This window comes from Carassius auratus, chromosome 17 (genome assembly GCF_003368295.1).
Source record: "Carassius auratus strain Wakin chromosome 17, ASM336829v1, whole genome shotgun sequence".
Taxonomy (NCBI): domain Eukaryota; kingdom Metazoa; phylum Chordata; class Actinopteri; order Cypriniformes; family Cyprinidae; genus Carassius; species Carassius auratus.
The window spans coordinates 19,492,571-19,703,637 of record NC_039259.1 but is presented as its reverse complement, the minus strand read 5'-3'; the positions used below and the strand labels follow the sequence as shown (position 1 = coordinate 19,703,637).

The 211,067-nt window shown below is 37.5% G+C and overlaps 4 protein-coding genes across 8 annotated transcripts; 1 reads left to right on the top strand and 3 right to left on the bottom strand.

Moving 5' to 3' along the window:
• Positions 1-511: 511 nt before the first annotated feature.
• On the bottom strand, positions 512-25,220 carry heatr5a (HEAT repeat containing 5a). 2 transcript variants are annotated; one of them, XM_026286304.1, is made up of 37 exons: positions 25,073-25,220; positions 23,163-23,371; positions 22,689-22,900; positions 22,480-22,588; positions 21,355-21,504; positions 20,518-20,689; positions 20,109-20,266; positions 19,566-19,815; positions 19,325-19,480; positions 18,269-18,519; positions 17,252-17,363; positions 16,963-17,115; positions 16,772-16,871; positions 16,544-16,653; positions 16,135-16,298; positions 15,877-16,040; positions 13,261-13,366; positions 12,974-13,164; positions 12,726-12,885; positions 12,412-12,601; positions 12,144-12,313; positions 11,030-11,056; positions 9,898-10,042; positions 9,450-9,629; positions 8,987-9,211; positions 8,595-8,773; positions 6,990-7,058; positions 6,474-6,653; positions 6,151-6,373; positions 5,096-5,335; positions 4,750-4,877; positions 4,233-4,380; positions 3,875-4,147; positions 3,436-3,660; positions 3,169-3,320; positions 2,282-2,492; positions 512-1,396 (listed from the first exon to the last, which is right to left on the bottom strand). In XM_026286304.1, exons 2-37 carry the CDS (start codon positions 23,286-23,288, stop codon positions 1,095-1,097), a joined length of 6,111 nt encoding a protein of 2,036 aa, XP_026142089.1. In that variant the 5' UTR covers positions 23,289-23,371; positions 25,073-25,220; the 3' UTR covers positions 512-1,094. The 2 variants fall into 2 exon arrangements, with proteins under 2 accessions (XP_026142089.1, XP_026142090.1); XM_026286305.1 differs by lacking the exon at positions 11,030-11,056.
• A 431-nt stretch (positions 25,221-25,651) lies between these two features.
• On the bottom strand, positions 25,652-32,513 carry mis18bp1 (MIS18 binding protein 1). The gene is made up of 18 exons (XM_026286292.1): positions 32,409-32,513; positions 31,384-32,043; positions 31,206-31,304; positions 30,990-31,091; positions 30,501-30,775; positions 30,286-30,359; positions 30,000-30,121; positions 29,826-29,916; positions 29,637-29,743; positions 29,246-29,412; positions 29,042-29,117; positions 27,721-28,969; positions 27,332-27,498; positions 27,092-27,231; positions 26,819-26,958; positions 26,587-26,665; positions 26,434-26,485; positions 25,652-26,346 (listed from the first exon to the last, which is right to left on the bottom strand). Exons 2-18 carry the CDS (start codon positions 31,973-31,975, stop codon positions 26,240-26,242), a joined length of 3,639 nt encoding a protein of 1,212 aa, XP_026142077.1. The 5' UTR covers positions 31,976-32,043; positions 32,409-32,513; the 3' UTR covers positions 25,652-26,239.
• Positions 32,514-33,079: 566 nt separating this feature from the next.
• On the top strand, positions 33,080-35,812 carry im:7136021 (uncharacterized). 2 transcript variants are annotated; one of them, XM_026286294.1, is made up of 5 exons: positions 33,080-33,199; positions 33,274-33,937; positions 34,022-34,228; positions 35,065-35,281; positions 35,398-35,812. In XM_026286294.1, the coding sequence occupies exons 2-5, from the start codon at positions 33,280-33,282 to the stop codon at positions 35,600-35,602; spliced, it is 1,287 nt and encodes a 428-aa protein (XP_026142079.1). In that variant the 5' UTR covers positions 33,080-33,199; positions 33,274-33,279; the 3' UTR covers positions 35,603-35,812. The 2 variants fall into 2 exon arrangements, with proteins under 2 accessions (XP_026142079.1, XP_026142078.1); XM_026286293.1 differs by having other exon boundaries at positions 33,085-33,937.
• Positions 35,813-48,847: 13,035 nt separating this feature from the next.
• Positions 48,848-191,053, bottom strand: mdga2a (MAM domain containing glycosylphosphatidylinositol anchor 2a). 3 transcript variants are annotated; one of them, XM_026286289.1, is made up of 17 exons: positions 189,967-191,043; positions 146,393-146,532; positions 133,341-133,515; positions 129,193-129,389; positions 126,902-127,034; positions 125,022-125,291; positions 105,544-105,873; positions 102,369-102,662; positions 89,743-90,012; positions 85,297-85,445; positions 65,012-65,189; positions 59,329-59,349; positions 57,114-57,269; positions 54,422-54,586; positions 52,251-52,381; positions 51,943-52,045; positions 48,848-51,094 (listed from the first exon to the last, which is right to left on the bottom strand). In XM_026286289.1, exons 1-17 carry the CDS (start codon positions 190,037-190,039, stop codon positions 51,006-51,008), a joined length of 2,874 nt encoding a protein of 957 aa, XP_026142074.1. In that variant the 5' UTR covers positions 190,040-191,043; the 3' UTR covers positions 48,848-51,005. The 3 variants fall into 3 exon arrangements, with proteins under 3 accessions (XP_026142074.1, XP_026142075.1, XP_026142076.1); XM_026286290.1 differs by lacking the exon at positions 54,422-54,586 and having other exon boundaries at positions 189,967-191,047; XM_026286291.1 differs by lacking the exons at positions 48,848-51,094; positions 51,943-52,045; positions 52,251-52,381; ... (1 more) ...; positions 57,114-57,269; positions 59,329-59,349 and adding an exon at positions 62,949-63,904 and having other exon boundaries at positions 189,967-191,053.
• Between the last annotated feature and the right edge of the window lie 20,014 nt (positions 191,054-211,067).

Sequence of the window (211,067 nt, the reverse complement as noted above, 5' to 3'; positions counted from 1 at the left end):
AATTTGCTGCTTGTTCGATATCATTGCTCATGTAGGATCCATCTATTACTTATATTGCCTGCTAGTGCAAGTATAAGATAGTTATGTGTTGAAATAAAGTGACACCAACACATATTTACATGCATAATTGGGATACAGAAAAAAAAAAAAAGTGTCATATGTTTGTAACTAAAGTGAAGTACCATTTTAACATATGGAAGCCAATTTCCGCCACATAAGAAATCATGAGATAAAAAAAAAACTATTATGTCAATATTGATGGTCAAGACTCACTTAAGTATCTGTGAGACATAACCCATTATATTGTGCTAGTCAAAATGATCAGAAGTCAATTATTACAATACATTTCTTTATATCTCAGTTTTAACTTAATATGTCACAATTTTGACTTCTGGTTTTAATTATAATTTACCGAACCATGATTTTATTCTTATGTGGCAGAAATGGGCTTCCATATCAATGCATACTGTAGATGTATTCAAAGCATAAGTGCAGAAATGTGATGCAAGTATCTGTTTGTAATGTTTTATCATAATTTCACATTCACAACAAGTGCAACTTTCTCTACGCAACTTAAAATATTTAACACATTTTAAATTTATAATATTAAAATGCACTAAAACTGTAAATGTAAAGGCAGCAGATACCTGATTACCAGCAGTGCAGCTGGTCAGGTTTAGTTAGGAGCTGCAGCATGTCAATGAGAAATTAATGATTCGCAATCTTTGTACAGACACAATAAAACACTTCTTGCAAAAAAAAACTCATGCTATGGATTACTGGGTTAATGCAAATTATTCAAGCTTGTTAGCAAGCTAACCAATAAAACACAATGTTTCTATAAATGTTAACCATACAAAAGTCACTCCCATGGTTCTGCTGTTCTTCATGTGAAACACACTTCCCCTTACTTTCTGAGTAAATATGTATTAAGTTCCTCATAGAGGTTAATGCAGTTTTAAAATGGACTACAATATTGAAACTAAACAATTTTTAAATCGATTTATCTTTAAAAACAAAACAGATTAAAACAACATCAACATTCACTCAGTCATTAAAATCATAATACTCGTATCATATCCAGTCAGGAGGATTCACAGGAAATTGATCTTTAGTTGAATGCTGGGCGTGTTTTTGCTGTTGACTCGAGGTGCTTGTGCCTTAGAGTTCACGCTCTCCTGGTTGCCCTTGACGGCTGCCTCCAGCCTGGCTTTCATGTGCGGGGCAGAGGCCATCAGCGCTTTGAAGACTGCCGAGTGCTGTGGACCAATGCGCATGAGGTCCCTTAAGGCAGACTCGTGCAGTGAGCGAGAGGCTGCTGGAGCCGATGCCAAAGCATTCTCATCCAGCAGGAGAGAGATGAGGATGGGCAACAGCACAGCCACCAGCTGTGGACCTGCATGGTTAAAACACATACTTAGTGCTACATTTTGCTAACAGTTAGGGCAATCGAATGTGATTTTCATGCACATCTTGTCAGTAAAGGTACTCCTGTGATTAGTAGTATATCTCCAGCACGTGTGTTCAGATCAGGATTGCAAAACAAAACCTGCCCAATTACTTCTCAAAACTAGCCCAATCGCGTTTCGTTCCGGGCAATAAAATAAAAAATTTTCGGCTGGGGCTGCCTTGGTAAAATTTGCATTTTAAGGGGCTAAATATCACGTTATTTGTTTTGGGGTCGCTTTGACCCGCAGACATATAAAAAAAAAACACTGGTTGGCCTTTACTACAAAGAGCCGTGGTTCACTGACAATCTACACAAAATCAATTACAAAATCGGAGTCGATTCTTTGTCGATTTTGTGTAGCTTGTCGGTGGACTACGGCTCTGTGGTAGTAAATGCCACTCCACCTGAACCAGTGTTGCCAAGTCCGCGGTTGTTTTTCATGTCCGCGGGTTGAAGCGACCCCATACCAATAGCGTGATGTTTAGCCCCTAAAACGCGAATTTTACCAAGGCAACCCTGCCCAAAAAAATTGGGAATTTTAAACCCGGGAAGCAGTTTTTCACTTGGGCTAGTTTTGGAGTTGTTTTGAGAAGCAAGTGGGCAGGATGTGTTTTGAAAACCAGGCAACCCTGATCTGAACGCATGTGCTGGAGATGTACTTCTGATCACGGGAGCGCCTTTACTGAAATCATTCGATTTTTTGCACAGCCCTACTAAGAGTAATTATATAGAAGACATTTATAACCCAATGAATTCTTCTTGTTTTTTTTTTTTTTATGATATCATAACAGCTGTTTGGGATTAAACCTGAAAACATTCCCAGTCACTTACGGTGTGTTTCGTCTGCAGCAAACACTAGTGCTTCCAGGGCTCGGATTGCATCTTGCACGGCCTGTAGCTCTGCTGGGCCTTCAGGACGACTCTTTTCCACTTCCTCCAGTTGTGACACCAGACGGGCACCCAGAGCTAGAATGAATGGCCTGGCTACTGGCGCTGGGCCTTGGAATAAAGATACTAGCAACTGATAACTTCTGCTCAGCACCTAAAGAAGAAGTTTTCAGACACAACAGAGAAGAATACTAGATATAGAGTTTTTTTGCGGGGGAATTGTATGTAAGATTGTAGCAAAGCTCTTTATTTAAGCAGCCTGATGTTTACTACTATTAAAAAAAGTTTTGGGGTCAGGAAGATTTTTTTTTATGTTTTTGAAAGAATCCTCTCCTGTTCACCAAGGCTGCATCCATTTGATTAAAAATACAGTAAAATATATTATTTCAATTTAAAAGAACTGTTTGCGATTTATTCCTGTGATGGCAAAGTTACATTTTCAGCAGCCATTACTGCAGTCATCAGTGTCACACCATCCTTTAAAAATCATTATAATATGCTGTTCTGGTGCACAAGAAACATTCATTATCAATGTTGAAAACATTTGCTTAATGGCTGCTTAATATTTTTGCTTTTTTTCAGGATTATTTGATGAATAGAATGTTCAAAAAATCAGCATTTATTTGAAACATTTTGTAACAATGTAAGTCACAGCAGTCACTTTTGATTAATGTTCCTGTGCTGAATAAAATTAATTTCATAAAAATAAAAAATAAAACATTGACCCTAAGCTTTTGAACAGTACTGTAGAAATGTTTTTAAGAGTTTCTAATTGACTCTATGCTTTTGAACAGGACTGTAGAAATTTTAAGAATTGACTCTCTACTCACCACGGGGTCCTTAGACTCCAGGCTGGCTCTGAATGCCTGGATGCAGCATGTCTGCATGGGCTCCACAGTGGTCACCTCAGCACTGGCGTACAGCAGGAAGATGGTGAGGGATGTCAACATGGTAACCTCATCCACTCCAGGCTCCAGTTTATCTGTCCAAAACAATCCATGAAAAAAAAACAGAGTTCCTCAAATGACTTCTAAATCACGCAGAAAAAACCCATCCAAACAGAGTGTGGTTGAAATGAGAGAGAAACTACTGTATACCTGTATGCCAAGACTCCAAGAGCGTGTGCAGTGCACATCGCAGCAGTTCAGTCCAGGCCCCACGACTCTTCTCAGCTCTGCTCATGGGAGAGGTGAGAACAGTGCGCAAGGCCTGCAGGATGCCTGGTACCAGCTGTCCACTCTCAGCTCCGACAGAGCCCCTCACCGTCTCTCTCAACACCCCCAGCAGCAGATAGAGCACTGTGGGCAGCACTGACACACTGCCTGTGGAGAGAAGAATAAAACACCATCAGATCTCTGATCATTTACGAATTGAAAATAACTTCTTTGGAACGGGAAAAAAAATAAATAAATATGTGACGAGAAAATAACAAAAAAAAATTCTAAATTGAATAAACAAAATGAAAAGTGGACTAAAATAATGTGGGCAGGAGGATGTTTTTCTCATACTGCCGCAGTAACGCTCTGGATCTCTTACCCTCTGGTGAACAGATGGAGGGCAGTTCTGAGAGGATGGCCAGAGCAGATGTGACGAGTCTACAGTCAGTGTTGCTGAGGAAGCAGGGCTGTCCTCCCCGCCCCGTGGGGCTGCCAGCCAGTTTGGGGCTGAGCTGCGGAAGCTTTCTCACAAGCGTGCAGAGACATAGCTCCAGCGCTCCAAAAACAAGAGACTTCCCCGGCACCAGGCCACCAGTGTCCCGTCCCTCACCAAACTCAGGAACAGTTTCCTTCTCTGCTGCACCATCATCGACTGACCAAACACAACATCGAAAGTTGCATTTAAAGGGTTATTTAAGCTTTACACTATTTAAACATAAGTAGCTTTTGAGACTCACCCTCAGCACTGTGGCGTTTCTCTTTGACATGCTCCTGAGCGGCACAAACAATCTGCTGCACCAGTTCTAGCACAGCCAGTTGAATACTGGGAGATTCCCGAGTGACTATGAGCCTGTGTAGAACACTGAGCAGCTCCACACTCAAAGCCTACAGAGAGAACACCATACACTTGTCAAGAACACAGAGTGACTAACAAGAGAGACAAACGCATAGTATATAACACATGAACTACATGGAAAGACAAATACCAAACCACAAATCTCAATGCATCACAATATCATACCAGACCAAGTTACAATTTCATAATAAATCATAATTGTCATTTTAGATGGCATATTGAATTAAGTGAGGATGAAAACAAAAACTTAAAATACAATGGCACGCACCACATAATGGTCCTAGGTCAAATAATTTTCACATGATTTTTTATTTAGTTAGCTGAAAAATCGGTTAAGGTCAAAAGAACAACAGATAAGTCTTTTTTGACATTGTAAATGTCTTTTAATTGTAGAATACCTGATCATTGCCCACTTTCGAACGGGGCCAAGGCACCTCCAGTAAGGCCTGCAGAGCCTGAAGACAAGAATTGATGTTTTCCATTTGGTCTCCAGAGTGAGGAGAGCACAAAAATTCCACACTGATTCCTAAAGGGAAATTTGAGTGAATTGAACAACAAGACTCAAAAATATACATTGATCTCAATTCAAAGCAAAGGAATGATCCTCATAATCAGCCCCTGGCAAAAGACTCGAGAAAAATTGATTTTCTGAAGGAAATCTAACTTCAATCTAGCAATGGACGCCCTATAAACCCTGAACTACATCCACTTATTGAAGCAGGGACTATTAACTGAGCTCTGTACCCAGGATCAGGTGGAGGCGGTCAGTACTGACGTCCTCTGGGGATTTGACACTGCTCAGTGAGGTGGACTGGCCCATGGAGGTGGGTGTGACCGGTCTGGAGAGGTTGGCAGGTCCCTCGTCCACCATGATGAACCCGGTGCTGTTGAGCCAGAGAGCAGTAGCGTGGAGAATGGTAGCCCAGGCACTGTAATAATGTGGACGGGCCTGTTCCACCGTCTCTGCAGTGTAAAACGAGCCACCTGACAAATAAAGGTGCAAGTTAAAACATACAGTAGCTCTAAACAAGACACTCTTACTATACTATTACTATTGTTTCAATTGTAGTAAAACAGTGATTTATCAACTGAATAATGCAACCACTGCTCAAAAGTTTGTAATATTAAAAAACATTTTATTCAAAGAATCCGGAATTTTAAAAAAGTATCACTATTTTCTATCACTATTTCTATTTCCTATTTTCAACATCATTAAGAAGAAAAGTTTCTTCCCTGAAGACTGGAGTAATGGCTGCTTCAGCTTTGCTATCACAGGACTAAATTATATTATTTTAAAACATAGCAAAAACAGTTCTTCACGATTTTAATAATATTCTACTATACTACAGTTTTTACATTCGTTTTGATCAAATAAATGAAACCTTGGTGTATTTAAGAGACCATTTTGAAAAACATGTAAAAATCTCACCAATCCCAGACTTCTGAACAGTAGTGTACATACTATAAAAACAGCGCCTACAAGTAATTGCTTCAGAAAAAAAAAGACGAAAACCCCTTTAACTATCCCCTTCTGCAATTATAAGCAAACTATCTTCCAACGGATTTCCTCTAGAATAAGAACACTAAGGCTGGCACAGGAACAACGGTACGAGATTTGGGACAGAACTATTGGCTGCTTGGCAAACATTTTGTAAATATTTATTTGGTCGTAAAATAAGCACATAAATTAGACAGTTAATTTTCATAACCCTGATATAAAATCTGGAAATAAAGAAGCATATCTACTTATTTAGCATCAGGTAGGTGTGTAATCTGAGAAACCGAGCGCGAGTAGTGACCTGTGGAGGGGAGTTGACTGGAGTATTGCGAGGGCAGGGTGAGCAGGGCATGGTCCTGAAGGGCAGCCAGCCACAGGCGGCTCAGAGTTGCAAGATCAGTCTGAACCAGTTTGAGTAAACCAGCCCCTGCTGGATCTGCAGGGCCAGCCTCATCACTCTGCTGCTGGAGATGGCTGCCTGGACTCTCCCTCTGCCTGGAGCCTTGTACCGCTGTGATATACACCTGCAGAGAGACACAGATTCACTGCCCATCCCCTAGAGTTATATAACGGCTAGACATAGAGGTACAGCTGATTTAATAGTTGTGTGATGGTGTTGGGTACCTCCGCCCAGGCTTTGAGCACAGCCAGCGTCTCCATGGTGAAGGTGCTTTCATTATAGAGCTGACTGGCAACGTCTCTCCCCACCTGTACTTTGGCAAGAGAGGAAGCCAGAAGCTGATGCACCCTTCTCAGGTCACGCAGGTCACTGATGACCCCACTGGCGATCCATGCACTGCAAACCTGAACGCCAAAACAAAGGTTCATGTCAGAACTCAACACCACCGGAGCAGTGAACCACTGGACTCTGGGAAGAAACTAGGTCAAGTGAACCCATGTGAACTCGAGGTATTTGAAAACAAGCATGAAGAAAGTTCAAGGGGTTAAAAACAGGACTGATTTGAATACTAATACAACAACAACAAAAACATATTTGTTACGACCAATCTGACAGTGACAAAATACATGACTTGAGGCTTAAAACAATGTGTTGGATAACATGGTGTTTGCTGGTAAACGCAAAGAACAGAAAAGTGCATCATTATAGAAAATGAGGCTTAAGTTCTTTTAACAGCACACCTGGCAGGCTTTGGCAGTCACATTCGGAGGGGCGTCCACATGGAAAGCAGGTCTGAGCGCAGCTCCAACCTACAACATCAAACAACATTTAGTTCATTTAAACCAGCCCAGTCAAAAGTTTGGGAGGTTTCTCATAGTCTTACATAAGTTGTCAGGATAAACACACAAATAGTTAGACAAGAGAGTGAATAAGAGTCAACCAGCACCCATAGCGTTTCTCCTTCATACTGTTCCATACCATCTCATAATGATGGCTGGGAGAATGCCAACATAAAATATAGCTTTGATGCTGCATAATTCCCATACCTTCATTTGTGCCATTTCATAATGTTGATATTAATTGGAATTAAATTAAAATAAAGTGTTCAGAACTTTAATTTAAATGTATACATCCATTAAATAAAACTTCAAGGCAAACTTATAAAAGAAAAAAAAAAACTGTTCACACATACACCATCATTCAAATGTTTTGGGTCATTTAAATAAATAAAAAAATATTACTTTAATTCAGCAAAGACATTACTTCAAAAGTGACAGTAAAGACTGTTCAAATCAATTTCATAAATAGGATAAAAAAATAAAATCACGGTTTCCACAAAAAGCGCCTGTCATTTGTATATGACATTATCAACATCAATGCTAAGAATAAATGTTTCTTGAGCACCAAATCAGCAAATTAGAACGATTTCTGAATGATCATGTGTCACTGAAGACTGAAGCAATCACAGATATAGATTACATTTCTTTCTGTTTTTACTGCATTTTTTATCTAATAAATGCAGCCTTGGTCAGCAAAAAAGATCTTAAAAAAAATCTCTTACTGACTCCCAAACATTTGAACATCACTGTACTTTTTACAGTCTAATCTTTATATACTGTACAGAATTAACTGAGTAAGTTTATTAAGCGCAAATTAAGAGTAAAACATTCTAGGACATGATACAGAAGATGTTTCAATCACTATTTGAAAAGAGGGCTCCCCGCTAGGTCCACAGCTAACCTAATTTAGTGTAAGTGATCCAGGTTCTCAAATGCGTGCACACACACATGCACATGCACTTAGTAACAAGAGACTGATGAACAAGCTCATGTACTTCTGGGGGGGTTCTTAGAAATACAGCTGAGAGCTTTGCTGTACAGCTCTGAACAGGCAGGCAACAACAAGTGATGCAACAAAATAACTTTCTGGCAGAAACCTAAAGTTCTCAAAGTTTTTTTTTTTTCTTTATAATTTGAATAAAATGGCTTTTCTCTAATGTCGGATTTTTTGTTATAAGATGTGTTGCAGTTAGGGTGTCTGTGATTTCCTATTTTTTCTCCTCTAACTGAAAACCAGAAGTGGTATTTTATGGAAATTTCAGCACAATTCTTTTTTTAAATAAATAAATAAATAATATTTAAAAAGTGGTCCATAATTCCACACTTATTTCCTTTGCGATAAGGGACATTAACTGAAAGGCATTTAGGAAATATCTTATTTATTAAGCTGCCAATCAATGTTCATGTTTGTTCTAGATTTCTTTCTTTCAGCACTTTTCTGGGCATCTGAAGTATGCAATGTTGATTTTAAGAACTGAAGCTGAAAAGTGCGAAGTTAGTGCTCACATTGGCTTGATACTGTTCCAGAATGACATGTCCAGGGAACTCGGGCTCTGGCACACTGGCAAATTTCCGGATAATGACCAGCAGTGTTTGTAAACCAGCCAGTCGGAGCTGATCGCTGTGGTCTGTGGCTGCCATGAAAGCCATGCGGATGAGGTCCGCCAAGTGGAGAACCAGGAAATCTGAGAGACAGAAGGGGTGCCTTTATTAACAGTGTTAACAAACGTATATACAATGACCCCAGAAGGTGGCGCTAAGATCCAGGGATTTACTGAACACATCAAGAAAGACATCTCAGTCTTCAGAGTTACAGAAAATACACTAAAAGCAATTTGGACAAGAACGATTATAAAAGGGAATAAAAATTCGAACACAACAGAAGTGATGTGTCTAACCTGCAGATTCATGTAAACGTTGTTCTTGAGCGAGAGCCATGTTGAAGTGAGCCGGGTCTCCGTTCTCACACTGTGCTATAATGCGACACACACACTCCATGGAAAACACACGAGTGGACCAGCGCAGGTTATTGAAGGGGCCGCTGGATTCAGACTTTGCGTGGAACACAGAGGAGTCATCATATCGGTCTCCGTCCTCCTCCTGCTGCACTTCTAAAGCCGAGTCTAAACAATAAGAACATGAAAAACTACAGCAACTATTCATGTCAAACTAATAATAAAAAAACAATTAAAAAAACTATGAATTTATCATGAAATTGTAAACGCAGATCACAACATTTTAATCCAATCTTAAGGCTCTTACACTTGTCAGGTGGGTTGTATTTTACCAAAGAATTACATTGTAAAAAGGAGAGCAGAGATGAAAAATGACGATTCATTTAAAGCTGAGACTGAAGCCCACCTGCAGAGGAAGAGAGCACATCTTTGCAGAGTTTGAGCCAGTGGGCCAGGTTACTCTCAGCTGCCAAACTCATCATGTGGACAAGCGTCTCCTGAATGTCTCTGCACAGGCGCGGGTCAGACTCCCTGTCCAGCAGACTGAACAAAGCTCCCTCCAATCCCACCTCCTTAATAGTGACATCTACAGGACAGAAAAGAACCATTTAACATACAGTGCACAATGTGATATATAACACATGTTGTTTTGCTTGAGAAGTGAGCTTGTGCAGTCTTTAAAACAAATGCCACTGTGTGAGTGTGTATATATAGTTTGACAAAATTCCAGTCCCCAAACTAATCTATGGCTCACTGCAGTCGAACCCAGCTCAAAATGCAGAGTACAGTAAAATAAACAGCAGAGATGTGCTCAGATAATTCTATGTTGTGCAGTGGGGGCGATGCTGACTCACCCAGTTGTGTGTTGTCTCTGCGTGGTAGCTCTTTAACCAAAGCGATTGCATGCTCCGATACCTCCACTGCTTCTCTCTGAGCCAGTTGTCTCAAGCATGCCACAACTGCACGCCTCAGATACAGGTATGAGCTGCACAGGTTTATCTGTACATGCACAAATGTTATACATGATATTATATTGTAATGTTAGAAGTTAATACAGTCAAATAAATGGTGAGTAATGAATCGAGTGAGGTCTAGTGAAATAGAACTGAGACATTAGAACTGGTAAAATAAAATACTTGTAATGGTATACATTTTTTGAGCCAGCACTGATACAATATATAAAACGTATTAGTTCAGACTGAGAGCAAGTTCAGAAATAGAGCACAGTGCAACCTTCATCACATTTTGCACAACATCATCCAGACAACAGTGCAATAAACACTTCAGCAGACAGCTGCGGCCACATCAAAGTTAGTCCTGTTATGTCACAATGATCCCACACAAACGCTCTTTCAGTGAAGAGAAGGACAGAGGGAGAGGAGAGAGGGACAGCAGGGCTACTGTCAAGGCTTGTTTTGAGCTTTAAATGATGTGACAAGCGATCTTTTTACAAAGAATAGGACCATAAATCAAACCACCTAAAAATAGAGCATGTAGAACAAAGCATGTTTTTCTCAATATCGTCTAAATGTGTGTTTGTGTGGTTGTATGAGGGAGAGAGGGAGAGGGAGAAAGAGAGAGAGAGAGAGAGAGAGAGAGAGAGAGAGAGAGAGAGAGAGAGCAAGAACAAAAGACTGAAGCTCTCACAGTAATAAAGCTAATAGCTTGAATTGGCATGAGGCCACAGCCGTGGATGTGAATGTCATGTGCACAGTGTGGGTGGTCAGTGTTAGAAGGCCTTTACAGAAAAGAACAAGCCAAGCAAACCTAATCCTTGGCATTAACCCTGCAGTTAGTGGCAGTGACACTGTCTGCTCATGCTCAAAACCAGATCCTTCTTGAGTTAGTTTAACATTGGGAAAAATGAGAGGAGGACATTAGAACTTAATTAGATGCAGGAAAGAAAAGAAAAAGAAGGGAATATGAAGTGCAAACAAAGGAAAGGGAATAAAGTGGCCTGACAGCAGAGAGGTAGACCAAACCTACCAACACAGAATAATCCAATAAGATTTCCTGTTCGAGAAAGCAGAAAACAGCACTGTCACTACAAATGAGAGCAAAGCCAGGCCCAAGAACACTCTGTACCTCTGTCAATGACTTTCATTTTTCTTTAATACAAATGAATGTGAACAAAGAAAACTGCTATGGTGACTTTTTTGGAGCATGTCAGCCTTTGATCAATTTGCAGTTTAACAATTACTATAAACTGAAACACATACATATATATATATATAATAAAATATTTACATAAAATGTAAATAATTTCTACTTTGCAAATATCGGCCAGAGTATTAATATCAAATATTAATTCTACATCCCCTCCAGAAGTCTGAAACCCGCTAATAAGCAACGCCTCGTGGTACCATCACAGAGAGGCTCAAAATCACTTTCCATTACATTCTCTTTCACTGTTCCTGGCTGGTGGAATAATCTTCTCTTTCGAAGCTACTTGACTACTTGAAATAAATTATTTCTCTTCGTTTATTCCTTCTCTTTTCTTTCTAGCTTGTGCTCATTTGAACAATGTCTAAAACGTGGTATTACAAGCACTTCCTGTGTCTTTTTGCCCCTTTAAGAAGAATCGCTTTATGTGTCCTTCGGATAAAAGTCACTTGGAATAAAAGCATCTGTAAAATGACTTAATGTAAATGTACTGTAAATCTATTATTCTTTTATAAAAAATGTCTTCCAACCAAACCAAAAACCTCTTTGTAGATTAACTCTAGATAAACACAATTAAAGAGATTAAAAGAGAACAATTAACAATTAAAGAGAACACGGAAAAAAAAGATGGCTGTTGTGTGCATAGTCTCAAAAAGAAAAAAATATTTCGTTTTTAATGAAAATGCCTATTTATCCACCTCAGAACCTACTTTAATTTTTTTCTGGCAACCCAAACTGGGGGTAGTAAAAAAATTTAATTAACCAATTAATTTAACACCCTACAATTTCACATTTCAATCAAATTCTGCGAAATCAAGCATTATTTTGCTCACTGTGTATAATTGATCAGAAATCTGTTCAGTTAAATGTGTAGTGAATAGAGTTGAATGTCTGTTGTTCAGTTAGATTTTGAGTGTTAAGTGCATGGATGACGTACACAGAGGCTGGGCACCAGGCTGGCCAGATTTACAAAGCGTGGCGCAAACATGTGCATCTGCTGGAGGCAGGAGATCGCCTGGGCCTGGACCAGACAGTCCTGACTGTCCTGCATCACAGCACAGCCCACCAAACACGAGGTCCTCACCGCACACACACCAGCACCCTCACCTGGAGACAGTTTACATTAAACACCAGAGACAAGAGAGTATTGAAGGTCTCACCTGCATGATGACAATGTGTTTAAGGGGATAATTAAGTGTGTGTACCTTGCAGATCTGGCCCCATGGAAGTGATAAGGGCGTTAAGGCAGCGGCCCAGGCTTTGCTGCACCTCCACATGTGTGTGTGGTGTCGAGAGGAGCAAACGTAGCACCAGAGTGAAACTAGCCTCCAGGTGACTGTGATACAGAGGGCCTGACAGATCCACAACCACGGACAGAGCGTGGAGAGCCCACATCTGCATACATGCATATAGAGTAGTTCACTGAAAGCTAGTGCATGAACTTCCTGACAACACTCTATATAGAAAAGCACACAAATGATTTCCTGATTTATTTAAAACAGTCATGTGGTCTGTGTACCTGTACTTCAGGTGAGGTGCTGTCCTGGGACAGGGTGAAGAGGACTCCAACACAGGCACTAATATACTGAGAGGAGCTTATCCCACTCAGATAACGGTAGACAGTGCTGATTGCCAAAGCATGACCTGTGCGTGTGATGGCATCCCTTGCCGTCTTCAGTCTGAAACACATTTACACTCATTTCATTTAAAAAACATTCCAAATTAAAGTGGGTTTTTTTTTTTACACTGCACTTGGCATACACTCACTTGTCAAAACTCATGAGAGTGATGGAAACGGTAAAATTAGGGTCATTAAGAACTTGCACAAGTCTGGCTAAACCCTCCGCAGCCATGCAGCGCAAGAGAGGGTTTGAGCCCTCTAGTGCCCCCAATAGGAGAGACAGCGCTGGTCTCTGAACCTCCTCTGACCCCAATTCCCTCCGACTTGATGCCAAACACTACAAAGCAAAACAGGACAGAGAGGAGAAAAAGAGAAACATTATACTGTTTAAATGCAAAGATTTTCAATTGTTCTTTTTTAAATGGATTCTTACCTTCAAAGTGCAGCAGAAAGCAGCAGCTACATGGATTTGAACGGTCTGCTGCCGGGCTCCTTTAAGCTGGCGCACAAACTCACAGAACTGCTCTAGGATCTGAGCCCTGAGACAGGAAATACAACAGATGTACTGTTTAGCTACTGTAATATCTTATTTTCCTTGGTTGAAATTGGATACATACAGGCCAAACTGAATACTGCAGTGTTATTGCTCATTTCCACAATTACTACATTTAGATTAAGTGGGCATTACATGGTGCCAAATTATACTCTAAAACACTAATAATTTAATAACACTATTAAATAATTTAAAAATAAATATTCATACTCAATATTATAATGTACTGATGACTAAATGTACTTAAAATGACTGATTTTTGTCTTTCCGTGGTAAATGTTTCGCATTGATTTTAGGCATATTAATTATTATTCATAATTATCCACAAAGACCTAAATTAAAATAAAAGTGAAAATAAAAAAGTTTTGTTTTGTTTTTTGGCATGTTTTATTAAGTATTCAATGCACTGGATTATCTGAAAAAGGTATTACCATAGTATTTATAAAATATTAACTATTTTTTTTTCCATTGAAAATCCCATGATAAAAAAATAAACTGACATAATATTTCAGTCATTCATCCATCCATTGTATTTAAAATAGGGCTGTCAAACAATTAATCGTGATTAATCGCATCCAAAATGCTTAAGTGTAAGTGTAGATAAGTGTATATTTATTATGTATATATAAATACATACAGTATACATTTTTTAAATATTTACATGCATTTGCATGTCTATATTTATATTCATATAATTTATATATAAATAAATATATTTAATATATAAACATACAATTTTTATGAAATATATATACATGCATGTGTATTTATATATAAATAATATATAAACATATACTTATTTTAAATGCAATTAATCGTTTGACAGCACTAATTTCAAAACATTATTAGTCGAGTTTATGATTTTACAGTCTAAATGCAGAGTAAGTAAACAAAGGCTGTTGTTTTCTAAAAATCCTCTTTACAAAATGATAATAATTACAAATTAAAAACTCCAAACTAGTGTTGCTTTCGTCAACAAAAATTATGACTAAATATCATCAACGAACCTTTATCACATGAAGAAAACGAGACGCGGCGTAAAAGCTGGTCAAGTGACGATGACTATAATTACATGTATAATGCAATATTGTTGTCAAATAAAAACGAGACTAAATGTGTTTTTCAAAATAAAAACTATGCTAAAATGTCTCTTAATTTTTGTTAACCAGAACAAGACGAAACAAAATGTTATAACGTTAATTTATCTCATTTAGTGGCGTTATTATTATTTGCAATATTTTTGTTTCCTGTGTCTCAGAGGCTGCATCAGGTCGCACTGCACAGACGCAGGCAACGTCACTTCCTCAAGCCCAACTCGTGGCATTATTTAGAAGATGACAACAAACAAATTTCAGTATGACACAGAGAAAGGGACTGATGCGTGTACTTCTAAAATGTTTGGTTGGTAAAATAAATGATGTAAATTCAAATCAGAGTGTCTTCTGTGTCTGGAATGGATGTATTCTTGAGTCTATTAGGTAACAATAAAATAATATAATAAGAAAACCTTGTTTGAAAAGGGTTTGGCTAAAATAACATTTTGGTTTCATCTATACTACTAGGTACTTATTGACTGGGTTAAACAGAATTGCATTACTAAAAAGAGACTAAAATACAATTTTCACTGACTAAATGTCATCGGTTTTCATCAACTAAAACTAGACGAAAATAGTCATGAATAATTCTGACTAAAATGCTCAGACTTTTAGCTGACTGAAACTTGACTAGACTAAAAAGAATATGCACGTGACTAAAACTAATAAAAACTATAATTAAAACAGGCCACCAAAAACAGCACTACAAACAAAACAAAAACCAAACAAACGTTTCAAAGAGATTCTAGACAAGCTGCTAGCGAGATGAAAGATGCACTGCAGGAGGACCGATGGCCTCATACGATCAGTATCATTTTCTCTCCTCTGCTATGTTTAATAATGCATGGGACATGGCCAGAACAGCCCCCAATTATGCAAATGCATGCAAAAGTCTGGATGTAAATTTGGCTATGCTGCATAAGAAAAAGCTTCAAAAAGCCTCTGGATCTCATTAAGGCCAGTTCCCACAAGCATTCAGTAACAGTATCAGTTCCTCCTAACAATCTGCATAACTTTAAACGGTAATGTTGGTTAACATTAATACATCCACATTTTAGTGAATGTAGCATAAAACAAACAAACTATATAAATAATATACAAAGTGGGATGTGTCATTATGAAAATGAAAGGCACTGTAGAGTTGAGGGAAGCAATCTAGTACACGGCCAACTTAATCTGAGAATTTTCTGTTTAAATATTCATCAGCATTAGCTATTCATCTGAAGCAGTATGAAGGGTATTGCTTGCGTAAAGGTCCTATATAAAGTAACTGTATGACCTGAAGTGTTTGGCGACATCGAGGTCCTTTTAAATTAACTGAACTTAAAGTACCCCAACCAGACAGCAGCAGTATACAAAAGCAGCCCTCTGGAGGAAGTCTAGGTGGTGAAAGTGGACGTACTTCTGCTGAATGCCCAGGTGGGGAAAAATCACTCCAAACAACTGGACAGCTGCTGCCGTTAAAGCAGAGGCTGGTGGAAGGGGGGTAGGAACTTCCTGGGCTTTCTCAAAGATGGTAAACGGGTCATATTCTAACGTCCCACCTCCTGAACCACCACCGTGGAGCTTTAAACAGACAGAAAACACAATGAGGTTAAATATGACATGGGCAGTAACTAGGGAAGCACATTTTAACTTGATGATTAGACTGCGATCTGACCTGTTCCTCTATGTAGTGCTGATCCACATCCTGCAGTCCAGGGCCCAGCAGTGCCAGGTCTTGGCTGTAGCACAGGGAGGCCAGCAGGTTCAGCTCAGCACATGCTGTGATTTCTGGCCCGGTCAGATCGTTCAGCAGCTGCTTCAACACTGTGCCAAAGCTCTCTGAGCCAACACAACCAAACCACAATAAACAAATAAATACATATTTGGGCAATCAAACATTCCTATTTCCATATGCTTTTGTGGGATATTAAAATAAGTATCCTAAGCAACTCTCTTAAATTTCAAAGCATGATAAAAATTTACACTTTTTTACTACATTTCAATTGATTTCCATGGTCATGACCACTCAGTAAGTAAGGGATAATGACAACCGTTTTACCACCTAGTCCAATCAAGTTGTTTACCTTCATATGTTTTAGGTTGAAGCATAGTGAGGACCTCATACACTCTCAATCTAAAGACAGTGGCTGCATTTTTGATCTGGTTCCCATAGGATTTAATGATAGCGGTCAGCCTAAAAAGAGTTGAAGGGAAGCAAAATCAATATTTGTCTATCAACATCCTGTTGACATTACATCTGCATTCTGCAATGCTTGGAATAACTTCATTTTAAGCAATCGAGATCCACTCACTGATTGAGCAGGGCCACTGCACAGGACAAGAGAGGAAGCAAACGACCGATGACATCATCAGTGAGCAGGTCTTTGCAGTGCACCACCAAACTCTTCATTGCTAGAAGGAATGTGACACAAGCAAAGTTTATCATGTCAGATAGACTGGTCTCATAAATGAGAAGCCCATGAGATTTCTAAAAGTCCCTCACCGCACAATGCTCCTGCTCGCCCCTCCAGGGTCACCTGCCAGGTGAAGGAGTCTCCACGCCGCAGCTCATTCTCCACGTCCTTCACAGACAGTGGGAAGGCACATTTCCACAGCAACAGCAATCGAGGCAAGTGATGCTCCATTACAGTGGGACCTTGAATCAAAATATCAGAAAGAACAAAAAAGATGAAAATAATTCTTCCAGCACATTGACTATTACAATATAGGCACATCTTGTCTGTGTGAGCATGTGTACATCTATGTGGCCATATATATAAACTGATTCATACCCAATGTGAAGAGGGCACTGAGCAGCAGCCAGCCTCCTTGAGTGCGCTGGATGGAGATTCTGCTGTTCTGAGCTGCAGAGCGCAGCAGATCTTCAGCCAAGGTCATCACCACCTGCAACCCGTCCATAGGAATGAATGACTCAACACCACATATTTCTTTCTTTTGTAGAAAATGAAAGAAATATATATATTTTAAGAAATTATATTTGTTGATTTTTGTCAGTGGTCACCAAAACAGCTTAGTGACAAACATTCATTAAACTAGTGTTGTCAAAATATAGTTTTTTTTTTTTAAGTAAATAAATATTTGAAACTGGTTTATTACTATCGGTCCATTGATACCAAATGTGCACACACCACCGCATGCTAACCACATTGTATTTGAAATGAAATAGTATATAGTCTTCTGCTCTTAATGTTGTGGAAGTCTTCTCTGAGGTTTTGAAAATGATACGGAATATTGTTTGTTTTTCTTATCAAATTGTAAATGATCAATTGTATCAAAGTTACAAATTCCAGTATCATCACATCACTACTTCAAAATATCTTGTATGTTCTGCAGAAGGAAGTAAGGCACACAGATTTGTAGCAGAAAGAAGGTGTTGCCAATTTGGGAAAACGATCACTTTAAGGTTTAACTTTTTGTGGGATGCAAGTCCACATAATACATTAACAATGACAGCTGATTTGTCATCCACTTCAAAATGAAGTCATTCATTTTTCATATCTTAATTCCAACTTCATGAGCTCAATTACATTAAAATAAGCAGTGATGCAGTGTGGAAATTACCAAAGGGAGTCTAGACCGTGATCTGGTGCCTGATTTAAAACTGCAATTGTGTAAAAACTCCTACTAGCAAGCTACAGCAGAGATTTACTGACTACATTGATCTTGAAATGCTGCCAGCATGAAGATACCTTAAGTATATCTGATGATACGGCAAAGACAGAACCACAGACTTACTGTTTGCTTTAAAAGGAAGATAGGACTTGTACAAACACAATTCTCATTCATACCTTGCCCTTGGAGTGTGATATTCCTAGCGGACAGAGCTGTACGGCTCCCAGCAGAGCTGCGATGGCAGCACTGTACCCTGCCACAGCCTCTGGGCATGACTTCAGGGCATTTAGCCTCTCTGCACAGCGATCTAGTAACACTGCCACCTGAGCAGGCATCCCTACAGCAACACACCGCAGGCACCAGGCGGCCGCCAGACGAGCAGATGCGCTGGGGTGAAGAAGAACAGAGATCACAGTGTCCAACATTCCTGTCAGAAAAACAAAACAGAGAAAGCAGTTTTAGTAAAGTTCAAGGATCAGAGATGACGATCTGAGCTCTTTCTAAAACTGCAGGATGGATGTGTTAAATCTGCAGCTGTAGGCACTTTTTCTGCTCAATCCTTCATCCAGGCCTGATTGTGACACATCCGTTAAAGAGCAGACACACTCACACAAAATCCAGAGATTAAGATACAGACACTTGAAAAACATCTTTCTTTGCTCCTGGTTCAAGACCAACATCACAGATGTGCAATGATATGTCTGCACCAGTTCTTGACATTATAAATTACTGTATCTTTTTAAGTGGGTATATAACAGAATATGGCCTCATAAAGTCAAAAAAAACCATCCTGTCCATCCAATACTTAAAATGCAATACTTTTGATCACACTTTGGTAGTTTGATCTATTTAATGCATCCTTGTAAAAAAAAAAAAGTACTTCCTTTAAATAAATAATTACTACCCCAAAACTTTTCAACAGTATTGTACATCAATTGTAAAAAATGAATCAAGTAAAATAAAAATTATAAAAATAAAAAAAATAAGAAATAAAATAAACATTAATAGAGTACATCAATTTTAAATAATAATAATAAATAAATATAATAAATAAAAATAAACAAACAAAAATAATTCTGATGGGGTGTTTTTGTCATCACATTTTAAATATTTGGGGCACTTTATCATCATCACATACCACTAATGCATGTAAAAAGAGAAGTATCTAAAAATTCTTTTAAAAAAAATTAATGGGGTGCCGAGAGTTTTTTGGTTAATAATGCATAACAAACCTATGCTGGTGTCCTGCAGCAGTGGGGCGGCAGTGGAGCTCAGGTCCTGTAGCAGACTGCCCAGCTCCAGAAGAGCACATGACAGCACATGCTGACTAGCTGCCACATCCGCAGGGCTCACACGTGCCTCCGTGTTCCCCTCATGAAGAGCTGCGTCTAACAGAAACACAACATGCATTCGAGAAATTACAACTCAATATCCACTGAGACCTAAACATTCGCCCTCGGCCTCGTTTCTTACCCACAACCCTCTTCTGTTTGCCGATCAACTGGCAGATTTCCTTGGCAGCTGCGATTTGGGCCTTCTCCCCCAGCAAAGTGCCAAGAGTGGCCCGCAGTATGAAGGAGACACAGCAGCGGCAGGAGACGGCATCTGCCGGGTATTGCGTCGCCCGTGCGTGAGATACCCACTCCATGAGAAGAGAAAGAAGACAGGAGAAGTGCGTTTCCAGCCACGCGCCACCCAGAATGGACACAAACACCACACATGTCTGTTTAAGAGAGTAAACAGGTAGTATTCATGTTAAATGAACTGAAATGGATAAAATAATATAAACCTACATAAAATTAAACAATTAATTTGAAATATAGCTTCTATGAAGAACAACTTTTTTCTGCATAATGGATAAATAAGACGCATAAATAAAGCGAGAGAAATTATGTTTACCGATGTTATATCACCTTCATTTATTCTTTAATTTAAACCTAGACAAAGTCAGTCATGCTGGCACTTAAAACACCAACATTCGGATCACAAGGGAAGAACTGTAGGAGGGTGAGCCACCTGTGTGATGCCCACGCGCACATCTCTGCTGACTGAGCTGGTCCCTTTCAACATGTCTCCACTGGCCCGCAGGAAGCCGGCTCCACCTCGCAGGAAACCAGAACTCAGCAGCTCCATCACCTCCTTCAGGGAGTTGCGCTTGGTGCCTGGCCTCGGAGCTGAGAGCAAAGCCACAGGAACAGGGGAGGAAGAATGAAACGAAGAGAAGTGGGAGAGAGAGTGGGAGAGGATAAATGATAGAACAGATGGAATCGAGTAGGAGGGGAAAGATGAGCATTTCATTAGAGGAAAAGAAAAGCAGTGGGTGACAGAGGAGGGGAGGGAATGATTTCTACAATTTCTATGGCTAAATGATCAGCTTGGTGTCCTCTGAAGCGATTTCTGCGATTGCTGAATAAAGTCCACCCACCTATGGTCTGTCTGGGCTCCAGTGCAGATGCTAATAAAGTGCCAAGCAGTTTTGAGATGGCGACTCGGACATCATAGTTTGATCCCTCGAAGGCTCGGAAACAAAGAGTGGCCACGTTCTCCAGCTCTGAGGACCACAGGAAGACAGCCTCTCTCTGGAGCTCCAGAAGACACTATCAAATAAATAAAGTTAACTTCACCACAAAACTGGGACAAAATCTGAAAGAAAAACTTCATATTAACTATTTAAATATTATAATAGAATATTATCTATTATATGTCTACTGGACCTCAGACTGGAATAGAATATACAATATACAATAAAATATAACAAAGGTTGAGGAAAAAAAAGATTCTAATAATATATAGTAACATACAGTAATATTTTAAATATTCAGGGGAATTTGTCACTTCTTTTCATCACTACAAAGACACACCACAATGCAATTTTTTTTATAAATAAATACATATACATATCTAAATAAATAAATAAATATAATTTACTTAATTATTTCAAATTAGCTTTTGTTTATAATAAATTATATTCATATTTTCATACTTTTTGTTGGATGAAAGAAGAATGTGTGTTTACCCTGCTTCCTCCTTTAGCTGGAAATAGTACAAAAACTTAGGTTCCAAATTTTTAAATATTTTGGGTAAATAAGAATTTCATAAACTGAATTGTGGTAGATTCAAACATCCGTTAACAATAAAGAACAAAATGTGTATTTTCTCTCACAGTCAGCTGTGAACGTTAAGCCATTTCTGTCAATAAGTAATGCATGTTTGACAAACATAGATATGATTAGTAACTGAGGCATGGGGTCGTGTCCAGTACCTTTGCGGCAGCACAGCGCACAGCCATGGAACGATCCGTGAGACATGTGCGAGAAGCTTTATAGATGTCTCTGTGACAGGAGACAGCACTCACACCTAAACCCTTCAGAATCCTCTCGATACTCAACATGATCTCACAGCGGCCCTGAGACTGGACACATAAACACACATACACACATTTATAAAAGCTACTGTCTTCTGGAATATAAAATATCTCTAGCCCATTTTTCCAAAGTGCCCATCCCAGGTTCTCTGTAATATTCTGGTTCTCTTATATGACTCGGTCGCTCTTTGAAAGTCCATTTTGCCTGTTTTATAGAGGAATTTCTTAGTATAGAAATAGCTTAATTTGTCTATAATTTGACAAAAAAAAAGTACACCTTGATTTTTAAAACTTAAGGTAAGAGTTTTGTCTATAAGATTTACAAATACTTGCCTTAGAAACACTATTACACATACACTACTGTTTAAACAAAACATAGTGGGGATAGTGTGTTTTTTTTATTATTATTTTTAGAAATTTAAAGTGACAGTTAAGACTTTTCCTTTTTTTTTTTTTTTACAAAAAATCTATTTGACATAAATGCTATTCTTTCTACAAAGATTCTGGAAAAAAGTTGTGTGTTTTCCACTAAAATATTAAGCAATGCAACTGATTTCAACAATGATAGTAATAAGTATTTCTTCAAATCAGTATTTTTAAATGTCCTCTGAAGGATCAAAAAGGCAGAGTCAAAGTTGCCTTAACTGAAATAAATCACATTTTCAATTACATCCAAATAGAAAACAGTCATTTGAAATTGTACTAATATTTCAAAATATTAATGTTTTTACTGCCTTGGTGAGCATAAGACACTTCATTCAAAAGCATTAAAGTCCACATGAAACAGAAGATGTGATTGTTCTTTATTTTCTATTGTGACGCATATCCGAGTGAAAAAGTAGTGAATTTCATTCAGCTAATAGACAAGTCCTAAGCATTTTGTGATGATTCAAAACACCTGAATCACCTGTTTGTCCTTCAAACTATTGGTCAAAAGTGTCATGATTTTTCCCGGTGAAGTCCAGTCACATCTCTGTGTTTGGCTGAACTGTGAATCACATACTGGTGTGCATGCACACGTACCTCTGCGCTCTTCACGGCTTTCAGAAGGTTTGCCACGCTCTCTTTAAACGAGTTGATGAGTAGTCGGCCCAGCTGCTCATACAGCACACCCAAACAGGCCACAGCCGCCCTGTAGGGAGCAATAAGTAACCTCACTGGCAGAAGATCAAGCTGAAGCCCATCTGCAGGGCGTGATGCGTGCGTGTAAGGGGCAGATTTATGAAACTCACAGTCGAGTAGGCAGGAAGCTGGGCGAGTCGTCCTTGCTGCGGATGATGTCATTGCAGCGGTCCACCGTGAGGCTGGACGTGAGCGAGTCGCCCACTCGGTACACCAGTGCCAGACACTGTGCCAGCAGCAGACGCGTCGGGGGCCCCGGAGAACCCGTCAGTACCGTCGTGAGCTGCTCCACCAGGCGCTTCTGGTTCTGTTTCACATCGGCCTGTCACACAAATACATGCCGACATACTGTTTAGATTAATTGCGCTTTCTTGGCACTTCACTAGTAAGAAACAGACAGACACATCACTAGTCCATTCCAGGCTGAGGGACAGCCGGTGGAAAGGCAGACAAATAACCAGGGAGTCTATTCAGAGAGGTTTGCTTTTGTTTGTGTTTGAGAGAGAGAGAGAGAGAGAGAGAGAGAGACAGACAGGAGCGTTTCTTCTCAAACAGAGAGCTTATTGTCAGTGGCCTCAACTCACCCGGTCTGTGGCAGGGAGTAGTTTCTTGAGGAAACGTAGCCACTCGAAGACAAACTCGGCCCTCTGGTGCTCCCGCAGCTGACTGCAGGCTTCCTCGTTCAGCAGTAAACTATGAGCCTGCTCCATCTTTCCGTCTCTTCTCCTTCTCCAGCTTTTCACCCGAGACCTTAACCACAGTACCTCTCACATTCCGGACACCTCCCTGCTCCCTGAAATAAACAACAAGTCTACAGCAGAGGTTTTCACAAGTGGTCCGTGGAAACATTTACAGAACTCTGTGTAAAAATAAATAATAATGAAAATAAGACATAAGTAAGCAGATGAAACAATATGCCAAATAAAAAAATATAATTTTTTTTTCAATTTGAGTTTAAGCTTTAAGTATGTCTAGGATATAGTTTATATAAAAAAAATATATATATATATATATATATATTATTTTTTTTTTTTTTCAGTTTTAGTTTTCGCTACTTTAGTCCATCAATGAAAAAGAAAAATGTTGCTGTGGCAACTAGCTGAACTAAATACATGTAAAGTTATCTATATTTAATTCATTTCAGTTAATGTTTATTTCCTTTTATGTAATGATCATTATAAATGTTTTATTTAACTATAACAACTCTATATAGTGCTATGGTGAGCAGAAAAAAGATCCTAAATAATTTTCAAATACTATTTTGCACTACTTAAAATATTTATTTTCCAGATAACAGACAGGTTTTTATTTTATTAATCTTTTTATATACATGAAAAACTATAGCTGCTTTTTAATTTTTAGGAATGTTGGTCACTTAGCACGGACGATCATATTCGGAGTCCGTCTCCATACCATCTAAAATATTGAAAGCCCCTGCTTTACATAAGTTAGTTACAAAATATACACCAAGGATGATGTATTAGGGAACTTATGCAATTAATATGACTCTACATAACTGGCTTTACTGATAAGGATTTTGCTACATGTCCTTTTTCATAACTTCTACATTTAATCTGAGTGCGCAAAAATGTGTAAACGTGCCAGTTTGTAAAGGATTCATTATAAACAGCACGTCTGTTTTTCCAAAAGTTCCTTGTAGGGGCTATGAATTATGCATTATGTTCACTGCGTCTGCGCAGTCTAGAAAGAAACCAGCAGATCATGCAACTAAAATGATTAAAAAGATGCCCTTAAATGGATCTCAACTTCTAAACCAGACTGAGGAGGGTGAGATAGGACATCAAAGAGCCTGTCAGGGGAACAACAAGGATGGGACAGTGAAATTATTTTAGGTTTCTTGGAAGGTCCATGACGAGTCAGACAGGATGTCTGGAAACAAAACCCTTTAATTTTCTTACAGTTTCATTAAGCTGCATGTTAGTTTCTTATGTGAATTAGTTTATATATATATATATATATATATATATATATATATTCAGTTTCAGTGTGAATTTAATCTACATATGATTATAAAGCTGATGATTGCGAAAGTGTTTATGCTGCTTTATTTACCTGTAACTGTAGTTTTTGCAATAATAAATACAAATATATATGTTTGAGCTCTGGATAAATTAATAAACACATACATTTACTAAAACAAGTTTTTATAGTGTGTTTGATTTCTTGATTATAGATGATGATGACTCCAGGCTAAAAGGACAGGACTGCTGGCTAGTAACTTAACCCGATTTACTGCTAACTTCACCCAAAGATAGTTATCCTCTAACATTTGTTTTTAACTAAACATAAGTCACAAACTAAAACAGATATGTAACGTTAGTTGTCAATGATTTAGTAAGTGTTAGTTAATTTAGCCTAACGCTAGCTTTTATCCAATGCTAACCAACTCTCTGACATGCTAGCGATATAAATCTTCAAAAGCAGCGATTTGCTGTCTTTAAAATCAAAGTGTCGTGAGGAAAATGGGTATTACCTGCTAAATCCAATAACCGTAGTGTCGGGGGGACGACTGAGAGATGTATTTCCCTATTCAAGGCGACTGTTTGTGTGTAATTCCTCAAAGACATCTGCTTGCATGAAAGTGCGAGTCAAACTGTGAAGCGCAGTCATGTTAAAGGGAGATGAACGCGAGCGACCGCTAGAGGAACGCTTTTCAAACGGGAACTGGCCTAAAACTACATGGCGGTCTACCTAGCCAACATTTTTTGGCTATTATAACAACGTGCCGAAACTGCATTTATCTGCATTATAGAATAGAATATAGCCACCTACCTTAACAGCATTTATTGGTATTAATATTGAGTGTTTTGTAATGTAGTACCCCAAAACAACCATAAGCACTGTTATTTACTTCTAGTTACATTTACAGCATCAAAAGCAGCTTTATAAATTAATTATATAGTTCAGAAAAAGGCTGGAAAAAGATTTTGGGGCAAGAAAACTTATGTTGATAGTATATGTAGTTTGGGGATAAAATATGAAAATATAAAGGAATTGATTGATGTTGTTCTTTTACTCAACATTTAAAAATAAGCACAAAGACCAATAGAGACATTTTCCAAAAACATATTTATAAACAACGTGACGAAGACAGAGCTGTGAGCACAACATACTTGAGTAAAACTGGTGGAGAAAATAAGTTTTAACCATTTTATTTGTTCATACATTGTATTTGCTTATATATTTATTTACAATATAATCAAATAAAAGAATCTAAAATGTGGCATTTTCAACTTGTTGCTTTCACACCAGAGGAATTAATTAGAACTTGTTAGGGCCCGAGCACTGCAGTGCGAGGACCCTATTGGAATTGCTCCGTTTATTTCTTTTGCATTTCTATATACCGAACTGAGTTTATCCTTTTTCATCAGAATTATGGAACAAAATCTAAAGATTTGAACTTCAAATAAAAAAAAAATTATATATACAACTCACTGATAAACACTGCACTGTAGAAGAACTGGTCAAACAAGGCAAATTACAAATCTTCATTTCAGATGTTTTGTGAGCTAGAGCTAGAAAACGTTACGTTTCATGAGCACTGGTGTTCGACAAACCAAGACACACTTAAAAACAACTGGAAACGTGGAAGCTAAAATATTGTAAAATAATGATTAACAGCACTGAAATTTAGTGAGACTCAGCAGCAGTCCATAAAATAATCGTCCTCCTCATCACTGTCATCATCTCTGGATGGGATATCTTTATCTGACAGCATGTTCCACACCACAAAATCTTCATCTTCAGCTGTTAAAAACACAGTGGTGATGAATAAACAACATATTTTTCAACTCAATGTACAGTTATATGCTTCAGTTACCAAAATTTGCATACCAACACATCTCTTAAGCGTCTTCTTTACTACTGGAGTTGGTGTAAGCTTGTCCTGCACAAGAAAAATATTGCATCTTAATAATGAGAAAAATAAAACCGTTGGATCACTTATGGAAACAAGATTAAAGATATGCAGGATTTTGAGAAAGTTACCACTGGGGCAGCCTTTTTGACCCGTTTCCGTCCCTTCTGGTTCTTCTGAAGATGGTAAATGTACTTGTCCATGTTATTCCTTAAAATAAGCAAAACAATTAATGGTTTATGCAAAAACCCAAATTAGACATCTGCATTTTTGAAACATTTCTAAAATTAGGCAATAAGCCTGATGAGTGCATTCAGCATCCGCCCACTAAATATAGCTTTGGCAGTCGAGATGAAAGCCTACCGGTTGATGGATCCCAGCATTCCTGGGCTGATGTGCAGACACTGAGGGGTTTTAGCAGCAGAAGAAATGCTAGAACTCGGCGTCTGAGGGTTCTGAAGCAGGCTGAAATCTTTATCTCCATTTGCAGCAAATACAGGCAACTTCAAAAGACAACATCAAGTTAGATTTTCTTAGGGTATAGACAGGACACTGTACCATTCAGACAGGGGGCTTTATCAGGCCTGCATGTGGAGTTAATGAAGAATCTAGTTCAGAGCATGTCCAGTAAAGCACCTTGATTTGTTTATTGTGCATTGGTGAGTTGGCAAAAACATCATCATGGTTATCTTTAGGCATGTGGTCCAAGAAATGCCTCATCTGCTGCCTCCTTTTAAGTGTTCCGGCTTTAGCAGTTATTTCAACTATTTCCTTTCCTGTGAGAAAAAACAAGCCAAAACCATGTTTAGTTTTTTCATTTTCATGAATTTGAAAACTTTCACAAACTGTAAAAACTCATAACCCTTCAAATTATACCTGGCTCATCAGTTGCTGCTGCTTTCTGAGCTCTTTTTCTGGATCTTTTGTTAGTCTTCTGATTGGAATTAAACTGTTCCTGACACTCTTCAGCCGAACGAGTGCCGACAATATACGCAACTTTTGCCCAGTAACCACTCTTGTGCTTGGGCAATGAGTTGACAGCCCTGTCCAGAAAGATACACAGTACGATCATAATCTATCTACATTTCAAATTTCTTGCATCCAAAAGAATGACGTGAATTTGTAAAATAATGGGCAGAATTTTTTTTGCAACGACTGTAAAAAACAAAATACTTAAAAAAAATAAATAAAAAAAAAGTTATATAATTTAATATATACACACACACACACACACACACACAATGGTATTCACGATTAAAGCTTACTCGTGCAGTTTTTGTAGCTCTTCTTCAGTCCAATTTCCATCCAACAGCTCATCTGGTTCATTCATAATTCTGCTTTCTGTTTGTGGCTTTTTGCTTCTAGTGTTTGCTTTTCCGGTTTCAGATTTCTTTGATCTGTTATTTGAAACGGTGTGTTGAACACTTTCCTCACCCTCCGAGTGCTCAGAATGCATGTCCTCTGAGAATGCAAGGTGGCCATTTGTTTTGAGTTCAGATTTAGCTTTCCTTTGTCTTGGCTTTTTGTCGTGTCGCCTTCTCTCTACATCATCATCTTTGGGAAAATCAATAGAATCTCCGACCAAAACATCATCCGAGTTTCTCTGCAAGATCTTTTTTGGTCTACGTGAACGTCTCACTGAGTCCTGTTCATTTTGTTCCTTTTGACTGGTAAAGTCTTGCACCACAGAGGTCTCAGTCTTATGAGGTTTTGTTAGCAGTTTGCGGTCTGCAGGCTTCTTGTTGTGTCGCCTTCTTTCTTCATCATCATTATAAGTGGGAAAATCAATAGAATCTCCTACCAAAACATCTGAATTTCTCGGAGAGGTCTTTTGTGGTCTACGTAAAACTCTCACTGTTGAGTCCTGTTGATTTTGTTCTTTATGACTAGTAGAGTTTTTCACCATAGAAAGCTCAGTCTTATGAGGATTTGTTAGTGGTTTATGGTCTGTGGACCCTTTTCCTTTTTGCCATTTAGGAGGGTCTGGAGATGCAAATGAGCTGTTTGAGTCAGTAGAGTACTGGGCTTTGGAGTATATCCGAGCGCTTCGGCGTAAAGAACTGCTGTCGTGTGGCATGGATTGTGGTTCATCCTGAATTTGCTTCTGGGAAGACTTCTTCTTGTGCTTTGGCTTTAGATCATTCTCAGACCCTGTTTCCTGCTCATCATATGACATTGATCCATCCCTAGGTGCGAAATGACCATTCACTGAATCAATCTTTGTGTTCTCCATCATTTCTGACTCTGAGCCCATTGCGTTTTCCTCTCCTCTTGATTGTTGCTTTCTCAGAGAGGCTCTTTGAGGTCGAATAGCTTTTTGTTTCATGCCATGACCCAATTTAGAGCTGAGAGCCATAACCAGGGGTCCTTTCTGAGCTCTTGGAGGTTTATTTAGTTTTGTACTCTCAGTTAGGGGTGGATTGCTCTGGACCATTCTTTGGAGTTTGGAATTATGTTTGATCCTTCTCTGTGGCACTGACAATTCATCTTCACTGCTAGATGTGTTACGCCTCCCTTTTGTAAAACAAGTAAATATGAAAATTTGCAGAAATTTCAAACAGTTTAGAACATGTTATTAGTTCACACCTCTTCCCAGAGTTTCAGGCCTGGATGATTGTTCCTCTATGATTTTTGATATTGCCATAGTTACTGGCTTCTTTGGCTGGAAAGAAAAATAACATCAAATTTAAGAATTGGCCCACCTGCTCCACAACAATATAAAAAGTCCCCATAAATGCCCCTAGAGATCAAAGACATTGTTTGCAGGGCTGAATGAAATGAGAAGAGTACCGTGGACGGCATTGAGGTAGAGTAGTCCTCATGAACGGTGACATTCATGTCAGAGTCCATAACAATCCTCCCTCCTTTCCAGTAGTCCAGTGGAGGTTTGATGAGTCGGCCGCTGCGGGAAACTTTTGCACTGCCCTGCTGAACGCTGTCAGTGGGAGTGATGGGAGCTGTAACACAAAAAAAGTTAATATATTAGTGTGACAGTTTCAAACTTATGGGGATGAACAGAACTAAACTAAATATTTGAACGGGGACTCCAAACATTCTTGATACTGACACTAATAACATAGAACCAACTAGACGATAAAGGAATCATCTTTTTAGGACTGATTCTGTAACAAATCATTCAGACAGAATTATTTAAATGTCAGAGCTAAAATGTTATACTCACAGGTTACAACGCTCTGAATTTTGGAATGTTTGGATGTTGAGTTTTTAGAGGCCTGTTGATTTTTAGTTTTGGAAGTTTTTACACTGTTATCCTGATTTTTTTGTGGTCTAAAACAAGAAGAGGCAATTTAATGAAATATAAAATGTAGAATGTTAGAAATAAGAAAATAACAGAGTTGAGGCTACTTACCCCCTATGACAACTCAAAACCTGATCCAGGTACTCCTTCCACATTTTTGGAAACCCAAAGAGAAATTTCTTCAAAAACCATGATGGAAATGCTGCAAGGGGTTGAAACAAAACTGTAAAAATGAAATAAACACAAGGCAAGTGATGCAACTGGATTTAAAAAGCATCATCTTACATGAATTGGGATGTTTGGCCATTTTCCCAATGAGGATGTAGGTTCTGCCGGATGACGTCTTGAGAACATTACTTGAGACTCTTTCGATGATAAAACTGCTATGCCAAGGTATCATAGTATCTCTGTATGCATCAAGCAGAATCATTTGAGCTACATATAACAGCTTCCCAGAGAATTAATGAAAAAGTGTAATGCTATAATATAATGGAATTTACATGTAACACAGACACTATGACAAGTACTTTAGATATACAAGAACAAAGGGGGTAGAAAGCAAATATCTTACACGCGAATACCATCAACCACAAGGTCATTGTTGAGCAGTTTCAAAACCCAGTGTCTTAAATGGATCCCTCTCACCTACAAGACAAAACAATGTACTAACTACAAATGCTGACATACAGATCATAATCACCAAATCATGTTTTTGCATTGTTTTGATGTTTTGTCAATTATTTTAAGAACCATTAAGAAACAAATGCTCTTTTTTTTTTAACTTACATTTGTTTCCTCATCTAGAGCTACGTCTGCTTGTCTAGCTTGTTGTTTTGACTGAAACACAGACAGTTTCTTTTGTGGGATCAACACCCGAGGAGAGAGCTGTAGTAGAGGATCCTCCAGTAGATTATGAGGGGGCTCGGGGGGTCCAGGGACCCCTTCTGTGCACTCCGACTGGTCAATCAGATCAGACTCAGGACTACTGGACATGTCTTTTTGGAGTTCTCCTTCATTCTCCTTTTCTACAGAAATGCTCCACTCACCAAAAACACCACCACCTGCAGTTTACAAATTACACAATGCTAATTTGTTAGGATCAGTGTCATATAGTTCTTGTCTTTATTATTTAGATCACAGTAAATGTGTTATCCAATTTTTGGTAAAAATATGAATATTACTTTTTGCCAAATATCTTTTCCCACACAAAGAATTTGTCTTGGTGACAGAAGAATTCTAGTTTTGTAAGTAACACAGGATAAAAATTTAACATACCTTTATTTCTGTCTTTTGAACTGCTGACATAAGTGATGGGCTTCCATGGAAGTTGAGTTAATGTCCCATCAGGAACCACCTTGTCCAACAGCACACGAGGCTCTTGAGTAACCAAATGCAAACAGAATTTTTATAAATGAATCGGGTCGTACTCAATACAACCGGCATAAAATGCCAAACAACATCAATAACTAAAAGAAAACATTCAAATCATACGTCTGTTTCTTTTAGAAAGATTCTCTGGCATTTGCTTTTGCCTTGCTTTCATCTCCGATAACATCTCCCCAGGTGTGTTCTCAAGTAAGACATATGGCTCTAGAAAAAGAGAGGTGAAATTAGAAGAATTCATAATGTATGAAATCTGGGGGAAAATAAATAAATAAGGGGAACTCACTAATAAATGACTCTGAATCCATGTTAAAGGTTTCATGTTGTCTTCCAGGCACTTTATGAAGACTGATGGAATTACTATTTTGTGGTAAATCTATATCTCCATTCTGTGCATCTCCTCCCGGTGACTGTGGAGGAGAGAGGGCTAACACATAGGTCTCCTGGCTTGCGTTATTCTTTTGTGAGTACTGTTTTACAGGATTCGAGTGGATACTGCCACAAATCTCTTGGTTTTCATCATGATCAGAAGCTACCCCATGCCCTGCAGAGTTTTGTCTCTGAACTTTTGCCTTCATTCTTGCAAAAATCTTTGCCGGCGTCTCATTGCATCTCTTCAACATCAGGTCAGCTTTGTCTTGAGGGGCTTCCTCCACCGTGGCATTGATGCTGCTGATCTCACAGGGGATATTTGAGCTGTTTTCTTCAGCATTCTGTGCAGTGGAGTTCATCACCAACACATCTCGGTTTGAAATCTTTCTGCCTGACCCAGTTGTCCAATTGTGAGCTGCTTTAGGTATGATTTTGACTGGTGTGATCATGCCACCAAGCTCAGGGGCTTCAGGAGCAATGAAATAGTCTTGCAGTGAATGATACATTATTGTATTACAGGAAAGACAGACTAAATGTTTACAGCTCCACAGTGGTCCATGTTCTCATCAAAATTCTATGATATACAAAGGGGAAAAGTCAAATTAACAAAATAAGCTAAAAAGTGGCGACTGATTCAACGCTTTGAATGTATATATGTATGTATATATAGCTTCTGCTGACACACAATACCAGCAATAAAATAAATACCTTAATCGATTTAAACCATAAACACTTTACCATAAATTAAACAATAACAAACAAAATAAACGTTAGTCTGGCTGTAAACTACTAACGTTAGAGGTAAAACGAAAACAACCCCTTGCACACTTAACCGTCGACAAACCCCGATTAAAATGAGTAAGTGAAACAAAGTTCAACATAATCTATAGTTGGTTAAGTGACTTTAGGGCCTATGATTACATAAAACGACTCGCTTACCATGTAAACTCGTTTGAATTTTCCCGGATAAAGCGGGGCTAACGTCTCGCGTTGCGTAAGGACTGCGTCACTTCCGCCAATAACGCTACTACGAAGTGAGTGGTTCATTTCAGTGACTCGGTTCTTTTGGATAGTTTGTTTCACAGAATTGGTTTAAAAAGAGTTCTGCGATTATTTGACATTAAAAAGGCATTGCGTAACATATTGCTGTTTATTATACCGATTAGGATTTGTTAATTGTGTCCTTTATTGTAACCCCACGTTAGTTAAGTCCCAGCCATGACACAAAGTCATTTAGAACTTAAGTAAAATTTGCATTTGTTTTAAACAATGTCAAAATTACTTAATAACTCTTGCCCCAAAATTTGCTTGTTTTAATCTATATATATATAAAAAGTTAATATAAATTAAACAAATTATGGCTACTGCCACATAGTGACAAAGTAACCCTAACTGACAAAATGTTACAGAGTAAGTGCAACGGCATAAAAGTTTCAAGTTCTCAGTTTGAATTTACGTTAAACAATAATGTAAACATGAACATGCTGGAGAAGTTAAAAGACATCTCTTTAATCATATTTTGGACACGAACATGTCAACTACTGTGCAGTAGTACAATTTTCCTTCCCACATTCAAGCTTTTCAATGCGATCGAATCATTTAATTGAACCGGTTCAATTGATTCATTTTGAAAGATCCGACTCAAACGAATGTTTCGCGCACGCTTCGCTTCGCTACAGTTCTTATTTCGCACGTTTCTGTCAAAAATATGAACCTGGAGAGAATACCGAGTGAGTTGTGTATAAGAATGAAGTTAAAATGTTAGGAAATACGTAAGCAGTTAACATTTTGTCTTTTATCAAAGGAGACGATGTCCAAGATCCAACTAACGTTACCGGAAGAAGTGTGGATCCATGTGTTTGGATTTCTCTCTGATCGCGACAAATTGAATGTTCGTTTAAGCTGCACGTACTTCAAGAGACTGATCGACCACTGGTCCTTATGGACAGACAGTGTTATCGTCCTCCAAAAGCTCTACGACTCACATTTCTGGAAAACTCTTTGTCAGAGGAAAATCAAGTCTGTTGTTGTTCAAAAGGCAACGGCGAAAGTCTTGCAGCAGACTGTGACGTGTCTGCCGTGGATCGGTTCAGTGACTCTGGTTCAGTGCAGCGATGGCACAGCTCTGGTGACTCTGAGGGCTTTAAAACACCTCCAGAGGCTTGTCATCCGTCAGTGCTGCTGTCGGAGTCTGACCAGCTCACTTTTATCTCTGAGACAACTGACTCATCTCTGCTTGTGTGAGGTCAAGAGAGCCTCGATATCGGAGATAAGTGCTGCGATCTCGCAACTTGTCAATCTTACCACACTGAAGTACCACGAAGATAAAAATCCTATCCATAAAAGTGCCCTTCATGGCATGTTGGGGCGTCTGCCCAACTTAAAACACCTTTCCTTAAGATTTGGGCCCAAGTATGGGATTCTGCCTGATGATTATTTTTGTCCAGCTAAAGCATATGGACATTCAGGTATGTATGCTGTGAGGAAAGAATAATAAGGGGAAGAAAGAATTGTCGCTTTGTAGAGTCCTCCCCATCTTGTCTTTCACACAGGAGTGACTCGGGATGCAGGGTTTGGCCTGAGCAGCCTGGAGCTGCTGAACTATGAAGACCCCTGCCTCTCCTCCGTTGCCTTTAACGCTCTGTCCTCCCTCACCAAACTGACAGTGCATTACAGAAAATGGCATGCAAATCCAGACTTCTGCTGCCTCACAAAATGGCTTCAAGGCCTCAGTGTACTTTCAGAGCTCAACATTTCTTGTAAGTAAGAAAAAAGCACAACACTTGTGATGCTTCGCTGTAGCCTTGGAAAAGTTTAAAAAGAGTCTACAACCAGGGAACATCAGTAGATAAGCTGTAAGATAAATAATGTTAGGATTAAAAAACCAACAAAATATATTCCATTCTTGAGAACCGCAGAATAATGATTAAAATAATAATAATTATTATTATAAAAAAATAGTCATATGAAATTGTATTATATTAAACAATAATATACATTGTATTAAATCATTTTGTCATTTCATTGTTTGAGTAGCACTTTACAGTAAGGTCATTAGTTTATTCGAAATAATGCATTGATATTAACTAACAATGAGCAATAAATTACAGTTTTTATTATCCTCAGTATTTATAACATTAACAGATGCAACTTTTGATTTTAATAATACATTAGTAAATGTTAATAAACTAATAAGATGAACAAAATGCTTTTTACTGTTATTTCATGTTAGCTAATGTCGTTAACTAACAAATGTTAACAAACACGCCTAATAATATTAAGTGTTACCGTTCGTTTTTATTCTATAGTTTCTGGTTCAGAACGTCTGGATGATTAAGACAAGCATCTTAATGAAGAGAAGGCTGATGATACACTGTGCAGCTTTTGGAAATGTTGCCTTCAATGGGCAACCAGGTGATACACAGGACCCACGATCGATCTAAAATATCCAGATAGACATTTCTAATCCATTCTCCATGGGAAAGTGCCCAAGCAACATTGCTTTATTAAGGAAAAAAAGATGCCCTGTGTATCATCAGCCAAAGAATCTTCAATTCAGAACAGATTTTTAGGCAATGAATCCCTCTTTTTCTAGTAGGATACTCTCTCCGAGTCTACGCTGAAAGGATTCCCAGGACGGTGCAGCGGCTGTCTCTCATGGGAGTGAAGGCAGAGCTGGAGTCTGTTAGGATCATGGGACAACAGGTGCCAGATCTCCTTCAGCTCCATTTGGACTTGTGTTGTCATGACATCTCTGATGTAATCACAGAAATGCCCCAGATTTTCCCAAAGCTGCAAATCCTGAAAGTGAGGTGAGCGTTATTTGTCATGAATTCTAAATCTATTTTGTCAGAATGAGTAAACGCACTGCTTTCTATGTGTGTGACCTCAGTAGTTCCCTTCATTTTAATCGACTTCTCTCTTTCAGACACCATAATGTTCCAGAAGCAGTGTTTCTTCAACTTCAGCATCTGCCTCGACTCAAGCAGTTAGTGATTTTGGATGCACCCAAAAGCCCCAGTCCTACAGTCCTCAATCTGACTCAAAACCTTCACGTCCAGACAAACAACAGAGTCCATGTGCTTCATTTCAATTCAAAGGACAAAACCACGTGTTCGTGCGGTTTTTATTGATAATCTTCATCGTTTAACTCATGTTTATATTTGACTACAGTTGAAAACAGATTATCATGCCATACACACAGGGGTCTTTTTGACATGGAGCAATATTTCATGCCATCAGAATTTGCTTAACTCTTTATAAAGTGATGTATAGTTAAAATGGTATGTTCACTCATGGTGTCTTTGTAAATATATTTTCCAATAAATTAATCAAATTAAAAAGACTAGTCAAAAGTGTGCGTTTGCAAACATAACATCCACTAGGTGGCAATCTATTCACACATGAGTATAAAGAAAAAAAATCTATAGTTGTGTTTTACCTCTTCAAGCATCCTTTCAGAAACTATAACACACAAACTATATGTATGAATAATTATTTAGCATAAATAAAAAATGTGCAAGATTTTCTCCCTAAAGCAGATGTTCCAGATGTTTACCCTATAAGTACTATATATGATGTGATATTGTGCATTAATAAGTATTTATAAATCTATGTATTATACACATGGGCTCAAATTTTTTACACATATTTTTAATAAAGCTTTTTTTTTTTTTTTTTTTTACATTGTCAAACATTGTGATTTCACACATTTATTAATTCTAAAAAGTGGATAAATGTTTACCATAAGCACGCTCAGAACGCCATGGGTTCACATCCTTATAAACAGGATTATCATATTCTGTTTTTATAGTTTCATAATTGCATGAAACAGTCATGATTGGACTTTTTAGCACACTTCATTTTCCAATTTAGATGTTTGAGAATTTACGATATGAAAATGAATTCTAAAGGCTTTCCATCAGGTTTTTACTAATCTAGGCCCAGTCAAACTGATGAGGCATTAATATAATTAGAAGCAATTGTGCTAGCAATTAGCTGCAGTGAAGCTGATCCATCACTGCATATATAATACTGAAGGGTGAATGTTTAGATGTTTTAATCCCACTCAAGGTTATACAGTTGTAAGAGAAGTTTTATGGTGTATTGAAGCTCTGAGAAATCTTCCATTAACCGAGGATGGAGCATTTATCAAATGAGAGATGACAAGGACAACATATCTTTCCACATTATATCCCACTGAGGAAGAAATAATGTGCTCATAAGTAACAGTGGAGACTGAGTGTAAACACTTTTGGAGTGTGTAACAGCAAACATAGTGTCCACTGAGAAGCCTGCAATGTTTCAACACACAGTTCTATCTGTAATTTGAAAGAGACTGTTGTAGCTTAGCACGCTTCTGCTTTTCCAGGATATGAAAGTCACGGTTCAGTCTCTTTTTTTATGCTTTACATACATTATTTTGACAAATGTTTCATTTCAGACCATTATGCATGCCCCGGAAATTTCAATATTTCACCTCGGCAAGAAAACTGTACAGTATGTTCTACTGCTTCAGTCATACTCTCTGAGAGGGTGAAAATGGCAGTCAGACATTCCAACATCTTTCAGAATTCTAAGTATGTCACAGAATCTGGTGAATTTTTTTATTTTTTTTTCAAAAGCAAAGACCAAAAAATAACTACGCTTCTACCCTAAGGATTCTGATATTACAATTGTGAATTAATGTTTGCTTTCTCAGTATATATTGTATTGCCTCTTATTTATCAAAATTCCTATGTGTTTTGTTTCTTTTCTAGGTAAGAGTATCTGGATAGCAGGGGTTAACCTAATAAATAGAATTACATCCGTCACAGAATTTCACTTGGTTCAAATTGCTTTCGATTAGAAAATTGGGCAAAATGTCTCTATTAAAGCATCTTTTGAATTTCCCTTAAAAGTGTTTGAGCCATAAAAGGAGCTTGGAACACTTTGCAGCTTTTGACAGCTGTTAGACCCAGGATGGGAATTTTGGATGTCTTTCAAATACACTCACTGATCTGACCCTAAATAATCCGAATGCCAGAGCAGCTGGAGCTAAAAATCAAGGTATCTTCTGTGAAGCAATAAAGCAGCACCCATATTAATTTAGTTGTGACTGAGATGAAAACGGCAATGGAGAAATGATCCAATAATGGCTGTGGAGGACAGTACGCACCTACCCACATGATCACACATAATCAATGCCATTTAGTGGATGCTATCGTCTTGATAGTTTCGTCCATCACGGCCTATGGAGGGATTATGCATTCTCCTCCACACACAATCATTTCTCATTTCCAGTATGTGAATGGTGAAGCCCCCACTCTACTGTGAGTAAACGAATTCTCCATTCTTATCAGGAAGCAATTTGCTCGTGTGAGACAGTAAAGTCCAAGCTCTCCATCATTATGAAATGGCTGTCCATGCTGTCTGATCTACGAGAACGGAGATGCAGTATAAACACACAGACTATCTAGGAGATAGCCTGCCAGCTCATCCGGATGCAAACGCTGTATCATGCTGGCACAATGAAACCTGTGTCGCAACTAAAGGGAGCTATACAGGAAGTTAGCAAAAAAAAAAATAGCGTCAGCACAAGAAGATGGCATTCTATGAAATATATGAATGTACACAAGTAACCGGGGTTAGTTGTCCCAATGTCTATATCTCAGGGTTTTTAAGTGCAATTGCACAAAAATAAAAAAAAAGTGGTTTTAAATTATTTTTTACAAATACTGTTTTATTGTTTCTATATTTTGTTTTATAATTTAACCTTTAATAACAGTCTCTGTTGTGACAGCTTATCTCAACATGTTCAATAAACTGAAAATGTTTCTGGGAAATACAGGTGGAAATGTTAAATAGATTTTTTTTGTAGCAAATACTTAAAATTGACTTTCAAAGAGAAGCCTACTTTGAGAAATAAAAAGTGAAGTAAAATATGTGACGGAGATAAATAGAGGTCTTTAGGAAACAATAAAACTCCAGCAAATCTGTTTTCTTTGCACGATTTCGATCCCTTTTCTTCAGTTCAGATGTTTTGAGGACAATACGGGATTTGTAAATGGCATGCTGAAGAATCTGAGAGAATGCCGGATGAGTTGTGAAGGGGAAAGCGGGATGTGGGTTAGTGTGTATGTGTGTGAGTCAAGCTGTTATTCCAGTAAAACAATCAAACATGTAGCACTCAGGAACAACTCAGCCTTTCTGGTGCCTCATCATGCGCTCTTTAAAAGAAAGATTCTAAAAGGTGTGGTCCAGATTCGGCCCACATCTGACCATGGATTTCATGCGGGCCAGATGTGGGCCGGATCTGGGCCGACACTATGTTGCTGTCTGGGACCCTTGTCCTAAAAACTGCATGTCTTACAGAATTTAAAATTCACCAAATTCTGCTCTGGATATCAAAGAAGAGAGTCATAGTGTTAAGCTGAATATATGCCAAATTAACTCCTAATAACAAATCTTAGATATTTACCTAAAGTGATGGTCATATTTTGGGTTCATTTACAACCCTGGCCAAGTCTTTGATCCTCTTCAAGGACAGGACATGCAATCACATGCAACTCAATGCATATTCAGCCGAATGTGTCCTGTTCAAAAAAAGAAAAAAGGAAGCAATTTCCAGTTAACTAATATAGTTTAAACAGAAGAACTTAACAGCAAATCTAATTCACAGAAGAAGACATACAAATACATATTAAATATCAGACATTAATTTGAGCAGACATAATCTTAAAAAATAAAAATAAATAAATTCCAGATTGAAATATCCCAAAGGTTTCATGTGTTCATACCCCATTAGATAGCCAAAAATGAAAGAGAAAGATGGTCAACGTGGACGAGTGCCATAAGAACATTTCTGTTTCATAAGCGCTGATGTACAAACAATGAATAAATAATTTCATTCTTTGAACTGGAGTTTAAACAGTTTATTCCATTGGGAAAATAGAACTAATAATGGCTTTTTCATGAATAAAATAACTTTTCTTCAAGACAAATACTTCAAAATGATACTTGGTAGTGCATGAAAACATTCATTATTGATACATAATCTGAAAAATGATCAATGTCTGTTTGCACGAGGAGCCAATTACATTGTTATTTAAAAGAGAGAGAGAGAGAGATAAAAGGGAATGTAGCATTAATAAATCAAGAGTTGGGAGAGAGACATAAAATCTTTTTCATCTGTTTGTGGCGGAGCAGCTGGACCTGAGGGACACAGTCACATTCACAGATTATGAGTAAAATTACACAAACTAACATGTAACAGAAAGAATAGCCATCTCCTTAGATGCTGGATGTGATCATTTCTAAACACAATTAATTATGCCTGTGGGTTATCCCTTTTTAAACCATTGGTTATGAAACTCTGTTATGCATGTGTAATGAGTCAAATGTTTTTATTTTATTTCATTTTTTTTTGGGGGGGGGGGGTGCTTTGTTTTGTCTTGGGGGTGCTGGGGCACCTGCTTTCCCCTCCCTTAGGTTGTATATTGTCAGTTTACTCATAATTTATACATTATGAGAATTATATATAAATCGTTATCCACACGTTAATGGTCATTGAAAAAAAAAAACTTTCAGTGGATCTAAGAAAGAAGTCACTACTTTATACATTACCAGAGAAGAGAAATAACAAATCATGAAAGACTTCTGTCATTAGTTCATCTTTGGAACACAAATTAAGATGTTTCGATGAAATCTTTCTGACCCTCTTGGACTTCATCGAAAATATGTGTTCCGAAGATGGTCTTATGGGTTTGAAACGACATGAGGGTTAGTAATTAATAACAGAAATTTATTTTTTGGTGGACTATCCCTTTAAATTAATCTTAAATATATCCTTGAATTATAATGCATAGAATGTGGGTGAATGCTAATTGCTTAAAGTGCCCCTATTATGGGTTATGATAGGTTCATATTTTGGTTTAGGGGGAGACCCCAATAACAGGTTGGCATGCATGCAATGTCAAAAACCACTTTCATTGTCTTATGATATTAATTTATTTATTCCCAAACGATTTGTTCAATGATGAATTTTTCCAAACCCCTCTTTTGCGTGATGCCAATCTGCAGTGATTCTGATTGGTCTCATTTTCATTTCATCATGATCTGTAATTCCTGATAAAGCAGCGTTTCTGAGCGCAGTGCTGCTTTATGTTGAGCATTACTGAGGAAACCACTATGTTTACCTCCAAAAGCGGCACCTAATGGATGAATGAAAGAATGAATTTGCATTTTTAGTGGGCGGGCAATATGCTAATGTTTCATGTTGTCATCAGCATGAAACGCATTGGGATTCGTTTTAAAGCGACTCATTTCAATGATTCAGAGTCTACTTTCTTTTGAGAGACGAAGGTGCTCTTTCAGAATTAAAACTTTGCAGCATGTTTTCATTCACTCAGAGCTGCGTTACACACTGCATGAAACGTAATTTTTCAAAAATCCATAATAGGGGCACTTTAACAATACCTCTTTTTTTCAGTATGTGATGTAACTGATGTCATAATTGCTTTAAATTTAATGTTCACTGTCAAGAGACTGCGATAAAACTAGATATAATACAACTTCTGTTGTATGGATCACTTTTATCACCTCTGTGTTCTTTTTTTAGGCTTGTATGCCCAATTAAAGTGTCCAGTATGTCATTTCAAATGAATGCATTTTTGTATGATCTTTTCAGTTTCAGCGATTGTATCTTATTGGTTCAATCTCTCCCACATAAAGCAAATCATAAGCATTGTTAAACATTTAACAAAACCTTTATACAGGTTATCCTGTGCGACACAAAAGAGTCCGCAACAGGTTAGTTTTTGTATCAGTAAATGAGTTCTACAAGGGAAAAAATGAAAGAGCTTTTTCCCCCCCCCAAAGGAATACTAATAGATTAAAAGCGGCAAGCTGATGGCTCCCTTTGTCATACAGTTGCAGACAGAGATAAAGAAGCCATTCCGGAGGCGTTTGATAGAGGATTGGTATTTGGTTTTCATACACGGCAGCCACTGGTATGCAGCCGAGGATGCTGTGGGAGTGGTCATCACTCACGGACGCTCGGTGCCCAGGGTGTAGACTCCTGCTGCTACTAAGTCACCATAGACTGATGATAGTGTCAGCCACAGAACAATCTGCATTCATCATTTCTTATCTGCTGGGCCACTGTGCTGATCCGGGAGATGCATCCTCTCGCTGCTGCAGGGTCAAGGACTGCATGATTGAGTTGAGTGTGTGTGTGTTGCTTTTTGACCCATACAGCCTACTCCCAGTCCTGGAATCACTTGTGATCAAACTGACATGACGTCTTAATGCACCACGGAAACGAACCAAGCACCCAAGTGCAGACGTGTAAGAGGATTGTCCCAGTTACTGTCACTTTCTCACAGTGGGAGGCTAAGTGCATGTCTATACAGTATTAGAGTCTACATGATAGGAATCTGTAAGTATATGTGTCTGATTTATGGATGTTAGGTTGTTCATGGGCAAGCAATAACACAATGCTATCACTGTTCAAGGGACAGGTCATTTCTGAGCATCGTCCTCTAATACAGAGCTCAGTACTCAATCAGAGAGGCCTGACCTTCACTGTGTCCACACCTTCTCTGTCACTTAAATAAGTATGATGTTCCAAGAGCAGGGTTTCAGAGATGTTCTGGATCATGATGATGCTTTCTGTTGGCTTGCAGTACAGATATCTAGTTGTTTAAAATGTTGTCATATATATCTAAGCATATTATTTAAATGAATAAAATAACCACATTATTTTGTTCCTAAACTGAATGTTGAAATTTTTATAATAAACACAATATACTTGAAGAATTACTATACAAACCTCTTACTAGAGTATGTGCAATGCCAGTTACTATACATGCGCTCTTAAAGTCACAGTGAAACGGAAGTGCCTTCAAATCTTTTCTTCTGAATTTTGATGCACATAAAGGATTTAACTTAAAAAAGAAAAAAAAGTGGAAAAAAGAACTTTCTTCTATCCATTGGTTGTTAATTGGGTTGTGAGATGTGGAAGTTGCACTCCAAAATAAACACGAGTTTGCTTTCGATCGTGAGGTCTGGCATATGTCAGCAGAAAGACACTGTTTTCACCAGGAGAATATGACATTTTGATTAAAAATTATATATAATAATACCTAATGTGTGTCCCAATTCATATAATATTTTTTGGCTTGTTAAATACTGTGGTTAATGTGTTCATGCTGAAAATTCCAAAGAAAGAAATAAAGAAAAGTTTTTAAAAAAAGTGCACTTCAAATGCCAAAGTGGGAGTAGTAATCAGACTGTTATTATCAATGACATAAAAGATCAAATTCATACAGTAGTCAGCTGTGTAGGGCATAGAATAAATGCAGTGTAGTGCATTATTTGGGACAGACCTAGGCCTAAAGGCTACATGGATGAACACAATATGATACACATGAGACCTATAGTAGGCTGTCCAGTTACAAAAAGAAAATAACACAAATACTTAAAATGATGAGCACAAGGTTGTGTGAGAGACTGCAGTGTAAATCTACGTACATCTATTTATTTAAGGATAATTTCCCCCTCCAGTAGGCTGTAACTGCGACGGTTGCCATCTGATCTTTGAATTCAAACCGGATCAGCAATTCATGAATGAATTTATTCAGACTTGTGAAGAGGAATAAACGATCTTCATTGAAAAGCTGTAACCTACATTTAAGAGCCAGATAGGCTAGTTCATAAACACTTACATATGAAACTAGGTGTCCCTGTGCTAAATTTAAGAACTGGTACGTCGTGTTTGGTTCACAAACCAGAACCAAAGACATTTTGTCTGTAACGATAAACGCGCCATTGTTTATTCTTGACGAGCAGTATTAGGGTATGAATATCTACTTTATCATGGTGTGGAATAAAGGAAAGCAAAATTAATCTACAAGCCTATGTATTACTTTATTTGTCTGTCTAAGCGAGTAAAGTGAGTGTACAATAAGAGACTTTCTGAGGGTGTCTGTATAAACACGCCGGAGGACGTTGTCGTAAATATAGCCACTAACCGAATGCAGCTGAGCAGAGCGCCCGTCATGATTCACTCTGGCCCCTTTATGACAGCTGATTATCAATATGAATGAGCCTCCGTCATTTTTCCTTCCCTGTTATCCAAGTCATCATCTCCTTGGTGATGTCCAAGGCTTCCGTGGTCACTCCTTAAAACACAATCAGGCAGACTGAAAATAAATAACCAGCTCAGGACAGGTTAGGTTTGGAGAAGCATTGACTTTCGTGGCAGATCTACGAATGCAATTTAGTAATAGTAAACACAGGCTGTTGAAAAAGGAAACATTTGAATTCAAGCTACAGCACTGAAATCTTGCTATGTTGTTTTAAAATGCCTCAGGGAATGTCTGTTTTGAAAATATGCAGCTATACATTTTTAACCACGCAATTTCTTCTCACAAAACCCCCTCCAGAGACCTATGTGCCTTCACAGTAACTGAATCATTACACAGACCTCCATAAAGAGTAAATCAACAGTGTTTACTCGAAGACGAACAGAAACACATCCTACATCATTTATACTTCCTCAGAATTAACCAAACTCTTATTTTCACCACCAGTTTCTGGAGAAGATGAGTTGCCAGGTTTGTGGTTAAAGGCGCAACTCAGCACAATAAAACAGCATGGACAACAATACACAGCTTCATGTTTGGCCTAGATTAATAATTTACAAGTATGACCCTAGTTACTTGTAGTCAATTGAACCTTCTTCCTGGTTAATTAGGATAGAGCTTGTGTAGATCTTTAGATAACCCAGACTCATACAGCCACCCCAAACATTATTTGGACAATTAAATATAGGCTATGAATTTCATTGCATAACAAAATACTCCTAACACATTACAATAACATAAGATTAGTTATCAGTGTAGTATTTGTTATTATATAAAAAAATCACATTCATTACACATGATTTACTTCTAGGTAAATTATAAGGGGGTTCACGTATTATTAAATGTATCTACTTTTATCAAGGTTACTCTTAGTGGATGTATAAACAGACAAATACTTTTTGTCTCATTTTGAAGAGTATATATATTTTTTAATGTTCAAATCTTGTTTTCACAATGGTTAATGTTTTGCTTGAAATGTGTGCTTGTATAATATATTTTTAAAATATGAAACAAAATTATAGATCTTTATTATCTAATGCAATGACATTAAAACATTTTTCATTATGGCTTAAGTGTCTAAATAATTTTGGAGCAACTGTAGGGCTATGTGTGACAAGTGTTCAAACTCAATGTGCTGCATTTTGACCACATCATATTTTCTTCCTAAACCCTCACCACCCATTGAGTGTCTATATGCTGTGATGGCATCTGCTCTGAAAGAGTCGGGATGCATTACTCAACAGTGACAGCTACAACCTGTCTGACAGATGGACCTGCATCAGCTAACATACAGAACAATCTTCAGACACTCAATGCAGCATCAGGAACACCTGATTTCGGTTTGGGAAGCAGCTCCTTTTCATTGATGCACCCTTCATTCTTCTCAGATTCCATCAGCTTTGCATGCTCGGACTGTCAAATGAGTCATGTTACTGAACATTTCCAGACTCATTTTGAATATAGACAGTATTTTACGTGAGGAAATCACTGCTGGAATCTCAGCTGCCTGATTCCTATAAGAGGAAGTGGGAATACAAAGGGCTTTTCACGTTTCAAACTTTTTAACCAGGGTATAAAAGCCCTTTCCAGAGTAGGGTTAGCAATGCTTTTACAAATGTACAGTCAAACGATGTGGTGTGGGAATGTTACAGACACCCAGTGGTGTATCTTATGCTTTATAAAGTCACAGAAACACTGCATATAAACAGTCATTTGATATATGCATTAACATTTTCAAAATGCATTAATTTAAAAAAAAGTCTGAGAAGTCCATTCAGAAAAACAAAGTTGATAGTACAGTAAGTACTGTAATATTCAGATTTGCAAGTGCAAAGACAGAACGTGCTTCCGAGATTAAACGGAGCTCGACGGGAAAATGCGAAGGGCGCCAGAATGAAACTAGCAAACAGACTTGTGCTGCGCCTTGCGTCGCATTGCGCCGTGTGTATTATAGGGCCCAAACTCTTTAAATAATAGCACTTAATTTGAACCTGGTTTCAAAGCCTCCTACTTACCGAAATTCACCTGCTATTGTCTGGAAACACAGACTAACAGGCCCCAAACAAACAGCTAAAACAAACAGCACCACACAGCTATAGCGTTTACACGTTTCGACGGAATTGTTTTTACTGGGATAGGAAAAGAATTTCAACTCAGCAAAACTGACACACTCCACCTTTAAGCCAAACTAAAGTTTGTTCTAATGCTATATGAAGATCTAGCATACGGCTGCCTGTAAGGCTGTTTGTATTCCAAATATAAAAAGTGTACAAGGGAATCAAATATCGTTATTTAAAGAATCAGCCGGGGAAATCGTATTTGAACACGTATTTGTGTGTATTCTCTCAAACTCTTCATAAAGTGTTTGTTTGATTTTCTTCTGTGTCACTTGCGCTTAGGCAAGATGACATGTTGTGTTGGAGAACACCCAGCTTGCAAAGTGTGGAATAAGCCACAAGAGTGTGTAACAAAGGCAGAGGCTCAGGTTTGTAGTGTGTGTGTGTGTGTGTGTGTGTGAGGAAGACGTTAGCCTGCTGAAGTGTAAAGCAGAGACTTCACAGAGAAATCTCTGGTGGATGGAATCTTGGGCCCTACAGTGTTTCAGACTTCACTGATCGCACACATCACAGGATTTAAGCTTTTCTTCTATTATATAATACAATCTTCAATTTTTGATCAGAGAGCTGTCAAAACACTACACTTTGTACTGCAGGAACTAAAGCAAGAGTCAAACCAAAATATCATTTTTTTAAACTAATATTATTATTAATTATAATTAATATTAATATCCACTAACAAAAAAGTATCAATATTCATGTTTTTTTTGAGTAGCTTCATCAGAGCTGTTCATGAGTGAACAACAAAACTTATTATTGAAGCTATTATTATTATATAAATCAGTTTTTTTAAATAGCTTCATATTATTGTAATTAGCAGTATAGTATAAATTAATAATCATATTCATCAAATAGCTCATAAAAGCAGTTCATAAGTCATCAATAAAACAATGGTAAAAATGGTTAGTTATTTTTAATGAATATTAAGTTTATTAGTTATAATTAATATTTATATTTTACTATTATGTATCTTTTCAAATAGATTCATAAAAGCTAACCAATAAATCTTGTCAACATTAATGATAATTATTATGAAACTATTTTTAAAAAAAAATATTATACGTTTTTTTATAATAAAAAAAAATGGCTTCATAAAAAATTAAATAATAAGTATAATACTGATGAATACAAAAGCATAAATAATTATGTTTTCAAATGGCTTTAAAAAGCCGCAATAATAACAATAATTGGTTAATCCTTCATTATAATGTTTTTCATAGTTTTAATAAAAGCTATTCATAAAATGAGTAAACCAATAAATGATGATGATTATATGCATTTTTCAAATAGATTGGAAGCTATCCAGTATTAATATTATTATTATTGATCTGTTGTTCCATTATATGAAGCATTATATTGTTTTTTCCAACAAAAACAGCATTTGCTACACTGCCTGATTAGAAATGTGACGTCATTACAACTCAAACAGCTCTCTGCTCTAAATGATACAATGCATTACAGGCAAACATATTTCCTGAAGTACCACTGCGAGTCCAATGTTTTCAGCATGCTCAGGATATTTCCAAAAATCTGTCCAGCCCTTCTCAATAATCCGCTCAAACAATACGCTTTTCCATTGGTTTGCGTCACTTGCCTGGCAACGCTTTCTCATTTGTATGTTAAGTTCATATTTTCACATGAGAGAAAGTGGGGCAAAGAGAGGGAAGGATAGAAATGGAAATGTACAGCAGGCACGGAAAACAGATGGTACTTGCTTTGTTTGGAGAATTTCGCCGTGAAAATAATAGATTGGGGGAAAATATTTTGCCCACACGTATAGGAACACACAAATCAACCCCCCTCAAAACACCCAGACCACCTCAAAAATAAAAAATAGCATTTACATTTGATGAATGGTAGCTATTAACTAGCACCTCATGCAATCATTTTAATGAGATAAATATAGAACGGTGTCCAACCTGTTCAGCTATAATCTCATTTCACATGACAGCACTGGAAGGCAGAAGGGAAAGCTGCCTTTAGCTTTATACATTCCAGTGTGTGTGCTTGTCACTGGTGACAAATGGAGCTGCTTGTAGGGACTTCCAGACCATAAATTACAGATAATCATATGGTAACTTATAAAATAACCTAATGGAGGGTCTTCACCATCCCTAACATCATAAGCTCTGGGGCATTGTGTGCAAAAGTCCTCCATACTTGATAGAAGTCGATCTTTTCCTCTTTAAACAAAGGGTCAGAGGTTGCTAAAAGTTTAAAACAGTGCAGGCAAATATTTGTCCTAGAAAGAATCGCTTTTATTTGTTGACCCGGTCATCCAACCTTTCAGATGTTCTGATAAATCCACAAACGGATGATATATCTGGCCGAGTATAAAAACCTGCTGAAATATCTGTCAGCATCAGTAAATAAGCTTACTATTCAACTGAAAAGCAAGAGCGAATGTCATTTTTACATTCTGACGATCGTAACTTTGTGTTTTGAGCAAGCAGAAGATCAAATGAGGCCCAAAAGTGAATCAGTAATCTATTTTTGATGAAACTACCAGACCTCCTGTGGCGAGACCCCTCAAACTACAAAACGAGAAGGGTCTTTGTACGGATTAGTGGCAGTCTATCGCCAACTTCATTTGGCAGATACTTTTAAGGGCTTAAAGTGGGTTTGAAGCCCAAGGCGCAACCACACATGGGTTTTATCATAATTGAGATGGCAAATGTTCTGTTAAGTGATGGTTTGCGCAACTGTAACTGCACATTCTCTATTCAAAAATCCAAAGCTTTCATTTTATGCAAAGTCAAAATGTATCTCCACACACACATGTGCAGTGCTGCTTGAATATTTGAGTCTGGATGGAGTCAAATAAAAAATAAAACATAGAAATCATGTATTTTGAGCAGATTTACACTCTGTGGGTCAATTATAGCATCAAACAATATATTGTTGATCATTCTGATACAATTGACAAAGCAGAGGAGATTTAATCCATCCATCCATCATAAAAATGATTCTGTTCAGTAAGCAACAATCATTTTAATTTCAATCAAAATTTAGCATTGCTGTATATAACAGAATTTTTTCCTGATGTCCTGATGTAACTGAAAAATCGAATTAATGTAAGTATCATAACTGATAATATAAACTGAAGAAGGGAAAAAAAATAAAAAAACACACAATACCATGAAAGCCTTTTATTGAACCGAGATGTAAAATATCTTTTTTTCGTTATGTAAAGTATTCAGTAGTTTATTCCTGTTAAATTGTAACTTTAATAAAATTGAGAGAAAAAAAAAGTGTGTTGAAGGTATTGTGTTTCTGAATTTTGACATTAATATTTCACATTGTGCTTTGTCTGAATAGTCAAATAAGTGTGAAACCGTTTCCATAGACCTTCCTACCAGGTGCATTTGCATATAATCTCATATATTTGATCATTTTTTATATAAGATTCAAATTATGCCATAATATAGTGATGCAAAGGGATTATTATTACTGTATAATAATTTTTTAGAAATGAATATGTGGAAAACAAAATATATATAGAGATATATATTTGTTGTCTGAAACAACATTTTTGGGCTGACAAAACAGAGAGAGTAACGTAATTCATCCTCGGAAATGAACGTTATGAATGAGAAAAGTGATTTTACAATACATGTCCAAAAACCAGCTGGTTAAGGTAAGAGATGGTCTCAGGTAGTTCAGAGTTTGTAGTTCAGTTTCTGTAAAAGCAGTCATTTTCATTGAAGTAATAAAATATCATTTGTATGAATCCAACCGGACGGATCCAGATCAAGGCCGATCATCTTTTACAGTGAGAGCATCCGTCCTCTAAAGTGTCCATCTAGGTTTCTTATTTTTTCACACCTCTCAGTCCTCCAGATGTCCAAAATTACTATTTTTTTTTCTCGGTGGCACAGAAGTCTCATCAGATCGAAGGAGGATTTCATAGTGACCCTCCCAGCTGTTTTTCACCTGGTGATAATAGCTCCCAGATGTCCTGCTGATGAATCAGTGGTGTTTTTAGTCCAGTCCCACCACCATTGTTTTCCTAATATCAGTCCGATGCGGATCAGGTGGGATGTATGCTGCCGAAATAAAATAAGTCATCATCTATCAACAGCATGTGGAAATCAAGACTGCAACATGGCACCCGTCTCTCATCGTGGCTCTCTGATTTTCACCTTTCATCTCACGTGTGCATGTACGCTATAAACCGTGCCGAAAGGAAATGCTAGATGATACAGTAGCACAGTAAAATGTTTTTACAGAAGGTTCTGAAGGCACTTGATTTCATTACAGACAGCAACTCCATGTTCCTTAGCGAACGGCTATCTTTACGCACCTAAAGAAAACAACTGCAAGCGGACAAAGTCGGGCGTTCGGATCCACACCAGCAGCAGGTCCAGCGTGATGTTAAACAGTTCTCTACAGCTGTTGTTTAGCAGAGCCGCGTTGAAATGAAAGGTCAACTCAATGATGCTCAGTGAGAGACGGTGTTCGTTGTGTCAGCTGCGTGATGAGCCGTTAATATCGATTCAGACGAGTGTGGTAACACACCTAATAGAACCAAAACACGCCAGAGTAAGAATGAAACACATAATGTCTGTTAAACTCCACCAGTTAAAGCACAAAGGACGAGTACATGAACGCCCATCTGTCTGAAAACAAACTTTACATTGAGATTGAATTCCCCAAACACCCTTTAAAACAACACACATTTGTGAAGCCCTGATGTTCACGTCAGACCGACAACATCAGAGCACAAGGACCTACAAAAAAAGCGCGACTGTATTTGACATACCTCTATTTTCAGACATAAAAAAACAAAAACTTTTTTGTTTTGTTTTCAAACGATCATTCATTTTTAATACCGTCACTGTTTTTTTTTCTTTTTTAGAAGCTTCCTTCATGTGGATCAGGATTACGTATTGTGACATAATGAGGTCTTTGATGACAGTAGCAGACGTTTAACAAAGCAAAAAGCATGTAGTGATGGAAATACACGTTATGTCTTTGTGCTTTGAAAGATTCCCCTATTAAGTCTCTCACGCCGTCCTCCTGCGGTAACCATCCACCTGTTCGGTTCTTTATAACACTGACAACAGTAATGGGCTTTTTCACAAGATCTGGAGTGGACTCCGGTGTAATAGTCATGTCAACGTGTTAGCCAGCTTTAGATTCCCTCCCTGGCTTCCTCTTCATTCACATTTATCTAAAACCTACGCTCCTTTTGTGTAGACGGGATGAATCTTTGGTTGTTGTGTTCAGGCGGTCCGAGTCAGCCAAAAATCTCTATGAATGCCAAATCAGGGTTCCACCTCCATGTGATGAGGTCACCTTCGGAGGCCAACCAAGACCAAAAGTAAAGTGAGCCAGAGCTGCCATATATGCACTGCAGCTGGAGAAGCCAGGGATCTTATATCTGAGGAAATAAAGACAAGAACAAATGCAGTTAGCGATGTGAACAAATATTCATTTCTCAGTTCTGTGTAAATAATTCAGAGATGAACTATTCTTCTGTCTTTTAGAAGTTTAATGAGGTTTGTCTACGGTCTGTATCTCTAGAACATCTTCTTTTTTTTTTGTAATGTGCTACGCTTTAATTCAAAAGAGAGCGGAAAAAATGAATTGTAAACGTTGGCTGTGAGTCATGAAAAGAGTGGTTCAAGCTGGTGGATTATCTTGGTATGGATAAGAAAAAATGTAAATAAGTGTAGATAATACAGATAATACAGTGTTACGTTAGCTTTGATCCTACACCGAACTTTCTTCTCCTGTTGTGTGTTCTTGTGATTCATTTACTGAGACTAAACAAATTCAGCAAATTCGGCATTTTTTGGAAAGATATTAGTACATTCATTCAACATGAATGCTGCATAAATTGATCAGAAGTGACAGAGAAGACATTTATCAAGTTTCAAATAAAAGCTTCCAATTTATCAAAGAAACCTCAAAGAATTTCTGAAGGATCATGTGACATTGAAGACTGGAGTAATGGCTGCTTTAAGACATTAAAAGAGAAAACAGTTATTTTGAATTGTAATGTTTCACAGTTTCACTCTTTTGATCAAATAAACGCAGCCTTGTGCGAGCATAAGAGACCATTTAAAAATCCTACAGATCCCACATTTTTAAACTGTAAATATGAATAAATGATATTTATTATTTTAATCCATTAGTCCATTAATAACAATTATAGTCCCCCCCCCATTTTATTGCAATAAACTTAAAAGCCATTGCTTAAATAATGTGCTTGTTCAATATACTCACTACTGCTGGGAGGAGGGTCTCGGCACTCTCCTTCCTCTATGGTCACATCGTCTACAGCAATATCCCCTTCAATGCCAGAACCACGTATACCCTCCAAAACCATCTACACGAATGCATAGAAAATAAAGCCAAAAACATCTTCACTCTGTAGTGGCTTTTCAATTCATTCTGAATGCATACATATTAAGTGTATTAAATAATGGATATTATAATGTTATAATAATAGTAATAATAGTATGCATGTTGTATCATAATGCTATTAAAGTTTTGTTTGATATTATCATCAAAAATCATGCAGAAAGAGGCACCTGAAAAGAGGATGTCGGATTGATGTTAACTCTGGCTTGCCTCCAACGGTCTCCTTGGTTCCCACTCAGGGTCCACACGGAGGTATCTTGACCCGTCTGGCTCTTCTGCCTCAAATACACATTTAATGTTCCTGGAAAAAGGCAGATGCACTCAGTACCAGTAGAAGTTATTTTGCGCAATATGGCCGGTTAACTACATAATGTCTTTTGAACCCTTCCTCTGTGTTAAATAGCAACTGCAAGGTTCAATGACCTCATTTCACCTTCATCTCCAGCAAAAATCAATCATAAAACTGTGCACAACACAATCACTGCTGCTGTTATATATATGGCATGTAATTGCTACACTCTTATTTTACGCTGATGAAAGGAAAAAGTAGGAAGAAAATCTGTATTACTCTCTCAGATGTTTGGGATTCGGTCAAATGGTATGTTCATTTTCTTGCAAATGTGGAGACAATGAGACTAGTGCTACAGAGATGTGATGCTATTAATGCCACTGCAACCAGAGCAAAACATTAAAACAATGCACAAAAAACCTTGTTGCTACATCGTTCTTCCTTAACGATGTAATTATTTTTAGCTCATTAAAACGTCTTACACATCAAGAATTGAATAGTACTTTTAAAAATGAGATATGGACTATGGGTTGACTATAATTACTGCATTGATAGGATATCATCTGTAACTGCTAATATTTAAAAGAGGTTGCATCCACACCACTAGGTGTCATGTAAGTCAAAGAGGACTGGAATACAGGCTAGGAAAACATATATAAAAATAGATTTTAGTGCACTTTTAAAAGCACTTGGGTAATTCTTTTTTTTTTTTTTTTTTGTCAAAACAGCCATCTAACCATGTTGTTTTGGTTCTTTGCTGTGCAGCCAGACTGAAGATCTTGTTGGGCACATGGATTTTTAACCCCAGAAGCCCAATGAGACTACGTGTCAAAAGCCAGGAAGAGAACACCCTGGTGAGTTGGAATTAGCCCCACTCTTTCTATTCTAAAAGCACACAGCTTTGTGAAGCAGAAAATTGCAGTTACAAGCTTGTCTGAGGGGCCGTGGAGGTCATCACTACCTCAGAAGTGGAACTGCATGTCCAGCTCAACTGCAACAACATAAAGTGAGCATGAAAAAAGGAACTATAGAAATGAATCCATATAGCACAAATTGAGTTATTGGTCTAAATCATTTATAGCACTTACAGTCCACTAGAAACCTTTAATAGCAAGGTTTTCCATCCCAGAAAAGGCCAAAGTGTACACTGCAATTTTCTGACTAGCATGTTAACGCATAAATATGTCAATTTCTGTCACAGAGTAAAAAAAAAATAAAGTAGCAACTGCAAGACAGATTTATATGGAAGCTTGTCTCCATCTAATAATATAAATCAGAACCTAAAAACTTAAATCAGGAAATCCTTAGACAATGTTTAATTGGAAAATAATAAAGATTTTAAGATACAAGTCACATTTACAAGATATCACAACTGTAAGATATTTAAGTAACAGATTTAAAGCTGCACTTGTGACAGCTTGTGATTATATTTATGAGAAATTATCAAATTATGAGAAAAGCCAACCCAGATTCGAGGAATGTAATATTCAATAAACTTTATAGGATATGATGATTTGGTGCTGTGAGTATTTAAGACATGCTGCTGCACAAACAGAATATATAATAACATACAGCAGATCTACACAGGTGGAGCTGGGGAAGATGAAGGGTGTCAGAGTAACTGCTCTAGTAAATACTAACCAGCCATTTAAATATAGAGCAGCAAGCTCATTGGCTGTGTATGCAACATCAATCAGTCAGCTGTGCCAAGTAGTTCAGTGCTGTGAATATCATCAATTTGCATTAACTAACCAATCAGCCTGCACCATTTAGAGTTTCATGAGAACTTGGTATTTAGACATATAATCTTTTTGATCTTGAAATCTAGAAAATGAGAACGTTTTTGTATGTGCCTGACACTTACTGCTCTAATTTTTTTTCAAGCTCCCATTTGAAAAGTAAAGCTTTATCAAACAGCCTATAGTTGTAGAGGCTACAGTTGGCTGCACATCAACACTAATTAGAAGGCACTATTAAAACAAATCATTTGCATACATTCCCCACAGTTGATCACATCAGGACTCTTGATGTACGGTGCTAACAGTAACCCACCTATATGTTTCCCATACATGTGGTAGTAGAAGCTGAAGCAGTATGTTGGATTGGTGGCCACATTCCCGTAGGGGTTTTTAGGGGCAATGTTGAAGGATGGAGTCAACAGTCGTGCTTTGTCTCCCTCCAGACGTGGTCGTGAGGTCTCAATGTACATGTAGAAACCTGAAAGTGAACGTGCACAAGTATATAAAAGTGCACTGATCATGGTAGCTCTCACACTACTGTTCAAAATTTTGTGTTTGGTTAAGAATTTTTGTTTTTGAAAGTATCTTATCCTCTCCATGGCTGCATTTATGTAAAAAAAATATTGTAAAAATGGGAATATTTACTAGATCCATGACTAGATCCATGATCACCATTTGTCTATGAGCTAACACTTTGACGTTTACCGTTCCGCAATAGGAATAGTTTTCCTGACAACAATTTCCTGATGGAAAATTATCACTGGAATGATGTTTTATCGAAATATTGGTCAAATATAAAAGCCAAAGTCTTTAGACTTCAATTGATGCGCGGTTTATCCAGATCAATTAAGAGAGTGATGTTTAACGTGCTGTGAAAGTGAAACGATAGTAGACTGGGGCCGTTGGCGATGCTTGCAGCAAATGGGTTAACAGCAGTTATGTGTAGAGGTGCTCCGATCACGATTGGCCGATCGTTAATGCGCAACTCGTCAGTAAAGCCGGTTCTCTAATCAGCGGTTAATTCCATCAGGTGCGTGATTTCACATAGAGCAGCTGTTACTACACGGAGCCGTTGTTAACTGAGAAGATGCGCCAAAAAATGCTGAAAATGAAGTGGATCTGCGCATCTTCTCTATTAACAACGGCTCTGTGTAGTAACAGCTGCTCTATGTGAAATCACGCACCTGATGGAATTAACCGCTGATTAGAGAACCGGCTTTACTGACGAGATGCGCATAACGATCGGCCGATCATGATCGGAGCACCCCTAGTTATGTGTGCTATTCGCTACCAAGTGGTTTCTAAAGATATTTACTTGCCAGTTTTTCCGTATTACGGTCCTTAAAAGGCGACAGTAATTTTACTCACACTTGCTATCCTGCATCAAAACACGAGGGCAGATGCGTTTTAGATTATTTTGAGTGATCACGCCAGTGAATGGTGAAATAGGTCCCTAAATGATTTGGTCCTACCAGAAGACTTGCATGGAAATTAAAATTTAAAATTAAATGAAGCATTTAGCAGACGCTTTTATCCAGAGACTTACAAGGTTTTTTTTTTTTTTTGGAACTTATGTCTGTATCATTTCGGTGAGGTTTAAACGTGTGCGGTAAGGCGAATGTAACAATAATAATAATGCATTTTATTTGTAATGCGCTTTTCTTAAACCCAAAGCGCTACAGTAATAAAGTAATAAAAGAATAGAACAAAACACCAAAAGCAATACAACAATTCATTAAAGAAAGACAAGGAAGTACATTCCATAGCTTAGGGGCTTTATATGAAAAGGCTCTTTCCCCCATGGTCTTTAGCTCGCATTATGGCTGGTGAAGTGGAAGAGAGTTAGTAGAACGAAGAGAGCGTGATGGAATATAAGGACTGATGAGTTCACAAAGATACTCAGGTGCAGTTCCATGAAGTGCCTAGTATGTTAAGATTAGAATTTTAAAATGAATTCTCGCATTTACGGGAAGCCCGTGTAATTGTGAAAGAACCGGTGTAATGTGCTCACGAGGAGAAGTACAAGTGAGCACGCGTGCGGCAGAATTTGTATATACTGAAGCTTGTTCAACGATTTAGCTGGAAGGCCTGAGAACAAGGCATTACAATAATCTAACCTAATGCCTTGGCTTCGTGGTTAAAAGTGGCATCATCATCCGACGGAACGTTGTATCTGTAGTCCAAATCTATGCGCGATCCACACTCCAGATCAGTGGGTGGCGGTAATGCACCTTTATGCTGGTTTGCCAAAACCGCCATAAAACAGAAGACGGAACTACGTCATGACGTCGTTTAACAAACTTTAGCTGCGAAACTGCTTTTAGATGCAACACTTTGGATGCCAACTGTCGTAAAAATCCAATGAAGAAAAAGAAGAACCTGTTTTTAGCGTCTTCGCCTGGAAATGTATTGGTTAACGTCGCGCGGTCTGCGGCGCTAGAGGAAGCAGCCTCAAACTGCCACTCGGCCGGAACGCCGTGGTGAAAGACTGAGCTGCGGTGAAAACTGTTCAGCCCAGGCTGGTTGGATTCTTTCTGCTGCAATCCAGCGCTCGACGAGAGCTCGGTCTCGAGCAGCACGATCGTGTATTGAGCGAGGCGAGCTCGGAGCTTGCACGGCCTATTGGCCACGGTGTGTGGCTTGGCGAGGAGAGCAGCTCTCGAGATGACGCTTAATGCTGCTCAACGGCCGTGTTTGGCTGGATAGAAATGATCTCGGGTCCGGCAAAAGCAGCAGGTCTTATAAATCCCCTGTGTAGCACTCTTCGTTGGTACGAAAATTGGGTCTGTGATAAGGTGACTGATGAAGCGAACCAGCATGCTGATAAACCGTCAATGGATGGTAAGTCAGTGATATTAATACTATGGGATTGATTATTTGATTGTGGTCCACCTGTGTTGATTAGGCTAAGTATCTGACGCGCTCCTCCCGAATCTTATTGATAATTACATTTAAATTTAACTTACTGATTTGATTTAAAATTGAGTGGCATATGTGCTGTATACCTTGTTTAGAGCCGGTGCGGTCGCTGCTGGGCCCAGTGTTAGGTGTATATTTAGTGTCCCTGGTGGCAGCACTATGTCTCGTCCAATCAAACTCTTCGGTTTTATCTTGGATGAACATACAGATGGTGTCCTCTTCAAAGCCGCAGTGAAACTTACCTATGGATGGTTCAGCAGAAAAACAGCAAAATGAAAAGAGTGTGTAGAAAGAGCATATAAAAAAGCTATACATATATTAGTTTTTGGATGTTTGGTCAGATAAATAAAACATACAATATCAATGTATGGAGAGCATCTAAAACATGCTTTTTTAATGAAAGATTTTGGGATTTTAGTTCTTTAACATTCTAAATAAGTCAACATTTCTTTATATGTTGCATTCATTTGCTGTGCATATGTACAATATGTCTGACAATTAAAATCGACAGATGTAATGGACTGGAATTACATTTTCAAATTTGACGCATCATTAAACTGTTTAATGCATTTATTTGCTTGCTTATTAAAAAACACAATGACAGGATAGGAGTTGAAAGCATTTGTGTTTCCTTTGAAAAAATCTATTATTTGTAAAAGTTATTCATCACTACTGATTATAGTTTAAGGCTGTAATTTTTTTTTTTAATCAAAATGTATAATTCCTTTATTCAGCAACAATGCAGTAATTATATAAAAAACAACATTAATTTATAGTGACATTTATAGTGTCACAACAGATTAACTTTTTTGACAAATGCTATACTTTTGATATTTCTATTCATCAAAGAATCGTGAAAAAAAAGCTCTTTCATGATTTACAAAGAAATATTAAAGGGATAGTTAACCCCCAAAATTTGAATTTGATGATTATCTACTTACCCCCAGGGGATCCAAGATGTAGGTGAGTTTGTTTCTTCAGTAGAACACAAACCAAGATTTCTAACTCAAACCGTTGCAGTCTATCAGTCTTATAATGTAAGTGGATGGGAATCACAGCTAAAACATACAATAAACAAAAAAAAAATGTACACAGACAAAACCAAATTAAACGCTGTGGCTCATGACGATACATTGATGTGTAAAGTCACAAAACGAACAGGCTGTGCAAGAAACTGAACAGTATTTAAAAAAATTTTTTTTTTTTTTTAGCTCTGATTCAAGTAATGTCCAAACTGTCCTCTCCTGCATTCATCCTGTTGTGCACGTTCTCAGCAGCAGACACAAGGCATCTTCTTCTTCTAGCTTTAGAGCGAGATTGCAGACTTAAAAGTGCATTACCGCCACCTATCTCTCAAGTGGACACTACTGATTGAGACTGTAGATAGAGTGTCAGTGGTCCAATTGAGAGATAGGTGGTGGTAATGCACTTATAAGTCTACAATCCACCATAAAGCAAGAAGAAGAAGACGCCTCACATGTCTGCTTCTTGAACGTGCTCAGGAGAGTTCTAACAGTACAGACATTGTGTGAATCAGAGGCATCAATGTGTCATCACGAGCCGTAGAGTTTAATTTGGTCTTGTTTGTGTATGTTTTTTTATTGTACGTTTTAGCTGTCATTCCCATCCACTTACATTATAAGACTGTAACGGTTTGAGTTAAAAACCTTGGTTTGTGTTCTACTGAAGAAACAAACTCACCTACATCTTGGATCCCCTGGGGGGTAAGCAGATAAACATCAAAGCAGCACAACCTCATTCTAGATGATAATAATAAGACATTTCAAGGATGTTAAAATGATTTCTGAAAGAACCATCTTCCTCCATGCCATCACAAGAAATAAATTACATTTTAAAATATATTCAAATGGAAAATATTTTCAAAATTTTAAACACAATTCCTTAAAAAAAATTAAAGGTGCAATAGATGATTTTCTTCAGAAACATTTTTGTAATACTGGTTGAAAGTCTCTTCACATCCCGATAGCAATCGTTAAGTAAAGTGGTTAAAGTGGACGGTGATTGCAGGGAGGGTGGGACGTTCGCTTTCAGTGCTATCAGGCTAATGTTAGCATTTTCCAAGATCTCCTATTACACCTTTAAAACAACTTTGGAACATCAGTGTATGTATGCTAGAATCATACATATAAATGTTAATGTATTCTGAAATAATGTTGAACATTTACTGATGCTTAACACCAAAAGTCAATGGCTATATTTCCTTAATTGCTCACTGCTCTTTTTTGCCAATAAAAATAAGTAAATGAATTAAATATATATACAGTGTGTAAAAATACTCACTCCAACGAGGATTCACCGGTACTGTAAAACAGAAAGAGAAGAGCTGTAAAAGGCTTCTAGTACATAGTTGATTAATAAACCATTATAAACAACAGCAGGGGACTCAGAGATGGGAGAATGGTGCTTGCCCTTGTAGAGAAGTGTTTAGAAAGTGCTTTGGGCATCATTACCATGTATCACACATTTAGAGAGGGAAATGAAATAACGTGTCAGTGCAGGAGGGGGTGTTTGTGTGGGGAGAGGTCACTATGGGGCTGTGCAATGCTCAGATGAACCATAAAGACCTGTATCTCTCTTCATTCCATTCACAAGCAGCCTATCTGAGCACGGCAGAAAGCAGTGTGCTTCCAGGCAGCCTCAATGAGGGCTAAGGTGCATTGTGGAAGAAAGGTTTCAGAGGGCATGTGTGGAGAAGATAGTGAGACTGAAACCAATCCCTATTTCAACAAACTAAGCTCAGTGCCTTAATAGAATACAAAAAAAAAATAAAATGGCCAATCCTGTTTAAGTGTTTGGATCCTCCAAGAACAGTGACCAGGCTAAGCTGTGAATTTCTATGAAGAAAAAGAAACATCAACGGTCATCCTCTCAGAATATGTCTGAAAATATAACATCTCTAACTTCAGCAGAAGATTTTCAAGAAATACATCAATATGTGTCTCTCAAATTGACGTGCCATCGGTTCTGGCATTTGATTAGGCTCCTGTAATGAGAAAGATTAGCACAACAGCATTCACACACAGCAGATGTTCACAAGGGGCTGTCGGTGTAAATGTCTGCTCTGTGAACTGCAGGGGGAACAGCTCCACATGAAATTGTTAATACAAATGAAAAAGTGAAAAGTTGACAGGAAAGAAGGGGAGATTAATTAGCAAACGTCTGTCTACACACACAGAATGTACAAATGAATGAATGAGTGAATGATGGGAAGTGTCATGGGAATTGCAGCCTTGAGGGGAACAGAGGATTTTGTCAAGGAAGACAAAATGTTAGTGAGTCATTCCTTGAAGCAGATGCCTTTTCAGTTTTGGAGGAGATATTTGAAGCATCTCAAGCTCAATTTATAAAAAACAATTTGTTTGGACATTAAGAGAAAGAGGGATGAAACTGGGTGCAATATTTCAAACAAAAATGGCTGCTGCTCTCCCTGTTATCAAGGTTATTTCCTTGGCTCATTACCATTCAAGAGTCAAGAATATGAATTAGGCTAATAAATTAAATAAAAAAATAAATACATTTATTCATATAAATAATATAACCTCTAATTAAATTCAAAATTCAAATTAATCTTCACTTTTTTTTCTTGACAAATATGTAGTGTGACAGGACACATTCACGGACACAGATTAATTATCTCGTTTTTAATTCAACTATTATGATTTATACTTATAAAAGTAACTGATCTAATGTGATTAGGAAAGCAAACACACTTTATCATGGAAAATAAAAATTACATAAAACAAATAATAATAATTAAACGTGGCTGGCTATACAGCAATAAACATGCTAAAATGTTTATAAAAACACTTACTGTATTAAAGTACAATAATTATAGAGTAAAAAAAATAATTATTGCAATGCTGGATAATATACCTAAAAATGATCAAGATTTAACAGGATTCTAATAAAAAAATGAATTCATATGTTTAAAATCGCAAAATATTAACAGCAGATGATTGTTAAATAAAAATAAAATATGTCACTATCAATACGTCTCACTCACATGTGAACACAAATCACATGTAATGTCAACTATTCCAGACTAGCTGTTTTTTCCAATTGCAAAATCATAATTTCGAAGCTAATTATTCCATGAAGGTTACAGTTCCCTTCTTGTAAACCATCCAGCTGTTCCTAAATGGGGTAAGGAGGAGAGGCCTCCTTTGGTTAAACCAAACAGATGTTGCATATTTGGAAACATGTGCTGCATTAACACACTCTCTAAATTGATGGGCTCCATGTTCTCTCCTTTTGCCTTTCTCTCTTCCTGTATCCCTGTACGAGTACAATTAGAGCTATTGGAGCAGGAGGCAAAAGCAAAACGTCAACATCATTAAACACACAAGCAATCAGACCCAGTATATCTCCCACTCAGAGAGGATACAAGCCAGAGAAAAACATAAATGTGCAGAGCTGAGTAATGCAATTCAGGCTAGCTACCATACAAGCCATGTTGTCTTATCATAGGGGTTGCGATACCCGTACAAAACCTGAAGGCATCTTAGAAACAATATGTTACCACTGAATCCAAGTAATCCCACATGTAATGAAAGGCCTATAAAAATTAATGAGTAGAATCATACATGCCTCCTCATCAGCATACTTCATATTCATCCATTTTGCTATAATGCTTGCATTGACTTACATTAGCATTTAAATGACCTGCAGTCGGTCATTATTATTAATATTATCAGCAGTAAACAACTAAACAAACAAATAATGCCATTTATGACAACCTAATTCTCTAGTGAAGTCTTGGTGAGGTGTACTAACTGTTTGACAATACAATTATAATAGCTTGTTAGCACTGTCCTCTCAGCCCGTTTGTGTTCTCTGAAAGGATCATAAATAGCTGCCAGTTGGTGGCTTTCCAAAGCAATCTACAGGCAGCAGCAAGTTTATGTGTTGAATAACTGCTTTATAGAATGATACCAAATGACACACTCCATCAATTTTTCTTGGTGGCTTGTTAATTTGTCTGGCACTGTCTGTGAATGAATTTGAACCGCAGCCATTCAAAGTCTTTACAAACACTATGCAACCTTTGCCACAGGTTGCAATGGCTTGCCATTCCAGTTAAATCACCAAGTGCAGGAGGAGAAAACAACCCAACTCACTGAAATGTCATGGAAATGGCTCTTTCTAGTGAAAACAGTCTCTACGTTCACTAAAAAGTCAAATAAACACATATATGGACCAAAAAATAATTTGTCATTCTAATTTCTTATGATATATTTTTGTGCATACACTGGATGCTACTGACTGAACAAACACTTACATACTTCCAAATATATAAATGTGTTGTGTGTGTGTGTGTGTGTGTGTTTCACAGAAGAAAGTAAGTCATACAGGTTTGGAATTTCATAAAAAAATAATTGGGATCACACATGAAAAAAAAAAGAAAAAATTTATCCATTGAATGCAATGCAAGTCAATTTTTATTTAAGCATCTGCCAACTACATGAATGCAAAAGCAACGTTTTGCAGCTGGGATTGTGAAAAAGCGAAAAATATTAAATGAGAGTGGAGCTTAACTTGATTCATCAAACTTAAACTGGAGATACAGTACTTATCTTCCTCATGTCATTTAAAAGGACTATTCAAAATAATTCCAAATTATTTAAAATAATGTTCACTACTATTTTGTGACAGATTAATAATGTGACAATCACATTCACGCCCACTGATAAATCCTGTTTTAATTTATATACTTTTTCCCCATTAATTCTAAAATATATAGTTAAAAAACAAATGCAATTTATACAAAGGATAGGAATACCAATATACAAAATTAATTCTTTATTATTTATTATACATTATTTAAAAATTAATAAAAATAATTACATATGACTAAATATAATTTGACTTGCTTAGAACAAAAGTCATACAGGTTTGCAATGATATAAGGGTAAATTTTCACCGATTTTTCTTTCTTTTTTTTTTACTTTTGAGAATGCAATGTAAGACATGTTGGATTAAACCGTCTGCTAAATGCAAACGTAAATGTGCAGTTTTAGCAAACCAACAGAAGGCATCCTCAGAGAGCTTCTCCAGCCATTTACACACGGCTTAAATGCCAGTGTATTATTGTGAAAGCTGGGATATGGATTGTGACTGGTGTGATTGCGCTATCACCTTCTCCAGGCTATTCGAGCCAATTAAAATGCATAATGTCACAGTGGCAAAAGCTGGACTCTTTGATGGAAGTGCTCCTGGTGTGAAAGTCATCCCATCAATACAGATGGTCTTTTCCCATGAGCCCTGTGGCAAAATGACTTCAGGGGAAACGGAATAGCAGAGAGGGAGATGTTATGAAATGAGACATTTTCAATTTTTTAGCACTGGTATTTCCATTACCTGACACAAAGACCGTGTAGAGCCATAGGGCTTCATATCACATGGGTAAAGCTGCTGAATAAACTATGAGCAGAATAAATGAAATAATGACCAGATAGAAGAAAATAAAATGTCTCTGCTTTTGAAATTGCATTTGGTCTGCACAGGTCTTCTGTGGACTTTTCTTGAAAATCCCTAGGGCATTAGCTCGACACCCAAGTGCTGTTTAAAATAGTTTGATATGGAGACTAGCACGTCACACATTTTCCACAATATTTCATGTCTACTACCCATAAACAAAGGCTTAAAATTAAGAAAGAGCCATTAAAGAGCCTCTAATATCACACTGGGGTTGTGCAACCTGGATAACAGAACACTGTGCCTGAGTGCATCCAGCCATTGGTGTAGTCATAAAGCTGCCACTTTACGATTGGTTTTCCAGTAAAGAAGGGAAGGGGTTCAGGCAAAACAGACGTAGGGTTTAGGACTGGATATACGTTACCTGTTTCTCGACTGGCCTCTTTAAGAAGCACAAAGCAAAACAATAATATCAATCTATAGCTATGGTAGATAACATGAATATAACAGATGCTATTAAAATGCATGTCAACAGATGAGCATTATGTGCATTTATCATGTACACAGCCAGCAGATGTCTCTATTACATAATTTTTTTTTAATTAAAATGTCCCCTGCTGGTTATTTATTAGATTAGCAGATTCTTACACAAATATTTAAAAGAGTCGAATCAATGAAGTGTTCTTTCTCAATTAAAAGATGAGGCATTTGCATTGTATTTGAAGCTGTCAAATAATAAGCTGTTTTTAATAAATGACCTTGACTTTACAACAGTCAGTACACAGACATTGATCTCTGTCAGCAAGCATGAGTACACTAACTTGACTCTTACTTTATTAGTATTATTATGTTTTTCACAAGGAGCTATATATTTGCATGAAACATTCAGTGGGGTCCAAAAGTCTGAGAGCATTGGCCAAAATGTAGAATTCTAACTGTAGAATAATAACCATGATTAATAAGACTTAAACTGAATGCATAATTATTTGTGAAAATAGTGTACAAAAAAAATAGTGTATTTCAGAGTTTTAATGAGGACTTTATTACTAGAGGGACGCAACCAATTCACTGTATGGCAGTAACCAACAAATGATTGAATTAAGATTCTCTATAATCTTGTAAAATATAATAAATGAAAAAACTAAAATAAACTTTTTTTTTTTTTTTTAAATAGTCATTAATATCATAATGCACAGGATGAAATTTGCTAAATAGATCTGAAAGATTAACTATTATTAAGGATTTCCTGTGTTCATAAGTGCTTTTAAAAAATTACTTAAAGTGAGTGTTGTATTAAAGCAAAGAAAGTCTAATTAAAATATAAAAATAGGGGAAAAACATGCACAGACATTGATTAGCGACAAATAAATGAAGAAAAAAATTCTAATGCTGATAGCTAATAATATGGTACAGATACATTGTGAGACCCTTATTTTTGACCCCACTCACTGTACTTGGATGCTCACTTTCTCTGTCTCTTTTTTTTTGTAACAAATTACTAAGAATACTAATAACAAACATGATCATAACCAAAGAAGCTTTTTCTTACCACTGTAGCGAATGATCCTTTCTGTTGAATCCCCCTCCCCGAATCGTGTTATGGGTGTGAGGCGGACCTGGTAGGCCTCGGGTTTAATGAGTTCAGTAAGGTTGTAGGTAAGTAGTTCTCCTTTCTGGATGTTGTCTTCTATCTGGATTTCCTGCTCCCACCATCTCTGATGCCCCGTCTGAGGAAAAGAGCATAATTACATGTTCTTTATTTCAACACTAATAATGATCCCCAAAAGGTCCTTTTAATAACACAGAGTCTCTAGGGAACACAAAGCATACATCGTGATAAGATGTATTAGTCTGTACTTTTAATTAAAAACATAATTTCAACATACTAATAAAATAATACAACACATACTGAGCATAATATTGAAAAGAGCTGACCACATCTATTTCTGTGGTCATTTTAATATGTCTCACAGAGCTATTATAATTTAAAGTCTATTCCTCTTTTAGTACTTTTCTCTACCTGTATAACACAGTCTTCTTAACTTTAAATTGAATTTTTTAGATTACAATGACACCGGCCAATGGTTTTAATCAAAATGCACCCCAAAATGACCCCACTTGTTTGATGCAAATCAGATTAAATTCTCTGAACAAACACATACACACAGCAGAGGTGACATTTTCCAAAAATGATGCTTTTCACTGAGGAAAGAAAATGCATGAGTTGACAATCACAAAAAGTTCCTGAATGGGCAAAAAGAAACATTATGGAATTTTTAGTGAGATGTGTGAGCTGGCTAATTGATTCTGACAAGGCATTTTAGCTCCCTGACCCTCTCAATTAATGTTTTACAGCAAGCTGAATTAGTGCAAAATTAGAAGAAGTCAATTCATTCCTTCAGCTCGTACTTGAAGGAAAAGCATAAATGGATTTCAGCTGATGCCTCTTGTCATTATTGTGGTGGTACATGAGCGGACATATCTAATTAAAATTCAGCACCTATGAAATATTCCCGGATCTCCTGAAGTGAAGTGCTGTGCAGTAAACAAACCAAAAACTAACCGAGAATCTGAAAGTTGTGAAAGTGTTTGCGAATACCCTGGGCTTTCATTTGTCTAGTCTCATGTCAACTCAGCAACTCAAAGACCTCATACATCTTTCATTACAAACATTTAGGATTAAAAGGTTTCATTAAACAGTAAACACAAAAGTTGCTTTGGAGGAAAGTACACAAATTGTGAGCGTCGAGTCAACATGAAAAGATGTTTGTATGGATTTTTCTTCCATAATCTTACATTCAATCAACTCTTAAATTTTTTTAATTTTATTACAATGTATTTGTAATTTCAAATTCTGTTCTTTTGAAGTTTATTAAAGGGGCAATATGATTCTGTTTATTTTTTTATTTTAATTTTCCTTGCTCTTCTGATCATAAAGATCTGTAAAGTTCCAATGACTAAAGTCTCAAATCCAAAGAGATATTCTTTATCTATATATCCCCCCCCCCCCCCCCACGTGTCTATGTCACAATGTGGGAAGATTTGCATAACGCCGCCCAAATTACTTTGGCCTTAGTTAATTTGTATTTACAACACTGTTACAGAACAGTTCAGTCCAAATATTGAGATGTGTGCAGCGGATTTTTCAGGGGACAAGGACTGTTTCCTCAACCAGTAGCCTACAATGCCGGTGTCTGTTTCTAGCATTGATAATAAGAAATGTTTGTTGAGCATGTGACACTGAAGAGTCGAGTAATGGTTGCTGAAAATGTAGCTTTGCCATGACAGGAATAAACTGTCAGGGAACAGGTAGAGGAATGAGGCAAGGACTCAGTACTGCAGAGAGAAGGGCTCTTTATAAATAAAAAAATAAACCAACTAAAACAACCCCATAGGGTAAACAGACAGTAACTTGACTGGCAAGGCAGGACAGGAAATGAGGCACACAGACAAACACTCGACAACGAACTCACACAAGACTGCAAACACAAGGAGAATAAATAGGATGCTAATGAGGGTAACGAGGGAACACATGTGGATCAAATTAAATCAATAATCAGGTAAGAAGATTGGTGGGGTCAAGACAATTGACATGAGAGCACATGGCACAAAAGACGTGCTCACACAAAACAAAAACACAAGCACATGGCCAGCAAACCAATCACCTGCCAGGTGCTTGAACAAGACACAAACACGCAGCTAATGAGCAAACTCATAAGCCGCGTGTTCACACAAGACATGACAGCATGCAGCCAGCGAAAACCAAGCTGCGTGCTACACAGCACAAGACACAATAGGACATGAAAGCACGCAGCCGATAACATGAGCTGCATGCAACAATACAAGACAACAAGAAAAGCTACACAAAACACACATGGACAGAAAAGCGCATGGACGAGCGAACTCGAGACCACACGCTCCCACAACAAGACAGAACAAGGAGCGCGAGTGTCCGGACCCCGACACGAAACCGATTCTTTAAGACATGAGTGCCGGGATCTGAACACCACACTTCAACATAAAACAGCACACGCAGATGAGAGCGCACGGCTCGAGCAGTCTCGAAGCCACATGCTTACATGAAAACGACATGACTGGAGTGTCAGGGCTTTGTCACAAAACCATGAATAACAAGTGACAGAACTCTGAACTAAACTACATTTAAATAATTTCTAAGTTGTTATTTTAAAACTGCAATACTATTTAACAATATTGCTGTATTTACTTTATCAAATAAATGCAGCCTTATTGAGCACGAGTATTAAAATAGTATTAGTATTGCCCCAAACCTTTGCACAGTAATAAAGTTCTAAAAAAATATTTAAAGCAAAAGATACTACCTTGACGAAAATGTGCATGTTATCCACATTTTATTTATCAATTTATTTTTAATAACATCATGCAAAAAGGACCTTTAACATTAAAAAAGTATTTAAACACTTATTTTATATTACATTGGCTTAGATGCAATAAAGCCAATATGATAAATTATTATGAATTTGCAATCTGTTTTAAAATGGCTGTTTTACAAGCAATGAGGTAATTTCTAACATTATCATTACTATGGGCCAGTTATTATTCTCATGGATTGTTAAGATCCTTCGGCTATCATATGCACAGTTGGGCAGATTAATTGTGACCATTTGCTAACGTCTGCCATGTGACACCTCTCAGGCAGCCTGTAGATACACAACGATGGAAGGACCCTGATCTTAGCCTCATGACTTCTGTCTTCGCTGACTGACAGCTGTACACAGACTCCCCCGACAGTCAGCCTCGTCACCGCGGGTCTCACTGGATTCAAAGACAAGATGATTGGTTAAACCAGTGGGGCGAGAGAGAGGAGGTGAGGGTGGCAGCAATAGCCCTGAGAAGTTGCTAGTGTTCCCATCAGGGTCTCTCTCTCTCCTGGTAACGAGATTTCCATCGCCAAATCCAATTACTGTTTATTGCTTCTGTGAGATTTCTAATTCCATGCCTGCAGATCTTGTAGAGGGGAAAAGCATCAGTGCAGGCACATATAAGAAAAGATAGACCGTTCTTTCCCCAAAGCACCTTCCTCCTGCAATGCATCATACAACAACAGCTTATTTCAAAGTCTCTTCTCTTTAAAAAGAGAGAGAGAGAAAAAATCAATACATTCATAAGTGGTATCATCACAGATGGCTTTCAGCAGCATTTGATCTTATCTATGTAAAGCTGCTAAACCCAAAACTCAATTAAACCCCACTGAAGACAATCACAGATCATTTCTGCACGCCCCAAAAAAAAGACTCTTAACCTTCTCATAACAAAACAAGAAAAAACTTACGTCAAGTTTTTTTTACACCAGCGAGGAACACTTGACATGGAGCATCCTTCAACACCACATTTTGGTGCGATTTCATTAAAGAACTGAAAACGCATCTGCTTTTTTCATGTGGTTCAGTGTGCACAGCTCCAGGGACCTTCTGTTTCTTCCAACACAGCACTCAAATCTTAACACATCCTTGAGCAAGACACTCTAAACCTTGTTGAAGCCAATACTGAAGCATACAGCCCTCACACTGAAGGAGAGTGTGAAGAGCAAGGAGCTTAGAGAGCACACACAGGCTGACAAAACAACCTTGAAGAACCAACCAGCTTTGACAAAATGCTTCAACTTTGGTGCCGGTGATATAATACCCAACTCAAATCTGTGCAATTTGAAAAATAACCTATTGTGATCAAAGAAAGTGACCTTGGCTGACTGTATACATGAGAAACGTGCAAATTAACATTTTAACTGTTATATGGCATGATGAAAGGAATAGTTCACTACAGCAGTTTTTTACTTTGTATTTTCTTTCATTATTGCTCGGTCTCAAATTGTTCCAAACCTTTATCATTTTCTGACTTCTGTAGGACTCAAAAAGGAAATGTTAGGCAGAATGTTTTTCCATTTAACAAAAGTGTGTACTGACCAAGAGGCCAAAAAAGGTAAACTCATACACGACAGTTGAGTTTGAAGTTAATATGATTTCTTTTTTTTTCTGAAAGGAATTAATAGTTTTATTCAGTAAAGATGCATTACATTATCTAAAGTCACAGTAAAGGCATTTATAATCATAAAAAAAAAAATATTGAACTGTATCTGAATATCATGTCCACTAAAATTACACACTGGAATTATGGCTGCAGAAAATTTGACTTTGCCATCACAGAAATAAATACAATATATCGGCAATTTTAAATATCGATATCGGCCGATAAGTTTTTCTGCTTGGCCGACGTGTTCGAGGCGGGACTTTTATTTTGACGGCGCTGAGAGCGGCTGTGCCTGAACACACAGTACTCACACTCTCTCTTGTTCGTCGTCGTCATTACCAGTTCTGTCTAATACAGATAGAAGTCAGTCTAATAATCAGATGTATGTATGTAATGTATACAGAAAGTATTATAACAATTTATTTTATATTAGGCATATTAGTAATAGAAAAGCAAACATTATAATACTTTCTCGTTTGCCGTCAGCATTAAGAAAATACACATTTATATAATTTAAACAAATCTTTGAATGACTAATGAACATTTAATTTTACAAACCTCACAAACTCAGTCGAATCCAGCTGTGAGATCTTGTGAAGTGTGAATGTGTAACCAGCATGATCGCGTGTTCTCTGTGTGACAGTCGGTCTGTGTTAATTGAATGCTTTAAACTTTAAACTCCTGATTTTAAATAATGCTGTGCTTTATGCATTTGCCCAAAGCCATATTCATATCATTTTAATTGTGTGCTATATGTGAAATCAGGGTTACCCTGGCTTTATTTGAAAAATATGATTCCCAGTGCACACAAACTTCACAGAAAACTGATTGCCCTGTTGGTTGCAGTGTTTACTTTTTTATATTATAATTTTAGTAAACATTTGTGAAAAATACTGTAATCTAAAGTACATTATGTTTATTTTACACAATTATATCGGCCTTATATTGGCTATCAAACCCCCCAACCCAACTTGCGATATTCACGCGTAATTGGACGCTTGTACATTTGGAGTTCATACGCTTCATTCGCGTGTGAAATTAACTTCACAACAGACACAAATTCGCGTCATGGGGGGGCTTCTGCCAGTTGAGTTCATTCAGCATTTTCAACCACCATTTTTATTCAGATAATTTTCTAAATATAACTGTTGTCATGTCATGAAATGTAGTTTTAAAAGTATTTAATGCGACAATGTAGTTTTATTTAAAAATGTGTTTCGCCGTTTTTCGGAGGTTGTCTATTCGCGTCTTTGCATTGACTTTTTTAACATTGAAATCACTCGCGCTAGACACTCTATTTGCGTCTGGTGTGATTGCACCATAGGAGTTGGATAGTGTTCTGTTTATTGTGCAGTAACTTTAGGCCTAATATACAGTTACAGAGATTTGCACTAATGGCCAGGTTTCCCTTTGTTTCTTTTTAAAAAGTTTAAATTTGTTTGTCTTAATTTTGTACTTGAATTTTATTTTCAATATTAATGTTTATATGTTTTTATTTCTATGCATATCATATGGCAGGCTGCAATCTATTGAGTTCAAATAAATAAAAAAATATTTAAATACTTATAATGTTTTTATTCTTCAATCAGTTAATATAAACATCTTATATATTAAAGATGTTATAGGACGTAATAGCGTTATAGAACATAAAAAATAACCTCACAGTTACTTTGCTGAGTAACTAATTAATTTTACAATGTGGTAACTGAGTTACTAACTCAATTACATTTTGGGAGAAGTAATTTGTAACTGTAACTAATTACTTTTTTCAAGTAAGATGACAACACTGTTGACCGCTAATTTAAATTGTAGTAATATTCCATAATATTACTGTATTAATGTCTTTTTGATCAAATAAATGCAGTGGTGATTGAGACTTAAGGGTGAGTACATAATGACAGAATTTTTTTAACTCACGCCTACAGTATTGGCAAAGCAGCACAGCATATGAAACTTCTCTTCAGGCCAGTAATCTATTCTGTGAGGATACACATCAGGGTTCATCACAACGCTACTCTGAGACACATGTGTGCCAACAGCAAAAGGAAAACGCAAAGTTTCACAATCATCAGAGGCTCTGCGCCAAAGGCTTTCTCTGGGGTCACTCGCGAGAGAATCATTATTGTATTTTTATAAAGTAATTTTCATCTTCTACTCATTAACATAGCTTAAGAATTCCAAATACAGTGCTCGAGTTTCCCTCCTGGATTCTCTGTAAACCATCTGTGCTCTGAACCGCATATATTTTCCCCTTTCGGTAAATCCGGGGTCTGTTGCAGTTTGGCAATGAATTCTGATTACGAATCAAACCGAGCACAATTACACCACTTGCATTTGACCACACAGCATAATTTAAGGCATTTTTGGCTATTCTGCATTAGACACAAACCTGACATTTCCCTTCCTCTGAACATGACCTTTATTCAAATACCATCATCAGAGAGAGGAATACAGGCCTCTTCTTTTGAACCCAGAAACAGAGAAACATTATCCTCAAAACACAAGGTTAATTAAAAAAAAACCCCACATGCATCTGTTTGACTTAACCTTTCAAGAGGAACTGCCCCACTAATCCAGTGGTGAATACAGAAACAAAATGCACTTACGATATTGGCACAGAAATGCATAGTCAGACCGAATGAGAATCTACAAGATCTTCTACAGCACTGTTACATCAGCACTCACCATCGCTGTTCTTATGAATAAAGGAAAGGTCAAATAATCTCTCTAGCGGCACTGGGACTTGCTGGTTACACAAGGTGTGTGCTACACTAGCTAAAAAACAGCTGTCTTTGGGATTCAAATATAACACAAAGTAAAAACATCCCAATTCACCTGCTCTCGACGAAAGTACTTTTGCCTCATTTGTTCTACCTTTTTTTGTTCTGCATTGTAATATATGTTGCCGGTCGGAGGGAAAATGGCTTGTTGCTATGGCAACTGGGCTCACTTCTCATTCATGACATCGTTCAGCAAATCTTGTTGTATAAAGACGAGCAGAAAAAGAGTTGGGGATGAAGGGAGGATGGGGCGGTTGATATGAAGAGAACAAGACATTCTGCCTTTATGCAAATTCTAACCTGAACACCTTTTTGTGCACTGAGATACATCAACTCCACATGGGAGAAAGGAAATTATATTTTGTGTAAATAAGAACCTCATTAGTATTTGATCGAAGATATCTAAGGAAAAAAATGGGCTGATTTGCAATGCAAAACATGGCAATTAATGCAAATTATGATGATTTTGTTCACAGAGCATACTTGGGGGCAACCTAAGGAAAGTTAATAAAAGAACTCTTTGCAAGTGTTAATATACTAAGTTTATGAAATCAAATTATTTGAATAGCCAACTTAATTATGAACAAGGTCGAAGGTGAAGATGTGCTGATCTCAAACAGAAGGCTTCCTGAATAAAACCAAAACTTTCCTCATAGCAGGTTCATCTGGACAGGTTTAAAAGGTGAAGCAGTGCTGATCTATGAACATCTCATATTTATGATGCATATGCATATTTAAGTACTTCCACCCTGCAGCACTAAAACCTTGGCTTATATCTATCCACGAGTCACATGCACAGCAAATACTAAACATCATCTATTCTATGTCTCCATTGGGAAATATGCTATAGCACGCTAAAGCATTGTCAACTCTTTTTCAAGTAAAGTGGAAGTGACAGCCACGAATGGTGACCCATACTCAGAATTCGTGCTCTGATTTTAACCCATTGAAAGTGCACACACACAGCAGTGAACACACACACATACACACCATGAACACACACCCGGAGCAGTGGGCAGCCATTTATGCTGCGGCACCCGGGGAGCAGTTGAGGGTTTGTAGCCTTGCTCAAGGGCACCTCAGTCGTGGTGTTGGGGTGGAAAGAGCGCTGTACATTCACTCCCCCCACTTACACTCGAACGCGCAACCTTTGGATTACAAGTCAGAATCTCTGACTATTAGGCCATGACTTCCCCCCAAAAAAATTATTGTGAGTTATGAGCAACACAGGATGACTAAATATAGACTAACCCCATCTATAAATGCAGTCAAATGATGCAAATGGCATTTCATCGATGCTCCCAATGTGCATTAAAAGGAAAAATTCACCCAAAAATGAAGATATGCTGAAAATGTACTCACCCTCAGGCCATTCAAATCTTTTTTTTTTTTTGTCATCTGACCAGATCTTGAAAATGTAGCATAACATAATCTCACACATGAATCCTCTGCAGTGAATAAGAGTAGTCAGAATCAGACATCAAAAAGCTGATAAGAAAACGTCATAATAATCTACAGTAATCTACTCCAGTCCATCTATTAATATCTTGTGAAGTAAAAAGTGTTGTGCTTTTAAGAAATGAATTTGTCATTAAGGCATTTTGATATTTGACGTTGTTTCTGGTCAAAATAGGATTCTAAAAAATGTCCATCTCCTGTTTTCCTCTCACATCAAAATCCACCAACATATTTGTTAAAAACTGTTTTCGCTTGTAAACATGCTTGATCTGTGCATATTTCTCTCCTGATTCAGACAAGATGACTTTTCCACTGAAGAAAGCAATATTCAGACTAGGGGACACATATTTTATGGAAGCCCATTTCCGCCACTGAATAAAGAAAGATAATTGCAAATTTTATCTCACAATCTTAGATATAAACTCACAATTCTGAGAAACAAAGCAGAATTGTGATATATATAAACTATATAAAACAGAATCGTGAGATTGCATGATATTAACAAAATTGATGGATTGGAGTCATGTGGTTTACTTGTGGATTATTGTGATGTTTTGTGATGTCGTTTGTAGGATCGAACCACTGGCGAGAAAGTGTATTGCTAAATTTCTCCAAATATTTTCAGATGATGAAACAAACTCATCTACATCTCGGATAACCTTTAGGATGATTAAATATTCAGCAAATTTTCATTGTTGGGTGAACTAATCCTTCAGTTTGTGTCCACTGCATTTCTGATGCAGTTTAGAGCCATGATACAACAAATCCCCTGTTGACATTTGCTTTAGTTTCTTTCTTTTTTAACAGCAGAGAATGAAAAATGGTCGTTTACTTGAGTTCTAACAAAAAAAAAAAAAAGTGAGTTCTAACTCAAAAAAAAGAGTGAGGGATTGGAAGCTGCAATAACAAATTATATGCACATACACGCATACCTGCGCAGGCAAAATATGAATCGCTTTCATCAGTGTAACCGCTCCAGCGTGCCCCCGGTAATAAGACTTCACACAAGACTTATTTTGTCATAATGCACACTAATAGCAAAGAGATTCGTTTGTAAATAAGGTTTTCTGCTAACGTTAGCCCACGCATAGGCCCAAGGACATTGTACCTTTAGATGCTTCATCCGGTGTAATGTAAATGGCATATTTCCAGAGAACAGCCATGCGTCGATGTCGTGCAAGTCTTTGAATTAACCCGCAGGCCAGCTTGATGACTGCTGAGTGCTGTTTGCTACAGTACTAACACAAATCCTTTGCTACAATGGAGAATAATATCTTCTTGTTATGGTACTGCAAATATAAAACTGTATCATATAGCACAAACAATTCATAGTGTGAAAAGGTGGCCTACTGTCATTTATGTCACAGATTGAAAGAGAAACACATCAGCAATGTTTGTGTTTCCGTGTGAATGTGCATGCATGGAAGTGCAGAAGTGTGTCCTTGAATCTTCACTTTGTGTGAGGACCTTGATGTTTTATAAACATGCAAACAGTGTATGGGTGCATTTCGGTATCCGAATCAGTTGCATTTTCTCCAAGGACGCCAAATATAACAAATATAGCCAAAATATAACAAATATTACAAAATATGTGACTGAATAATGCAGAATTTTTTTCATTTCTTGGAAGTAAAACTGTCCAAACAAGAGCAAGGTTTCAGAAGGCAGCAATGTTTCTTTTGCCTTCATTGAGATCCAACTGTGATCCCAAAGTGTACATGTGATGAGGGAATGCTGAGAAATAAACGAAAAGTCAAAGTTGCAACTGGCCGATTACCATGTTAATGTCTCTCTATCATATCAACCAAAATGAATGTAATTAATTAACAGATTAAATGTAAACAACTGAAAATACTGAAAATCAGACTCTTTCTACTTGCAAAAATATATTTAAATGGTTTTAAATAGCCTAAGGGCCAGTTTTACTAAACAAGGCAAATTAGCGCGAGAGAGCAATACCAAAAAAAGCGAATTGAAAAAGAGGTGAATTACTAACTGTGGCGAGTGGGGCGGGGCCGAGAGGCGTGGGAACGAGGAGTGAGGCCAGGTGTAGTGATTGGAGATGAGCTACACCTGAGCCCCACCGCTAGTATCGAGTCCCACGTAGGAGATGGAAGGATATAAAACTGGAGCGACGACCGTGAAGGACGAGAGAGGACCAGGCCTGGGACGTTATTTTATGTTTGCTTTTTATTTATGCGCACCAGTCGTCCGTGAGGGGCTGGTGCGCCGTTTTGTATTTACTTTTGAATATTAAAACGTTTTTGATTGTGCGCCGGTTCCCGCCTCCTTCTTCCCGATGAATATGGAGATTTGTATATTGTTACAGTGGCATAAAATAACGTCCCAGGCCTGGTCCTCTCTCGTCCTTCACGGTCGTCACTCCAGTTTTATATCCTTCCATCTCCTACGTGGGACTCGATACTAGCGGTGGGGCTCAGGTGTAGATCATCTCCAATCACTACACCTGGCCTCACTCCTCGTTCCCACGCCTCTCGGCCCCGCCCCACTCGCCACACTAACAATGCGCAAATTGAAGAACACAGACGCAAGATCTCATTTACATATTGACCAATGCAATGTAACAAGTGCAGCGCAAATTAGTGTAGTCACTTATAAAGAAATAAAAAAGCCACAGCACATTAAAAAGAACTGGAGGACAAAAAAATTAAGGTTTGCTAGAAGTTTAGCTGGTATTGCATGACTCCTAGTTGAGGGTTCCAAGTCATCTTTTATTTCCTGAAGCAAATTACAAATAACATGTCTTGGCAAATGATATGTTCGGATAATGTGTTCTTCGGGCATTCAAAATAAATTAATACATAGGAAACAGAGGAAAAATCCTCTCCCTTCTATCACTTGCGCTCTGTTCTCTGCGGTGCCTCTCCTAGCAACAATAATTGCAGCCATTTCAAGTGCAAAATAGTTTTAGACATGCTTTTTGGGGGTGTTAAATAGCGATGCAAATGCCAGTAATTTGATGAGCGCAAACGTTGGTAAAACACGTTGGGTGACTCATTTGAATTCTCTCCTCCCATAAATTTTGTGTCTGAAAACTCCCCAAAAATGCTGATTCAATAAGGTCAAGCACAAAAATAACTGTGTCCATGCCTTTTCAGCGCGTAGTCTTTTCTGCACATCTTTAATAAAACTGGCGTAAGCTGTTAGTAAAACTGTGTCATGCTTTCTGGTCTCTGAGGGAAGTCATGGCCTAATGGTTAGCGAGTCGGACTCCCAATTGAAAGGTTGTGAGTTCGAGTCTCTGGCCGGCAGGAATTGTAGGTGGGGGGAGTGCATGTACAGTTCTCCTTCAATACCACTTAGTTGCCCTTGAGCAAGGCATTGAACCCCCAACTGCTCCCCGGGCGCCGCAGCATAAATGGCTGCCCACTGCTCCGGGTGTGTGTTCACAATGTGTGTGTGTGTGTTCACTGCTCTGTGTGTGTGCACTTCGGATGGGTTAAATGCAGAGCACGATTTCTGAGTATGGGTCACCATACTTGGCTGAATGTCACGTCACTTTGTCACTTTTGTTTCCCTGAGTCTCCACTAGTGGTCTCACTTCCCCATAGGCACCTCACCGTAGGCACTACAATTCCCACAAAGCCTTGTCCCTTCATCACAGTAATTGCACTCCTGTTAATTGCACTCAGGTGTCTTCACTTGATAGTCATTACCCTGCCTATATTAACTGGTCTTTTCTGTTTGTTTGCATGGAGTCCTTTCTTTCCGTCACCCAGTTTCCTCGCCTTCCGAGTTCCTCGTCTTCCGAGTTCCTGTTTCCGTTCCTGTTCCTTCCCTGTTTGTTTATTTGTTGGATGGATTTATGGTTTTGACCCTGGCTTGTTGATTTCTGATTTGGATTACCCATTAAAACCCACACTGCGATTGAATCTCTTGTCTCCTGTGTTTCCCTGGGTCTCCGATCGTAACAAACTGGCCCAAAGTCTTTTATGCTCAACAAAGCTGCATTCATTTGATTAAAAATACAGTAAAATCATGTGTAATATTGTTACTCAATAATTTTTGTATCAATGAATCTTCAATGTATTATCGATATAAAAAAACAGTTGTGTTGATTAATATGCTTCTGGAAACTAGCACTTGGTAAAAATATATTGATGTCTTGATTTTAATCAATTCTCTTTTTTACAAAACGAAATTGATTCTTAAACCTGTAATAGGTAACTTTTTGTAAAAATGTGTATATATATATATATATTTTTTTTTTTACATATTTGTTAAACCTGTCATTATGTCCTGACAGTAGAATATGAGACAGATAATCTGTGAAAAAATCAAGCTCCTCTGGCTCATTCGTTTTGATTCATTTAATCCATCCTTGCTGAATACAAGTAAATAAAAGAAAACAAAAATCTTACTGACCCCAAATATTTAAATTGGTAGCATACGTAAATTCTATAAACTAGTATGTTCATATAATCATACAGCAACATTATATTATTACTTCCTTATTGATAGTGTAACATACTGTAAAAGGTGTAAAAATTTCAAAGACAAGCGCCTGCTACTGATCATTATATGTTTGAGAATGAATGAGACAGACGTTATGCTATCAGAGAGGGAATTACGAGGGGTGAACCGTACGGGATTTAAGACCAGAGGGGAAAAGAGGAAGTCATGTGGGGGAAGAGATCTGATAAGTGCGCCCTGCTGAGTTCACTACTGAAGCAGCACTATGTGAGTGTGTTTGAAGGGATTGAAGACGGGGGGCGGCCGTGACTCTGAGATTCCAGACTCTGTCAGACTCCGTGAATAGAACAGAACAGAACAGAACAGAATCATTATGTGTCATCACACAACCAGTGGAATTTATTTCCACAACTTTACACAATACAAGATATTTTGAAGAATGTTTTTGTAAAGGAAATTTAACAGAAAGCAAAACATTCAATATTCTCCGACTTCGACTGTAAAGCCAATAAATCTTTTCAAATATGTTATTTTGTGTTAATATTGCTACTAGAGTTGTTTAGTTAATATAACTACACAGTAATCTACTTTCCAAGGTGTTAGTAACCATGCAAACTTATGCTGCTCCGGTGCACAAGACAACATTGCTTTCAAATTTCACTGATTAAAATCCTTGAGTGCCCTGTAAAATCAGCCAATCAGAATAGTTTTCAGTTTTGTTGGCACAACGCATCAGCCACTATTTGAATGAATGAATTTGTAAAAGTATTCACATAAAGCAGTCAATTCCTCACTTTTTATAGGCAGTCCATCCCTGAACTCCTTTGATCAAACTACATAATAAACTTATCACATAATGTTTTATATATTTAAAAAAGCCGTCCTTTAGGGGCAGGGGTTATTATTTATAATTAAATATTTACATGAAAAAAATATCTGCTTGGCATCAAGTTAACCTTGAAACAATTTTGCAAAACATTTTCATGTTTACATTGATTTTAACATTTAATAGTTACATGACATGCAACTAAACATAATATATTTAAAAAATTTTAAGCAAGTTTTACTTTTTAAATTAAATAAAAACTATTATTTGTTGAAATCATTTATTTTAATTGTACAATTTTATGAATTATTCTCACAAAAACCCTGTATTTCCCTCATGAAACCACATTAAAATGGTGCAGTGGTACATACTTTAACAATGGAAAAAACCTAAGTACTTACTTAAAAACAAAAGTAGTGTAGGTATATTAAAAACTCTAAAGTTAGAGTGAGCAAGTAACGTGGAACAAAATCCCAGAAGCAGCCCGAGGTAAAAGGCTTCATCTCAACACTACATGGAAAGTATGATCAATAGAGAGATTCTCACAATGCTGTTGAAACATTGCAGAGATATGATGACACACTTACAGCGTGAATGCAATTCAAACATGCTACAAGAAGTTCTTGGGGGTAAAATGGGGGGCTGAGGGTCACTTGTCATCACACAGGTGCTTCGTGGCTCCATTTTACATTGGACACAGATTGATGATTGTGATAATCATTTACTTGTAATAAGAAAGCAGTTGTAATTTCAAAAGAGATGAACTCTGTGAAACCTTGAGTATGAAATGGAATATATTCTTGAACCGATAAAAAACAAAAACAAAAAACAATAGCAAGGCTTTGGAAAGGAGAAACAATATGAGTATTTTTCACACCAAACATCTCGTATGCTTCACACTTTTAGGAGCCAAATTTGGTTTATGTCTTCTATCAGGAATTCAGAGGAATTCGATTTCTATAATGTGGATTTGGAAGCTTTATGTGCAAATGTCTTTACCACGCCTGGAAAACTAAACAATGCAGCAGTTTTTCTCCTCTAGCCTGGGAGCTAAAGATAGTGCTAAAACAGTATAATTAAAGACACTTAATTCCCATTAAAGTAAACTCTGAAATCCCTTTAATTAAAGATGAATCATTATAGAAACGTGCTATATAACATCCTCTAAACATAAGGCTGAAGCAACTGCTGAAGCAGCACTGCAGAGGTGTAACCTTATATGTCATCTAAGTTAGGTTGACTTTTACAACAGCGTGTTAAGTGCCATAAGCACAGAAAAAATGTTAAGAGGGCTTGTTAAACTTGAAGTACGTAGGCTGTGTAGTGAAAAATAAGGTCATAGAAACATTAGGGCTGTTCATAACTATGGCTGCATGCTGGCCTTTACTGCTGCTGTGAGACCTGTGCTCTAGTGACTTTAATAATCCTTGAGGATCTGGCCGAATATCAGAGAATTTCTATACAGAATCTATGATTATGCAGAGATCTTCATCTATCCCAGCTACACTGCAACAAAAAATGCACAAATGGACTAACTAAAGGAAATACTGAAACCTGTAATCCTTGTTTACACAGTACTGTAATAATATCAGGTTCAATTAAGAATTTCACTGCACGGAAACATCTTATAATAAATGCATCCTTATTACTACTACCTTATTTATTTAATATATTAATATTATTATAATATTATTCATATTATAGCTATATTACATCATTGCTAATGGTTACATTTAACAGTGTTGTCACATTACTTGTGGTTTCAAAGGTTGACTTTAACTGCGCATTAGATGAATTTAAACTAAATGCAAAAATCAGCAAAATTGATAATATTGAAAAATATAATAAAATAAACTATAATATTGGCTGATTTATTCACACTGCTAAATACATGTTGTCCCATAACATACAAGGGCTGACTACTTACCTGTCAATCATTCACCATGCTAAAATAAGGGTGTAAACATGACAGTCTTTAAAACAAGTAAAAATAAATAAATAAAAGTTAAAAACATGAAAACAACTTGCTTTTTAACACCAGGTTATAAAACAGGAAAGAGAGCTTGCATATACATGCAAAAGACTTCACGGTCTCTAGTTTGCTTGACATCAACATGCAGTGACTAAAACAGCAAGCGTTCCACTAAACGTTAGTGAGGAGATTACATTTTATTTTGAAAACAATATTTTGAAGCAGTAATGTGCATTTATCAAGATGCATTAACACACTGACACAGCAGTCAAGTGACCACAGAAGATCTTCCTACCAGGTTTAAACAAAGCCAATGCTTTGATTCTTACTGAATCTTTTCCTTTGGCAAATATGTTTCTCCACAATAATTTTAAACAGAACGAAAGGAAATAACAAGCAATCAGTCTGAAAGCATGTTACCAACCAAGCAACGCACATTTAAGAATCCCATTCGCAGGTTACACTGTTCAACATTTTTTACTAGAAATTACATAAAAGGAAAAAATTATATTCAAAATCATTGTTTTTATTACTCAGTCCGCACACACAGCCTCAAAGGATTTTAATATAGTATGTGAAGGCTATAAAAAGCAAGGGTAAGCAATCTTATTCCTAGGGGATCCATAAATGCGCCAGACCCCCGCAGTGAAATTGCCTGTCCCAGGGTTAGGCACTGAAGCGCTGCCTAATATGCTTGGCTGGCAGTGTCTCCGTTAGCTTGCACGCACTCCAAACCCTCTCATTTAGGATTGTCAGGCTAAGACTTCCCATGCCCGTCGCATCCTGGAAATGTCACTAGCCAAAGCGGCGATGAGCCCACAGAGCATTGCCCCGGCGCTCGCGTCGACAGGTGACCGGGCGAGACAACATGATGTATGAGCACGTAGGGGAAAAGTGGCATGTTAAACAGAACAAATAAAGTGCAGAACAACAGTTGGCCAACAAAAAAGGATGCGCTGAGGCCGTGTAGAGAGAGAATGTAAGGAATTAGCAAAGAGGCCAGACTCCTCCATCATGATCAGAACAGATGAGTCAATCACCACCCACTGCCGGCACAAAACACAGCTCCACACCCACACGTGCACGCAGGCACACAGAAGCACAGAACGGACGCCCCCGCAATCGCTTCACACACCTAACCTCTGTTCGCTAGGGTCCCATCCTTGATTTCTCCTGTAAAGCTTATCTTATTACAGCAGCTTCGTCCCACCGGACACAGCTGTTAATTAGTTTTCTGCCCCTTCTCTTGTTTTTGACTCTCTCTCTTTCTCTTTGCAGTGCCAGGTGTGCTTTCAGTTGGGAAGTCATCAAGGATAGTACAAGGCGTCCTCTCTATAGTGCAAATGACACGCATGCTGTTATTTCTCTTTTAGAGTTAATGAATTAAATGGTGTCTGCTGATAGAGGTAAATATGAAATGTGACAGATGCTGGGAAATAATGATCATCTGTATTAAAAGGGATAGAGCCTTTTTCTTTTTAGCCTGTGATGTGCATCTTTTGAAAAACAGTCCGCTTTTTGCTACATGCTTCAAATGATTTATTAGCAAAAATAATGGAGGACATCAATAGCAACATTTCGTGGACATTATGTGAGGCATGGATTTGATTATTTTTTGTTTCTTCAGTCTATCCACTAGATCATTACACTCCAGAGGACACATGCAGATGGGTAGTTGGCATGCTGTGGTGTGACATGCTATTTTGCATCTACAGCCACTTTAAACACCATTTTGCTGATTCTTTTATAATCATTATACATGTAGCATTTATAAACCCAATATAAATATATAGAATCCATGAAATATATTTGTAGTTTTAAAAAGTGATTTGTCACACTGAAGGGCCCATTAAAATGAGCTAGTAAAGAAAAGAAATTGTGACCAGTTTCCAGTTCTTAGTTACACCACCATTCAAAACTGTGGGGTCAGTTAAACTGATCAGTTAAGACAAAAGAATACTGAAAAAAGATAGCATGCTTTAACTACAAAAATGTTAAAATGATGATAAAATGAAAATGTTGTCATTACATACCCACCCTCATGTTGTTCCAAACCCAATGTTTTTGATGAAATCCGAGAGCTTTCTCACCCTGCTTAGACAGCAATGCAACTACCACAAACAGCATTTTCATCTTTGAAGGTCTCACATGTTAAGAACGAGCACCAAATCAGCATATTAGAATGATTTCTGAAGGTTCACGTGACACTGAAGACTCTGATGTACAGTAATGGCTGCTGAAAATTTAACACAACAAATCAATTATTTTAAAACATGACAAAACATTACTAACTTTATAAACCATAAGTACCATAAAAGCAGTCATATGGCCTCAGAAGACTTGCAATAAAATCCATGAGTTTAAAAATAGTATTAAATTATGTGGATTAAATAGTGCATTATTGTGTCTTTATGGAGCTAGCTTTTAGTCAGTAACTGTCAATGTATAAAAAGAGTAATGTACAAACAATTCTTCAAACATTTCTATTTTTGTGTTCCTGGAAAAAAAATGACAGAATTCGGGTTGGCAGTAACATTTGGGTACATTTTTTTTCATGAACTATGCCTTTAGCCTAAAATGATGCCATTAAAATAGGTTCATGGACATATCTTGTATCCACTGCCTAGAAACCATTATTACTCATGTGCAAACACAAAATTCATCTGAAGTTCAACAATCCCTTAAGCATTAAAAGCAGAGTGCTAAGACTAGTAAACGCTACTAATAATGCAATCCCAGAACACAAGCAAGGCAGAGACCTTGATGGAAATGGCAAAAAGCCTGAGAGAATGAGAGGGAGAGAAGAATGAATGGATATGGCGAAAAAACAACAACAGTAGTATGGCATGGCGAAACGTGCTACGTTTACTTTGAATTGACTTTGAGCACCAGTAGGCAGCCACTAGCAAAGGCGAATCTGACAAGGAATAAATCACCCCACATGATGTCATTATACATGGCTGTGGACGCTGCCATTCCAGCTGAGCAGAGGAAGTGTGAAGGAGAGGGTGACAGAACAGTGCGATGATGACTCGTAATTGACAACCACACTGCTCTGCGTGACCACACGCGTCAAGGCAGAACAGTACAGCACATCGCAGAGCACTAAAGCTCTTGGTCAAATATTAGCCCGACTCAATAAACAGAACGTATCTGTTTCACTGACATGAACTACGTAAACAGTAATTATAGATGTCTCTCATGAATCCTAATAATGTTCCTTGACTTATCCTATATGTGTAGGATGTTGACAGTTGAACTTGTTCTAACTCAATACTAATTTAGCACTTGTAATAAGCAGTTGTGCACACCATTCTGCACACAGGCCAAATGTACCATTAACATGGATACTACACTAAAACAATACAAATGCGAAGAGTCTATAAACAATTACATATTGTCATGAGCACAGCCCTTCTCCCACAGTCTTTCACAGCCAAGAGGGTGCATTTAATTTGCATTGATTGTGGCTTTTAAAAATATAACAGCATTCTGGTAAACAGAACATTCAGCACTTTTATTTAAGAAGAAGAAAAAAAAAATGTTCTAGTCTTATTTATGGGCCAATGACATGCTCTTTTTCACTTCGTAATTTAGTCAAGAAATACAAATAAATAAATGTATTTAAATATAAATAAATATATATGCATCCTAGAATGCTTGTAATTTACAATAGAATTTAATTGTATTCATTTAATTTGCATAATTTTATTCATATATTATTCTTAATTAATTACAGAACTTCTGACAACAGGAAATGGTGTCGTAGAGCCTTGCAGACCCTCATGACCGTGTCACAAAGTTAATATGTCTCTTAAATTATCAGACAGTTTAACCCAAAAACTTTTAAAAGAGATAGTTCACCAAAAAATGTATGTGATGTATGTGATACTCTCCAAATTGGCACTATAGGGAGGAGACAAATTGTTGAATAAAGTTGTTATTTTAGTTTTCTTTGCACACAAAACCTTTTTCTCATAACTTCGTAAATAACGGTTAAACCACTGATCTCACATGGATTATTTTAATGATCTCCTTGTTACATTTCTGAGCCGTGATCGTGTGAGGATCTTTGCTGTCTATGGGAGGGTCAGAGAGCTCTCGGAATGCATCAAAAATATTTTATTTTTGTTTTCTGAGCGACATGGGGGTGAGTAATTAATGACAGAATTAAAATGTAGGGGTGAACTATCCTTTTAACATGACATTATATGTTTTTAAATGGTATACCACATAAAATCATGATGAATACAAAGAGTACATTTTAAGAACGGTATGAATCCTGAAACACGCCACTGAAACCTCTTTCTAGGTAACTACTTGACATCATCTTTAAGTAAACGTCCAGACTCACTCACCTGCTTGATACCAATTCGATAAGCCATGATACGGTCGACCGCATTGGGATTCATTTGAGTCCACTGGAGTTTGAAGCCGTAGACGCGAGGTTTGTTCTGCCACAGAGCGCTGTAGGTGTCATAGTAGAACTCAGGTGCATAGGCTTTACCTGAAACAAAACAAATACATAATGACAACAACAAATACTTGAGTTGGCTATAAGCTGCAGATGTAAAATGATGTGAAATGATGTCTCTTGCCCTCTGGCTTGGAGCCTGATTCTTAATCAAAATAAATCCATAAATCACATGGACAAAATGTAAATTACAGGGATTTGTTTTATAAGGTAATCATGTCTAAACGAAGCTAAATAACAAACTTAACAGCTCCTTCAAAATTATGGAAAAGTGCCTCCCTGCCATTATGCTGTATATATTTAGAGATCATTAAAAACAGACTGCTTTTTAGACCGGCAGGTCAAACGTCTGGTACACTGAAGTGATGCTAGAGGATACTGGGGATGCATTTACAAACCATTGCTGGAGGAAAACAGGTAAAAAAAGATCAGAGGTTCAAAGGAGACAGACACAAAGCAAAACCATTAGGAAAGCTCATCTCTCTATCTGCTGAAAGCTGACAAGGCCATGAAAGACTATATAAAAAACGAGAAAGAAAAAACAATCAAGGCCTTTCTGTTTCTCACCTAGCTAAAAAAAAAAAAACATTTCCAGAATCAAAGCAAAAAAGAACAAATACATTATTTGCAGAGAACACATGCTTTCAATATAAGCTCATTAAATAAAAAGAAACTCTGTTTTATGTCTAAAATAGCTGATGTTGCACTACATTTCAAAGGCAGCACAGTAAATATACACAAAAAGCTAAATAATAGTAATAATAACAACAACAATGTGGTTGAAAGGTTGTGTCTGAATCCTGAAGCATTCTCTTCTAAAAATACTTTCTTATTTCTAAAATTAAATAATTGGCTTGTAAATAATTGACTACATTGTCACTTCACTACAAAAATAAAATCTGAAATACAATAGCTTGATTTGTGACCAGCAGAATAAACCTCTCGACAGAGAAATTCTGAAGGTCCAAGTCTGTAGAAAGGTCTTGGAGCGTTATACTGAGAAGAGTGAGGAAAGGTGGTGGTAGGGCAAATTTGCTGATGTCTGCAGGTCAGGGATAAGGGCTGTCACCAGCACTTATTTTATCCCTGGCTTATTAAGAGGGGAAAATCTAGAGCCAATGCTAATGGGTCCATCGAGTTTACTCTGCTTAAGGCTCAGGGATAAATTTGACTCCTCTGGGAATCAATGCTTGAGAGAAGGTGGAGAAAAAAGCAGGAGCATCATAAACACAGAGCTCTTAAATCAGCCTAAGATGGAGAAAGACAGTACTGCATGGATCAGCTGTCACTTATTAGAAACCCAGAGGCTCGTGCAGCCAAGATTTCTAAGAGTCAGTCCACTATGCTCTATAATGGAAATGTACACATGCTTTAAAGTGCAAATCTTTGATCCATCGGATTAAGAAATGTAAAAAAAAAAACTGCATTAAATTCAACTCAAGGTGCTTCAGTATCTAAACAGATACTAAACCAATACCTTATACATTCATTTTTGGTACCGGTATACCATGTACACCCTCAATGCTCTTTAAAACTAACACGAACATCCACTAATCCTTGATATATGTGTGTTTGTCTGTGCATGTAGACACTATTGTGTAGGTTTTAGCTTCAAAGACCATGCAGGAGACCTCTGGGATGTGAATACTTGTGAAACTGAAGCTGGTTCCTGGTGTTTGTCAAACACATAACAGCACTGTCATGACAAAGAATGTGTGCTCATACTAACTCTCAGCACATGAATACTTTATATTTGCCTCCCTAGCAATGTGCAGCCATCAGCCAGTGGGGAGTTCCTAACCCACGCTGAAGAAAACCAAGTGCGATTTTTTAACCATGTAACCATGAATGCATCTTCCAAAAATTAGATAAAAATACTGTTTGTACTCATTTTGCTATTTGCAGAACACATATTTTTTTCCTTATCTTAATGTTAAAATAATCAAAGATTATTAAGGTTATGTAAATCTCTTGGCAGCCCTTGTTTTTACTGAATAAAAAGTTACACTACTATTCAAAAGCTTTCTTTTGAACTTTCTATTTATCAGAGAATATTGAAAAACAGGTTTACTATTTAAGTAATCCATCATAGGAATAAATAATTATTTTTGATCAAATAAATACAGTCTTGGTGAGCATAACAGACTTTTATTCTTTTAGAAAACATACAAAATTTTACTGAACCAAATTTTTTGAGTGGTAGTGTATGTGATACAATTATGCACAGATTTGATTTTAAACAAATGTTTGATGGAGCAAATAAAATGCACAGAATAGAAACAAATGAATACCCACAGCAACACACTGCATTTCTGCCTGGTCCAAAAGGTTCATGAACTCAAATCATTTACATTTAGGTCAGGATCTGAACCCAGGTCAGCTCGTGCAAAACAAAAACTGTATCACACGTCCTACATACTGTACATTGAAAACGAGTTGTTTTTCCTTGGCCATGTCTTTGCTTTGCCTACGGTACAAGTGAGCCCAGACTTCAAGACTTTCAGAAAAAAAGGTGCATGATGCTCCTGCAGGGCCTTTTCTCAACTTCCTGAATTTTCTGCTGCATTAATTGGTAACCCCTGTTGGGTTTACATTGTCCAGTACTGCACACATCTGAAATGTATGCTGCAACTGAGAAAACTCAAGCTTTTTATCTTCGAACAGTCGTGTACATTGCTCTGACAAAGTGAAATGTCAACTTGATGCATTGGCCGTTTGTTCAATCATCACACAAAACCCTGTGGCCATGTGACATTTGGTGCCTTCGCCTTCATTGCTTGAATCCGTCAGGTTTTCTTCCTGATACAACATTACGGAAGCTTAACCTCCAATAAAACAGGCTCAACGTGGGATTTTCGGCGTGTGCTTTTTTAACGGACAGACATATAAAAACCCATATGATGACAACGATAAATGAGAGCTTCAAGCTCTTGCAGCATGTTCCTGCATCACAGCGAGCAGAGGCTCATCATAGATGCATGATTTGTGCAAAATAATGGCCTTCAGCATGTCCTACAGAGTAGCACGGAGGAGAGAGAGAAGGGGAGAGAGAGATGCGGATACAAGGAGAGTGGATATGAGTGATATAATCCTCTTTTATGCCTCCTGAACAGAGCAGGAAATTGTCAATGCAAATTAAATGATTAGGGGTGAACATCTCCAAGAATAACCTATGCATCAGAAAGCAGGTAGCTCTCTCTCTCCCACATCCTCCTCTGGTCCAGGATGCCTCATCAACCAGCTGGGATTTCAGCCATGAATATTCAACAGCAGGGAGGGCAAAAACACGAGCTAGCAGTTCCCATTTCTAAACACGAATGTCTGGTGCAGTAGCAGGCATGAGATCAGGCTACTTATGTGGTGGCACGAAATCAAAGAGAAACTGCTCCACTGCTTGAACCAAATGTTCCAGGTGACATGGTAGACTGGATTCATCTGGGCCAAAACTTGAATGAAAAGCAAGTGTGGCTTTTAAATCACCAGTGAAGTGTCTAATGCTAGTAATGTATCCACACAGTTTCATTTATTCTGTTGTTAAGCGCTTGTAGTTGAAATGTACACTACATGTTATTAATGACTGCATATATAATGTGAAATATGCATATAAGAAAATATTTCCAGGACAAAAATCAACATCTGCTTGAAGACCAGTAAAAAAAAAAAAAAAAAAAAAAAAAAAAAAAAATTTGGGTGCTTTAGAAATGCTTCTACATCATTAAATGTGACTAGCACAAAAATCTGTCACTAATTACACTTGCCTAACAGGAACAGTTTTGAATCACAAACGAACCATAAACTGGTGGTTCTCAACTGGTTTTGCTTCGGGGCTTAAATCTGACATTGCGCATCAAATGGAGACCCAACACAGAACCAAAATGTTTTAATGTGTAATTAAGCAACAAGCACATGAGGCAAAAAGTTCTGTTTTGCTCTGTCTTGCTCTGAATATCACAGCAATGATTATATTCAGCCCATTATTCAATATGACATTCCATTTAGACTACATTTCAATAAAGAGATGTGTCCCAATTCATATTCTTATGTACTAAAGTATTAATACTGTAAGTCATGAAGACAGTTAACATATTCCATTCCTGAATGAGTTTTTGAACAAATCGAGTCGAAAGATTCACTGATTCAATTTTAAAGAGTCACTTTTTTACATTCCTGTTTGGGATCACAGTGGTTGAGTCATTTAGTGACTCACTCATAAAGCCAGCTGTTTTTCGACAGCTCCTTGCATAACAATGTAACCTGCCGCTTCCTAACTACACACATTTATGTTGCAAAAACATTCATTTGAATTGCACATATATTTTAACTGTCGTACCTGTGACAAGGAAAGTACATCGGCCAGCTCCCGCTTCATTTTTGATGTCACAAGTATACGCCCCGTAGCCCTCACGGTTGAGGGCCCTTACGTGGTATTCTGTCTCGTCCCGAGTATGCAGCTGGCCCACTGTGAGCAGTCTGGTGCCCAGCTTCCATTCATAATCCAGTACTTTTGAGGGGTGTGCACGTAACACCCTGCAGCTCAGTGAGAATGGCCGTCCCAGACCCTGTCTGATCTCTGTATACACCGGCTCCACTGCTGGAGGATCTGAAAAAGGACAGACATTCTCATTAGGCATAAAGCACATATTTACACAGGTGTCTACTTGAGTCAATAAATCCAATACAATTCAGAAACATGTTGATTTGGAGAGGTATGAACAACAACAACAACAAAAAACTGAATTAAAATAAAGATTCATTCGCAAAATCAACAGTTTTTATGGAATAGTGGCCTGTGAGATACAGGAACCCCCAAAGTTGCTTCTCAAAGTCTTCTCAAAAACTGCAAAAGCAGTCATTTTGGTTGCGTTTATGTGCTACTGCTGTACAGACATCACAGATGGATTTGAAAGTTTTATACTCACAGCGAAGCAGCAAAACAGCAGCAAGAAAGGGAAAAAATGCTGACTCATCTGCTCATAACAGGGTGACCTGTCATGAATCAGTGATTCATGGTGTTGCGAGCAAACGCACGCACATACACCATGATGCACACCATCAGAGAGCACAGCCTCGGGAGAACATCATCAAACATAACATGATGTCCTTAGAAGGGCGCTGGCATCTGTACAGCGTTTGCACTTTTTCTGTCTGATTTGGAGAATCTTCCCATTACTGTAGTGCACAGCACTTCTATTAATGTCCACTGAGAGTCATGTGCTCTTTCAGAAAGTGCCTGATGCATACGATTCACAAACCACATTCAGCTTTTACTTTTCCATCACATATACTTAGGGTTGCCAACTTTACAAAAAGAAAATATGGGACAAAATAAAAGACACAAACGTTTTATATATATATATATATATATATATAATTTCAATTAAAGATAACACATTGGATTTAATATGGGCTTTTTTTGGTGCTTTATACTTTTTTTGTCTGTCATTTTGTTTCAAGAGAAAGGGCCAAGGTTAAGAATATGCTAAAAGTTACTTAAATGTACAATGTTTTTCTTTATTTAACATTACAAAAGTGAAAGACAACTTCCCGTATTTATCATGCCTAAATGTTTTCTTGCGCAGCTTTATGTTGGAGTCATGAAAAACAATTACGTTGTTTGCATTCGCTGAAACGGATTTGCTGAAAACACGGATGGTGACAGTACTTTGGGTGTACAACAATACACAATACATGCATCATTCATTAATTAATTCATTCAATTAGGCCCAATATACAGGATATCCCGGTGTTCTGTGGATTTGTCCTACCCTGTCAGATTTTGCTACCTCCCATTAAAACAGTAGGTAATACAATTTGACAACGTAAAATGCTACTGTAAATTTATGGTTTATTAATGTCTACACCTACAACAACCCTAAACCTACCCTTACAGTAATGCAGATACATTAAATATTGTTGTTCAGCATGAGAAAAAGGAAGCAATATTGATGTGCGCATGCGCAGTAAACCCTGGTAGGAAAACCTGACGGGTAGGATAAAATGTCAGGACACTGGATAATACGGGACAGTTGGAACACACACCATCTTGTGTAAACTGGAATATTTATTATTTGGACATTTTCAGTGGCACTAAAATGTATTAGGAAGCTTTAAAAAAAACATGAATTTCAGTGCCATAGATGATACAATTGCAAATACATTTTTCAGAGCGATGCAAAAGTTTGAATTCACACTAAAAATAATAATACAAATGTGGGTGCACTTTATTTTACAGTATGTGTACTAACATGTACTTATAGTGTACTTACAGTGTATTTATCTAAGAAAGTTCTGGTAATACAAGGTAACTACATGGGGTAGGGTTAGGTTTAGGGGTAGGTTCAGGGTTAGTACCTAGTTATTGTAATTACTATAATAAGTACATAGTATGTACACGAGGAACAGGACTGTAAAATAAAGTGCTACCACAAATGTTTTAACATTTATTTACATCTAACATTTTTGGGGGTTTTTTTAAAAAGAAAAACAGATTTTTTTTTTTAGTTTCTGCACAGGTTACTAATCAAAGGACTGAAGCATGTTTTAGGAAATAACAAGAACAAGCTCTTGCAATCATGCCATTTAGAGAAAAGCTTTCTAAAAACAGTGCTTTGTTCACTTTGTTTTCCCCACTCCAAATGACAAACATGTGGAGCCCCCACGCTGTGAGTGGATTACATTCTGTGCAATACAATATCTCTTACAGCTGAGGTCAACAGTTCAGTATCCACAATGACTTTATTCAGGCAATGATGCGAGCCTGGACCCAGCACATTTTGTCATTCTGAATTTCACGGCTGAGTTTCCCAAACTAAACCAATTCCTGCTGACATGTTGCCAATGGATGAGGGTTTGATAGACTAGTCATGGCGGTTATCGCACACTCGCGCTGGCAGACAGGTGACGGCGAGCGACAGCGTGTATTTGCAAATCGATTTTCAGCAATATGGGGAGAAACAGGAAAAGACGTTTGCTGAAACGGAATCAATTGTGTATGCAAGTGGAAAGAAAAATCTGATAAACAACTTGCTGTACCATTGCTACAGGAGGTGAAGAACAGTCCCAAATTGCTAATAAACGTACTGTACATGGCACAATATGGTAGCACACTGAATGTGCACACATTTTAATAACAGCTGTGTATCATATTGACTCACTGCATGGTAACAAGCTGTTATTGAGTAAAAGCTTTATGTGTTTCAGCAATATGTGGCTGCAACATGTCTGAAGTCTACATGAATTGAATTTGCGAGCCATTTACCTTTAATCTAGTCAATTTATGAGCGAAACAGGATGTTTTATGAAGGTTTATTTTATTTATGGAGTTTATCCATAATAAATAGACTGGATCATGCAAAGTATGTGTTGCAGTACATTCCAGAAATGGAGCCCAATTTTTTTTTTTTACAATTAATATTATTATAACTGTTATAATTATAGTCTAATCAACATATGGGTACAAAAATAGAGATATTTCAAAACAGGTTAACGTAAATATATTTTGTACCAATATATATATTTTTGTGTATTTTTAGAAATATATTTTAAAAATAAAAAACACATTTTAATGCATTTAAAAAACATATTTTACCCTCTATATATTTCAATACAAGAACATTTCACATTTGAAAAAAGAATTTATTTTTCGTTTTTAACATACAACTAAAGATGAATCAAAATACTTCTGTCTTTAGAATAATATCAACTGATAAATAATTTACAAAAAGACAACGAATGTGCAATAAGTAAATAGTATGTAAAGAAATATGTAAATAGGGTCAATTTGGATTTCATGTTTTTAACAATGGATTTCTTCATTTCTATAATGTTAAATGGGAAGACAATACAAGAATCAGCGACAATACGTTACAATTATATGCAAGAGGTCTTTTATTATACCTGCTCTATTCCCCAGAAATAAAAAACAAAAACAAAATCAAGTCAAACAATGTAGTTAGAACTACTTTCTGGCACAAAAGCCTTAAGAGACTCCCTGTTAAAACTTTTGAATCATTTGTGTTGACTTCTGCATTGTCATTAAAGGTCTTAATTGCACACAGATGACAACACTACACAGTGAAAACGTTATGACTGTTTAGCTGCACGAGAACCTGTGTGTTTCTGACCTGGGCGAGAAGATGTTGTGCGCAACACGCAATTACATGACATAACATGACAACAGGCTTGTGTATAGATGAGAGTGTTAAAACCTATTAATTAACAAGTCCATAGAGAACCCTCTTTATAAATCTGTGTCCAATATCAACTAAAGCAATAATGTAGTTTTTTGTTCTATTTTGGTGAATTTCTTCGGGGACTAAAAGCTGGGCTTGATGCATGAATGGTGATAATACTTTGAATTGCACTCAGGACTTTTGCATAAGCATACTCTCTTTTTCATAAATGAATACTATTGGGAATAAATTAGTTCTCTGCTAATTAGGCTGGCAGCCAGTTTCGTATGCCATGCTAAGCGAACATCGAGCATGGAACACTGGCATTGTGTCATCCGAGGAGAGGAATATTCCTCTATTCTCCAGCGCTTATCCAAGTTCCACACCACTAATCAGGATGCCAATTTTATCCCCTCATAACGAGGATCCACGCTGCTCTTATATTCCACATCAGAATCCCTATTTGCATATGAGCCGTCCCAGTGTTTTGTCACTTTGAATAAGTATCCGTCAGCCAAAAAAACTCTTGTAGCAGCTTCTCAAAGCCTACATCAGTTCTACTTAGACCTCATCCAAGTTGCAATTACTTATCGCTGGGCCCAGATGGAATCTGTGGGCTTTTATTGCATTTTCTGCACTTATTTTAGGAGAAATCATCTAAACGGATTTAAAACATGGTAAAATGTTGAGAATACTGCACTTATTTGTAGAATGTTTTTTAATCAAATTAGTCAAACTGTTGAATAAATAAACATGCAGTGTTGGGCAAGCCACTCAAATTAAAAAAAAAAAAATAATACAAATATAGTAGCAGTACATACAAAGTATCTTGCTGCATTAAAGACAAACAGAATATACACCTGTAGGCCTATAACGCTAGTGTTTAAATGTTTCGGCTCAGTAATTAACACATTTATTCAATGTAAAGAAATGAATTCATTTATACTGCAAAAATACATTAAATTAATCAAAAGTGAATATATAATTTCTGTATAATGTTACATAGTTTTAATAAATGCTATTTTTAAATAAATGCTCTTTCCATTCATCAAAGATTCTTGAAATATTAAGCAGCATAACTGTTTTTAACATTGATAATAATAAGTGTTTCTTGCGCACCAATATTGGAATGATTTCTGAAGAATCATGTGACACTGAAGACTGGAGTAATGCTGCTGAAAGTCGACTTTGCCATCCTAGAAATAAATAGAATTATATATATATATATATATATATATATATATATATATATATATATATATATATATATATATATATAATTTTAGAATCTAACATTGTTTGTTGTACTTCTAAACATCAGAAAATACTGTCCATACAAGTTCTTATTACTGAAATATTGCCAATAACGTTGCAACATCTCACAACCCAAATCACTACTAATAAAACAGAACTGTTTCGCAACTGAAAACGACATGCTTGAGAATAGCAGCGCTTCCAGCTTACTCGCAGACTGACAAGTTTCAGTGACGCTACTGCTGAGCGCTGTGGTGAAGGATTCGTGGAACTTTGTGAATGACGCTCATTCTGATTCGGTGAGAAAAAGCTGCTGTGAGGGAGAATCCTCTCGAGCAGTTTCTTCTTCAACCCTGCAGCTTCGAGAATGAGAAGAGGAGAAGGTGGGTTGTTACTGTCAGGGTTTAACTGCAATTATCCCTTCATTAAAATATATTAGATCATTAATAATCAGTCAGCCTTGCCACATTTAGGTGCAATTAAAACTTACTTCAGGCCAAGGTGTTGGGAGACCAAGGTGCACGGCAGTCATATTCATCATGTCTTCTTGACGAGAATCCATCATCAAAATCTAATCTCGTGGAAGAATTAACAGTCCCACCGCCTCCTCTCTGATAAAAAAGAAGACCCCCCCCACCCCCTATTCTACAAATAGAAGCTTTTTCTACTGCTAGCCAGGCTTTTTGCACTGTGAGTAGTTGTAAAAAAATGTCACGTCCTGATGAGAGAGTCTCAGCTGTCGGTGAACACTGCTCCTGAGAAAATGACAATATAAGCTCACTTGACACCTTCACTATTTTTCCCTCCCTTTCTGTTTATTGTTTCCCTCCTTTTTTGGTCTAGTTCCCCATCAAACGCATGTGAGCAACGACAAGAGTGCCAATTGACCTTTACAGCTTGCAGCTGTTCGCCTCCTGCAAAAATTGTATGTGATGAGGTTCTGATTCTGGTCACAGTCATTGGTTTTGTGGCAATCATTGTCCGTCTTGCATGAATCAGCATGCGCTTAATCATGGATGGGTAGTTTTTGTCGGTACATGCTCTGAAAATGAATTCAATTAACCCCTTGACTGACGAATGTTGACGATGTTGTGTGGTAGGTGGGGTGTCTGTGTCGACACTTCACAAGTGACGGGAGATAATTGGGTTCAAGTGCATTAAAAATACTCCAGTTGTACTGGGATTTGCTCAGGACACTAGATATTAGCCTCACTTTTTGAAAAGTCAGACCTCGGCTTCCAGTTATTTTTTGTGGCCATTCTAAAAATGCAGTTATTTCTGGAGCGATCACTGAATTGCGCATAATTGCATCAGACACACAGAGATGATATAAAGGGACAGTTGTATTACAGCAGACCTTGACACAATGACAGTGGACAGAGGAAGTTCTCTTAGTGGCACTGGAAATGTGGCCATTTTCTGCCAATGTTTCTTTATTGAAAGGGACAATAGAGAGGAGGGAAGAGAATTATTGGGGAACGAGGGGAGGAATGAAATCAGGAATATTACAGGGCATTTAGTGTGGGTGCAAACTACGGGGACGTGATATGAGAAGGTGGGTGTATTTTGATGCACGACTCATTAACGGCTCAGGTCACTGGGCCAAAAAAGAATCAACAAATAAATAGTTAAATAGGTCTGCTTAATTAAACCAAAAGGTTCAGACAGTTCAAGATTCATTTGCAGCTCAGGTCATTAGGTATGAAATAAATATAAAATGTAAATAAAATACAATAAAACAAACTAAAAAATGTAAATAAAATAGTGCTTTCCACCTCATAATTAAATATTTTTCACAAAATATTGTAACTTAATTACACATAATTGTGCAACTTTCATTTCTCAGAACTGCAACTTTCTCATAATTGCAACTTTATTTCTCACAATTGTGATTATTTTTTTATTTTATTTTATATCTCCCAGCATGACTTTATCTCACAATTGCGACTATTTCTCTGAGATGAAAATTCGTGACTTACAATTGTGACCTCACCTATATATGAAGAGTTCAGATGCAAAAGCCTCTAAGTGCCATTTGAAATTTTCTTCTAAAATGAGCATTTTTATCAAGCTCCTATGTGTAGATTCAGTAATTTCACTTTTATGGCAAGGAATAGGTTATTTTCATTGAGTGAAATAACATAAACATAGGAGCCTGAGAAAAAAGCTAATTTTAGAAGAAATTTTCAAACAGCACTTTATACTGTATATCACCTTTATATATCACAGTGTGACATTATATAACTGCATTACTTAGTTGAAACTTAATTTCCATTTCTTGTTTTCTTTGACTGAGCTTTGCTTCAACTGAAGCAGCACAGAGCCAGAGTGTTGCACTTCCAGCAGAAATTAACCTACAAATGATTACTAACTGCTATTTCTGCAAATGATCTGCGAGAATGTATTTTAATATCAAAGACACGCTTCACCTTTAAACCAGAGTCAACAGTCGTCCAGATGAGATGGAAGATTTCATACACAGAATCAAGGACACAGTATCTTCGTGCAAATGATGGTCTGTTGATCTTCAGATGTCCTCAGGCGGTTCAATTTCAACCTAGCGTTCCATCAGAGCAGGAGTTCAAGGTCAGTGGCCGTCAGCCCTACAGCTGGAGTGAGTTGTGGTTTTTGAGGAGCAATTAAACTGAATTCTAACAGAAGGCTGAGAGCTATGTACTGTATGTAGAGAGGATGATGCTGAGGTCGTCTTGTTATCATCAGAGCCACAAGCAAAGATTTCTTTAAAGATCAGACTCATCCTTCATGATCAAAAGATAATGCAAACTTGTATTGCAGCTTTTGACTAGCTGAATGGCTGTCACTAAACTGAAGAAATACAATCATGGAGACACATTCATACAGCAGTCACATGACATATAGATCTGTTAAGCTATTCACAAGCACTTCATTTCACACTGAATAGACCCATTTTAAAAGGTCAATGTCTAAGCCTGTAAAAGAGGCATGCACGAATCAGAATGGCAAAATAGGTAAAGACAGCAAAGATCATTAAAAACGTCTTTCTAAAAAACGAGCAGAGGACAAAACACGGGTCGTGAAAATTAGACATGATTTAAGACCTTTACACAGTACAACCTATTGAACAAATGGAAGTACTGTAGAGTATGTCCTTCACAGTCTTGTTTTTATCTACAAGGCTAAACAGTAAGGATGGTCTGATGGCCTGGGGACAGAGAGAGACTATGTTTAGGACTATAGATAGATAGAAAAAGAATTTTCATTAGATTACATTTGTTTGTGTGTGTGTGTGTGTGTGTGTGTGTGTATGTATATATATATATATATATATATATATATATATATATATATATATATATATATATATATATATATATATAACCACAAATGCTTATCTTGCATTCATTTATGTTTTATTTCTTTAGAAAATGACCAATTGTTTTACTACACAAGATCCTTATTCCATGGCTGGAATCGTGTAGAGCCATTTGAAGCTGCATGAAACTGCAGTTTGGACTTTAAAGCCATTGGTGCCTGCTGAAAGTCCAATTTATGAGGAAGAATCCTGCAGTGTTTTCCTCCAAAACCTTAATTTCTTTTTGACTGGAAAAAGAAAGTCAGACAAAAAAAATGCTTTTCAAGCTTAGATTTTTTTGTCTTGCTTCCAGCAAAAATATAAAACTCTAAAATAAAACTCTAAAATCAAGAAGGAGTTTATAGACAAGTAAAAATTATTGTCCTGTTTTCAGAAAAAAACTAAGTTTGAAAAACATATTGGATGACATAGGGTTGAGAATATTATCAGGAAAAATTTATTCTGGATTTATCCTTTAAAGATAATTTGTGTTTTAAGTTTTAAGTTACTAATGCACTTCTGTACATAATTTCCATCTTTTATGTTACCAGTGCAATAGAAATAAGTCAATGGATTATTGCATTTTTTTCTCTCTTCTCAACAGTTTTTTAAGTGTATGGGATAGTAGCTTTTTGTAGTTTGTAAACTTGTCAAATACATGTAAATAATAATAATAATCATCATTATTATTATTATTATTATCATAATTATTAATAATATAATTACTGTACATTTTCCCATTTAAAGAAAACAACAATATGGCCCACATGCATTCCTTTTGAACCAAATAATGAATTTATCTCCTACATGTCGACAAATTAAATAGGTCTACATGCAGTCAGAAGTCAAACCAAGTAATAGTCCAGATGGATGTATATACTGTCCAGAAATGAGCCTCAACTGTTCAGCTTTTAATTCTGTCCAGAAATGATATTATCCTGATTAAATGTTGATGAAAAAAGGGGGAAAATCCAAGTTAGCAGATGGCCTTCAGGCATTAACCTCTGCACTATGTGTTCTGTGACATGAGGGCAGGGTTTCATTTTATTACCAATATAACAAAAGCAATGGAGATTTGAAGCGCTTTGTCAGAGCGAAATCCAGGGCAATCTCTCTGATGGACAACCAAACCCCTCCTCGTTTACTCACACAAAACATGCTCACTCTGTACACTCGCCACACTTTCATTATTCCGCCTCTATCTATTCCTCCCTCACTTTTTCAGGATCTGTCTTCATGCTTCTTTTATCCCACCTTTCCTCTCTCTCTCTGTCTGTCTCCACCCCCGCAGTTCTAGCGCTTGCTGCAGGACCCGTTCAGCTGTCACAGACATAAGCAGACATTATCCACTGGCATACATTTGTGCCTTGGACTTCTGCAAGTAATGACTGCAGCATTAGGATTACCTCTGGACCCCCCCTCGACTATTCAACTGCAATCATTCTGTTTGTGATGGAGGGGGAGGAAGCGGCCTTTATCACACTGAGAGAGATGACATAAGTTAGAGTGCTGGAGAATGAGTCATCAAATACAGTCACTCTTTCTGAGCGGCTAATGCTTATGCTAGCTTGGCTTTTGTTGAGCAGGAAATGATGGCTTTACTAAAGAGCTTGTATCTGTCATCAGACTACTACTAACGGGGAGATGTGTAACATATATGGCTGCTTCAAATGGAGATTTGAAGAATGCGTTTAAAGGGACAGTACACCTAAAAATGTCAATTCTGTTCAATTAATCACTCGTATGTCATTCCAAACATGTTTGACTTTGTTTCTTCTGTGGTACACAAAAAGAGAAATGTGAAATAATGTACTGTTTTTTTTTCTTTGAGGTTTGAGGTTTGGAAAAAAAAGGAAATGAACCATAAAAGTGGTCCACACAACTGTGCTTTATTCCAGATCTTCTGAATCATACAATTGTTTTGTGTGAGAAACAGACTCCAGTGAGCTGTTGAGACAAAAACTGCTGTGACAGGATCAGTGAATCAATGAGTTGAATCAGAAAAACAGATGAGTCTGATCTGGGAATGAATCATTCTAACTGGTCTGATGAGCCGAATCAAGGGTTTCAGTGAAAAGAAATTAGACATCATGAATACACAGAGTTAGAGTTGATGTTAAGATGTTAAACTAAATTCTTGTTCTGTTCCTCACTTAAAGCCATCGAATATCAGGAGTGCTACAATACTTCGAATCAACCAAGGTAATGAAACATCAAGTTTATCTGGTGTGGTGTGAAACAAGAAGTAAAGTAATTTAGAGTCTAAGTTGCTTTTATGACTCTTTTCCAGTGCTTCTGTGTCCTTTCTGAAGCTTAAAACGTCTCCATTCATTGTACTTGCATTTAAAAAACAACTAATATATGTGTTTGGGTAAAGTACAGTATAAGCTAATTTCTAAAGGACAAAAGTGCTGCTGTCTGCATAAAGACTAAGAAAAATTGAACTGCCAAGATTATAACAGTCATCTGTGACAAAGTACTTCACTGGAGAGCAGAGTTTTGAATTATAATATCATGGCCCAAAAAGCAGGTGACAACTGACAAGCGTTTCCCCCACCAAGAAAATGATTAGATTTCAAACAAGCATTCATTTCATGTCGAAATTATAACAATAATCCGAAAGCAAAGTAGGATGGGTTTACGCAAATTTCACGAGCCGTTCTACTGTGTTCATTAGTTTTCTCTAAGCCAGCGCAATATGCAAAGGTCAGGATTATTTGATTCACCTAAATAGGACGTAATGATCACACATGCTGAATTCATAGTAGGGTGTAACAAAAGGCAAAGCTCGGGGAGAGTGGGCAATTACAGAGAAACAAAATAAACGCAGCGAATCGTGACTAACAAACAAAATCACTGACTCGGAGCACAACGGGAAATGCACAAAGGCTATGTCAGACCAATCTGGAGAGCCTGAAGACATTAGAGAAGTAAAATGCTGACACAAGATAGTATTGTGAAGTGTTATTTAAAATTCAAGCAAGAATGATTTTTTGTAGCTCTATACAGTTTTAGCAATTATATCTTAAAGTGCTGGGCACTTTACAGCCCGACACTACATTGTGTTCCTTCATATATTTTAAAGATATTTAGAAGATTGCTGGTAATCAAACAGTTGGTGGTTGCCACTGACTTCCATGGTATTTTTTTTGCTACTATGTAAGTCAATGGCAACCACCAACCATTTGATTACCTGCAATCTTCAAAATATCTTCTTTTATGTTCAACATAAGAAGGCAACCCATACAGGTTTGGAATGACATGGGGTGAGTAAATGATGACAGAATTTTCATTTTTGGGGGATCTATCCCTTTAAATGGAATCTGTCTTCTAGCACAATCCATTTTTAATTAAGGCATATACAGAGGTCATGTACAATTTTTCTTAAGAGGTAATTTTCTTCAACACAAAAAGGATGAAACGTTTTTAAATGCGTGAATAGTCCTGAAATGCAGATTTTTACAAAGCAGAACTGTCATGCAATACAGTACATGTAAGAGCGGTGGCTAGGAACAAAGCACTCAAGAAGGCCAACTGGATAAAAGACTCAATACAGTTTGCCTCGGAGAGAGCTTTATACTGTATGTCATTATTGCTTCTAACACATGCCCATTACCATGCAAGTTATTAACAAGATGACAGGTGCATTATGGGAAAAACAGATCTTTCTGACATCTCTTAAATGCCAGATACTTAATTAAAATCTCCTCACATACTTTAGATGGAAGTTTATGCAATATCTCATTTGCATTATGACTATAATTTGATATTCTTTGAAATGTAGGGGAGAATAAGGAAATGTTTTTCACTCTCCCCATAAGTGATTATTAACACTTACATCTGAGACTCTCACTTGCCTGTATTTTTCGAGTCAAACTAAGTCAGAGTCCTCTTCGGCAATTCATCTGGGCTATGCTTTGATAATATGGAATTCATTACATTGCATTAACATCTGCACCTGCGCTAATTGAATCTGTGAGTCTTAATGAGACATGCAGAAAAGATGGGCAATGTGCATCGCTCACCAAGGTTGTCGGTAATTACAATTAATGATGCCCCTATACTTTTCTTCATTTATTTCTACAGAAAATTAATGGTTTGCCAATCAACCTCGACAGAAACGTATGTTCTAGTCAGAATGGTAAGTTAATTAGGTCCACTAAAAGTGCATGAGCAACAAACACGTCCATTACTTACACAGCACTATGAGCTCCATGATGGCCTCTCGGGGTTTGACGTTGAAGCCGTTGTACTGGCTGGTTTGGCAGCGGTATGTGCCTGCCATCTCACGGGAAACGTTGACAATGCGCAGAACTCCGTCGTAGCTTTCGGTTTGCATGTTTCCATCCGGCATGGGTACTTCTTTATCGGCGCGGGACCAAAGGATGATGGGTTTGGGTTTGCCGGAGACCAGGCACTGCAGCTCTACTGTGTCGCCCTCCTGAGAGAGCAAAGGGGACTTTTCTTGTGGGACGGTCAGGTTGGGTGGAACTACAAGAGAGCAGATGATGATCACAATATTCGTATTATAATGAGCTATGAAAATATCCCAATGCATCATTTCAATGCACAAAATATCGTACTGTACGTAAAAATCATTAGGCTTGGAATGGAATGTTCCGGGTCCAATATCATTTATTACATAATGATATAATTACTAGAAAAAAATTACATACACTACAAAAGTTTGTACAATACATTACTCAAACTTTGGGATTGAGCAATTTTTTTTTTTATGTTTAGTGTCTTATAGGGGTGGCATTAGACATGATCAATGATCAGAAATTTGTCAACCAGTAGAGATTTTGGACTATTGTCTCTATTGTGGTTACACGCTCACTTGACGTTGCTATATACTACATAGTCATTAAAGCATTTGCAGACAATTTTTAGCACTGCGGTTTAACAAAAAACTAACTTCATGCAATAAGCAGTAAAGGAGAACTCGTTTTGCTATATGTGTGCGCTGAGACGGTGCACATAGATCATAGGAGTATTGAATGGAGCTATTTTTGCCACTTTACAGGCCTTGAATGTTAAATACACACACTTGCATGTGTCAAAATGCCCACCTTTGGAAGTAGCCTCATAAACACAGTAATCTAGGTCTTAAATGAAAGAAAACAGCTGTGAAAAAACACCTGTGTGACAGTATATTAGATCCAGTAAGATCTTAAAGTGACAGCAGTGTAATATTCCTGCTGTCTGTCATTCATGTTACTCAATCACATACTTTATTATAATATTTATTCAAATATAATTTGTAAAATATTTATTAATTGTTTATATTTGATTTTTAAATTATAATTTTAGCTAATTCACAATTTTTGCTGTCTGTGACTACAATTCTAGGCAAATAAACATCTAGTTATTCATCACAGATATAGTATATATGTAAAATCAGTTTAGCCAGTACATCAAGAAAGACATCCTGTCAGCCACCAGGTGTCAGATAAAAACATTTCTGGCTGGTTTCCACCATCAGACATCATAAACGCATGCAGACGACAGGAAGGAGACACGGTTTATGTTCTTCTGCTGATTCCAGACAACAGTCTGGCAAACAACCGGCTCAGCTCCATGTAAACAAGGATGTTTTCACCTTTTTTCTTGGTATCCTAGCATATGCATTGTGCAAAGGTTACTGGGTTTACAGGCTTTTATTTCTGTTGCATTGTCAAGACGACAAAAGTTTGAATATAATTTGACACAGACAAAGATAGTAAGCTATTCTACTACTTTAGTCTTATGTCAATACATAATGTAAATACTGTCAAGCTATAGGTTCATAGTTTAACATTTATTGTCGCCTAATTTACTTATATTGTAATAGTTTCTTCCTTAACTAAAAGATGAAACACACTAATTAATGCTATTGACCGACTCTACCTTGTATTCAACCTGTACCGTTCCTTCAAATGTTGACAGGCACTTAGGATGTCCAGGTCCAATGGAATGTGAGTTTAACACATCAAATCCCCAAATGACTGAGCAATTTGACCAGAACACTTTCCACCAACTATTTTGATTGAGTCCAGACCTCAGAAACCGCAGGGTCAGGTTGATGTGATGACATGCTCAGTGAAACAGGGCATCTGAAGACGTCTACATCTTCAACAACACCACCAGTTCCTCTGAAATTAGCCACTGGGGTGCAACGCCGGCCCTTTCCATTAAACATGAATCTTACTTTACTGTACACAAAGCATATGGACATGAAGTGTCCAAGTCTCCAAAGCCCACTTCAGAAGCTCAACATCATTAATAAAAGAGCTGCTGGAAAAAAGGGCCCTAGTTGAGTAAGGATGAGTGGGTTTTTCTGGAATTCTCTTTAAAAAAAAAAAGAAAACCAGGAAGAAACTTCATACAGTACAAGAAACGAACTGTCATAATGAAACCTATCATGCACGTATGAAATGTGGGATGTGAAAGATGATGACAAAGACAGATAAATACTGTACAGTGATAAAATATTTTTTACCTCCTTTAGAGATAAAAGACAAATGTATTTTCTCTCCTACATAAGGTGAGGGGGAAATACAGATTTATATGAATGGATGGTAATGAGTACCGGACCAAAAAAAAAAGAAAAAAAAGAGAAGAACAATGTTGAATGTATTTCCGATTGCAACTGCAGGGAGCCTGGTGGGAGAGAGATCTTGCATCTGCAGGTTGATTAAGCATGCCTTCTTTAGCAGACCCAGGGCAAACAAACAAAAAAACAAATAAACAGACACAGAATATTTTGCATAATGAAATGAGTCAGAAAATAAATCACATTACCCATTTTGGCTACATAAAAAATCCTGAAACAGTATTATCTATGTTTTGTGATGAGAAAAAAACAACAACAACCTTTTAGATCGACGTTCATATCATTAAAATGTCATCAGTGGGGGAGGCTGAGATTATTTTGTTTTATTAAAGCTATAAAAGCGTAATGTGCTGAAACAGTCCGTAAAACAATATTAAATGTAATCACCGTACAAAACTGATCTCAATAATAAATAATTTTGGAGTTGTACCGAAGAGTCTTGACATTGCACCATTAACCCCATTTTCACTGCAATTTTTTTTCATTTACTCAGTAATGCATGCATGATTTCTAATTAATTGCTATTTAGAATGAATAAATCCATGTTACTGTAAGTGCCAAGCTTGTTAAAACATGGAAATTCAAAGACTGATGTTCTCAGTAAATCTCTCTGAATCCTCGTGGCAGTGATATTTAACAGCTTCAGGTATATGACCTTTTTGATGTCCTGGTTACAGTATTGTTATTGTTAACTAAATCTTAAACTATTAAAACATGTTTTGGTAATTGAAATAAAACAGAACCAGGTATTACTGGTAAAGGATATGAATAACTCACCAGTGGTGGAGGAGATGTTGACGTCTATGCTGATCTCTGGAATCCCTCCGTTCTTTAGTGAGGCCACACAGGTGTAAGTGCCAAAGTCAGTAAACTTGAGGTCGATGATATCGAGATTTGTGGTTCCTGGGGCAACGTCTGGGTCCGTCTGGGTAATGACCATGCGCTCTGAGCTACGCAGCGGACGGCCGTTCTTCAGCCAGCTGAACATCAGCTCCTCAGGCGGCGTGGCCTCCACCTGACAGGATATCTTCACCTCTCTGCCGATCTGGATGTTGTCGTCATTATGATAGGGGTCGGGTGTGATCCAGAACCGGCCCTTCTTCAGAGCTATATGGACAGAAAGAAATGCGACTGATTTAACATCAGTGAAAATGCAGGTCATGAGGATATTTCTGTAACTTTGGCAATCTTGTCCCTTTTAGATTTTAGGAAGTAAGTCTTAAGAAACACTTTTAATAGTTTAATAGTTTGTCTTGTCCAACATTGAACATACATGCTGCAGGAGAATTTGGTCATTTTTAGCATTCTTCCCCCTTGAAGGTCCACCATAGTATTATTTCCACCACAACAGAAGTAATATTATTTTTTATTAACATTCAGTGGTGGAAATGACATCGATAGAAAGAAAGGATAATTTCATTTGTAACATTTTATCTATGCTTAACAAATAGAAATAATGCACACACTTTGTGCATCATTTAGCAAAATTACAACTTGAAAAAAAATAAAAACTATATATATATATATATATATATATATATATATATATATATATATATATATATATATATATATATATATATATATATATATATATATATATATATATATACTCTTTCCAGACCAGCATTTAAAAAAAAAAGTTGCCAACCACTGCCAGCGATTTTGATGATTTTCTATCAATTTTGCTGGCCTCTAGTATATATTGATGCATGAATATTTGAATATGCAATACACCAAAATAAATCAGAGCCTCTACTTAAAAAAAAAAATCTGTTTTACTGTATTCTAGCTTAAAGCATTCTATTTTTTTTCAACACTTGAATATAGGAATGTTTCATAAAACTGCATAATTCTGAGCAAAAATTTGAGAAAAAAAAATCAAATTCTTTATCAAAAACTATATCTGGATAATATATATATATATATATATATATATATATATATATATATATATATATATATATATATATATAAATATATCGCTCACAAGGTTTCTACCCTGATTTACTGCATACATCAAATGTCTCATCTCAAGCACTGAATTTTCCAATAAAAGTACATTTAAAGGAGCAAGTATAGAAGTACAGTAAAATATTTTGTTTCACATTACATATTTTGGTCCCACTTTATATTAGGTGGCCTTAACTACTATGTACTTACATAAAAAATAAGTACAATGTACTTATTGTGTTCATATTGTATTGTAAAACACTTTTGCTGCTATTGAGGTGGGATAGGGGTAAGGTTAGGGAGAGGGTTGGAGGTATGGGTAAGTTTAAGGGTGGGTTATGGTGTAAAGTGTGGGTCAACAGTGTAATTATAAATGTAATTACAGAAATTAAATACATATGTAAGTACATGCAGTTTTTTTTTAAAATATAAGTACAATGTAAAAACATGTATGTACACAATAAGTACATTGTACAAAATTATTAATTAAAACGTAAGTACATAGTAGTTAAGGCCACTTAATATAAAGTGGGTCCCATATTTTTAGTTAACAATTTCAATATGACATTTATATAAGAAGTTGAACTGCATTTGTTTTAATCAATTCCTGGTACATTAAAGCCTGGTGCTGAAGAAACACCCATTCATGAAGGCACTTTCATCTTATCAGTTTGCTCAAGAAGCTGTAACACACTGGACATTTCTCATCATGAAGTCTCTTAATCTCTTCATACGATATTTGTACTGCACGGTTAATGATGCATTAAATGCAGTGCGTCAGTTTACATAGCTAAAAGGTCTTTCGTTAATGTAACTTCAAATCAGTTTAATGTATAACGCTTTCCCACAATCCATTCAAGCCATTATTACTGTGACAAGCCAATGATATAAAAATGCCAAAACAAAAAAAATCTTAATAAAACACCCATGGACTATATTAAAGCCTGTGAATACAGCACAAATAAAGCTGGATCTTAAAATACACCATCCCGCTATCACCCCACAATGAGGTGAGAAATAAACAGAAGGCCCCTCCAGACACAAAACACGTGCCATTATTTTGATGAGGGAATGTCAGGGAGTCACACACTTTCTGTGTTCAGAGAACAGACGATTCCTTTCACAGAACCTGAGTCCTTTGACAATGACATTGAGAAGAGCTCTGACTCAACCATACTGACATATACAACGCTGGAAGTGATGTAAGAGCGGCGTGACATGACACACCACTCCACACTTCCTAATGAGTGAATCTTTGCAAGGTTGAATTGAGAGATCTCGCGCACTTTGTCTGCCATTTACAAATAACTCAAACTTAAAGCTACACTAGACTGAACAGCAGCTATTTTAGGATCTTCATGGGTTAAATCCACACAGTAAATCAATTGAAACAGTATCCTGCTGTTCTCAAGAAAAAGGTGTCAACATAAAATCAAAACTCGCAGTAATTACTTCCCTAATAAACAAACTTAATTTTTTATTAGTAATATGCATGGCTAAGAACTTCATTTGGACAACTTTAAAGGCGATTTTCTCAATATTTAGATTTTTTGGCACTCTCAGATTCCAGATTTTCAAATAGTTGTATTTTGAACAAATATTGTCCTATCCTATCAATTTATTTATTTATTTTATTTTTATATAACATTTACCCTTATGACTGGTTTTGTGGTCCAGGGTCACATATACATACACATATCCATTCAAAACTTTGCAGTCTGTATGATTTTTTTGCTTAGTGAAGTTGTATTTATGATTTAAACAAAATACAGTAAAACTACTACTGTACAACTACGTAAAAATGTAGGGCAGGACATGATTTTATCCATTGGGAACTGATCAAATAGTTCAAATAGTATACTTTTTTAATGTACGTATATTTTTTTCAACCTCTCTTCGTCTGAGAAACATACAAAATCTGATCAGTTCCTAATGGATAAAATCAAGTCCTGCCCTACATTTTTACTTGTTCCATTGGGAAATGTCACATTCCACCAGTAAAATGGGTTGTGAATGCAATTTTTCTAAAGTCACATCGACTTCGATAAAAGAAACCAGAAAAACTCTATGCTCTCTTCTCAACAAGAGTAAAGGGGTCAGAGACACACAGGCAAATGTCTTTGCCTCTTGTGGGATCCCAAATCTCAAGCTAGCCATGAGCCAAAGCAAAACAGCACAATATAATTTCCAAATCATAAAAAAAAAAAAAAAATGCTGTGTTTCTGGCCCTAATTATTAATCAGTCGCTGAATTATTTAAAAACAGCTTTTATGAGATCTTATAAACCAATTTATGTGCATTTGTGCGGCACATTTTACAAGCTGTTACAATCTGGACTCTTGAGAAAGGATGTTTCAAGGTGGAATCCGATGCTGATACTGCCAGAGACTGCGAATATTACACGATAGACGATAATGAGGGGCTGCAACTTTGCAGCGTTGCTTTATGCAAGGTTCAGCTCGGAAAGCCTTGCCTTACTGGTCAATTTGGAACTTAATCAATAGAGTAATATTGTGGTGAGATAGCTGCGTGCTCTTTGGTGACCCCATAAAACTTGCAGGGTGTTAATGCTTTCGAGTCCAGTTTCTTCGCATGAGTTCTGTCATTATCAAAAGCACTGCTGGTAAGCAATTACCAAGAGACAAGCTGCGTAATCTTTCCAGAACATTTAAAGTCAGGTTGCTACACGTCCAGCGTTTGAGGATGATTTCTTACAGTAATCCGCTGTAATAATAACATCTCTTGAAATTTCAAAAATGCTTAAAATGGAAATCCAACTTTTTGCTTCAACTTTTAATGAGCTTTCCAACAGAAGACTATATCAAGGAGCTCCTAAGAGACAGAATAATGGTTTCTCTTCACCATTTTTGCACCTGTGTTTTGTAGCTGTTTGTTTTATGAAGTGTCTGGGAAAGAATTAAGACTTCACCTTGAATTACTGCGATGCTTTTTGCATGGAATGCACACAATAATAATGCAGTCTGCAATGCTCAAAGACTGTTCCTTTCTGGGATCAAATATATGCAGAGGATAATGATGAATGCATTTTGAATGATTATGTTTTGGATATGTCCTTTCTTTGTGGTATTATAATTAGCTAGCAGTTTCCTCAGCTAAGCACAGATCATTGTCAAACACGCTCTTGTAGCATTATTTGAGAATCAATAATCCTTTTGACTAGCCCTGTAGTTGTGCATTCTGGAGTGAATGGTTGGGAAAAGTCATTTCATTGATGAATATGTGGTGCCGCACACAAGCACTTTTCTTTATTATAATATCTTAAATAATCAAAGGAATACTACAATTATTTTTCGTTAAGGTCACATTTGCACTACTCAAATGCACCTTTTTAGAAAGCAAGACTTACTCTGTGATGCTGAATATTCAAAAAGTGTTTTTCATTTGGAAATCGTCACGGTGATGCAGGAAGGAAGGTGAAGACAGAACATGAACATGAACATGAACAACGTCTCCAAAATTGCTCTTAGAGTCCCTTCATGAGCATTTTACCATTTTATTTGAGTAAAACTAGCATCATATGACTTACACAGAACTGTAAAGCTATTCACGTCAACACGTCAAAATAAACGTCCGGTACTATTTTTCAGTAGAATGTAGAATGCCTACTACTACTTCTACTACTACAAAAATGAAACAAACATTTTTATTTTTAAGTATTAATCACACCACATTTCTTCCATGTTTTAATTTGAAGAGTAAATCCAAAAAATAAAGTTTTCTTAACTTTCAGTAATTCAAAGATAAATTATAAATGAAATTAATGGTTTATGCCTTCAAAAATTCATAAAGCTACTTTAAGAAAAAATATAATTAATCAATTAAGTTGTTTATACATTCAAATAATTAGACTTGCTAAAACACAGAATTAGGTAACAATAAAAAATATAAATAATATAGTGATAAAAAAATAAATCATTTCATTGGGCCCTAAACTTTTAAATGTTTAAGTTTCATGATTTAGATTAGTGTTGTGGACTTGAGTTCCCTATCTGTCGGTCACTACGAGTTATGTCGACCGACAAATGGGGTCTCACTTGGGAGGCCAATCATCTCTGATTTTAAGAGAAAACGCCAATGAAATTGGCAAGTGGATTAACACACCTGAGCCACTCCCCGTGCCAGCGGGTATAAATAGGGCGACAGGTGCATCCACTCATTAGATTTTTGCTTCGGAGCCGAGTAGTCGATGAAGAAGATCACTACAAAGCCATTCATCTTTGTTTTTGGTAGAGCTGTTCCTGGTCGGTGTGACGGCGCGTTACAGTGGTGTCCCTGCGAGCGGCGATTCCCCTGGGCGCTTCGGCTAAAAGAGACAGTTCTCTAAAAGAGCAAATCACGGACGATTCGCGTCTTTTTCAAGATGCCGTTTCGTCCGTGTCCTTCTGGATGCGGTCGTTTCCTGTCCTCGGTTGACGGTCACGAGCGTTGTCTGCAGTGTCTGGGCGTCCAACACGCTGAGGCTGCGCTCGTGGATGATTCATGCGTCTACTGTGGGCGTATGAACATGGCAGCGCTGCGATCGCGTCTCTCACTCCTCAAGGGGAGTGCAGCAGACCCCTCTGTCGCCACCCGTCCCGGTCTCTCTGGCTCGAGCAGAGGGCCGCCGGCTGGCGCTCTGGGAGATCTGAGGATCACAGTGAGAGCTTCTCCGCCGGGCCACGCCCCACGGACCTCTCACTCCTCACGCAGCGACTGTCCCGTGCAGCTGCCGATTGATTCTGCTGGGCCGTCTCACAGCGGTCCCAGCGTGTCTTTCGGTGCGCCGCCCGAGGACCAGATGTCGATTGCTGCATCGGGGGATGGGTTATCGACCTCTGAGGATGAAGGTTCGGCGGGGCTGCCCCCCTCGGGTGTTGTCGCTACTGCCGAATCGGACTTGGAGTTGTCGGCCATGCTTGCCCGGGCAGCCGTGAGTATCGGACTGGAGGTGACTACACCGCCCAGTCCCGAGCCCTCACGGCTGGATGATTGGTTTCTCGGCGCGGGACGCGGCTCACAACCTCGTTCTGCTCCGGTGCCTTTCTTCCCGGAGGTGCATGAAGAGGTGACGAAGTCGTGGACGGCCCCTTTCACGGCCAGAAGCCGCTCTTCTCCCTCTTCCATCCTCACCACCCTCGATGGCGGGGCAGCCAGGGGGTACGTAGAGGTTCCCCAGGTGGAGAGGGCGGTTGCGGTGCACTTGTGCCCACAAAACGCCGCCACTTGGAGGAATCGTCCGCGCCTCCCGTCCAAGGCCTGTAAGCTGACGGCCGCACTCGCTGCCAAGGCTTACAGTGCTGCGGGCCAAGCTGCCTCTGCCCTGCATGCCATGGCTATCCTGCAGGCACACCAAGCCAAGGCACTCAAAACCATGCACGAGGGTGGTACCGACCCGGGGTTGATGCAGGAGCTGCGCACGGCGACCGACTTCGCCTTACGGGCAACGAAGGTCACGGCGCGGTCCCTCGGGAAGGCGATGTCCACGCTGGTGGTCCAGGAGCGGCATCTCTGGCTGAACCTGGCTGAGATGAGGGACTTGGACAAAGCGCGCTTTCTCGACGCCCCCATCTCCCAGGCAGGCCTGTTCGGCGACACTGTCGAGGACTTTGCCCAGCAGTTCTCGGCGGTACAGAAGCAGACTGAGGCCATCCAGCACATCCTGCCCCGACGTGTCTCTCCGGCTGCCACCGTTCCGTCGCGGGTAGCGCCTCAGCCTGCTCGTCGCCGTGGGCGCCCCCCTGCGTCCTCTACGCCAGCTCCGCCCCGTGCTGAGAGTTCTTCGAGGCCGGCGCGTCGAGCCCCGCGCAGGAGAGCGGCGCCCCCCGTGTCACTCCCGGCTGCGAAGTCCTCCAGGAAGTCGACCAAGCGGCCCTGACACGGGCAACTCGGAGATGCGGAGAACTGCTCTTCAGGAGATGGCGAAGACAGCGCCACTCCTTCCCCCGGAGGAGGGCCGGGCGGAGAATCCTCAGTTTCTGTTTTGTTCTGTTCCGCCACTGGCCGGACGGCCAGTGGTACCCACATTTTCAATAAAAGAGCAAATTCTCCTTCCTCCGAGTTGCAAGGCTCGTGGCTTGACAATGAGCGACGCACAGCTTCCTCACTCTCACCCACGACGCCCCCTTTCGCCAGCGGCCAAGAGGTCGCGGTTCGGAGACGCAACGCCTCTCCACGCGTCTCTGGCCAGTTCCTCCGGGAACACGAGGAGTGTGGTTGCGATGACCCAGGACGCTGTGCCTTCTGGGCCTTGCGGCACGACTCCCCATCGCTGCACCACTGCGGGTATGTCGACTGTCCCTTTGGTGCCACTTGTACGGTATCTGGGAGCGTGGCTTGCGCTGCCCAACCCGTCACGCTGGCTCATCCGGACGGTTCGACTCGGCTATGCGATTCAATTCGCCCGGCGACCCCCCAAGTTCAATGGCGTGCTCCAGACTTCGGTGGCAGTCCAGGACGCCCCTGTCTTGCGCGAGGAGATTGCTGTCCTCCTGGCGAAGGATGCAATCGAGCCGGTCCCTCCAGCCGAGATGAGGACGGGGTTTTACAGCCCTTACTTCATCGTGCCCAAGAAGAGCGGTGGCCTTCGACCTATCCTGGATCTGCGAGTCTTGAATCGGGCCCTACACAAGCTCCCGTTCAGGATGTTGACGCAGAAACGCATTATCAAATGCGTCCAGCCCCAGGACTGGTTTGCAGCGATCGACCTGAAAGACGCGTACTTTCATGTCTCTATCCTCCCTCGTCACAGACCGTTCCTGCGCTTTGCTTTCGAGGGTCAGGCATGGCAGTACAAGGTCCTCCCCTTCGGGCTCTCCCTGTCCCCCCGTGTCTTCACGAAGGTCGCGGAGGGCGCCCTTGCCCCACTTTGGGAAGTGGGCATCAGGATCCTCAACTATCTCGACGACTGGCTCATTATGGCCCGGTCCCGAGAAGAGTTGTGCGATCACAGGGACTTCGTGCTTCGGCACCTCAGTCAGTTGGGGCTTCAGGTCAACCGAGAGAAGAGCAAGCTCTCCCCTGTGCAGAGAATCTCTTATCTCGGTATGGAGTTAGACTCGGTGAGTATGACGGCACGTCTCACCAGCGAACGTGCCCACTCAGTGCTGAACTGCCTGAGTTCCTTCAGAGGCAGGACAGTGGTACCACTGAAACACTTTCAGAGGCTCCTGGGGCATATGGCATCCGCAGCCGCAGTCACGCCGCTCGGATTGCTTCATATGAGACCACTTCAGCACTGGTTACACTCCCGAGTCCCGAGATGGGCATGGCGCCGCGGTACACATCGTGTCACCATCACACCGATGTGTCGCCGCCTATTCAGTCCTTGGTCGGACCTTGCCTTTCTACGGGCCGGTGTGCCCTTGGAACAAGTGTCCCGGCACGTTGTTGTCACAACAGATGCCTCCAACTCGGGCTGGGGCGCGACATGCAACGGGCAGGCAGCCTCAGGGTCCTGGACAGGACCTCGACTGCTTTGGCACATCAACTGCCTGGAGTTGCTGGCAGTGCATCTAGCTTTGCGACGGTTTCGTCCGCTAGTGCTGGACAAGCACGTGTTGGTCCGCACGGACAACACTGCGGCTGTTTCGTACATCAACCGACAAGGCGGGTTACGATCACGCCGCATGTCTCAACTCGCCCGTCATCTCCTCCTCTGGAGTCAGACGTGGCTCAAGTCGCTGCGCGCTGTCCACATCCCGGGGGAGCTCAATCGTGCAGCCGACGCGCTCTCACGACAGCTCACTTTCCCCGGGGAATGGCGACTCCATCCCCAGACGGTCCAGCTGATTTGGAGTCGATTCGGGGAAGCCCAGGTAGACCTGTTTGCTTCCCACGAGTCCTCCCACTGCCAGCTGTACTATTCCCTGTCCCAGGCCCCCCTGGGCACAGATGCACTGGCACACAGCTGGCCTCGGGCTTTACGCAAGTATGCGTTTCCCCCAGTGAGCCTGCTCGCACAGACACTGTGCAAGGTCAGGGAGGACGAGGAACAGATCCTGTTGGTTGCGCCTTACTGGCCCACCCGGACCTGGTTTTCGGAACTCATGCTCCTCGTGACAGCCCCTCCCTGGCGCATCCCCCTGAGGAGAGATCTTCTCTCTCAGGGGCTTGGCACCATTTGGCACCCGCGTCCAGATCTCTGGAACCTCCACGTGTGGCTTCTAGACGGGACGCGGCAGACCTAAGTGATCTGCCCCCAGCAGTGGTAGACACTATCACTCAGGCTAGAGCCCCTTCTACGAGGCAGGCCTATGCTCTGAAGTGGAGTCTGTTCACGAATTGGTGTTCTTCTCACCGAGAAGACCCCCGGAGATGCCCGGTCAGAGTCGTGCTTTCTTTCCTGCAAGGTAGGCTGGAGCGTGGGCTGTCACCCTCCACCCTGAAGGTGTATGTGGCTGCCATTGCAGCACATCACGATGCAGTGGACGGCCGGTCCCTGGGGAGGCATGACCTGATCGTTAGGTTCCTGAGGGGTGCCAGAAGGTTACATCCTCCTAGGACACCCCTGATTCCCTCCTGGGACCTCTCTATTGTCCTGGCGGGACTTCAGAGGGGTCCCTTTGAGCCGCTGGATTCGGTTGAGCTGAAGTTCCTGTCTCTCAAGACAGCGCTCCTGATCGCGCTCACTTCCATCAAGAGGGTCGGGGACCTCCAAGCATTTTCGGTAAGTGAAGAGTGCCTTGTGTTCGGGCCGGCCTACTCTCACGTTGTCCTGAGACCCCGGCCTGGATACGTGCCCAAGGTTCCCACCACTCCCTTCCGAGACCAGGTGGTGAACCTGCAAGCGCTGCCCCTGGAGGAGGCAGATCCAGCCTTGTCGTTGCTGTGTCCCGTAAGAGCGCTCCGCATATACGTGGACCGCACCCAGAGCTTCAGAAGCTCTGAGCAGCTCCTGGTCTGCTTTGGAGGTCAGCAGAAGGGGAAGGCTGTCTCTAAGCAGAGGTTGGCCCACTGGATAGTGGACGCCATCGCCTTGGCTTACCATTCCCAAGGCGAGCCGTGCCCCCTGGGGGTGAGGGCCCACTCCACACGGAGTGTGGCCTCCTCCTATGCGTTGGCGCACGGCGCCTCTCTGGCAGACGTTTGTCGAGCTGCGGGCTGGGCGACACCTAACACCTTTGCGAGGTTTTACAACCTCCGTGTAGAGCCAGTTTCCTCCCGTGTGTTGGGTAACAGGTAATTGGCGGGAAGGGCTGGCTGGGTGTCTCGCTTGCTGCGCCATTCCCCCTAACACGGGGATGTGAGCGCCTTCTTCTCCCAGTAGAGTTCCCCGGTTGGCGTACCCTGGTCGAGCATCCTCCAGCACCCTCGGCGTCAGACTTGGCGGAGCAGTCTGTCGCCAGGCCCAGTACTGGCGTTAGCATGCCCGGAGCCGGTCAGCCCCTGTACTGGGCTAGGTGTCCATATGGCTGGGTTCCCTACGGGTAATCCCATATGTGTATTCTTCCACGGTAAGGTTTCCCTCTTGGCAAACCCGTGTCTTCCCTTGACAGATCTCTCTGTCAGTCTCTTCTGGCAGCCGTTCCATCCCTACTCCAAGGTAGGACCTGCCTCAGAGACCCCTTCCATATGTAGTACTGCCCCCTGGGTCAGTCCATATCGGTATATCCACATGTCACCTCCCTACGGGTAGGATGTGGTCTCCGTAGCGACCTTTCCTAAAGGCTCGCTTCCCCATTGTCTTGCCAGCTGAAAGAACAAATAGGGAAGATTTGAAGCAATCTTTCACTGAAGGTTGAAATCCCTTCCATTTACTTTATGTGGGCGGAACAGCAGCATGGCCTTCTCCAGCAGCGATGTACTCACCCTTTGGCCCCTTCGGTACCAAGGTCAGTGAATTTGCGCTGGGGCTTTGGGAAGGTTACGACCTTAAGCGTAGCTTTTGTGGCACGCCAAGGCTTGTCAACAATTGCAGCGCCTCAGGGTTGTGACGAGGTTCAGGTTATGGCGTTTTCCATAGGACCCCATTTGTCGGTCGACATAACTCGTAGTGACCGACAGATAGGGAACGTCTCGGTTACGTACGTAACCCTCGTTCCCTGATGGAGGGAACGGAGACGTTATGTCCCCATGCCACAACCTTGAACCATTCGCTGTTGCCGGGACACGTTCTCGGCTCCTCAGCGTAAAACCTAATGAGTGGATGCACCTGTCGCCCTATTTATACCCGCTGGCACGGGGAGTGGCTCAGGTGTGTTAATCCACTTGCCAATTTCATTGGCGTTTTCTCTTAAAATCAGAGATGATTGGCCTCCCAAGTGAGACCCCATTTGTCGGTCGACATAACGTCTCCGTTCCCTCCATCAGGGAACGAGGGTTACGTACGTAACCGAGACGTTTCTTTGTCTTAGTTCCTGTTTTCCTTATTTGGCCATGTTTCCTGTTCCTATCCTCAGTTCAATTAATTTCAGGTGTTCCCCGTTTAGTTCATTTGGTTCCAGCCGTGTCCCATCAGTTTCTATATTTAAATAGTGTTCTCAGTTCTTAGTTCTCTGTCCACTGTTGAATTTCTGTCGTGTGTATCTTCTTGTGGATTTAATTAAAGATCATACTTCTGTATTCTCCTGGATCTTCTCCTTCCTTCTCTCCAAGTGAAGTGTGACATTAGATTAATTAGACATGATTTTTAATTGATAAAATTTAACTTAACTATTAAAAAGGAGTTGAGAAAAAAAAAGAAAACAATATAATACAGAATAATTAAAATGGAAAAGAACTGTACTTTGAAAAATATATAACTGAATTTAGAAAAAAATAAAATGGATTTCATATGGCCCTAACTATCCCTGAAGCTTGCTGCGCCCCCCAGTTTGGGAACCACTGCTTTTTTAATTTTAAGTGGATACATTGTGTTTATTATATATATTTATTAAAGTGGAAATCAGTTTACTATATAATAAACTTTACTGACTGCTTCACTTCCAGTTTAAAGGGATATTTTTGTTTATTTTTATTTATACTATTTATAATTTTTTTTGCAATTACTAGTTTGTGGCAAATTCTTCTGCAGTGTTTACATGAGGTTTATTACAGCATAAAATGTATTAAAATGTTTAATTTCATAAAGTACAAGTTGATTTCAAAATCTACCAAAATTTTTTGCATTTTACTTTTTTCAGTTGAATAAAAGACAAATTTTCCCTATATATTTCATTGAGGAAAAAAAATGCAGTCTGGTTTCTCGTCTCATCTCGTGGGATAAGTGTCTCGTCATACCCCTAATATATATATATATATATATATATATATATATATATATATAAAAATATTACACTTGCTTTCTCCCTATAGAAGAAGTTTAATGGGACTGCATTTGTATTTAACGTGATTACAATTTAATAAAAAATATTGATTAATAAACTGATAATTATATAATGTTTCCTTTAAACGATTATTCAAACTGAGAATATAGAGAGTAACATTATTACTAACATTGATATATCACAAATTTAAGCACTCTCAAAAAAAACAAAACTATCGTTATAATCACTGAAGCTGTGAAATGAATCTCTAACTTACGTTATACATACATCTGTGCTTTGTTGTGTATGATGAGATAATTCAGTCAGACAACGCTCATGCACTCAACAAAACTGATGAATTTGAATGATGACTCATCTGAACGTCTCTGATTGGCCATTGCATTCCTAAACTCAACAGAATTGTGATGAATGGTTAAAATGAAATACGGTGCAACATGAGCAGATCTTAATTTAATGCCGCAGTCGACACTGTCTATTCATATTAACTTTTTTTGCAATAGACGTAATAGATTTAATTTGTTTGTGCAGGGGCATTTTTGTCCAATTTAGAGGCATTTTTTGCCCCAAGTCATAGCCAGGGGAAAGCCTTACACAAGCTCCGCCTATATAATATAATGTAATATAATATAATATTAGACAGTGTATTACTCGAATTAGAAACTGCTCGCATGTGATCCCTGATAAAAAAAATAAATTATATAAATATTATATAAAATTACATATATGAGATGAGGGTCAGGACAAATTTACGCACATATGCATCTGTACCGGAGGGAATTTTGCATGAAAATCTTTTCTGTGCATGTAAAACAACTGTATAAATATATTAAATAATACTAAAAATATATAAAAACAAACATCAGAGAATGGAACCCACCATCTCACATTTCCCAGGCTGAAATACAATCAACATAAAGCCCTACCAACAAGATGAAAGTCCTCCCATTTCAGGGGCGGAAATGTGTGAATACAAATCTGTTATTAGCTGTAGTAAATCACCACTGCAGCAATCTGCTAATATTCACCGCCTCATCAAAAGCAACTGAATTCTCTATTATCCATTTTGTTATTTAGGAAAAGGAATAAGTCAAGTAGCGCAATATACGAGAGGATCATGGCAGACCCCGTTAATTTGAAAACGGCTTTACAGGCCGAGCATTTCAGTTGTTATATCCAGTGGAATCTCACTATTGTGCCCTTGCATTCACAATACTGATGCATTGCTGTGCTACAGACAACACCAAGTGTGCAGTGATTCTGCTGAGAAAACAGTTGATGTATATGGCCATTATAGCGATTCAAGTAGAACGCATTTTACATATCAGAAATAAGACCACTTTCAGTGCCCAGGAGTAGGGGGATGGTAGGACTGATCTTTGCATGCCTGTTTTGATTGCTTGGTAAAAGTGGCCCAAACGGGAGATAATATCTCCTCTGTAAATAAATAAAAAGATGAGTTTCTATGGCACTGTGCAGGCTCAGCAATACCATTTCTTCCATCAGCGCTCCTCCCAACTCCCCCCTCCAGCTAATAAATATCTTATAAAGAACGAGTTGGGATATTTTGCAGTTATCTGCAGAGCAGACCCTGCAACGTTTGCCATAATCTGCTGAAAAAGCTCTATGCTGGTACTGACAAGGCTCAATATTTGAGTGATAACTGGGGAAGGCTTTATTGATGATGCTGCCAGCGATTGGTGGAACAGAGCTGTCAGAAAAGGCCTTACTCAGGGAGGGCTATCTGGTCACTCCCACCTGGGTGCCACTGAATGACGTCTCATTACGGCTCCCATCAGACCAATTTGCCCCTAAATAATCCCTGACCTGTGTTTGTTCCATGTAGGAGCTGAGCAAGATTATAGAAGACATTTTTCATGTTTAAAGTGGTCATATTTTAAAGATCATTATTTTGTGTATTTGGTGTAACCGGATATGTTGACATGCTTTAATGCTTTAACATTATTTTTCAAATGTAGTTCCCCTATGCCCCACCTCTCTCAAACATGTTGTTTTCTACAAAGCCCCTCCTTCCAAAAAGCACAGTCTGCTCCGATTGGCCAGCTGACCCAGTGCGTTGTGATTGGCCGAACACCACAAACATGTGTCAGAATTGTAATGCCCCTTTCCATAATAGTGAGCTTCATCTTTCAAAATAAATGTAAAGACAATTAATATCCTTAAATGTCCTTAGTTTTACCATCAGTTTAGGCCCGGAAGGGGAATACAGTCACATGACAAACACAGTGATGACACACACACGATGTGGCACAAAACTATGCATTTGAACAGTCAATAGCAAATATTTAAACTATTTGGAAAAAATACTTACAGTAGCTGATTCAGAATAAGCATCAGATTGTCATAGCAAAGTCAGAATTGACCATTTTTTTTCTTCTTAGAAATAGTCTTTGCACAGCCAGCCTTGTAGGCTACTCTTTTAGGTTCACAAAACTGTCGTCCATAAAATGCATTGAACAAATTCAAACATCTGGGTTGTGCTGTTCTGTTGTAAATAAATCTTAACCAATGATTCCTCATTGTATCTACTTTTGGAAGGCCAAATAAAGTGCTTTTGCTATTGGATTCCTCTTAATGATTCCTTAATGGTCCGTTCTCTTGAATTTGAGGAACACATATTTGGAAAATATAAAAGCAAATCTCTTTCCAAAATGCAAAGATCATTTCAATACTACATGTAAAATGTCTAAGAAAAAAAAGGTATAATATTTTATAAATTCCTTTTATTTTATTAAAATGCCACATAGAGTCATTCACTTGGGAATCTAACTCCATAGTCATGCTGTATATTTCTTGCTAAATATTGTAAGGCAAGGAGCACTGTCAGACTATTTTGGTGTGATGTTCTGTATCCATTGGTGGAAGAATAAGTATGTGACAATTCCTAATGAACTGTAGTTTGTTTATTATTATTAGCATCTATTTGATTTAGTTCCAACTAATTACATGGAATCAGAATGTCTATTAACTATGAAAACAATTATTTAATCATTTTAAAAGTATGAACATATAGATGAGGCTAGCTGTGGAACAAACAAAAAGATTCAATTAGTTTAAATGAGATTGATTTATTGAAGTATACTGTATACACAAACACACACACATACGTATGTTATTTTGTATTTACAACATATTCAGTTTGTATTTTTACGTAAATATTATTCTTGTTACATACAGAATATTTATGTAAGACTGACAAATATGCATCAAATTAGGTTTATTAGTTTATGTTAAAATTATGCAATCCAAACAAATGGTAATTTTACATACCATTAAAATCTATTTTAGGCCTTAATATTGTTTTGAGTGAATCTGCTCAATCCACCACATGGTTTCATCTTCTCCTCACAAAACAAAGTAAAATAGAGCCACCTCTATTCTACTTTCATCAATCCACAAGCGTGCAGCTTCCTCTCTGATCAGTGATTGGTCAAACAGCTCTACCCCTTCACCTCCACCACCGCCCATCTGGCTACTCATGCTCTTTTTCCCATTGCAGGAGAAAAGGTCATATTTCAAATGACCAGTACAGCTGCTATCATAGAGCTTTGTACAAGCAGCCAGCAGAGTGTGTTGGGATTACCCAACTTCCAAACCCTCCCATGTAATATCGTTTTCTCTCCAATCCCTTGCTTATTTTGCCCAACAAATGAGATTCCGCCATCTGTGCAGGAAAGAAGCTGCGCAGCTCATGCTTGTAACGTCCCCTCTGACAATCTTATATTATAAAACCTTCCTCTATCTATTGAGCTAGAGAACGGGCCCATCGTTGCTATTTTCTGCCCAATAGTGTCGTTTCCATCCATAAGAGAACCATGTAAAACCTAAATGGCCAACATGGCTAGGATAAAAATGCAGTGTTGGCCACAAGTCAGCCATAAACTTCTGACAATTATATTGCGACATTCAAGTTGTCCATATAATGTAGTAGAAAATGAGCAGAAGGTGGCAAATACATCAAGAAAAGAACAAAAGTAAGGTCAACGGTATTGTGGGAAGTTTATTTCATTTGTTGTGAGAGTACATTGAAAATACTCTAATAGTGTTTAAAGGGTTTTGGATCATTAGGTTTGAAAAAAAAGAAAGAATAATAATTGAACAAAATAATTGCATGTCTAATGCTCCAAAAAAAAAAGGGGGGGGGGCTCTTTAGTGGCTCCGGATTGTCTGTTTCTGCAATAGCGATTATAGAAAAGCAATCAGAAGCAAAAACAGAGCCACCAGAGAATCAGTATGTGTGAGTGAACAAAATCTTATAATGGAAATTAATGTTAAAATAATAGCATTTTATTATTACAAAGAATGAATAATGCAAAAAGTGTCTCGGAAGGTAATGTTAGGCAATAAGCAAATGATTTCTAATGTGGAAATTGTCTAAGAAGCTAATTTACAGCAAAAGCAACACAACTGCAAGTGAGCTAATGCTTTTATACAATAATTCGATGCACATTTGTAACATACATTTTAAATTTAACATACATTTTATTTGAGTAACATACATTTTAAACAAATGTGCTAGTTACTTGGCCTGCTTTTGCTTTGCCAACACAGCGGCAGAATTGCTGTATGCCTCCAATTCTTGAGTGAATCAATGTTTTTGAATTAATTAACTCAATGAATGATTCAATGACTCACTCTTAGCAAGAGTCACTTGATTCATTCCTGAATCAATCAGTGTTTTTTATTTTATTTATTTACCATTTAAATGTATGCTTCAATTATTCATTCATAAAGACAGCTACTTGTTTTAATCCTTAATGCATCAACAGTTTTTCAATGATCTGTTGACCAAATGATTACAATGACACACGCAATTAGTCCGTTAACAGAACCTACTGGTATAATGCATTGTGCAGAACATTTTACCAAGTAGAGTGAAAAAGTGAAAGCTCCCAGTGCTGTTGGACTGTTATAACAGTGCTAAAAAAGAGATTTAAAAAGGTTTCTGAAAATTTGACTGCCCCCAAAAAACCCCAAAGTTACTGAAGTTCTCAGTAATGATACTAAGCACAAACGATTGCTCTTTGTTGTCAGAAGAGCTTTGGGAATTACACATGGCAGATTTCTTTTTTCAGTATGATCCTCTTCCCCTCTGCCGTCTACCTCAAGATGATCCTTCTCTCTGGCAAGACATCTGACTCCCATCGTACCCTCTAGTCTCACACAGAAACCCAGCTCCATGGAAATGCGTAATCTCACTGTGCTCCCCAGACCCGGTGAGTTGACAGACAGTAAGGGATTCACATTAAAACCTGGACCTCCAGATGTGTAAACAGCTTTTTGTGCACACCGGGGATCAGCCTTGGGAAGGAGTTACTGTGAAGTAAGCTAAAACAGCTGCTCCAAGCGGGGATAGTAAAGCTTCTTCAGAGAGCATCCCACACGCACACAGATGCCTGAAAAAGCAAATCCTTTTCTCCATTTCACTCTGTTCTCTTGGCTAGATGTAATACGTGAAAGTCATGGGTATTTATTGCACTAGGTAATGATGCTGGCTGGAAAAACAGCTATTTATAAGACATTACAGGGCAAGGCTCTTTCAAACCTTCAAGAAAGTTTCAACAAATAGTTTTCTAATAATGCTTAAACTGTTGCCACATATTGGTCCTTTCACATTAGCTTCAAACCACAACTTGATTGCTTTCTCGATGCATACTGTCAGTCATTATTCATAATTGCACACTGCATTCATTGTCGAGATATTTATTACCCCCATGTACTGTCATTCTGCTTCTATGATAATCATTAAGTAATTCATTATGCACTAATAAATGGAAATGGGTATAGAGAAAATGCTGACAGCAAACTTCAGAGGCTTGCAAAACTTATTGTGTGTGGAGTGTAAAGGAAATTAGATGCTATTTACACCCCAGTGTAAATATTAACATAAACTATTTGCATTTTGTCAAGTACATAGCATCCTATATAAACACTACCATTCAAAAGTCCCTTATGCTTACCAAGGCTGCATTTATTTAATCTGAAAAACTGCAAAATAATTTTATTACTACAAATTATATATATATATATATATATATATATATATATATATATATATATATATATATATATATATATATATATATATATATATTAAAATGCAGTTTATTTCTGTGACGGCAAAGCTGAATTTTTAGCATCCATAACTCCCATCTTCAGTGTCATATGATCCTCCAGAAATCATTCTAATATGCTGATTTTGTGTTCAAATAACATTTCATTTTGTTACCAATGTTATAAAGAGTTGTGCTGCTTAAATTTTTCTTGGAAAATATGCATCTTTTTTCTTTCAGGCTAAGAACAGAAGCAGGAGGAAAAGGCTTAACGTGTTATTAAACGCGTTTAATTCATATTCAGGGATCATCTGATTTTTTGTAGATAGTATACTTTATTAATATGACGTTTAGTGAGTTTGGTCTGTTAATATCACAGTATTAGTAAATTAAACCACATTAAGCGTTTTTTAGAATGTCCTGATGACCTCAAATTAGATGTATTGCCGCGCCACAGGAACCTTTAGCTGCAAATTTTGCATATCAGCTCATCTAAATTTGCTGGCTCACCCTTTTCATTGGGTTGACAGCCGAAATATTCCCAAACTGGCGGCGTGACATTAGGTTTTGGGACGAGATCGACGGCTCATGAGAAAATTACAGTCGTAACCATATTGTATCATTTATTTAACATTGAATGCACAGTGACAAATTGAAAAAAACAAGAAGGCCACAGCCTCATAAAATGTTTTTATGAGTTTCTGTGGTTGCTATCTTTCCTCTGTGGTTTGCTTGTCAATAGTGTAAATAGCACTATTACAATATTGCAGTTATCGCGATAGCCCTATTTCCAATATCCAACTCAGACAACATTTGGTAGTTTTGTCTGGTTCCACCAGACTCTTGGGCACACTGAAGTGGCCAGTGCTATTTACACCTTCTACAAATAAAAAACTTCCAAAAACTGACAGAAAATATCATACATCTAAGCACAAACAAACTAAACCAGCAAAGCCTCAGTTCTCACCTCTGACGACAATGTTGGTGGATTTCTTCGCAGGATTACCCACGTTGTTACTGGCTACACAGCTGTAAACACCAGCATCCTCTGTGCTGATGGCAGGTATTGTGAGGGTCTCACTGTTGAGATTGCTCTTCTTTGGAAGCTCTTCATTGTTCCGAACCCATGTCAGGGTCGGCGTGGGCTCGCCTCCAGAGATGATGCACACCAGGACCACTGTCTGTCCAGGGTTGGCAACAATAGGGTCTTCCACAAGCAGCTTAATAGTCGGGGAGGCTAGGACAAAAACAGACAATGTAACTCTTATCATCTTTATATGAAAGCCCTATTTTCTTTTTTAAAAGGACACTTGCTGCTACTCTTACATGATTTTTGACATTTACGTCAAGGCGAACACATCTATTACCATTGACTAGAAGTGATGGCTTGCAGTTCAAAAAGTTTGACAATTTAGCATTTTCCTCACACACACACCTATTGTTTCGCTTCAGAAGACATGATTCATCAGATGGAGTTATATGGATTACCATCATCTTTATGTCAAGTGAGTGCATGTATGACAGCTGGCCAAAAGTGCTGGTTTATAGTTTAAAAAGTTTAACACATTAGTATTTTTCTCACACACTCCTATCATTCTGCTTGGGAAGACATTGATTCAACAACCGTGGTTGTATGGATTACCATTCTGTTTGCTTTGCACGGTTTTTAAAGCGTCAACTTTGAGGAATCTGTCCACTTGCATTTTATAGACTCACATAAAAGGATTATTTTTCAAAAATTCTCAGTTTGTGTTCATCTGAAGTAAGAATGATGGGAAAACTGACATTTTTGGGTTCCCTTAAACATGTAAGGTGTAGGAGCTATCCAAAAAGTTTAAGGAACACATAATAAAACTTAACAGCTTGACTCATGAATATTCATTCTGGGATGTGATTTTCAAGGAACCAGAATAGTTTAAATGCTTGTTTACAACCAATTTCAGGTATGTGACCAACTTCAAATGAGTAATTACAGCAAAAATACACAAAGTTCACATACTGTACCAGCTTGATCTAAAGTATGGTGGTTTACATTACTATGCTAATGTGTTTATATTTTAGAAAAGTGGTGTTTACAATTATCACCCAAAGGGAGTGATTTACTTGGTCCCGTAATGCAATAGGTGACCATATCCGATTTATATAATCAAGGCCTGCTCCTATGAGCACACTGGCACGCTGTAATGTAAGTGCCTTCAAGTTGGCAAAGCAATCAGTCAATGATGATCATCCTCATCAGCCAATGTGCTGCCAGAAATGCACTGAGAGACGAAAAAAGAGGTGAGAAAGAAGGATAGTGCAAGAAAACGAGAGGGATGGGAGGGGTGGTGGAGAGAGAGAGGAAGATAGAGAAACCGAGATGGCCGGAGGGAAAGGTCTGCCGACTCTGTTCATTCTTTAATGGATTCCGTAAAGGTCAGGTCTTCGCCGCAGTAGCATGTGAAGCCCACTGAGACAGATAAGGAGCACAGGGACCCGCAGGGCCATTTCCTTAAGAATATGGTTTTGCCATGGACTGAATTAACTGCAAGGCCAGTGGTAAAAACATCAGCCTGGGGCAGTTTCTTCAGCCGTCAACCGACGAAGGAGGAGAAAAGTAGCAGCAGGCCTCTAAATGTAACAGGCGTAACATACACAATAACACATGCAGCACTCACAGCTCGCTGATTATCAGACCACACAGCACTTGTGGTGACAAGAGCCTCAGGGCACTTCCTTTTGAGAGTTGCTTCTGTGGTGCTGCTCACATGTAGTTTCTTACTCGTTGGAAGGCTCAAATATAGCAGAAGGAGACTAAAATAACAGACAATGCTGTGCACGAGGAGGGGGCATTGGTTTTGCTCTCACCAGTTTTGTTAGTGAGCCGGAACAGCACACTCTTGTCAGGGATACCACAGACACTGCGGACAGAGGCAGTGCACGTGTAGTTAGCGTAGTCCTGAGGACGCAGGTTCTTTAGCTTCAGGATCTTGGTCTCCCCCTGCAACCCAAGCAGAAGACGTTGTATGAACAGAAACTCAGCAGGTTTTGCTTTAGTACACAGATTAATATGAATAATATTCAACTGTTAAAAATACAATTTTGTCAGACAAACTGTATTTTAAAGGTTGATTATATTATTGAGTGTAGGAAAAGTTAACATTACATACAAAATTAAGTAAAGTCAACTTTTAGGTAATTTAGTAAGATCAACTTAAACATTAAGAACTTACTTGCCGTTAGGTTCAACTAAGGCTGCTGAACATGCTCAGTTTGCTCAGTAATGATGCACTTGAAAAATTATTTTACTTAGTGGTTCTAAAATAAAATAAAATAGATAGATACATGCTATCATAGCTTCAGAAATCACAAACTGATCTTCTCTACACATAAAACACTATTCGGAATACATCCAACAAGAGAAAGGAAAGAGGAAAAAAATTAGCCATATCCAATCTGACCTTATCTGAGCTTTTTTGTGCTTTAAAAGACTTCCGCTAATTTGCTCATTTTGGTCTTGTAACCCCTCTGGCTACTGGAGCTTTATAGAGTAATCTTACACAATTTGAAAGTACTGAGAGTTTCATTTTACAATACAGCATTGTTTTTTAATTGGTGTTTAGCGACCCCCCAAAGATTGTCACAGATCTATACTGATACAAACAGAATGGAAAACAAGGCTAAATACAAATAATTAAATGCAGCTAACCATATAATGGTGCATGGTTAGCATGGCAAAAAATAGGGTTTTATTTTGAAGCCAAACCAGTTAAGAACCAGTTGATTACGTGCACAAGCGACTCACCTCAATTCAAAGGTCAATTTCTACAAAGACAGGCATTTTAAAGTCCATCAGTTAAAAATAGTGGCACTGCTTGATACCAAAATCTTCTGAAGATACTTAGCTTTTGATCTGCTTTTTAGTCTGAGACACTGACAGAAAGCTGCAGAGTATTAGATTCATATTCATAGTTCTGAAGAGGCTGAAAGATAAAGAAGGCTCTATTGAAAATAACATGCAGAATCTCCTTTAAGTGCACAGGCTAATGTAGCGTGATTGATTCTCTGTAGGGAATAAGAAGAGCGAAACAGGTCCTGAAATACCCTGTGTCTTATGACTAATTACCAGGATGGATCTACTCTGGGCAAATCACTGTGCCATATCGGATGTGACAAAGCAGTGTTTTGAAAGCAGCCTTTTTTCTTTAACTGTCAGATGATGTGCATCCTCCTGGACCAGATAACACTCACAATGTCAACTGATGCTCCCTCTTTTTCTCTCCTGATAGCTGCAACATCTTTCATGCAAGAGCAATTAAGTTCATCAAATGTTTTCAAGCAACTCAGGCTTTCATCTTCTCTCATTTTAAAGTTATAGGTTTAAATGTCAATACCGATGAACACTGTATCAGCTATTTCACAATGGCCTCAAACATAACTTATCTAATCAGAATTTAAAGTAGTTTAATTTAATTTATTTAAAATGTATAATCTTCACTGTATTTTCAGCAAAAACAACATAGTGATACAGTATATATGGGTATTGTAATATAAAATAATTCATGCTCTCTTCAATTGTTGTCATATTTCTAACTTATATTGTCCATTATATCACTATTGATGCAGTTATGTTACTGTTCAAAATGTTGGAGTCCGTAAGATTTTTTCATGCTTTTAAAAGATGTTTTATGCTTTTTTTTATATTCCAAGATATCATTTACTTAAATAAAAAGAGAAAAACTGTAATATTTTGGAATATTATAATTGTAAATAACTGCTTTCTATTTATACTATATTTAATTTTATTTATTTTTTTTTCTGTGTTGGCAAAGCTGAATTTTCATGATCCTTCAGAAATCATTCATGCTGATTTTGCCCAACAATAAGCATTTCTTATAATGAATATTGAAAACTGCTGACTAAAAGTTTGTGGAGTATATTTGTAATGAATAGAGAGTTCAACAGAAGATCAGCATTTAAAGAAATCTTTTTAAACATTATGGATTTCTGTCACTTTTGATAAATTGAATGCATCCTTGCTTAAAAGAAGAAATAGACTGTTTTAAATTAAATCTACTGACCATCTACTTTCAAATGGCAGTGTATATCCACACACATATGATAAATTGATATACAGCACGTCTGAGCTAACGTCTTACCTGTGTAAAGAAAGGCTCATAGATCTCCACACCCTTGTCCAAACCTTGAGACAGGAACTCCCTCCCCCGTCTCCAGCTGTACCGCACAGGAGGGTTTGAATTGGCAGCACACCGCAGGAACACGGTCCTCTCATAGTAGAACTGCTCCTTTGCCTCTCCTATACTCTGATGGACCGTCACAATGGGGTCATCTAAATCTGAAATGTAAACAGATGGGTCAGTCACACTGATTTAACATTGCTCAGATTGCCCTGAAAAATGGCCGTGAGACTTTTGCGGATATGGTGGTAGACAGAAATAGCCATCTAGAACCCTAGCTAGGTATATTAAAAAAAGGCTTCAATAAACACAGGCACGTAGGACTGAAGTATGGAAATGACAGAATGTAAATAAACAGAAAACTAGGTTACAGGTAAACAACAACTTCCATATTTAGGTTTATTTATGCCACCCTTCATGCATTCATATTCATGCCCCAATTCCAAAAAAGTCATAAGCTCAATTCAAACGCATATTTCACAGTTTTATACAACAAAAGTTGCGTGCCACTATTAGCATTAAGTTGTCGCTAAATATACCTTAATATGTGGAATAATTCCAACATTATAGTGTGACTTTTCCCTGTTTCCTCCCAAGCTGCTCAGAGATTGAAGGCATAATTTGTTGAATTGCTTAATGAGCCAAAAACGACCTAAATTAAGAAGCCCATAAAAGAATTGAAATTTACTGGAGCGCAATTCATACAGTAGCCTATTTATTATGGTCCAAGATAGACATAAATTACTTTCGACATTTTTTACTCATTTTACACCAACCTAACCAATTAAACACCAGTTAAAACACATATGTGTTATTGAGATCAAATGCAATCTGGTAAGGTTCTTAGTTCATGCAATGTCTAAGATATAACAAATAACAATGAACAGTAGGCTTACATTATTAAGCAACATCAAAAACTTGAAATGGCATCAAACTATTTTTGTTTATTATTTTAGTTCCGTTTGGAAAAAATCAACTTTATCAATTTAAACACTTTGAAAACAGCACTAAGTGGGTGCAGCAACATCCAAGCGTTAACAGCAAATATAATGTTTAAAATGATGGACCACTCAGGCGCCTGCATTTTGGCACTTGAATCGTAAGTATTTTTACAACCGTCATTTTTTTCAAGAGCTACAGTAATTATCATAGAGTGCTTGAACGAGAAGCCATGTGCTTTTACAAACTGCCCTCAAAAGCACAAGCCTTCCTCGACTCTCGGCTATAAATAAACCAAGCCTTTCAAAATCTTTCTTTCTCTTGTTTGCAGTCATTAATCAATCTGCTCAGCAACTATTTGACTGACAGCACTGGTGATATTTTCCAGCACGCCAGGTGATATTTTTAATGTTTTTCACGAAACAGAAAGTCATACAGGTTTGGGTGAGTAGGCCTAAATGATGACAGAAAATGGTCTCTTTTATTGGAAAATAGATCAAGATCCAAGGTTGAAGTTGGCCACTTTGGGACGAATGTAAACCAGAATGCAATCAATATCGCTGCTGTCCATCTCGAGTGCTTTAAACTGATGACTAGTGAGTGCTGCCACACTCAGAGACAACGCGCGCACCCAAATCGAAGCACTCAGTTGTTTATCGGCAGTGTGTTGGCTGTTGTTTATCAATGACATGTGTCTAGGCTTTGATCACTGCATCAGGAGTAGCATGTCTCTGATCGATAAAAGCGAGTGCCCACCAGCGAACAGTCCACCATGAAGAAGCAGGAATAAAAATGACAAGCTGAGGTCTGTTCTCTAATTCAAGGGTAATGACTTGCTCCTCATTGTCTCCCCACGGCAATGCTGCCTGCCATCGTCCATCGCTCCTCCTATTCATCTCTCTGTGCTACCGTAAATCACTTTACAACATCTAGTGCTCCTCCGTGTCTGTAGGGAACAGAGGCAACACACAACTCCTTTTTGACAGATCGTGATAGCTTTTGATGGTTCCGATAGCAGAGGAGTAAACCTTTGAAACTTGGAAAAATTCGGGAGCGAGCCTACTGACACTGATGTCTCTTTGAAGAATAATCCTCATTTTCATTTCACTCATTCATTAAACCTCTCATTTTACGCATTTCGTCACCTATTCAAAGGCTTGAATTTGATTTCAACAAAGTCTCTGGTTGCCAGTCCTTCAACGAGAAGTGCCTTAAAGTCGATAATGAGGCCATGTGGCATCTCGAAGAAAATAAAAGTGTTCACGGACTTAAAATGGTGATGGGTGTGAGTGCAAAACTCTTTGAAAGAGAGCTAGATGAGATATGCTCTTATTATGGGTCATATAAAAAAATCTGACTGGCTGGCTTTTGATGATCTAAGAATGTGCTAGACAAGAAACACGTGAAATAACACATGCTCCATTATAGCCCAGATATTGCAAGTCTGACCATATCAGAGGTAATTCATTTCAAACATAAAGTGGTAATGAAACATAGGCAGAGTTAATGGTTTCCATAAATCACTAGTATGATGAGACAACTCAATGGATTCTTTGATATATTTAAAGTTTGTGGTTGGAAAGATTTTTAATGTTTTGGAAAAGAAGTCTCTCTTGCTTAAGGGATGCATGTTTTTGATCACATCATTGTGAAATAATATTTTAATTTAAGAGTCGTTTTCTATTTGAATATATTAAAAAATGTCATTTATTTCTGTGAAGGCAAAGCTGCTTTTTCAGAATCATTATTCCAGTCTTCAGTGTCACATGATCCTTCAGAAATCATTCTAATATACTGATTTGGTGCTCAAAGACAATAATCAAGGTTGAAAACAGTTTTAATTAATAGAGTTTTGTTTAATAAAAAGGTTAGCATTTAATAAAAAATGCATTTATTTGAAATAGAAATATTTTAAATATTATCAATTTAATGTCACTTCAAATTAATTTAATGCATCTAATATTCATTTATATATATCTAAAAAAAAATAATGACAAAATGTAAAAAAAAAAAAAAAAAAAAAAAAAATATATATATATAGATATATATATATATATATATATATATAACTGGTAAAATTTCAAATATTGTATATACCAATACAGTATTTTTCCTAATACAGTATTTTGTTTCTTTGAGCATTGAGCAAGTGTCATTACCCAGTCATTAACACATTTTGCTATTGTGTCGGTATCATTAAATGACACCATAAGTGGGTAAAATATTTTCTAAGCAGTTATTTAGTAGATGTTTTTATTCAAAGTGACTTACAGTACACTTATTTCAGGGACATTCATTGCTGAAGGGCACAAAGGTTGTGGCTAATGGCTAGCTGCTTAAGAGGCTGAGATTTAGTCACTATAACACCCTGTTTTGTTAGTGAATATTGTGCATAAGTAGGCATGTAAAATGTGCTTGGAATTTGTGCTACTGTCTCTCTCTGAGCTACATAAAGCAGCTAGTGAGAGACGCATTAACGCTTAGAAACCGCTCTGGCCCATTATAAACAATGCTGGAAGGTCATCCAGCCATGATAAATTATTTAGATTACTGTGCCTAACATGTTTTTTTTTTTTTTTAGAGAAATGGGTTTGAATAATGGGTGCTCGTAATAGCTTAACAAGCAAAGGATTTAAAAAAATTCCCCTTTTTTTTTACTGTGTTTTTTTCATAATCATGAAAAAAGGACAGAGAAATGGAAATGTAAAAATGTATGTTTTTTTCAGAAAGCTTGAAGTTATTTAAGCTTTAAAAAAACAAGAGTACTTCTAATTTCTAATCATTATTATGCTGAATGATATAATATATAACTTTTGTAATACATATATAATTTTGATAAAACAATTGTTGCAATGCTACAATCAAAAGTTTCTGTTTCCTTTTATTTGTTGGTTTATAAAACTGAGTTTACAGCATAAAAGCAACATTGAACCTAGAAGGTACTACAGCAAACGCTTCTGCTTATAAGTGTGTCTTTCCACCTGATTATCCATGATTTGTAACCTGAGGATTTTTTAGTGAAGTGCTGAATCAAGGTTGACTATGTGCCTCAAAAGCTAAAAGAGAGATGCAGGGACAGTCAGCAAAGGCTACTACCAAGCTATTGTTGACGAGATTGTGTGTTAAGTGTGTGTTTTTTTGCCGACAGGCGGTTGAGCTTGTTAACTCACAGTAGACGTCCACTCGGATGGATTTGATGGCAGGAGTACCGAGGCCATTCTCAGCCTTACAGTAATAGCGGCCGCCCTGGTGCCTCTGGATGCGGGTTATGCGCAGTGTCTCGTTGAATACGCTGGAGTCCTGGAAGCGGTCAGTAGCACTTCCTGCTGTCTTGGTCCATCGTATCTGACACAGGAAAAAAACAGAGAGAAACAAAAATCACATCAGCTCAGAAAGAACCTTATCAGCTAGTGGCTTAAAACTAGCCTAGTGCCTTCCTTAGAGCACATGAATTGGGTAAAAACCAACTGGGCAAATCATTGTGTAATAACATATATAAAATATGACAATAGTAGAATCGATTTAGCAATTTTTGCTAGCTTAAATTGATCAAAACTGAATTTTTAGGCCGGTGCTTATGTATATTTGCATTCTCTAGAGTAAAAAACAACAACAAAAAAACAGACAATGTCTCAATTTAAAAAAGACTGGATCTTTTAACTGAAAGATTCCTACAGATGCCATAATAAATGTGGCAATTTTCCCATTCATTTTTTCTGCGAGTGTTCCATCTCCTCCTCTATATCTGTCTCTGGTGAAGCATATTGGCTCATAGACACTCAAACATTATACAGTAAATACTGATAAAAAGACACAATTATGATAATGTTGCTGAGTTTTAAAAGTCAACATGAAATAGTGTTCTGTTATGACAACTTTGAGTGATTTGCATGGTAATGTACATGACAATGTTAATGTATTTTGTCTTGGTGGAATAAATCTGCTACACTGCTGCAGCAGAGCAAGTACTGAGGCTTGCTACTAACAATACATCCACAGCATGTGTGAGCAAGTAAGAAATATTGCTGCTTTACATATATAACATGAATAACCTCCATAGCCAGAGGTGGAAAGTAACGAATTACATTTACTCGCATTACTGTAATTTAGTAGCTTTTTTGTGTACTAATACTTTTTAAAGTAATTTTTTTAATCTGTAATTGTACTTTTACTTAAGTATATTTTGTTTGAAGTACTGTACTTCGCTACATTTGAAAACACATGAATTACTGAGTAAAAAAAAAATAAATAATAATAATTAATCGCTCCCTGGAAACTACGGCAGTAAATAATGGGCGCAGGAGGGCAAACTGGCGCTAAAATCACAAGAAAGATGCAGACAGACAAAACAGGCGTTAGTGGTGCAGACACTGCTGAAAACGAAACCCCGTCATATTCTGAAGTCTAACTCGAACAAAATGAAGTGAACCCCTGGCCATATGTATGCTCTATTATTCAGTGTAAGCTGTACTTGCCTAGGGAGACCAAACTAGCATCTTATAAAATCTCGACAAGACATCAACCCTTTGCAAGAATGTAGAGGTAAGTTAAATAATTGCATCGTTGCATTGGTGGTTAAAATGAAGCTTTGACATTTTAGCAAGAGGTTTTGCACAAATTAGCCAAAAAGACAGTGGTGAGGAGTGTGCTATATATATCGTCTGCGATAATATCATAATTTTTGTTTTAATGATGTGCGCGCGCATTTATAGTGCATTCTTTCACTGTGTGATTCAGTCTCCTAAAATGCATTTAGAATGATCACAAAATTGAAGATATAGGGGCAGAAAATTCACATATTTATATAATTTCATATATTAAATCAAAATCACAAAGAATGCCATATTTTCCTCCAAAAATCATCATTAATATATGATTTTATATTAGCAGAAAATAATTCCAAACACAGCCACCAAGGCAAAGTTTTGCGTCTCTGAGCAACGTGACAGTGTTTCGTTTCTGAATGAATCAACCGTTTAAATGATTCGGTTCAATCGCAATGACTCACTTATTAACAGTGACCTGCTGACACATACTGGCCATTTTTATTTCACATTTAAAGTATCTTTTGATTTTTTTAAATAATTAATTTCTTGTCATTTCAAATGAGTATTCAACATTTTATGTCTTGTATATCAAAACATTATTCATGCATTTGTAACTGCAGGTTAAATGCATTCTTGTACTGCACTAAACAGTGTAATACATCTAAATGCCACTTCCAATGAATCTTCTGCATTTCCTCTGCATTAAAAGATGAGTTTGTTGATACTGATTTGCCTGGTAACAGCCCAAATGTTTTATTATTCTAAATAACTGATTCCTTTAATTAAAAACAACTATCCCAGGGGTGTCAAACTCAGTTCCTGGAGGGCCGTAGCCCTGCAGAGTTTAGTTCTACCCTGCTCCAGCACACATATCATGTAGTTTTCAAATAAACCTAAATGATTCGATTAGCTGGATCAGGTGTGTTTAATTAGGGTTATATCTAAACTGTGCAGGGTGTGCAGGACTGTGGCCCTCCAGGAACTGAGTTTGAAACCCTTGGCCTGTCCCATTTTTGACTCCCTCCCACTGTTAAAATGTAACTAAGTAAATTTTACTCTGAGTAAATTTTAAATGAGCTACTTTTTACTTTTACTTGAGTAGATTTTTAGACTGGTACTTTTACTTATACTTAAGTAAAATTTCATTAATGTAATGGAACTTTTACTTGAGTAGAATATTTTTGTACTCTTTCCACCTCTGTCCATAGCATACATGATCACCCCGTAGCAGATCTATACAAGTGGAGCTGGGGAAGGTGGAGGGTTTCTGGTGTGCGCTGCTAACTGTTACCACAAACATTAGCTAAGTATTTGAATGTTGAGCAGCGAGCTCATATGCTACCGATACAGGAGAGAACCTATCAGCTGTGCTGATGATGTCATGCTTGTCATGTGACACACAGCAACCTTAAGTATAAGTATATAAGTATACATGATATAGGCTTAGGTTTTATTTATTTGAAATATTCCCAAATGTGTTAACAATATCATTAAATATCTTGATTCTTAAATATGTAAATGCATTTTGCACCTTTATAGATTAATTGATCTATAACAGGCGATGGGCAAAGTAACCTAATATTATAATCTATTAACTATGCTTGAACCCCATCTTTATACTTACACTTTCATTGTACAGAAACAGAGCAAAGAACATTTTTCAAGCACTTTTAAAAACTTATAATCACTGAAGCTGTTTACACTGTGAAATAAATATCCTACTTCGTACGCACATCTGCACTTTGTTGTTTCTGATGAATGAATCGTCAGAGAACAGAATTCCTTCAGCGGGGGAACAGAATGCCAGCATTTCCGCGATGACTCATCTGAACACCTCTGATTAGCTATTGCATTCATAAGCTCAACTGAATCGTGTGTGATTGCTTGGTTATAATATGCAGTATTATAGCTGTAAAAACTGTCTCTGGCTCAGTGCCAACCTGAGTGCGAACGCAGATTTGAATTTAACAGCTGATGCTGTGCAACACTGCACCTTCTAATCATGCTCATGTGATTATATGAAATATAAAAAAAATATTGTTCTGCTATTTTTTTGTCTTTTGAAAGCTGCATTCAAAATCCATTTGGCTCAAAAATCTGAGGGAGCATGTGACGCCTCTGATGCTACTGTTCACATTAAGGTTTTGACTTGGAAATGAGCAAATACTCTACCACAAATCTGATCTCCAGATCAATACATGGCATAAGCTCTATTTGAATGGTAATTAATTCAAGATCCCTTGCAAATAAGTCTTTTACTTTGAATGATCTTTTTCTCTCTCATGAATTAGACTCCGTATTTGTAATTGAGACTTGGCTCAATGTCGGTGAAACGACTTGCCTGTTATTATGTCTAGCCTTATTTACATCCCGTGGTAAATAGGATATACACAAGCTCCAGTTGGGATCCAGAACACCTGAGAAGAGATGATGCTGACCCCTCAGAGGACCCCAGATGATGCTAACCCTAAATCAACAAACAGAACTAACAAATATTTCTACAAGTGTGACTGCATCATATAATAATTGCTGTTTATAATGTTCATCGTCTGGCTGACTACGTCTTGTACTCATTTTTCTGAAAAATCCTGTCATATGCACACAAACTGACAGTCACCACTTATAAGCTACTACTAAATATTGTAGAAACGTAATTTTCTGTAAAGTTGCTTTGTAATGATTTGTATCGTAAAAAGTGCTATACAAATAAACTTGAATTGAATTGAATTATGTTATTTCTTTGTCACCTCACATATAGTAATAAGTTAACATGTATATTCTACAGGTTTATATATTACAGCATATTTATAATAATTGCCCATTTTAACAATTTACACAATCTGCCTCTAACTTATTTTTTAGTTACTTCACATATATACAGGTTTATAGATCAAAATAATTTTATAATAATCGCTCCACATAATAATGGTCCATTTTAACAGTTTATCTTAGTCACTGTGGTGGGTGGTAAACTATTTTATTTTTATTTAAAATCAGTACACTTCTCTAATACTAGTCCCTTTTATCAAAATAAGCAAATGCTTTTCACAACACATACAGTAGCATCAAACAGTTTGGCTACAGCACATAGAGGTGGTCTATAAATGATTTTTCAAACAATTTTTCCATCGATTCATTCTTTCAACAGTTCGATTTAAAACTGAATTAAATTCGCACACAAACCTACAGCTCGACTGAAAACAGCATGAAATTCAGCACAGCATTTTCTCCTAAGACTTGGAAGAAAAACACCACGATTTTTGATTCGGACAGCAATTAAATCACTGACTACCACCTGTAAATGCTGAAAATACATAAGTTCCCCGAAGGGGAATATATTTTCAGCCTAAGTAGGACAACAGAATATTTATCAAAATAGTAAGTACATTTATTATACTATATGGATACCACTTTTTAGAACAAACAATGATCGCCTTACAGTAATTGCCTCATTAACATTTTATATGCCAAAACAAATATTTTAATGTCAAACAAACCATCTCAAATAGCAATTCACTTTTTTAATACCAACACACACATACACACACACACACACACACACAAATACAGTATAAGTCAGAAGGAAGCATGGAGAGATGAGGGAAAGGACGCTGCACACGAAGCTCAGCCGGGCATAGAGAGAGAGATTCTGTAGCTCCCTCTGTGTACTTGTCTGCCAACCAGCCAGACAAGTGGAGCAAATTGCCCATTCAGGCCTGGCTTGGCTTTACCGAGTCCTGAGTGAGACTTACTGTGTAGATGACCTACATTACAACAGAACCCCCCTTTATCATCCCTGCTGCTCAAGAACCTCAGAGGCGGGAGCAACTCAGCTTGAGTCCATCTTCGATCAAAGCTCCGCCTTCCTCTTGCAAGCAGCAACTTCTTCCTCACCCCAACTATTAGCCCCTCTCTTACTAATTGAAAGCATTTTCAGCTTCGCCTCAAAAGACCAAGCGTTGCTTTCACTTAGGCCTTGGTTTTCTTCTCGCGAAGGTCTATGAAGAAAAAAAAAAAGACGGTTTGGAGCCCAAAAGAGTCCGAGTAACCCTTGGAAGTGGAAGAATGAAATCCATTTCATGCTTTGCTGAGGAAGGAGGGCGGGCAGATTTGTTTACATATATTGGATGTTGGTTAGGAATAACGGCGTATTGGAACTAGCAGGGCTTAGATACGCTGGCTTTCTTTGTGAGCTCGAACAGGAAATAAGGCAGCTAAAGAAAAGTGCTTAGCCCTGTATGTCTGCATGCACTGAGGTGGGCTATAGCTGACAGCGCACAAATAGGAATTCCTACTTTCAGAGGAGAGAAAGTGGAACCGAATAATCGTATGTGCATTATGTGACAGCAATTCAGTGTAATACGTAAGAAAAGATGACCCTCTCGAATCCTTAAGACTTATTGTACTTTAACTTCCTTCATTTAATGTCTGCATTCAAGACTTTGGAACTGGGTGGAATAAAAAAGTAGCACATAAATCAAAAATCTCTGTTTTATTATTTATTTCTGTGTTAGTAGAGATCATGACTCAAACGATATGTTGGGGGTGGAAGTGAAAACTATTTGACGGCAGCCCTGCCTTCACAACCAAAGTGCCACCATAAATAGTCATAAAACAGTGGAAATGACAGCCCTCCAGACCTCAAGCCATATAATACAGGGGAAATATTGTTTCTGAGTAAAGGAGGGAAGGGAAATTTTCACATTACAGTTATTGAAACTCAGGGTTTCACATTAAAGGGCTAGTTTACCCCTAAATTAAATTTCAGTCCTCATTTACTCACTCTCATGTTGTTCCAGACTTTATTTTGTGGCGCACAAATGAAGACATTTTGAAAAATGTGGCCCTGGAAGCAATAGCCAACAATACATTGAATGGGTCAAAATTATTATAGTTTTTTCTTTTATGCCAAAAATCATTAGAATATGTAAAGACCATGTTCTATGAAGATATTTTCTACACTTTCTGCAATAAATACAGCAAAACCTAATTTTTGATTAGTAATATGCATTGCTAAGAACTTCATTTGGACAGCTTTGATGGTGATTTTCTCCCTATTTAGATTTTTTGGCACCCTCGATACCAGATTTTCAAATAGTTGTATCTCAGCCAAATACTGTCCTATCCTAAGAAACCATACATCAATGGAAATCTTATTAATTCAGATAAAATTGACCCATATGACTGGTTTTGTGTAGGTTGCAAAAACTCAATTAAAGTAGATATTCACTCCCAAATCAGATCAAATCAAATCATTGTTCAAATAATGAATACAAATCCCAAAATAAATATGGCAAAAGATCAATAACATAAAACCCAAATGGACCCCATTGACATTTTTTTTTTTTATGAGCTATTCTTATTATTATTATATAATGTCATAACATGTTTATTACAATAAAAAAATAACTATAAAAGGTACTCATGTCTGAAGTATTACAAACATCTCATCCTCATAAATCCGTTAAGTGGATCAGTGCCACAGAGCTCTTGATCCAGAACACTGATGGGAGATCTGTGTCGATGGGACCAGTGTGTCAAATGCAGACAGAATGCACCCATAAAGAGCGCTATATATAGCCTCCAGCCCCCTCAGTCTATCATAAAGCATCCCTGGGCGTATCTTTCTCTGACCCACTCACTGTCTGTGGGATCTATGGGAACTGGTTCAGTAATGGCAGAACTGAAACAAAGAGTTGGTGAAACCTTGGATGTTTAGAGAGTTCATGCTAATTACCAATTAATATGCTTTGCTGCATGGTAAGAAATCTATCTAAGACGACCCTGTTGCTAATTTGACTAAGACAAACATTCTGGAACAGAGCCATACATAAAACCTTGGTGATTAATGAACACGGCGAGTATATTTGGTCACATTTTGCAGTCCTAAGGACAACAAAAGACTTTAGTTGTCATATGTGGTTATCTATCATTTTGAATAAGATATTCAATCTCCATTCTATCTCTAATGTTTTCATTAAAACGTATTAAAATAAAATAAAAAATAAATGATTTTTATAGTGTTAATATCTGTGTAAGAGAACCCAAAGGGGGCCTTAAATTTAAACAAGATGACAGGAAAGATTCTGTGATGTCACTAGTTAGCAGAATATGCTCCTGGGATATAATTCTGAATGAAAGTCAACAGAGAAAGGCATTTATGGGCACAGATGGTGTAGTTACGGCATCAAACAGCAGGGGCTAAAGAGCCCATGCTTAACAGTCAGTCTTTGGACTAGTATATATATATAGATGCTTTGACTGGGATAAAAAAAACATGAACAAATTTTGTCTGTTCCTAACAATTACACATGGTGGTCTTTGACATGTCATCCATTTCAGAACAGCTTCTAGATTTTGTGTTTGTACTGCATCATAGGGATAAAGGAAGTCGGGGAAATCGTGGCCTAGTGGTTAGAGTTTGACTCCTAACCCTATGGTTGTGGGTTCGAATCTTGGGCCGGCAATACTACGACTTAGGTGCCTTTGAACAAGGCATCGAACCCCCAACTGCTCCCCAGGCGCTGCAGCATAAATGGCTGCCCACTGCTCCGGGTGTGTGTTCACAGGGTGTGTGTGTGTTCACTGCTCTGTGTGTGTGCACTTTGGATGGGTTAAATGCAGAGCATGAATTCTGAGAAAGGGTCACCATACTTGGCTGAATGTCATGTAACTTCACTTCATAGAAATAAGCTGTGCCAGTACCAAGTACACTTTCTAATTTTAGGTAATAAATGTTCCTGTATTACATTTTCCGTCAACCTACTGCATTATGTGATACCCTCTGCTTCGGATAGGTCTGGAAATAGTCATATTTCATGTTTACAGACATTAACTTCTAAAAAGCAGAAATGGCAAGACTGCCTTAAAGTGGAAGAGAGTGGATAATTCATTAAAAATCTTTCCTTATTTACACTCAAGGTAAGGGAGTCAGCAAAAGCCGGAGATGAGATCAGAAGCGGCACAAGTTCATTTATTCAAAATGAGGCTGCCAGCAAAAATCTTCCTATCTTTTTACAATGAAGACTGGGAGGCAGAAGCAGCACAGAACATTCAAAATGCATTAGGGTTTTCACAGCCAAAGAAAATGCCCTCTTCATGCACCAACACAACTCAATGCGTGTTCGCTTAAACAATTAAAACAACAAACTGCCTCAATATCAGTCTTCAAACATACTATTCATAAGAATAAACTTATTCATAAATTGTACTTTGCTTTAATTTGATAGTGGTTGTTTGATATTGGATATAAAACAGACAAACCAACCCTAAGCAGTATAGAGTAAATGTAGATATATAAAAGGTTAGATTTTTGTAAGATTTTTGAATGGAAAATATAAAGGGTAAACAATGAAGATTTATATTCAAAAAAAGTGTGGTCAATAAATCTGACCATATACAAAATGCATGTTATTTTTATTTAGTACTGACCTGAATAAGATTTCACATAAATTATGCTTACATATAGTCCACAAGAGAAATTTATAAAAATAATCCCGTTCAAAGGTTAACATACCATTGGTTTTTAATACTGTGTTGTTACTTAAATTATCCAAAGCTCTTTCTTTTCCTTTTTTGTGTTTATTTGTTTAGTTGGTGACAATTTTTCATGAGTCCTTTGTTTGTTCTGAACAGTTAAATTGCCAGCTGTGAATTCTTTGTCCCACAAATTTGTTTTTCAAGCATCTTTTGCATATTTGTACCCTTTCCAACAATGACTGTATGATCTTTTCACAATGAGGACAACTATTGGACACAGACGCTCAGGAAGGAAACATGATGCATTAAGGCAAAATAAGAAAAATGTACAAATCTTCATTCTGTTCAAAGTTTACACCCCTGGCTCCTGATGCATCGCTTTTCCATCTGGAGCATCAATAGCCGTTTGAACCTTTTGAAACAGTTGTATACAGTATATATATATATATATATATATATATATATATATATATATATATATATATATATATATATATATATATATAAATGGTTGGTTTGGTTCAGGTTTTAAATCTCTAAAAAAGACTTTTTGAAAATGTTAAATGGAAAAATACTTCTGGAACAAAGGAAGCTAAAAAAGAAGGCAGTCACTGTTGCACTCTATAATTTTTGTCACACATGTTGGTAGTTGCCATAACTACACTTACTATATTAATGAGGGCCTTTCAAAAGTATCCATCAATTCTGACTATGTATTTGTTTCATTTACAAGCAGCATATATCACTAACATTGAATTACTAGTACTGTATGTACTTAAATATTTTATACGGCATTTATGGCTCAGATTATTGGCACGATTGGCTTGAACTGAAAACCCGGAAGCAAAAATGGCAGATTTCAAGTTGTATAAAGATTAATGGATGAATGAATGGAAATGTTAACAGATGGATTTCTACAGGTATTATACAACTTCTTGCTCCCTTTCAGGTCCAGGGCAGATGGGATAACAGCTTCCGCCACTAGCTCAGCCTTCCAACCAGTCCATTGTCCATGCAAACTGCCTGAGGAGAGATGCATTTAGCACACTTAACGGCAACAGTAATGAGGCACCATTATCTTCGGGTGTACCTCATCACACACACTGCCCGCCCAGTTCATCTCTGATACCTGCTCCCATCAGGAACCTGGCCGCAGGGAGGCCACTCTGATTCGAGGAGAAGAACGTCACAGGAGCATTAAAAAAATGTGAACCCCTCACAGCAACAGTGTGTGGAATGCAAAATGAAGGCTTACCTCAAAACTATGACACCACACTGCCAGCAGGATTTCTTAGCAAACATTTCGATTTTAGGACTCTTCCTAGCGTTCTGAGGTCTGACAGTGCTCCTCGGGGAATCACTGAGCTCTTCTGCAGTCATGCAGATTCAGTGATTTCCCTCGTGGCCGTCTCTGCTCCTGCACTAACTCAGTGGGACTGCTCTTCCTCTCCACTGAAAATGCAGCACTGAGACTAAGATGAGAGGCATAGAGTGCTGCCTATCTAAAACCGCACACAGGCTACGGGACAGATAAGCCCTCTGCAAGATATGACGAGGAGTGGGGCATTGATAGAATTAAGACCACTTGAGTGAGGGTGAAATGGAGAGTATTGCAGCGAGTCCAGAAGCGTAACAGATGAATGATACATACAGGAGTGCGTGAAGCAGAAACACAGAATGTTGTTATCTTCCGATAATCAAAATGTCATATTATTCAGGATTATATGGCGTCCTGTTGAGCTGAAAAGCATAGCATTGATTCAGGACTCACAGTAGCACTATAATTCCCGCCTATTTAAGCAACGGATATGGTGAAGGTGAGTAGAGGAGAATGGTTTTACGACAGTTAAAAACATTTCAGGATGACTGCTGTCAATTAAAGTATCTATAAAACAGGACAATAGTAAAATTACTTTTAAAAAAGTCTTCCCCACGTTTGGGGTAAGCTGTGTCATGTGGAAGGGGAAGCAGAATCACTGGGGAACACTTGACTAATTTACATCTCAAATGAAAATATGAATGTAAATGAGAAAAAGCAATTTTCTAACGGCCATTTCAAAAAACAAATTTGCCGGCAAATTATTCACAAATTGGCAAGGAAATGCTTAATATTCAGAATATTTGCATGCAGTGAAACCATTTTTGTAGAGCATTTGTAATATCATTCACTGCATATGACTATTAATATTGCACTGCATTGCTACTTTTTTCAAATATAGTCATGTTATTTTACTGCTTTGAATAATTGTGCATTAGTAATATTTAGCTCGATGTGCGTTCTCCTCTTGTGGCCTCAGGAGAAAAGCCAAAACCTTTTTCCCCCTAACTGAAATGATGCCTTTTAAAATATAATTCAAATAGGGCTAATATTTAAGTACAAATGTTAAATTTCGTTTTTCAGCCATTTTGACATCCTGGTGCTCTGTGTTTGGATGTAAGACTGAAAATGAGTCTTCATTTTCTCCCAACACTTTAAAGGGCTCAAAATAGAACTTTAATAAAATACACAAGTAAATAATTTTTTTTTTAATTAAATTGCATCATTTATAAATGACAACTGTAGCTCTAGACAATTACATTTGGCTATGATTGTATTAATACAGCTGTCTGATTGATTTTATAGTCTCAGGCATTCAGAAATCCCACAAAATAAAATTAAGCAGTTTTACTACGATAAAAACCATGGTTCATTTTGGTAAGGGTTGTGATGTCCACATGTTTTTGTTCAAGAAATTAAAAAGGCTGTAGCATATCTATCACAAAAAGGTGGCCAAAAATTCAAAATTAAGTGGACATTTGAATTAAATGTTTGATCAGTATTAAACAAGGATTTGATCGTTCTGTAAGTGTTAAGACAGTAATTAATTTATAATGATGCAAATGGTTTATTTTGTATTACATTATGTTTTAACAGTGTTATTCAATTAACTCAGTTGATTGTTATTAATTAACCAATAATTATTACAGCATTGTTTTTATTTAATACATTTTAAGTCATGAAAACTAGAATATTAAGTCAAATGCATTGTTGTTGGTGGTGAAATTATTACTGACATTAAAATATTTTACTAACGTCAACAGTCAAAAAAGTTTCACAGGATTATGAATGTAGAATCTTTAGATTTTTACTTTTATATGTTTGTTAATATTAAATAACGTTAACATAATATTAACAATTGTTTTTTTTCTTTTTTTACAACTGGGATGGTGTCCCCCCCATGGGAGTTGGTGCCCTACAAACAGCGTATTCTTCATACAGGGAGTGGCAGTACTGTATATGTGACACTCTTCTGCAGATAGGGTGGGAATATGCAGCTCATTTGCATCTAAAGCGATACACTCCAAAACAGCTCTTTTTTAGACAGACCCCAAAAATGACATTATCTAGATGTTATAATAAATGATCAGTTGGGTATTTGTTGGGTATTGTCTGAAACTTCACAGACACATTCTGGGGACACCGAGGACCAATATTGCATCTTATAAATAATAGGTGCCCTTTAAATTAATATGTATTTATATATATATATATATACAGTAATATGTATTATTATATATTTCTTACATACGTAGTACTATATGTGTCTACATGTAATTATATATATATATATATATTTATATATATATATATATATATATATATATATATATATATATATATATATATAAACACAGTTATATATACTGTATGATGAGCTCTGTCTAAATATAGTTCATTATCACACAAATCACATACTCATAGAATCAAATTATATACACTCTCTATAATAAATGTATTAAATATACTTGATATGATGCCTGGAACGGTTCTCTGAATATCAAATGCTACTATATTGTATTTTTTAGCACCACAGGATGTCTCGTATTTCAAATTAATTTTCCATTTCCAAACATTTTCATCTATGTAGCACACTTTATGAATAGTTATTTTTCCTTATTTGGATGTATGAGGTTCTCTTTTTTATTCCATTTTCCTTGATGCTGTTTTAAGTCAGAATAAGCTAGAAGAAGACTTGCAATTTGATTCCAAACGTGAAGAATCGTAATATCATTCGATTTCCAGACATTTTATCTCCCCAGTCTAGTGCAAATATGCCAGCCGCAGCCATTAGAAGTCCTGTGGTGACACCCAGCTCTGAGCAGCCTCACGCTGATGATGGAACCGGTCAGAAGTCAGTAAACACCCAGAGCCTCACCTGTGGCCGTGGATGCCCTGAGACCAGACAGGTCAGCTCCAAAGTCTCCCCCTCCCGAATGGTGTACACCCTCTCCGTGTAGCGCTCCTCCTCAATGTTGCATGCGTGACCAGAGTGGATGATCCGAACGTTTGGAGGAGCTGCATTAGGGAAGAAATGGAAAAGTGATATAGTTTAGTTTGCCGGATCTTTTGAGGTCGCATCATCAACCAGCCACTCTGCAAAAAGCTGTCATGGTGGGAAATAAAATCCCTGCCACATGAGACTGATGCTTTCAGCCAAATCAAATTCAAGGTGAGGCACTGCCATCAGTCACGTTGCTCCAGCAGATGTAATTTGCACTACACCAGTTGCTCTGTATGTAGAACAATCTTGGACTTGCATTTCCAAGCAATTTCGCAGACAAAAATACCCTCATCTAAGCATTACCTTATAGTACATCTCGAAGATGCGTAGGACGACTGATGAGGAAAGTGGCTGTATTATTGATTTCCCCTCTAAGCAGGAGAATGGAGCTCAGGTGCACTGCAGTGTGCTTGCTCGATGATGTTTCCTCCACTGATCTCAACTTACAAAGCACTTCAAGGCTGCTATTTTTTTTTTTACAAACAAACTCGCACATTTGTATTCATGTACTTTTGTTTTTTTTTTTGTTGCAAAAGAGTTATTACAGTGATACAGAAGAAATACCATACCACAGTATGTATATGCACAAAATAATAATTATAAGGTAGTTCCTAAAACAATTCATTACTAAATGAGTGAGCACCGGACGGTGTTAGGGAGAAACAAAATTAAACGTAGCAATGCAAGTAACTTAAAGGTGCTGTATGTAGGATTGACACTGAGTGGTCGAACTAGGCATTGCAGTCCAAATTCAAAATATAGGAGAGAGTTTTTTTCACCTGGCCACTCTTCTTCACTTGACGCACAGTCAGATTGCCAGATTGACGACACAGCAGGAACGAGCCCATTTGATGATCAATTAAATAAAATACACTGTGTTTTCTGCCAACTGGAAACCCAGGGTGCCACAATACAACTGGGTAAACTGGCAGTGGGCGGGTTTCAAAAACCAAAACAAAGATAAACATTCCGGAACGCACATATTCAAAGGAGAATAACTGACTGTAGCATTGTTTTTCAGATAAACAAGTATGTTAACTTAGCATGTTTCTTAAAGATCTGCAAACATATTATGGTATTTTTATGCTTTAGTAGAGTCAAAATCTTACATACAGCACCTTTAACTACAATTTTCAGTAGGGTTGGGTAAAAAATATATATATCTCGATATTAAATGATTCTCTTTCTTGCTTAAACCCCAAGAATTGAATAGTCTAACCTGTTTTCAGTTAATGGACAGAACGTCCCATCCTATAAATCGCAATAAGCATTGTGTTTTTGTGCTTCAATATGAAACAATTTATTCAATTTATGTCCATTGTATTCCAGTAATTTAAACAATAAATAAGGTTGGGTTATTGTGGAGTGTCTCAGTTCAACAGACGCAGCATTAATAACAGTTTCAGCACAAAATGAACATGACTAAACATCCGAAGGTAAGTTAAAAGGAAGAGTACAACTTTACAATCCGTATCCTGTCTCATGTTATCGCTCAATCAGTGTTTCAGCCGCACAAAGACGTCAGTATATAAAGTCTTGTAAACAATACGTAAAGTCAAATTTACCTCAGAAACAAACATATTAGGTGACCATAAACTCATTACTCGTTAGAAAAATAAACTGTAGTGAAGGGCATTTTGCTAAATATATGCACGAAATAACAAATTCATTGTAAGTTTAACTGTTCTTATGTTTAATTTTTGTTTGAATAAACCATGAAAAATGTTATGACAGTCACCATTTAAATGTTATATATAAAAAATGAATTGAAGTAGAAATATTATTATGTAACTGTAACTTTATTATTTTACAAACTTCATTAAGTGTAATTTTATCAGTTGTAGACTATAGCTTACAAATCAGTCAATTAACCTTCAATATTATAGTAATGTAGTACCAAATGACTTTCATGTATATTTTACAGCATTAGTTGAGAGATTTTTTTTTCCTTGAGAAAATTTGTCAAGTATCGTACCTGATATATATATATATATATATATATATATATATATATATATATATATATATATATATATACAAAACGAATCTTGAATCGAATGGAATTGGTAATCAGATCGAATTAAATGCTTGTGAATGAGAATCGAATTGAATCGTCAAATTTGGGTCAAAACCAAGCCCTAATTTTCAGTTGCATGACTGACTAAATGAAATTGGCCATGATTTTCGTTCAGTTTATTGTGTTAGTCTCAATCACAACAAGAAAAGTAACCATGTAAACTGACTCATGATAATAATAAAAATTACATGAGTAGGGTATTGAAACTCTTAAATTATTTAGCAGATTATTTGCTGTTTTATAGCTTGATATAAATTTGAAAACATGCAAATTAAAAAAAGGAAAATAAGATTTGATTTAGTCATAAACAACTCATATGAACTGACTCTTACTGTCTTTTAGTTATTTGTTAATACTTAGCTCATCACTACACTCTTAAAAATAAAAGTGCTTTACAATGCTATAGAAGCACATTTTTTGTCTAAAAAGTTCAATAAAGAACCTTTAACATCTGAATAACCTTTCTGTTTCACAAAATGTTTTTTGTGAATAAATCACACTGACCCCAAAACCTTTAAACTGCAGTTTATCTGTTCAATTCAAATAACCTCATGTTAATTGTTCCTTTACTCACACATCGCATTTGTGCATGAAAAACGAATCATTTAAATCAAAAATCTTTTATTGTAAAATATAATTTAAAAAGGTATTGCCTGAACATACAGTCGTTATGTTCTGTTACTAGCTTGTATTGTAGCCAACTATTTTAAAAGAGCCTCTTTGGAAGTAGTGTAACTACTTTAAGCAGTAAGAAACATATAGCATGGAATGAAACCATTTCAAAGTATTTCCCCAGCACTGGTGAACACACGGAAGTAATAGGCACAGACACCACCTGGAATGAAGACATTTCAAAGATCTAATAGTGCACACCGAGCTACTGCAGAAGGTTTAGGCAATGACAGGAAATGCTGCCGAAATGAATTATGTTGCAAGGTCTGCTTCTGGATGTCGAAACAAAACACACACACACACACACACACACACACACACACACACACACAAAAGTATTCTCTTCCTGTGTGCCAGCTGCCTGCTCTGCACCCTGGCCTAGTTTCACACCATCTATTTTTAGAAAATCAGTGTCTTTCTCACAACCCACCATATGACTGTGCTAATGTCCTTCCATATGACGTCAAGAATTCATGAAACAGACATCACTGAGCAGGTCTCAAAGGGGCATGCGGAAGGTGGTTTCTGGATTATTATTGATTAAAGAGTGCTTTGAGTGCTTTCTGACGTCTACACTACGACATCTGGATGCTCCCTGCAGACTGGAGACCACTCAAAGAGGAGGATTATCTTTCTATATGAGTTATTGTGATAGCGTCATGAGGGAATTATATGAATGACATAAACATTACAAACAGATATTCATCTCAGGCATCTCAACATGCCACTGCATATCATTACTTGCTAATCGTTCACAAGTGTCAACATAAATGCACTCAGATTTTCACACTAGATCAATGTCCAAACATGGGTTTAGTACACCGAAATAGGTGCATTTTCAATTTTGAAAAGGATTTTTTTACATTAAATTTATATACACAATACACTGCTTTGTGGCATTTTGAGATAATTGAATAAAAGTGGCTGTGGAATATTTCATACCAAAATGGCTGCTGCTATTCCTGTTTTCAAGGTTAGTATGTCCTTGGATCATTATCATTCAAGAGTCTACAAAACGACAACATTTTTATAAATAGAAGCAACATTAACTTTTTTTGTGGCAGAGTGGATATGTTATGCTTTATAAATCCTGTCAAGCATGCAAAACAAGAAATTCTGAATGCTAGATGAGAAAAGAACTTGCCAACTTGGCTCCTCTGAAGACCCAATGCTTTAATGTAACAAAAAATACTTTACGTTATTGTAGGTCCTCTATGCCCCGCACCTCTCAAAAGTGTTGTTTGTCCTTAGTTTTACCATCAGTTCAAGCCCGAAAGGGGAACAGAGTGGCGGGACAGACACAGTAATGAAGCTTGATGGTTTTGTAGTACACAAGTCACGGACAGATGCACACATACACACACACGCGACGCCCAAAACTGACTTTAATAATCCACAGGAGGAAACACGTAGCACAACGATGTTCAGAAAGGACAAAAACAGACTGCACAGACTGGGGCTAAATATACATGACAATGGGAAGACACAGGTGTATGGGATGACTCATTAAACCACACGAGAAACTTCTTAAAATGGAAAACAGACAACAAAAACAGGTTCATGGTCCTGACATATCTTCCCCCTCCCAAAAGGGGTGGACTGAGGTGGAGCAGAGGGGATGAAGGAGCCTGACGGAGCCGGAGGGATGAAGGGATAAGGCAAAGCCAGAGGAGTGGAGTCCCGAGGTGTAGGATGGTCGATGCCAGACCAAGGCAGAGCCGGAGGAACGAGGGAGCCTCGCGGATCTAGTGGACTGGCAGGCCAAGGCAGAGAGGAGGGAGCTAAAAGCCATGGTGAAGTCGATGGGTCAATGGGCCGAGGCGGAATCCAGGCCTCAGAGTCTGAAGGAGGAGTCAAGGGAAGCTCCAGCCACAGCAATGCTGGAGGAGAAAACAGGAGCGGGTGATAGGGCTGGTTTTCTTGAGCATCCGGGCATTCAGGGTTAAACTCTGGATTGGGAGCCCTCTCTAGGTTGAACACTGGAACAGGATGGCTCTCTGGAGGAGTGGACAATTGAGGGCGCTTACTAGGAGTGGCACTGGAGGGCATTCTGGCCATACCCAGCTCACCCTCAGCCGCAGTGCAGGGGGCGGAGCTCCTCTCCGCGCTAACACTGTCTGTGGCTTTCTACCTTGTGTTGCCGACTCACACACCCCGAATGACATCATCATTCTCTGACTCCACAGCGATCCTCAGCACTGTCACTCCATGTGGAGATTGCTCATCGGTTGTGGCAGGCTCTCCGTCAGCAGTGGACACAGGCAAGCTCTCCACGCATTGGGGAGATGGTGGGCTGGGCCCTGGGTCAGGATTGGCACTCGCCAGTGTCCACTCCATAACGTCTGCAAATTCCACTCAAGGGCCATCATCGGACGACGGTGGTCTGCACACGGGGTTTAGACTGGCATCATAGAAGCAAGTTGTCTGGGAAGGTGGTTAGACAGGTAATAGCAAGAAACAGTCCGGTATGACCCTTGAGCGATTTTTCCCCCTGCTCCAGCAGGAGAAGGATGTATTTAGGGCAGGCGAGGGGATCCATGAGGGAAACAAAAAACACTGACTGGAAAACAGAAACAAAACAAAGGGGAAACACGTAATATAAACTGTTTGAGGTCGGTTCTTCTGTCACACTTGCCCACTATTGGAGCGAGGAACGAGGAAACAAGGGATTTCATACAGAACTGACTTTAAATGGGTCATATGATGCAACTTAAATTTTTCCTTTCTCTTTGGAGTGTTACAAGCTCTTGGTGTATAAAAAAGATCTGTGAAGTTGCAAAGACTAAAGTCTCAAATCCATAGAGATATTCTTTATAGAAGTTAACAGTCAACCACACCCTCCTAAAACGGCTCATTCTAACATGCCCCCACATCTCTTCATCACTATGTGGAAAGATTTGCATAACACTGCCCAGATGTTCACGCAAAGAAAGAAGACATATCTTTTATTCTCTTTGTAGTATTGTTGTTTTTGCCGCTGCCATGTCATAAAGACGCTGTGTGTTTCACTGTGAAAGTACTTTGTTTGTCAGAATATGCTAAGGGCCATAACATTTCCATCACATCCTTGAGGTATTCGGCCAATCACAACGCACTCGATAGCTGGCCAATCACAGCACACTTGCTTTGCAGACTGATGAGCCTTGTAAAAATCAACATGTTTCAGAAGGCGGGGCATAGAGGAGAAACAATACAGTACAGTACATGGAAAATAATGTGTTTTTTGAAGCTTAAACTGCTTAAACACATTTCATTTCACCAAATACACAAAATAATGTTCTTTTTAGCAGCATCATATGACCCCTTTAATAATCCACAGGAGGAAAAACATAGCACAACAACGACGTTCAACGTTCAGAACTGACAAACACAGACTGCACAGACTGGGGCTACTGTAAATACACAGGATAATTGGAAGACACAGGTGTATGGGATGACTGATTAAACTACACGAGGAAAGGAACAAGACCAAATGGAAAACCAGAAGCAAAGACAGGGGCAAAACACAAAAAAAAACAGGTCCATAATCTCTTTACACTCTTTTTTTTTACATAGGCATATATAATTGTTTATTCATTATTTGAAATACTGGAATTAATATTTTTCATGTAAAAAAACAAACAAAAAAAATATGCACTTCATCAAACAACTAAAATAACGTACTCACCTGACAGAATATTTTAAGCCCTACCCTCAAGACACCAGGTTAAGTCATTAATCAATTAGTGCTTGCTGATTCTGTCCAGTGGGTTTTCACAGCTGGAACTGAAAAGGCCCAAACTAGATAATGTTTCCATAGCAGCCATATTCACAGCAACAAATCAACACTCCAATCTCATGTCATCACATTACATGTCAAGTATATCACCATCTAGAGTATGTGAGTACATATTCTAAGAAATAAATAAGGCTGTGCTCTCGGTTTAATTTCCTGGAAGGCTATTAGTGTCTCAGAAAGCAGTTGATGGGCCTCGTGTTGGAGTTTCCTGCCCAGATCAATCAAACCAGCGGCTGTGTGATTGCCTCATACACTCTGGAGGGTGATTCAAGATTGGGTCTGTATCATAGTCAACACTGTGTGGTAAATTGAAGCACTTTTGGATGTCCTTCCGATCAAACAAGCTTTGATTTCAATGCTAATATCTGCCTGAATGCTTTAAAAAAATGCTTGAATGTCTGAAGTCCTTTATAGAGGGGAAATATATTTATTTTCACTGTCTGATACACTTAAACACTACAGTTTAGATGATGGTCATTTTATGTTAATTTTTTAATTGGTCCAACAAAAAGAAGAAGGACAAGTCACTTACATAAAGATTAAGTGGGTATCTATCAGTAAACTAAATCTGGAGATGCTCTAACAAATAATAGAGTTAACATGGATAGGCATTGTCAATTTCAGTGGACTGGGCAAATTCATAGAATATTCGTGATTTGCATTACTGTAAGGTGTTATTCTTTGGCCATTAAATAAGTAGTTTATAATCAGCAGAAGAAACTCAACAACCTGACGAATTGAGTAAATGATGACAGAATTTTCTTTTTTGGCTGAACTATCCCTTTAAGTTTCATAAAGACTCTTTCATTAAAACAATCATCACTGATTTCTCTCACAAAGTTAATTTCTGAACAAAAATTAGCTTGGCAAGCTTAACTGAAGTCTGTTTCAATTCATCAATTATTCAAAATAATATCTCATTGGTGCACATCAATAAACAAGATTTATTATATATTATAATATATAATTATATATTATTAATACATATTTTAAATTAATCTTCAATGATTGTTTGGTTGAAATGGAGAAGCATTATTTTCAAGCTATTTTAGAGCAAACATAAATATTGAGAAAAATGAAATATTTTCAAGTGAAAAAAAAAAGAAAAAGTCAAGACTAGCCCCGCTGTGTAGTATGATGAAAATTGCTACTTACATTTGCTTTCTGATCATGTTACAAAACGAACATATTGTACGGTATTGCAGAACACATTTAAATTTAGAGTCATAGTTATGGGAATAAACACTGTAATGAACACTGATGGAAAGCCATTCTCAATTGCCGCCTCCGAGAATAATGGAAACAGACATAAAAGCATAAAACTGTCTGTGAATGCTTAATACCTGTGCAGAAAACACATTTGTTTATTATAGATTTCAGAAGTCTGGCATCGGATTCTGGATGAAATAGAAATGAAAACACTATATGTGTACGATGAACAGAGGACATACTTTTATCTTTCAGGTAAAGGTACAATTCTGTCAAATAATTACATTTACATACAGGTTTTAAAGAAAGAATTTTATGCATTTCATGCATTGTGCAGTTCACAGAATTTCTTAGCTTACATTTAATAATGACAGATATTCTCACATTATAGGTTTGTTAATAATTAAAATAATTTCTCATTCAATTTCTATTTGAAATAGCATTTTGTGAAGACCAAATAATCAGAAAGAATGTTTTAACACATAGCATTTATATTATAAACATTATGAATAATATAATATAATAGATATCAGTATCAGCATTAGTTTTTGAGAAACTACTGTATGTGTTGACCACTAGCCCTTATGACAAAAAAAGTGTCTATTTAAATGTCAAATATGTCTGTGGGGTGCAGCAATACAGCATGACCCCTCTGTCTGCAAACATTAATCCTTTTTTACAGTACAGATCCCTTTTGCTCAATCACTCTAATCAGACACGGACAGAGGAGGATAATAACCTACTGGGTGGAGTGAGCTTATCACTTTGATACACATGCTACGACAACTGCTGCTGCCCGAACCCCTCTGGTCTCCAGCCATGTGGATTAACCCCCAGCCAACCTGGCAACCCATTTGTTCATAGAATCTACAGCATTCTACAGCCCATGGGGAGGTGAGACACATGGAAGAGGACAAACCCACAATGTCACAGCATTTGTCTACCATTCTGTATATAGTGATAATCAGATTTAAATTCATTATTTAATTGATTTCGCCGGGGTTTTTTTTTTTTTAATTACATCTACTGGGTTCTTTTTCGATACATGGAAGGCAGCAATAAAGACAATTAGTCAGTGTAGGAAAAATAAAAAATAATAGCAATAATAGCAATTGTTTATGACTTTGAAATCTTTTTTTATTCCAGAATGCGATAATAATTGACATTTAATACCTCTTTTTTTAGTCGATGCTTAAACAAAACTTTTTTTTTCAGTTATTTTTATTATCATTTTCCAACAATTTTATACAAATCACTTACATACCTATATACAATTTGTATATGTATGAATGTAAACAAAAAAAAAAAAAAAAAGCACAACCAAAGCAAAAATCCTGCACACACTTGAAGTATTAAGTAAAAATATATCAAAGCAGGCAATAGGAGGGTTGTCCAAATTTACTTTTTATAATAATTAATAAAAGGTTGCCAAATTGAGTAAAATATTTGTTCTTTCTTCCTTAAAGAATATTTAATTTTTTCCAATTGTAAATATTGCATTACGCATCTAAGAAGGTTTTGATGAGCAGGAGGAATTTTATTTTTCCAGTTTAGTAAAATTAGACGTCCGGCTAGCAGCATCACAAAACACCATACATTAATTTGTGAGCTGTTCAAATGTATATCTATAGGTACAACACCAAATTGTGACATTACTGGAGTGACTCCCCTGCTGGGAGTCTAACATTAAAAATTGTTGACAAAGTCTCAATTATTTTAGACCAATAGAGGGTAATGTGGGGACAGTTCCAAAATGTATGTGCCCATGAAGCAGGGGCATAGCCACAATGTTCACAAGAGGCGTCCACTCCTGGAAACATCCTGAACAGTCTTTGTTTGGAAAGGTGCAGTCGGTGCAGGATTTTTACTCAACTGCAGCCCGTGTCTGATACAATCTGAAGAGGAGTGGACCCGCACTTGAGCTTTGATCCATTGGTCATCTGTGATGTTTATTCCTAAGTCTTCACTCCAAGCTTCCTTTTTATAGTCAAGTGTAGTTGTACAATCTATTTGTGAAAGGTAATTATATATTCTAGATGCTTAAACAAAACTTAAATAAACATTAGTTGTATTGCGTCTGCCATCCAATTAACACAATAAGCTTCATGCTAGTAGTAGTAGCTTGGAGCGCAAGTGAACCGATCAACTCTTCTGCTTTACTACTATTTACAACATGAAATAAACAAATGAAAATCAGAAGGTACTGTATGTTTAAAGAAACAGTACAACTTACTAAAATGTATCATTTCTCAATTACATGATTTATTTTTTTAAGTCATTTTGCAGACACTTTTATCCAAAGTGACTTATAATTTGGCGATCCATAAGGGCGATTCTTCTTAAAGAGGCAAACAGACACAGGAAGTGCTTGTAACCAAGTTGTAGGCATTGTTCAAATAAGTACAAGCTAGAAAGAGAAGGAATAAATAAAGAGAAAGTTTTTTTTTTTTTTATGATGATAATGAAATCAAGTAGCCTTGAAAGAGATTAGTCTCAATCAAGGTTTCAACTGCAGAAAGAAATCAATAAAACAGCTTGTAAAAAATATGGAATGAAATGTTTCATTTACCCCTGAAGTCATTCAGTGTCCATAAACTCATTTGGTAAATTTTAGGATTTTGGTAAATATAGGCTATGCACTATAGTACATATTCATGATTTGTACTTAAATCTTTTATGCAAAAAAGCTTTTAGTACAGCCTTGTTTTAATTATTTATATTATATAGGAATAGAAACTAAATGTAAATTATTATAGAAAGTTGATAGACTGTAAAAATTGCCTTTTGTGGAGTTTAACATTTATATACTGTACAACTCAGCTTTTATATTAGTGTTAATTAATGAATTTATTATTGAATAAACTTTATTTAAAAAAAAAAAAAAATTCGGTACATGACTATTAACAGAAAATGCAGAACTAGACAATGGTAAGCAAACTCAATATCATGCACTGGTCATGCAAAGTGTCTTGTTTTTTTTGTTTCCTTATGGCACTAGCTTCATGAACAGCAACAGCTTAATGTAGCATTTCTTTTACTTAAAAAGGAACATTCTGAAGTAGAGTACTGTATGATGCTCCTGAAATAAAACTGAGAAAGGTGGGATTAATAATTTTTTGGGAAATATGACTCATATATATATTATGTATAGCCTATGTGATTCAACTTTTCCCCGTGGTCTAATGTTAAAAAAGCAAGCAACAATTGAAATACATCAGAATCGCAATCCTTAAACTGGCAATACAGACCAGCACCCAAATATCTTGATAATACTGTTTTGAGAAATATGAATATCGTCCCAGCCCTAACAAATAGCACCAAGGTTTAGGGTATGACATTTGACAGTGCACTTATTTTGATGACGAGGGGCTGCAATGGATGGCAATCATCTGAACCTGCCGGGCCGAGGGCTGATGGAATTTCCTTCCCCCGACATTTGCAGAGAAGCTCGATTGAATAAGCACTGCAAAACGAGTCATTACTTTTCATTAGCCTGGCACTAATTCTGTAAGCCCCATATACATATTCACATCCGCACTGACAGTGCTACTTCAAATATCCGATTATTTCTAATGGTTAATATTAATCATGCCGGGAACACAGCTAATTGTGGAGGGTCTGGCTCAGAGGCACCACCCAAGGCCATGAAGTTTAACTGACAATGTGTACACCATGTGCCAGCCATCATTATAAAAGGTTGCCTTTTGTGTACTCATTTATTCAAGACGAAGAACAAAGATAACAAATAAAACTTCTAGCCAAGGATGAATCATGACAAAGCAAAATAGTTTCAAGTTATTCATTTTTCTTCAACTTTATCAAATGCATATACACAGATGAATTCACACGGACAGCACATCTGCAGACTTATGTCCAGTTCAACTCACACTGAACTCAACACATGCTTGGTAATTCATGATGGCTAAACAAATTATAAGGATGTCTTGACTGAATACCAACTGTCGCAACAGATACTTTATAGCGAGTGAATTCATGAATTTTATTAACAAAATGTTCAATAATCATCACAAGAAACAATGCCATGTTAACCATTTTTTGGCTATATACGTTACAACATCTAGAACTGATATGTAAACATCTTTTACCATTTAATGGTAAGTTATTCAATGATTTTACTAGGTGCAACATCTTGAATAAAAATAAATAAGAATGAAAGCTAAATAATAGAAATTAGTTTATATAATGCAAAATTAGCCCACAAATTGGATGCAGTGAGGTGTTTTCAAATGTAATTTATTCCTGTGATGGCAGCGCAGAATTTTCAGCAACAATTACTTTAGTCTTCAGTGTCACAAGATCCTTCAGAAGTCACTGTAATATGCTAATTTGGAAATATTATCAATGTTGAAAACATTTTATCTGCATTTATATATTCTGTGGAAGGAGTAGGACCAAGAAATGTACGTCCAATCAAAACACTTGGTCTGAGCATTTTAAATAGCTTCCTTACCTGCCTGTCAACATATTGTCAACATATGTATTTGCCTACCTGAGTTCCTTGCCCCCTGGTAATATCAGGCTAATGTTAGCATTTTCCAAGATCTCTAACTGCACCTTTAATCTGAAACAAATCTTTTGTAACACAGTAAAAGTCTCCACTCTCACTTTCGATCAATTTAATTCAAGTCCTTGCTGAATAAAACTATTAAAATATACTGACCCAAAACTTGTGGTACTGTATAACAAAACACAACTAATTAAAATGATTCAGGTTTCTGTCATTTCAAATGTTTCCTATTTTGTGAGGCATGAGACTAAACGTTTCTTGCACATATTTTAGTAGGTCATTCACTTTGCCACATTCTCATTGCAGGGATATAATCTTTAATCAGCAGCATTTTCATATAATATCATGCACATTCGAACACAGATGATGTCAATAATGCAAAATGCATAGATGTGCTCTTTTTAAAGAACAGCTTGGGCCTTTTTCTGCCTATACAGCACAGCATCAGCTCTGAGTCAACTGCTACAATTATAATAGGTTTTTCTTTCTACCCTGCAAGCATCAGGGCTGATACAACTATGTTTTTTTTTTATCACCTTTGACCTTTTGATTTCTAAGGCCTCATGCTGAATTTGATTAAAATGAACCCTGGTAATACACTTCAAGTTTATTTCAACTTTAATTTTTTAGTTTGAGGACCAACTTTACTGAGTCTGGGGACCAGCTCAGTTGACTTCAGTCTGCATAGTGGCTTTCATCTAAAAAGTGTGGTTTGTTTGGCTTTTGTTATAGTTATGAATTAGTTCTAGATCCACGTCAGCACATTGGGTGATCTTTCAGGCTAGAATCAGTAATCTCTGTACGCTTCTGCGTATTCTAGCAAATATTTCTTGCACATTTTGGATTCTTTGCATCCTTTGATCTATTGGTCTGGAACATGAAAGATGTCTTAATGATAAACGAGATTTTACATGATCTATTTAAAGCTGTCAAACTTGTCATGTAGCCCCAGGCTACTGTACCTGTGCTAAAGTATATTCTCATTTTTCTGTTCTTTTTAAAGAACAGAACAGTTCTTCCCCCTCTCCTTTATACAAAGACATGGATTTGGCTATGTATTTGTTTTTAAGAAGAGAAAATACATGTCTACAACATAACAAAAATACTAAACAACTACAAATATTTATGCCTATATCTCTGCTCTTTCATTATTCTTTTTAAAGTGATTAAAGCCAGCCTCTAATGGATGCATATTTTGTTCAAAGTCTATCTCACAGCAGTGAATCTGATGCTAAACTTGTTGTCGTGTTCATAATTGCATCACCAGTGTAGCAGGCAGCTATATAACCTTTTGGGATATACATTTAAAAAAACAAAATTCATCATCTTACAGTGAACAAGCTTATTAAATACAGTGATTTAAAGGGCATATTAATTCTATGAGCAGACAATACACAAGGCCATGAGTTCAGACAGTCTTAATCTATTCCAAACTCATGTTGTATTATTAGCCATACTATAATCATTTTGTGTAATTAGGACAGACCATATTTCTAGCCTGCTTTTAAGGTGAAACATGACCGTGTGCCTTACAATTCAATAGCACAAAGGAAAAAGTATGCTTGTGTGTGTGATGGAGACATAGACCATGACTCAACTCATCTACCAATCTAATATTAAACATGTGCCTTTTCCAATTTGATATGTTGATTTTTAAATTTAAGTTTTGTACAATTTTAAAGATATCATTAGGCAAATTTTACATTTACATTACCTCATTGTGGGTTTTGGTTCTTTTGCTGTTGTAGGCTGAAAGACGTTTGAAAAATCATTTGGCGAAGGGATATGGACATGTAATGTGGTCAAGACCTGCTTGAAACTACGTTGGAACTCCCTGAAAATAACTGAAGACCTTAGAATGTTTATAAGCCAATCAGATTCAAGTATTTAATAACACTCTAGTATAGAAAACTCCATTCTTCACTGTAATTTTTCGGGTCGGAAGATAAGAAAAATAGTTAAATAAAGTTGTTATTTTTGTTTTCTTTGCACACAGAAAGTTTCCTCGTAGCTTCTTAATATTGTGGTTGAACCGCTGATGTCACATGGACTATATCCTTACTATGTTTCTGGGCCTTGAACTTGTTAGTTGCATTGCTGCAGGGTCAGAAAGATCTCAGATTTCATAAAAAATATCTTCATTTGGGAACAAAGGTCTTATGGGTTTGGAAGGACATGAGGGTGGGTATTTAATGACAGATTTTTCATTTTTAGGTGAACTAGGTTGCACTTTATTTTACAGTACGTGTACTAACATGTACTTATAGTGTACTTACAGTGTATTTATCTAAGAAAGTTCTGGTAATACAAGGTAACTACATGGGGTAGGGTTAGGTTTAGGGGTAGGTTCAGGGTTAGTACCTAGTTATTACATAGTTATTGTAATTACTATAATAAGTACATAGCATGTACATGAGGAACAGGACTGTAAAATAAAGTGCTACTGTGAACTATCCCATTAACATAAATTTTTTAGTGAAATATTGTTTGCCTGTCGGTTTTTGCTCACAGTGACGTAAACCAGTCGATGTGAGATAAAGCGCGAAATTATCTCTGATCAGTTTTGTATGTCTCTCTAAGGCAAAGCCCATTTTACAGAGCACAACACATATCTGTGAGATCCATATTTCAATCACGTCTCAGGTTCTACGCCTCCAATCTCTACGTTCCACTTTACCAATATAGTACTTCTGGGCAATAGCAAGTACGCCTCCAAATGCTAAACAACCGGCACAATTTCCTCCTGCTGCACTGAGACAAATGCATTGATTTCTCATCACAACTATCAAAGCTACCTCAAACACAGGGATTCTGGGCCTGCTTGAACACAACACCTGATCATGAGGGGGACAGTAATGAAATTTGGAAAAGCTGCTTACGGCTCACAGAGAAGCTAATCCGTTGATGCAGCATGCTGTCCATATGAAAAGCGATGATTAGATTATGGTATTCAATGCTAGTGAGAGAGAGGGGGAAAAACTGGGCTTGCAAAAATATGCCATGCAAGATATAATGGCTTGATGTAATTATATCCCTTCATGAATGCACAAACCCCAAAAACACTCTTCTGGTGGGATGCCATATGCTCTTGTCACAGCAATTGCCATTGTTGTCATTGCTGTATGTGGTATCAGCATTATTTGGCACAATACTGTAAATAAAACAGTTGTTCGTCTGCAAATAAAAGTGAAACTAAAACTCAAGAGCACCAAGAATTAAAATATTCATGTAATATAAAATAAATAAAAAGAATAACATATTGTTATACAATAAATATTTACAAATAAACTAAACTTGAAGGTTTAACACAAACACACACAAACACACACACACACATAATAATAATAATAATCTTAACATTTGCAGAATTAATAATTGACCCAAGAAGATATTGTCGTTTAACCTATATATGTTGCATAAAATGTTTGTGATCTACAATTAGTTGACATATTACAAGCTGAAGTCAATGCTGGAATAACACCGCAGCGGTTAACACACTTAAACGGGTTTCTCTAAACTTTGCAGGGCAACTTTGAAAGTCTGCCTAAAGGGTAGAAATGGTTTATTGGCGGGAATATGATTCAGTAGAGAGATGTAATATGCATGTCCTTGATATCTGACTTTATTGCACTTTGCCTGATGTCAATTCTGCCCCAACACCTGGCACTGAGTCCTCCAAGCAGTCTTAAATCTGACTTAAAAGCTCTGGCTGCACGGGCAGATGGTGTGGGTGGTCCACTGAGAGCTATAGACTAAGATAAGCCTAGGGTGATTATATTTCCCTGGTCATTTTTTCTCTCTTTCTCACCCACTCACACATACATACAGTACACACAATTTCCCTTTTGCTCTGTTCGTAAGTCTCACAACATTACTCTTCAAATACTAATGCATTACTTGACACATTTTTTTTTCACCTAAGGTGTTAAATAAGCAAATTGTGTGTTCACTCTGTAAAATCATGTAAAAGTTGGTAACCTTTAAAAAGCTTTATGTGGAAACATAAATTAAACTGTTTTATCAAAGTCAAACTATTATTTCATGTGATCACAGATTAGATTATACTAAAGCATTTTTCAAGGTTCAGATAAGGTAGAAATAAATCCTTAATATAACGATAATATCATTTTTCAGTTAATTTTATTAAGACATATTCATATAAACATATTCAGAGCTCTAAATTCAGGGTCATTTTTTGTACTGTGAGATAATTTAAACAAACATTTAAGTCAGTTGTTCATTAAAACTCCAGGGTATTCTTTAAAATACTATCTGATTTCAGCTATGTATAAAACCTAATATGTTTTGACATAAATTAATAAGACTGTGTTTTGCATGACCTTCATTTATGTTTTCTATTACAAGCATTTCTATTAAATACTTCCACTAAAAAGAAAACCACTATCCCATACAATATATTTCTGAATATCACTTAAAAAAATAAAGCTTAGAGTTAGCTAAGTTTTAATAATAAAGAACTTAAAGGGGGGGTGAAATGCTCGTTTTCACTCAATATCCTGTTAATCTTGAGTACCTATAGAGTAGTACTGCATCCTTCATATCTCCAAAAAGTCTTTAGTTTTATTATATTTATAAGAGAATGACAGTCTGTACCATTTTTTTTTTCCGGAAAAACACGAGCGCCTGGATGCGTGATGTGTGGGTGGAGCTAAAGAATAACGAACGCGAGTAGGCTTTTGCGTTGAGAGTGTCTGGAAGCTGTGACATTACAGTGAGGAAAAAAACATCCAAAACAAACCATTTTCGTTGGCATCATCCTTAAGAAACAAATGATATGCATACCCGGCGTCAAACTGGGCCTTGTTTGTAAAACAAGCATCTTCGAAATGCAGGGAAAAAACACAAACACTTGCACAACTCCGTTGATGCTCTGTAAAAAAAAACTCCATCCACTGGTCCCTTAATGCTGTTTTTTTTTTAGGTAATCTGTGCAGGGTTGTCTTGCCCTGGCAACCAAAAACACACTTCTTTTGTGACATTTCGCGACGCTCTGATCAGTGAATGTCTCTGCTCTTCCGGGAGAAGTGCCCTTAGGACCCATATGAGGAAATTCCGTCACACATACCCATACTCAAAAAAAACTTTCCGAAACTTGTGACAAACCGGAAGGAGTATTTTTGTTCCAACGTACAACTTAATTTTTAAAACTTTGTCCATGTTTAGCATGGGAATCCAACTCTTTAACAGTGTACAAAACTCAGTATGAATGAAACAGCATTTCACCCCCCCCCCCCCCCCCCCTAATGTAGTAAGGTTTTGGTTATACTTTTTTTTTACTGTATAATTTGGTATGTATTTTTTTAACAGTTGTAAAAGGTTAAATGTCACCTCTACCAACCTGTCACAACAATTACTCCATAAATCTTAATTAAAATCAGTTTGAGCACTAGTTAAATGACATAGTGCCAAAGTTTGATTAATATCCTATAACATTCCTGTAGTTAAGACAGATTGTACTGCTGCAAGATTCTCATCAGTCCCGTGCAGATCTTCGAAAATACCGTCATCTACAAACACACACATTCTAATTAATATGCATTAAATCTTATCTACAAACTACAGCCCAGTTCAAACATAAATAGTTCAAAGCAGGCAACATTTTCATGAACTTCAGCATCAAATATGCTGCCCTTTTGTTTCAGTGAATACAAAATAAAATAAAATAAAATAAAACTGACTGCAATGTGTCTTTGACTGAAAGTGACAGTGGACAGCAGCGGTCCATCTTGCAGCCCCTGCCTTTAACTACGATCAGCTCCAGCAGTTCTGGCTTACAGGATCATCAGTCTCCTGAGATGTTTCATATTGCAGGAAGATGGCAGCGCATACAGATGCCATCTGCCCAGACATCCAGATGATGCACAGTAAGCAGTGATGACAATGTCATTCTTGCAGAATTGGCCATTTTATGCCTTTCATTACTATACACATTTTGCATGTAAATCTTCAGTTACACACACAACGCTCCATCAGCTGTCACAGTCCGGTGCAATTACGACTCTGTGTGTGCGTCTGTGCGAGTGTGTAACACAGTCTTATACCAGCAAATCACACATGACATGGTGGTTACGTAACAAACCCAGACTATTTTAAGCACTTCAAATAATAGCGGAAAGGTAATACGGTAACCGTGGTCTTCATTTTTCCATGTGATTGAGCACAAAGGGCATGCCTAAAGAGTGCTGTAATGAACCTTTAAAGCTGTTTTGATATGACATACAGTACATATAGAAAGCCAAAACTCATTTTATTTTAATAGAAATTGTGATTAAAAGAAAAAACATAAGCTCTCTTTACAAAGCAAAAGAGATGATTTAAATAGTTACACCGTTTCATTAAAGCACCATAATGCATTTCTCAGCTATTTTTAGAGTTAATAATGTGACTGTGTAAATGCTGGAGCCAAAAAAAGAATCAACATTCAAGATATGCAAAAAAACCCTGACATTCACAACGCAGAAAAGCACTAGAATCATCAACTCACTAGCAAATTCGTATAGTAGGCATATTTCAGATTATTCCTCAAGCATAAAAAAACATGGAAACACTTGACAACACACTGCAAAATTACACCATTCATCTTCCAAGACAAAAAGGCCACTGGAGGAAAGGAAACGAGAAGAAATGTAAACACGAGAATAAACCCATCAGGTGGAAAATATACTTTGGTTCTGTTATTAATTAAAAGCTTCACCTGTGCAAGAAGGTTTTATAAAAATTTGCTTGCCAAGTGTAACATGTGGCTTAATTTTCCTGCAAGACATAAAGCTCCAGGTAAAGAAATGTCATGGGAATACAATTAATCTCTTAATGATTAAAAAAGCAAGCTCTAAAATATCCTCTTTTTTTACATTCTAACAGAGATTCAAAAGGAAACATTTCTTAGGCCCCAACCTCAGTTTAGCTCATTTAAATTTTAAGTGCCCATATTATGCCATTTTAAGGTTCCTAATATTGGTTTGGTGTCTCCTACAATAGGTTTACATGCCTGGTCAAAGACGATCCACTATCTCAAAATTAGTAATTTAATATCACCTAGTTTTCCAATGATTCTCAAATGATTCATTCAAAGCAGTTCTAAGATTCAGTCACTCTAAACCCCTCTTTTCTGTGAGCCTACTCTGCTCTGATTGGTCAGATTACCCAGTCTGTTGTGATGGGTCTATCGTGTACAGCACATTAAAAACAATATGCCCATTTAAATAAAAAAATTCCATTCTGTATTTTGAACGCTCAATAGATTATATAAACATCAATTATTTATTATACTTATAGGCTGAAAACACGTAAAACACTGTGTCTTATTGACATGATCAAGCTACGGTGTTTGATGGTGGGGTCAAGTGGTTTGTTGCTGGCCAACATACAGTAGAACACTACGAGACAATAACTTTTTTATTATGCACTTTCTGCTTTACAACTTTGCAGATTGTTTACATTCACATACAGGTACATTGCACACTGCATGAAGGGCAGTATTCAAAATGGCATAATAACATGATTACTTTTACATATATCTGTTTGCATATCTCTGACAGTTTAAAGGGCATGTGGCCCTTCACAAGCCAATGGCACAAGTTTGCAGTGTTGATAGGTTTTTATACAAAATATTTCTTCAACCGGTTTATTGAATCGAACTGTCTGAAAAAAGAACTACTGGTGACCTGAAAACCGATGCAACCGGATCTTGACTCGAGAACGAGTCAATCTTTTGTTCGTTATCTGGCTCGGCTCGGTGTTCATCTTCAGTTCTCTCTTCAAAGTAGTTCAGTCAGTGTACTGTTTGAGTAAATGAATTACTCCGGGATGTTGGTTTGTTTGAACTCAGAGGGAGTGTCAGCCACATTAAAAAAGTTAACAGCTTAAGTAATTTGTGGATTAATGCTTATTTGAGACGTGAACTGTTTAAAACTCTCTCCTCTCCTTGAACTGTCACCTTATCGTGGTGGAGAGGTTTGAGTACCCGAAGGATCCTGGGAGCTATGTTGTCTGGGGCTATATACTCCTGGTAGGGTCTCCCAAGGCAAACAGGTCCTTGGTGATGGGCCAGACTAAGAACAGTTCACAAAACCCCTTATGCCAAAATTTAAATCAAGGACCGTGACGTGGACACCGGAAGTAAGGGATGCTGTCAAGCTGAAGAAGGAGTCATATCGGGCCTGGGTGGCTTGTGGGACTCCGGAGGCAGCTGACAGGTACCGGCAGGCCAAGCGGACTGCAGCCCAGGTAGTCGTGGAGGCAAAAACTCGGGCCTGGGAAGAGTTCGGTGAGGCCATGGAGAAAGACTATCGGTTGGCCTCGAAGAGATTCTGGCAAACTGTTCGACGCCTCAGGAGGGGGAAGCAGTGCCCTACCAACACTGTTTACAGTAGAGATGGGCACCTGTTGACCTCAACTGGGGATATTGTCGGGCGGTGGATGGAATAGTTCAAGGATCTCCTCAATCCCACCGACTTGTGTTCCGTTGAGGAAGAAGTGGCTGGGGACTCGAAGGGGCACTCGTCCATCACCCGGGCTGAATTCATGGAGGTAGTTAAAAAGCTCCTCGGTGGCAAGGCACCGGGGGTGGATGAGATCCGCCCCGAGTACCTCAAGTCTCTGGATGTTGTGGGGCTGTCTTGGCTGACACGCCTCTGCAACATCGCATGGCGGTTGGGGACAGTACCTCTGGACTGGCAGACTGGGGTGGTGGTCCCTCTTTTCAAGAAGGGGGACCGGGGAGCGTGTTCCAACTATAGGGGGATCACACTTCTCAGCCTCCCTGGGAAAGTCTATGCCAGGGTACTGGAGAGGAGAATTCGGCCGATAGTGGAACCTCGGATTCAGGAGAAACAGTGTGGTTTCCGTCCCGGTCGTGGAACACTGGACCAGCTCTATACCCTTTCCAGGGTGCTGGAGGGTTCATGGGAGTTTGCCCAACCAGGCCACATGTGTTTTGTGGACTTGGAGAAGGCATTCGACCGTGTTCCTCGCGACATCCTGTGGAGGGTGCTCCGGGAGTATGGGGTCGGCGGCTCCCTATTTAGGGCTGTTCGGTCCCTGTACGACCCGAGCAAGAGCTTTGTTCGCATTGCCGGCAGTAAGTCAGACCTGTTCCCGGTGTATGTTGGACTCCGGCAGGGCTGCCCTTTGTCACCGGTTCTGTTCATAATTTTTATGGACAGAATTTCTAGGCGCAGCCAAGGGCCGGAGAGTGTCCAGTTTGGGGACCATACGATTTGGTCGCTGCTTTTTGCTGATGATGTTGTCGTGTTGGCCTCCTCAGACCAGGACCTTCAGCGTGCACTGGGACGGTTTGCAGCCGAGTGTGAATCGGCTGGGATGAGAATCAGCACCTCCAAGTCCGAGGCCATGGTTCTCAGTCGGAAAAGGGTGGATTGCCCACTTCAGGTTGGTGGAGAGTTCCTGCCTCAAGTGGAGGAGTTCAGGTATCTTGGGGTCTTGTTCACGAGTGAGGGAAGGATGGAATGTGAGATTGACAGACGGATCAGTGCAGCTTCTGCAGTAATGCGGTCGCTGTACCGGTCTGTCGTGGTGAAGAAGGAGCTGAGCTGTAAGGCAAAGCTCTCGATTTACCGGTCAATCTACGTTCCTAATATCACCTATGGTCATGAGCTGTGGGTCATGACCGAAAGGACAAGATCCCGGATACAGGCGGCCGAAATGAGCTTTCTCCGTAGTGTGGCTGGGCGCTCCCTTAGAGATAGGGTGAGAAGCTCGGTCACTCGGGAGGAGCTCAGAGTAGAGCCGTTGCTTCTCCACATCGAGAGGAGCCAGCTGAGGTGGCTCGGGCATCTATTTCGGATGCCTCCTGGACACCTTCCCAGGGAGGTGTTCCAGGCACGTCTCACTGGGAGGAGGCCCCGGGGAAGACCTAGGACACGCTGGAGGGACTATGTCTCCCGGCTGGCCTGGGAACGCCTCGGGGTCCCCCCGGAAGAGCTGGAAGAAGTGGCTAGGGAGAGGGAAGTCTGGGCGTCTCTGCTAAGACTGTTGCCCCCACGACCCGGCCCAGGATAAGCGGAAGATGATGGATGGATGGATGGATGGACTGTTTAAAACGATTCAGTTCGATTTGGTGAACTGGTTCAAGAAGATCTGGTTACATCGAGTAAACTGACTGAAATCACTAAACTGCTTTGTTTTGAACTCTCTCTCACAACAGACATTGAAGAGAAGACAATGCTGAATAAAGTCATAGTTTTTGCTATTTTTGGACCAAAATGTATTTTCGATGCTTCAAAAAATTCTAACTGGCCCTCTGATGTCACATGGACTACCTTGATTATGTTTTTCTTACCTTTCTGGACATGGACAGTATACCGTACAGACAGCTGCAATGGAGGGACTGAGAGCTATCGGACTAAATCTAAAATATCTTAAAGAGTCATTAATAACACAATTTTCCTTTTTGGGTGAACTAACCTTTAAGTAGGCTCACCTACTCAAACACAAGGCAAGGCAAGGCAAGTTTATTTATATAGCACATTTCGTACACAATGGTAATTCAAAGTGCTTTACATAAAAGAAAGTAAAATAATCATGAAGAAAAATAATAACAAAAATTAAACAAGCAATTTTAAAACTTTTAAAATGATTAAAACATTTAAAAACAGTTAGAAAATGATTTTACATAAAAATAATAATAATAATAAAACAGTGAAAATATAGTGCAATCCGGTCGGACATTGCACAGTGCTCATTCAACAAATGCACAGCTAAAAAGATGCATTTTGAGTCTAGATTTAAATGTGACTAGTGTTTTAGCACATCTGATCTCTTCTGGAAGCTGATTCCAACTGCGGGCAGCATAGTAACTAAAGGCAGACTCCCCTTGTTTTGTGTGAACCCTTGGTATTTCTAACTGACTTGATCCTAGTGATCTGAGTGCTCTGTTAGGTTTATATTCAGTGAACATATCTGCAATATATTTCGGTCCTAGGTCATTTAGTGACTTATATACGAGTAAAAGTACTTTAAAATCAATCCTAAATGTAACTGATAGCCAGTGTAAGGACTTAAGGACTGGTGTGATATGCTCAGATTTTCTGGTTCTAGTCAGAATCCTGGCAGCAGCATTCTGGATGAGCTGCAGCTGTCTAATGGTCTTTTTGGGAAGGCCAGTGAGGAGCCCATTACAATAGTCCACCCTGCTGGTGATGAAGGCATGAACAAGTTTCTCCAAGTCTTGACTGGAAACAAAACATCTAATTCTTGCAATGTTTTTTAAATGATAGTATGCTGATTTAGTTACTGCTTTGACATGACTACTGAAACTAAGGTCTGTCTCCAGAATCACACCAAGATTCCTGACTTGATTTTGAGTTGTTTGACCCCTAGAGTCAAGGTATGCATTCACCTTGAACACTTCATCTTTGTTTCCAAATGCAATGACTTCATTTTTTTCCTTGTTTAACTGAAGAAAGTTCTGGCACATCCAACTATTAATTTCATCAATGCATTGGCAGAGGGAGTCAATGGGGCTGTAGTCATTTGGAGATAAGGCTAGGTAAATCTGGGTATCATCAGCATAGCTGTGATAGGCAATTTGGTTCTTTCTCATTATTTGACTTAGTGGAAGCATATACAGGCTAAACAAGAGCGGTGCAAGAATTGACCCTTGTGGGACTCCGCATGTCATGGATGTCCACTTAGACTTATGCTCTCCTAGACTCACATAATAGCCTCTCCCTTCTAAGTATGATCTGAACCATTTGAGTACCATCCCAGAAAGCTCGACCCAGTTTTCCAGTCTCTCTAGTAGTATGTTATGATTGACAGTGTCAAACGCAGCACTGAGATCTAGCAATACCAGCACCGATATTTTGCCAGAGTCACAATTAAAGCAAATATCATTTATTATCTTAATGAGTGCTGTCTCTGTGCTGTGATGTGGTCGGAAACTAGATTGAAAATGGTCCAGGTATCCATTTGAGTTTAAGTATTTGTTCAGATGATTAAAAACAACCTTTTCTATAATTTTGCCTATAAAAGGAAGATTAGATATTGGTCTAAAATTGCTCAAAATTGTGTTATCAAGATTGGTCTTTTTCAGGAGGGGCTTTACTACTGCAGTTTTTAGGGAGTTTGGAAATGTCCCAGAAAGAAGTGAGGCATTCACCACTTCTAAGAGATCTGCTTTTAAGCAGTCAAGCACACTTTTGAAAAAAGATGTGGGAAGTGTGTCAAGACAACAGGTTGATGATTTTAGTTGCTGCACTATGTCTTCCAGAATTTTGCTATCAGTTGTTTCAAAAATAGACATAGTATCTTTTTTATATTTTGGCCGAATCTGTCTGACCTCTGCATTACTTGAGGATGTGCTAATCGCCTTCCTGATATTTATGATCTTCTCGGAAAAGAAAGAAGCAAACTCATTGCATTTGCTGTCTGATAGCATATCACTGGGAATCTGACTTGGGGGGGTTGTCAGTCTCTCAACAGTGGCAAAAAGAGTACGAGTGTTATTTAAGTTACTGTTTATAAGGTTTGAGAAGAAATTCTGTCTAGCTGTGGCTAGTTTCACATTAAAAGCATGAAGGATGTCTTTATAGATGCTATAGTGAATTTCAAGTTTCGTCTTCCTCCACATCCGCTCTGCTTTTCTGCATTGTCTTTTCATAGTCTGAACTGCTGTTGATCTTCTCCAAACTGATTTCTGTCTGTTTGTTTTCTTGCTGACTATTATTGGTGCAATATCATCAATAACATTCTTAACTTTTGAGTTGAAGGAATCAAGGAGAATATCAACAGAGTCTGCAGAAATGCTTGGTGTTAAAGATATAGACTCCATAAATAGTACACTTGTGTTCTCGTTTATGCATCTCCTTCTGACAGAGACAGATCTAGATTCAGTGGTAGCATAGATTAATATATCAAAGAAAATACAGAAGTGATCAGATAGTGCTACGTCCTTAATAACAATGGATGAAATGTTTAGACCCCTACTGATGATTAGATCCAGAGTGTGTTCACCTTTGTGTGTGGGTCCATGCACATGCTGAATCAGGTCAAAAGTGTTTAGAACCGTTATCATTTCTTTTGTAGTTTTGTTTTCTGCATTATCTATGTGAATATTAAAATCCCCTGCAATTGCAAAACAGTCAAACTCTGAGAAAATTATTGATAAAATTTCTGTGACCTCTTCAACAAAGGCTGGAGAGTATTTTAGAGGCCTGTAAATAATAATAAACAGAATGCGTGGAGCACCTTTCAGCACAATCCCTAGATATTCGAAAGACAAGTACTGACCAAATGACACTTGCTTGCATTGATAGACATCTTTAAATAGAGCAGCTACACCCCCACCTCTCCTAACAGTCCTGCAAACACTCATGAAAGTGAAGTTAGGAGGGGCTGCTTCATTTAGGATTGTTGCACTGAAGCTGTCTTCTAGCCATGTTTCATTTAGAAACATAAAATCCAGATTGTTTGTGGTTATAAAGTAATTGATTAGAAATTATTTATTTTTTAGTGAGCGAATGTTTAAAAGTGCTAACTTGATGGCAGTGCTTTGTGTCTTTACATCAATCTTAGTTTGATGCATAATAAGCCGCAGATTAGATTAGAGTTTGCCCTTAAGCTTGAGAAGGCCTTAGACTTTCTATCACGTGATAAAACTGAAATAGAGAAAGCTACAGGCACACTGGGTTCTCACATATCACTGAGAGCTGCTATCAGTTGTTTTTGGTTCACCTTCAGCAGATAGAGGGTTTGGGCCCTGGCGTTGTGGCAGCGGTCGGAGAGCTTTCATAGGAACAGGGCCCACAGGCTTTGGTGGTTGGGGGGCCCGCCATTTTTTTAGTTGATATCTGCGGGCTAGCAGCGAATGAGTGGGAGAGTTTAGTCCCAACATACACCAATTCATCCATTTTCTGTGACAAGCACAGAAGTGGAGATGCTGGAGAGAGGGATAATGTGTCTGGTGAGATGGGCTGTGTCTCTGGTGTTTCCGGTGGCTGTGATGTGTTGTCCTGGCTTCCCTGGCTGTTTTCCAGAAAGTCGTACTTGGGTGGTGAATCTTGTAGCTGTTTTGATACATCACAGTCAGCCTGTGAGGAGCTCTGTGGGCAGGGCTCAGCAGGGATAGTGTCTATCAGCAGTGCTTGTTTTGGCTGCGTGGTGTTATCAGTGTCCTTGTGGGATATGTCAACCACATGATGACTCGGACCCGGTGTGTGTGTGCTGAATGGATTGACACACTCTGCTTAAGGATGACGAAGGTAGAAGAAGATATTGTCCTTACACACTCTTGCACCAAGTTTGTTTGGGTGGAGGGAACTGTCTATGGCCCCAGAAAAGATTGAAGTTGTCGATGAAATTTACTCCTTTTATATTACAAGATCTTTGTAGCCATGTGTTCAGCCCAAGCAACCGTGAAAACATATTTGCCTCTTTGTTACGTAAAAATATACATTTACTAAAAAGATTGTTATATGATATTTATATGGCTTATATGATATGACCTTAAACTTACAAATTTTAAATGTTAGGTAAACCTAACCAAAACTCATATATGTCTTTATTTTTACATTTTAAGACATTATTTGTATGCCTGTTAATTTCCCCAAAATTATAGTTAAATAAATCATAGAATATCTTTATGTAAGGATTCATTATAATTCCTTATGAATTTTCTATTGTAACATAATTACAACCACCTCATACTGTAATTATGACTGCATCCTCAATATCCATCGATACAGACTAAATATGGCCTTGTTTTGCAACAAATGCATCCTTTTTTTTTTTTTTACGGAAACCTAGAAATTGTCACCTTGGAACAAAGTAAAATCTCTCATAGTCAAATCCTATAGGGAATTCTGCCAGGAGAGAGTACGCAACAATCGGCATGTCTTACGCATTGTGAGAAACTGTGAGTCACTGATTATTTACACGTTTAAACAGGTAATATTAGTCAGCACAGCCGTAGACAAATAATGGATACTTAAAAATGTCTTTAAATCTGCATTAGCTCTCCCATCTTAAGAAATTCTTCTGAGACGTTAATTTAAGGTGTAGTAGTTTACAGTTAACGCTGAGAAAGGTTATGGGCTGCCAGAAGAAGCACACATGATTAAAGACTCAATCTGGTATTTACAGGACAGAGGGGTAAACCCCTTGAATTTCTCCCTCCAAGGACATATAGTCTTTCTCTAGCAATTCAATTTACCCAAATTGAAGTCATTCTCTTTTTTTAACTTTGCCCTCTAGAGTAATGAAGCAGATAAAATGGAAAAGCAGAAAGCATGAGTCTGTAGACGGAGAATACCATTACATTGTTGTCCGCTGACATTCTGTCCTAGAACTGCACCTAAGTACTTTTGTTAGAGCGCTGCTTAATGAAATAGTGCCATAAACTACTCAAAAGTTAAAAGTGTCAATTAGAGCACCTCTAGAACAGCTCCTCATGCCAAATTGGCCATGATGAGAGTGAATGGGGGCTTCCAAAGAAAGCATTTTATTCCAAGTGCAGTTCCAAGTAACACTGTTGGCTGCGGTCACAGCAAACGGTGATAGGCCTAAGAAATGCACTGCTGCTTTCTTTTAAAGTGTCCCATTCACTCAGGATTTGAAAGAGATTTACTGAAAAGCAAGTGGGCACTAGTCATATTGCCATTACTGCTTATCCATGGAGCTTTTTTTTTCTTTGATCCGCTGCTGATACAGAATGTTGGCAGAGGTTTTTAGCTGCCCTAGTCATTTATGTGTCATGGTCATATGTTAACAAACAAGATGGAAGTGTAGCTCAGAAAATGTTGATTTCTTATTCCAGTTGTGGCATAAAAATATTAGACATGAACATAAAAATACTTGGTTTGGCTAAAACATCCCAAGAAAGAAAATAGTGACATATAACATAATATTAAACCGAATCTCATCTAAGAAACAGCGTTGTCATCTGTTTTCATATTTTTAAAAGTGTCTTATGCTCATCAAAGTTGAAATTACTTGATGAAAAACACAGTAAAAACAGTAATACTATTACAAATGAAAAATAACAGTTTTCTATTTGAATATATGTTAAAATATATATTTATTCCTTTGATGGAAAAGCTGAATTTACAGCAGTCATTTCACTAGTCTTCTGTCACATGATCCTTCAGAAATCATTCTAATAGGGTGATATGTCAATAAATATTTATTATTACAATCAATGGTGAATACAGTTGTGCTGTTTAATATTTCTGTGAACATTTTTTTTTCAGGATTCTTTGATTAATAGAAAGGAACAATATTTACTTGCCATAAAAAACCTTTTAACATTACAAATGTCTTTACTTTCACTTTGAATTAATTTAATGTGTTTTAGCTGAATATTTAATTTGCTGTTCAAAAGTTTGCAGATTTTTGCTGTTCAAAAGTTACTACGGCAAGAGTAAGTCAATAAAAAAATAGGAGAACAAAATGGGAAGGGAAAAAAAGAGCCAGAGAATGCAAAAGAACATTCTTTTTTTCGAGCAGGCCTTTAGGCGGTCTTCACTACAGATTTATTTGTCTGGTAATTATGCTGTGCTATCTGTTTTTTGTTTTCTTGTTTATTTCTTTGGTTGTCAAGAGAACTCTTTGTCAGGCTTTGTCAGTGTTCTCCTAAAAGGCATAAACAGTGGGGGAGCATTAGGTAGTAAACACAAGAATCTCGCATTAGAAAGCAGTAATTTTAGCATCTATAAATGAAGCATTTAAAGCTACTTGTGTTTTTACCTAATTGTGTTTGGTTTACCAAAGTGTGCTCTTATTGCACAGCCTTTAGTTGTTGTTTTGTGTCATGCCCAACCAACAAAAGTACATTTCTTATTTTCAAGCATCTCATTTAAATCAAGCTCTAAGCTAAAATCTTGCTGATTTTGAAGCACCCAGTGCAGCTTGTAGGAATAGCATAATTACTTATTCAGGCTAATATAAATTTCTATTGCTCACTGTTAATGCAAACCAGTTATAGACCAAGGGTCAACATAATTGTGCCCAGTTCCCATTCATTAATTCAATTCACTTTAAATTGGATGCCATCTTCTCTGGTCAGACCATCTGATCTCAACCCATTCAGGCTGTTCGTGAAACTAAGCAGTGAAAAGAGAACACAGCGGTGCTGAAAAAGGCAAGGGTGGCTCATTGAAATACAGCACTTTGCTCTCCTTTTCACATGCTAATTCTCTGCAAAGGGCAGAGATGATGAGGGCAGTGTTTAAGAATAATGATGGAGAATATTTGCCCTCTTTCGACCACAACCAATCTGACGCCCTTCTGCTATTTTCATCAAATGTACATTGTCTTAAAATGTCATCTCCCGCACATTACCAGTGCAGGGTAATTTGCTTAGCTTGGAAACTTGTCACATGAACAAAGTGAGCAATGAGGGACAATGAAAAAGTTAGCTTCACCTTTGAGAGCAGTTGCTTTGGAGCAGAAGCAGGTCTTATTTTTTCTGTATTTCATTTACTTTAGTTAAACCTGCTGAACTGTTCGGAGAGTACAAGTGCATTGACGTGCCAGCAACCACTCAATAACATCTCCCGACACTATAATACTATAGGCCGAAAATGGCATAGAGAATCCACTTTATTAAAACCTCTTTTGCAATGTTTGGTTGTATTTTTCCTTTGAAATATAGAGAATGTAAATACATTTCATTTTTGAAACGTGTACATTTTACTATTATCTAGTTCACTCTTAAAAATAAAGGTGCTTCATGATGAAATAGAAGAACCTTCTTGTCTAAATAGTTCCATAAAGAACCTTTAACATCTGAAGAACCTTTCTGCTTCAGAAAAGGTTCTTTGTTGCGAAAGAAGGTTCTTCAGATTATAAAAAGGAAAGAAAGAGATGGTTCTTTGACAGAACCAAAAATAGTTCTTCTATGGCTTCACTTGAAGAACCTTTTGAAGCACCTTTATTTTTAAGAGTGTTGGAGATAATGCACCATAATGCATATAATTCACCACTTATCAAATTAGGTTTTTTGCACTTTGTAGATAAAGTTTGATCATTTCTAATCTACCTGTAGACAACTCATTCCTAACCAAGTGAAAGCAGATTCCAGAGAGAAATATTTAGATTTGCTTAGTCAAGCCTATTATTTACCAGAGAATCTATGACTAAATATAAAAAACAAGGAGCCCTCCCAGGTCCTTGCCATTTAGAAAATAAAAAAAATAAAAGCTAACAAGAAGTAAATGCTCTGTTATATTCTCATCCCATCACCCAATAAAAATCTATAATTATATTAAATGCCGCTAAAAAAAGAATAAACACATCCTGCATTTCTCAAAAGACATCAAAATGCGTGGCAAATACAAATACTACACTTGGAAATTTGCAATAGTGCTATGTAGTGCAAAAGTACTATAATAACATTAACCATGTTTTATGAACTTCATGTTTTCACCATTAAATGAAATGTTGTTTTATTAATGACAAAACAAAATAATTTCTAGTGAAATCAAAGCTAAAGGAATACTGCCCTACAAAAGCAAAATACAGTGTGAAACTGAGAAAAATGACTTTAAAGTTTTTTAGTAATTCCAAACAAAGTGAAAGAGCAGTAACTGGTGTAATACGGTGTTCTGCTTTGGTTTCTCGGGGGCTTTTCGAAGTGACACATTATTTTCTCTGAAAAAAAAAAATTATTGATACTTATAAAGGTTGATAAAGGTTGTCTTGAATCTCCCAAAAATATCAATAACTTGCAGTCTTTTGCCTTTGTACGTCAGAATAGTTCCCCTCAAAATAAAAATTTGCTAAAATTTACTCACCCTCAGGTTATTCATAATATAGCTTTTTCCAGTTAAAAAAAGTCTTGTTTGAATCAGGAGATCAAGCTGTGATGTGAGAGGGCAAAAGGAGATAGACTTTTTCACTGAAGCAAGTGTTTTTATGGATAATGGACTTTGGCCAGAAGGAATAGTTTCAAGTTAAAACGCCTTAATAATGAATTTGTTGCTTACAAAAGTAAGGGGTACATGGACCCAACTGATGATGAGGCTGTGAGAGTCCATAAAAAGGGTCCATAAAAAAGCTGGGAAACACTGCTGTAGACTGCAGATTAGTGTTAATATTGGCAAACTGCACTCCAAGACAATTGATCTTGAAACTATGAAGATATAAAAATCAATAGAGGTCAGCAAAAAGCAGACAGGAGGTCAATCTTTTAGGTCTAATTCTCAAAACCAAGAATATTTGTGCTAATGTTTCACATTTATTTCTACTTGTGATAAAGGTCTTTAAAGCTTTCTCTGCAGCCTTGAAAACCTTAGAATGCTATACAAAAACATAAGAATACAACAGACACATTATGCAGCCATAAGCACTTTTCTATGCAATCATTTGGAGAAGAGAACCACATAAAGCACTCATCTCGATCTAGGTACTGTAGTTTATCTCAATTCACTAGAGTTCTCCGTGAAGTTACATCTTGAGGTGCATTCATAATTCATAATTTTGGATCATTCACTTTGAACTCACCGAAAACCCAATTACTTGTCTAAAGAAAACAATATGATCGTAAAGATTGTCAGGGTGGCAAAAAAAAAAAAGAACCTTTCTGGAGGAATAATTTATGAGGTGCATCACAAACAGATATCTGCACGCACACACAATCAAAGTCACAGTATGTGCTGATGCAGGCACACAAGCTGTTTTCATTATAAATTCACACTCCAAAGACCAGTGGAGGAACAACTGCAGTAAATTACTGCAATGAAAGAATGGCCAAAAGGACAGAATGACCGAAAAGAATAGTATATATTAATGAAAACAAAACTGAGTTATACTATTCATTAAAAAAGAGAAAGACAATGTTTACTTGCAAACTCTTGAATGGAAAATAGATTTAAAGATACAAAGTAAATAAAATGTCACCTGGGAACAAACAAGGGTCAAAACTATCTTTATGAGACATCTTATACTGTAAAACATTCAAATGTATAATTAATAATCACAATTTGTCATGTGGGAAAAACGTATTACATTAGAAAAATGCAAAAAGTCTTTTGGAGCCCACTGTATTTTAATAACTCTCACAGCATTGCTTCATGGAGCCTTGTTCATGTAGGTAAGCTGATTTAATATTTGATCATGACCAGATCTGTCCGATCCCAAATACACAGATTACTTTTGATCCCACTAAGATGCTAAGAGAAGTATTATTGTTTGGCATAATCATATTTGTGCATCCATCATCATTTTGCTTAAAATCCAGAGAAAGACGAAATACTGCAGCCTCTGTCTGTTCTGTGTACAATAACATTGGTTTACAATCATTGTGTTGGCTTGATTGGTTTCCTTATGATGCCCTTGAGATTTCACCTAATTACAGAGAATGAATGAATTCCTGAATGAAGTCTTCCACTGGGATACAAACAGTGTTCTCTGCTGCACTAAATTCAGTACTTGTGTAAAAACGGTGAGGGAGACATTTTTGTTTTCACTGAATGTTCATTTGAAATATATTAGTATGAGACAGACAGCATGCAATGACTTCTTTGTAAATCTGTGAGCATGGCCTCAAGTTAACCAGCTTCCAGCTTGTGAAATTTTAATTAACCTTTTCAGTGGTGAGTTTAAAATATTCTAGCGGACCCCCAGAGTGAGTTTGTTAAGGCGACTGTTATTTTAGAACGTTCCCCCTTCTGTTTCCATGGCGATGCGTCATGCTTGTCACATGTCACACCGCGTCTACAATAACACAGTATGACAGATGGATCGCTTTTTCATTTTTTCTTTTTTTATTTAAATATTCACAAACTTGCATACCATGTTATGAACAATCTGATATATTCCGATTCATAAATATGTGTAAATGAGTGCGTTTTCATTTAAAAACCTTTCTAAATGATCTTTATGGGGATCTGTAATGTGTTTGTTCGCATTGCAGTGCAGAGATTCTGTCAGTTGGATTTACAGCACGTGAATTCATCAATCTCTCCCGAAATACAAGTGATAAGTGCCAGGTGAACTGGGTGAAGAATAGAGTAAACTTTATAGTTACTTACACTATGTGTATCTGATATGAATAAAATACATCTGCAAATTTAATTTGAATGGATTGTTATTGTTGCTTCCATAGACATGTGTGTATTTTTAAAACTTGTATGTATTGTTTTACTAGTATTTATGTGTATTTAAATGTCTGAAACCTAAACTATACCTAAACATTATGAGGTTAATAACACTGCAAAGTTGTGATAATATGACAAGAGCAGTGCACGTCTCTCTCTGGCTCAGTGCCAGCCAACACCAACTCCCAGGGGCATGGAAATAAAAATCCCATATGTGGGACCGTACCGCACAAAGGGTTAAGAAGTGCATCCTCACACAAGTCATGGTAAATCTCAAAGTAACCCGCGACACAGGTCTGCCAGACTTTCCCATCTACTGAAATAACAATTCTCATCCCAGCAAAGAACAAGTGATAAACAATTAATCTCCTCTATGAATTGAAAAATTTTGTGATCAGTGATCTTCCATGACCTGCAAAATGAATACAAGTTTTCCAAGACTGGACCGAAACCTCTTAAATTTTCTATGGAAAGTGAAACCTTCTCAAAAATCAACTTAAACAGAGCGGTGAACCACAAAATGAAGCCTGCCCGCATTTCTAGCAGTAATGTGCACTAGTTTATACTCATTAGCACTCATTAACACTTATTAACACTCATTCCCACAAAATCTACAGCTAATGGCTTGATAAACGTAAGCAGAGTGCCTGCACTAATAGAAAAACTACAAGGGTCGATGCATAAGATTTTACGAATCTGCGTGTTGACAAATGTCACTTAGATCTGCCCTGAAAGTTCACTGATGCAGTTGCAAAACTCACTTATTTCCATAAAAGTTTAATGACTTTAAAATACGGTACAAGCCATTTTCTTTTAACATGAAACTCAAAAGTCTGTAAACGTAGTTGAGAAACTTTGCTATAAAAGGCAGCAAAAATCATTCCACATAAATAAAGCACCATGGTTAAGTAAATAGCCTCCAATCATTTTACACTCTTTCATTTCCTTTGATTGATTTCCTGAAATAAATGAATAATAATAGAAATCAAGAAATAAATTCAAGCCTTACAAGTTCTGTTCGTTACCTAAATACAATAATTCTGCTAAGGTTCAAACCTCTTAAACGTACCCTGTGCCAAAAGGGAACACAGATGTGCAGAGATGGTTTTTTTTTTTTTTTGCACTGGGCTCAGCAGGAAATGGTTCTGTTATACTGCTCGCTGTCCTCTGAGACCTTCACTGAAGCATTAACAATGTGAAGTCCAAGGTCTTGGTGAGGTTATTTTGTGCTGTTCCATTGGTTGTTGGAACATTCTTAAAGTCTATGCACACAGGTTTGATCAAGGCACACTCAATGTTCACGCATAGTTCAGCAAAGTACTTGTCAGAAATCTTCTACACTTGACATTTGTGAAGAAAATGTGAGTGGTGCTTGCCTGTGCAAATCTTGCCTCCTAAGAGCCAGGGCATTGTGGGCGGTTCCCAGAGTGTTGCTATATTTGCTAATGTCTGTGCTGAGTGGCTGTGTTCAAAGTCTACAAAACCGGGGTGGAACACTTTCAAAAGGTACTAACATGTACACTTTTGGCACATATATGTATGCTTTCGAAATACTAATATGTACCATTTAGATAAAGATAGACATTTTGGCTTTGTATCTTATAGTATATATGCATCCATCCATCCATCCATCGCCAGATGAAAATTAAAATTACTTAGACAAGAAACAGCATAACTCATCTTATAATTGGAGGCATTTTAAAATGATACTTTTCAAGTGAGAAATAAGCATTTGTAATAACTTTTTTTTTCTTGTTATGACTACAGCTCATTTGAATTTGTTCTACACTACTTTGAATGAATGAATGCATGTCACTGACTGTCTGAGCATTGCGGTAGCTTCTGGACACAGATGATATTCTGGACATCTTCCTAATCTAACCCATCTGGTTTTCATCAACCAGATAGAAGAGTGTTCCATGACCTTGACTGAATGTGTCAAATAAGAGTGACATCCAAAATATTCTGTGTTGGGTGTATTCCAGATACGGTTAGAAAGGATTTTGACTACACTTTGCTGTAAGACTTCATTATAAACTCAAACATCAGTCTCTGTCAATCAACATCTGCTAGAGGCTATTTGATTCATAACAGCTTTACGGATCGGTAAGGATGGACAGCTGATGGACAAATGGTGGTTTAGATACATTAGCATTATACCAGTCATTATTTGAGGCTGATTAATATTTTAACATCACAGTGTATAGGTATAAGGGAATTTGTATACAATTTGCTGGAAGCCATCAGTAGTATTTCAGTGTCCAAAGTGTTAAATGACTGTTTAGCTGTTGTGCTCGAGGGAAGACACAGTTCTTGTGACTGATAGCTTTGTTTTTATGGATCTGTAGTGGCGCTTTGAGAGTCACTAATCTTTCCTCCCTGCTTTCAGGACTTTAGCTCACACTGGTCCTCGAGAGAGAGGCTACATCCATTGATTCTTTTTACCCCAGTTACTTCCAGCCATTAAATATTCGTTAACATATGCATTTTACCCAATCTTAGCAACTGTACTTGCTATTATTAGTCTTTGCCTTTTCAGTCCAGTATTATTCTTGGCCACTATAACTCTGCATGCATAAGTAACAATGATTTCATTCAAAACGGCAGTAGGTTGCAGTAATGTATTGCATGGTTAGTCATCCACCTGTAAAAAAGTACAAGCCCACATGTAGTAGAAAGCCAACTACACAACACAAAAAGTACTTTAAAAGGAGAATGAAGGAAGAAAAATCTAACTTTATAGTGCTGTGTGGGCTATGTAAGCCTATTGGCTCTCCACACGAGCATATCCGCACATCTGTCATGCTTGAGAACTTGAGTGGAAAGCCTGCTGAAACCTTACAACTTTAGCAGCGAGACAGCAAAGCAAGGTGCAAAGTTTTTTCTGCATCACATCTAGTTAATAGAAAACTTTAGTGTATATTACAAGATGTGTGCTAGAATGCACTTGATAAAAGTATTATAATATTTATGTGTGCCCCCAGTGAAACCTTTTGTCAATCGCAAATCTTTATAAATGAGTGTTTGTGTGGTTCTCAAATTAATGTTTTTCCAGTAATCAGAGCCAAAAGCATCCTGCCTTTTCAAACACATGCTTACAGATTTTAGAGCATTTTAAATGCAACTTCCAAAAGAAATTATATGGATTTGAAGCCCACAATTATTATTGCAGGCACAATTTTATTTATTTATTTATTTTTCAATGCTGTGGGGAAAAACAACAACACTCGCAGTAGAAAGTGTGCCAGTCAAATCAAGTCACACCTCCTGCAGATCAATTGCTTTAAACGGAAAATTCTGTCAGCACCTACCTCTCCACATATCACTCAAAACTCCTGAGATATTTTTCCCTATGCAACAAAAAGAGCTGCTGTTATTAAAGTGCCAAAACTGCTTTCCATTCAACAACATTTTTTTTAAAGTTAAGTTGCAATTTTACTTGATTTATAAAAATAAAAAAAAGAAAATCATTATTTACCTGAATTATGTGGGGGTTTAAACTCCTTACCTAAACCTAATACATATATATATATATATATATATATATATATATATATATATATATATATATATATATATATATATATATATATATATATATATAACACACACACACACACACACACACACAGACACACATAACAGCGGGTAAAATAAGTATTTAACATGTCACAATTTTTCTCAGTTAATATATTTCTAAAGGAAAAAAATTTTAAAATCTTCACTAGATGTCGGTAACAACCGAAGTAATCCATATACAAAGAAAACAAAATAAATACATAAAAAGGCATGGAAAACTAAGACATCAGCTGAAATCTACCTGCCCATATAGTCAGTGGAAATGAATATTAGCTGGTTCTGTCCCAACACCTACAGTACCAGGATGATGAAGATGAAACAAGGTTGGACACATCACCAAGACAATGGCCAAGGAATATCTCGATTGTTTCAGAAAAAGAAAATAAGGCTTCTAGAGTGACCGAGCCCATCACCTGAATTGAATCCAACGGAGAATAAGAACTAAAGATCAGAGTTCATAGAAGAGGCCCACAGAACCTTGAGGATTTCAAAACTATTTGTGTGAAAGAATGGGCCAAAATCACACCTGAGGAATGCATACGACTAGTTTCTTCAAACAGAGGGTGTCTTGAAGCTGTCATTAACAACAAAGGCAAGGCTTTTTTACAAAATATTAAATTAAATTTGATATATATATATATATATATATATATATATATATATATATATATATATATATACACACACACATATGGCAAAGTTAGTTTAGGTTATATAGTATAGACATGTTTTTCTTAATTAAGTTGTTTGAAAAAAAAAAAAAAAAAAATCAATAATAAAATTACAAATGAATACAGCCTTGGTGAGCATAAAAGACTTAATAATCTTACCAACTCCAACTATAAGTATGTAAGCCAGTTACAGTTGTGTAACCACTTGCGTATACATGTCATTTCTGTTAGCAGTTGTGTTGAGTTTGTTGTACGTTGCCTTAGTCTTTAATATCTTACAGAACATGGCACACTAAATGTGCTACACAAACCGGGAGTGGAAAGTCAATAAATAATTCAGGGAAATGTGTAAAGAAGGCTGTTGCATTCCACATTAACAGTAATGCTTAACAACCGCAATGTGCTTTGTACATCCCAAGGTTACTCTGCTGATGATTGCTACCAAGGTGTGTAAGAATAGTGTGTAGCAGGAGAGGAGTAATTGAGCTTCTATGCACAATGAAACCATCACATGAAGATCTACGTGGCTGCAATAACATATGTCACACCTCAACACCATTCACGAGTTCAACTGTTTCCCCCTTCCCACCAGAAATACCACAGGAAATGCAAACGCATCTTGAATGTTGTACAATTTCTATAGTCCTTTTAAGTGGCTGTTCATAAGAGGTGTGAATTATTTACAGTGGAAGCCAGAGTAACTGACAATGGCCCTTTCACAGTGGTCAGTCCAATCTGGAGGAAACCGTCACTGGCAATTGGCGAACTCCGTTTTACACTGAGTCATAATGTATTTGAATGCCATTTTCATCCACCCCCACCACCTCAAATATACTTCCAGTTACAAAGTCCAATATTATACAACAGTAACCAACAGTATGCGGCCATTAGGATGCATTTCAGATGTAGAAAAATGACAGAAAAATTAGTGCCTGATCTCCGTTTCTAAAGGTTCCAGTCTTAATAACAATGTACAATGAAACTAAAGCAGTCTGTTGTGGTCAGATAACCAGAATGCATTTGATTATTCTGTCAGTGTTGGTAAAATATAAGCAAATCTTCTATGGACAGATGGGATCTAGAAGCTAAAAAGCACATAAATATTAGCAGCTCGGATTAAGACTGGAAAAGCAGAGAACGGAAGCATTTAGTGATACTATCAGCTGACCACTTAGTCGACTGTCTGTGTAGATATGAGACTGAAATTAATGGAAGGGCTGCATATGAAATTTGAAACAGACAGCCATCACACAGGGTAAAAAAAATATGAATATTAGAAAAATATCCATACATCGCCAATCAAACCATGCTGACATTAAATCCAACAGTTGTAGTGAATTACATAAACTAAAAGATTATCGACCTCTTAGATATCTTACTATTGGAGCCCTCTTTTTCATTTCGGCCTAAGTGGCCTGTTGGGATGCTGTAATATAATGCATTAGTCTCGCTGTTTTATAAAACATTCATCCAGTGGGACAACGTGATTTCGCATCAAACAAGTGTAGTCTTTACAGTCGGCATCTTCATTTGAGTTGACTGAGAAGTAATTCTGATTAATTTTGTAACGGAAAACAAGTTCAGCTATAGGCCATTAAAAAAAAATATAATCTCTGTTCAACAATGCGTAGCAGCGGCATTCTTAATATTTGCTCTATTTTATTATAAAATAAGAGCAAGAAACACAAAGATAAGTTCCATTAACAAATCTTTTGATCAGGCAAATTCAACAAAGGGAAAAAAAGAAAAAGCTGTCATGGGAACACTAGAAGCAACATTACTTGAATAGAGATTGATAAGAGTTCAGCAAACAGTATTTGAAGAAAGAACAAGTAAAACAAGCTGCCGCCAAGGTATTTTTATGGCTTAAATTTGTAAAGTATCAGAATGGTCCCGTTCTACATCTTCGCCACCAAAAGTTTCTTCTCAGTCCTTCTGAATGGCCGTGGGAAGAAAAGCACGGCAGACACAAGATCTGAATATACCTTCACTTCAGATCTTTATTGTTATACATTCAGTTTATATAGGATAAAATAACGGTGGTATGGTCTTTTTCAACCAATAAGATATGGATTACATATGTGTTGAATATGAGCCAAAACAACAAGTTATATAAACATACATGTGATCAGAAATTACGGGACATATAAGGAATAATACTGGCACTGAGCCTTTCAACTTTCTGTAAAGGACAAACTAAACTCAACAACCTGGGCTTAAAAGGTCCCCGCATCAATCTTCAACGATTCACTTTTAGGTATCATCTGCGCATGCAGGTATACATCGAGGGAAAGAGACATAAGACTAAAGCATAGAGAGAGAAAACACAGATGGGAGGAGGGAGAAAAACATAGGACAAGGAAAGGGAGAGCAGGAGATAAAGAGAAGACAAAAACACTTCATATGTAGCAAAAATAGGAAACATCTGTGGAAGGAGCAAGTAAGAAGGGAGGAGGATTGCAAAGAGGCAAACTCACATTAATATCTAACAGAGATCGTGATATAATCTAACAATAATTAATTTTTCAAATAAACAATACAAAACAAAAAGTATTTTTGTAAGTTCGAAAAGACAAAATGCAAAAGAGCTATACATTCTGTGCAACACTGAAAAAGTGTATGACCACTCCACAATGCTTTTTACACAGTTTTACAAACTTGCTAAAATCCACCCAAGACTAATTTTTCAGGGTCATCCTAGTTGGGTAATAATAGTGAACCTACAACAAATATAATATTTGTGTTCCCTCTTGCTCAAATTTCTTTAATTTAATTCCAAGGTAATATAATACTCTTAATACAACGTTTTACAATCTGTGAAATTAATCCATAATGTGGGTTTATTTCTAGATGTAAACATCTGGGCTGCACACTACTCAGAACTCACTGGTGAATGCCTTTTAAATTAAAACTGAATTTATAAATTGTAATGGTCAATAACTGTGCAGACAAAGTTTGAATACTTGCTTCAGCAGGAGCACGAAGGTGCACACAGCGCACTACAGAAATGATGTGAACATTGAGGAAATGATGGCAGACTGAGAATTTTCAAGCCAAAGTTAAGTAAAAGACCACTTCTAAACCAGAGAAGATAAACACGCTGGTTTTCTTTCGGGGGAAAAAACATGCAAGCACTGTCACCGACAGCAAGTTTAGTTTTATTTTAGTTTTCATTTTGCTGTTTACCTATGGAGGCTTTCTTTCTTTTTTATTTATTTGATTCGTCAGTGTTTGATAAAAATTCTATAATTTATTAGTCAGTAAATAATACAGCATGTGGTGTAGACCTATATGCCATGCCTCATCTTATTCCTTTTTGTGTGCATATGATCTACATGATCGCGTGTTCTCTGTGTGATGGTCAGTCTGTGTGAATTGAATGCTTTAAACTTTAAACTTGCAAATTATGCTGCGCTTTATGCATTTGCCCACTGCCATATTCATGTCATTTTCACTGTGTGCTTTATGCAAAAGTGTTATCTTTGCTTTATTTGAAAAATGATTCCCAATGCAGACAAACTATGTGAATACTGAGTGCCCTGTTGGTTACAGTGTTTACTTCCTTTTTAATTATATTTTTATTACATTTTTATTTATTTTTGAAAAAGACTTTGTCATCTAAAGTATAAGTATGTTTATTTTACACATTTTTACATTTATTGTCAAATAATTTCAAATGTCTAATAATAATATATATATATATATATATATATATATATATATATATATATATATATATATATATATATATATATATATATATATATATATATATATATATATATATATATATATATATATATATATTGGCCCCCATGCTTTCCAAGATATCGGTATTGTCATTGGCTGTCAAAAAAACAATATCGGTTGACCACTAGTATCAATTCGATGTTCAGAAACCCCTCATGATTCACAATGGAGCATGGCATAAACTGAGAGGGCATGAACTAGCATCCAGATCCTAGAAGTGAAGTACTGCCCACAACAGTCCCACATTTGCACAGGTCATTACACAGGAAGCAATTGTTTGTTCATATGCCCCTCACAAATAGAACACAAGCCAACAAACTGTGAAACATGAACATAATCACACCATTTGACCACTGAATGTCAACTACTGTAAATACCACAGGCCCACGATAAACACATCCAGTGAGTAACACTGACAAAAGGCTTTGTGTCATAATGAATAGAAGACATCGATGTAATCTGTATAAGCAAAATGAAAAGAATAGCCTGAAGTTATTACCAGCTGCCTCCTATAGGAACATCATGGATTCTGCAATATTAATAAAGGGATAAATGTGCACTTTGAGTTCCACCTCAGTCCAAACATGCTTGGCTTCAGGTGTTTTCAACCAGCCTCTATAGCAAAAATTAGCTTAAGTCCATGTGCACTGATTCTTCCCTTTATTTTCTTTTTTACTAACCCAAACAGTATTCCACTAAGAAACAGTAAATCTGTCATTGTAATCCATGTGACGTCAGACAAAATAGATTTCTCAGTTAGTGCTTTATATAGTCTTCCTCCCATTATGAGAATCCCTTTGTAATGTTCCATAGGCAGAAGGACACTGAATTGTAGGTTTCTGTGACAGAATAAATGGTTGACCTGAGCAGCTTAACCTACATACAATTCTGACAAAGGGAATTGAATAACCTCACATCATACGTCCTGTTACTGTTTAATAACACATCATGTTTCATGGCTCCTCTTTACATTGAAACAGTGACAACTTTTAAAATTAGCCTTGATTGCCTCTGACAGCACAATAAATAAATATGAAATGACACTGTCAATTAGTCCTCAAGCATTAAGACATTATGTTAATAAGAAATGACATATTGAAATATTATGGAAGACTGAGGTTAAATGCTTGACTATAAAACAGCTAGTGATGATATTAAAAATTACAAAAGGACAAAATGAATCAAATTATTCTGTTTTATTAGGTTTCTGAACTAGAGAAAGTTTCTGGACTGGGTTCTAAACTTGTAATTGATATTTCTATTGAAAACTTTACTGTGACTATAAAATTTTGAAAAATGTTGTGATATTACATTACAGATTATATAATATTACTTATTACAATGATATTATATTAAAGACAAGTCTGCAATGTGGTTTTACAAAATATTGTTAAAAGGTTTTTTTTTTACATTTGTAATAATTAAGGCAATATGTAACTATTAAAAATTTTCTAAGTAGAAGTATGAATTAAATATTTTATGATACAATATTGTTCAAATGTTATAATCAACTTAATTTTGTTATGTGTTATCCCAAGAGTGTATTGCATTGGTAAAACTGTTGACAGCTGATAAAAAGGCCACTTTTGTTATGGGTCAATTAATTTCTACCAGCTAGTTCAGTAACATACAGACGTTAAATTTAAATACATTTACACTTAAATATAATACAACTGAAGGACTAATACAGTTATGAATTATTCAGAATTGTTCACTAAACTGCAATACAGTGTGACAACTTCCCCATGTGACAACTAGCCCCATACATACTTTGCAGTAACGTTTACACAGTGATGGCTATAGATATTTATGCTTTGCTTGAGCAATGCATCTTCTAGTGATAATGCCATTTCAACACGTCCCATCATTATAAACCATCCTGCCTGGCAACATATTTCATTCGGAAGGCAGCTATACATGACCACAGGCTACTGATGGCCCAAAATGCACCTGTAACGCAGGAACTGTCAATTGACATGCAAGCTATAGGGCCTACAACACACTGGTTATCATTGAGAATGAGCATCCACATCTTTCATCTACCTAGCAAGGTCACGACAGCTCCGGTAAGGCTATTGTACGTAACCGCTACGTATGTTTGCCTTACCGTATACTCCCTGGCAAAAAACGCCTTCAAATAGTGTGGCCAATAACCACAGGAGAGCAAAGATAATTTCCATCTTCACGTTAGTCTGAACATATCCAGCTCCTCAGGCGGCGAACAGTTGAAGGCAGTACGTGCAGTCCAAATCTCCCAGCTCGCGTGACCGTATCATCAAGAAACAGCTGAAGTGGTGTCTGTCAGTCAGAGATGTCTCGCTAATCATTTCTTGCCAATTCAATGCAAGTGTTTTCACCAAAGTGGTCTAGGCGGAGATGTAAAGCTGTGACAGATGAGGAGGACGAGCATCAGACCTTCAAAGCGGGTCTCCTCCTCACATCTTCGCCGGCATTAAGACGCGAAGAGCGAAAGTGAATGACAGCGCCATGGGAAACACGCGCGCAATTAATCGGTTGCGCGCGCTGGCATCCACCTCTTCGACGTTCCCAAAAGGTAACACTGCGGAATTCAATGCGAATTGCGAAAATAACCAAGAACCCTACGAGACCGCCGTTCGCATCCTCTTTGTGGTTACAGGATGCCGGTGAGACAGAAAGGCATGCCGATAAAAGCTGCTCCTATAGCAACACTGTGACTCTTCGTCTCCAGCGGATAAATAAAAAAAGATTAAATCCTTTATTTCATAAGAGATGTTTGGGCTAGTTTTACTTCAAGGAAGTCTCTGGCCCCGGTTTGAAAAAAACGATGACACGTAAAGAGATGCGTCAGGATGCCTATTTTCAGCATAAAGCGTAATTTAGACTGAATGAAATGTGAAGGGTGGCTGGGAACGCTGCGCCATACGTACTGCGCTGGAACGCCGGAGCCCAGCTGGCTGACTACGTCAAAGAGCGCGTGAGGGAGCGGGCGAGCGAGCGCGCGCACTCGGATCTCATTTGTATGAGAAGCACTCTCGCGCTGAGAACGTTCGCAGTAGAGCAACGTGAACTTCATCATAAATTAAAGGCCGCTAGTCTAAATGGTATACATGCTTTCCGACGTTCGTTCGTGCGTTTGTCGTTTTCTCTCACTGAAACGGAAGATGATGTAGCTGCTATTAATTTCGCCGCGCTTCGTCCTCCCCTGTCGACTTTATAACTATCAAATGAATGATTTTTCTTTCCATTACCAGCATCTCGATTGCAACAGCATGAGTGGCTGCGAGGCTAAATACACTGTGAAACAGTTAGTCATTAACTCAGGTAATGTTAATATGCCAACAGGCTATATCTGAGCTAATGAAATCTGTTACTGTAAAATGTATTGATGATGGCACAGGTGGTAAAATAGAAGGTCAGGATGACTACATGTATTCAGCAGCACTGGGTTCACTGAAAATAAATACTGTAAACATGAACTAAATAATTGGAAATGGAGTACAAAACTATCAACACTCAAAAACATTAGTCAAGTCACCTTTATTTATATAACACTTTTAACAATACAGATTGTGTCAATGCAGCTTTACAATATTAAATAGGGAAATAGTGTCTCAATAATACAAAAGGACAATGCAGTAAACACTCAATTTCCAGTTAAAGGCAGTTCATCACTGAATTCAGTGATGTCATCATTCAAGCTCAGTTCAGTTGACGATATCGCTGGAAAATAAGTGTCCCCAACTAAGTAAGACAGAGACAACAGCGGCAAGGAACCAAAACTCCATTGGTGACAGAATGGAGAAAAAAACCTTAGGAGAAACCAGGCTCAGTCGGGGGCCAGATGAACTAGCAGGTTGTTCCAGCAAAGTCAGATTGTGTGGAGGACTCATCTGGTTGCTGTGGTCTTGTCCCGATGGCTGTCAAGGAGACAAGGTCTTTACTGTGGATCTGTCTCTGGGGCTCACCTTGTTGTCCTGGTCTGACATTCAAGGGCTGTAGAGGTCCTCTCTGTGTGCTGATCCACCATCTGTTCTGGATATGTACTGGATCCGGGTGACTAAGTGACCATCTGATCTGGATACAGACTGGATCTGTTGGCTACGATGACCTCGGAATAAGAGAGAAACAGACTAATATTAGCGTAGATGTCATTCTTCTATTGATGTAACAAGTACATCATGTGTTATGGGAAGTGTTCCCGTTTCGGGCTTTCCTAATTAATGCAGCCTAACAATACTTTAAAAGATTTGAATATTAGAAATGTGTTAGTGTGTTATGTGTAAACCAGGTTAAAGAGATGGGTCTTTAATCTATATTTAAACTGATAGTGTGTCTGCCTCCCAAACAGTGTTTGATAGATTATTCCAGAGTTTGGGCACCAAATAGGAAAAGGACCTACTGCCTGCAGTTGATTTTGATATTCTAGGTATTATCAAATTTCCAGAGTTATGAAATGCAGCGGACATGGAGGACTATATGCAAGATTATATGATAAATAAGATCAAATGTAAAAAAGAGAAAATTCTAAGAATGCCCATAAGATTTATATTATAAGTGTTTATAAATTTACAAAGTTTATAAATTCATGTCATTCAAGCAATGTTACAATAACAAAAACCTAAAACAGTTAATTCATATTCCCCTCTACAAAAAAAAATCTAAATTTGAACAATGTTTTAAAGTAATTAATATACATATTGCCTTTTTACTTACCCAATTTTAAAGCAAATTATAAAATATAAAGCAAATTATAGTATTAATCTGTAAAAACTCCTCTTCATTCATTAACCTATAAACTTACCTATCATATGTGTTACCAGCCAAAATCTTCTTAAGATACGCTACCAGCACAACACAGTACGTTGTTTATAATATTTATATTTTATATTCATATTTATATGAAATGTATACAAGTCATACTAAGTCAAATGGTCAACTTAGTGCTTTGCATTACAATATCTTATTCAGCCTGTCAGCTCAGGACTTCCCAGCATCCGAGCATTTGTTGTTTTACAAACTGCGTGCTGTACTGCCATCTTCTGGAATATGAAGAAAAAAAATGTTTCATGAAAACCCAAGGAGACATGCAAAATAGTTGATTAAATTAAATTGTGTGTGGGGGGTGGGGGGTTTTATAACCATAAAATGATTTTTAATAATCTGCTACTTGATATTCAAACAATGTATCCTATTATTATTAGTATTGTGTAGCATCAAGAACAAATTAGAAATGACAGATTTTTTTTTACCGGTGATTATCTAGACATCTGAAACTGCTCAAATAATTTAAAACACAGGGGAAGTTACAAATGCTAATCATTACCAGTGAGTCTGTAGATTTAAATAAAACTAATAAAAACAAATTTAAGGCTTTTAAATACTCTTTTTAAAACCAGCACAATTAAAAATACAATATATTATAAACAACTTTACAGTTCAAATACAGGTTTTGAACAAAACAAATAGTTTTATACAATAAATAGCCTTTAAACCATTTTTTAAAGATAAGTCAAAACTCTAAATTATATTGATGTTCATTTAAGATAACTATATTATATAGTTTAAAATGTGCTGGACTCACATTAATTTATTGTATTAAATTACAGCATTTTTATGTTTAATCATCACATTAAATTCCTGTTTTCCATCCCCAAATTTAAGACTTATTGAAATTATAATTAAGACTTTTCTTTACCCTTTAAAATATTTAAGACTTTTTAAGGACCTGCAGTGACCCTGATTACTCAGATTGGTTTCTTGAGGGCATTTTAAAAGATTTTGTACTTTACAACCCCAATACTGGAGTGGGCACCTTAGTGAGCCAAGAAGCTTGGCTGTTAGCCCACCTGCCTGGAGTTCCATTTGCATTTCAAGGAAGATGCATCTTAAGTGACAGATGTACTGTAACTTACAGACTAGTTCTGACTATCTGCACTTTATCTCTCAAACTCTGTCAACCTAGTGCATTAGAGCACCACTGCTTTTTCTTTTTCTGTGAATGACTTAAACGGTAACCACATAATGAAAGAATAGAACGCTAGCCAATTATTAGCTCAAGAGATGTTCAATTCCTAAGGAAGACGTAATGACAGCCAGGGTACTGTAACTGATGACCCAGCTTTGCTCCATTAGACAAACATAATGCTATTCACCATTTAGATCTTGTGTGCAAATCAAAAAATCAATAGTAGACTTGAAGTCTCTGTCAAGAGCTCTGAGAAATTTGTTGAGGACATCACAGTCATACCTAATGCAAATTAATTCCTAAACACATCTACTGCTCTATTATTTCACACTCAACTTATTGGCTTACATAGTTAAAATCATCACAAAAATGATTTGGTGCTCAACAAAAGCTGGCGAATAGCTGGAAATATTACTTCTGCTGAATATTAGCAGCATTTAAATATAATTCTCAACTAATCTACCTCAAGGGTCACCTTGTTAAACTTTTTATGAATACTCTTAATTTACATTATCTATAAAAATCTGAAAAAGCCAGAATTATACTGGGACCTTTTCATGAGAAAGGTAATGTTCTTACATCAAGGCCTTAAATCAGAAATAACTAAATAAATCACCTCAGTGTGTATCCTTTCAGATGCTACAACTAAGCAGCATTTATTAAGAGAGGCTAAAGACGAGAGGCTTGCTCATGCGGATTCTTATAATGAATGAATTCCATTATAATGCGAAATATTCTGATCAGAAATATGTTCATGTCCATGCATTCATTCGCTCATGTCAAGGTTCCTCAGCTTCACAGATCACAGAAGGGCTGTTATGTGATCTTGCTGTTTTTGGATGGTTGGAGTTAGTGATGCAGCATAATGACCTGGACAGCTCTGAGGTTTCTAACGAGCAGCTGTCTCGTCAATCTCAGCTCACCACTGCAAAGGCTAATTTTAACCCAGCGCTAATTTGCCTCAACTCTATGACAAACACAGATTTCTGACAAACCCTAATTAACCAATAACATGGGCCACTGCACCACATGTGCAGCTGTCATGTATGATGTGTAGCTCAAGGTGTAAGGTGTCTTGCTTAAGCCGAAGTCCAGCAATTAACCTGACACACAAAAAAGAGATCTAATGCCTCCTCCTACAGTTACCTCCTACATATTTATTCACTTTAGTGGGCAACTGTGCAGGTGTGTTAAAATAAATACATAAATAAAACTTAAATTTGCTCTTGTTGGTGGAGGAAAAACATGCACAGTATAGACTTGTATCCATACAGAAACTGTTCTTTTAAATTGTAGTAATATATGAAAATATTGCATTTTAAATTCAGCCTTTGCGAGCGTCTTTCAAAAACATTAAAAATAAAAAACTCTTATTATCATTGTTGATTGTGGATAATAATGTACAGACGGTATTGTCCACTACATTTCAAAAGACTAATTCCCTTTTTTTAATTTTTTAATTTGTTACGTGACATTTAAGACATTTGTATGTTACAAATGATTCCCTTTTCTAATAAATGCTGTTCTTTTCAAATCTCTGTTCATGAAAAAAAACTGAAATCCTTAATCCTTAGTATTTTTATTTTATATATTTATTATTAATTATGCAAAAATATAGCAATGCCATTAAATTAAATAACTTTTATATTTATTTTATAATTGTAATAGTTATTTTAATAGTATTTCACAAAATTACTCTTTTACTCAAATGCCTAGTCCCAGTGCCATAACTTTAAAACTGACTTATTTCATTTGAAATTGTGAGCCTTAAAAACAAGTTGAAGCATTGGTGAAAGTTGTGCAACAAAGTGAAACAAAGGAGAGGCTCAGGGTTTCACTTGAATCTCACACTAGCACAGCATGCTGATTACCATGCGCTTCAACTGTGGTTTCTGTTTTGGGTTTTTAGACATCACAGTAAATTTTACATGCATTTAAATATTATTTTCTCCCAAACTTAAGGTCTTTAAACACTTTTACATTCTGGTATCAGAAATGTTCTGCAGACTGTTATTTTCATTTATTTATTTATTTTTATCAATAGCATGAAATTATCTTTTTTTTTTTTTTTTTTTTTTTTTTTACAAAAACAAAATTCACAATCTCTGCCTGGCATTCAAACACAACATCCTACTAGACTGCAGTACAAATCTAACAAAAGGTTAATGATAAGATGTTAAGTCAATAACACAGTCCATAACAAAGAAGGTGTAAATTAAATACCTGCAAGACATGTTGGAAAAGCAAAAGCTTGTGCTTTTTACACAGTTTTAAAGTGCACTCTTCTCTTCAGTACATGAAAAGCTGAGAGCCTGTTTCCTGTCAACATTTCCCTGTAAGAGTCATTAGTGATGTAACCAGTTACACTTACAGTATTGTTCAAAATAATAGCAGTACAATGTGACTAACCAGAATAATCAAGGTTTTTCGTATTTTTTTTATTGCTACGTGGCAAACAAGTTACCAGTAGGTTCAGTAGATTCTCAGAAAACAAATGAGACCCAGCATTCATGATATGCACGCTCTTAAGGCTGTGCAATTGGGCAATTAGTTGAATTAGTTGAAAGGGGTGTGTTCAAAAAAATAGCAGTGTGGCATTCAATCACTGAGGTCATCAATTTTGTGAAGAAACAGGTGTGAATCAGGTGGCCCCTATTTAAGGATGAAGCCAACACTTGTTGAACATGCATTTGAAAGCTGAGGAAAATGGGTCGTTCAAGACATTGTTCAGAAGACCAGCGTACTTTGATTAAAAAGTTGATTAGAGAGGGGAAAACCTATAAAGAGGTGCAAAAAATGATAGGCTGTTCAGCTAAAATGATCTCCAATGCCTTAAAATGGAGAGCAAAACCAGAGAGACGTGGAAGAAAACGGAAGACAACCATCAAAATGGATAGAAGAATAACCAGAATGGCAAAGGCTCAGCCAATGATCACCTCGAGGATGATCAAAGACAGTCTGGAGTTACCTGTAAGTACTGTGACAGTTAGAAGACGTCTGTGTGAAGCTAATCTATTTTCAAGAATCCCCCGCAAAGTCCCTCTGTTAAAAAAAAGGCATGTGCAGAAGAGGTTACAATTTGCCAAAGAACACATCAACTGGCCTAAAGAGAAATGGAGGAACATTTTGTGGACTGATGAGAGTAAAATTGTTCTTTTTGGGTCCAAGGGCCACAGGCAGTTTGTGAGACGACCCCCAAACTCTGAATTCAAGCCACAGTACACAGTGAAGACAGTGAAGCATGGAGGTGCAAGCATCATGATATGGGCATGTTTCTCCTACTATGGTGTTGGGCCTATTTATCGCATACCAGGGATCATGGATCAGTTTGCATATGTTAAAATACTTGAAGAGGTCATGTTGCCCTATGCTGAAGAGGACATGCCCTTGAAATGGTTGTTTCAACAAGACAATGACCCAAAACACACTAGTAAACGGGCAAAGTCTTGGTTCCAAACCAACAAAATGAATGTTATGGAGTGGCCAGCCCAATCTCCAGACCTTAATCCAATTGAGAACTTGTGGGGTGATATCAAAAATGCTGTTTCTGAAGCAAAACCAAGAAATGTGAATGAATTGTGGAATGTTGTTAAAGAATCATGGAGTGGAATAACAGCTGAGAGGTGCCACAAGTTGGTTGACTCCATGCCACACAGATGTCAAGCAGTTTTAAAAAACTGTGGTCATACAACTAAATATTAGTTTAGTGATTCACAGGATTGCTAAATCCCAGAAAAAAAAATGTTTTTACAAAAATAGTTTTGAGTTTGTACAGTCAAAGGTAGACACTGCTATTTTTTTGAACACACCCCTTTCAACTAATTGCCCAATTGCACAGCCTTAAGAGCGTGCATATCATGAATGCTGGGTCTTGTTTGTTTTCTGACAATCTACTGAACCTACTGGTAACTTGTTTGCCACGTAGCAATAAAAAATATACTAAAAACCTTGATTATTCTGGTTAGTCACATTGTACTGCTATTATTTTGAACAATACTGTATATGTCAAATGGAGAAAGGTAAATTAAAGACAGCAACATAGAAAAATCGGGAAAAAACACAACAAAAGAAAAGGATGGGTAATTTAAAAACAGAAGATATACAAATAGTTATTCTATTTTAAAATAAAATAATAATAATAATACCTCACCTCAAAATGCTTCAGAATTTATTTAGCATCATTTTATTCAAAATATGTATGACTGACATTCTTCCAAGAGATTGAAAGGTGAACGTTTGAACAACTTTCTGACTACTCTTTTTCATTTAATATTAATAAGGACTGGAGCTGTCATAATCTAAAATAACAAAAAGCACTATAAAAGAAACATTGTGGTCATAAAAGTACATGGATTTAGTCTTTGAAAAATAGTGCACATGTAAACCAGAATTTTCAATTTTGGTTTGAAATGATATAATGTTTGGACAATGTTATTATGAAATGAATTAATCTGAAGAAAAAGAAAATAATAATGAACTGATGTAGATGCAGATAAACAATACCACATTGGTTCAACAAATGAGCCAAGCCTCCATTACTAACTCAAAAGTGTTACATAGAAAGAACTTGCATCATTGAAGTTAACAGCTTGTTGTCTAATCAAGGGCAAAGGTTGGAGTTTGGCATTGGTGCAGTGACAAAATAACAGAGAACTTTGAAGTTGAAAACATTCAGTAATCTCATACCGTTGAAGTGAATGTTAATTTTATCAGTATATATTGTAATAAATGTTAATAATGAAATTATTGTTGTATTTGATTGTATTAGTCTATATAAAGTGATAGTCAATATAAAGAGCAAATGGCAAAGCAGATGAACACAAAACAGCATGAAAACAAGTTTAAGATGTTAAATCTTATCATTCATCTGAACTGTGAATGTATGTTTTAAACACTTTAGCTACCTTGTATGTTCCTACTCCCATGTCCATGAAAGCATGTGGTTTTCAGATAACATCAATCGTTTGATCTATTTCAGATGAGAAACAACAACAACAACAACAACAGAAGTGGTTACACTTACATACACATCAAAATTACTGCTAGGGACAATTTTGGCGCTGAATATTGTTGTCCCTACTAAATTCTAGGCCTTGTGTATTATGTAGCGTATTATGAGAGATAGATGGATTGTGATTGTGATTACCTACATCTAACATAGCATTCATTCTTCAGCTCTGTCTTATATTCAACATAACACATTAGTTTGAATGTTCACAGAGGAAAGCGATATCTTTGACATAGCATCCGTCGAACTGTTATGGAGATCTCCCATGATAACCCTGGTTAATGCATTTGTTTGTTGTGTCTTGTTAAAAAGTAAAATAATGTCTCTGTTTACAACCTTGTTTTAATCCCTGTTAAGTGCCCCTATTATGGATTTTTTTTTTTTTATTACCTTTCATGCAATGTGTAAAACAGCTCTAGGTAAACGAAAACATCCAGCAAAAGTTTTACATCTCAAAATGTACTGTACCGTGTATAAAGTTTTTGTCTCTCAAAAGAAAGAGTCAACTTTGAATCATTGAAACAAGTCATTTTTAAAATGAATCCCAAGCATTTTTATGTTGACCTCAACATTAAACATTAGCATATTGCTCACCCACTTGTTGTTTTTTTTCCATTGGTCTGAATGAAAATGCAAATTCATTGTTTGCCTAGATGCCGCTTTGGGAGTGGTAAAATATTCTTTTTCTCCAGTAACGCTGTACACAAAGTAGCACTGCACTCACAAATGCTGCTTACATGATGCTTGCATGATGAAATGAAAATGAGATTAATTGGACCAATCACAGCAGATTAGCCTCATGCAAAGGAGGGGTTTGGAAAAATGAATTGTTGAGTGAATTGTTTGGGAGTCATTGAGCACGTAAGGTAAAAATAAATTCATATTATAAGACAATGAAAATTTTTTTGAACATTTTCAATACAATTTTTGAGTTATGATTGATGATCAGCTGACTTTCTCAGACCACACTGCTAAAACTACCCAGTCCTGCAGATTTGCTTTATTCAACATCAAGAAGATCAGGCCCTTTCTTTAAGAACATGCTGCACAACTCCTTGTTCAAGCTCTTGTTCTGTCCAGGCTGGACTATTGTAATGCTCTCTTGGCAGGTCTTCCAGGTCTTCGACCATCTAACTCTAGCACTCACTATTCTAATTCTATTCAAAAAAAAAAAAAAAAAAAATTCTAACTAGCTTTCTAATCTTTTTGTATTCTATCTGTTTTCTTTTAATTTATTATACAATTGACAAAAGACAAAAAGACCTCAAACACTAGCTTGCTCTATTATTTTTCTATTCTCTCCGTTTTCTTTTTATTTATTATATTATTTAAATCTTATATTGCTATGTGTACTACGTTAAGCTAACTGAGACTATAGCACTTGTATAGCATTGCTCTTTTGTTGATTTTGATTGCTTCGATTTTGATTCGACTGACCAGTATTGACTGACAACTTGGATAACTAAAAGTGTTTTTTTTTTTTTTTTTTTGGAAAATTAAATTACATTTGATCAAACTTTGATAATTGGCTTTATCTTTTAAACAGCTGTGAACAGTATTCAAAAATTCTGTATTTTAATTTTATTTAAAAAAAAACACCTTTCTAGTTCAGTAATATATATTCATTAACATATTTACATTTACATTTATTCATTTAGCAGACGCTTTTATCCAAAGCGACTTACAAATGAGGACAGTGGAAGCAATCAAAAACAACAAAAAGAGCAATGATATATAAGTGCTATAACAAGTCTCAGTTAGGTTAACACAGTACACCTAGCATGGGATCTTAAATAATATAATAAATATAAAGAAAACAGATAGAATAAAAAAAAGAGAGAGAGAAAAAAAGCATATGAGAGTCAAACTGGACTATAGGGACTCATCTCAAAATCACCCATTTAACAGTTCATCTATTGCCATAATTATGAAAAAATATCACTCAAGAATTTAAAATTACTGAAAATATTCAAATGGGAAATGTTATTACAATGTGTTTGTGCCTAAAAATGTCAGTTAAAACCAGCAAATCTAACATATTTATCATCTTTAGTATGCAGTGTGATGTACTTCACTCGATTCCCACATCATTACTACTGAATTTCAGCTAGTGAAGAACTAATTTATATTCACATATGTAAATGATCATCTTTGATAGAAAGCATGTTAAAGTCAATAGGGCCCTATATGTTTAAGCTTGGAATAGTTGCTCATATTCTGGCTTTAAAATAAGAATTGGTTTAAATAATTACTTACTGTAATATCAGGCCTGATAACCAAGAGGCTGCAGGTTTGAAAACTCAGACATGACATGACCATGAAGTCAACAGTGACACAGCACCTGTTACAGTTTTGGAAAAGGAGCCAGTGGTACTACTGTAATGCCCTCTAAACAATGCAGAAATCATGGTGAGATACTGCACACTGGGAGAACTGACATCTGAAAAGATGTGATATTCCTTCTAAGCGACTGACTTCCAAGGACTGTGCAAGACAGAAGAGTCGCGATGACATCCAGTCGATATCTGCCAAATGTGTGACATAAACCAGCTTGCTGCATCACAATTATATATGATATATAATGATTAAAGCCCATAGGGTAGATATACCTCTAGTGGAATGAGCTCAGGGCATCTGGGGGCTACAAAACCTTAGATCTCTTAGATCCCTGATCTGTCACTTCTGCCATCCAATAAAATGAAATGGGCTTCATGTTTGAGTTTAAACTTTTAGTTCTGTCTGTATAAAAGTGTACAGCAGAAATGCAATCTTTATTCTTCCTTTGATAAAAGGTTCAAGGCAGTGTAGCCACAGGACAAAAGACCAAGCTTAGCAACAAAGGTGAACGCAACAGAAACATTACACTATAGGCCACATTGCTATTTTGTACTATTTTGTATATTTTTGCACACTATGATGTTATATTGACCAATCAACATCAAGAACCACATAATTTTATTTAATCTGTATGTACATTACTCATTTTGTGTATGTTATTTTAAATTTGAATAAAAATTCAATTGTATTTTAGATGATATTTTCTGCTTAATCCGCCTGACTATTTTTTCTTATCTTACTTGTAACCTACAGTTCTATTCAAAGGTTTGTAGCTAGTAACAAACGAATTTGGAAAGAAATTAATACTTTTACTCAGCAATGGTGCATTAAATTGATCAGAAATCATAATAAACACACTTACAGTGTTTCAAAAGATTTTTGTTTTAAATAAATGTTGTTCTTTTAATCTTTTTTCTAACATCTTGAAAAACTAAATGTATCACAGCTGCCACAAAAATATGAATCAGCACAACTGTTTTCAACATTGTCAACATTTTCAACATAAATTTCAATTTAAAAAATGTTTTTGAAATGAAAATATTTAATATTATGCTATTAATAATATGGATTGTTTTTACTCTATTTTCAATCCAACACCTACTTAATTATATACTCGATTATGTTCTTTACTTATCAGGAAAAAAAAAGAAGAAGAAGAAGAAGAAGAAGAAGAAAAAGATTCGTAAGATCCTAGACCTACAGTAGAATAATTGTGTCACTTTTCCAAACTACATTATCTTTGACCAGCAGAGTGCGCCATTGCATCACAAATATTATAAGGGAATATACGGAACAAGGTTTCTAAACATAAAACAATAATAATAATAATAATAATAATAATAATAATAATAATAATAATAATAATAATAATAATAATAATAACTGTCCTTGATAATACCATCAATTATTTAATTAACAATTCTAAACTTAAACTTTGACATAACACTTGTGGGAACTGAACTTTACAATCTTAATAAACTTATATTTAGGATCTGATCCTCAACAGGACAGCTTGAAATTTCTAACTGTATAGACCAAGATGTCCATGACCGTGTTCAGCAGATATTTACTTGTTTCATTCCTTTCATTTTGCATTAAACCATTTACAGATTTGTTATAACATCTGATTGATAGGTAAAACCGTGTGCTCTTATACAGTGCTGTTGTTAATGTTGTGGTTATTTTAGCATAATTATATTGGTTTGCTTTAGTTCAATAGCTGACGTTAAGGAGGTTAAACGCCATCCAAGCAATGCAAGCAAATGCACATTCTTTAATATGGTCTATTTATTTCAGTCTCACTTTTAAGGTACTATTAAAGTACCTAATAAGGTACAAAGATTTATATTTTAGCCTTTGAATTTTAGGGTACTGCCCCGAGCAGCCACAATTACAGCTTTGTACCCTTTTTCTTTTTTTCATTTTTTTTTTTTTTTTCAAAGAGTACAGCACAGGATGCAATGACAGTGTCTTTTGCATGTTCTCAGGCTGTCTCTAGGTGGCACTGTTTGTCAGCAGAAAAGGTTCACTGAGCCGTTAGTTAGACAAATAGTTATGTGTATGTATGTGTATCAGTTCAGGTTTCAGCTTATGTTACTATAACAAACATGCACATGTATAATATCACGTTGCCAATTTATATGTCCCCTTGTTCTGCAGTTTGTACCCACAGCACTGCAATAGTTACATCTTCACTATTGCTTTCTTTGTATTACAGCTCCTGTGTGTCCTCATAGCTGAAGCAGGGGGCTGAATTTTATTCCGCAGATATCTGAGAAAGCCAGTTTGAGAACATACAGCCAGCACTCTCATTATATACTGTTTACTCTGCACACAAAGTGTAAATACAGCACCTAGAAATTTCCAAATAAGTTGAAGAAAGAGCTTACCACTTCACACAGCTCTCTGCCTCTGCCCTTTCTTTTTCTTTTTCTATTTTATTTCTTGTGTAGGTTAATGATAGACCTCTATCTTGGCTCAGTGTTCACAAAACGGGTGTCTGCTCCAGGGTACTTCTTTCTCTAAAGAATGAACTCGCCTGTAGAAATGCTCATTAGTGCAGAAGAAAAATCCGTTCTTTACATCCACCAAAACCCAACTCCAGATGTTATGTAAATTAGCCAAACACATAATTTATTAGGACCCATAATAAAGAGGTGCAAAGATCTGTCTGGGATGGTTCATAATAACATGCTTTACACCTTAATAGACTACAAAACATTCCCTGGTGAATGATTCATTCACCAAAAAAAGAAAAAATTAAATTAAATAATAAATGAATTGCGATGCAACATTGCCACTGGGGCAGCTTATGAGCATTTCTAGAGGCAATTAGGAAAAACAAGTTTGGAATTAAAACCGGCTATTGTCATAAAGTTAGGAAGTGAGGCTGACCTGTAACTCATTAGCAGAACGGATCCTGTCATAGAGTTAAACGCAACCACTGAACACTGTGAGACTTTGTATCCTCTTTCCTCTCACAGTGAAACACAACATTAAATGACATTTTAAGTGCGAAAACCTTACAAAACTGGGTTTAGTAAGGATTATTTTTTGAGGACACACTGTGTTGGAAATCCTTGTCTACTCTCTTTTAAAACTTGTTTCAAGATTTAGAGTTCACATGAAATCAAAAGTAACCCACATTAAAGGGTTAGTTTACCCAATAATCAAAATTATGTCATTAATAACTCACCCTCATGTTGTTCCAAACGTTGAGACCTCCGTTTATCTTCAGAGCTCTTGGACATATCTAAAATATCTTAAACTGTGTTCCCGAAGATAAACTGAGGTCTTACAGGTTTGGAACAACATGAGGGTGAGTTATTAATGACATAATTTTGATTATTGGGTGAACTAACCCTTTAAGGCCCGTTCACACCAGGATGAATATTCTGGAGGATAAATATATTGATTTGAATGAACGGCTGTTAATGTGTCTGAAAATGTGCATGCCTTTATAAGTTCCCCTTCACGAACTCAAGCTGTGTGGAAATTCTTCGGGAATGCCTTCAGCGTTACCACGCTCTGAATCACATGTGTAATCAGTCCAATAGAAGGGCAAGAAGTCATGGGCGGGTTGTTTGTCCAAAATTATAAGCTCCACTATGTCCAAAGCTCAAGCTAAGACCAAACACTTTATGGGCAAAAGCAAGCTGTGTTATATGCTGTGTGTTCCTCCCTGCCCTCGCTACATTACGGGTGGGGATATACACAGCTTGTTAATTGTTTGCTTGGGAGCGGAGTATGCAGAGTCGTGCCCACATTGCGAATTACTACCGCTTCATACGCTTCACTCCTGGAATGCTGTCTTGGAGCTGTGGCTGCACTCATAGGGTTTGCAGATGGATCTGGTAGAGGGAATGGAGATGGGCGAGTCCCTATCTTCTTCCTCACCCACCAGATCCGGTGCCCGATCTCTGGGATTGGAAACCCGCTATGCAGATACTTCTCCCTGGAGTGAGGGCTTGACACTCCACCTGTCTTCCTCCAAGGAAGTTGACGTGGAGGGCGTTGATGAGGTATCACCCCCTCTGTCACCCCAGTATGAGCGGCATCATTGTTGTAGGCTCTGGCATTGCCCTCCAAGCAATTGCACACAACATCAGTGCTGGTGGAAAAAGGGTACGTGGCAGCGCGTCTGCACACAATGGCGGTTACAGGCGTACCAGACAGACCTGCTTAAAAAGCTGGATGAAGGCAAGGAGATTTACTTTGAGAACATCACACAGTTAAGGAGAACTGCTGATCCCGCTCTCCGCGCCACCAAGGAGACCGCCCGTGCCATTGGGCTCCTTGTCACCCCACTTGCACCTTCTGGTCTGTTTGGCGATGCCATCAACTCGGTGGTGTTTCAGTGGTTCCTCCTTCGCTTCAGCTCTGGGGAGTGCTTGGTGGGAGTAGTCCCCTCTGCATGCCAGCTCCTTATACAAGTTGCCAACCGCACTCCCCCACGTCAGGAATGGAAGCTGAAGCTGGGTGTGCCAACCCTGCCAATCCAGAGCTCCCTCTAAGATCAAGTGGAAACTTTTCAGTTCTTGGTGAGGAGAATGCCAGCTCTACCCAGTTAATATCCCAGTTGGTACAGTGTTGGAGTTCCTGCAGGCCCGCTTCTCTGCAGGGTTGACCCACTCCACCCTGAAGGTTTATGTGGTAGCCAATGCGGCCTACCACACCCTTCTCATTGGTCAGTAAGTGGTTTCCTCCGTGGTGTGCTGAGGCCTCCTGTACGATCTCATGTCCCCACGAGGTACCTGGCTGTGGTGCTTAAAGCTCTCTGTATGCCTCCATTCGAGCCAATTGAATAGATCTCTGATCGTCACCTCACTATAAAGACTACCTTTCTTCTCACGATATCTTCTCTAAAGAGAGTTGAAGATCGGCAGGCCCTCTCAGTGGCCCCTTTCTATCTTGACTTTGTGCCCGTTCTAGCCAAAGTGTGTCTGTATCCTCGAGTGGGGTATGTGCCTAATGTCCCCTCATTTGCACCATGGCCTGTCGTACTCCAGGCCTTCTGTCCTCCACCCTTCTGGGAACCTGAGCAGCAGAAGCTTAATTGTATATGTCCAGTGTGAGCACTGGATGCATACATCCAAAGAGCTGACCCAAAGTGTAAGAGACATTGTGTCTAAGTGCCATACTTCCGGCATCCCTGCCAGCGCTTGCTTAATTCATAGAATCTGACGCCAGTTCCACCACATATGCTTTTAAGCTTCCTGGTCGATTATGTCACCCCACCCATAGCGTCTCGCCCTTCCATTGGACTGATTACACATGTGATTGAGAAAGTTCTGTAGAGATTTGTATATCGGGGTGACCAGCTTTCCTACAGCCTAAGCTGACGCTTATTGATTTTTATTTATTTTTTTGTCATCAAAATGCTTTGGTTCTGAAGCAATTTTTTTACTTATATCCATCATAATTTCTAAACTCTTCTCTTCCAACCTTATTGAGATAAACTGTCCCAATTCAATTCATTCTTGATGTATAAAAACAAGTTAATCTATTTAAATTTCTCATTAAATATACTATTTACATGTACAATGTGTCCCTTTACTGGTAAAATTGTTTGATAAAATTGTTTCATGTTGACTTCAAAAGTTGTATTTACTAACACCTTTGTGTGTGTGTGTGTGTGTGTGTATGTGTGTGTGTGTGTGTGTGTGAGTGTTTGTGTTTGCGAATAAAAGAAAGATAGAGAGAAAGAGAGAGTCTGACAGACAGAGAGATAGATAAATAAAGACAGATAAAAGCATTGATCTGGATCAGAGGATATGAGGAACAGAAATGGTCATCGGGGCAGACAGAAAACCAAGTGTGTAGCAGTAGCTCCAGCAATATTATTCATTTTATTTCTACAAGAGGCCTGAACTTCCAATCATAAATATGAATACCTAGATGCTGCATTAGCAACCTCTCTTAACTACAGTCATAATTCTGTTCACCCGCCAAATTGAAAAGGTCAAGATCTGCCCGTAAACACAAGATGAATTTTTAGATGCAGCAAGCAATTACATTAACAACCAGTGACATCAACTGGCTGATTTTCACAAAACTTGGTCCAGTCATAAATGTCAGACAATTCAGCACATTTTACTAGGAGCATGAAATTGTCCAGCCATATCAGCCATGACTTCCTGTTCCACAGGATTATAAATATGAGGAACACAAAGGTAAAATTCCCTTGATCATCCATCACTAGGAGTAAAACCAAAGAATATAGTTCTGATGTGCACAAAATAGAAAGTGGCTGTAAGAAAAGAGCTAAAGCATTGAAAATCCCCATTTCCACCATCAGGGCAATAATGGTCAAGAAAAGTTATCCTCACTCATCCAGAAATCTATTTGATCTATTTTACTTCTAATATGCTGTATGCATTTAAAAATATTGCTCACCACCAATGTATTATATTATTATATTATTTTGTATTGGTTATTTCAGAATACTAAATGGTTTGATAAAATATTTTTTTCAATTTGTCAGACAAATCCCATCTCTAGAAGAGAGATAAGAAGAAGGGAGAGAGACAATTCTTTGAAAAGCCTGACAGTTTGACAAGGGGTCACTGATCAGAAGAATGACCAGAGGAGATAATGAGTGACCAAAAAAGACAGGGAAATGAATGATGTATAAATGATTGATGGCTCAGTTACACTGTGAAATAATGATGACTTTTTCTTAAATACGTTACAGGAATTTAAACCATAGATTCTTTTAACACAAAGACATATACAAACAGATATGAGGTGTCTTGAGAATAGGTCGGAAAGAAAAACTAAATGGGTAGCTGCTCGTAAACAGAATACTAAAAACATCCACCTGCATTTTATTTAGAACGTCCTCTAATAGAGAATGACCTCACTTTGCACATTTCTCTGCAATGGTCCATTGAAGCTTCAATCATCAGATTGGTCATTAGTGTGACTGATGACCTCAATAATTACAACTCATTTGCTGCTAGACAGTCAAACATTTAACAATTGTAAACAACTGCACCAGCCATTTTAACAAATAGGTTGAAAAACTGCTAAACATTTGACAAGCATAAATAATGTAGTGAATTCTTGTGGCCATTTCAAATGCAAGACAAATGCAAATGTGAGGCAAAAATCTTTTTCAAAGAAAGACTACTCCAAGACAAATATATGCAGAAAGTTACAGATAACTTTTTTTGCATAAAAGAAATGTTACTGCAAGATAGACCGGCTTGACTTTGCCTTCAACTTTCCACAGTTATAGCATTAAATCGCAAAACACTCAAAATACAGCACACCATTGCATTATAAAATCAACACAACTTTTTCCCAGAATTATACAAGCAAAGTTTCAGTGCTAAATGGCTTTATGATGTCTACTCCTATGCTTGACAGTGCTTATTTTCTGACACCGGAACACCTACTTATTTTCAAAGATTACCCGTGCTTTACAGAGCTAAACTCAAGGGTACACATGGCATTGAGTGCTTGTTTTTAGATATGTGAAGACCTCATCAATGGGTTTCAATGGATATCCATCAGCAATGCTGCTAGAAATTTGTTGCACTGAACATTTGGTCTGAATATGATTCCAAGTTTCAGGTTTTACAAAAAAAGAATGTTAGTTTAAGACAAGTTCTGGATAGGTTGTGATGAACTTTTTCACAAGTGATTTATGAAGTGGAGTTGAGGAAACCAGTAAAATTTAAATATGGGCATGCCAAGAGTGCTCTATTCATTCAGTCCTTCTCATGAGTCATAGATGGTAAATCACAGTGTTTATTGACTCTTTAATTTAGTGAAACCAGGCTTCTTTCACCCAGGAATGGAACCAAATATATGGTACTGTATGACTTGGAGAGAAGGCAGAAATCCAGAGTTCAACCTTATGAAGTTGATGAGAGAAGAAAGATGTGGAGACTTGTGAGAAAAGAGAGAGAGAAAAGAGTTGCCTCCAGGCCGTCTTTATCCTCATCATGATGCTTTTTAAATTGTCTTTGCCTCTCTGTATTTGTGTGTGTGTGTATCCAAGGCCTTTGGGTAAAAAGTGTTCAGATTGCTCTCTTTCAGCGATACTAGGTGCTATAAAACCTTTGTGACACACACTCACAAACAAACACACACTTTCACATGAACCTCTGGGGCTCATGTGGTTGCCAGGGTTACCAATATCAGGCTGATATTCTGGAATACATGACCACAAGACGCCCTTTTCTCTGTCCATAATCCACCTTAAAGCTGAGATAAAAGAGCAAGCACAAATCATCAAACATGCCTTAGCCAGCTGGATGTAGAACATGATGAGTAGGCCTTACTTACTCTTTGCCACATGGCTCAAGAGTACTTGATTCTGATTGGTCAGCCTTTGAATTGAGAAGTCAAATATTTTTGTATAATGATTGCTGAACTATATATTTAACTGCCATCCATTGCAACATGCTGGTGTCACCTTCCTGCAACTTGTATTGCTTACTAGTTTCTGTCTTTTCATACTAATGCCATTTAGAATGTTCAGCATTAAAACTTTGAAAGAGAGAGAGAAGCTCAGGAGTCCCCAGGCAAAGCAAAATAAAAACTAAAACATATCTTAGACAAACAATGAACTGAAAACAGAAAACAAACAGCTGTGAGTGTGAAACAGTAAAAGATGTCATAATAATATTAAGATTTAATAATACACTTGTTCACACGATTCTCTTCATTCTCTGTGACAGAAGTCTCCAAACTCATCCTTTCTAATAATCATACTACTTGTCCTCTTGATCCTATTCCATCTCATCTCCTTCAAGCCATTTCTCCTGCAGTTGTACCTGTACTCACTCACATCATAAACACATACTTCCACACTGGTGTTTTTCCCTCAGCATTTAGACAGGCTTGTATAACCCCACTACTTAAGAAACCCACCCTTAACCCATCTCTTTTAGAGAACTACAGACTGGTTCTCCTTATTTCTTTCATTGCAAAAACACTTGAACAAGCTGTGTTCAACCAAGTCTCTGCCTTTCTCACACAGAACAACCTCCTTGACTGCAACCAGTCTGGTTTCAGAAGTGGACATTCAACCAAGACTGCCTTGCACTCAGTTGCTGAAGCCCTAAAACTGGCAAAAGCGGATTTCAAATCTTCAGTACTTATCTTGCTTATCTCTCCACTGCTTTTGGCATGGTTAACCACCAGATACTCCTGTCAGCCCTTTTGGCAAAGGGCATCTCAGGAACCACACTCCAGTGGTTTGAGGCTTATCTCTTAGATGGGTCCTTCAAGGTATCTTGGAGAGGTGAAGTGGCCAAGTTGAAACATCTAACTACTGGAGTGCCTCAGGGTTCTGTTCTTGGACCATTCTCTTCTCTGTCTACATGGTGTCACTAGGTTCTGTCATTCAAAAACATGGCCTTTCATATCACTGCTATGCTGATGACACTCAACTCTACCATCCTGATCATCCGACAATAGTTGCTCGCATTTCAGCTTGTCTAACAGACATTTCTTGGTGGATGAAGGACCATCACCTTCAACTCAACTTTGCCAAGAAAGAACTGCCTGTGGTTCTATTAAACCCATCATTTTATCACAATTTCACCATCAAGTTAGTCACATCAACCATAACTCATTCAAAAACAGCCAGAAACCTTGGAGCTATAATGGATGATCAGCTGACTTTCTCAGACCACACTGCTAAAACTACCCAGTCCTGCAGATTTGCTTTATTCAACATCAAGAAGATCAGGCCCTTTCTTTAAGAACATGCTGCACAACTCCTTGTTCAAACTCTTGTTCTGTCCAGGCTTTTGTTTATTATATGATGAAAAAACCTCATAGTTTAATGAGACTTGTTATAGCACTTGTATATGATTGCTCTTTTGTTGATTTTGATTGCTTCCATTTTCAAAATTTGTAAGTCAATTTGGATAAAAGCATCTGCTAAATGATTACAATT

What these genes read in the sequence shown, in the direction of transcription:
- heatr5a (XM_026286304.1), bottom strand. Translation starts at nt 23,288, where the DNA reads ATGGAGCAGGCTCATAGTTTACTGCTGAACGAGGAAGCCTGCAGTCAG. An exon ending in ACGTTTACATGAATCTGCAG is followed by an intron (nt 8,774 to 8,986) that starts GTTAGACACATC and finishes TCTGTCTCTCAG; the next exon opens with ATTTCCTGGTTCTCCACTTG. An exon ending in CGAAAGTGGGCAATGATCAG is followed by an intron (nt 4,381 to 4,749) that starts GTATTCTACAAT and finishes TTCTCTCTGTAG; the next exon opens with GCTTTGAGTGTGGAGCTGCT.
- mis18bp1 (XM_026286292.1), bottom strand. Translation starts at nt 31,975, where the DNA reads ATGTATCATTCACTGCAAGACTATTTCATTGCTCCTGAAGCCCCTGAG. An exon ending in CTCTAGATGAGGAAACAAAT is followed by an intron (nt 30,360 to 30,500) that starts GTAAGTTAAAAA and finishes TTTGTCTTGTAG; the next exon opens with GTGAGAGGGATCCATTTAAG. An exon ending in GGCCAAACATCCCAATTCAT is followed by an intron (nt 29,917 to 29,999) that starts GTAAGATGATGC and finishes AACCCCTTGCAG; the next exon opens with CATTTCCATCATGGTTTTTG.
- im:7136021 (XM_026286294.1), top strand. Translation starts at nt 33,280, where the DNA reads ATGTCCAAGATCCAACTAACGTTACCGGAAGAAGTGTGGATCCATGTG. An exon ending in TAAAGCATATGGACATTCAG is followed by an intron (nt 33,938 to 34,021) that starts GTATGTATGCTG and finishes TCTTTCACACAG; the next exon opens with GAGTGACTCGGGATGCAGGG. An exon ending in TTCAGAGCTCAACATTTCTT is followed by an intron (nt 34,229 to 35,064) that starts GTAAGTAAGAAA and finishes CTCTTTTTCTAG; the next exon opens with TAGGATACTCTCTCCGAGTC.
- mdga2a (XM_026286289.1), bottom strand. Translation starts at nt 190,039, where the DNA reads ATGGAAATTATCTTTGCTCTCCTGTGGTTATTGGCCACACTATTTGAA. An exon ending in ATGAGCCTTTCTTTACACAG is followed by an intron (nt 127,035 to 129,192) that starts GTAAGACGTTAG and finishes CTTGGGTTGCAG; the next exon opens with GGGGAGACCAAGATCCTGAA. An exon ending in CACCAACATTGTCGTCAGAG is followed by an intron (nt 105,874 to 125,021) that starts GTGAGAACTGAG and finishes CTGTCCATATAG; the next exon opens with CTCTGAAGAAGGGCCGGTTC.